Source organism: Cavia porcellus, unplaced genomic scaffold, assembly GCF_034190915.1.
Source record: "Cavia porcellus strain 051 isolate PalLab524CR breed Dunkin Hartley unplaced genomic scaffold, mCavPor4.1 scaffold_24, whole genome shotgun sequence".
Lineage (NCBI taxonomy): Eukaryota > Metazoa > Chordata > Mammalia > Rodentia > Caviidae > Cavia > Cavia porcellus.
This window is the reverse complement of record NW_026947507.1, coordinates 11,829,773-12,097,388: the sequence shown is the minus strand read 5'-3', so window position 1 is coordinate 12,097,388 and position 267,616 is coordinate 11,829,773. Positions and strand designations below refer to the sequence as shown.

Here is a 267,616-nt window from a genome sequence, read left to right as displayed (position 1 = left end):
GCAGAAATGAGAGTTGTTAAGAGGTTCATAGTACAATCTGGCGCAAATCTCACATGGGACATTTAGGACAGTTGGGAGAGCTGGATGGCTCTTAGGCTTCTGTGTTGGATTTTACCAAGATTGTTGAATTTTTAACAAGAAAACAATATAAAAGAAGTACAGCAAGCTATTTTTGTTATAATCAGGGAATGGTGGATTAGAGCACTGTTTTTGTTGGTGGTTTTGAAATGCCCATAAAATAACAGTACTATACAGTGTCCTGGTTGAAAGACGAAGATTTGGAGCCAGACTGTCTGAGTTACAGTATAGCTACACTGTACTTTTTGAGGTATCTTAATGCAAGTTGTTTAACATCTTTGTTAAAAAGGTGATGATAGACACAGAAGACAAATGCCACATGTGTTTGGTCACATGAAGAAACTAAATAGGTCGATCTCATAAAAGTAGGAGAGAGTACTTATTGCCAGCGGTTGGAAATCAGGTGGTTGGGGTAGAGAGACACTGGTGATTTGCTATAATAATAAAGTTACATAGGAGAATAAATCATGTTCTATGACATGGTGGGGTGAGTATAGCTAATAATTATGGTGTATTTCAAAATCACTATTATGAAAGAATTTGAATGTTTCCTACACAAAGAAATAATGTATCTGAAATGGTGGATATATTAATTACCCGGGTTTGATGACTACATATTGTATATCTCAAAATATTAAACTCTATCCCATAAATACATACAGTTATTACATAGCAATTAAAATAACATAAAAATACAGAAAATGGTGATAGAGTATTGCCCTCCTAGAGTTACAGTGTTTATAAGACTTAAAAGTACCAGATATTTAGAGCTGTAGCTGGCTATACCAAATGACTAGAATCACTGCTATTATTATTAGTGTTAGTAATATAGTAAACAATTGGATACATGCAAGTATAGAAACTGGTTTTGAGATGAAGATGCTGAAGTGGTAGTAGAACCTGTGGCTGTGAATGTTAGACATTTGTTAAAAAGTGGTTGAAAATTTATTGACATTTTTCATCTGAAGAGGTGGAGTATGTTTCCCCTCCCCTTGAACTTGTATAGATCTGTAACACTCACATTTCCAGTGGAAATGAGTGACTTCTGAGGGTAGCTCAGCAAAGCCAGCAAAGCTGTGACCTTGATGGTTGTAACGCCTAAAGACCGAAGTCCACGGTGCAGTGGGGAAGCCAGGCTGCGTGGAGATGTCACATACTGTACTACCGTTGGTAACACCAGACCAGGCGCTGTACATGAGTAACAATTGCTCTTTGCAGTCTGCCTTAGAACATTAGGGCTGCTAAGGCAAAATACCATAGACTCGGTGGCTTAAACAAAAGACTTGTTTTTCACACTCTGGAGCTTGAGAGTTCTAAGATCATGGTGCTGGTAGGTCTGGTGTCTGGTGAGGCCCCTCTTCCTGGTTTGCAGATGGCTTCCTTGCTGAATTCTCAAAGAAAGTTCTAATCTCTTTCTCTTCTTATAAGAACACTATTTTTTTTTTTGTAGTGACAACATTCACATTTATTTGAAAAGGGCACCATGAAAACTTATTGGGAAACTGCAATTAATCATCCTCAAGAATGATCTTGCTGAGTCCTTCTTCCCACGTTTCCATTTCCCCACTTCCCTAAAATAAAACTAATTTGATGCAACAAGTTTAAAATACAGGAAAAAAGCCATGGGCACTAAGTGTGCACTCACGTATAAATGTCAGACATTATATACAGATATTGCCGACTACGGACTATGTTACACACATGCACACACACAGGCACATACACACACTCAGCCAGGTCGTGAAGGGCTGGGTGGACACAGACACATTACCACATATGGACTGCAGCATATACGACCTACAACTCTGCACTTCGTATGCTGGAATCGAGTCAAAGAAGGGCTAAAGGGGAAGGTAGTGGGCTCAGGAGGCCCTGAGTCCCCTGGAGGATGAAGACCTGGTCAGCCAAGCTGCTGTCCCAGGAGAGCTCAGAAAGTGCCTCCAGCCACAGAGTTCTTCCTCCTGCCCCCAGGGCTCCCACCACATCTCAGCCAGCCAGGCTCCAGGACAGGGCCCACCATGACCCTCCTTCTGCAGTCTTTTGATCTGGGAGAAACGGCCACAGCAGCCAGATTTCTAGAGCTAATAGGATAAACCTGCCTGCCAGGAGCAGGATCACAGGAAGCAGGTATGGCCCGCCCTGGTAAGAGGAACTCTGTCTGCCTTTAAACACAACACTCAGCCCAACAGCTCAGCTCCAGCCCTTCTCAGCAGGCCCCCTGGGCACAGTTTCTGGTCACAAGAAAAAACTGGGAAAAACCTCATACCTCATACCTTGTACCTCAAGTTGGTTGCAAGGCCTGGGGACACTGGAATGACACAACTGAAGGGCAAGACCAGCCCTGCCCCTCTGCAGCCCGGAGGTCTGTGTTTAAAGAAATCTACAGGCTGTTGGACACCTACTCTGGTCGAAATGTGTCCTGTGGCCCTGGCATAGCCAGGACAAAAGACAGCACAAACATGACAGGATGCCGGGCTTGTTCACTGGTCCCAGGCCCCACCTTGCCCTGCTCATCAGTTTGTATACAGGAAGCTGGGGGAAGCTGGACAGGGAGTGTGGAGGGGTTTTAGGCATAGGCTCCACCCCTGCTGAGGACGCTGTTTGGGAGTGAAGAAACTACTTATCTCATCAAAGAGCAGAAATTGGAAACAAGCCCAGGGCACTGAGACCCAGCTCTCCTGGGACTACGGGGACACTTTTGGCTGCTTCTCATCCACTTTTATGACCCAACAAAATTAACAAAATGTCCAACTCTCAAATACATTCAAGGCCTTTAAGAAGAACACTAATTTTTTTTATGGTCGCTTCACTTGTGAATTTATTAAAATCCAATAAGGTCCAACTTTGCAATGTCATCACAATAAAGGTTATAGCTTTAATATATGAATTTTAGGGGACACATACATTTAGACCATAACACAGTCCCCAGCCTTACCGTCACCTTCAGCCTCGAAGTCTGCTCAGCTCAGATTCTGTAAATAGAGAGGACTCATCTCCTCTGCGCCCTTCCCAGATTGTTGACTCACAACATGTGTAGATATAATAAAATGGTTATTTTAAGGTTCTAAACATTAGAGTAACTTGTTACTCAGCAATAGTAGCAGATACCAGCTGAACTGGCTGCAGGAAATTAGGCAAAGGTAGAGGAACAGATACTTAATGGCTAGATATCAGGAACAGCAGCATCTAAGGGGCAGGAGAATAAGAACACAAACGATGATTTTTCCTCTTCTAAAAAGTTTAAAGAAAACCTTGAAAGTGGTGGCGAGTGAAGTGAAAAATTCAAGGAGAGAAGGCAGATACCTCAGGGAGGTGAAATTAAGGCTCTGCCTATTAGATTGAGTAAGTATGAAGTTCTTGGAGGTCTTGGAGCTCTATGAAAGATTGAAGAGGCAGACTGCCATGGTTTGGGAATTACAGAGAAGTGAATATAGGAAATCCTTTCAGGGATTTATTAATGACAGTGTGGGAGAGACCTAGAATGTTCTGCTGATGGGTATGTGGGTTGAAAGAAAAAAATATCTTTTAAAGATGAGGAGGGAATAGGATGTTTGCAGAAGCCAGAGGGAAGAAGACAGCAAGGAAATAGAAGACGGATGTACATTGAACACAGAGAGAATCTACAGGTCTCAGAGAGAACAGGTTCCTTGTCTTCTGAGCATAACGGAACTCCCATAAACGAAGGGTGTTAGCAGCACAGTAGTAAATGATTTGGCTCTCCGGTTCCTTCTAAGTCCTACCTATGTTTTTCTGGCCCTTGGGGACTTTACCATCTCTTTTGAACTGGCTTCTCCTCAACTCCTCCACCGTGCTTTCTGCCTCTCAAGGCACTTGCCAGATTGAAACATGACCACTGGGGGCTAAGAACCTTCACTAATGATTTGTTGTCTCTGGATACTGCAAAACTTTGCTAATGAAGTGATCAGAGGGCTGTCATCCTCTGACACGCGCCACAGATGCTATTCAGATTTGGTTTTTGCATTGCAAAACAGCCATTTATAGAGATTCCTTTTCCGAAGTTGTTTTTTACACCATACTTTTAAACATTTCTGATCTAATTCTCTCTTTCCTCTCTGTTTACCTCCCTCCTGTCCTCTACTTCCTTTCTAACTCCTTTCCATCTTTAAGGGAAGAGTATACTGTATATTTGCTTAAATTTGACTTTCCCTTATCTAGCTAAATTTTTATGTACATTAAAAGAAATTGTGTGCTTATTAGAAATGCAAATACACATACTTGCACATACTTAAGATATTTCAATTCAGTTGCTGGGCTTTGGGTGGTTTGTGAATCATGCATTAAGAAGCAGTAATTCAAATGAACATGTAGGATTCTAGTGTCTCCTGCTGGGTCTTGTGCTGGCCCTTTTTTCTGAAATAGTCTTTTTCTTTATCACATTCTACTCTCTCCACCTTTTCTGAGAAGACTCAATTGGCCATCTGCATCTACATCAAATTTTCTCCTTGACTAGTTTGTTTACTTTGTTCTGGGTCTGACGGTCCAGCCCAGGGCCTCGAACATGATGGGCAGGAGCTCTACATTTAGACCATACTGTAGACCTTAACTCTTTTGTCTGGTCAATATAACTAGATTTTTAAATTAGCTCTCCTGCCTTGAGCTAAGTACCTTGCAGTGTCATAGAGGTTAAACAAAGCATGGATCTAAACTTTGAGAGGCTTTAAAAAAAATTTTGGTAAGGATAAATTTTATGAGGACTGTTTTCTGTTTTTTGGTTTTTTTTTTTTTTTTTTTTTTTTTTTTTTTTTTTGCATTCCTGATCAGACATTAGCCTGTGTTTCAGGGAAAGGACTACCTTTTCCTAGCATCTACCACAACTGCTACCTTAGTACTGAGCACAAAACTCAATAATTGGTTAGAAGCCAGTCATTATTGATAGATAGGTACAGATGTTGATCCTGAGCTACATTGATCTGGGAAGCTGATTCTTCCTTCTTAATTTTTTTTTACCTGTAGTCCTACTAAGAAGTACCTTCCCTGACAGTTGTCTTAGCTCCATTGTTTATAAGTCGACCTCCTCAGCTTATCTTGCTGTTGCTGTATTCACATGTACTTTCTGGCCTGGCTGCACACACTAACTTGTCCAAGGGCGTGGGCAGCCGGCCAGCGCTCACAACCCCTTCCTTGCATTGTGTCTGATTTCCTATTTGGTGAGAGCCCATGTGATTTTTATGCTTTGGAGGATTTGGGCCCTTGTGAAATCTCTTCTGGAGAACTAGCCACACTAAATTCCATGCTTCTGTGCTTGCCTTCAGGGCTGGCAGTAGCCTATATTGTTTCATTCCCATGTCGTCACACTCCTTGGGACTTTGTGCTGGTTCAGCTCAAGTTCATTTGGTATTCCCCTCGGCAATGTTACTGATTTTTCCCATTGTTTAACTAATAGCAGTCAAGGGAATCATTAGTATGCTGGGAAACATGAACCGAGGCACTGTGGTGTTAGAAAAAAAATAGGGGCTTCTACAGGGCACCTGATCCTGTTGCCGCAGGAGCTGTTGTTTGAATGTTAGCATTTTGCTGATCATGGAGTTGTAAAGGCAGAGTCCTCCACCCCGTGTTGTAGGATAGGGAAGATTTTAACCCACTTTCCCATTTAAGCAGCTTACCTGGAGCATTTCCATCTTTACTGGATAGACTTTCCAGTTGCATTTCAAGCTGGATGAGGGCGTATTTCGCTTCTGCCACTGGCAGGTTGAGCAGGATACTTCTTTCTTTCCAGACTAATTATCTTCGTCTGGTTTTGTGAAATTGGACTTGATTAGAGAGCCAGCAAGAGGTATCAGACAAAGTACTAAAGCTCTGAACATGTTGATTGACTCTGATGCTTAAAACCAATCCTCAAAATAGGTGTTATCATAGGATATGGAGACAGTGCGAAGGTGAGGAATTCCTGGTCAGCAGCAGAGCTGGATTCCAATGTAGTTCTGCTTTTTTTCTGCCGTTTCCTAAATCTTTGACTACCTCATGCTGCCTCTTGATGCATACTGACAAGGATTTATCAACCCTGGAATTTTAACTAGGGTTTTTTTTTTTTTTTTTTTTTGCCAGGTTAGTGCAATGCTTTAAACTTGAGAACCACCAGTGGGTCCATGCACAATGAATTTTCATTCTTTCAGGAGACTAAAGCAGAGTCACAAAGCACTGTGGAGAAGAATTCCTCTGAAAGTTAAGTTGATCCCACTCAGAACAGCTTGATAAGCTGTTATCAAGATACTTCTACATTTGTGCCTCAATATGTCCCAGAAAACCAGAACTTCCTGATCTCCCCTTGAATGGTATTTTACTTAGTAGGGTTAACTGGCTCAGATTCTCTCCCTGCATACTTTTATGTGTTTTTGACAACACTGGAGCACAGTTAGGAGAGGCAGGGTGCATATTTATTCTATAGAAGCACAACTCAACGTATCCTGCAGTAACAGAGACCATGTGTTCTGGGGCTTTTCTATTTGGAGTCAGTTTATCATCACTATAAAAACATTTCAAATGAGAATGGAGTGGATAGAAACCCTGGGGAATTGTGCAGGGAGACCTTGGCTAGGATGGCTGAGCGCCTGGCCTCGGTTTAGTCACTCAGAAGGCTGGAAATACAGCACTCATGCGAGCTTTTAATCTATCACAGACGTCTTGGCCTTCCCCGAGCACTTCCACCTGCTTTACTTTGGGGACCCTGGCTGGTCTCTTAACAAATAAAATGTGTGTGTTCTGTATTGGACATGTCAATTAGCTCGAGAGAGCACTAAGTACCATATATAGTCATCTTGGTGGTGTCTAGTTTTTTTCTTAAAAAGCTTTTTAACCAACGATATAGTTGTAGTTTATATAGTTCATGTTTAAATTGTATGGAAAATGTTATTCTAGAATTATTGTCTCAAACTCCTCTTAAGAGAGAGACATTCGGGAAGCAGAAGTATATTAGAATTCTGCTCTGATTTCTTGAGTATTTTTGTTGGCATCGGGCAGGAAGAGAACATTTTATATTTTATATCTTGGTCATGGTTGGAGGGAAAGTTTTCTCTCCACAGGAAAGACAGTGGCAAGGAAAATAGACTAGCAGAAATACTCTGAGAATAAAGATATCACTGAGTTTTAGAAGTGAATTCAATATTCTTGATGTAAGTCAAACTCATTGAAGGCTCCGGGCCTGGGGTTTGATTTTAGAATTGTGCATTCCTTGAATCCTGGCACACTAGGATCTTGTAGATTTTCTGTGATATGTATCAATAAATACTGCTTCTTCCATGAAAAGTTTCCTTTTTTAATTATCTCTTATATGTCACTCATTCCTAACTCACATAATACTTTGGAATCTTATTTTTATTAAAATCTGCAACCTTTCCTACTTGATAATGAAGTCTGCCACCCTGATCAAATATATACAACCTTCCTTCTTTCCTGCCTTGCCTTCTCCCCTCTTCCTTTTTCCCATCCTTCTTTCCATTCTTCCTCTGCTTCCTCTCTCCTTTTTTGTCACTCTTCATTTTGCTGGATGTGAAATGTATGTATTAATGTATCCAACTTTTACTCTCAGAGAAACTCAAACTCACATTGTCCAGAATCCAAATCTGATTTCTTCCTGTCTTGGTTACTTTTTTCTCATTGCTGGGACAAAATGCTCAACACCTGAAGTTAAAGGAAAAAAAGGTTTTTAGCTCATGATTTGTGGAGGTCTCTGTCCACAATCAGCTGACTCCAAGGCAGGGTGACCCGGTACAGGGGTGACAATTCAAGCTGGCATAAGACAACAAAAGCAACATGAGCAAAAGCGGGAGAAAGCAAGTCTTTTTCCTCCTTTATATTGCATGCAGGCTACGTACCCTTGGGTAGGTGTAGCAGTCACACCATCTTTGTACCTTCCTAGTACACAGGCTCAGGAAGTTTTCAAAGTGAGGACCCTGGCTCCCTGCTGAATCACTTTGTTAAACTTCTTAATTTATTAAATTGACACAATGAACAACATCCTAGAGACATAAGGGCATGTCCTTGTACCCTAGAGTGTAGAACTGCTGAGTTACATAGTTAAATTTTTGAGTGCTCAAGTTGACACAGTGTATCAACCATTTTACTTCCCTTCTCTCTCTCCTTTGTTCTGGCAGAGAGCACCACCATAAATGTCCCTCAAAACTCTGACTCCAACTATGGTTTATTCCTCTCTTCAGGCACTTGGAGTATATGGCAGGTTGCCAAAACCCCGGGATCATTTTGTACATTACTGGCTCTTGCATTCAAATCTTGTCTCCCTGTTCTACATCCAGTGTTCACAAACTTCTTGGAATAATTAGGAAATTTTTCCCATCTCTTTGCTTGCTATTGGTTTCTGCCTCCAGTTCACTCTGCGCGCTCCTGCCACAGTGATTTGCCTAAATTGCAAGCATAATCATGCACTTTGCCGGTGTAAATTTCTTCAAGGGCTTGTCAGCAGTGTTCAAGATAAATAGCAAACTTCTTACCTTAGCTCACAAGGACCTAAAGATCTGCCCCAGCTAGTGCTCTCTACTGCTTCCTGAGCTGACACATTTTCTGCAACTGTCTAAAATATCTATGATTTATAGAACTCAACCCCTTGGTATATATGTCCTTGGCCATGATGCTTCTTTAGCTTGAGATTCACTTATTTATTAAATAATTTATTAAGAGAGTATTTTTTGAGTATTCTGAATCAGAGACCATTCCAGTGGGGAGACAGCAGTGAAGGTGAACATGAATAAGGTCTTTCCACCATGAAGATCATTCTGGTGGGTGACCACAGCCACCATCCGACAATGAATTTTAGATAGTTCTAAAAGTTAGGAAAGTGATGATTCAGGGCGATCAGATGCCAAGTTCTAAAAGGCTCATGTATGTCTTTAGGGGACTGTTCCTTGGGGAAGGGCCTCCCAAGGAGGGCTTATAAAACATGGATCTTAGCTGGGAGTGGACAGTTACGAGGTCTGAAGGGATGGCAGGCCCGAAGCCCGAAGCCCGTGTGTTGAGAATCCACTGAATGCTTTCAGGGAGGCATTTATAAGAGTCATTTGCCTGCAGGTCAGAGATTGAGGGAGACAATGGGAGGAGATAAGGAGAAAGAAGCAGGTCAGTTAACAGTGTGAGAACTTGTAATTATGGCAAAAGGTAGTTTTTTATCTTACTCTGGGGAAGCGAAATGACCAGATTTACATTTTAAAAAGATTTTTTTAAAAAAAAGTGCATAGGTGTTGTTAGGATGTGGAGAAATGGGAAGAATCATATATTGCTGATATAAAACAGTGCAGCTACTGTGGAAAATAGTTTGACAGCTCCTCAGTTGGTTACCTCACTGAGTTACCATATAATCAGAGCTCGATTTTAGATATAGATCCAAACAGGTGTTCAAAGCAAAACTTGTCTGAAAGTTCATAGTAGCACTATTAGAATAGCTAAAAGGTGGAAATGATCCAAGTATCTACCAACTAATGAATGAATATACAAAACATGATATATTTTCATAGTGGAATATCATCCAGCCATGGGTAAAATATTTATACAGTGCAGCGTGAACTGAGCCTTGAAAATACGATGGTAAGTGAAAGAAGACAGACATGAAAGGCCTTTATCATATTAGTCTGTTTATATAAATATCTAGAAGAGGCAAAGCTGTAGAAATAGAAAGAAGAGTAATTGCTGAGAAACAAGATTGGTGGTGTATATAGGTCAGTGGTAGAACACTTGTCTGGCATGTTTAAAGTCCTGGGCTCAGCCCCCAGCACAAACAAAACAACAAAATACCCAGAGCAGATTACAAAATAGTTCTGGGGCTGGAAGGTATGAGAAAAAGAAAAACGGCCACTGAATGAATATAGGGTTTGCTTTGGGGGATCAAAAGGTCCTGGAGGTAGATGGTGCTGAGGATTGTATAAACTGTAAATGTATTTCATGCCACTGAAATGTACATTGTAAAATGGTTAAAGTAGGAAACTTTACATAGTGTTTCTTAGTCATCGAGTTATGCCATAACAAAATACTTCAGTCAGGAGCCTTAAACAGAGGAAATTCACTTTCTTACAGTAATGAAGGGTGGAGGATCCCAAATGAAGGTGTTAGCAGGGTTGATGTCTGAAAAAGATTTCTCCTTTGTTTGTAGATGGCCACCTTCTTGTTCCCCACATGATCTTTCCTCAGTGATAATGAAAGAGAGAGAGAGAAAGAGAGAGAGAGAGAGAGACAGAGAGACAGAGAGACAGACAGAGAGAGAGACAGAGAGATAGAGAGAAACTAGTTGTCTGATGTTTCCTCTTCCGAGGATATTAATGTATTGAATCAGAGCCACAATATAATGACCTCATTTAACATTAATTACTTTCTTACTCCAAATTTAGTAACATCATTGAGGGTTAGAACTGCTTCCACATGTAAATTTCAGGAGGAAAATTTTAGTTCATTGTATTACATATATATTTTACCACAATAGTAACAATCATTTTGATACCATGTAGAGCATAACCAGAATGAAAGCAGGGAGACCAGCCAGGAGGCCAGGTTAGCAATCCAAGTATGAAGTGATGCTAATTTGAATGAGGGTGGTGTGAAGAACACATGGTTTTTATGCTTCTTATTTTCATGTGGAAAGATTTCATTAATGTAACTTTCTTGGCTTTTCAGTTCACCCCTCAATCATTCTTACTGGTGTTGCATTGGTAAGGGAAGGCCATTGGCCTACATTTCTAACTCGGCAGAGCTAACTTATTAATTAGTTATAATGGTTGGGCATTCTATTCTTCTGTCTGCTCTGAGGCCCAGAGTGTGATGCTAATCTCATTCTGCAGATCTACACTTTCTACCCAGAACAAAGTCAATGCCAAGACTGGGGTAGGTTGGGATGGGGACAGAGAATAGTATTAGCAAGTTCAGAAGACTATAAACTGAGTTGTTTCTCCAATGAGCTTGGCCATGGGGGTATCATTTTGGTTCATTTAGTTTCTTCCATAGAACCTTCAGATCTCAGTGTTACTGTCCTGGGATGCATTCTCTGACCATTCCCATGCCCCCTTGTGTTTACACACCTCTCCTTTGTTTTTCTGTGGAGCTATTTGCATTCCTTAGTTTAGCATATGCCAAACAACACTCCAATCTCTTTTTCCAATAGAGATAAAGACATATATTCCCCATATACATTATATCACACTGTCACGATGCAGTGGCTCTGTAGACATTAAGCCTCTTAAGGGAAAGACCAGAATTAATCTCTTTCCATTCCTCCTACTTGGTATAATGTCTGGTATATAGTAGGCATCCAATAAGTGCTGAATACACAGCTCCAATAGGAAATTCTACATTCCTGCCTCATCTTTCTTTGTAAAAGAGTCTGAGAACATAAGGAAGCCTTGAAATATTCTTGATTTACTATCAAAGGTTAGCTTGGATCATGGGTGAGATTAGATCCATAGATAACATGTAGCTACTCAACTTATAGACGATATCCAGCAAGACAACTGAAGTTCTTTCATGTTTTTGATAAGTTTGCTATTGTGATATTCAGCTGGAGTTTATAACCTTCTTTACTGATTTCCCACAGTCATGCAGTGATAACTTCTTGGAATTGACTGCCTAAAAGTTGATAAGGTATTTCAAGTTGGTATGTTTCAGTTCTTGAGATAGGAGAAGGTAGTAATGACTTAGACTCATCTCTATTTTCAGAAAATTGGAAAATAGACACAAAAATTATATATTTACTTAGGTGCAAAACTGATCTCTTAGCAAGAAACCATGGCTTCAGAAGTTTCCCTCTACCCCACAGTGGTTACTGGATTTTGCCGTCTATGCCCATGTTCTCATTTAGTTTTCTTGTAACTGGGGACCTGTGTGCATTCCACAGTTGTCTGGGCTCATCTGTGGTCTGAGAATGTCAAATGGATCAAAGCCAGCTTGTTAATATGGTATCTGAATCCTTTGATTTGTGTTTGTTTTATCTCTATTCTTCAGTTAGGCAAATGACTTGAGATTACAAGAATTCCTGAAAATTAAACTGTAAGATGATTTAAAAGCTATTTTGAGACATGTCAAACTTTTTAAACAATGTTAGTTGATTATGTAGTTCTTAAGATAGTGTGCTGCTTACAAAGATAAGAAAAATAGTTTGAATATTATGTTAGTCTATAAGTGAAATGTAAATAGTGAGCTGCACATTTCCCTGACCGCATGATACTAAAAGAAGCCAAGATTAAAAGGAAAATTAACACCCATTTGTGTCACAGAGAAGCAACTACGATGACTTCCTGCCATTTATGTGGCATATGGTAGCCTATTTAGTATGATTTGCTCCTTTATGTCCGGAGAATTCTGTGTTCTCTCATTAAACTCAGCCCTCTAACTTATAAGTACATAGTAACACAGGGCTTCATTGGAAGCAAGATGGCTTTTAGATAAATTTTTTTTGACTGTGAATGAGATTGTGATTGACTTGAGGGGTTGGTGGAAAGCTTAGCAAACATTCCTAGAATTGCAGGCATGTCTGATTTCATTTTATAATGCACTTTAAAAATAGAAGATACATAATTGGTCTGTCCAAGGGCTTTAATATTTTCTGATTACCCAGTTACCCAGATATAAGGTCAAAGCCTAGATCCTTAGGATAGTACATATTTTCTTCCAGTGGGCTTCAAATTAAAAAACATATCACCACTGAAAAAAGTTGCTTAACATACTCATGAAATCCATGCACTGTTTAACTAACTATGAAATTCAAATTTAATAGGTCATTGCAGTTTTAAGTCATTTGTCAGGGTCTAGGAACACCTTTATATTTACTAAGTTTCTTTGACATCTTCCATTAAGATTTTGATGCACCCTTTTAGGATTTCAGCTTGTTTAAAGAAGACTATAATATTGCTTTTGGAAACATAAAGAAAACAGAAGAACATCAAATAATCAAAAGGTGAAAATTGATCTGATTGTATGTTTTTCAAAATCAGTTTCTCACTTGCACATTCCTCTTCCAGTCAACATGAATAAAGATCAGACCATTTTCCACTCACTGTCTTCTTTGACAGCTACAGTTTTCCATTTGATGCTACCCTTTCACTGAAAGAAAAACATATTTTTGACAGGCATGCCCTGGAATTTGGGAACACCTGATGACACATGAAGGATCTGTGAACATACCACGTACTCTGGGAAATGAGTATTTAAATGAAAAGTATTTACATGAGGAGCCCCTTCTGAGGACAATAATCCTAATGAGATAGAGATAGTTATACGAACACTTCATGGTTGGGGCAAGTCCAGTGACTAGATTGAGTGAGAAGTTATTCTAAGTATAGCGTTAGTTATTTCAGATCAGCCATGTCAGTGCATTTCTGAGTCTTAAGTCATGTAGTTATCATGAAGGAATGAGAAAGTGTGATTTTATGAAACTATCAATGGAACTGAGCGTACATTCTTCCAGTTACAAACAGTACCAGGAAACTAGATGCTTCACAGGGCAACTTCCTCAGGCAATAGCACTCTCAAAATGGCACCCTTAGTTGGGCCTCTGTGGTCTTAGAATGTAAGTAGGTAGGTATTAGCAGTGATACCACTGTGTCTGGGTGAATGTGGTTAGAGTTGGCTTAACCTTATTGCCCACTTTCCTGGGAACTGTTCCCAGGCCAGTGGTTGAGTGGGCATCAGCAGAAGTGATGGCAGCTTCTCTGGACATTGGTAGCTCTGACTTTGTGATTTGACTAGGCAATAGGATGCCCGGAGAGTTGATTCAACATGGTCTCTGGGCATCGCTCTGAAGATATTTCAGGAAGATAAAAGAGACAGCCTCCACAGTGTGGGTAAGCATCATTCAGTCCACTGGGTCTGCACAGAACAAAAAGCAGGAAGAAGGTCAAATGTACTCTGTCTCTTCGAGCTGGGATACTGAGCCTCTCTTGCCCTTGCAGTTTTGATTCTCAGGACTGTTCTGGTCTGGAATCCATGTGATCGGCTTTTTAGCTTTTAGGTCTTTGAGTTGTGTCACCAACTTTCCTGGAACCCCAGCTTGCAGATGGTAGTTAATGAGGCATCTTGACTTCTATAGCTACATAAATCAGTATCTCATAATAAACCTTATATACTCTTCATCCTCTTGCACAGATATTCATAAATGTAGGAGGTATGGATTATATTGGTTCTGCTTTTCTGGAAATCCTGACTAATGAAGATTGCATTTACATTCATTAGTATAAGCTTCCACTGTTGTATAAACCTTGTAAGTGCTGACCCATGCAAAAATTACATGTGTAAGCACACTGAGATACTCCTGGGAAATAAAGTATTAGAGATGCATTCAAGAGAGTTGAAATTTCTGCAGAATTTAGGGGTTACCATCAGTGTGGTAGTCTCCTGCTTTTAACTGTGGCCCTCTTTTTTATCCTAGGTTAGAACAATCTCAGATGAGATATCAATGTGGCCTAGCTATTCCACTTAAATTTTCATGTTTGGAGTCTTTAAGTATTTTAGAAGAAATCACTGAACAATTGAGAAAAAATTATAAAGCACTTTCCTCCTACAGTTTTCTTTCAAACTTCCTTGTATTCATTTAAAAATGCTTAACATTTCCAGATTTCCAACTTAATTTTATATCAAATGAGACTTTTACAAAGTAAATATTTCATTAACATTCTTTCCATGAATTGAAAAAGAAAGTAAGTGGGGATAAATTTTATTGATGCCCTGCAGGCCAGAACCAACTAGATAGAGCCTTTGAAAACACATTACAGCCAGCCATTACTCTGGAAATGAAGCATCATTGTTTTCCATTCTGTCACTTCACTCCTCTGGCTTCAGCTCCACATTAGTCATCAGCATCAAACATCACCTCTGTGTTTGGGGAAAAGCTGCACTTTTTGGTTTAAGGCTAAGACCTAGTCTGGCAAAGAAGATGGAGCCCCTCATTTATGGAGAGCTGAACCTGTGGAAGTCTGCCAGAGCAACAGGCATCAGAATGAAGGCCAGCAGTATGCACGCCCTGTGAGCTTGCACGTAAAATCTATAGCTGCAGGAGCCTGCGTGCTAAAGGATCAAACGTTGAAGGCACAAGCCAGAAAAATGCAATTACATAGTTTTGGATCTTGGTATATTGCATCATATCTGCTGAAAATACATGTGGCAACAGTGAGAAACAGCCTTTCTCCTTGTAAAACTTCCTGTTTATATATCATACATACTGACAATGGTAAGAGTAATATTACTAGGAGTAACTTATTTTGGATGATATTATATTAATTAGCCACTAAACAGTCATTGTAAATCCATCAGCTTTTAGCTCAGTTAGCTATTTGATTACCTAATAAGTTTCTACATGTCTAGTATTTTGTAATGGCAAAAAAGTGTGAAAATGACATTTCCTCCTTGAGAAGCCAATGTGTGTTTTATTAAATAAATGCAAGGATAAACTGAATATTAAAGCTTTCAAAAATTAAAGACAATTCTGAAAAAAAATTTAAGAATGAAAATAGCGAGGAAAGTGCTTGAAAATTTTGTACATCATGAATAAAATATTTGATCTTTGTTGGCAAAGGAAAGAAGTTTGGACTGTGCATAGCTAAGTTACATAGGTAACAATAAAAACATCCTACCTGGTAGAAAGAGGACTGAGTAATGAGAAGATTAGCCTGAAAAAATCTCATATTAAGGTTGTTGGAATAAGACCTTAGGCTGGTTAGATGTATTCCTTTGATGAAGCTCTTAAATGCCTGGCTATCGTGTTTGGGTAATCATTCATTCATTCACTCACTCATGCACCAAATGTTTAGGTGTTAGGCATTAGACTAGACATTGAAGGTGAAAAAAAATCTAAAGCTTTCCTAAGGGGTTCACACTAAGAGGCACTTGGATAATCTATTACAATACAGTAATGACTCCAAAAGAGTTCTGTAAAAACTAACAAAGATTAGTTTAACTTAACTTAATTGAATTTAAACAGAAGGATCCATTTTGCCTGAAAAGGGGACAGGGCTACAGTATCTTGGATCAATGTATCCTCAAGCAGATGGGACGGGTGGATCAGGGTTATGTATCACACACACTCATTGGGTGACAGTGAATAAGAAGTAGAGATGTATACTTTGCAAATGCAGCAAAGCTTAGGTGTGGTCTGCTGAAAAGAGGTAGTGATCTCAGAAAGCTTGGTGCTAACAATGGAAACTGGCGATAAGTCCACGGCAGCAGCATGCTTTGTGTGTTGGATTCTCTATACCCAACTTCCCATTTTGGAGACAGCATTCTCGGTCATTTTCTTTTCTGGTCCTTTATTGCCATTGGCATTTTTTTTTTTTGTACCTCTGACTCTGCCTCTCCTTCCTTTCTATGCTTAATGTCCTTATTTTACCAGAGAAATCTTTATAACAAAATGTTACATCTTTAAACTCCCATGGAACACCTCAGTCCTCTAAGTAAGTATTTCTTCTTAGTGTATGAATCTACTTTGGCACTTATGTCTCATTATGTTTAGTTGTTAATATGCAGGTCTTTCATCCATGACCATTCTTGAAGGGCTATGTCCTATAGGAGGTTTAGGGATCCATCAAAAATCCTTAATTTTGATTTCAAATCCCTACTTTACACTTAGTCTGAAACATTAAGAAGCATAGTTCATCTCTCTTTTTCTTATATTCTTCACTTATAAAACTGAACAAATTGTATCTACTAATAAAGTTACTAATTAAAAACTAATTAAGATTGCATGTCTATATGGCATCTGTCATGGTGATGGCATCATAGAAATTCAATAAATATTACTTTTTCTGTCTTGTTGCTCTTTGTATTTGGTTATCATTGGATTTTTTTTTGTCTTTTTTTTTCCTTTTTATTGGTACCAGGGATCGAACTCACGACTACCTGCTTGCAAGGCAGGCACTTACGCTGCTGAGCTAAATCCCCAGCGCTCTTTGTATTTGGAGTAGAATATAATAGAAACCAGATAAATTTAGCTGAATTTATAAATGTTAACATTTCCTGAGTACTTATCAGATTCAGTTACATTTCGAAACCCCTATAGATGTAAGTCATTTAACACTGTTTATGACACCATGAGGGAATTGTTAATATTCTAATTTTATTTATAAGAAAATTAACATACAAAAATATTAAGTATTATTCCCCCAATGAATTCCAGTAAATAATGGCAGAGACAGTATTTGAATCCAGGTAGATATAATTCTGAAGTCTGTACTTTTATCTCAATCACTTTTGTACAGGTGGATTCTAGATAGTTTATAAATGATGCTGGTTTTTCTGGAAATTTCTTGTCAGGGATTCACTGATATATGCAGAAAGTTATAAAAGTAGGATTTCCATATGCCTTGTGCAAACTTTTCCCTACTACATTACTCCAAGGACCTCTCAGTTTCTCTTAAATTCTTTTGAGAAATTATTTCCCATAAGAGAAAAGGGACAACTCAGCCTTGGACACTTTTCATCTCATGGACATCCATTCAAATTTGTCTATCAATTGACTAATCAATACATTCCTCCGAGTCCTACTCAGAACTTGATTGTCATTACTCTGTGGAGATACAACAATATGGTAGCTGCAATTCAAGCATGTCCAGTAACTCTCCCCACTCCCCCCAACTACTATTTACAGAGTTTTTCTACATCAGCCTTGCGGACTAAGCTGTGCTGTGACTTCACTCTACAGCAGAGAGGCCTAGAACCCAAAGAGCTAACTGAATCTCACATGGTCACACAGCCAAGTTGTCTGACTCGAATCCTATGTGGGGAAACAAGCACTGTAGTGAGAGAAAATGACGATGGCTTCATGGTAACCGGATCTTGGCTTGTCTCAAAAGGGAAAAATAGAAGCCATGATATCAGTACGCTTTCAGAGTAGTTTTTACTAATTATCAATATAGTATCGTTGGATATCATATCTCGGAGAGAAAAGATGAAAAGGAACACATTTTCCTGAGAAATCAGCACTTCTCATGAAAAAGAAAAAGTACAAATTTTAATCATTTCCAATTTAAATATTAGTGCTCGACTTTATTTCAAGCAAAAGAATGATGACATGGCCCAAGACTATGGTAACTTAAAAGGCTTTTCTGTGTGAAAGTAGACAAAGCTTCAAAAGTAATTCATCTTTTATTTGGATAGAAGAATATTTTTTCTATAAATTTTGTTTAAAATTAAGCAATGGGACTAAAATAGTTGTCTCTTTTTCCGTAACTCCTGATGCAGTTTTTCAATTTCTAAGGAAGTCAGGAGACGAATTTCTTGCAGGAAATGTAACATTACATAAATATTTTTTCAGGAGGGGCATGCACAGACAACATTAATTATAAGTGGTAAAATGTTATAACCTTATGACATCTAATTTTGGTTCTGTTGTATTGATTGATGGAATCCAATTTCCTTTATACTTTATTTAAACCTATTTTGTGGTTATTCAGCAAAAAAGCTTACAACTGAGCAAACATTGTGAGTAGGAGTTAAATGTACAAAGTATTTATTTGTTTTCAAACTGGAAAGGACACTTTCTCCCTAACTTGGTCAGCTAAGCACAAGTCGTACTAGTGAGCAAGTCCAGGAAAACCATAAACTTTAAGTGTGATGCAAAAATTAATTGCTACATTTGACCTTTCGCTTAGAGAAGATTCCATGGGCAGTGAGTGTGGATGGGAAGCACATAAATGACTGTTTCTGTCTCCCTGGACAGTCTCATTGCTGTCCCTTCTTTCTTGCTGGCTTCTGGGTGTTGCTACAATCAGTGGGGTCGACAAATGTCCAGGCCTGTGTGTCAGCAGATGGTGAGCTCTAAGCTTTCTAATGTTACTATATCCTGAGAAGGTCTGAGTTTCTATTCCTCAGAGCCAAATTCTCAACACAATAGTGCTGATCAGTTCAGTTTTCTATTTCTCAGTCTCTTTAACTTGAAGGCAGCTCACACCTGAGGGGTGAGATATACCTGCTTCCATCTCACTGGTGTTTATGATGGCACATGGTGGTGATCTTAGCATTCCCTAGGAAGGCCCTCCACATTCTCTGGGAACAGAGGGCCTCTGAGCTGGTATCAGTATTTCCAGTCCTAGCAGGCTGGACCAAGGACAGTTAGGTTCCCCAAGTGACTGGCATCCTTGTCTTCCTGCAATGGCCGGGGAGACCAATTGGATTTTCTGCTTCTGGTGCTTTCTTCTGCTCATGTCAAGCCTTGGTGTTATAGCTTTTGGTGACACATCCTTTCTATTCTTGTGTGGAGCCATCATTTTTTAGCATATACTGTGTGACAGAGTGGTGGGCAATGGAGTATCAGCAACAGCTGCACATTCACCCAAGCACCGGCAATTTTCTGCATGACTTAGGTCCCACTGCGTGTCCAGACATCCCTCCCTCGTTATAATGAATGTGACTATTGTTCTTTTGTGTTCTTGTGTTTCACAGAGGATTATGCTAACTCATCAAACAAATTTTGATATTTTTAGTCCTTCAGCTGAAAAGGTCAGACTCCTAATCCCCTTTCTTCTAGGTCATCTGTCTCTGTGTAATTTATGGTTGCAAAATGACACATGGAGTTACAGCAATACCCAGTAGCATTAGTGACTGAAATCTCTGTCCTTCAGTAATGATGAGGAAGACTCAAAATCTTGCCATCGCCTTTATAATGAGAAGATAATGAGGGAAAATGAGTCCAATGCACATGGTGACCCAGTGTTATATATGATACCATTCTTCTTGTGGATAACCTTCTCCTCTTGAGAGGTCTCTGAATAGATTCTATTTATTTTTCTTTCTGCTTTGAAAACTCCTGCAACTGCCACAAGAATTTGTTCATACATTGGCACAATGCTAAAAGGAATCTTACTTTCTTAGTTACTTTTAACTCATTGCTGAGACAAAATACGTGATGCACCAAGTTGGGAAAGGAAAGGCTTATTTCTTAGAATTTTTTAGAGTTTCAGACCGTACTCAGTTGGCTCAAGGCAGGGTGGCATGGCAGGGCCGCAGTTCATGGCAGCTGCAAACGGCAGGACAGAAACCTGCAAAAGAGCAAGACACACCTTCTTCCTGCCATTGCATTACATCCTGGCTCCACCCCTAGGCTAGTGTAGCACTCACAACCCCTATACAAGTGCTAGGCAATGAACCAATCACAAATGCATAATGCAAACGCATGAGGCCTGGGGGCCACCAACATAAACCATGACACTTACCAAAGCACTATCACGACAGTTGTGTTCTCTTTCTTATACTCCAGGGTGAAGGGATATTTCTGGAACATGAGTTCTCTCCTTAGACATGCACCTGCAGCTATGAGGATAAAATTCAGATTTGTGGGTCTTAAAAGCATCCTGTTTGATGTTTCTGCCTTGCACTGCTGAGGTAGAAACCTTTCCAGTTCTGAATGTTGGAAGTTTCACACCCTCTGCCCTGCATTGGGAATGTTTGTCAGAATCTACTCAGGACTAACTGCTAGAAACATATAATCATCTTGGGCCAGAAGGTAGCCCACCCAGAAAGTTTTCAAAAAGACCTAGGATGGAAAACAATCCTAGGCAAGGGTAAAATAGCTCAGCACTTAGCACCTCTGCTAGTAAAGCCTAACCTTTCTAAAGCTATAGGTGGTTCTTGGTGGGGCTTTGGTTAGGGGTTTAAGGAAACCATTTTAAGCCAGATATGGAAGCCAATTAGTTTGGTCAAGGACATTGATGGTGGAAATATAATATCAAGTGCTTTTGCAGTCTCAATACACACATGAATGGAGGGATAACTGGATTTCTGAGACATGGAAGGAAACATTTTGTGAATAACTGCTATAATCTGTTGTTTTGCCTTTACAAATAAATTCATATTTAAAATGCCCCTGAGATGTAGAGATTCTGTGGGGAATTCTTTTATAAACAGAAGAATGTTGACATTCAAATGCAAACATTCATTCCTAATTCATCAAGTGGTACTTTATAGTTAATTTTTATTGAGGCATAATTTAGACACAGCAAAAGACATCCACGTGAAGTGTTTGGACTTTAGTACTCACCCATGAAATCATTGACACAATGAAGATGTTAACATTTTCATTACCCCTGAATGTTTTCTTGTGTCCCTTTGGAGCTCTTCTCTCCCTTTGTCCTTGACCTCAAGCAACCATTCATCTGCTTTTTGTCACTGTGCATTTTCTAGAATTTTATACAAGAAGAACCAGGCGGAATGAACTCCTTTGTGTCTGCCTTCTTTTGTTGAGTACAATGGGTGGGAGATGCACTCAGGTGCTTGCTTGTGTCAGTTGTCTACTCATTTACCACCTTGTCACCTTACTTTATTTTGCCAGAGTAGCATTTTATTGTTATGGATACACCACCATTTGCTTATCCATACCTGTTAATGAATATATGGGTTATTTACACTTTTTAGTTACAAATAATGCTGCTGTGAACATTCATATATAAATCTTTGTGTGAAAATTTAAATTCATTTCTTTTGGCTGAATACCTGGGAGTGGGCTGACTGGATTAGATTTTTAAGAGACTCTCATACAGTTTTTCTAAGTAGTTACACCACTTTGTACTCAGCAGTGTGTAATGGGGCAAGAGCTCCACACCTTCACCAATTTGGCATTGTTAGTATATATCATATTTTCTTAAATTGTATATTTATGTAAATTAATGGTTGAAGATGTACATAATTACGTATTACAAATAATCCTTGAGAAACTTTGGTTTTGGTGCGTGAAAATGTTTTGGATCTCCAATTTTTCTTTCTTTCCATCTCCCTGTCTGTCTCTCTCTGTCTTTGTCTCTTTGTCTCTTTCTGTGTCTCTCTGCCTCTCTCTCTCTCTCTCTCTCTCTCTCTCTCTCTCTCTCTCTCTCCTTACATTAAATCAGACTCTTGGGAAGAAACATTCATGTTATTCAAGTTACCAGGGGACACATGAATCATTGTATCTGAGCAGCTAGTATGGTGATAGGAAAAAATTATTTCTTCACTATCTAAAGTACAATTTTGGAAGAATGAAGGAAAAAGAAAGTTATTTAAAATTGTATATAAAAGAAGAGGAATTATGTTGGAATATGGCAATTTTTATGATAGTCCTAATTATATAAGGTTGTACTACTATCCTTAAATGAGAGTTGTACTTACAGGTTCTGGAGGGTGAGAGCCCAATTGACTCTACAACAATTTCTCCAGTTTTTGTTGCTCTGCTATGTTAACAATGAGACCAGCGATTATGAGAAAAAGTAGCAGCTGGTGACACATTTTCTATTTGGCCTGGAGGCCATGTTGCTGCCCATTATTGTCTGTGCTATTAAGTACCAGCCAATGAAGCTGCTAGGCTGGTACGCAGTGAGGAAGGAGTCCTGGATAGGCAGGCAGACTTGGGCAGTGCAGCCACTGGGGCACCTTCCAGCTACTGTGAGGACTCGGGGAAATCTTGAGTTCATTGTGCGCTGGTGCTTAAGAATATGTGGGGCCCTAATGTAATGTGAAAAGAGAAGAAGAAAGATAGAAAGAGAGAAAAAAAAGAGGGAGGGAGAGAAGGAAGGAGGGAGAGAGAGAAAATGTAAGAAAAAAATTTATAATCAAGGAAAAGAGTTTTCAAACCTAGCTGCTATAAATTTCGAGATTGAATGTCTCAAAGGCCCACGTAGTTAGCATTAAGTGGGGCTTACTGGGCAGTCTTCTGGTCATTGGAAGTTTGCCTTCAAAGGAGACAGTGGGACATCAGCCTGTTCCCCATTCTCTCTTTCAGGATGCCACAAAGTGACTGGTTTTATCTGCTACACACTTGTGCTAAGTGCAGTGAGGCCAAATGATCTTGGAATGGAACCTCTGAAACTCTGAGTCATAACACATCTTTTAAAAGTTGATTGCTTTGGTATTTGTTATATGAATGATGAGCAAAAACACCAGCTGGTAACCTTTGTCTATGTTGCAATACAGCATTTTTGGTGGGTGTTTTAATTACTTTTCTTTTGTTGCTGAGACAAAATATTTGACACCCAAAGTGAAGGAAGGAAAGGTTTATTTAGCTTACGGTTTCTGGAGGTTTGAGCCCATACTCAGCTGGCTTCCAAGGCAGGGTGGTGTGGCTGAGGGTCAACCATTCATGGTGGCTTCAAGTGACAGGAGCAAAAAGGACAAAAAGGGAGATCATGTCTCCTTCCCTCCCTTGTATTGTATGCCAGCTCCCTGCTCCTGGGCAGGTACAGCACTCAGACCGCCAATCCCAGCACTGGACAATGAACTAATCACAAATACTAGCTTTAGCTGTGTTGGAAAGTCTCACCCCTGATGACAGCATGAGGCTTTGAGGGACATCCAAACACAAACCATAACAATGGGGGAGCATAAGCACTGTAAGAATGACTCCTACTGCATACATTGGCTCCCTGCATGCATCCTGACCTAGATCTCAGCCTATGTGGGGCAGAAGGAACTTTATGTGAAATTCAAAGCCTGGCTCTGCTGTATCCTGACCCCAACCTCCCTGGGCTTCAGTTCCTTATTTGTAATGCAGCAGTGGCAACACGCTAATGTGAAGGTCAGAATGAGACAAATGGTGGTTGGCCTTTGATAAGCATTTTGTTCACAATATTTTTACATTTTCCAGCTTTGAAACAAAGATTTATGAGAGTTAAGCTCTAAGCAATCTCTTTATTGCTGCATGTCTTCAAGGACAGGATGTGAAGTACAATCTTCTTTGGCATGACTTGTACTTCTGTAATTGATTATTAGCAACCCTGATGCTTGCAGATAGGCAGGCATCACAGGGAAATTCCCTGTCAAATTCACAGGGAAAGATCATGGATCACACAAGCTTAATTCTTTCCTTTCAGTCACTAAAGCTTAGTGTATTTTATTTATCTTTCTTTTGGATACTGAACAGGGCCTCTGCAGTGATCTACATCACCAATCCTGTACTATTTTATTTTGAGACAGATTTTCACTAATTTGCTAAATTGCCCAGGCTGGGCTCAAACTTCCAATTCCCCTGTTTCAACCTCCCAGAGTGTTGAGATTACAGGCGTGTGTCACTACAAGTGGCAGTTATTTCCATTTTAAATGTTGTGCTATTTGGCCTCACAGAGCTGCATCAAAACTCTTTTTTCCTTTTGAAGATGTTCCATGACTTTTTCTCCAGTAAACCTTGTCATGAATTTCGTTACCAACTCGCCTGATGTTTCCATGCCTACAAGCCCTGTTTTCCCAGCTAACTGTCCTCAGGCTGGCAAGTGGGGGACTGACTTAACTCCTGAAGCATTTGAGCTTTCTGAAAGATTAAATGGCCAGGAGCATGCCCACAGATCCTCCACGGTGTTCTTTGTCAAGGTCAGGTTCGTGTTTCTTTACAAATACGATGATTTTTCTGTCTTTTTCTGAAATATAGCATCCATCAGAGAAGACAAAGGCTTGTTTTTCCTACCATCCCTCCTTCCCTCTAAGGCTTTGATCTCCAGCTGCTTTTAGGAGGATTCTGCTTTCTAGAACTTTACCTGTTCTGAAAAATGCCTAGTCTTTGAGCTGCTTTGATGATGCTTCCCGTGGTGTTTGACGCTGAGGACTAAAATTAGAAAGATGAGCCCTGGAGAGTTCTCCAAGGAAATAAAATCAAATAACGTAACTGGATTATTCCTGGTTAACTTGCAGATATCCGTGTGACCAGACGTCTACGACTGATGGTGAGATCATTTCCAGTCGCGTTTTAATCTGTTGGCAGCTGGCTCTGAAGCTGCTGTAAAGAGTCTTCCTCCCAAGACATCCACAGCCAGTGCTGCTGAAAGTTTGTTATTAGTTTGTCATTCTGACTTCCATGGGTAACTTTGTATCATTTATTTCCCTTGCTTTTCTCCTTTCTGTCTCTTATACTGGGGTGGGGGTGTCGCTCTACTTTCTCACAGTGGTTGCTAAGGGAGAATCTTTTCTGTTTATAGGCTCCTAACAAATAGTGGCAGCTGAGAGACAAATATGGTGTTGTGTTTTCAGAAAGGAGATGGAAGGGGGCCAGCAATTAGTAGGCTCCAAGCACAAAGACTCACAATGAGGCCTTTGAGAGTGCTGGCTGGCATTACCCTTCCATAGATTGCTTGAAACAATTCAAAAAGGTGTTTGCGTTATGCTTTCAATGGCAAGTTTATTTCCAGAAATCAGCCAGCACTGTAAAACTTGATAGGACTGTAAAATAGCAGAGTCTTTTTTTGGATCTCAAAGAAGCTTTGGCTTCACAGGAGCCAAAACTCCATGTGAGTTGTGTCCATTTTCAAAACAAGATTATTTGACCTTTAGGTCAGAGGCTGGAATGTCACAAACCAATAAAGGGACAGGTTTATCCATGTTCACCTTTCTTGCTCCTTTATTTGGGAGGATTTGCTTCATTCTTTGTTGCCCTGAGCAGGATGGTGGTGGCTAGGCTGTAGTTTAGAAAAGCTTTTTGCAAAGAAAACAGAAGGTAATGATGTCTTTCTGTATAGCACCACTATGTAAGAGGGTGTTATGGTCTGAATGTGTCCCCAAAGTTCAGCTTAATACTTTATACAGTCTTGAAGGCTCTGCTCTTTTGAATGGATTAATGTCATTATAGCTGCAATGGGTTAGTTACCACAGGAGTGAGTTCCTGATAAAATGATAAATTTAGTCTCTCTCTCTTTTCTCTTTCTCTGTCTGTCTCTCTGTTTCTCTCTGTCTCTCTGTGTCTGCCTGTCTGTCTTTCTGTCTCTCTCTCTCTCTGTCTCTCCCTTTCTCCCATTAACCTTGGGAGAGCACAACAAGGATGCCTTGTCCCTTGTAGCCTTTGCTCTGCACCCTCCCAGACTCCAAAAATGTAGGAAATAGATATCTGTACTTTATAAATCATTCTGTCTCAGGCATCCTGTCATAGCAACACAAAGCAAATTAAGACAATAATTATCTGGGCTCTTTATTTCATAATTGCCTTACCTGGTGGTTTAAGATGGGCCATGAAATGATGGTTTTGGAGAAGAGGGCTACTGGGAATGGGCTGAGCTTTTCGCCTTTAGTCCAGGGCAACAACATATCAGAATTGCAATGGGTGATGGCTGTGGTGATGACAGTGGGTAAGGAACAAGTGACTAAATGCTGGCCACTATTCTAAATGTTCTTTGCGGGAATATATAAACTCAGATTCCACAGAATGCTGGCAGGTAGGTACTGTTGTTATCCCAATTTACAAGGGAATGAAGGCTATAAACAATTTGTCCAAAGCACACCATGAGCGCTAGACCTGTAATCTGAATCCAGGCAGTTGGTTCAGAGCCATGCTTCATAAATGCCACACTGGGCTGCTTCTGTTGTTGTTCCAGTGATTTTTATAATCCTACTATTCTGATCCCCCCCCCCCCCGCTTTTAAATCAAGAGCACTTTTGGTTCCAGGATAGATGATTTCACTGACTTTGAAGGAAAGAATATCTTGCTTGTCTCTCTTTATCCAAAGCCTTCTTGAGAAATGTCATTGGGGTCGAATCTTGGAATGACTTTGGAGGAAATGCATGGAATTTTGATGCAAATGAAGCATTAGAAGAATTAATATCTAAAATATGAATTTTTTTCAACACAGCACATGGTTCAAAATCTGAGCTCCTCAATTCAGTACCTCAGTTCCACATTTATAGCCCACAAATGATGAAATGATTATTTATTCTGGGTTCCATCTACAAGCATATGGTGGCAGGTAGGAGATCAAGCAGTCATCAACATAAATATGTTTGACTTCCCAGTGGACAGAATTCAGTCTTGTTGAAGGGCTAAGACATATACATGTCAACAAAAGCAGGGGTTGTCACTAAAATGAAAGTTACACTTCTGGTTTGCAAGTCCACTACATCTTCTGACAAGTGATTTTGAAAATGAGTTATTCCTTCATGCTTTTCTTCCCCTAGAAACATCTGTGCAAACTTTCTCTTTTACCAATACAAATGGTAAAATGACACTCATGTGCTTACTCAAAGCAGAGAGATCAACATAAATTTCCACAAACAGGAGACTACTTAAAATAAATTGAATAGAGGCTTATTTTTTATTTTATATTTACTTACTTATATTTACTTGCTTGTGCCATATGATTGTTTCATAAAATGTGCATATTACAATTTTAAAATAGAAATGTAGATAATTAGAAATTCTAAATTCAGTTACTTTTAATATATGTTGAGCATATAATTTATGTGGCAAGGATCTGAGGACAGCTTTGAGAAGTTCTTCATCTGGCAGAGAGAGGGATGGGGATAACACATGGGAGAAGACATACTTGTAGCACGGTTGGAGTACAAACCAACAAACACTCTTAAATCAGCAAGACCATCTTCTGTTGGAAGCCCAAAGGTCCACTGGGGAAACGGTGGGTATGGTAGCGAAGGATTCAGAGGAGGTAATATGTCAGCAGAATTTTAAAGGATTCATCTACTCATTCCCAAGGTGTGGTTGAATGTATATTATGTGTCAGACACTGGAATAGGTGCAGCGTCCATTGTGGTAATAAAAACAGTCCCAGGTCCCCATCAGAGTAGAATGAGTGGATCATGAGCCACAGAGCCTGGATCTGACAAGAGGGGAGAGCATAGGCAGTGATTTTTGTGGCTGGAGTCAGTGTCAGGCTCAGGTGTCAGCAACAGAAGACACCATCATCTTCCAAGAGTCTGGCCAGGACCAGCCATCTCTGATCCAGAGCCCAGAGTTATCAGGTCACCAGCTGGAAGAGGCCAGCAGAGATCCTCTCTTCCCTGCCCAGCAAAGAGGACTCCTTAGGTTTCTCCTGTTTCCAGGTCAACTTAGGAAGGAAGAAGGGAAGGAGGAAACAGTCTGTTAGTGAGTGTACTTTAAGATTAATGAGTGTTCACCAAAATTAAATGGCCTGAAGCTGGAAAAGTATGAAGTAACAGTGATCTCTGAGTTCCTAAAGCATGGTGGGAACACACAAGAGTAATTTGGCAGATTGCATAGAGTATGATTCTGTTTGTGTGAAATATCTAAAGAAGGCAAATAAATCCATGAAGACAGAAACTGAATTAGAAGTTGCCAAGAGCCAGTGGTGAGAAAGAACAGTCGCTGCTAATGGGGTGGGGTTTCTTTTGTGGTGACAAGATGTTCTAGGACTAGATCACGGTGATGATTGCTAAAATGTGAATATACTAAAAATCACTGAGCTGTACACCTTTTCAAAGGAGTGTGGTTTGTGAACTGTAGCTCAATAAGAAATATACAAAGATTCAGTTCATTAAAGCAAACAAGGAAGCCCTGATTTTCTTCACATATCTGAATAGTAGTATGTGTAAAGTTAATCTATGATAATTATTAATCAAATCCTGATTTTTTCTAAATATTCTAAACTTGTATTATGTTGGATCAAAGTTCATATGTAACTTTATATTATACCTAGTGAAGTAACAAACTTCATACAGAGTTCAACTGATATAGGATTCAACTCATCTGCTGCTTGCAGAAAAAACTCTTAGAAAACTGCAAAACTAATGTAATGTACAAGCAGTAGAAAGTCAATGAGAGGTGACACGCACAAATCCACACGAATTGTGAGAGATGATAAACTATTTTCTAAATCAGAGTGCTTGTTACCATCACTGCATCTGACTGTCATTAAACATACTGATCACTACAAATTTTTGAATTTAAAAATTTCATATCTATTTGTATTGTTGTAACAGAAAATTTGTATGTGGGAATAAATTATTATTATTCTATGTTAAGAGTAAAACTGAAAGTGGGACTTTTCCTTTTTAAAATTCTTAAGTTTCTGTAGTGGGTCTGGCTTGAAGTTTCTTAGTTACTCCTGATTTCACCATTTCCTTCAATATTTAAAGTAACCCAGGGGCTAAATCTTGCTCCTTTTACTTTTGTAACATCTAAAATTCTCTCTGGAAGGAGGTGGTGTTGAAATACTCGCGGCATGGATGTCTTGGTTCTTTATCTTAGTCTCTAGTATGTTTTGTGCCCCTTTGCAGGAAGATTGTGTGCATTATAACTGCCTGCAAAGCAACTATAGTACTTAGAAAAACATCAAATGTTGCAAATAAAAATACACAAATCATTGTAACTATTTTCCACTTGTTTCTCTCAATGCCCTTGTTAAATTTTAACATCTTTCTAAGTCTCAGTTCAAAGCTTCATTCTTTCTTTTCTTGTATCTCCTTGTTTTATCTACTTGTACATTTAGGCAGACTATTTCCTAAATAACTTGAATGGAGATAGGATTTCAAAGGTTTTTGTCTTCTTTTAGTTTTTTTGAGTTAAGCTTTTATGTCTTCTAATTTTATCATTCATCTAAATTAATGTCCATGGGAGAAATGTCAATGGATAGACCAAAATGATACTCAATTTTAATATTTGATGACCCCAAAAAATGGTGTAAATGATTTTCTTGAATAAGGCCTCCTGTATCTCTTTGTCAAACTAACCACTGAACCCTTGAACACATTTTTTGTCATTAGACTGAGAGGAACCCTGCATGTCTGGCTGGAGTGGGGAGGAAATGGGTTAGGATATAGCTGGAGGAAAAGGAAAGCCTGACCATTTAAGAAGGTCCTGGAAGACAGTGGGAAAATGGAGAAGAGAAAGAATGGAGAGAGTGAAGTACTTTCAGAGGCATGTGCTTTAAGGAAAATGAACTTCACTTGATCTTAGCCAAAAGACTAAGAAGCAGTCTGGGGTACATTAACTTCAAGAGAGATCTCGACCTCAGTCACATCAAACTAGCTGATGGAAAGGATGCTTTAGCTCCAAGATGTCTTTGCTCTTACATGATGTGAATGCAAAATTGAGACCTGAAGGAGCTGTCGTTTTGTACATAATGGCAAAGAAAGGTGACCTCCCAACAGAGTCCAGTGTCCTGATGGGCCAGGGCTGGAGGAAGGCCATGGCAGACAGTCAAGAGTCTGCAGCCTGGGGGAGCTAACTTGAGGCTGACTCAGCAGGGAGTGATAATCCTTCCCAAACCAAGGGAGAGCAGATCACTAGTTACATCATTCTCAGATTGCAGCCTTGAAGGCCAGGAGACACCCAGAGGACAAAGGACCTGGCCCTGGGGACCAGAACAGGTAGAGGACATCATGCTCTAAGAGCCTCCGTTTTTCTCCATGAGGGTATTGTTTCCTTCTTATCATGCACCAGAGAACTATTTTAGGAAGAAAACAGAAGGAGAACGTAGTCTAAAAGATCAAACATTTTTCATTTTTATCCTGATGAGCAAATATTTTCTAACATGAGTGATAGTGGATTACACTAAATCTTTTGGCCAAAACATATTGTAATATAAATCTATCATATGATAGATATATTTCTGCTATATGTGATTTCTGTTAGCCAGAGGATGGGGATCCAAAAGCCAAAGTAATTAAGAAGTTATACCTTTTAGATTTACTTGACTTGTGTGAAAATTAAATATTTCACTTCACTATAACTTTTTTCTGATATTAAAAGTTATTATTTTAGTTATTAAAAGTTTTAAAAATAAAATATATGATAACTGAAGATATGCCTATAATCACTACTTTTATAAATGTTTTTCAAATCTTATTTCAATAAATAAAAATTCATTTGTTAGATTGAACACTATGAAGCTAGGGATATTTTATTGTTTTTGAGAATAAATTTGTTTTTCTTATAATTTGAGATCTCATTGGGTTAACCTTAACCATTTAATATAGGTACACACATGCTTATACACACAAACACATACACATCCCACTTGTGCTAGGTGAATATGCATACAGGTAAACGTATCTATTCTTTCTTATAAAAACTGGACTGTACTGTTTTGTAATAAATTTTCCATTTAATATGCTGTGAATATCTTTGTACATCATTAGTTTTCTGAGACCATTTTTAATCGATTAATGATATCTGTGATAAAATGTACCACTTAGATAAATAGTAAAAGACATCTACTAGTAAATAATGACTAAATATCTATTGTTGGGTATTTACGATTTTTAATAATTTTTTGACTTCAGAAATAACATGATAAGGGGTCGAGGACTTAGCTCAGCGGCATAAGTGCCTGCTTGGTCGTAAGTTCGATCATCGGTGATCCCTTCCCTCCCCCCAAAAAAAGAAACAACATGATAATACATAAACTTATAGCTCAGTACTTAAACATATTATAATTATTGCCTTAGGATAAATGTATACAAGCTAATATTGCTAGAATAGTGGAAATACAGTATTTTAAAGTTTTTGTTATTAATTGTAAGATTTGTCATAAATTTTATCAATTTACATTCCCACAAACATGATATAAAAAGATAATTTTTGCATGTTTGCAAATTTGCTAGTTGCAAAAGTATGTTATTTTTGGCCCCTCTGGTTGGATGATTATTCACACGCTTAGTAGTTCTGTGTTGCCTTCATCTGTTTTTAGGAATTTGTTCTATCAATCACTCCCTTTGCTATCCACCGTATTCTTGACTGATTCTGCCTTTGCAGTTGGTTGAATTTGCAGGCTGGCCTCTGGTCACTAATTCTCATGAGTTTTTAACCTCAAAACTTGTTATAGATGTCGACTTGTTTGAATCTGTTGGTGTATTTTTTTCTTAAATGTTTATCATAAACATTATATGGGTAGTTTACAATTAGGAAGTTCTCAACGATTTATTTGGCTTTCTTAAACACTGGGGATACTGATGTTCTGAATGTGCTGTTAACTTTCTCAGTATCACAGAACAGGTGAGGACAGGACATAGGGGTTCTTAATGCCAGATTTCTAGTCTGGGTGTGTCTCCATACCCCTCAGATCTAATGGGGCTCTCAAGCTTCTCATAGACTAGATCTCTATGAAGTGGGGGAGCCAATAAAATGGGTATATGCTAACTGGCAGTGTTATATCCTATTTTCTGTTTCCTCCTTTTCAATTTCTGGCATCTAACTCTTTTTATGTCACTTTAAAAGAACTGATGGGCTTACTATAAAAAAATTACAGTATCTCTTTTGCCCAGTATCTCATGTAAAAAGAACTCTAATGATTTAAAACATATTTTAAATGTCATACTTTGACTGTTACTTTCAAACTTCTAAACTGTTAGAACTTGGCATTTGAAGGATGTAACAAGTAAATTCAAATTTTGATGCTATTGTAATTAAAAGTGGCCTAAATGATAACATTCAAAGGAAATGAGGTTAGGGAATTACTATTTCAATGCCAACTATGTGTTAGATTGTATATTTTATTTCCTTTACTTCTCAGATAAGTATTATGTTATATTATTTTATTATACTTATTATACAAGCTAACTGAAGTTGTTACCAGCTCAAGACCACTTTTTTAGAATGCTAAGTGAGCCTGAGTTGCTGAAAAGGGAAAATATTAAGAGAATTCATGTGAGTTGTATTGACAAAACAAGGCATGAATTCTCTTAATATTTTCTCTTTTTGCAAACTCAAAAAGAAAGCTTAGATATTTTAGGATTTGAAATTAACACAGCAATCTTTGTTATTGCTTCAAATCTTTTCTTACAGGGAGCAAAATGACTCCTGAAGTAAGAAGATTATTCAAGCCTCCAGTTAGAAAATAGGTCATCTCAGCTATGTCTCATCAATGTTGACAAGAAGGTTCTGGTTTTCAATACAGCTGTCTAGCAATTTATCTTTGTTAGTGAAACAGCATGCCCATTAATCTATGAGCAGATGTCTACTAAGCTTTTTGTCATATCGTCTGACAGCTGACCAAAGAAATAAGAGCCTGTGTGTGTGTGTGTGTGTGTGTGTGTGTGTGTGTGTGTGTGCTGAGAGAAGTTGGGTAGGTGGGTGGACTAAGGAGCACTGAGCTGAGCGTCGAGGTATTTTAATATTTATCCGTTAGTAGGGGTAAGGGGGAGGGAGAGAGACAGAGACAGAAGCAGAGACAGAGAGACAGAAAGAGAGACAGACAGAGGCAGAGAAAGACAGAGGCAGAGAGAGAGAGAGAGATAGAGAGACAGAGAGGCAAAGAGAGAATGAGAGAGAGAGAGAATATGTAGAAATATTATGAATGGGTGGCACTGGTGTTTTTTCTAGGAAACAGGCCAATGATAAACTTGCTAATTCCAAATTATTTTTATTTGCCAGCAACTAGCTTTTCTTTGCTGAAAGGCTGGATGGAAAATGCCAGTAATTCTAGGGAGAAACCTATGGCGTCAATAATTTTAATAAGCCAACAATTGGATGGTTTGTTTGGGAGTAGTTATTTAAAGGCTTTTTTGTTTAAAAAAGTAGGCACATCTCAAGCTCCCAGGTGGGTCTATGGTGTCATTTTGGGTGCTGAATAACCTGATGTCTGCATCATGTGCTTGCTTTCATTTTGAATTAGACATTCTATATCAATAATGATATCATCTCACCAAGATGAGAACTGTCAAAGAATTTTGCTGCATCTACACTCCTGAGTCTCAGCCCCCAGAGACACTTAGTTGAGACATTGGTGGCATTCAGTCAGGACTTGTCAAAGCAGGATGCCTTGAATGCCACGCTTGGGTGGAATTTTGGTCTTCAAATCCCATTCATTATATTAAACTGTATAAAAAACAGTAGCACGTTTTCATGTGACAGGCTAATGCCTTTGAGCAGTGACAGTAAACAGCTCTACTGGTTGGTATTGCATTATCAACCAAATATTTATGCCAATCAATCTTGAGACCAATTTAACTTGGTGTGATGAATAGTGAGCAAGTCATCAAACAAGCATATCAATGGCTTGCCATTTTTTTTCAAGGAAATTTTTTCTTGGATGAGTATTATCTATTGTTACTTATACCCTGGTTAAGAACACTGATGTTTCATGATTATCCAATGAACACTTCTGAGACTCTTAACGCTTCAATATTTTAATACATCATATATAATGTGTACCATGTGAGTACTTACATACTTAAAGGAGCCCTTGTGAGTGGGATCATTCACCGCTGATTGCTTTCATGTCACCCTCTGTCCCTGCGACAGGGAAACTAGTGGACAACTGAAAATTCCCTTGGAGCCTTTCGAGCATGCCTTTAAGACCAATTGTGTGCAGGTGGTTGGGAACATATGTGGAAAGACAGGAGAGCAAACTAACTGGTCTTTTGGAACTAGGGACCATCTGATGATCTCAGAAGAGTCTGCATGAGGCATTATTGGAAGAGATCCGGGTACCCATTTCCTGCTTTGGTGCTGCATTCTCAGCACCCCTTTCCAAACTGCACAAACATACTGTTATTCCTTTGAGGGTGCCATTACCATGAAAGAAGCCCACCACTCCCCACTGGTGGTGTGATAAAAAACACTGGTGTGATAGTCTGAGTGTTTGTGTCCTGTCTCAAATTCACATATTCTAAATCTCAATGTGATGGCATTTGGAGGTGAAGCTTTTGTGCAATATTGAGGCTGTGAGAATAAAGCCTTTGTGAACGGGATCAGTGCCTTTATAAAAGAAGCCATGAGCAATGCTGTGTCTGATGAGGAAGGGGTCCCCATCCAATATCATATCCGCTGGAGTCTTCATCTTGAGCTTTGCATACCTCAGAACTGTCAGCAGTAAACTTCTGTTGCTTACAATCCTGCTTGTCTAGGAAGTTGCTGAGAGAATAACCTAGAAATGAGTGTTGGACGGTTTTTGTGATAGACCCCAGACAGAGCTGGTCTCTTGAGTTTAGCAAACTCATCAAAAGGAGACGGTGCTTCAATACCTATTCTTGTATATTTTAAGGAGTCCGTAAATTTTTTATTAATCCAAGACTGCATAGAAAGTATTTTATTATGGAAACTTGTACATTCATTGGGATACTCACTTAACTCTGATAAGTATGCAGACATGATATATAATGAAAATGAGAAAATGAAAATCAAACATAAGGACTCATCTCTCTGTGAAGGGAAGTACTACTGTCTCAGACCTTCTGTTGGAGCACAGATTGAGGGGAGGTTTCCTAGCATATACAAGTCTGTGCATAATGGACAGTGAGTGGGAAGCCTGCTGACTTCTTACCTTGGAAACTAGAATTCTGAATTAGTCTTCTGCATTACTGCATATTTTTATTTTTCTTATTTGTTGTAATTTCTCTCTCTCCTCCCCGCCCCCATAGGGGAGAAGGGTGCCTACCCCACAATTATCCCATTATATTTTGTTTTTCATGCAAATTTCAAATTGAGGATAGAATTATGGGGTTTCTGCTGTCATTCTCTGAAACAAGATAGATTTTCTGCATATTTATACACTCAGAACTGGAGAGTAGCATGGAAATGGCCTTAAAAAAAGATTATTAGTCTTGCTGGACTACTATAGTATACCACTACAAACGGTGTGGGTTAAATTTTAGAAATTTATGTTCTCATAGTACTGAATGCTAGAAGTCAGAAATCAAGCCAACAGGGTTGGGATCATCCAGAAGCCTCTCCTCAGTATGCAGATGGCCATCTCCTCTCTGTCTTCACATGGTCTTCTATCTGTGCATGTCTGTATGCCAGTTTCTTCTTACCAGGACACCAGCTCTAACTGGATTAGGGCCCATCCACTGGGCAACCAAAGGCTTCATCTTCCAGTCCTATTTCAAGGCACCAGGGGCGGGGGCTAGGGCTTCAGAGTATGCATTTTATGAGGGACGGACAGGATTCAACCTGTAACACGGACTGAGCTTTTGCTTTGGTATTTAAATACACACCTGGTATTACTATGAATACTGACTAGAGATGACCTTGATATTACAGATGATGTGATAAAAAAGCACACTTGGGTGCTTCAAGTCAAGCCTGTCAAGGTGGCAACATTAAGGTTTTCAGTCAGAGCCCACTCTGGGTTGTCATCAGTTCCCTCTATTTCATACGTCTCTCAAGGAATTGAGAGTCTTTCAACACCTTCCATGAGAACTTCCTAGTAGGCAGACTGGTCTTACTTCACCACCCAACTCTTAAAGCACAGCATTGCCTCTGGAATCACCATAGCACAGAAAGGCCTCTCCGACCCATAAATGCCTTTGTGGTGGACATTCACCTAGCGAGATTTTCCCGAGATGAATGCTTATTTACAAGCATTCACTCAGTTTGCACTTCTTCATGTCTCACAGATAATCTTCTTCCTAGCTGTTGTGTGCCTTACTTCTAGAATTAGGAAAGAGAAGCTGCTTTCTATGGAAGAATTGTACCTGCCAGTCACAGGGCAGGAGACAGAGCCCATTAGGCGGGGCCTCTTGGATCTTTTATTCAGGTTTTTTTTTAAGTTCTCTTTATCTGATTTACAATGTACTTCTCCTAAATCATATGGGTTAGTCTAGGGCAGAGCTCTGACCCCCAACACTCCAGGCAATTTGGGCTGGATCGTACTTAGATGTGAAGCCGTTCTGTGTATTGTGGGAAGGTAGCAGCAGCCCAGGCCTCAACACACAGATAAAATGACAAGAGTATCTCCAGCTGTGACACCCACAGGTGTCTCTGCACATTGCTAAATGTCTCCTGGAAGAGGGACAAAACCATGTGGAGTGTGAAGCATCATGTTAGAATGTTATAAAAAAACATTTTAGATCTAAACTTTCTGGGATATATGAATTATCTATTCTGTTGGTATTAATTGAAAATGTGTGCACTTTGCTAGGCCCCAGGATCATTTTAATATTATATCCAACTGCCCTGAAGTGTACACATTTCTCAATTTAATATCTCTTTAGCCACCACTTAGGTGGAAAATACTCTTAATGCATGTAGGAAGATAATAAATATTATTTTTCTTTCATTCCTCATCTTTCCCTTCTTCTACCAATTAGGTTTTCTAGTCTGATGATAATTTTGTAATTCTTGCTTTGGGGGTTTTAAATTAATTGCATTTTCATGAATCCTGGGGATTGACTTGAATTTCCTCATTCTTTTCATGGACTTTAATAGCAAAGTAATTTGTTCATTTTATTTCAGAGGCCTGCTCAAGAGCAGTTATAGTTACAAAACAGCATGATCAATATGATCCCAGTTTTGTCCAAATATTCCACATATGCACACATATGCATGTGCAGAAAATACTCTGGAGCGGTATGTTCTAAAATATAATAGGATTCTTAGTGCTTCTTCATTTTGTCCGTTGGTATTTTCTAATTTTCCCTGAAACTAAGATGTTTGTTTTATGCAATTAAAAAAAGAATACATGTTTTAGATATCATTTTCAAGCTTCCTTACAGTGACAGTGCAAGATGCGGCATCTGTCCGCTGATGCTGTTAATAGTAATGAGTTTTATCTGAAGTGACACTTATTTTTGGAAAACACAGGGACAACTGAGTCACCTTCCATATTTCAGGAAGAAGATGAAACAGGAAACCCCAAAGGAACAGGTGAAGATTTACTAGGCAGATTTCTATTCTGTACCAACCGAAAGTTTTTTGGGTCGAGATATATGTATGTGTATGAGCTAAGATGGAACTTTCCTGTTCTTACAAGGGGCTGAATTTAGAAGTGAGCTAAGGCTCTGGGCCACGTAACAAGTCCTCCAGCAGAGAACTGCTAGTGTAACCTGGGACTTTGTATATTTAAAAGCGGCCCAGCAAGCACAACATGTTCCTAGAGCATGCTGGGCTTGCCTGTCTCCAAGTGGCTTGACGATATTAAGAACTTCCCAAGTGCCACCAGCTTCTTCTAAGCCAGCTCACTGGCAAAGGCCTCCAGTGCCTTCATGAATGCCAGCCCATTGGACGGTCAAGTTTAACCAAGACATGTCTGTATCTGAAATGTGTCCTCATTGCTTACTGTGTACTTTTATAAACAAAAGTGGCTTTTCTTAAGTAGATCGGTGCTGGACTGGACACACATCTTTCTGGTCATCCTGTGCAGAGTAAGATGCTTTTATGAAGTGAGAGGTGGCTGTGATAATAGAGCTTGTGAAAATGGTGGAGGGGAAAGAGGATGGATGCAGGGGTTTAACACTAAGTGCACAGTTTGATCAACAGTGTATCTAGCACCTGTATGGGGTGCCGAGAAGGAAGGAGGAGTACAGGCTTGAAGGACGGACATACTAGATTCTGAATGGATTTCCATCATGTATTATCACCCCTACATTATAGATCAATTATTTAACTACTTGCAGCTTCAATTTTCTCATTCACAAAATGGGAACAAAACAAATGTCCTCTTAGATTTCTTTTTTTGGTGAGGAGAAAGACACTGAACACATTAAAAACAGTTTGATAAACAACAGACATCCAATGTCCTTCCCTGCTGTTTACTTTCCAGGTTTGTTGCTGATAATTAGCACAGACCAAGAATTCACAAACTTTCTTTGGTAAAGGGACAAACAGTAAATACTTCAGGTTTTGTGAGACAGGAGGCAAAATTGAGGCTAAAGCACACATGCTTGCATAACAAAGAGAAAACACATTTCTGATGAAATTAAGATGATAGTGGTAAAAGTGAAGTACAAAATTTCTAAAATAGATTCATTGATGAAAAAAACTTTCTTGTTGGGGAGATAGTATTTCACTTAATTAGAACTCAAAATAAGTGCCCCTTGTAATCAACTTTATGACTAGTGTTCATCTGTACAAACTATTCTTGACTTGTGGGTCACACAAAAACATGCAGTAAGGTGAATTTGCTTTACAAACCATAGTATGCCAATCCGTCCTGTAGATCATCTATTAATAATGCCAATTTTTGCTTGTGCTCTTAATCATTAATGAGTAAATAATATAAAATCATAATTTATATATAACCCACAGTTAAAGGCGATAGTCTCAAGAGAAGGCCGAAGAATTAAATCTTTAAATAAACAGACTCTTGGAAGCTAACAGAGCACTTACTCCTATTTAATCAAACAATTCTTAAAATAATATGTCTCCTCTTGTGGTTGAAATCTGGAAAACAGTAGGAAGAAATTACCCAGCCACACAAGCTGACCACCTACAAAGAGAGATCAAGCAGTGAATGATTATGAAAGCAGAGAGTTACTCAAAGAGATTCTTTCTGCTTTTGATCAAGTAAGAAACAGACATGCCGGCTTTCAGGGGTGATGTTGCTAAAGAGGGGTTTACATCTGGCAGGGGGGTCCCTTCCTGTTGCCCTTCCACTGAACTGGATACACAGACTCAGCTTTGTCAGTTAAGATATGTACAGATGCTTGAATGCAAGTAGGATCATAAAAATATTATGAGGTTTATTTTTCACACAAAGGGACTATGCCTTGGAGAAAAACTACTATGTGGTGGAAATTTATCCAATGAAATAGAGGAGATTCTAGTTAACCAAGTTACCAGAGAGAAGAAGGCTTGTATTTTTGAATACTTGAGAGACGGATATGGGCAAGGATTGAAAAAAGCAAGGAGGACTCAGGTATATTAAAAAGGATTAGCTTGGGAAAGCTGCTCTTCACCATTCATGTGACAGAAAGGAATGATCGCACCGCAGCACACAATTTGAAATGCATTGATGGCCTATGGTTATTAACGAGCCTGCCTTGCCAATTGTGCTAAGGCTGTTTAAGGCAAGAATTTTAAAATTTTATGATACTTGAACTGGGAAAATGCTACAATTTGCAATTTACTGGAAAATAGTCAATTTTGATGCAAAAATATTTTAAAGTGCATTGATTTAGCTGAATGTTAGCCAAAGAATGTTTAACAAGTGAGCTTTGGTAGTTAGCTGAAAAATATTACCATTCTGAGCTGGTATTTAGCATGCATTTCCTCCGTTTATGTGTCAAGAGAGCACAGAGCCAATGCATCTTCTTAATTTTAACTAACAAATGGAAAGAACACACAATTATGTAAAGATAAATGTCAAAGAGGAAAAACTGAGGTACATTTCCAAGCAAAATTTATTAGATGTCTACTCAAGAAAAACACAATGATCTTTGCTTGTAAGAATTCAGTCAATTACCTGAAAGTCAGGTATGAGTAGTTTTCCTTTTAAAATCCGATACAGAGAATAGAAACGGTACTTTTTCTTAAGTAAGACAGGCAACAGATTTTGAAGTCTTGTCTCATAAATGGCATCAAAGAGAATTAGTCATTTATCAGCAAAGCTGCATGCAGTATTCAAACCCAAAGCCTTTAAAATACAAAGCTGGTTGTGAACTGGACAATAATCATGGTCGGCTACCCAAGGATGCTCCTTTACTTTTTTCCTAGTGAAATTCCTCTGTAATCAGTGTTTATGTACATTTCAGTTTGGCTTCTAAGACATTTTCAATTCATAAACATTTGCATATCTTACAGAATCACACTATCCAGGGGGCGCTTTGATCGATGTGGTACGTGGAGGATAACCTTCTGAAAGTGTTTTAGCTTTGTTTAAGTGCAGGATAAAGACCAAATTAGGAAGTTCCCCGGTTTTCTCAACAACTAAACAGTCTGTACAAAAAAAGAACAAACATATATACAAAATACTACAATCTACATATTGTGAAAAGATCAATCACTGTCCATGAAGAAATGCCATAAAAAGTTTTATCTGTAAGGTGCTCAGATCCAAAGATGAACAGTTCTTATGCAAATTCATAAGAAATACAAAGCTAGTTTTCAGGGTATATGCAGTTTAGGCACAGTTAACCCTATTAAATCTTTCAGGCTCCGCTTCAGGGTAGGAAAAAAAAATAACCTGAATGATTTAACAGTCTCTAAAAAGTGCCCAATTTATTCCTAGGAAATATTTTACATACACCAGGAAAATCAGGCTCAACATATTCCTGTTCGCAAATGTAAGCAGGATTCTGGGTTCCATAGAAGAAAAATAATTATCATAGTAAAAATAATCGTGTTGACCATAATTCTTGCTAAAACCAGCCTTAATACTTGTGACCCTTCTGAAGTACTCTATTTCTATAAAATAATATGTAGGATTCTTTTACATTTCCATAAAATGTACAACATATCATATAGATTATATGTTCTCATACAATCTCAAATGTGTATGTGTACACACAGTGAAATCTTACCTACTAATATTGCTTACGGATACTTTCAAGTGTCTATGTTAGAATAGAACTCTGCACCTCTCACTAACACTGCCTTTACTTAAATTTTATCAGATAAATAAAACACTAAGAGCTCATTGTTCATGATGCTGATTATTACCTTTTAATACAAAGTAGCAATGCAACTTTACAACACAGTAATTTTTTCTGTAGTGTACCTAATCCTTTTTATTCTCATGTTAATTACCAAAAGCTCTTATTCATTCACTGTTTGTACTTCTAAAAAGTACAAAAAATTGCAGGAAAAGACTCCTCTTTGAAAACTTACATTCAATTAACAAAATTACACCCATACAAGTTAACTTTCTTACTCTTAACTTTAGGTTTTGTGATCACGGTGCATATAACAACATGTAAGTGCAGGCAAAAGATAGCTGAAGTATGGTTGTCATACAGTGTAAACCAGGACACTAGGCAAACTTGTGAAAGGAAAATAGACTGCCAAGCTAAGAAGGTTAAAATGCAAACCACGGGGGTTTGGAAAAAACCATCTTCTGGTTGCCTGGGAGAGGAGAATCTTCTGGAGTTGAAATACAGGCAGGAGACCACAGAGCCTCCTGGAGACCTTTTCTTTTTTTTGTTTTCTTTTGCTCAACTACTTTGTTCTTTTCAAATATAATAATTTTCTTTCTGGTCTCCCACATTGACTTTGGAGTTTAGGGCAGAGAGGAGGAGGACGGACTTTCCTGTGGATGCAGGTCTGCTGTGTCTCCCCCAGGCTCACAGCGGTAGTTCCTCTGCTGGTGGTTTGGTGGCAGCAGGTGGAGATGGTGATGGCATATTGGAAACCATAAGGCATGACAACGAGAGGCCTGTGTGGATGTTTCAGGCAAGTTTATGCAGATGTTTTGCTGACATGTGGCATTAAATAAGGAGGGAGAGTAATTCACAGCCTCTTGACATAGTTCCCGGGAAAAGTACCAAAGAATTTGGTTCTTCTCGAGGTTCCTGAAAATAGAAGCAATAAATGAAAAGGTATAATAACAACGAAATATCACCTCATATGTGTGAACTTGGCCACATAAGGGAGAGAGACCAGAAGGGTTTGGAAAGGAAGAATGAAAACTCACTTTAAGACACTAGAAGAAAAAGTAAGCAACTTTAGTTATTTTGCCTGACGTGCTCATTGCCTCCTAAGCATATGTGATGTGCTTTAAGCTAAATGAAAAAGTGGAGCCTCTTGGTCTGAAGGCAAAGATAATCCTGCAGAGGAGGTGGGCAGTGGAACTCAAATCACCATGACTGCTAAACAAGAGCAAGGAATAAAGACCCAAAGCGAGGGTTGGCAGTGTGACAGGATGACTGGGGAAGCCCAACAGCTAGGGTTAGGCACAGAGGTTAGAGACAGAGGCATTCACAACACAAATAACAAATTAAGGCATTGTCTGGGGCACTGGCAATATCAAAAGTTTTATTATCTCTTGGTTAGTGCTACCTTATTCATTTAAAAGAAAGCATTGCCAGAGTCCTTAACAAAATATAGAAAATTTGAACAATTTACAAAGTCACTAAAGGAAAGATAAGCTCACTATTTGTGTGGAGGGTAGGGAGTTCAGTCACTGAAGACTATTTTTAATACGGTGCGTTAAACCAAATACACAAATGGCTTTCATTATGATCACCACGATTTCAACACCATGATTTCTTGAGTACTTTTTGTAAAAGTCAGTGCATTAAATTCTCATTTGAAATTTCCAGGAAAAGTAGTGAAATAGGTTCTTCAAAATTTGGTTTCTCATTAATACTCTGGAATTTATTATGCTATTTGGTGACGTCCTCCATCCCCACAAATAAGCCATTTTGCTTTTCCTAAAGATGAATTAACATAAACCAATCAGAGGCTTCTGGCTGCAGATATGGCCTCAGTGTTTTCACATTTCTCAGTGCAGCAGAATCTGTCCATGCCCTCATTTCCTCAGAGTTTGCTCTTCTCTGACATCCTACAATTTTTTTTTTTAACTTTTTCTGTTGTGCTCTGGTGTATAATGTCATCTGCAATTTGTGTGTATGCGTGCGTGCCGGGGGTTAAATCCAGGGGGCTTCCCTGCTAAGCAGTGCTCTACACGTCTCCACTGAGCTATACACCGGCCCTCTAGGCTTCTTTTACCATGGTAAGAATGCGATTGCTTTTGAAGTGGTAAAACTGGAACTTTTTTCCACTTTTACTACAAACTGGAGCTGAGAGGACTCACTGGACTTTCAGGGTAGCTCTATCAGACCTTGGAAATAGGTTAGTTGTTTACTCTTCTCACTCTGTATCAAGTGAGATTATCACTGTTGAGATTGTCCACTGAACAAAGCACTTGGGGACATTTATTGCTTTTGTTATTATTAAATCACAGTCTTCCCTGATTGGTGTTATTGAAGGAAATTTTCTCTTCTCAACTTGGTTGGATTAAAACTAGCAGAAAATCAGATACACTTGAAGCAGTAAATATTAAACTATATTAAAAATGCAATTAGGATTATATAATGCATGCAAATGTTTGAAAGATCATTATGAATTCAGAGAAAGACTATCACAGTGAAACATGCAATTGGCCAAATTCAAGCAAATTATAAAACAGACAAATGATTCTGGAAGGAAATATACACATACCAACAAACCATCCATCGTCACACTTTTCCATCACATCAATAACATCACTTTCTCTGAGCTCCAGCTCATCTTCATTCCTGGGAGTATAGTTATACAGAGCCTGAAACCTTCAACAGGACAATGGGCATGTTTAAATTCTTTTTACATATTTGTAAAACTAGAACTTTTAACATTTGTATTCTTATCTACATACAATCCTATATTTGGTAGTGTAAGTCTTTGATAAACATGTAATGTAAATAGAAATTTACTTGGGATTTTTGGATGAATAGACTAACAATTTTTTTTTTTTTTTTGGTACCGGAGATCGAACTCAAGACCTAGAGCCTGCCAGGTAGGTGCTTATGCGCTGAGCTAAATGTCTGCTGTAGACTAACAACATTTCATACTTACAAGGAAGAATATTCATGGGTGATTGTAATATACATGAATCGGGTTAGACCATTTTAACATTTGTAGGTCAGATTTGTATTTTAATTGTCCAGTAATCTAATGTCTATCATTCAGACACTAATTATGCAGCTCTATAAAAACAAGATGGAATCACAGCTTTCGCTAACCATAATCACAAACAAATAACTGAGACTTGCAAATTGAATTTTCACATGATCCTCATTTGAGATACATGAGCAGACTTAGATTTATGTCTAAATGACTACGTAGGAATTAATTTAAAAGGGAAGTTATTCTCATCAAGGGTAATTCTTGAAAGAAAATTAATTTTATAGTTCAAACTCCTGTTTCCCAAACTCCTAGGATTTGAAAATCTGATGTAGCTCATCTATGAAGTTTAGTGGCTGTCTCTGCTCAGTTAGCACAGAGTCAACCTCAAATAGTAGATCATGGATCTACATTCCTTCTTAAAATGGTTGGTTTTAAGATTTTTGAAGAGATTGGTTGTATTTAAAAATACCTTTGAAATAATTCTATAAGAAAGAATTATTGATGGAATGCTATCACTTGCCTTTCCCTGCCTGAATTGTTTGAGAGATATATTATGATGACATTATCAATTACAGATTCATACATTGAATTTATGGCAATAAATAGCAGATATTTTAATGAATATCAACATAAACTGGTACTTTAGAAAGAAAACATGGAAATGATAGTGACTGAAAAGTTCAGGAAGTACTTGAAATAGTTAACATGAAAACCTGCATAGTACTAAAAATTATCAATACAATGAGGGGGATTATTTGAAAAATGGATAAATTTGTTTTTGTTGATCTTTGTAACTGTCATACAAGTCTGTTAAGGTTAGACAATAAGAACAACATTTTGGGGTACTTTGAATTCCTTTAAGAAGCTGATGATAATGGATTCTGGAACAAAAAAGATTTAGTTCTAATTGTTTTCTTGAGTCAGGTAATCATGTTTGGCAGAATAAAAATATTCTATTGCTTTAATGCAAACAGTATGTTATAAGTAAAGAACACTAATCCACCAGCTTCCCTGTTGGTAAAGGTGTTCAATCGGCATATCAGGATAAAGTTGTTTAAGGGAATCCAGGAAAGAGCTGGTAGGATATGGTGCCTAACACCATCTACCCAAAACATTATCTTCCCCAGCGTGGTATCAAAGCCTAAAATTCCAACATTAGAAATTTCTTCCCCTGTTTAATATTAGCAAACTATTTGAGCCATTTATATTTTTTGAGACTAGTCTTCTGAGATCTTTTCTTGGGGGAGGATTCTAACTGTGGCCAAGGGTAGAAAAATATAGCCCGAATCCCAGAACAGTAGTTAAGGAGACTGGCAGTGTCAAACAGATTTGGGTGATTGCCTGGGCCAGCCTTAGTAGGAGCAGTAACCTTGTTTTGTTTGTGTTGACTTGGTTCTGAGGCTGGCTGGTCAGGAGACGGAATGATATTTTTTGTATATTAATGGGAAAAGTTGATTTCGACACAGCCGAAACTGTGATAGTTTCCCATTTCCAAGAGATGGTCCATTCTGGGCTGGTCTTTCAGGGGTACACATAGCTCTCTCTTTGGGGAAAGTGCCTCTCTGAACTGAGCTTCTCAAGGTTCAGCCTTCAGCAGGCACATCTCCAAGAGCTCATGCAGACAGGCCTATTTAAGGCCACAAACCCCAGCTGCCTGAAGAATCTCAAGGTTCCCAGAGCTAAACAACCTAAAATTGGCATAACCTCTACTTCACTTTTGCATGACGAGAGCCAGCATGCTTGTCAAAATTTACTTACCATTCTGGATTAATTAGACTACAAAAAAATTTTATGGAAACATAAACAAATCTTCCGGAAATCTTCCTATCTCGGCTGGCTTTCAAAATCAGCATTGCACGACAGGAAATGAAGTCAAATTACAATGAAAAATGATGTTTTGGAACATGTGTTGGGTGAGATGAACGATCGTGGTGAGGTCAGGATGCCTCACAAAGAAATTTGTTTTTTAAACGGGAAAAGCTGAGCCAAACTTGATTGTGTAACTTGTACTTCTTTCTATAACACAACACACTAAGAGTGAATTGTATGGATACAAATTTATGCTACTTTTGCTTCAAAACCTATGCTTTTTCTTTTGGTTTTGGGGGCTCAATCTAGGATCTCACACATGCTGGGTGAGCTGCATCCCCAACTCAAAACCTATTTTAAGATGATATTAAACAACATCTTATAATCCTTCTAGTTAAGGCTGTCACCAAATGGAAATGTGACAGGCCCTTGGGTTCTGTGGTTTTATACCAACCAAATGATCACAGTTGCATATAACATAAAACAGTGTAACAGAACAACATACTTCTATGTAGTCATATATTTACATAAACTTCTTTAAAACTGTTTAATAGAACATGCTGGTAATGCAATACAGTTCTGGAATTTATTTTTATGGTGTGATCCTATCACCATTTGCATAAATAAGAGAACAAACAAAAACTTTAAAGGCAACATGTAGTACTTTCATGTAGTTTAATTTATATATTAGAAAAGAGAAAATTTAAAAGTAAAGTTTGAAAAGGCACATTTTAGATACTGTGGAAGTGATATATAAGTGAATGATAGTATTTTAATATGGCTATTTTCAAAAGACACTTCTAAGTATGTAATTTTGGCTGATGTTATCAAAGTATATTAGGTCTACTTTCAAAGTATCTCCGTAGGTGGAAAAACCTTTTCTTGTATGTCTTTAAAGCTGTAGTTGCTAGTTACATAGCCAGCAGAGTAAGGGAAGAGACAGATTTATAAATCTTTGGAATCACTGCGAAGTTGGAAATTCTTCCTAGTGCATAAATGAAAACCTTCTCTGTTTTAAAGATTAGTGTTTGATCTCTGTCATAAAAATGGAGAGCACCGCAATTCTTGTAAGTCGAGGATTTCAAGAAACTTATTTTGATCTCTATTACTTGCAAAGTTGTAATCTTGTTTTGGTACCTCACCTATTTTGTGGGTCAAAGTTAGTCTTGAATTTAGAAGATAAGGAGAATACTTACGGTTCCCCCCCACCTTGAATGTTTTCATGAGTAAACACAGGACGCTGTGGCTGAAATGAAATGATTTTCAATGTAATAAATGTTTGAACTGCTACTAATTAGAAGATAATTTGGATAATGGCATGATATTTTTCTTGACATTTAATATTTCCTGTTGTAAAAAACCAAGAGGAAGAAAAAAAATCACCAAATAAAGGGCTTCTGAAGGATTAATAGCTAAAATATTTTGAAAGGTGCTTTAAATTAAGTCAAAATAACCAAGGTTCTAATGTTTTGAGCCCATCCACAATTAGTCTGCTCAAGCTTTAAAGATTTAGTCCCATTGATTTTTCAGAGGTCAGGAATATAGCAGGAACATGGACACCAGACTAGCAGGATAGGCAGGATGGACACCTTCATACAGCCTTGTCCTCCAGACCTTTCTCACACAAACAGAGAGTAAGCCACATTTAGTTTAGCAGCAAAATATCCACAGTCACTCTGTAAACTTCCTTCACAGACAACATTTCCACACACAGTACGGATGAAAATATTGATAGGCAGACATCCCATGCTACATTCGGATTGACATTCTCTGTTCTCAGTGTGGAGAGGGCACATGCATTTTTCAGAAGAGAAAACAGAGAATTTTAAATAAAATGTAACAAACAATATCCAGGTAACATGTAACATTTTACCTTAGAAGAGAAATATTGGTAGAAATTCCCAGTGCACTGAACACTCAAAAGAGTTTCCTTTCTTTTTAAACTAAGCATCAAGACCAGTATCTGTAATAGATACTTATAATATTGGAAATGACAGGCCTTAGCATCCCGCGTAGCCACATAAATACTTCAACAAAAGAAAGTTAACGCATTTGTTGAATACATAAAACTTGGTGTAACTTACATGGAGTACCTATGTGTTACTTTTGAGGGGAAAAAATGAATCCAACTCATTCACAACACACTTCCACAGCATTCTCTTCTACATGGTAGCTACACAGTGCAGGGAGAAAATCAGAGTTTGTATGGTAGCTATGTAGGTGACTTTTTGATGGCTACTGAATTAATTACTAGATCCATATAATTAGACGTCAGGATTAGTTTTTGAATTCTCCTAGTTATTACTAGATTATTGAGAGGCTGGGAAGTTTTTCCTGTATATTTTGTACAGAAACAACTAGTTCAAGCTTAGATGGGGAACTCTGAGGTTCTCTTTAGTCTGAGACTATTATCTGCCCCATTCTAAAATTCTCTATTCACTCTCTTCCTAGTCATGCTGCCCACAGAGCATATTCAAAATACTTTTACGACCAAAACTTCAAGCTAATACTTGGAGGTACTCACTAACAATATTCTTAGAAATTACACGGAATAGGCCTTCAATGGAATACATACACTCAGAACTAAGGAGTGGGAAGGAAGGAATGAACACCCAGGTGATGTAAAATTATCAACTCAGTATAAAAATCCTGATGAATCAGCATAAAGTTACTAAAAGTATATCTGCTATTAAAATTATAAAACATATTATTTTAAGAATGATTAAGGCTAAAACATTTTCAGACATTTTGAGATGAGGCTATTTCTTCAAGCTCTCTTTTAATTAATTAATAGAATTTTGTATCTGTGTAAAGCGTTGCACACAGAAGAGTTGCATATATAAATCACCGTCAGTGCTGTTTTGAGACAGTATTGTTTTCCCAGTTTTCTCTTTCATCTTAAATGACTTCAGAGTAATGTTCCGTCACATTTGTACCTACATATGATAGTTTTCTTAACCATGTCTCTCTCTTTTTGAAGACTGGGCTAATCTTTTTTTCACTATCATAAATAACAATATTATAAACGTTTCTATTCAAAATGCTATTTTCTTCTTTTGGGCTATTCGTTAGAATATGTTCCTGGGAGTACAGTTTTTGGTATACATTAAATTATACATTAAAGTCACATAATTTTGAGTGTTCACGTCCATCATTCCAAAATACTGTGTATGTAAAAGAAATGTAAATAAATTCCATATACCATAATTCAAATCACAACCAAAATAGCTACTGTTCTTTCAAATAACAATCAGAGCGCCATTTGCAGTGCACAATAAAATTATAGATATGAAAATAATGTTTTTCTTTTTTGTTTATTATTTAATTAAAACATTTTAAACTATATTTCATTATGTTTTTAAAAACTACATGCCTATTTCCACATATTTAAATCATTCTAAAATTAAGTAGAAATTGTAACTTACATCATAGCATTCAGAGCTTGGTAAATTCATTTGACCTATTTTCATAGGATCTCTTCATTAAAATGTGAATATCATTTTAAAAAATTAAACCATTCATTAATAAAAATAGATAAGTTTTAAGGTCTGTGTATATCCCTTGAGTTACTACTTTTAGTTCATTTAATTCAATCCACTTCCTAAATCATTCAAATGAATCATCCTTTGACAGTTAGGAGAAGTGGGCTACTTCTCTAAGTGTGCAGTTCTTCTAATTCCACAGATCTCTACATGTCAAAAATGTGTGTCCCTGGGCATCGGCCAGCAGGGCCCTTGCGTTTAACCATCTTTCCCTTTTCTTCATAGCTCTTAAAACTTGCCTTTCCTTGCCTACCTCTAAACTGTCAGTTTTCTAAACTGTTGATGTACTTTTCAGGTTTGTCATCACTTTCGTTAGCACAGAAGTTGTGTATCTCTGATATAATGTGAGTTTTAAAACTTTTCAAGACAGTGTTTGACTTTATTTTAAAGCATTTGAGCAATAAAGGAATCAGTATTGTTAATAATTATTTACAAGGGTACATTTGTGTCTTTCTGATTTGGGCACTGAGTGCTATGCGCAGTGGATGTGTGCTAGCATCCTTATCTCTAAGCTCAATGAGTTGGACAAAATAAAGATGATTCTTGTGCCCCTTAGGGAGCTCATAAGAAAATCCATGTTTCCTCAGAAGGTTTCCACGCCTGTATGAAGTTGTTTTTATCAACATGCATTTAGTCGCCAGTGAGCTGTTGCAACTGACACTTATTTGCTAATTCTTAATGTGTTAGCTGTGTAAAAACAATATTGGCAATAATTGAACTTCACTTTGCACGTCAGCAAAACAAAACCCCAAGATGCTAGTTTCTTAAATTGACAGAAATGGAATGACAAGTTTGACTAGCACTCTGCCGAATGAAATATTATAATGGCTTAACTTGGTGAAAAGTCAGCATCATTCTTTGTTCCTGAGATAAGTGCTTATATCTTATATGGAGATTCAAACAAATTCATCTCAGGAGAGGATCCTGTGCCCTCTCTGCCTAGTGTTGAAACTGCACACGCAGCCCAAGACTGGCACGGTGTCTGCTCTCTATTGCCACCTAATGGTGACCAATGGCAGCAACAAGCTCGCAGTTTTGCCCTTTGGTCGCTTAATTCCTTCAGGCTGGATTAATTTTGAAAGGCTCTTTTAAAGACCACAGAATAATGTGGAACAGACATTTCCACATTAGGTCTATTTTTCTGGCCACCTTTTTTCTTTCCCAAATTTCAGATTCACCGGTACTTTTGGTCTATGTTCATTTCTATTTTAACTGTCTGCTCAGGCATTTCTGTTACTCCTAACTTCTTAGCAGTGCTGAGATAAATATAGAACAATATACATTTGTGACATTCAGAGAGGCTTACATGAACTGTGATCTTAGAAGATGGTTTTCAAATTAACACATTACTATCACTGTGCTGGAAATTTTGAGCAAGAATTTTATCATACTTTATTTCCTTGATGAGTCTTAAGAGTACAATAAAATCTAGAAAATCTGATGAAGCATCATACCACTCTCATGATGTCCTATAAACACTTCGTTTTTCCTTAGCAATATAAGAACTTTCTCCCTCCTTTTTAGTGTAGCTATTTTTTAAGGCTGTCAAAAATGGACACAAAAGAGACAGGTTTTAAGCATGTGGTAATTTTCAAAGTCATTATCAACTGTAAGCCACTGTTCCTAAGGCAGTTGTTAGGAAATATCCCAGATAGCTCAGTGACATCACTATAATATATAGTTAGCTGTTTCAGGTTATGAGAGATAGTCTGTCTGAAAGCCATCAAGTAACACTTCTGCAAAAGTATCTCTAGAGGGTCGTTCTATCTTGTTTAAATAACTTAAATAAGAGTGAGTTGTTACTGTAAATAATAGTGAGGAAAAATCTTTGAAACAAGTGTAAGCAGTTTTAAAGTTGCTATCTTTTCCAGAAAGTCATAGTTGTAGTACTGTCACAAAAATTAGACGACTTTCTTCTAACAACAGTACCACATTTATAGTTAGAGGCTTATTTTTTCTTCTGAAATTATGATTCTAAAAGTACAACTTGCATTCTCTGAAAAAAACAGAATATTTATGTCATACAGACACATATAATCTAACATACAAAGTTATAAAGATCTGACAAAGAAAAATGTTAAGGTGACCCAAAGCATATCATGTTACTGACCAATGAAAATTTATGGATGGGCTCTGTTAATTTGGGAAAAACTGTGTGTGTGTATGTGTGTGTGTGTGTCCGTCTGTCTGTCTGTCTGTGTCTTTGTGTGTGGGCTCTGGAAGGCTGTTTAAGTGAGCCTAAGAGTTTGTACAAATTGACATTCCTCTTTCTTTATGGCAACACAAGTTCTGCTTCAGCAACAAAATGTTATTCTGCAAAACATAAAGCACAAAATGGCATAAATACAGAGCAGAATCTACATTTTTAAAAAGTGAAAAGGAAGATTTTTAGAAACATAGCTATGTGGTACAGCAGTTAAGTTAAAGCAGGGTCCATTAAAATGGAAATGATGAAAAGAATCCTGCATTTTGCGTAAGTGAAACTTCCCTAAATCTTTGACTATATTCTTCAGAACTGACTACCATTTAGAGTTCATTCATTCTAAAATGTGACGGATGCTACAGAATTGAATAAAGGGAAAGGAGTGGATTTTTAAATTCAATCAGAGCTGTGAAGATCTGAGGAGTGCACAGACTCCCGAGAGCAGTACTGGACCCTGAGTGATCTTACTACATATCATTGGAACAACAAAATATTTTGAAATGACGGATGGGATTAAAATAAATCCAAGTAAACTGAACCACACAGAAGCCAATAAGATGGGAAGTAAGTGAACTGCATATATAATCTGCAACATTTTTGTTCTTTTCGCTAAAAGCAGTGAATAGAAAGTAGTGATTTAGTATAGAGGCATGAGACTGATGTAGAAAATAACACACACAATACCCTTGTGAATGTAGTGGAAAGTTCCATTGTCTTTTTGAGCCTGGGAAGCCTGACACACTCAAGGAAACACACTATTTAAGACTTAGGGTAGCATTTTCCTGTTGATCTGATTGCATGGCTCTCCACTATTAGCTGTTCACATCACCTCAAGGGTCTCTCTAGACCCACTTTACTGCCAGAGCAAAGACAACTAAGAACGTGCTCGTCCACTGATGGGAAGGGCGGCCAGGATGCTGCCGTAAGCGGGGTGGGGGGTCTGACCCTACCCTGTTTGAACTGCTGCCAGGTGAGCTGCAGGATCTCTTAGCCATCACTGGGCTACGAGGAGGCTTACCCAGGACAAATATCTCACTTTTTAAATCAGCCTGGAAAAGCCATAAGAAGTTAGTTAGTTCTCATTGTCATTATTCAGCCTTCTGGAGGATTTTTCCTGTTTAAGTTTTTCCATGCACAGGCAGCATGCCAAAGCCCTGACCAGGAGCAGAGCAGGGAGGGTTACCAGTCTGCAGGCAGCTCTTCTGGCCACTGCATGATTTCCACACCCAGACATGGGCTGCTGCTCTGATATGGGACTCACAGACACGGCAGGCAAGATTTATAGGGGCAGGCTGGTGCACGAAAAGATATCTGACTGCAATGTGCTGGCCAAGGCCAATGTAAGAAATGTTACACTTCAAAAATGCTTCACAATCAGATTCAAGATATTCGTAAGTCTGACCTGTTTTCTGAGTGCTTATCAAATAGATGCAAATTTGAGACAAAGATAAATTTGGCTTGATATCTATCAAACTTCATGGAAAGTGTCAAATATTTGTTTCTAGCAAAACACATAAAAAGAAAATAATTTTTTAAAAAAATGGTGAAATGTAGTTAAATACTGCCTCATACCCTAATCAAAAGTCCGTTTTCATGTAATAGGGAACAAGCTGACTTTCTTGTATGGTGGTATATTTTATTTTCATTTCAACACAGGTCAGGATCTAGCAATGGAGTGTCTGATAATTTATTTTAAGAGAACTTTGACGAGACTAAGAAACTTTTAAATAAAAATGTGGTTTTCTCAGCTCACATTTAGGAAAAGTTTCATAATAACTAGTAATAACTGACTTCAAATCCTTGGCATTTTGGGATGAAATGTCCTTGGCACATTAGCTAAAGGGTCATGGCAGAGAACACTTGGTGTTCCCCAATATCCACGCTGTTCTCCATCTTTAGTAATGGGATCAGGGTGTGATGTAGGCACATGGTCTTTCCGAGTGCAGTCTATGCTTCTTGGCCTTCTTGTACCTCGATGTGCTAAAGTGCCAAGTTTTAAAAGCTGGGATACAGGCACTTTCTGGGCATCACCTGGCATCTCTGTGAGTGTCAAGCCGTCATAACAGTCTGGGATGATTTGCATTTAATGGTTAAAAGAAATGTAGTTTTACTTTCTTTAAAATATACTGATTTTGAGTTTTCTGGGACTGGAGCTACTCAAACGTTGACTCAGAGGTTCTACAAATATCAAGCTTGTAGGAAAAGATGGTGTGGCTAACAAGAGTTAAAAAGATCCCCTGAACATACCAGGCAGAATCAAGGTCTAACCACCCTGTGGGAGTGATCGAGGAGGCCTCCTTCGGCTGGGCTTGCTTGCGAAGGATAAGACCTCCTTATAGCAACATAATAACTGAGCTTCTTGGGACAAACCCAAGTACTGGTCCTGCTCTCTCCTTACGTGCTTCTGCCACAATTGGAGACCACATCCTACAAGTTTTTTATGAAATATTTTTTTGAAGGAATTGGAAACTCAGTTTAGAACGGAGCTGAGATTTATAATAATTTTATTGTGAAAAATTATTGTTTTAAAACAGCTTCCTAAAAGGCCAGGGAAAACATCAGATGCAGATCTTCACATCAAACTCATGATTCATCTTTCAGTTCTATACTCCATAAAGTAGCAGGAAATTTTACTTTAATAGAAGATTTTGGATTATGTATGATAGATTTTTCATTGTCTTTGAAACCACTTTCAAAGAATAGTTGACAAGGAGTTAAACATTGGTTGATGGGGTTGATCAAATTTGGATAGTAATAATTTCATGTAATATCTATTAAATATTATTATAATTTTATTAAAATTTGATTTAGAACTAGACTATTTTCTTTCTTTGTAGTGAATATAGAATGTGGGATTAATTTAGATATACAAGAATAAATACCATTAGTCAATTTATAATTTATCAACAGAAAAATCAATTTAAAAGGCATTTAAAAACCTCAATAGTAGATTAAATATCAACATTTGCTCCCAAACAGGGAAAAACATTTTTGGGAGTTAGTTATTTCACATTGCTATTAAATTATTCTTTTTTTTTTTCATTCTTCAAATAGTTGAAATCTAAAGATCATTGGAATTGAGCTTGGTTTCTGCACAAGAATAAACTTTTCAAAATTCTAGTTTTGTCCTTAATGGTCTAATGGTGAGTCCTCCACTTCTAACTTGGACAAAGTAACTCTAAGTTACTTTCTCACTTACTGATTATGTTTAAAGGCTGAAGGACAAATAATAAAAGGTGAGGAATAAGCAGGTTGGCTTTAAAAATAAAATCACAGAGGAAAAAGATTTTTAGCCAGACATTATATAAAGTGGTATTATAGTACTTTTTAAAACCCTTACTTATTTTATCCCAGCTAAGATTAAAAAGCACAAGAAAAATTAATCTTAAAATATTTATTTTTTCAAAAGTTCCTTTCACACCTAAGGTGAATTTGTACAGATGGACAGTTTTAGTGGATAGAATTGGTGACGGGTTTTGACGGTTGTATAAATGATTTCTCACTTCCTAATATGGAAACTGGGCTGTACAGAGCTTTAACTTTTACTTATCTGCAAAGGCCCTCATTTCAGATTTGTAAAACCAAACACGAGGATGAGTGACTATCTGCAGCCTGCCACCTTTTGTCCAAACGGAAAGCTTTCAGTATTATTCTAAGCATAGAAACAAAAATTTGGGGTGATGGACTGATTTCACGCCACCATTGTCATTCTTTTTCTCTTGGTAAAAATTTGTAAACAGTATCCTTCAAGGAGAGTTAAATGGCAATAGAGCCACCAGGCTGCAGGTGTCAGAGCTGGATGCTTCACCAACCAAAGCATCATCCTTGCTGCCACATTTACTTCACCTTTGTGGAAGAACCGGGCTCAAGATGATCACGGCTAAAGCCATCCTGTCCCCAGGCTCTGCTGAGTCCAACAGACGGAAAGTCACGGGAGGCCTGGAGGCCACCAAGGAGTGCTGACTCTTGAATGGGAAGATTCTCAAACTGATTCCCACCTTTTCAAAAGAATCTAAGGATTGCTTTTGATTGTGACGTAAATTGTAGTCTGTTTTCCTCCTCTATCTGGGTATGGCTGCTATGCAGATACAGATATTTGGGCAGAGGCCATGCTAATGATGTTAAAAGTTAGCAACTGATATTCACATAACTTTTTAGATCTTGTAAGATGGTTGGAAGGTAAAGGCATACATCTAATTACGTTCACGTAAAGACATGCAATAAACCACACTCAAGATGCAGTTACCTTTAATTTTGGTGAACTGATCTCCTGCTGATAAGAGTATTTAGAGAGGAGAGGAGATGAGGAGGGCTGAGTAGGCTGGGAAAGTGTAGAGACCAGGTCAGAGACAGAGGCCAGGGGAGAATGGAATGGAGGGGAGGAAAGCAGACTGCTGGGCAAAGACGTACTCATTCGAGCTCTTGAAGAAAATGAAGATCGCTTCAACATTGAGGAGAGACAAGATGTGATTACGCTTGTGTCCAGAATTAAATTACATGGGCGTTAAGGGCATCTCTAAACTGAAATAATTTTAAAGTTACTACCAAATACCCAGGGTCATGATATTTATGACAAACTCTTGCTTTGAAAGCAGTAACGTTTTATTTTGAAATTGATTCATAAATCCTAATGAGTATAACCATTTGGATGAGTTTTGGATGTGGGTGGCAGAAGACAAGAATACTTATACTCTAGTTTTTGATTTTTGTACCAGGAATCAAACTCAGGACCGTGCAGGTGCTGTGCCGCTGAGTTATATCCTCAGCCCCCTAGTTTTCTAGTATATTTATAGAAGGGCTCTTTCTAATGTGAAGGCAAAACTGGACCTCAAATGCTGTGATGACTCTTTGTAACTTGATTGTAAGTTGGTTTCAAACTGAGTAGATTTTTATCAAGCTGGGGAGGTTCTGACCTCTATGTGCATGGTGCAGACATGTAGGTGAGAAGCTCACACCATGCCCAGGGGACTCTGCTACATGCAGACAGGACTGCCTGGGAATCAAGCCATCTGATCGCATCTTACAACTCATTGTATTAAAACAAAAATCCTCACTGAAGTAATTCACTTCAAAGGGAACTGAACTTACTGCAGGGAATTCTCTCTATGATTAAGTAGTGTGTCTGTTTTATACAAATGTAGGCATGGCTGGGTTATTTGGAAACAGAGCAACCAGGAGAAAAATGACTTGCACCTGTGGCATAATATGAGCCATTTCTTTTATTTCCTAGTTTTAATCTGTATAAGTAACTATACCTGATTTTTAATTCATATTTGAGAGTATAATTTTTTTATTTTTGTTGTTCTTTTTTTAGATAGAAATTTACAAGTTAAAGTTTTAGGGTATTCTTTCCTTTTGTTGATTAAAATCATTGTTCAAGGTCCTTTGTTTGAAAGATGAAGATGTAGGACCCAAAGCTTAAGTAGTTACCAACTTGAAGTCAATGACCTCTTCAGATGAGTCAAAGGGGGTTAGAGTAATATTTTTTTTCCCTTTTCTTTCTTGTTTGGCAAAGTGCCATTAGAACAAAGATATGTTGTATTGTTCTCTCATCCTAGAACTGAACTATCTGTCTATATATTGGTTTTCTTATTTCTAAGGTGGGGATAATAATATTTTCCACCTCACTGGATTTTATAAATTAAGGATGTTGAGTTCTTAGCATAGTCCTTGATACTCAGTAAGAGTCAACCATGAGCTATCATTATTAATATTGGAAAACTGAAAAGATTATATAAGTTATGAAGCCTTTTGAAATGTGAGTTTGTACTCATAAGGTAAGGCTGGGTAATGGGGTTGTTTTATATGCAGCATTTGTATAATTTTATTAAAATATGGTATGTTTCATACATCCCTCTACTTCTGAGTTACATGATGCTAATTTTTCTTGTAAGGAAATATTTTAAGTAGTATTAAGAGAGATGTTATTAATACGATTGACTATCTTACTTAACTGTTGTCAGACTGGTTAGTTCTTCAGCAATTAGGCAAAATTAAAATACCTCATTACTGGTTTCTGCTGCACTGCTGTCTTCCTTAGAGAGGCTGGGATTTGTAGGAGTGCCTACTGAATATGTAAAGCGCACAGGATTCTCCTCTTCTTTCTCCTCTTCAATGTGTAGCTCTGCTGTCACCTCTGTACCTCCATGCCCACACCACAAGGCATCTTGTTCTTGAGATTCTAGCCGCCATCTTTGGATGTCTGAGGTGACCCCCTCACCAATTTCCTCATCTTCCTCTCCAATGACGGGGAGGGTTATAGGCAAGGGACCCACACTGGTGCATGCTGAGGCAACAAATTTATCACCTAGCATTTCAAGAACCCTTTTAGCATCTGAAGAGCCCCTTCTCATTTTTTTCAAATCTGTAAATTGGTTGTGAGTGGTCTCTCTGGGATCCTGAAGGGACCTTGCATTGTAAGGTTGGGCTGTGGCTGAGGTCATAATTGCGGGGGAGGGAGGTGGCAGAGAGATAGATGATCCTGCAGGTACAGATGCTGGAGGCAATGGGAGGAGAGCAGAAGGCTCTTCCTTAATTTCAAGGATGGTTTCCTCCAGCACGTCAGGTTTGGCTTGGTTGACTGACAAAGTTAAAGCACCCAACTTCTCTAATTCAGCCAAGAAGTCATCCAGGAAAGAAGATGGCATTGGGACCAAACTGTTTGCTGCTGGACACCCATTCGTCAGGGACAGCCACTCCTGGGACTTTCCCGGGAATTCTCCTTCATCTGAACCAGGTGACATTTTATGGGTGGAAGGAAGGGCTAGTTCACTGGAAGCCAACTTAGAAAGAAGCAGGGTTTATGAAGTTGGAAAAATGAGCAAAGAAAATAATAATAATCAAAACAGACAAACACAGGAAAGGTGTGGAAGTGAACATAAAACTTTTTTTATATTGAAGCACAGACATAGATTTGAAAATATTTATGAGTTCTAGGGTTGAATAAATTTTGTTGAGATTCAATTACCTAAATTCAGTTATGCTATTTAAAAAATTACTTAAATGACAAAACTACAGTTTTGGAAGAAGTTCTAAGTGTCCAATGAGAAGGAAGAGTTGTTAGAGCAAAGGACAAATAGTGAAATCTTAGAGATTTAATTTAATAATTAACTCTTTTAGTATAAAAGATATTGTAGCTTTCTAGCTATTGATTCAGTAGTATAAATATCTCTAAAAAGCTGTTAATGGAGAATGAAAACCAACAGCTAAGCGTTTTTATTTCCTGAATTTATTTACCATTTTTTCTTCCTGTGGGAGTGCTTGAGCTTTTGAATGTTCATAATTTTCTCATTGATGTTTGCAATGTTAAAACATATAATAAAAGACCATTATACATGAACACAGTTCCAAGTGAATAAATTCCCAAAAACGTTTCTCAAGAACAAAAAGCCACTGTCAGAGTGGAACTGAACTTACATAACTGCTGTTTCAAAGTTTTAAAAAAAATCCAAAGTAAATGTTTATAAAGGAAGGGAGAATAAGACACTCATAGAGAGTAAACTTCTGCTATGATTCCCAGTCTCTCTCAAAAGAGTGACATTTTATGTAAACTAAAGGAGGTATAATTAATGAATTTTAATCTCTGAAGTAAAAAATATTTTTCTGTGTATCTTAATATCATTGGTGTATTTTGGATGCATCAAACAAATGTAGATTTTTATGCAAGCTCATTAAAAGTAGTTAGATGTGTTGCCTAACAACTTTTAATATTCAAATCTATTTTTGCTGGACAAGAAAAAAAAAAAGAGAAAAATGCTATGTATATGCAGGCCTTGAGAGGCTGGTGGAAGATCTTCTACTCCAGTGCTTTTCAAATAAGTGGTTTGAAAGAAAAAGTACTTCAAAAAAGGTTCTGGAGATGCACTTTTTAGGTGATTATTCAGGACACTGTACTTCACACGGGCAGCCAACCTCCAGGGAACTGAGGCCTTACTCGGGATAGGAGCACAATGCATTCTCCACTTAACTTCTGACTTCTGAGTAGGGATGGGGCATTAGTTGAATTTTTTAGATGTTCTTATTCTTTTTTAAAGAAACATAATTTCATTATAATTCAAACTTATAATTTCACAATGGTACAATGTGTCACAAAACTCATGTGAGTACCTGCGTACAGGACGCAGGATTTAAGGATGCTTAGCATCTGATACAAAGTGAGATTGTACATGCTGCTTGTGACTGCACTGACAGCTACTTCTATTTGTAGGTGTTGAATTTTTGATAAAACATAAATTGTCTAAGTCTCCCCTGATAGTCTACAGAACATCCCATATTAGTTTAAGTTCTGCTTTGTGTTATTCGTTAAACAACAAACAATAATTAAAATATTAAATTCTGTAAAATATTAATTTAATATAATTATTTTTACTTTCTCTTTTGGGCAGGACCATTATGTGGTTGAGATAGAAAGATCTTTAAATTCCATCACCATCACTATGACTACCGTCACTGTCGCTATCTGTTGCTGCTGTTATTGTGTCATTAACACCAAAGTCACCTATATATGTGCTAGCAAGTTAAAGGTGCTCAGTTTTACAATGAACTGGATTATATATAAAGTCAAGTTAAGTATCTCAAGCTACTTATATCACAAAAATGTTACAATAATACAAAAATCTTCCCTTCCAAAAACATTATAGTTGGATTCTCTTGTACCAGAAACAGATACAACAGAAGCAATATCAATTTATATTTGATTGTCCCCTAAATAGAGATAAAATATCAAAAATGTTACTCAAATATACAAAAAAGTAATGAAAAGTTATTAATGAGTTTCTCTTTGTTTTGCAAATATCCTTAGAAAATAGATTTAATTTAATTTTGGATCTCATCATCTAGAAGCGTGTAATATTTTTCTTTCTGGAAATGATTTAGTGCAATGCTAATGAGCTTTCAATATTAAGTAAATGACACCATAACGTGCATTATCTGCTAGAATAAAATAAAAAGTGTTTTTAAAATAAAAATTATGGACATAATCTTTCTTCATATTTTCCCAGGAATGAGAAAAAATTACTAATTGCTTATTAGCAAATTTTTTATATTCTTCTATTTAAACCTGATATTAAAGAAAAAACAAGCATACACTTAAATGTTATTCACAATGATGATTAAAATATTAAGTTCTAAAATATTATATTCTCATTGTTAACTAGGGCATGTGGCAGAAGTTCTTATGTGCTAAATAAGCCTTTGTAGACACATACTTTTCTTCTTACAACGTTTTATTTAAAGATACAGTCTCTTGAGATTTATCTGGAAATCAAGAAATTATCAATTTTTAGGACTGAATTTTAGGTGGATAAGACAAATGCATAGATGAAGATTCTCATTTTTTATCAATAAGAACTACTGAAAAAGGACATGGATCTCTAAATGCTAAGTCCTGGTAATAAAGTAAATATATGTAAGATGGTTTTGGAAAACTTCATAATCAATTAAATAAAATTAGAAAACACCAAACAGTTCTGTTATCTAATGATAAAGAATTGAGGGTAATTACGTGCAGCTGAAATTCAGTCTTCAAGGAGGATTAAAATGCCTAAGAATAGGGTTTTAGTTCTTTTAAAAGAAAATGACTCTCAAGATAGATTCTTAAAGCATTTACTTATTAAGATGCTTCTAAGGTTCATTTTCCAGGGGGTAGTTTTGGTTACTTAGGAACAGTATCTTCAAATGATCTTGCCCTGGGAGATGAAGTGATCTTACACTTTCATAATGTCTAATATGCTATTTTACTTTGTTACCTCTGGTTTATTTTCCCATGTCTTAGTCTTGATATCAATTAAAACAACAAATAGTGTATCTTTACATTTTGAAGTACTTAATATTTCAGGAGTAATTCCTTAGCAATTTAAAATTTTACATTTGTAGTTAATAACAAGGAGAAAGAAATTCCTATATACCATTCATGAAGTATAATTTAACAGAAAAAGTTGAAAAATCACACTGTAAATAAAGACAGCAGAATAGTTTTTTATACCAGTTCAGGAAGGAATTTCCCTTTAAGTTACATAATGAGAAGGATAGCCATCTTTAGCTGTAAGCTCCATTGAACAATAGAATTTGTATAAGTTGCCCTAATACTCATGAAATGAATTTGAGCACTTCTAATAATCTACATTTTCATTAAAACTGATAAAATAGTCTCTAATTTTTAAAATTTGGCATAAGCTCCATGTCTACATAAAAATGTTCAAGACTTAAACAATTTGGTCAATCTTATATTAACCATGTGTTCTTAAGATATATATGTATTATATATATATATATATCTTAAGATATATTATGTATATATACATATATATGGCATTTTTTGTTTGTTTATATATTGCATATTATAAATGACAATTGTATTTACATATATAGATACAAAATTAAATTTATTTGTATAAGCATATGATAAAATAAAATTTACATATTAATTAGGCTTCAGAAAAAAAGCAGAAAACATATATATATATACACACACAGAAATACAGATATGTATCTTATAGTTTCATGACATTATTTTCCTTCTCTTTTAATATTTTAACTTGAAAGTGAATTAGCAAGACCAAGCATTAATCCTTTTTATATTAAGAAAAGTTAAATTGTATCCATTGGTGAGGAAGTCGTATGTGTAGAAACATAATGTGTAAATCCCTTTATTTGTGAAAGACCTGATGTTCTATTAAATATGCTAAAATCACAAAGTGCTTATCTTATTTCAAGCTCCCAAGTATTATATTAATATGACAGAGTATCTTCTTACCTTGTTGGAGCTCAAGCTGTGAATTCTATCACTAGAGTAGCTGTGGGGTACTGGAGGGTCAGGGTAATCCTCAGCACCTTTGGGGTTCTTCTTGACAACTTCTACATAGGAAACAGGGAAGATCCCTTGTCTGGTGGTGCCTGGAATTTTACCTTCATACCAGTTTTGATCAACTCTTTTAAGAAGGATAATTCTATCTCCCTGTAAAACAAATATTACAAAATATGTTATAAATAGAAACATAACAATAGGAAAAGTACAACTTCTATTGTTTCCTAGTAAATAACAGTTTTCTATTTGGGGAAGTTTTTGTTTAATCAGACAAATACAAGTAAGACCTTAGTGTGTACCAGAAAAACACAGATGATTAACATATATGCGATTCAACCATCTGTTCTTCAGAGTCACTTCTAAGTATACTTGGTTAGTGCGAATAGTCTCATACATGGTTCACCATGGTACCATGTACAGGGATTTGTGCTTTATTTCAAAAACCAGACTAGCTTAGCAAGTAACATGTCAATGATAGGAACGTCATTGTATTTCTGTCAGATTTCACAGATTGTCTTTCTGCAGGAAGGGCTTCAGAATGTGTGTTTGAAATGGGTTGCAGAAATCAGCCTCTGGAAGGATAAAGTTGAAGACACCTTAGTTTTCTTTCTTAGTCTACATCCTCTGAATGACAAAAAGAGTGAATATAAAGGGTGGGGACAAAGATAGTGCTCTAGAATATCCATAGTTGTAGCCAGGTTTTATATTCCCCTGGCCTGCATATGGACACTGTAACACCGGCATTAATTCTGATGGTTTGGTGGTCATGTCCCACCAGTCATTAAATACTTGAATAGTGTCCTTGGCTTTTGTGGTGACATGACTTTCTACATTTACTTTTCTGCTACCTGCAATCATGCAGAACCTAATTTCAATTTTAATTCAAAATCACACATGGCTCAGAACTAAATCAGCAAGCTATTGTTAATTAGCAAAACTCCAGCTGCACATTGACAGCTGATACAGAGGTTTGGGCAACTGCACTTGGGTGATGGAGGTGACTCTGAATCAATAGCTGCAGGACTAGTAAGGTACCCCGGCAGAGGCACAGATCGTCATTGAAGCTTCTCTTTTTGTCCCTCCCCTCCCCTCCCTCCCCTCCCCTCCCCTCCCCTCCCTTCCCTTCCCTTCCCTTCCCTTCCCTTCCCTTCCCTTCCCTTCCCTTCCCTTCCCTTCCCTTCCCTTCCCTTCCCTTCCCTTCCCTCCCCTCCCCTCCCCTCCCTTCCCTTCCCTCCCTTCCCTTCCCTTCCCTTCCCTTCCCTTCCCTCCCCTCCCCTCCCCTCCCTTCCCTTCCCTCCCTTCCCTTCCCTTTCCTCCCTTCCCTTCCCTTCCCTTATTTTCTCCTCTTTTCCATTCTTTTCACCATTAATAAATGGTAAGCTTTTACATTCTTCATTTGTTCTTTCCAACTCTTTGAAAAGGGTAGTAAGAGCCTGGAAAGACCTACTAGTCACCACAGTACCCGGTAACTCTATCTTGTTTGTGTTGTGTGCAGCACAAGCAAAGATATGTCATTGTATTGGAAACAATAAAGATAATTCATGTGTTCTCAACTATGCAAAGTAGCACATCAAAAGAGTTCTTGCAGAGCTGTTAAGAAGGGATGGTAGTACTGGCAAGTGAAATTTGGGTCAGCCTGTGGGCCAGGAAAGGATGAGCAAGGGAAAGCATCACACAGGCAGATCCCTATTTGAAAGGCCTTCCAGAGAGGTAGTGTTTTGTCACTTTGGGATCACTACTTCATTCCAAGATAGACAAAAGCGTGCACTGGAACACCTTCTTAAAATATTTGAATCATAAAGCAGCAGAATGATAGTATTTTGAAGTACACTGAAATACTGTCTCCTTTTGATGCTCCCACACGTCTAACTCTGAGATGTTCAGCCAAGGCACCTCTTGGAGAGGACCTGAGGCCCTGCTTCCCAGCCGAGACACAGGGAGAGGTAAGGCTCTGGTCCCCAAGGAAATGTCTCTGGAAGGACACAGGCACTAGGAGCCCGAGTGGCGCTGCACAGCCTTCAGGGGCCTTTTTGGAAAATGGAGAAAACATGAAAATGTCTGAGGAAGATGATAACCTACTTTTGTTTCAGAATTACAATATCTTCTAATGTTCTTCTGAAGAAAACAGCCAGCTTACCTTTCTCAGTGAGAGCTCCACATTTGTGTCTGCATTGAAATTGTATTTCGCTATAGCTTCTCCGATTTCTCCAAGTTGGGCTGGGGGAGGTGGTCTTGCAGGTTGTGCTTTTTCAGGAGGTGTGAGTTTCTACAAAAAACAAAACAAAACAGTGGTTTATTCTTGAACTTGCGATGACTTTTAAAACCACCACCAATGACAGAAGGGGAAAGGCACATACCTCTACATATGAGATTGGAAAAATGCCCACTCTTCCATGATGCTCTCCCTCATACCAATTTTGATCAATTTTCCTGAGGATGTAGACAGTGTCACCTTTCTTAAATGACAGCTCCCTGGAAGAGATGTATTTAAATGTGTTTTTTCCTTAGGTATTGCAATTATTCTTAAAATAGACAGCATTGTTATCTCTATGTTAGTCTGGAAAATACACTTCTAACTAATAATCTCTTGAGCTTAGTTAGGTAAGAATTTTCCTTAAAAATTCCTAGAAATCATTGATAACTTTAGAAATAATTTTGAAAAGAAAAGTATAAGCCTGACAATTGATATAAATCACAGAGAGATTAATTGAACATTTAATAGAAGAGACAGGCTGGGGATACAGCTCAGCGACACAGCACCTGCCTGGCAAGTGTGGGTTTTTAAGTTTGATTCCTGGTACCAAAAAACAAACAAACAAAAAACAGAGACAGACTGCTTAAATTTTTGTAGTTGAAATATTGTGAAGTTTGGCAAACTGGTGGACTAGTATTGCCCTGATTTGTTTTTATCTGAAGCTAACTGTTAGTGATCACCCTACCATCCCCATCTGCTTTTGTTTGCTAAAGGTTACATTAAGGAAAACAAACATTGTATATCTCAGAACAGAAGTGTCAACACCAGAAAGATATCTGTGGATCTCTGAGGTTAACAGAGAGGTATCTAAATTGTACTTGATAAGGAATTTATTTTGTGTAAAAGATTTTGTGTTTTTATTTTTCAATGGGATAAGTCAATAAATGGTTTAAATGTGAAGACACAAATGTTTGTTATTTTCTTTACATATTTTATTTTAAAAATGTTTTAAAAACACTAAGTCAATCTTTTCTATTTTGATTTTTCTAAGAAAATTAGTAGGTATACTAGGTATTATAAGTTCTAATGAAATTATTCATTTTGAATAACTCATACCTGTTGGTCATACTGGCACACTCCTGTAATCCCAGCACTCAGGATGTTGAGGCAAGAGGATCGTTGCAAGTTCAAGAACAGCCTGAGCTACAAAATGAGCCTAAGGCCAGCCTGAACTGCACAGTAAGATCTTGTCTCAAAAAGATAAAAACAAAAACCAACTCATACCTTATCACCCTCATTCCATCAGTGTTTTACAACTTCTTTACCCAGACTGTGTTGGTTCTAACTTAGCTTTCTGAGTTATACTTTGATGAAGGGCATCTACTTGGTATCTTCTTCCCGAGCCCCATTTTTTTTTTTTTTTAACATATCTGCCTTCCACTCTAAGCTTTCTACCTCATTTACTTCAGAATTTTAAGTTGGATTACTTATTAGTGCAGGATAAATAATGAACAGATGTTTACATCAAATGTAGAATATTTTCATTGACTGAAATAATTCATTGAGTGCTGGGGGTTCAGCTCAGTGGTGTAAGTGCCAGCTTGGCAAATGTGAAGTCATAAGTTTGATTCCTGGTACAAAAAAATTAATTGAAAAAGTTACACATTAAAAGAATGATTACACATTTAGAAATGCTAAAATCTTTATCTCTGTTGTGCATTAAATTTTTAGAAACTATAAAGATTTACAAAGTTTCACAGGCAAAAGCTTTACATTCAAACATAGTATTTTTTTTTTTTTTGGTAGCACTGAGGATTGAACCCAGAGCCTTTCCACTGAACTGCATCCTCAATCCTTTTTCATATTTTATTTTGAGACAGTTTCACTAAATTCCTAAATTGCATAAGTTGGGCTTAAATTTGTAATCTTCCTGCCTCAGCCTTCCAGAGTTCTGGGACCAGAGATGTGCACCACCAGCCGGATAGCACCGCCTGGATAGTATTTCTCTCTTTTACTGAAATATTTGAAGCAAAAAAGACAGAAAACAAAACAAGCTATATAATGTTTCCAATCCAATAGTTTTATTTGTATCAGGAATATTTTGTTTCTGAATGAGATATTTTAAGTAAGCATGCAAATTAGGGACAACTAATCATTATCTTTTAAATATGAATAGTTTTTTTTCTATTTGTAGAGGATTGCATTTAAAATTTGTAAGTCATTTAGACAAAGGAAAGTCAAATCCTTCTCCAGTTTTCAGAGCTGTGTCTGTCTTATTTCAGACCTAGAGTCTCATTTTTTTTTTTTTTTTTGTCTTTTTCCTTTTTATCGGTACCTGAGATTGAACTCACGACTGCCTGCTTGCAAGGCAGGTGCTTATGCCGCTGAGCTAAACCCCCAGCTCCCTAGAGTCTCATTTTAATATCAGTTTTTTTTCTTCACTTTCAAGGAGTGGCTACTGACAAGAATGGCATTTTATCTTTTTTCTCATTTAAAAATGGAGTCACCATATTTATTGAGTTTCTTGGCTATATTTTTATAATTATTCATAAATATTTTCAGTAAAGAAAAATGGTTCTGACATTTTGTATTGTGTAGTATCTTATTTCACAAGATGTTGATCATCAAAAAAGCACTCCTATAAAACTACTGATTAAAATGACGGGGGTTCTCCTATAATTTCAGTTCCACCTGAGTCTGAGCCTTCAAAAGCCTCACAAGCCATCCACCACCCTGATCTTTGTGCTCAACATAAAGTGTAGTTGGGGTGACAGATAACTGGTATTTTCATTTCCTATGAACAGAACAGGAGGAATGTGATTAAACTGTGGTAAGATCAACTTAATCCTGGTGTTACATAGAAATACTTTCCTCCTACAGTTCTGAGAGATAGCGTTCATGGATGGCTGTTTCATCTTCTCAAAAGGCTTCCACAGATAAAGTCTGCCAGGTTGCAGACCTATTTGTGACCTTGGTGAAGGGCCGAGGTGGTGCCCTCTGTCTGCGCCACGCTGAGCTGTTCACACTCCAAGGTAGCGTGTGGGAAAAGGTCTCCCTGAGCTTCCCTGCACTCAGGCACTTGCGGGGGGATGCGCCCATGCAGGAGGCCGAGGGGCCCTTGGAATCCACACAGTCTACTGATACAGTCAGCACCCTAGCACCCGCCCTCAGAACTATGCAGCATCTTTCTCTTTGAATTTTTTTTGTTTTTAAATTAAGACTTGATGAAACACTTTGTGAGTCCAGGAAGGCATTCTGCCTATTTTATAGGCTTTGTTATTCCTCAGGGAAGTATATACTTGAAGAAGTTTTCTGGTTCATTGTTATGAAGAAGAAAAAATTCATGCATTATTTCATAAAATACATCCCACGAACTGTCACATCCTACCCAGGTAATTATGATCAGAGCGCACAGGAACAAAGCAGAGGCTGCACTGCAGGCTGAACCCAGAGGTCCCCTGCTAAAGGCTGAGTCCCAGCTGAGCATTCCTGGGACACACTGGAAACTGTAAGAGGCGGTGCTGCTGGAGGGCTTCCAGTCGCTGGGGTCACGTCTTTGCCTCGTGACCTTTCTTAATCGCATCCTGACCATGCAGTAAATGGTTTTGCTGTGCCACATATTCCTTGCCATAATGTGCTGTTCTGCTCCCCAACGAGAGTCCTAAAAGCAGGAGATCTGCCCCATCATGGTCTAAAACTTCCAAACTGTGAAACAAAGTTCCTCTCTGTTCATAAGTCTATGATCTCAGGTATTTTGTTGCAGTAGTGGAGAAATAGCGAATTACTTATCCAGTCAAAAAGAAGATGTAAGTTTTCTTCAGATTCTTATTTTTTTATACCAGATTTAAGCCATATTAGATATTTTATTTCTAAAGAGCATTTTCTTTTAGTTTTTTCTCTCTCATCAATTTAACCAAATTCTGAGTGGTTTTATTTTTTGTATGTCTTCTGCCAGACACAATTTCTGAAAGTAGTGAATCATATTGTATGCATTTTTAATAAAATATTTTGTTTATATATGTGTGCATATATATATAAATGTATACATATACATATATACATATTCAATTTGAACAACACAGTATAATTTGGTGGCAATTTACAGTGAAGTATATCTTGAATTCTAATGTGGATCAAAGTTTCTTAAATAAGTTTTGTGCATGTGAACTACAAAAGATCCACACAATACTTTCTTATGTAAGGCTACTTATGCATCGATACTAACCTTCCCCAATTACATCCAATTGGGTGAAGGAGTTCCTACAAAAACAGGACAAAAAAAGAATAATAACACAATACAGGGCTATGAAAACACCAACATGAAAGAACCACAGGACCTGTGCTCAGGTTGTCCAAGCTTTGAGTCTGAAGAGATGGAATTTCACTACAGGAATTGTTTTGCTTTTGTTTTTGAGGTACCAGAGATGGAATTCAGGACCTCGTGCTGGCCAGGCAGGTGCTGCACCCCTGAGCTACATCCCCGGCTCACTACAGGAACTTTTGCATACAGTTCTAGACACAGCTGGACAAATGAATGCCATCAAATTCCCCCAACTAGTGTTAATTACTCCTCCTTATGAGGTAAATGTGAACGTTCCCCAAAGATTCATGCATCAAAGGCTTGATTTCCAGTGCAGCCATCTTCAGAGGTGGTTGGATCATGAAAGTGTTGCTCTCCTCCGGGGACCATTTCATAGTTGAGTGGGAACCAGCTGGAAGAAGGAGATCACTGAGGGTGCACCACAGGCCTCCTCTCTCTCTCTCTCTCTCTGACGTTTTCCCTCACTGGTTCCTGACCATCACGAGGTGAGCAGCTTTCTTCTACCATTTTGTTTTTGATTTCAAGTCAATCATAGACCGAAATCTCTGAAACTCTGAGCCAAAGTAAACCTTTTCTCCTTTCAGTTGTGTATTTTAGATATTTTGTCCTAGCAATTGAAAGGTGACTAAATACGCCCCCACCATTTATTTTTCTTTTTAAAATCACTTTATTTTTAATTCTTGACACAAAAATTCTACACAAAAAGATTCCTCCTTTTCTTTGAACTCATTGTGCTCTAATATGCTTAATGTAATTTAAAATTCAGTGTTTCAACGAAACTCAAAATGAGAATAAAATTACTCCATCCTAATTAGTAATTCCAAAGGAACAAGGCAATTAAGGTGAATTGCTGAATTGGGAATTAGATTTTATTTATAGCATATCCCACTGTAGTATTTGTTTCTTAATGTACTATTAGCATATTAAAGCCAACTCTAGTCATATGATAAATACTTATTTTACTTACTTAGATGTCTGTGCCTTAAAATCATAAACAGCTTTTGCAGGAAATTTCTGGAAAGAAAGATAAATAATCAGCACTAACTTACAATTAGAATTTCTTGAAGTTTCACAGAAAAATAAGACCTCAGGGATGATACACACATATACCCGTACAACACACACAATATAAATCCTATGTGAAATTTACAGATAAATCAATTAGTTCTACATTTGGATATTTAATCTGTAATGGATATAGTAGCTGATGTCTTCACAATCACATTAATCTTAGGAAATAATGTCATGATAGTCTAGTAAAATGCTTGTAGAAGATTGTTAGATATAATTTTGGCTATTACAAAGGTTTTTCAAGGGATAATTCTGGAGGGGCAAGAACTCTTTGGATTGAAGGAACTCTGAATCACTCTGTCTCACAGCCACTGGTCGCTATCAGAAATCTGTAAGGCTCATCTAGAGTGACCATTAGCTCAAGATCACCTTTTAGTTTCCATCTACTCTCCAGATTCCAGGACAGTCCAGGACCAGAGCATCAGGCATCAGTTGGCACATGTGCTATTAAGAACTGGCTGGTAGGGCTGGGGATTTAGCTCAGCGGCATAAACGCCTGCCTTGTAAGCAGGCAATCCTGAGTTCGATCCCCGGTACCCGTAAAGAAGACAAAAAGAACTGGCTGGCTAAACTACATTTTTTCAGTAATCTTCTCTAATAAAATTAACCAGCAAAAATGATTTGTGTAGAATTCATATTGACTTGCAAATTGTAAAGAAACTTTTTCCTTCAGCAAGGCAGCCCAATTCAAGAAGCTTTCAGGTCACAAATGTTAATTCACAGGTGTCACTGGAAGGTGCAGGAGGCTGCTATGGGGGGAGGACGGGAGCTGCGGGCAGAGCGCAATCTGCTTTCAGTCCTAAACCCAGGCTCCGAGGAAAACTCTTTTTAGCTTCTCAGTGGCTGTTTTTACGTTTCAGCTGGGTTCTTTACCGACTTGGGATGTGTGTTTTACTGGTCAGGGCGCTATCGTTTTAAAAGACTGCAATGCTGATCAATGTACTACCTCTTTTTCTGGAGTTCCTCTTCTTTCCCTTGATGCACTTCTCCCCACATCAGTCAAAGTGGATGAGTAACTTCTAGGAGACTCTAGGTCTATGGGAAAGGAAGGGGTCAGTCCGAGTGAGAACACATCCATTCAGAGCAGATTTGGTCAGCTGTTTTCCCTGTGACAACCCCCTTCCCTATGCCCCAGGGTTGAAAAGACACCACTGTTGAAAACACGGTCCTAAAACTCACTGCTAACTCTAAAGTTGTGACGAAAAACACACAAAACAAGAACATTTCAAATAGGCTAGCAGAAGTATTATACTTATGTAGGTAAATATATTGCTAATTGTTGATTCATTATACTGTTGTCCCTGGTGTGGATAATTCAGAGTTACAGAGATTTTTCATATCCAATAATTTTTACTACTTAGTATTTCTGTTCTGTTCCAATTTATAATTACTAGTAAATGGCATGTACAGTATGGGGATTTGAAAATAACAGTAATTTGTGGAAACAGAAACATCTGTGGAACAATAATTTAAGGTAGCTATGAAAAATAAAGATAAAATTAAAGAATGTATGATGATGTCAGGAAGATAGTCATGTCTGCTCCTCTCTCTGTCTCTCTCTCTCTCTGTTTTTTAGATATTTACTGAGTCTTAAGATGTCACCCCCTTTATCCTTTGTGCCCAGTTGATAAACTACTTTATCAGAAAGTAAATATTTACTTAAACCACAGAGAGATAAACAGTCATAGTGGGTGCCAAATACATGATGAAACATTGAGGTTTCTGTTTATCTTACAGTAAAATAGAGATAATTATATTATAAAATTGTGATTGCAAGTATGCCTTAGTAGTATCTTGTATTTACTATTACACACTTTGTGACTTACATGTGGGTGTGTAACTAGAGGTTGAAACCATCTCAGTAAACTTACAGTGTAGAATTTAACCAGTTCAACAGGGTTGAAACTTGTCAGTTCTTTTTATATCTTTTATGAATTTAGTTACATTAACTAATGAGAAACATTATAATTTATTTTATCCATCTCTGAAGGAATTTAAAATGCTGATTACAGGAAGAAAACAGGACTTGACTACTTTGACTAAATGAAGAATTGACTGCTTCCACATGGGTTATCAGTTGTACAACCTACAAGGATAAAGGACTAACTTTCTGTGAGTTATGTATTCTAATGCCTTTAGGTTTATGAAGGTGACTTGGCTGTAAATGTTTCAAGTAAAATTTAGTTATTTTCATTCATTTTAGAGGACTATGTGCAGTATGCTTTTATTCTAAATGAATATACTTTTATGAACATAACGATTTCATAATGATCATACATCTTAAGTTACTTTTACTTTAGACTATTTGGAATATAAACTGCTTATTACTTGGGTTGAACATAATTGAAAAGCAGATGTTTTATTAAACAACAAAATATTCTTGCAATACATTTCAAAGCCTGTTTAAATCAGGCTTCAATAATGTACTTTATCTTCATATAAAATTGAGACATGATTATATTAAGTATTAGAAAAGTGTTCCAGGTAGCTAATGTTTTTAAAAAATTACATATTACCATATCTCAGTGTGAAAACTTCCAGTTGTTAAAATTGACTTTAAAAAACGTAACTTACATACTTGAAGCATGTTGAATAGTATACATGAAAGATAAATGGTAATAAGTATATTTATACAATGATAATCAACAATTGAGTCATGAGTTACACTAATGAAATTTAAACTATGTCTCTTTTTATCTATAGAAATATTTTATACTACTAATTAGGGATCATCAGGAGTTTGAATCTCTTATTACGTGCTATCTGTGTAACCTTGAGCAAATTTCTTGTCCTGTGGGGACCTCAATGTCCTTAGCTGTAAAACAATTCTTACAATAACAGGTCTATTCCAGGTTCAACTAGATAATGTACATTAAATACTTTGTAGTATCTGGTGTATAGAAGAGAATCCAAGTTTCTACCAGAATGTTTATTCCTGCTTTTTGAAATTCACATAATAAAATGTTATACTTTAAGAAGTAATGGAAAGGACTGGATAAAACTATTAAAAATGACTGATTTTTTAGGTTATGTCAACCTCAAATAAACATCTCTGCATTTGAATTGCTATCTGTCCTTGTGTTGCCACTTCAAAGTCATTATGAAAACAAAGTTGAGAGTCACTTTTAACCTAGTCTAACTCGAATGTCAATGTTGGATTGCTTTAGCAGAAACAAAACAAATAAGTAATGGGAAAAGTGAGAAAATGAATGCATTGAGTGATGGAAATGGGACTTTCATGTATACAGCTTAAAGATACATTCACAAAAATTTATATCCTAATTGTGTGCTTTAAATGGAGAAAGTTATTAAATAAATCCAAATGTCTTTGTTGTTTTTCAGTTATTAATCATATATTTAGTTTTGCTTCCCATATGTTTTGACACAGTATCTTCAATACAGAATATGAGCTGCCTTAAGCAAATGGCTATAAGAGATTAATATAAAAATAAAAGGCTATTTGTTAAACTATTAGTTTTGTTTGATTTTACAGTGAAGAAAGTTCTCCGTAAGGATTTTGATATTCACGTACAGTTTCTGCCTTGAAATAGTTTTTTTAATTTGGTAAATCATTTAATTTGTTGTCTCAACATAACAGTTATAATCCTAGCAAAAAAAAAATTCTCCTTTAATTTTTGAATGAGTAAATTTTTGTGAATCAACGCTCACTTTAAGCCACACATAGAGCGCAAATACTACACAGGCGAATGAGAAATAGTAGAAAATGCTACATGGGCGAATGAGAGAAACGTTGGTACAACAACACTTGCTCTAAAACATAGAACTATGCCAAGTGGTCTCACGGTTTAAGAACGATGAGATGTGGGAATGGAAAAATGAAAGAGCTGGAGGGTGGGTGTCTGAACCACACGGAACAAGAAAGAAAAGTTCGTCCACCTTGGAGACTCAGGGCACTGTCATGGTCCTGGTGGTGGTAGCTGCTGCTGGCCATGTCCACGTCTGGGAAAGAGGCACTGTGCGGCATTCTCCCACAATCATTCTGGTACAGTGGACAATGAATAGCACCGTCGTGAGGCAGTGGGTGGAAAGGCTGGTGCGTGGGGCTCCTTTTCAGAGCTCTAAGTGATGAGTTCCTTTCAGGAATATCTGGCAGCAGTTCACTGATAAGACGGTGCAATATGCTGTTGTCTGGCAAACTTCCTCTTCGCTTTTCAGCTTTGATTTGGTCACAGATGTCTTTAAGGGCAGAGTCCAAAGCCTCATATACAGATGCTTTACATTTTGCCTTTTCAGTCTGTTTTTTGGGAGTCACACTTTTTTTCCTCCGGAAAGGCACAGGGCTGACTAGGAATGCAAGTTTAGACAAGCCGGGGTCCAATTCTTGTCTTCTAGGCTGTTCGACACCTTCCTGCTTAGCTCTTTCATGCTTTAACATTGTGGTGAATCGAGTGTACGAGGCAGGGCACCGGCCTTTGCAGGAGCTGATGAGGTGCCGGTGATGGTGATGGTGGTGGTGGTGGTGGTGGTGGCTGGACCCATAGAAACTTTCAGAAGATGTGAATGAAAAGTGATCAAAATCACTTTCACTGCAAAAAGATGACCCTTCCACATGAATGTAGTCACTGTGATCAGACACAACTCCATCCTGGTCACTGTCAGAAAATTCCATGTGTGTTCTGGGCTGCTCATCGCTGGTGACTTCGATGTGAATTGGCACCAGAGTTTTAGACTGGTAGCTCCGCTGAACCTGAGAAGGGTGCCTACTCTGATTTTCTTCCTCCAGCAAAGACTCAATGGAAAATCGCCTCTTGGGATACAAACCATTTTGTTGCGGTTCCAGGGTTACAGGAGATAACATTTCGTCTCCTAAGTTTGGCATGGATTTTGATTTTTGAATCAACTTTTCAAATTCTGAGATGCGTGTGGGCACCATGTCCCTGGGCACCTCCTCCGTGGAGGACTGGCTCCATCCGTGGAGCAGGCCCTTGTGCTGTTGCTCCTTTTCATACTGCATTATTCTCGACTTCACCGAGCAGATGACCTCTGAATTCATCAAATCTTTCCGGTTAATGCGGTGCATTTTCTTGTACATTTTTAGGAAGCCAGGGGCATTGTGGGATGACCTGTGTCTGATCCTTGATCTGCTGTTACCACGACCCTCCTGGATGAAGGAGGAACCCCAGGTCATGGGGCAGCTCTCTTTGGAATCCTCTTCACATAAAAGGGAGCCCATACTTTCTGACTTGGTTTGGGGGTCAGGGAAGCTATCACAGTCATCATTTAGGAGATCATCACAGCTACGGGATTTGATTTTGGGGGACACCGACTCTTCAGTGCTGCTCCAGATCTCTGCATTTTGCCGGGCCATCTGCCAGCCATTCTTGAAAGTGATAGCCCTTTGTGAGTCCCTTGGGACATCCAGATGCTGTCTATAAGGACTACAGTACTCTAACTCACTGGAGGGGGTGCCGTTGAGCCCTGAGTAACTGCAAAGGGATGGACACATTTTGCTATCATCCCCACCTTTTAATCCAGAGCAGCGTGGCAGGAGAGAGACATTTGGAGAAGTTAAAATGTTCACAAAAAGGACAGTATGTCAGTATCAGAGAGCACAGCAAAGAGAAACCAGTTAGTGTGGTTAGACACTGATCATTAATACATGTAGCTTCAACTTTAGAGGAAAAAGGCCTAATTCTTAAGGGTTGATAATTTTTCATTGAACGTAGTTTTGTAGACTTTCGAATCAATTCATACATCTTTCTGCTTATACAATATTAAAAAATAAAACAAGAAACAAAACAATTGAATCTCTTCAACTCATAGAATGCCTTGGTAGTAATTTAAATGTTTAACAGTTTACGCCAAAACTGTTAACAGACTTAACCAATTTAATAGGGGAGAATTTGAAGCGCATTTGACTTTAATGATACATAGATAAAAGGTAATAAAATTTTACATTTAATTAACACTCTCATAACTTTACTAAATAATTTTTAATGGGCATTGGGATAGAGGAAACTGAAAAGTATTTTCCAAAGTTGTAAAATCAAATACTGTGAACTATTGCTGCCAATATTTTTCCAAGAATAAAATAACTAGAGCCTTCTTAAACAAACTAATTTATTTTTTTTAATTGTTCACCTTCAACTTTTTATTAGGTACATTTTTCTTTTAAGGATAATTGGATATAATGTAAACTTTATTAGTGGTAAATGAATCACGGTTCTTTTTTTTTCGTAAACCATTCATTTTTCTATTCACTAACAGCAAGCTAAACTTGATTGCAATTTGGAACATCTATGGGAATATTCTTTGCTTTAGCTCTGTTGAATTATTTAATAAATGAGAGACCAAATTATTTCTAACAGGGCATTTTCTTCTATACAATAAGTGAAGGAAAATACTTCTATGAACAACTAACGACTTATGTTCCCTTAGTTCTTCAAAAGTAGATAAGCACATTAAATTGATATGTAGTATTTGGGAAAGGAAGTTGACTTAACACTCCCTATGATAAGCAAATACTTAAATTCATTAGAATGTTTTCAAGTCTTGGACAGTAGCCAAGAACAATGAGTTAATGGCATTTCATGACTTGTTATCTTAAGGTATTTGTGTAAATGAGGAGAAGATAAAGGCATCTCTGTTAACCCATGAAAGGTGGGTCTCCCTCTTTTCTTCTGAAGCACCCAGCTACTCTCCACAGCTTTACTAGGCCCTGGAAGGGCCAGGCCTCCTGCCTAAACACAGTCAGTTATTCTCCCTCCTCTGCCTTTTGCACATAAACCAGCTACTAATTAGCTTTAACTGCTGGGTGGCAACAGTTTTAGGGCCTACAATTGATCTGTGTAGCTGAATCTGTCTTTTTTCACAGAAACTTCTGTTAGAGCTCATTTTCTTCGCACGTTTTAAAATTGGTCTCTCTTCTGTTCCAACTCCAGGAGACTGGAGAAAATTATGGGGCTCCAAATTTGATATGGCCTTAAGTGTAAGTGGATGTTGGTCAGTCTTGTCTCTCCTTCTCAGAAACATTCCTGACAAGGCAATGATACACTAAACGATCTTTCAGAGACCAGAATGAGTGACTTACTGTCTTCCAGCACTTAGCTCCCTGCGTTTCCAAAGAAGAGAAAGGATATTGGAAAGGTGGCTTGTTGATTTCTAAATTATAATTATGAGTGGAAACCAGTTCTTATTGTGGAGTGCTATGAATTGACCATTGTATTATGTGGTAGAACATGAATACTTTAGTGTATACATAGAGATTGACTAAAATACAGACTAAATTCTTTAAAAAATGACTAATAGGTTAGACATTTTTTTACCCAAAATTTAAAAATGAATGTTTTAGGTAATAATCTTCCCTGTTGCTACTTGTAATTCTCAGTGTAATTTTTACTATTTGTAAATGTTCGTAAATGTCATCTTTGTGGATCTGACCGTAAAGTATTTGATACTTTGAACTTGTTTTAAAAAACAATTTATTTGAGTGGGGAAACAAAGCATCAACAGATGCTAGTCTACTCCTTTAAGCCCTCCAAGGGGTTCACTAATTTGAGTCAGATTGAGTAGAAACAAAGTTAGTGTTCTGAAGTGACATACCACTGTTGCTACAAAGTAATAGTTTTACATGTATTCTAGGCTAAAACTTAAACTAATAAATTGCACGTTTATCAGTGCTCACCTTTTGCTCTTGAGGGGGAGGAAGGAGAAGAACTAATGAAAGATTTTGTCAAGGTGGTGCTCGATCCTGGGAGGTCCATCCTACTGGGGCTGGTTCTGCTTGCAATCTGATCCCCCAAGCCCCTGGGTGGACCAACTGCAGGCTCACTCTTCCTCCGCTTCCTGAAGTCACTAGCCATGCTTGCAGAACTGAAAGAAGGGGCAGCATCAGTGGACCTGGCATTGGAAGAGGTTAGCAAGTGCCCTGCAGAGACTGGTGGAATATGCCTACGAGACTTAACTCCTGAACCTTCACACCCAAAACTGCAGTATGAGGAACTCATTCCTTGACATTCAAAAGGGTTTCTTGAGAATCATCTTTTTAAAGAAATGTACAGATCTTATTCATTTTCAGAGCAGTTTCAGGCTTACCGGAAACTTGGTTCCAATACCCAGGCCTTCCATACCTGTGGGTTCTTCAAGCAACTTTGATTTGGAATAATTTAAAAATGTGTCTGAACTGAACATGTGCCAATTTATTTTCTTGTCATTATTCCCTAAGCAATACAACATAACAAGTGTTTGTATAGCATTTATATCTAACTAGGCAGTATAATTAACCCAGAGATATAGGATATGGGAGGATTGCATAGGTTATATGCAAAAACTATGCTATTTATGAGATTCGAGTATCCACAGATTGGGATCCTCAGGAGTCCTGGAAGCAGTCCTCAGCAAGGATTAAATCACAACTGTATAGAGTTCTACCATGCCAACTTTCTTTACTCTTGCATATGCTTCCTCCTATTATTTACATCTTACATTAGTACCGTACATTTGTTACCACTGATGAATTTACCTTGACATGTCCTCATTCTAAGTCCATGTTTACATTATCATCCATGCTGTGTACCAAATATTCTATGGAGTAAAAGTGTCTTATAAGATGTGTTCATCACTAATGTATTGTGTAGAATAGTTTTACCACCATCAGATTCTCTTGTGTATCACCTTTTAATCCACTCCTCTCTGCTCCTGCTGCTTGGGGACACTGACTTTTTCATTGTCTCCCTGCTTTGTGTTTTCCAGAATGTCACATTTGGAGTCATATAGTATATAGTCTTTTTGGTTTGACTTCTTTCACTAAGTAATGTACTTTAAATGTCATTCCAGTTTTGGTCATTAGATAGCTCACTTCTTTTCCTTGCTTAATAATCCATTATATGGATGTACCACAGTTCATTTACCCATTCATCTACTGAGGGACGTGTTGATTGCACTCAAGTGTTGGCAAGTCTGAAATCAGCAGCTATAAGCACCTGTGGGCTTTCTTTTGTGTATGGACATACGTTTATAATCACTTTTAAAGTAAATTTTTGCTATAGTGAACAGATTTTTATCAACACTTAAGTCTTGTGATTTATATCATATCTCTTCTCGATAAAGAAGAATTCCAGTACCATGACAATTTCTGGAGTGGAGGGTGTGTTGAAATGGAGGAAAGGACTAGAAAAAATGCAGTCATCTAGGAAAACAAGTTTCTATTTTTTCAAGAATTTCCTGTAGCTTTTTCTAATAACTTTAGCTTTAGGAGACATTACACTGGAATCCCAACTTTCTCTATCTAAATAATGAATGACCAATAATCTGGTCAGCAGATAAAATATTGAAGATTCCTTTCACCTGGTTGTATAAAGAGGTGTTGATAGTCTATAACAGAAAGGAGTTCTTATCAGGGTTCTGAGTTTGAGTATAATATCACTTAAGAAAAACACTACTGAATGAAGAGAAACACAATACAGGATATGTGGTCTGTGAAATTACTAAATGAACTAGGTAAACAACAGTGACAATCCTAGGTGTGGTTCTTATGGAACTCACTCAGCAGGATTTATTTACACGTTTGTCTTATTTAGCCCATATAGCAAATAATAAGATATCACAGGCTATCATATCCATGTAAATGAGCAAACTAAAACACAGGTCTGAGAAGAACAGAATTAGAGCCAGTCCTCAGAATCTGTCTGCATTCTCTCCTGCAGAGGGCGCTCCAACTCCTAGACCTGCTGTTGCCATGATTGTTCAGCTATATGATGGTCTGTGCCTTTACAGTAGCCCTTAGGTCAGACTGAAGCTCTAAAATTCAAATATTTCATACATTTTTTAGGCAAAGATTAAAAAAAAAAGATTAGGAAAGTTCCTTTCTTTGCAGTAGTAATGTAGCTGCACGACACTCATGAACTCAATTTGTGAAAAACTCAACTCATAAAGTTTTCTACTGATGTTATTAGAAATGTATAGAATGACAAATTAATGTTATAGAAATATTTGTTGTTGATACAAATATGCCTGGATGCTTACAATATTCAGGGCTGCTATTAAACTATGTTTAAATTTCAGTAAGATTTTAAAATAAGTGTGATATCTGAAGCCTTCTAAGAGAACTTTACATTTGGCAGGCTTTGAAGGCAGTTAAACTCACTGGCACGCTCCCGTGACTCAATTCTGTTTTGTTTCTCTCACTTCTAACTGTGGAAACTTGGTAAGTTCATGAGCCTAAGTGTTAGTTTCTTCGGAAATAAAGTGGGGACATGGTCTTTAACTCATAGTACTGTCATTGGGTTGAGTATGTACTTTATACCAACAATAAAAACATATTTGTGTGGTAAGAATGTGATTAACAAATACATGTAAAATATTTTTAGTTTTAAAAGTCTCCCAAATATCATGTTACCTAACTAGTATAATCCCCATTTAAAGAAAGAAAACTGACCAAAACAAAGACAGGGAAGAGAAGAACTTATCATTCTATGAAGGAATCTAGAATTACTTCTACTTCATTTTCGTAAGTTCTTGAATGTGATACTATATAATGATGCAGAAAAAATAAATCTCCTTCATGAGGAATAGTACTTACAATGAGTGATACATAACCCTCACTGCCATTTCACTGAATAACATATTAAGAAAAAGTCTGGTATAAACTATTCTGGTTATATATTGCATAATGTAAGGGTATGCTTACCTGCTGGGCCTCTCCAGGCTTCTGTCTATAGAAGATTGATATATGGAGGCCTGTGAAGACAGAACAATAGCTCCATGAAATTTATTACAATAACAGATTTTGTCTATCAATATTAAATTAGGCATTCTGGAAGGATATTATAACTATTGAGATTGGAAGTACCATTTATTATGATTATAGAAGTATCATCCCAAAGACAAAGAAATTAAGCAGCCTGACTTTCAGATTGTTCCTATACCTTCACTGATGTACTGTCTTGCAATATTCTGTGTAATTTAAATTATCTACAGCCCAAGCATTAATTTCATGGGTAGAAAACAAAATCAATAACATTTCCTCTGAGATACCAACTGAATACAGAGCTGAAGTTCACAGCATTAACTTCAGAATCGTGTCTATTGATCAAGAATTAAGAAATCTCTTACATTAAGGAAGAGTTTGATTTTTTAAAAAATATTTTCAGTCATACTTCAGTCTTTATAAAACATAACTCTTATTTACAATTTTCTTCTGTCTTTGTCAAGTGTTATCATTAAAATATAACACATTAGCAGAACTTGAGATACCTTCTTTTTGTCAACACAGACATACCATTTTAATAAAATTCACAGAATTTCACTTGGATCCAAACTACCTTGGACTTCAGCCAGGTACGGATTTATAAATTTCAAATAATGTGAGTTTAGGGTTACTTTAAATTAAATGATCGAAAGATAAAAATATAGCTTTTAAAAAGTGTGCTTTAAGCATTTTCCTTTATTCTGAACAGTACACTGCACAACTAAGCAAACACAATAGACAGGAAGCTCTTATTTTTCACGACCATTCACTGGGACAAATGCTAAATTATCTAACAGGCAGGAAAGGATCAGTACTGAGCTCCTGAATATTGGAGGTACACTGCAGTATGCCAGTGGCAGTGATGCAATGTCTAGCATGCACAGGGAAAGGCACGATGGCTTTAGATAAGGCTTCAGTCACTACTGGTGCTCAATTCATCATCCTAGACAAACTCTGGTTTGACTAAAAACTGAAAGTCTAGTTTGAAACTTTTTGTATGAAAGCTTTAAATGTCAGCCAGAAACACTTGACACATTTATCCTATCAAACAGAAATATTTTACTAGAAACATTAAACCTACTTAATGGATATTAAATCTCACTTCTCAAGTGATTTTTGAACTGTTTGCTATTAATTGATAAATTGGTCACAATTAAATAATTAAAACATTCATACATAACTTTTTAAATGTAGATCAATGCCATTCTTTACGTAGATCAATCTGACATACCTCCTATGTATAGGTCAAAAATGATTTCTAACTTAATATTTTCATTTAGCTGTATTTTATTCAGTAAGAATGGACTCTTATTCAGCAATAAAAAACATATCTCAGCATGATAATATCCCCCCTCCTTTTAGACAGAATACTTAGAATTCTAGGTTCTCAATGAATAGAAAATTAGAGAAAATATGATATGCTAATTTGATAAGCTTACATCGTTATTTTAAGTTATTTTAATTTGTTAGTTACTGGAAAGACAGAAAAACATAGTAGAGAAGAGAGCAAACACTAAGAAAAGACAGATTACAATTTAGAAATTATTGGTTCTTTATATTTGCAGAAGAGCAGCACTTGAGTCTCAGAGCATTGCTGTCTGTGTGGGCCATGGATTTCTTGGTTGATCACAAAAAGGAAAATTCAGAACAGTCTCAGAACATCCCAAACTTCAGAAATTTAGAACTGCCAGATTATGATGAGCCTAAACAATATTGTAATATGAAATGAAACAGGGCAAGAACTGATAATTATTTGTACTGTAAAGTTAGTTCAAGAAACTATAATTATTCCTTCTTGTACTGGTTTTCACATCCAAAATATGGTAAAGCTAGTTTTTGAATTTATATATACTGAAAAGGAAGCTCAATATTAACAGTTAAATGTATAGTCTTATAACTAAGAAAAAAAATATAATAATTATAAGAATGATATCCATTTTTGAAATGGAATTGTCCCCAGAAATTGCAAACAAGCTCTAACAACCTATCTTATTCATATATTCATATATTACTATTAGTATTCATATATTACTATTATTTTAACACACCTATAAGGTTATCAGAATGATGCATAGACACTGAATCACTCAAAGTGAATAAACTTTGCTTAAAAATTTTTAACTATTCATTAATACCAGTTTCTCATTTATATCTGTGGACTAAAAAGTATGTTGTTGAATATACCAGATACTTGATAAATGGTTATTAAGAGAATGTCTAATCAATTACACCTTTACCAGAAATGTTATCAAATGGTTATTAAAGTCAGAATCCATACACTTTTAGGAGTGTGCTTTCATATATTCTAAAAGACCATGATCTTAAAACACTTAGTTAATATGCTATTAAATAATACCACATGTCTCTCAGTCCCAAGAGATGATGGTAAATAGTTTAATACTAGCAAAATGTTTTTTTATGTGATCAATTTTTGCTACTACCATGATATTAGAGAATGCATAGAATTAAGTCTTTCCTATTTTTGTGCCTAATAATCTATATTGCTAATTATAAGAACTCATTTCACATAAATTCAATAGTTAACAAACAAGTATTAAGTGATTAACTTGTCTGTGAAAAGTTTGAGCTCTAAACACACCTCCTTGAAGTGGTAAAAAGTATATATAGAGGAAATAATGCTGAAGTGACAGAGATCATTGTTTTATTTGTTTATTTATTTTTTGATTGTCAACAGATGATTTTGAACATACTACTAAAAATGGTTGCACTGTATTTTCCTTAACTAGAAAATGAATGAGTAGGATATAATGATTTCTGAAGTTCAAATAGTCAATGAGGCATGATTTTAAAAACATCCTAGAAACACGTAACCAAAATATCTGACCAAATTTAATCTGGAACTACTTTCTTGGGCTATCCACATGTTGAAATGATATTTCTTTATACATGAAGATAACATAACATACGGAGTAGACTTGCTTATTTTATTTCATTTTGTTCGGAATGTATTTCTGGTTTCAAAACATAAGTCTTGGAAAACAATGAGTTCTATACCTTAAAATGTTAAATGACATCTGTTTTTAAAATGTTATTCCATTTAACTTTTTATTTAATATGTAAGTATTTTATTTATTTCTCTGTTGTATCATACATTTTTATGCTTACTACTGGGGAAATAATTTGAAATTGCAAATAAGCCCTAAAATCTTGGGTATTTCTTCCACTCTATACTTGTAATTCCAGTGGTCAGTAGTTACATGGATTACAGGATTAGTAATGTCTGCCAAGGGTCTGGGATTGGGAAGTTGTAACATATATGCCATGTATTTTTCAGACCTATTCTTGTCTGGTCTACAAATTGTAAGTATTTAGGAAGGAAAAGGAAGAACAAAAATAAATATTAGGAATATGTGGATTATAAGTATCTGACTATCTAAGAACCAAAACCTTTATTCTGTATGTCTAAGCATGCTAATAACAACTCTTTGAGAAGCCTAATAGTATTTTAATCCAGCCTAATAAAAATAGTTAATATATGCACTAAGACCAATATTTTTCCTATGTCCACTTCATGTTGCTGACTACTAAAGCTACAGTGGTCTTTAGTTTTGACTTGTGTCACTAAAGATTGAATCCAGGGAGTACAGTGCTGCATCCTATCCTTTTTAGTTTTTTATTTTGATACAGAATCTTGGTAAGTTCCCTGGACTGGCCTTAAACTTGTGATCTTCCTGCCTCAGGCCCCTGAGTAGCTGGGATTACAAGTGTGTGCCATCACACAAGCCTTTCTCTGAGTAGTTTAACAGAAGATTATAACTGCAATCATTCCTGACTTGGAGTTCAGAAATAAGAGGCTTTGTTATAACTGATGTCTAGGCAATGATACTGGATGATACAACACAATGATATGAAGATAGATTTCCACAACTAGCTCAGACACTATAGTGAATTATTTAGCACACATGTGCAGATTCTCAGTAGCACCTTCCCAGGCAGAAATCTGAAAAAAGAGAATAATTTGTTTTTACCTCATTGGAAACACCAGAAGAATGATCTTGAACATAGTCCAGAGCCTTTTTAGGAGGCTGGGTGCAGAGTGCAGAGATGGAATGGAGGAGAATCAATGGCAGCAAGGAATGGACATGTGGAAAAGGTGACAACAGTTTAACAGTTAGAAACCAAGTGCTGATAGCATCAGATACACATAAAGAGTGACACGAATGGAGCAAAATGGGGTAGCCTAGGAGGAAGAGCACAATGTTGTAAATATTCTCAAGCACTGGGCAAAAATTACTAGTGTTCAATTAGTATATTTAAAAACTCCTTTCTCAAATTAAAGTTAGTACTCCTAGTCTTTGGCCACAAAGGTATGCAAGGCCTATTAAAGACACATTAAAGGAGCAAGTGATAGCATGCTGGTGAATTTCCACTGTGTGGCTGAAAATGATTACAGAAGATGCTGACTATTTAGACTCGTTACTGAAATTGGTATAGTCTCTGTAAACTGTCTAATCAATAAAAACAGTACATATAAAATAAGGCTAGAGAATCTTTTCCCTCTGAGGTAAAATGCATTTATGCTAATACTATGGGACAAATTAGAAAAAAAATGAGAGAAAATATTTTTCCTGTTAGGTAACAGGAATGCTAGAAAACTTATTTAGCTTATATTCATTTAGTCACATTTGATCAAGCTCAATAAAACACAATGAATCTATTTAAATCTCTTTTGCATTTAAATGCAGGAAAGGGACTACCAAAACCACCTCGAATATAATGTATGTTCAGTGTAAAAGTATATAAATCCAGATATGATACGGTAAAAGAAAGATTATGCACTCTGGTATCAAATAAAATCTATTCAATGATTGGCATGTAACATGAGTTAAAATTCATAAAACATATTACTGACATCCATCCAAGGCATTACCATTGGTAGCTACAGTTCCTAAGTAAAACTCAAATTATTGAAGGAGGCTTTATTTGAAGTTTGAGTTAACTCTTTATCCTCACCAATTTCCATAAGGCCCAACAGAGAGCTTCCCTGGTGGGGATTAGTAGATCAGAGAGAGTTTTGGCTTTCAAACCAAATCAAGGCCACAGGATTTCTTAATGTTTTCTTTTCTTTATTCTGGCAGCATAAAAGCCACTATACTTGTGGAAACTGCCCGGAAGAAAGTTTTTGACAGGCCTGGGTTTACCTTCTACCTCTGCCTTTTACTGTTTTGGGAAGATTCTTGGATTTCTTGTTATTAGAGGAGCCCCAGGAGGAATCACAGAGTTAATGAGTACAGAAGCCAGCACTCTCCAGGGGTTGGTGATTTGTCTATAAATGAGAGCTACAGTAATAATGATTATAAGTGCAAGGTGCTTTTGTTTGAACTTGACCAAAGTGAACTGTAAACAAATACAAATCGTCTATTAAATTGCCTAAATATTTCAGAGTAGAAACTACCTCAACGTACCAAATTTGCAATTACTTATATATAAAGAAGTCCGAATGCATGACTTGGAAATAAAAACCATGCAGAACTGGCCAAGCAGATAAAAGCATTTGGTATGGAGGTGAATGTGGCCGAGACATACCACACATCGGTATGCATCATGCATTCAGCTTCGGTTCAGTAAATGACAGCTCTCTCCTCTGACCATAATAGTTCTGTTTTATAAATCAAACAACTATTTGTTTCATAGTAATAGTCTAGCCTCACTTACCGGGCGTCCAAACTCCAGTTCTGAAAAGAATTTATACCAGGGCTCATTTTCTAAATCTATGTCATCTGGATTTATGCGATCAGTCTAGAGCAGACGTGAAGGAAAAGGGAAGGAAAAGGCACACTGAGCGAAGTGAGGGCACGCTGTGCGGTATGAACAACACGCGCGCATCTACACGCAAACATGCACGACTCTCATCCAACAAACCTCAGCAGGACAGAACGGAGGAGGTAAAGTAAAACAAGTACAATCAGGATATGAAGATGAGCGTCCATGGCAACGCTTAGATCCCTGCTTCTTTCCTCTCTCCACCATTTCTAATGCTCTCCCTGAAGCAACTCGCAGTGGCAGGGACAGAGTTATGGTAATAGGTTTAAGGATGCACGGGGGCGTCGCTCTGCACCCTGTCCTCAGTGGTGACTAGCAGTCCCTGCACTTGGGGCCACAGCTGCAGTCCACGGACTGGGGCGCAGGCACTTAGGAGGGCCCGGGCTGGGAGTCGTTGGGGAGCCATCAGGAGGCGCAGGGAGTCGCTGGGCGGGCGGCGAGCTGCGCGCAGGGAGGTGCGGCCTAGCCGGCCTCCGAGTGCGCCTCGGCAGCGGGCATCGGGGCGCTGGGCGACCCGGGAGCTTCCCGACGGGGCTGGGAGTGGCAGGAAGGAGCTCACCCGGACGGGGCCGGGAGCCGGGGCGCCCGCGCGCGCGGCGGGGCCGCCACCCCGGGGCGGAGGGGAGGGGCTGCGCGCGGCGGCGGCGTCTCCGGGCGGCGCGGAGGACCCGGGCTGCGGGCCGGCTGCGGTCGGCGCGGGCGTCGGCGTCGCTGGGAGAGGGGGCTGGAAGAAAGGGAAGCAGACACTGACTCGCGGGCTCCTCGTGGAGCCGGAGGAGCCGGAGGACCCGGCCCGCAGCGCGCCGCGCCCTGGTTAGGCCGGCGGGGGACCTTGGAGGAGGCCGCAGCGGGTGTTCACAGGGGGCGCTGCGGACAGCAGGGGCAGGACAGGGCGAGGGGCGAGCGCCGCCTGCGCTTCCTCCCCGTTCTCGTTCAGAGAGAAAGTCAATTGTTATAAGTGACTCGCTCCTCGCTAGTGATTTGTAAACAGTGCATCTAAGAAGGAAAAACTAGCAGCGTTAAACGGTTTAAGAAAATTCATACAATTGCTTTCTAGAAAAGAGTGTTCACCTAACTCACCAATAAATCCTTAATGTTTCCCAATAGTACACGCCTGACTCGATGGACTTAGGCTGCAGGTTTTGTATTAAAAGTATTTAAAGGACTACATGAGTGTTACTCCTTTACAACTCTCAAGTGACACTAATGAGTTGTGGTACAGTTGGATAATACAGAATACTGAGTCGGAAAAATTCTAAACAATTATTTGGTACCCTAAAAGCCAGAAGAGCTGTAATACTCAGAACTTACCCCAGGAAGGCTCCTAAGCACTCACTGCTTCAAAGTAATTTTCTTACAGTTCTTAAGGGAACTCAAGGACTTCCAATGAGTAGCTACAACTTAGTTCTGAAAGAAATGCTGTATTACTTTGGTAATGTTGGGAGTTTTGAAATATTTCACATTCTCATAAAAGTCACTATCCTGACATGTGTTTGTCCTCATGTTTTATCAACTTGTTGCATTTACAAAAGTTTTGTGAAGAATGCCATTTACATTGAATAATAAATTATACCTCACTTGCTTTTAGTGATGTGGTTTTGTTTCAACGTTTTTAAAATAAAAGGCTGTGATAATAGCTATGTACAATATCAGAGAGTTTGAGAGATCATAACAAAATAGAGCAAGGGCCTATGTTGTCCAATATATGTAGTGATTGTAATTATGAAAGCTGTGTAGTAACCCTGGCAAATATTTGTGATAGGATGCCAGGCAATAAGAATATGAGCACGTATTTATACGGTAGGTAAAATAGCATTTCACAGCTGGTATCCAGATGGACACAGTAAAGAAATGTATACATAAAAGGCCACAATGGTGTTCCGGTATTGATAACGTTTGGTTTTTGTTTCATTTAAGTATTAGTTTACTTTGTTGTTGCAATGCTATTTTTTATACATAAAAAAGAGAACATGCATTATGTATGGGAAATTGCTACAGAAGTATTGAAATATTTTCCCTGCTTTGCCAATATTATTATTAGTGTACATTTCAGAAGTAATAGTGAAATTAGTAAAAAGATATAGTAACTAATTTGCCATTTTCTACTTAATTTAAAAATTTGTTTCAACTATTGCATTCAGAGGTATTAAGATTTTGCTTAATGGGAGAAAAGGGAAAGGAGAACAATGGAATTAAAAATAAGCAAGATATGTTAAATGCATGTATCAATTTCCCAAAACAAATCTCATCATTCTGTGTTTCCCAAAACAAATATCATGCTTTAATTTAAAATTAGATTTTGGAACTACTAAAATATATTTCTCCAATTATTATTTGGCTCATTTTTTATGCAGCATGTAATTATTTTATAGAACAGTTTGCTATAGCTGATTTTTTAGGATAATTGACATTAGAATTGTCCAGTGGCTGTATTCTGTTTAGCAAGGCATAGTATTTCTTCCATGCGAGAATAAACACTTTTTCTTTCAAAGTTCATATGTCTAGTGTTACATAGTTGGAGATTACTGACTCTTGATTTCAGAACCATTACTTTTAAGGATAATATTTCGTTTTGCTAACAGGCGATAAAAACTTCTCTTAGGTGTAACAAGTTTGCTAAAAACATTATGGACAGCAGAGGGCAGCAAATTTCCTAAACAAGTTCATTAGTCATAATTTCACTTTGATTTCCACCTTAAGAAAATAAGTAACAAATAGTTAAACTAATATCTAATTTAAAAATATATTTCTATGATAGAATATGGGATACCTTTTAATGGAAATTTCTCATTAATTATGATTTGACCTATTAAAAATTCCACTTCTAGTTACAATGGATAACCACATAGAATCCATTCCAGTAGAAATAGCAACCAGAACATTAACTGGCAATCATCAGTAACTTTAGAGTATAATAAATGACACAGAGTTCAGCAGAGCCTGTATTTTAAAGAAAGAATAAGTGGCAGAACTAGAATTTTGCTTTTGCTGTGTTTGACCCACTGGATCCCCTCGGCTATGTAACAATTAATATATTGTGTAGCAACCTAGGACTGTTACTTCACCACACAGAAATCTCACTATAGTCAGCAATAGATATGCAGATGGTCAGCCAACAGAAATGTGTGCTCACTAATCATCTCTCTAATTCAGATTAGAATTTGGTATGAATGTTAGCATGCAGAAACCCATTTGAGAATTATTTGCTTTACTCTAATTGCTTATAAAAACAAAAGGGCAGAATTATCTTTGCAACTTCGTTTTCTTTAACTTTTTATTTTTAAAAACTCTAAACTTCTGCCTAACATTAGCTTCACATCACCAAAAAAAGAAGGGTTTAAGAAAAGCTAAACTACAAATCACAAACGATCCTTATTGAAAAGCTACCAAAGGTGAACAATTTTAAAGTTTTTATGTTTTCCACAATTTAAAAGCTTTTAGCTGCTTTTAATTATCATTGTCATCAGTCTTCTGTTCTATATGTTATTCCAAACAAAAATGCATGAACATTAGCTCTTATGCTTATATATATATATATATATATATATATATATATATATATATACACACACACACACACACACACACACAGAGTAAGTACTAAACAGATTGTTAGTTAGGATAATTGTTATGGTTCACAGCATCAGATAAAACTCAGCAAATGTTTATAGCTTTAACTCTGAATGAATTTTTGTTGATAAAGAAGCTTATATCCTCTTCTGATTTAAATTGCTTTTCAGCTCTGTACAATATTTTCAATGCTATTTTTGCTTTTATTATGTGTGGGTTTAGTTATTATAGGGAAAGGTCATATCTTTGGATCAGTTTTTATTTTATCAATCATAAAGAGCTCCTAAACAAATGCTTTTTTAAGATTAAAAAACATTTGAAATAACTTGTCTAGAAACATATCCAGTTTAGGTAATATATAAAATTTTAATATAATCCACTAGGAAGTTTGTGTGATTGTCTCAAGGAATTAAAAGCTTGTGGAAATACAAGTTAGATATATGGATAAATTCAATTAAAGATAAATCCCTGGTGCTTCCAAAAATCCTTTTCAAGAACAGGGTTATGCCCGTTCAGTCAACATTTCTAAATTTATAGTCAAATGAATATTTATGAGCTTCAAAAAATTGCACTTACTTTTGCTTTCAAGTTAAAGAACATAAATGCATATGCCATTGGTTCCTAAGAAGAAGGGGATCTTTCAGTCAAGGTTTGGGGTGAACTTTTGTTCACACAATATGATTGCCTTCTCCACCTCTTTTGTACCCCAGACAATCATATGAGTTAGTGCCACAGCTACCAATAATAGAGCACCAGTGACCTCCTACCTGCCTTGATGGAGACTCACTGGGCCTTTTGTCACTAGAAATGTGCAGACCTCATAAATAAATGACAGAAAAAAAGATTCAGTCTCTCATCAGATTTACTCACTAGGCACAAGGTAAACCCTGTGTTTATTCTTTGCTTTACTTAGTACATAGTTATTGGACTCCTACCATACTCCAGGCACTATGTTATGTGTCAGGGATACAGTGCTTCACCACACATAGTCCTGCCTTCAAGGAGCTTGAAAATCTAGTGAGGGACACAGGGCTAATCAGCAGGCCACTGCAGCTCAGTGTGGTAAGGGAGATTTGAGCACAGTAAGAAGAGCTTTACGCCTTATGCTGAGGAGGGACAACCGCCTATCCTGAGACCTGAAGGTTGAGATGAAGTTTTCATGTGGAGGGACAGGTGGAGAAGACAGCTTTCCTGCCAGGAGGACTGGGCTGTAAAGGGTTCAGCAAGGAAGGGATTGTAAGCTCTCTGTGTGGCTGGCACATATGTAGGCAGAAAAGAGCTGGGGCCGAGGAGCCTCGCCAGGGCCAAATGCCACATGTTTGTAAATTATGTTGAAGAATTTGGATTGTGCTCCAGGGATAACGGAGATCCAGGAGGAAATTTTGAGCTTAAGCCTTTATAAAGATTTTCTAAAGATGGCTTTAGCTGTGTTGTGGACTAGGTCAGAGAATTAGCAAAATGGCCTAGGTAGATGTCACTGTAATCCAGGCAGTGGACTGGGAGAGACATGCTTCTGGCATTTCTCCTTGTGTGTGGGATTTTGAGTTCACTGAAGAAAGCAGTATCCAAGATGATACTTGGAAAAGCTGGACTAATAGTAGGGCTATCCAGGAATTCAAAATAGCAACTCAGAGTTGCATAGCTGTTACAAATAATTTTCAAAGATGAGAAATGAAAGGGGCAAAGGAATGCTCCCAATTTTGGCATAAGAAGGCAAGAGGGTGTGTTGAAATCCTAAGTGCTGACTCCTGGTTGTCACATCAGTATCATTTAGCAAGCCTGCTCTGCATTTTGTGTGTTCAAGACACTCAGATTCTTCTATCAACTACACTAATACATAGTCTTTGCAACACTCCTCCCCTCTTAACCCTAAGTTTTTTTCTGATTTATAGAAATTAGAATAAATTCAGAGTTGATTAAAAAGAGGTAATAGATTAGTCCTATCATGAAAAAGCCTGGTCAAAATGACACATAAGACTCGGTCACATCACTTTGCGTAAGCCTGGCTCTCAGTAAAACTGTTTAGAAGGGTTGGAAATTTGGGTTCTTTCCATTTTTGCATAAGATATTTGTTTTTGTTCTCTTCCAAGTTTCCTCCTTTAAAAAAACATGCAAAATAATGCTAATAATCAAGAAAAAGTTATCGTTTTACATTTAACATTTTTCATAAAATATTAGAAACCTCATTATCAGTTATAATCATATAAATAAAAGTAAAAGAGCAAAACTAATATTTGTGCAAAGTACATTAATTTAAGATACCAGATGCTGGCAACCTGCTTTATTTCTTTTTATAAAATATGCCATTAGTAGTTTGAGCATTTCTTGCCTTCTCGTCATATAACTTATTATATGCCCTTCTAAGTTTCCGGGTTTCTTTTACTTGTCTTTTCTTGTGGCTGAACAGACATACATACATCTAAATCTCTATCAACACCATAGTTTCTGACATTTCTATGTTTTAAAGACCAATTAGGTAGATTGATCTGTCCTAGTAACTCAGGGCCCAGGTTTCTGATACATAAAATCAAAGAGACTAAATTTACTATATTAAACTAATTTATTATAATAAACTAATTTATACAGTAAAATAATGAAATAAACTAAGGTGACAATGACTTCCAGCTAAATATTTCCTACCCAGGCAACTTGACAGAGTAGTGACCAAGCATGCCATGCATGAATATTGCTGGGCTCAGCCCCTAGCTCCTGCATCCACCAGTAATGAAACTCTGGGGCAAAGTTAGTATGTACTTTATTTTTTTCCTTTACAAGGTGAGAATACCATGTATATATGTTGTGGAGTTATTGGGAGTGTTGCATGAGATAAATTGCTAATTATAAAGATGGTATAATAGTGCTTAGTAAAGATTTAAAGTTACTGTTATAATTGTTGCTATTTTTTTTACTTTAAAACAAGAGTCTTCAAAGATTTCACCTGAACACTTAGGAATGTAGGCATTTCAGTCCCAGTGATAGGACCATGAATGACCTCTTGAGGAGACACATCGTGGATTCCTGAGATGCGCCTCCATTTGAGCCATTTAAGAAGCTGTTTACCTGTGGATCTAGTTATGTCATTACGTAAAATGATGAACCTGAAGTTCCTCAAGGTAGAGGTTGCATCTTGTTCCCCACTGTGTCTCCAGCACCCAACATAAAGTGGGGTGCACAATTTGTTGATTGCCTAATGAGTTTTGTTGAATGAGTAAATAATAGAAATATTCTGATGGAAAAGCTTCTAAAATCAGTCCTGTTTCCTTACACCACAGCTACATAAACATTCCAGTACAATATTTGTCATCCTAACAGTCTCTGGTAAATTATTAGAATGATCATTAAAGCTTTCCCATTTACATTTAAATACAAGATTCATTATTTTTGCCTTCAAAATTTTTTTGCAGTGGTGACACTATGGTCCATTAAATTCTCACCCTGGAAATATGCAAAGTAGCTTTATACAACCAATTTTAGTCACGTAACACAATAAATGGGTTATTAGTTTGCAGTGGAACCTCAAATCAGTGATGTCCCTTTTTTACTTAGTTTTTTTTAAGTTCTGTTATTCTTTTAAAAAGTGAGTTATTTGAAGAAAGAAAAAGAAGACTTAGATAAATATCATGTTGAAATTATGTGATTATAAGGATTTAGAACATATTTCTCAAAAACACAGCCACAAACGCAGGGTTCAAAAATGAAATTAAGGACACTCATATTGGGTGTGGTGGGGCAAAGTTTCCCATTCAGTTCCACTGCCAGCCTTGATTCCATGCAACAGTGACTTTTTGGAAGCTCTTGAAGGATCTAGCAAAGAAAACTTTCTTTTTCCTATTCACTGATTCTAAAATTCTTCTAAGGCAAGGACACAAGTAAATGCTATTGACATAAAATGTTTTTCTGGAAGCAGGTTGGAGAGTTAGAGGAGCTACAGAGTTTTGAAAAGAGATCTTGAGGGGGGCCACTGAGCTCTGAGTGGTAGAGAGCCAGGGAAAGAGGAGCGGGGAAATCAAAAATGAAAGGAAGAGCCTATCTGTGAATTTGTATTCCGAGGAGTCAAGGAAGTCTTTTCAAGTTTATATATCTTTTTGTTTGTATATAATTAAAATAAATGACTAGAAAAATAATGCAGAGTAAACTATAATCTTGAGCCATTAGGATGATAATTAGGAAATATGAAGTATAGTACCCGAGAGAGATTTAATGAGGATCAATAAATAATTTGTTATAAAAAGAAATATTTAAACAATTTCTCCTTAAATGAAAGAAATATTAAGAATACAATGTGGGAGAGAAAGGATGTATGTGAGTCCGGATGTATGAGAGTTTGTCTATGAGATGTGCAACAGTATCAACTGGGCTGAAATTCACAGGGACAAGCCAAGCACCACTGTATGAGTCTTCTGATTAGCAATCTAGAATAGAAATTAAATGGCACATTTACGATTGTTCTTTTAAGATTAAACTTAGGTTCACAATCAGCTCGAGCCATAGTTATAAATTAATATGAATCCTGCACACATGCCATACATATGTGATTATTAAAGTGAATCTTTCAATTCTAAGATGTAGAAATCATAACACCAAATAAACATGATTCCTAAGTAATGCTAAAGAAATATTACTTTTATGGCAAAAATTGCTAAGTGACATGAAGTTTAGGTTCTTTGGGGAACCCTGGGAGACAAGTTAGCAGCCCTTAGATCAATGACAAGTGCTTACTGGTCTTTCATGTTGCAGAATTGATGATTTCCCAGGCTCGTATTCAAAAATACTCCTTGGCTCAGACCGAAATTTTCTGGTATCCACCTTTCTGTCTGGAGGATCCCAGTCATGCCTGAAAATAAACAGCAAACCACACATTAAAGTGGTCCTGTATCCTTCATCATATCACTCTCTATTTGTTTTCAAAGTTAATTTTGGCATAGATTTTTTAAAAAGTCTCTCAAGATAAAAAGTTAATCCATGAGAAATACCACATTTATGTTTTACTTAATATGAATGAATTAGGTAAAGCAATTTATCTTATTTCATACTATATATTTTTTCTTTTTCATGTGGTTATTTACTGCTGGCTCACAAACTCAAATGATTTTGTTTGTAGACATGCAGACAGTGGCTGTAGTAAATCCCTGTGTCACTAATTCAGCTGTATCTGTTTGAGTTTATAATAAATGGCAGCATGCTCCCTGAAACTATGACAGTTTAACCTGTCTCACTCCATGACTTGGCTTCCTTGATCCAAAGTGACAAGAAGCAATTCACAATTGTTTGATCTTATTTCCTGTAAGTAGCATCAGAGTTTGTTTATTAGATGTGCAACGGTATCACTTGGGCTGAAATTCACAGAGACAAGCCAAGCGCCACTGGAGAGTCCCTTTAGTGTTAGCCTTGAAAAACCAGAGTCCAACGTCTATTTCACTGGAGTTTGCTCTTTTTCTTCAACTAATGTCATTCAGAGGTTGCTAGGACTTCACAAGTCACACTTTAAAGGAGAACTTTGTAAGTCTAGCTTTTCTAGGAAAAGCACTAAAATGTCAGACTTTGGTTGGAAAAGGCAGAAAGGCTCATTGATTATAGATTTTTTTTTTTTTTCTTTTTCGTACCAGGGATCGAACTCACGGCTTTGCACTTGCCAGGCAGTTGCCTGTGCCACTGAGCTAAATCCCTGGCCCAAATTTACTTATGATTTTAGACTGGGGAAATTCTAATTCTATACAATGTAGTAAAGTTCTAATTCTAGCACATGTTGGAAATAGAAGTATTCTAAGAGACAGAATCGGGGAAGGTTCTAGTTTTCTACAACATTGATGAGTAATATTCAGTAGACTCAAGTTTTCAGTCTGATTTCTGTGTAAAACACAGACCATAAAATTGTGTCTGTTTTCCTGCAGAAGACTTTATAAGGAACCAGCATATTTTTTTATGAGACAGTTTTTTTTACTAGTACATACAACAAATAATACATTAAATTCTTTTTGATCCTTTTTGTTAATAAAGATATTGTATTGTGACTAGAAAATTATTACTCAGTTTTAAGACTTCATACATAAATGATCATATTAATGAGAAAATGAAAAATCCTTCAAACATGATATGTGTCCCTTTCTGTAGTGTCCTGTACTCTACTTGATCACTAATTTCTCATAACCTTAAAATGGGATATTGAATATAATTTTTTAAATAAGTATAATAGATGATAAACAATAATCAGTACTAACAAAGACAAATTTTTATATCCTTATTTACTAATTGTTAGTGGAGTTAGCATATGCTTGGATTTAAGAAGAGCTGCATTTGAATCCTAGCTTGGACAAAATAGCTATATGAATGAGGAAAGTGACAATTTTGTTAGCTAGTTTCTTTCTGTAGTTCAGCATATCTCAGAATTAGTTGATGTAATACAGGAAAAGTTCTTAGCTTGTTGCTTGGATTATAGTGAGCTCTCAATAAAGATTGTTTATAATTGAGAATGTTAGTTATGATCCTAATAGAATGTAACAATAGGAATGTGTTCATAATTTTTATTTGAATGTAAATAGTTTATACAAAAATGTTTCCGTGGAAAAGTGAAAATTAGAATCAGCTCTAAGAGCTGGTAGAAATGAGTCATGGATAGACACTCATTAACTAAGCCTTGATTTAGGATTTGTGAATAACTTTTCCTGATTTCAAAAAGATACTTTATTAACAGACTAAATATTCTAAATCTCAGGGAACTGAAAATTTAACTGTACAGTCTCTATTATATAGCAAAGAAAGCTCATTTCATTATTTATCTTTTATTCTTATATGCATTTATTGACCAAAAAGTAGATTTATGTATGCAGTGTGATGGAAAAAGCACAATGAATACTTACATTTTTAAAAAGCTATTACAGCATAAGATACATTGCCATTCATCCCCTTCTGAACACTCCCTCTTGCTTCAAACACACGTACCCATTATTTTTGCCACTGTCTGAAGCAGTCCGGAAAGTCTGCTTTGTGTCTCTGACTGGGTTGTGGCTATCTTGCTGGCCCTTTCATTGGTCATTTTCACTTTGGGGAAAAGCCAGAAGTCACACAATGCCACAATCAAGGGATAAATACACACCGTAATATTTTTACAAGCCTGCCTTTCTGTTGGATGGCACTCTGCAGCATCATTTACTATGTTTTCGATTACACTGCAAACTCACACACGAAAGAGGACTTCAGAGCTGCTGCAGACAGTGGAAAAAATAATGGGGCACATCTATTTAAAGTGAGAGGGAGTATTTTTAGGGGAATTACTGACAATGTGTTTTTGCTATAAGAAAATTTTTGAATTTAAGCAATCACCAAATATTTTGATTATGCTCTGAGTTTAATTTAGGGTACTGTGATGGCAGGACCCAACACTGGGACGGTACTTGCTACAGTTTCAGTGGAAGGAGTCAATCAATGCGTGTCGGGACCAGAAGTGTTGTGCATATATTTTGTCTGCACTAACTCTTCTACTGAATGCCATGTGGCTTTGTTTTTACGCTACGCAAATTATAGGCCACACTGGAGGAGAATGGCTTACTTTTCTGTTGAAGAGCGATCTCTTGGTCTTGGGGGAACATGTGGGGGGGGCACTGGGGAGGATGCTTCCTTAAAGGCATCGGTGCCATTGTCAGAGTGGCTCTTGGAAAGAGGTCTGTAGGTCTGAGTCTTTGCAGCAGGGTGTGACTGAGCGCTGTAAGGTGCATTGAATAGACCTATCATGGTAGAAAAAAAAAAAAAGAATACAATAACATTTTTAAAGAGCAGTAAGTTGTCTGTATCACTCAAAATATCTAGTGATTTTTGCCAAAATCATTATCAGTAAGCATATTCATATTGTATACATTAACATACTGTTTAGTAATTTGTTAAGAATATCAATTTATTAATTATTTTTTATGAATTAATTGAATTTGTTCTACACACAAGCACTGATTGCAGTAAATTATCATCAATTATTTTGGAACCAATTAGTACCAACTCAAACCATTAGTAAGATTAAATTTACAGGAATTCAGCCAATTTTTTCCTGGATTATGAGATGTTGGAGTGATCAGAGAAGATATTATGGAATCCATGGCCAGAAGGATTCATTTGCGTGGATGAAAGAGATTAGCAGGGATAGCACAGAGGGGAAAAAGGCAAAAAAAAAAAAAAAAAAAAAAAAAAAAAAGCAAGACATAAAAGTAGTAGGGTTAGGGTTAATAGAAGGGGAAGAGACTAAATCTTGTAGGGCTCTGGATAGTAATCTATAAATGACTGTTATTTTTCTTCATATTTTTAAAAAATGTATTAGAATCCTGAATTTTATTCAATTTGCAACATTTGTGCTATATCTGTGAGTTCATCTGCTTTTGAAGGTCCTTACAAATTTCTATGGCAAATGAAAAGAAACAATGTCTTCACTTATAGTTTTTGGCTCAATTCTACAGTCAGACTTTAGCTTTTGAGTGAAGTAAAGGAGGAGAATTTGGTGTACCCGTGACCATTAGGGAAAGTGGAAGGGAATCTCTTTATGGATATTACAGAGCCAGGACCTTAAACCCGAGGTGTAATAGCTTAATAGAATCATTTTACTCACTTTTCCACTATTTGACTTCTGAGGTGAGTAATAAAATCTCTAACAGTTAGAGGGCCCCAGTTCAGGTGTCACAGAGAAATAGCATCCTGCCATTCAGCTGCCAGGCTGGCCAGAGGATCCCTACATTAGGGCTTAGCTCATGAAGTGACTGCAGTAGTCCTAAGCTGAGGCGAGGCAGTAGAAGGAGGCCCTGAGTGACACCCCCTCCCTAACCCCATTTAGGAGAAAGCAACAAAGGGGATCATTTTTAAGGAATCCTTCACTCCAGCCCTGAGATCAAGGCGTAACATACTAATCTTCTCAAATACAAGTGGAAATGCCCAGGATTCAAATTATTAAATCATATTCATTTGCAACTTTGAACCACAAACATTGCCCAACCTAATGGTATCGTTAAAAAGTCTTTCATTAAATGGTTGCATATGCAAGCAAAAGCCTGGACAAGGTCACAAAACACTTTGATTGACTTGTTTTGGGAAAATGTATCTGAAAGATCTTACACAACTGTAATCTCTCTGCTGATAACAGGAGATTATCATCTTATTTTGTAGTGAGGTCACAGTGTGTTCCTTCACACTTTGGTTAAACATTCCTGAAGCTGAGAATAAACTAACAGTGAGAAGGGATGAGATAAAACAGCATCAGTTCTCATTCCATGAAAAAGGATCAATCTTTTCGTCATGCATCCTCTGAGAAAAAGATAGCAAGCATCCTCCTCATTATGGGAATGTGATCAAACAAAGGGGTAAAACAAGAAATGTGTAGCTCTTCCCAACACTGCCAAGCACAAAATAGTCATTGCAAGCAAGGAAAGCCATCCTACCTGCATTATATGTGTAAGGAGTATTATACATGTCTGAGTCATCATCTAGAAAAATGAAACATAAATATAGTAATACAGATTCTACAGTTGTATTATAAGATAGCAGAACTTCAGAGAAACAATAGCAATTTACTAGAAGAAGCAATGCATTTTTTCCTAGTTCACAATACCACTTTCTATTTCCAAATACTGCTTTTTGCCGGGCCTCTGCAGACTGACTTTTGTTATCTAGCTGCTTACTTTCTTCATAATATGCAAAGTCAGTCCCTTGTCCTCAGTTTCCCAGATGGCCACCTCTTCTGGGCTATGACTTTCCTTTACCAAGTGCTGTAAGACCTTCTGTCGATTGCACTAAGGAAACTCAGTCAGACCGACCTGTACTCACAGTCTTACTAGGTAGAGAGAGGAATAAGGAGTCTGTTGAAGCAGACAACATACCAGTATGAGTGCGAGTAGGAAAGGACAGAGGGATAGACCAGACACCTCAGCAATCCTCAAAAGGTTCCTCCTAAGAGGCGGTGTGGGCCAGGCAGAGGCACAGATCTGTGACTCCAGGGGAGATGTAAGGAGAGCAGAGGGATATGCAAAAGAACGAGGTAGGATGGAGTTCGTTGGGGTCCTGATATTTTTGTGTGAACAAGACCTGTATGAAAGAGGCATAAGCATCATTCCACAAAGATCTGATCAGAAAACAATGATATACACACCTGGCTTGTGCACCATGTGAATCTGTTTAAACATTGTCTTGTACCAGTCCTTAGGCCGGTCGACTGTCTGCAAGAGAGAATGTCCAAAAGTTACAAAACTGATTTTAGGTCATCGTTGCTCTTCAATGTTTTCATGGCTTCTATTTAATCTCTTTAATAGCATATTCTTTCAGTGATAAAATCTCCAGCTTCTGTGCGATTATTTAATGGCAACTTTAGTAATTTATCCACCTATGTGTGCATTTATACATATAAATATAAATAAAAATAGAAATGTAAATATATTGCCCTATGTTTGAGTTTATACTGAATTAAAACATTTAATGTAATGGCTTTACTTCTGAAAATTACAGCTGTGACCAGCATTTGGTACTAGATATTAGTACATATACATTTGTATAAATTCCCTGAGTAAAAGTTATTGCAGAGGTTTGCTTAATTTCTTTTTGGTGATTATAATTATTCTTAAAACTTTCATTGATTGTTCTATCAAGACATTATTTAAGTAGGGAATTTTTTTACTCAAACTACATTTTGATCAGTTTAGGTTAAGGTAAATAAACTTGATATACACTGATATAAACTATTAAAATATCAAATATAGTAGAATGTAATCCAGAGTCCCAGAGCAATTTAAATATGTAGATATTGATCCGAAATTCCCTGAACTGGATAGTAAGGTGTATACGACTTTTGTCTTGATAAACTCTTAGGTCTTTGGCAAAAGATTTTTATGCATTCTGGACCTCAGACACGACAAAAAGATGCAATGGCAAGACAAAATCAGTGTTCCACCAACATTCAGATTACTGTTTAATACTTTCTGGCAATATGAATCTGGGAAAGTTATGTAAACCTTTTGAGACCTAGTTTTCTCTTCTCTAAATTTAAATAATGATATTTGCATCATGGAAATTGAATGAGATAATACATTCAAAAAGATCTAGAACAGAACCTAGAAAATAATAAATGGTCGATAAACAAATAGTAAAGAATCTTAAGTAATTCTCGAAAATTTGTAGAATAGAATACTGATTGAGTCTAGTTTACTGGATATATACCTGTACAGGACAGAAGGAGCCAGCACTCTCCAAGGTACTTTTATTCTGCAAGTGTGTGGAAAGCCTTGCAGCCCCCGATTGCGTCAGGCCCAGGCCCACGGCTGCACTGTTTTGGCTGAGGCAGCTGCTTTTATGGATCTCTTCCAATGGACTCTGTCCTGCAGCCCCTCTGCATGATTCTGCCCCTTGCAGCCTCCATCACTTAAGCTTGTGAGGGGCCTCTCTCCTACCCATGACCAAATGAAGAGTGTGAAAATGTGCATGTGTGAGTTGTGTACATCTTTTTTTGCCTTTACAAGCAATTGCAAAAACCCCATTCCCTTAGCAAATTCAGTGTGGTGTGCTGTTTCTCCTTATGCTTCAGCAGAACTCCTAATAAAGCTTGTTACAGCCTGAACAGATACATGAGGCACTTATAATACTGAAGGCCCTGGCACCAAAAGCCGCCAGCAGCTAGGGCTGATGACACTAAAGGCCCCTAGTGCCAAAAGCTCTCAGTGGTTGGGCTCAAGCAGCAAAGAACTATGGAAAACAATGATGAATATCCAGGAGCTGCCGCCTCTGGTGATAGGAAGAGTTCCGCAGCCTGCTGGCTCCAAGTGGCCAGAAGAACACCGAACACGGAAGGAGCTGACACCACTGGCAGCCAAACAGTGAAAGAGGCATTAGCATGAATACAGTTACACGGAACCTTCAGCTGATTGGCAACATCTCGGTGTGGGAAACCTTCTGGTTAGGGGCCCCACAGGCTAGACAACAGTGAGAGTGACCAGCTGGCTCAAGCACTAGTGCACCTTTGAGTGCCGTCTTACATGAGGCTGAAGACCACACTAGCTAGCAACAGCAGTAGCCACACGTCTTTCACACTAACATTTTGCTTAGCAAGATCTTTATCTCAGCTCTTTCAGAGCCACTAAGGCAAAAAACTGTAATTAAACACAAAGGCTCATCAGAAAGTGTGGTGTGTACTTAAATAAAAACATTACATGTCTTTCTGGGAATGTGATTAAAAAATATGATGCATACTTTTTCCACGTGCCATGCAATAGACAGACTCATAAAGAAGATTACAATATGGCTTCATCCACCTTATTCACTGTATCTGGAACTGTTAACTTTCAGCTCTTCCTAAAAGTCAGAGTGACTGTGAAAGGTTAAGCAGCTAATTCAGGACACGAGGCAGCCAGGACAGTGCCACGACAGACATTCATGAAAGCACACTTCCAGAAATGCTCCGGAACGTGGCAGGGAGCAATGGAGTAAGTTTGTGCAAAGCAAACAGGAGAACTGGAGGAGGATTAATGACAACGTGTCTTTTACTGTAATATTTTTGTCTAAACACACAGTGTTTTTCAATTAGACTTCCTAAAATTTCCAGACAAATCTCTCAATTTAAAAAATTTGATAGGACTGCTATAAAATGTTCTTTTTCGAGTAAATTGATTGGGATTTTATATCCTGACTTTTTCAGAAATCAGTCATTGCATTTTGCATCTGGGAAACAAAGGCCTTGTGTAAATTTACTTTGATCTTGGAGAACAGACAATTCTGGCAATGGCCACAAGTATAGATTAAAATGAAAGGCCACTTTCTTATAAATCACCTCTGCATTCTAGACGCTGAAACGGAAAGTTAAGGGACTGTTGGTTGACTATATAATCCAATGATGGGGATCTGCTAGGAAGGAGCACGGTGATGAAGCAGGAGTCTAACAAAATGCAGAAATGTATTTTTTCATTAAAAAATTTTTTTTCAGTGCAAGGAGTTGATCGCAGGCTATCATGCATACTAGGGAACTGCTCTACCACAGAGCTACATTTTCAGCCAACCATGTGTTATTTTCACAAGAGTTATTTCTCTTTCCTTAAGCTTTATTTTTTTATGGTACTAAAGCCACTAAAGATAGGATGTAACTTTGTGAAAAAAAAATGTGTCTTCCCATACCTGGACCAACCAACAGAAATAAGGAATCTTATAGGAAGCAAGTGATATCACTGTTAATGGCAATGAACTTTACAGACAGGGCTTGGCTTTCTTTGCTTGCTGGAGAGCCTATATCAAGCAGGATCTCACAGCTGTGCCATTTGCTAGCTTTATATGGTCAGCACAGAGATGCCAGGTCAGTTGGCAAAGGAGACCATGAGACTAGTAAGACAGGAATACTGAGACTCAGTGTCCCTTTCTAAAAGCAGTTCTGTCATCTTTAAAGTTCCTTTTCTAAATGCCATCACAGAACTCGTTACGCCCATTACTGAGATTATGAAAATAGAAGCCTATTCAAATTTGAGGAAATTTACTTTTAGATGTGTCCTTCAAAATCATTTTGCATGAAATAAGTAACTAGAATTTAACTATACAAGTATAACCCTGGCTGAATAGACTTCAGTTTAAATATGTCAAGTTTATGAGCAATCAAGGCATCATACAATTTAACATGCAAAGATCGCAAAAAATAAAAGAGACATTTTCTATATTAGGTATTTAGTGATTTTGCTCTGCTTTTGGCCCTTTCTAGCTTTGAAAATGGTCAAGCAAGTGTTATCCTTGAATGACAAGAAAGCAGGAAGGCATCTCGCCTGTCACATAACTAGGTTTTAATTATACAGTCTCATGGGATCTGAGCCCTAGTGATTCTGTTGTTGTTTTTAACAGTGGCAGTAAAAGGCTAACACAGATATCTCTGGTCACATGAGAGAGGTGAATTGGAGCTACCTTCCTTCATTAAAAGGACTCAGAAGTAGTATATATTGATGCCTGCCTTTCTAGAGTTTCTGGACGATTTCAAAAGTTATGTTGTCTTGGTTTCTGCTGTTCATTTAAAATGCTACCTTGGCATGGTACATTGAAATAGTATTGAAAAAAGCAGAAAGTTATTGTGAAACAATTAGAATGTGATACTCATTACTTTCGCATATATGAGGAACAAAAACAACCTTGGAGATTCTTGGCCTGCTGTGGATCAGAGATGCCTGACTCACATTTATAAACACAGCTATACTTGGGGATGTCTTCTTCAGAACTGCAAAATAGTAAATGTAAGAGAAGACTTTCCACAGACCTGAACCTTCTTTGTAAAGTCCTGACTGTCTAAGAGCATGATTGTGCATACAATTATGGTTCCTTATAAGGAACTTCTGTGTTGCTTACTTGGCCTTCTATTTTACAGAAAGGAAATTAGCATATAAATTTTAGTTTATGTGTTTGTTTATACATATTTAAGCAGGCTTTTGATTTGGCAGTTGAATAGCAAGGTAAAAATTGATCTAACCTGATTTTTATTAACCATCCTGAACATCTCAATTTTTCTCTTTAAAATTAACAAGACATTGTCAGTTAAAAATTGTATCTTACAGACAAGAATGCATCTGCATGTCCATCTTTTATATCATTTATTGACTTAAAAATATACCCAGAAATTTCAGGTAAAATTTTTTCAGACAGAATCCATAGCTAGATAGCAAACAAAGATTTCTTAGTTGTGTCTACACACTGTGTAAGACCTATAGCACTATATCTGTTGATAGAGCTAAATATAGAAAAAAATTCAAATTTAACTGTTTTGAGTCAGAAATTCCAAAAGGAAAACAAATGACAAAACACAACCACCAGAAACATACAGTTATCATAAGACTGAAAATATTAATCAACCGCTGAACTTTTTCAGTCACTTAAATATGACAATCATCAGTTCCAACACAGATTTTTAGGACTTTATAATTAGTCATATTCAACATTCTTCCCATCGAATCAGTCTAAAACCCAGTGCCTGCTATATTAGCTTACTTTTTAGGTTTCACTGCAATGTAAATGCTTAGAATAACAAACATATCTCTCCCTCTCTCTCTCCATGTCTCTGTGTATAGAACATGTAGTCCTCATATAATAAATGAAAATTCCAAAAGAGAAAAACCCCTTCTCTCTCTCTCTCTCTTTCTCACACACACACACACACACACACACATTCTCTTTAGTTCTTTCCGAATGTTTCCAATCTTACCACTGCTTTTTTCCCTGACATCGTCCCCATTCTTTTCCTCTATCACTGTCTTTGGCTCCCCAGGTCTGCGTCCCAGGGAAGCAGCTCTTGGCACCCCCCAGCCCTTTCTGTGAGAACAACAGGCACAATGCATGCAGCAGGGGCCTCCCTCCTCACACTCCCCTGCGGTTCACCTGCAGAGATGCTGTGCCTCTCATCCTGGTTTCCTGTCCTGCGGCTCCGGCTACCTTAGCACAGACCTCTTCAAGTGAACTTGGTCAGCGGCAGCTGCCCGCTGTGCTCCCCGCTGCCGGTGCTACTCTGTACTCCACCAGAAGGGGCTGCCCGGACACACTGAGCAGTGCTTTGGCAGAGTTTAAAGACAAGGAAAAAAAAAAATCCCAACACTTTCATTTATCATCCCTGGAGAGCTCTCAGCAGGACCAGCTGAAGAGGGCCGCTGAAATGGTATTGGTCTTCAGACAGATTTTCCTTTCCATGACATTAATTCCCCGCACCCCAATCATCTCACCTCCCAACTCCCAATTCACAGCTCCCAATCTCTAGGTGTTAACACACTTCCATTTCAAGAAACCAGTCACTGGTTGGTTTGCAATGCATGTGGGAATTTAATGTAGCCCAATAATTCACAGGTTTTTTTTCTTTTTTTGATTGTTGTTTCTTGTCTTTTCTCTTTATGGCTTTACCTCTCCTTGACAAAAGGTAAAACAAAGCCAAATCAAAACCAAAACCAAAACAAGACAAAAAAATCTTATCATTTAACACAATCACAACTTTCATAATGTTAATTCAAACTGAAGAAAAGATTGTGCCATTCTGTTCAGAGGACAGTCCTCTTTCTCCGCCACACAGCATAATATTCATGAGCGTCCAGTGGCGCAGAGGGCAATCCTCATTATATAAGGCCCCAGGAATTCACAAAGCCACGACAATCCCTCTTTTGTGGAGCCTGTGTGCAGACCCGGGCAGACGCACAGGCTGGCATTTCCTACCGTCCTAATTGCTGTCGGGATTCCAGATTCGTCCACAGGCCCGATTCCTGGGTAATGCGGGGCTTTGATGACTGTCACCCTCTTCTCTTCCTCAGAGGACCTGTACAGGGGTATTGAGCTGCCTGCGGTGCCATCCAGAGACTGAGCATGCTGGGAATATGTCTCTGAGGAATCTGCGGAGAGTATTTGTTGAACTATAATACGTTGTATTGGGACCACAAAGGACAATAAAGATGCCTCTTGTGCATTTATGCCACCTGTAACAGAGTCCATATTTCCATCACCATGTCTTGTGGCTCATTTACATCTGAGTCACCTACTGTGTTGTGGATACTGGTTGATGCAGGTTGATAATGGAAACCTCACTGCCTTATGAAGAATGGCAAGAAGCAGAGGGACACCTGCTGACTGACCCTGCCAGCCACTGTCACTTAAGAGCTTGATGGGTGACACTTCATGTTTCTCTTGCAGGAATCTTTGGGGCAGGTTGGGTGGGGGCACAAGGCACAAGGCACAATTTTAAAAGCAGAAGCTGAGAAAAGTCTAGTAATTTCCTTTAGCCCATAATTCATGCTAATATTATTCTTGAGATATAGCTGATTGCCATTATTTAAAAATACTGAAATTTATCTTTAGATAAAAGAGCATTTGAGTGAAATAACAGTGATAAATAAAAACAAAAATTAAAAAAATGAAGTGAATCCAAAATAACTGTAAAAAAATTACATTCACACATACTTTTTGGTGTAATGACTCATGGATCAATAAACATTATCAACTGTACATTATTGTATAGAACTGTAATGTTCAGTATTAACTGAACATTATTTAAATAGCTTAAATGGCTAAAATACTAGAGCTTTACTGTTTGTTCTTGGAGGATAACAACTACCCTAAGGATATAAATTAGATGAGATTTAGCAAGTTTCTACGTTCGTGTTGTCTTTATTAACTTTTAATATACTTTCAGAAGCAACGGAGAATACATATATGTGGTATGTATTTCACTTACTCTGAGTTGAAAGCACTTTTGAAAATTAACATGATTACTGCTCACATGGTAGTTATTAATGTAACTTTCTGTTTTTTGTTATTTATTTAATTATTTTCATACCAGGAATGTAACTCACAACCTCACACTTGCCAGGCAGGCACTGTGCCACTGAGCTACACCCTGGCCCATTTTCTGTAATTTATATCAACATTTTGGTGAGCAACAATGACATTTTGTATAGAGAGTTTATGCCATGCTTTGGTAGGTGTGTCACTGAGAAAGTTCTTTTATATAGAAATAGAAAAGTCTATGTTTCAAGACCCGGTTCATTGTTATCACTATATATGTGTGAGGATGCACATTCACATATATGAACATAATGTATGAAAATTTTCTTGAAAAATTTGAATAAGACATTACAAGTATTATTTTAGAAATTTCTCTTGTTTCATAAGGATAATTAAAGTCTGTGTAATGTAAAATCCATTAAAATATTTATAATTGTCATTTCTGTTATAGTCATATTTAATTTATTTTGCAACAGAAAATCATTTTCAATACATTTTTGAGAATGCATAAGTTTAGGAAAAGAACTGCTTATACGTCATTGAATGTAGTCATGTATTTTTCAAACTATTTCAAGTTAAGAGACAATGAAGTATTTGACTCTGATTGACTATTTAATTCTAAAAAGAACCTGGGAAGGTAACTATATGCTAGTATTTCTATCAGCCTCAAATTTTTTTTTAATACCTCAGTATGTGAAGTCCCAGCCTGAGAAAACCATGCTACTCTTTATAAGGGTTCCTAAGACTGCGTAGACCCGTAGGTTAGGCCGTGGAAGTCAGCCCCTATTATATGGTCTTATCTTTGCAATCTTTTATCCTTAACTAAACGCACTGTTTATCTAGGGCAGAGTACACTTACAAATTCTTGTAAATTTTGCTTCTATCACAGCACTGGCCAATTGAAACTATGTAATATAGTTTATATTTAAAATGTACGCTTTGATGTGACCTAAGATCAAAGTCTATAATCAGATATTCATATTTTTCATTTGGTCAGGTGGGACTGTGGGTGGGGACAAAACTGTTCATGAAAGGCAATGAGATAAAGTGTCACACTTCGATTACTTGGGAAAATGCTACAATGAGAATAATTTATAGTTTTATTTTTATGTGGTAGAGTCCATAGTTCCATTACCAAAAAAATCAAATATAGTGGTATTATGATAGCCAACTATGGACTGGTGGTTAGAAGGAAAATTTTTGGCCCCAGGAAGTTCTACTTTTTTATACTCTAAAATGATATCATTATAAGATTCATGGCTGATTCCCAAGGGTAGCACTACAGGAGGCACAAGTATATTTTGACTTTTCCTTAATGAGTCCCATGATTACATAAAAAGTTTTAGAGGTTTTTGTGACCTTAGAAACTGAGTTTTCAACCAGGGCATGCAAGATGTTGACATAAAACATTGTTTAGCAAACTAGGGTTGCCGTATTCTTTCAGGACAGAACTGTGTTGGGAAGGGAGGAAGGGTGAAGTTCTGTATTTTGGGTAGTTTCTGTCACAGACTTATGGTGGCAGAGGATGCCTCTTTGCTTCCTGAGAAGCACATTAAGACTTGCTCTGCTCCTCTTCCTCTCCACTTCTGGAAGCTTTCTAGTTTCTCACTATCAGAGAAAATTTTTCATTTGGAATTTGTATGTTGGTTCAGTTAGGGATGTTCTAAAACCTCTTTTGAGTTTTTAAAATTGAAATTTTAAAAACTAAGAAATATTTATTACCTTATTTTCTAAAATATGCTAATAGATTTTACCACAAAAGGATGGTTCTATCTTTATATAATACAGCATTTTTTCCCTAGAAGGCTTCAAAGAGTTCATGACTCAGAAAAATATATATAATTTTTTAAATATTAAAATGTTCATATGTTCACTTTTCCCCTTGGAGAAGGCTTTATCTCTCATCTAATTCTTAATACTCATGGGTGGAAACTTATCTCTATACACTTATAGAATCATCACTTCAGGGACCTCTTAAGTTTCCTTTGTTTGGATTCCCTCACTGATGGCCTTTAGGCTCCGGTTTACATAGGAGTTTATGACTCTTAGCTAGTGTAGTACTTTATTGCTATACCACTGTGTGAGGCAGGCTGTGCAGAGTAACTGCTAAAACAATTATTCCTTTGCATACAACAAAAGCATGGTCTAAAGAGAAGCTCTTCCACAAAGTAACAACCAGCCTTAATGGAAAAGCGTTCCATTAATATTTTTTGAGTGGTACAGTCTCTCTTCTCCCTAACTGGATATCATATTTTTCTTTTCACCCTATACCTCAAACAAAATAGGCATCTCCAGGTTCAGACACAGAGAGTGTCATTGTCTCTGCATAACTGGTGCCTCCTTTCTACAGTGTCAAATCCTCTGCCCCAGTTTCTCGCTAGGCAGGGTTATCAAATAGTGGAGTGTTGAGCACTTCTGATTCACACTGATGTCTTATATTTCTCTCATGTGGTTTGCACTTGTTGTATTGAAATTGTTATGGAAATCATGGGGACCAAATTACTTACCAAGGGATCTGCCATGCTGCATGATAAGGCTGGAGTTGACGGAGCCTGGGAGAGAGTATGCTGAAGGGGAAAACGGCCTTTGGTAGTAACTCATTGGACTCACAGCACCACCAGAGTTGCCATTCACTGTTATCTGGCTCTGAGAAAAGTGCAGAGATATCTTGTTATAGCACACAGTTCCCTGTCAACATCACTCCTTTTGGTGACAATAAAAGTCCTCCAATCACATGACAGTAATCAACTGCCAAGTTCTTATTTATTTTAAAAACTGATGTCAGGGGAGCAGAGTACATATTTTCAGAGTCTCTGTCTCTCTCTCTCTCTCTGTCTCTGTCTCTGTCTCTGTCTCAGTCTCTCTCTCCCTGAAAATAATTTTTCATATATCTGAGAGCAGATAGGAGGTTTGGAAGGATGGAAGCAGTTGGCCAATGGGCATGCCATTCTGCCAACAGAGGTGGCCAGTAGTATCAACAGAGGTCACTGCCAAACAAATGTGGAGAGCAAGTATACTCTTGCTGATCTGAAGACTCAAGTCATCACACGATTTTATACGCAAGATTTGAAAGGAATGCTCTATGACATGAGAAAGGAGTTAGTTCTCAGACTTAGTCAGAGATGTTCTCTAGTGAATGAATGCTTCTCAAGTAAGGTGACTAACCTAAGGAGCGCATTCACTGCATATATATATATATATATATATATATATATATATATATATATCATAGAGCAATTTATTCCAGAAAAGTCGTACAGCTGGGAAAGCATCATCAGAAAGTCTTACAAAACACTGACTTTTTACTTCAACCTCATTTAGTACTCTATTTTCTCAATAATTTTTATTTTATATGAGTATTTTACATCACCAATGCTATTTCAAGTTTCTTCTTGGAGAGGATCATGTATACGCATCTTTAATAATTTTTATAACATGCAACCTGATATAACAATGTAGTAGGTATTCATGATAGATATTCACATTCACATGTCTGATTGAATTTGAGAAACTTATTCACAGAACTTGAGCTCTTGACTGTCTAGCTACAGCACAACAATGAACATTATGACAATTACATAAATTCATGCAAATGAGACAAAACCTTAGTGAAAAACATTTAGTTAAAATTCTCTTAGAACACATGCACATAAAGACATAATTTGTGAACTTGATCTATTTATTTTGAAATGAAGTTCTATTAAATAAGCTTGAAACATACAAGTTAGTTGTGAATTTCCATGCTTTGACTTTAAAGTGGGTTATGTTTTTAGATGACATAAAATAAATCTAATTTCATTACTTTTATAGTCATATGGTCCAAAATCAATAACCATATGTTCCACAATCAATACACATTTTTACAAGGATTGTACTTATTAAGTACTTTTTAAAGTGCTTAGAAAAACTGCTCTTTTGTATTATAATCAACTATATTTTGGGGAATTTTCTACTTGAAGCAAACTTGAAAATTAAAAAATTGTAAGGCACAAGTCTGATCAAATGCTTCAGAGCCATTATGTACCTCTGATGAATGATTACAGAATATTTTTATCTCTTTGTCCAAATCAAGTTTGGTGAACCTTTATAAAAATAATATTGTTATTAATTAATATTAAAAGTAGAAGAATCATTTTAATTAAATACCACCAGGCAGGTAAGACCAGAAATATTTCAGGTTTCTTCAATTTTGGAATATTTATATATAAATGTATGTTTTTAGGTATAATGACATATCTTGAGAATTGGACCCAAGCCCAAACATGAAATTCATTTATGTTTTATATACATGCTATACACAGAGCCTGAGAAAATTTTATGAACTTGCATTCTTATTGCAACTCAACATATGAGGTCAGGTATGAAATTTTTCACTTACAAAGTCATGTCAGTGTTCAAAAACTTTCGTTATCTAAAGTATTTTGGATTTTGAAATTTTGGGCTAGGGATAGTAAAATTAGGAAACTGGCTCTGAATTGTGTTTTGATGGTTTTAGTATTGATTAGGAACTTTTAAAAACACTAAAAGTGTTATATTTGTAAAACTGATTAAGATTTTATTAACTAAATAATACCTTTAGAATTTTAGGAAATACATTATAGTGAATTATTAGCTTATGGAGGATCTATGTGCAATAAACTGATAACCAGAATTCATTTCAGTTACAAGAACTTCTGATTAGTATTCACAAAATGATAACTGAGAATCCCTAAGAGAATCCCAATGAATATCTCAAAAGACATCCTAAAGAGAAAATTGAAATGGTTAGTACAAATATTAATATATTTTCACTGCTTTGTTTTTTTTTGTTTTGTTTTGCTAGGTCCTGATAGCATTTCTTAAGTGTTTAAAAGTTAATAACCATTTAAAGCACAGTAGGACAAGACAGGGACCCACATCTGTTGGTTAATTGGTACTGGGGGGTATCTGTCATATATGACAGTCTGATGTTAGCTCTGGAAATTCAGCCATGGGTGACTAAGTCAATCACCAGTATCTTTTGCTTCCTTTTACTGTCCTGTAGTTATTATAACATTACTATATGCATGAAAATTATCTTTGATAGAATATAGAAACTGTACAGCACAAATAAAATTTTGTTTATTACAATGTTTATCTGGAATTCTATCATAATATCAATTTGAGAAAAATGACTCCCATTTTTGCCCAAAATTATTTGCCTTTCAAATGCATGCCATTACTTGTACATTACATGAAATTGAAAATTTGTGCCGAATATTTTAAAATATTTTGGCTATTCATAAACTATTTATTAAGGACTGCTTTAAGATCTAGACATACCCCAATAATATAATACGCATGAAAATATTTGCATGTTGCCACAAATGGATGACATATTATTGATATATGAAATAAAAAGTAATACATTTCTATAGGGGAGTGGCTCAGGAAAAATAACTGCACAAAATCATGAGACTAAATTTCTGTAACATAAAGCAAGGTTATTTTCATCACTCACTGTCATATGATAGAGGACTGATATTAACGAAGAAAGAGCCAGAGGAATTAGCATGATGCAGTCAGTAATCACTTAAGTGAGAAACACACTATGTATCAGCCTGTTAGGAATTCTGCTCTGTAAGTCATTTACATGAGGTTAAAATTTTTGAAACATTGTACATTTTTTGTGTAATCTAACCATAACAATATTATGATATACACTTATCTAAATTTCTGAGATAACTTCTTATTAAGGCAAATCACTAAGTAACTCATTAACCACAATAACACAGTAAACTGTTCTGGAATAGCTATAAGTGACTGTGAAATGAATAAAGAGACCATAAGTAAATTTTTAGTGCAAAGCAGGCTTAATAAGAACGACCGTACTGAGTCTCCCTGACAGATGGTGTAGAATCTGTTTACTCATCAACACCTAAGCAAATACAAGTGCTCAGCTGCAGAACAAGATGGCAGAGAAGAAATCAGTCCTTTTCAAAACATTATTGAGGCAAAGGAATGAAGAATAATTACATGGGTGGCAGCAGGGGTGGTTAAGCTGGTGCCATCTGTCACAGCAGACCTCTGACCCCAGGTTGGGGAAGGTGTCTCAGAGCAGTCAGTGGCGTCAGAGTTACCCATCTGCAGCTCAGCCAGAATGGCTGTGGAGGACTCGCTCTCAGAGGGGGAGGAGTCTGTCCTGGGAGCACCCAGGTCTTGGCTGTGGATAAGGCTTTCAAGAGCTGGGCTGGGGTATTTATATAAACAGTGTGGAAAGCTCTGAGGCTTAGACAGGCGTGAAGGTCCCAGATCATCGGGTGCTGATGCTGGGCCGGAGCCACTGCCTGCTGAGAAAGTGGTTTGGTTAAACGGAATCACAGGCGAAGGGCACGAAGAAGAGGCTTCTGGTGTGGTTTGTCTGTATGTCTGTGAAGCATTTACCTCCAACACATTGGCAGTTAATTGCTGATTTCCATGCTGAGATTGAGGAAAAATAGTAAGAAAAAATATAAATTATCCAGGTAACAAAAAACATTTGTTTGCAATATGGCAGACAAGGCAAAGCGTGGGTTTTATCTGCAAACACTTCAAGGAAATACATTCATGGATTAGATGGCAACCACACAGCACAGAAAAAGCATGAAAACACGAAGAAAATGAATCCAGTCAGTACAAGATCAGCTTTCACACAGCACTGCGATGTAAGTTTGGGTAGAGGGGTGAAAGTGTTGACATAATGGTATTTCTTCCTAAGAAGTTTTAGTTATTGTCCTGGTGACAGTGAAATGCTATTGGATTGTCTGTTGGTTAAACAACTAGTTTGATTTTTACAAAAGCCCTCTCATAGCATTGTTTTCCTATCGCCTCCACACCATCAAAATGTCTCTGAATTATAAATCAGTTTGCTTCATTCCCCCGACTTAACTATTTAAATATTGATTAGACTATAAACAGCTAAATGGAAAGAGAATTAATTTCCTTCCTTTCCACTCATTGAATCTGTTCTTTGATTTTGTTGCAAAATACTGAAAGAATTGAAATTTAATACATCTAAGCAATGAAAATGGAGGTACCAAATGTGAAAATAAAAACCAGCCAGTGATAATGGTTAGAAAGTATTCTAGTTGGTTAGAACTACTGTTGGTATGACATTGTAGGTAAAGGAGAAAGAAACTGAAGGAAAAACAAAAAGATTTAAAAATGTTCCCCAAAGCTATATATAATCCAAGAGGTTAACCATGCTGGAGAGATTGTCTGCGCCAGAGGAGAAATGATGGCCTGTTATGTTTTTGCAGCCATCTGCTATAACCTGGAGGGCATATAATAACAAATGTCAACTCTGATGACAGGCCTCAAGCTGGAACAAACGAATGAATGAATGAATGAATGAATGAATGAATGACACTCTGAAGCATTTTCCCTCTTTAGTCTCTACATTCCAGAACAGAGTTTATTGTATTTGAGACAGTTTCAGTCAAAATGGCTAGAAATATTGTGAGATATTAGCGCAAAGATGGAGAACAAGTTAATAAGAAATATATAAACTTAGAAATATTGTCTAGTAAAGATTTAAGTGGTGCCATTTGGTGTTCCTGGCTAGTACAGTTTTCATAACAGCTGATGCTGTGCAGACTGTTGGCCTCATAAAAGCTATCATTAATCTTTTTTTTTACCCAGACTTTTGAGTACTTAGAAAATCCATATGAAAATGTCTCTTCAGGTCATATATCCCTTAGAAGTGCATTGAAAGTTATTGATTCTTTTCTTAGGGAAAAAGCACAAATTCATATGCACATAAAATTCTGCATAAATTTTGGAGTTTCATAGACATCTTAAAATGCATCCTTGATCTAAGGTTAAGAATAAACCAGATAAAAACTGTCATCACCAGATAAAAAGACAGACTTCCTCTTCTATTTTTGTTAGCTTTTTGTTGTTGTTTAATCATGGTCATTTTAATTGGGATACATTTTCTTTTACTGTTTGTATCTTAAATCTCTAGAATTAACTGACAGAAATATTAGTTACTCAGACATAAATGTTTTAATAGGAATTCATCCTTTACATTAATAAATATTTATAATAATTGGAAGTTTAATGGGAGGTAAAGCTACACTGTCACAAAACTGTAATAATTATAGTTTAGTACATTAAAAATTTGCTTTAAACCAGAGTGGAATTTAGGAATAAACAATCTTTGAATAATATTATTGGAATGCCTTATCCAATGGAGTTTTGCTCTGATAACTGCTGCATAAAATGAATTTTTTGAGTTTGGTTATATTTAGTAAAAATCCTATTAAATGATATTTATTTTAATACAGGATTTGAATTATCTTCTGAAGTGTGATTTTTTTCCCTTTGAAATTAGAAGCACAAATTTAATGAATTTGTCTCTACTGATTTGTTCATATCCTTTGACTTGAAATGAATCAAAATCTAGATGTGTTCTTTCTAAAATCACCATAATCATAGATGATATGATCATAAATTTGATTTTACATCACTATGTCTGAGAATGGTCTGCATCTATTCATTTGTTCAGCCAAAGAGAATCTAGAATGATTCCACCTTTCCCTCAGTGCCTCTCGACATGCTCACAATTTTAAGTCTTTGTGTCTGTGTAACGTGAAATGCCTCTTGGTGAATCACATCACACTTAAATTTTATAGTTAAAACTATAAAATTCAGAGGCTGGTCATCTACAGATGCTCTGAACTATCATAGCACAAAGATATCAGTTATATTTTTGACTGCATACTTGAGATCCTTTTACTTTGATCTCCACAGTAATGAAGTACTCTCTAGACATGAGAAGACAGGGAACCATCTCAGACATGATTCCTCAGAAGAACAGTGAGGAGAAAAACAAAACAAAGACAAAGCAAAACCCATGAAAAAGGGAGGGAATAATAATTTTTTCACTTAAAAAATTCTAGAGTGGGCATATATAAAAACCAGGCTGCGTCCCCCATCCACACTTCTTGTATGATGATCTCCCTCCATTCTGACAACCTTTTCTAAGGGGAAGGGAGTGTGCTCAGCAGCCACACCTGTACTAAGAAACAGTTTTATGGCCCCAGAAGACTGCATGGAAAAGAAACGGCATAACCAGACTGGGCCAAATGGGTCCTCTCTTTGTCCTAGGAATTACAGTTATGCAATTCTGAATGTCCCAGTTGGGTAGTTGTGGGTGAGGTATCTAAATAAGAAACCACTATGTCATAGAAATTCACAGACAACTTGAAATAAGGAGAGAGACAAAACTAAGAGAGAAGAGAGACAGAATTATGTAGCACCTAAAACAGAAAGAGAGAACTTACTTGGTCATTCCCTAGTTTACTGAACACTACTGCTTGTGTTTCAGTGGTGCAAGATCATCCTGTAATCTCCTAATAAAAATCGTTTTAACCAGCAATCTTGACAGCCACAGTCCCTACCGCAGATCAGGGTCACAGGTGAACAAACAGGGAGGCACTGCATCAACATTCTTATGTGCGTTACCTTATTTGAACTTCATAGTAACTCTCTGAGAGGAGCTTTATTAGTGCCATTTTGTGGATGAAGAAATGGAGATTCAAGGAGGATAAATAACAGATGAAGGCTAGTATGTTAATACATCATGGAGGAGTGGATGTCCATGTGATCTGTTCATAGTCTTCCTCAGTCCCACTCCCAGAAACCTCCCCTCCCCACTACTAAGTCAAGGTTAAGTGTTCAGATCTCGTCTTACACTTGCCCAGTCCACAGTATTTGCACAGTTAGCCATCTGATTGGCTCCATGACTCTTCCTCCCATGACTTTTAGCAAGCTGCATTTTCCTAGATTTTGCCTTCGTTTATTTGGTTGGTTGTTTGTCTTAGTACTGGGAATCAAACTTAGGACCTTGTGCTTGCCAGGCAGGTGCATACGCTATTGAGTTATGTCCCTGGTCCTTTGCTCCCTTTGAAGACACTCTTTTTAGATTTCCTGGCTGTTTTTTCATTAGTGTTAATTCATGCTCGAGCTCAATTCTTGGGCTTCTTCTTTTCTTTGTACTCACTTCCTGGTGATCTCAGCCACATGGCTACAGAACCATTCATAAGCTGATGGTTTTACCTCCAACCTAGACTTTCCTTCTGCACAAAAGATTCTCATTCAGCTGGACGATCTGTCTTCCTTATGAATATCTAAGAGACAGCTTAAACTCACCATGTCCCAGTGGTACCTCTGGTGTTTCCCCATCCTTCCCCCCAACTGTGGTTGGTCTTAGTTGATGGCAGTTCCATCCCTCGCACTGAAATCAACCTCTTTCTCCTTTTCACATCCCACATGCATCTATCAGAGTGTCTTGCTGGTTTTACTTTCAAAATATATTCACAAATTTGAATTTCTCACCATCTCTGTCACTTTTATCCTGCTTTGGGCCACAATTCTTCCCTACCTGAATCACTGCTATCATTTCCTACTTAACTTGTCTGCCCTCCACCATGCTTCACTCTAATGAATTCTCAATTGAGCTGCCAGAATGGTTTAGTTAGAATGTAAATCAAATTGTAATGGCATGGGCTTAAGTATCATATGGCTTCTCTTATATGAACACCCAAAGTATAAGTAAACTAAGAAGCAAAATAAAAGGTAGGTAATTGGAAATAGGGACACTGATCTGTTGCAAAGGGAAGGTGACTAAGATGAAAGAAGGGGACTAGAAAAGGTAGAACAGGACAAACAACTCATTTAGATTGCAATCTTTTGAAGTTTTGCATGCATGTTACCTAGAAAAATTAAAGGAATTTGAAGAGAAAAAATTTTATTATGTTCATTGTTATGTGCTGTTTCAAAAAACAAAATACAAGGCATAAAAAGGATTAAGACATGTATATGTCCCAACTCCTTATGATAAGTATAATCATTATGTGCTAATGTACTTATAAAAATAAAAATGGAAAATGATATAAAATTAGAAAAAATAGTGGTTGTCTCAAAGTCCTTTAGGTGGTTCTCATTTTTAATGAGTAAAAGAGGTGAGGTCCCGCAGTGATGTACAAGGACTTCTGTAATCTGGCTTCTGTTGCTTCTGATTTCATCTCCTATTATTCTGCTTCACTTCCTCTCCACCTCTCACTTCCTTGCCAGTTCTTGAACCACCCAGCATGTTTCAGCCTGAAAGCCTGAAAGTCTGTCTACCTGCCATATTCTTTCAACTTTCAAAGCTGTCTTCTTTTCACTGAGGTCTATTTTACTGTCCTGGTTAACATGTTAGGTGCTCCCCACATATCTCCTTAATTGTATTTCCATAATCTCTTTCTAATGTGTGTATTTTGCTTAAGTGTTTATTATTGTATAAACCCCCAAACAAGATTTTAAGCACTGATGAATTCAAATCCAGCTCTGTAACTAGAATTCTGACACCTAGTAGAAGTTCAATAAATATTTGCTGAACTAAAAAAAGGGACAGAATCTTACCCAACTTTCACATCATGCTAATATTCTGGGACTTGTATAACTAACTAAGCTATTTCTGGTTAGCCTGGAGAGTGACAAAACCACAGAAACGGAAAGTTATCAAACTTTTGAATTTTTTTGCATAAAACTCTGATTCCAATCCGCAGCCCCATAAAAGAAGACAAAACAAAAACTTCTGTTTAAAGTGTAATTAAATCATCTGACATTACTTTGTGAAGAAGCCAAGAAGAGGAACACATTTCTCTTCTAAAGAGACAGCAAATGTTAGCAGAGTACTGCCCTGAGAGACTTTATATACGTGGAAATATTTACTACCTCAAAGTCTGGGTAAGAAAGGCTGATTAATATATTTGCTGAAGTGACAAATTGATCTTATTTCAGTGAAAATTAATATACTACAGAGAATTAACATTGCTCGAAATTAAGATAAATGTTTCCTGCTAAAACAAACTATAACTGACAATTATTTTAAGAGATTTTGTGTATTTAAATTAACTTAATCCAATTACCAAAAGATCTGATATGAAAAATATCTCTTTGAAATCTAAAAATACTTCATATATTGAAGTAGTTTGCATTGTCTCAAGTGATAATTGGCCCATTAGTGATTTTTAATAAATATCTGAAAGGCGGAAACACGATTTCTAGGTAAAAGATTTGCATGCGTGCATGCATGTGTGTGTACGTTTAAATTAAAAATGCCCAGATGTTTACTTAGTATTTTAGCCAATTTTAAATTGTAAGGCAGTAGTTTCTTTCTCCTTTCCCTTCCTTCTCTACAATACACATGTAAGAAAAGACTGGAAAGTGTAATGTATCACCCGGCAGTCTGAGGACTGAGAGGCCGTAGCAACTGCAGATGTTTGTCTCTCTTGCTGAAGAGGTATCTTTGTAGTCTCTGGAGAAAGCTCAGGTAGCTGTTTGTGGCTTTCAGGATCTTTTCCTGAAAGGGGAGCTATCTGAATGGAAAGAGATGCTGTGTGTATCTCAGGTACTGGGTTAGGGGGTGGTGAGCAAGGCTTTTTGAGAAATGAAGGAACTTCAACAGGATTAGAAAACTGTGGAATATGAAAAGGGATGGTACTTCCCAGATCCTGGTTATGCATTAGTTTTAAGGTAGAAATTCTCTGAGTTTGAGAATCTTGCATGTAGTTCTCTTGTAGAAATGGGGTACTGATGTCAGCAAATGGTGTAGGACTTGTGTTGGAAGCTCCTGGTAGTGGGCTAGTGATTTTTTGGGTATATGACACAGTTGTGTTGGATTCTTCAGAATATACAATTGTTGGATTAGATTCATCATTAGAGTGTGTAATTGCTGGAAGAAACTTTTTGTTAGAAAAAAACTCGGTACAGGAGGGAGTTTGCATGTTGGCTTCTAATGAGTCTAAAATGTGGCCCTGTGTGTGATTGGTTGTCAAGGAGCTATGAAAGCTCTCTTTTCTGGTGGGTGGAAGGGGTGCCTACATGACCAAGAGCATCCAGAAAAAGAAATTACGTTGAAGGAAAAACAGAGAGAAAATTACAGTTAGTTATGAAAGCAACCAGTGTCTGCCCTGATCTTAAAGGTAAAGCTATATTAGATTTTTTTATGCTATGCATTTTGTTGGCTGATTAGCTAACCATTTTCACTGCCAGTAGAAAGCTTTTTAGTTTACTATTAAGAGTGGCTCGGAGGAGAAGATAATATTTTGTTGTTAAAGAATAGATTATAAAGTTTGTCTTCAGCTACATCCTGAGAATTATATTAAAAGTGAACACATTCTCTTGGTGTATTTTTAGACACTGAGGTCTATGATTTAGTTAACCACATTGTTTTATAGCATCTTCACACTTGTGACACAATTTTACTCCTGTCTGCAAAACAGTCCTTTTAATTAACATACTGATCAGTTGCATTAGCTGTATCTATTAAATACATAATGTATTGCTGACCTTATAACTCTGAAATCCAAAACATAAGCAGTAAGCTTTTTAAGAATTAGAATACATACTAAACATTATATTAGAAGCTGACTTATTTTTATGAGCTTATTCAGAGAAAAACAAGCCAAACCCATGAAACACCTGTTTTGTACTTAAAATTTTCTCCATGTTGTAAATGCAAGTCTAGCAATAAAACAAATACAAAAGCTAGAAGATATTAAAAAATGTTTTGAAGTAAAAAAAAAAGAAGGAAAAAACAGGAGAAGAAATTTCTAAGAAAGGTTTCAAGAAGTAGTCTAGTTAACAATGTTTTCAAAGAATAGGCAAGAGCGTGCAGGATTACCTGAGTCGGAGATTTTTTTTCTTGTAGGTTTGGTCGAACCCTTCTGAAACCTTTTGCTGCAAGAGAGGAATATGTAGCATCTCCGTTCAGTGTCTCTTGTATTCGATCATTGTAAGATCGCCAAGCTTTTATTAAGAGAAAACAAATTGGACACAGAAAATATCTACGTTCACTGAAACACTTTTTAAAAGAAAATGTATTTCTACTTTGAAAATCAAACTGCTTTTATCAGCGTTTTAATTTACTACACAATCAGCAGGTGATCTAAGTTTAATATGAGAACAACAATGGAGCCACTCATATGCCAGAAATCCTCACAAAGCATTTGATAATTATTTAGAGTATTTTTTCTGTACCTGAGTCTGGTGATTGAGAGTCACGCCCTGAAAGAAAAAAAATATGTTGATATTAATCCTAGGGTGAAATAAATGAATAATGAAGTAAAAATACTTTCAAAAAACCATATATATTATTTTTGCAGACTTTGTCTCAGTTCTAAAACTCTGGGTACATTACATATAGTAATGAAAGTTTTGTGTGTTAATTTAAATTTCAATGGAAATATTATCTATTTAAAAATAACTATAATATATAATTGACACATATATCAAACATTAATTTTTCATCTTAATAATATTGTAGCCCAAGATGGATACATGAATTTCTGAATGTCAAATTAAAGGGTCATATGGGATCTAGTTTTTAAACTCTGGATACTTTTCACAGTGTTAAATCATCAAATCCTTAGCTGGTAAAACCCCTGCTATTAAACTCCTGTGTTAGAATCTATCTACCTACCTACCTATCTTTATATCTGTATCTCTCTATCTAAAACTTTAAAAAGTGATAAATGTATTTACACTATTTAACACTTTCTAGACTTTAAGCTTTCTTCTTATTGTCATTTAAAATTATCTTTTTACTCAAATGAGAGAGCTCTTACAGTGTACTCCACTGGTTTTTCAGCATACAAGCTATGAAAAATAAATTTCAGTAGTAATAAATAGCTTTGATAATGTAGATGGAAATTATCCAATCATATACATAAATTTATCAATTTTATTGGAATTACACATTTAAGAAACTTTAATATACACATTTGAGGTAACTAAATATACATGTTGAGATTATTATTTTGTTCGGTTTGGTTCTATTAGAGCAAATGGTCATCTTCACTTAGACTCATAGTCTTGACTTTGGAAAGCACCCTACAGGGTCAGTTAGTTTAACCTGCTGTCCAGTTTGTGCATTTCTCTACATGTTCCTTAGGAACATTATTAAATTGATGTTTCAATGACTCTTAGTTTTCCTTCTAATGTTTTGGAAATTATTATTGTGAAATCTAAACACATGAATTTGGAATGATGAAAATGGACTGAGAGATGCAAGTGTCTGATTTTGGATAAAATATTTGAGACTTTTTTTTTACTAAATGAAAGGAAGAAAAATAAATGCAAAACAGCTAAAAAGTACCTTAGAATGACTCCAGGTCACATGAGTTAGATAAGACTAATACATTTTCATTCTGTATGGCATTTGATAACTTATCTCAAAGAAATGAAAATTGGAGAAACCAAATGGTGCACACTGTAAAAAGAACTGAAGAACTGTATGTTCAGTGTTTACGAGATCCTGCTTCTAGCATTTGACAGAGGCCGAACTGATCAGAAGACATCAGTTATTTAATCTAAATGATGAAGAAGACTCTATAAAGTAAACCAACATAGCTTAGCCATGCAGAACAATCTTTAGAATTCTGCTTTGGGTAACTCAGGGAGAGAAAGTCATTAACCATGAGGTGTCACACCCTGGACAAAGAACTCGGGGGACTCAGGCAAAGGATGAAACAATGGAGAACAGCATTAATAGTAATTGTAATTTATATGTTTGCGAATAGAGAATTTATTTTACTCTTGATTTGGCCAAGTTTGTGATAAAAAAAAAGTTTGGTGTGGATGTAGGGGAAACAGGGCCAAAATGTCAGAAGTAGGAAGGGCGTGGATGTCACTTGGAAGAAGAAGGACTAATAAGCTGGTTTGAAGGACAGTTGGAATACACTGCTTCCAACAGATGGTTGGCAGGGCCAGTGGTTTCTTCGCACTGGTGATCACACCGGGGATTATGGTGGTAGACTCAGAGGGCAGGCCCTTAGACTCAGGAGGCTCAGGCACGCTACCAGAAACATGAGATACTGATAATGCTGAACATTTCCTTTCCTAACCGGGTGGACAACATTGTAGAATTAAGAGAAAGGAAAAAAGAGAAAATTGGCCCATGGAGTAAAACTTTGGAATGAAGAAATACTCTAATAAAGTTCCTGTTGGTAATTTGTCTTTAAAGTGTTTGGCTCTTTAAAAATATTGAAGTGCATGCTAAAGTTTCATTAAAATAAATCCAACTATAGATAGAGTACTTGAGACACTCACCTCTGATTTTCTATTTTATTACAGTCTTCAGAAGAACTGGAAGACAGATACTCCTACAGGAATATCATTCACTATTGCCCTATTTTTATTGACATTGGCAAGGGAGGTTTTTGGAAAGGAGGACATATGTGATTTGAAAAAGGTAACAGAAAGTATTCTGGGTCTATATATCAAGTAAAGAGAATATAGTTTACAAAAAATAAAAATTGAACGGTGAATGGTAAATGATTTGGCAGATGCATGGGAAAATAGCCTCAAATATTGAATATCATTGATCATTTACTTCTAAAAGAAAGTCAAGATTCTAAAGACCAGAGTTCTTAATTCCTAGTGTTCTTTACCTGTATCATTCTTTATCTGAAAAAGTGAAAGATGAGATACGTTTATCATTCCTCTGTTTTGCGTCTGAGGAATCTTTTGAGAGTTGAAAACTGTTAAGGTTCTTCCCTGCTAGAAGGAGCACAGCCTATTGTTTAGGATGTTCCTTGAGTGGGGTAGGTGTGTGCTTTCCAAGATCCTTCCCAGCTTTATGATTCTAACATTATGGTTTTTAGGAGCAATGTTGGGGATAACCAGCTGTTACAATATGAGCTCTACACTCAGGTTGTATTTAAATTCCTTTGAACTGATACACTATATTGATGCTGCATTTTTCTTGAAATTATTATTTTTAATTTTTACAACTCATTTCTTTAGAGGGCTTAGGCGCTGTTCCAAATTATTTTAAATAGATGAATTAAATTCAAATCAACTAATTGAGTGCCTACTGTATTTCTAAGTAGCATGAGAAATCTTTTCATTAATTTTCTTTCCTTGCTCTCATTTAATTTTGACAAATCTTTTTGAGGCTGGGAAATGATGAAGTTCTCAGAAAGGCAGGAAAATGACAAATTATATTTATTTCTTAAGGAAGACACAAATGTTATCTCATACAGTCATGCATGTGTGGTGAAATAAAATGTACTTTGATTGCTTTCTGTGGCCATTGTTATGCTTATAGCATAAGTTTAAAACATCACTGTGTGCTGTGATGAATTATCCAGCGGAAATTCATGTCTTGTAAAAGAAAAAGAGAAGACAGACTTAGATAGGGAGCAGGTAGTCTAGGACTCATAGACTTTGTGGTTTGCAAAAGGGAGGGAGGCTTGGAATCTTGTGGAAGTAGCTTAACTTTTGTCCAAAGGCTGCTTCAACAATATTGAATCCAATAAATATTTATTTTCTTTTAGTTCTCAGAAAGAGACTGTCAAACTGAGTTTTCATGGAAACTACTACAGAATGTGATTGGGCATATAGGAAATTGATTTCTTTCTTTAAAATGTAATTAAAATTTCTTTAAAAAAGATCTCATGTATCTAATTAATATAAAGGGTCTGTTTTCAAAACAATTCAAATTTCAGGGAAATTTATTCTCTAAAAATCTTACTCTTAATGATTTAAAATTTAAAATATGTCAAAGCCATTAAATATTGTTATTATTGAAAATTATTTCATACTCCTGAAGTATTAAATACTTTTTTTTACCATTTTGATTATGAAGCATTACATCTTTTGTAATAAGTTGAATGGTGTGAAATTTCTTATATGCTCATTTTGACTTTCCAAAAGTGACAATTTTGAGTTTAATCTAATACTGTTCTTTGATGATTAGTTTTGTAAATAACAAACTGGCACTGTTTAAGTGGAGTGTCACTCCCTAACAATACATAGGTTGTCCATGTATGATATTTTACTTGATTGGAAAGTCAATGGTATTCACCAGTATAGGCATCTAAAAGTACATGATAGCTTGATGTTTATTTTCTCCTTTTCATTCTAATTTCCCTGTGATACACAATATAAATAAATCTGAAGTTTAACACTATTTGTGCTCAGATGCATGTGTATAAATGTATACAAATATATCCAGAGAGATTTTTTAAACAAAGGGAGCTCATATTACATGCATGGCAATGCAGCTTGCATTTTTAAACTTAATATATTAGGGAACTTTTTAAAGTTGGATACTGAAATCCATTAGTGAATTGGAGGTGGTGCGTGGAAATGGAATTCTCTGAATGAAATATAGTTTCTCCTCAAAAAAGCTAGGTAGCTTAGAATCAAGTAGATTTAAAGCCTAGGACACTCTCAGGATTTAATCGACTGTTAATGTATGTGAGTGAAGGACTGATACGAATTGTTAAGAATTAAAATTATTTAAGGGCTCTTCAGTATTTTTCCATTTCTGTTCCAAAACAAATTAACCTTCGAAATAAAACCACTTAAACCTCAAATTGTAACTAACAACACAACAACAAAAGTAACTAACCAAAAACAAAAACAGAAACAGAAACAAAAACAAAAACAAAAACCAGCCTTCAAAAGGTCTGAGAATGCTTCAGGGTCTAGGGAGAGAGTTTTTCTAGGCTTGCTTAGCTTTAGTCTCCTCCTGATGCATACAGTGCCTGCAGGCTTGGTTACATAACAACAGATACTTATGACAAAGAGACCTACTTCAGTGTATGTGGAAGTGTCACCCATGGCCTCGTATTAATTTTAATTGGATAAGACTTTGATGTAGTAGAAGGATTTTTGTTGATTGGACCATAAGAAAGTGAAAGTCTTTTTCCAAACTAATATTTTATTATTCCTTTTTGTAATTTCTGGTGAAGAAGTTGCCTACTTAACACTCATTTTCCAGCAATTCTCTCTTCTTGACTCCTTGCTGAAGAACACATGAATTATCTCAATGGACTGTTATGCTGCTTTATTTCATGAGCTAATGAAAACTTAAATAGTTATGACACTTGCAATTATTTAATATATTTTTGGCAAATGACTGTAGTTTCTAATTAGATTTTTAAATGTTTTATACTAGATATCAGTTTTCTTTGGCTTTTTATGTTTAGCACAAAAACAGAAGAGATAGAAGCTATTTTGGGGGCAAGAAAAAATAACAACTTGTCGAAGGATATTTACAGCCACGATAGTCATCCAAACAAGATAATTCTGGAAAGAGAAAGGTCAAATTAAGCCATCCAAGTGTGACATTTTGTGAGTTAGTGATGTATACCTGCAGCCAATAGGTTTGGAGAACTTTGAACCCTCTTCACAGATGTTAACGTGACAGACATGGCGGCACGTTTGTGAGCACACCCACCGCTATCTGGAAGCAAAAAAATGACATAGCAGAGGCCAAGGCAACAGAGAAAGCACATGCAGTATCATGCATTTTAAGTGTGCCAGACATTCATGAGAAAGATGAACAGTCAGAATTAGTGATCATGGCATACACCTGCAAATTCCAGATCCATCCCCAAACTAAAACAGACAAGACAAAACAAGGGTCTGTTTCAGAACAGATGTCAATGGTTTAGAAAAAGGACAAAAGTTTTTATATTTGACATTCAGCGATTTTGGTTTTTTGAGTAAGGTCTTACTAAGTAGTCCAGTCCAGAGTTAAACTTGTTACGTGGCTCAGACTGGTTTTGAATTTATGAGCCTGCTTTAGACTCCTGAGTTCTGAGATTACAGGCATGTTCCACCATGCTTGGCTCTTGATTTTTTTTTTTTTTTAATGAAAACTCAGACACAGAAGTGAATTGTGTTTATGTCATTTAAATTCAGCACACACTAAATCTATAAGCACTATAGCTAGCTTTTAGAGCTTTGTATTATGCATATTCCTGGATTAAAAGCTGTAGTATATTAATCATTTAGGTTGTATTGTATTCTAGCTGAAGGTGGCTTGAATAATTCTTGTGATAAATGTTATTGCAGAGCATTTGCCTAGCATACATGAGGACTTGGGTTCAATCTTCAGTACCTAAAAAAGTTATTAATTGACACAGGTGTGATACTTTTGATAATGTATAATTTGTAAAGACACACATGGAAATTACATGTCTTTCAATAGTTATGAAAATCATTAACCTAGTTGAAATCAGAGACAGATTGAAATATATTTTGAAAATGATTTATTGCTTTTTCTATATTTGAACAATATGTGTACCATGACCTATAGCCTGTTTACATTTAAACACAAACATGAAGTAAAATAATTGCAAACACACTGGCTATTTTATGTGCTATGAGAAATTTAGATTTCTAAATTTGGGAGACAAGTCTCTTAAAATTGAAAGGTTAATGTCTATTTATGACTAGATTCCATTCCATTCCACATTCCTTTGTAATACGGTATGTGCAATAAATAGTCTTCCTCATTCCTATCATTTTTCTCATTAACTCAAGACAACTTTAATTACTTTTTGAAAGTTATGACAACCGACAGTGCAATCACCAACAGACAGCATGATCATTACATATTGACACGTTATTTCTATTTTTTTTTTATTTCACAGGGAAAAGTATCTAGTCTGTTGATTCCCCATGAGAATTGTGATTAGTAAAGATACATGGACATATGAGTTGAGTGAATTGTTTCTAAGTCACAATTTAAATGCTCTCAAAAGTGGTGAAATATTCTTACATAAAATATATCTTGAAATATACATTTAAAATTACAGCTTTTTAATAGACAAAGTAATTCAACCAGAACTTGACTTGAAGAAACATTAAATGAAAGACAAATAGATCAAAATCTATAATAGGAAATTAAAAAAGAAGGATACAAATGGTAGAAACTTGCATTAGAGATACCATTCAGAGAGGCAACAAAAGCATTTTAACCAACTTAACAAGCCAAAAACAGCCACGAGAAGCAAATGTATCCACTCAAATGGAGACAATGTTATGAATATAGAGTATTTAGTAGCTACGGACTGACCTTAAAGGGTTTTTACTCAAGGATGTTGAAAGTGAAAACTGACAGCACTCTGAGTGATTTTATTTTCCTATTCCTTTAATTCTGAATGTTTGAAAACAAGCAGAGATAAAAATAAAAAATTCCACAATGTATGGATCCAGTATCATTGGTTAAACTCACTAATTATTAAGTGATTCAGTTGCTTGTAAATACAATTTCTAGATATTGTATTTGGCTTAGACACATCATGAAAAAAATCACTTGGACATTAGTCACTGTAAACCAAGAAAGTTTGGGATCTTTGGGCTAAACAATTTATGTATTTTGGCCCTTTCTGAGATCTAGATCAAGGAAATATAAATGTTTCAATTAATATTTATTAAAGATACTATTTCAAAAAACACTGTGGTTTGTGAAATAGAAAGAACAGAGAATGTCCTCCATTCTGTTTCCACTTATGTAAGAATTGATACTCTCTGGTACTTTTCATACTTCAGTTTGTTGTCAAGAACATCAACGTGGTCTCATCTCTGCGCTCAGTCATGACCTGCGGCCTCTGTGGGTTACTGTTTGACTCACTGTCAAAGCCCTGGAAGCTATTTTCTCTGCTAGAAAACACTCATGTGGGTAAAATCATATTTACTGAATTATTGGGTGTCATTTTTCTTTCTTTCAATAATATCTTATGCCTTAGAAAGTAATGGATCATAAGATCTAGCAGTTCTAACATGTTTTTTATATTTTATTATTCCTGGCTAGTTTGTTACATAGTTGATTAAAAGCAAAGATAAGATTTAAAATGTTTTTTAAAAGGTTACTGACTGACAAATGGAAATTCAAAGTAGTAATGTGACACTTTAGTGGTTAATGCAGGCCACTTTTATTAATTAGGTACTTGAACTAATTCCCACTTCATTTTGTGAACACAGAAATAACACTTTCACTTCCTAAAGCAGTATTTGTATCTATCTGTCTTTATGTTTCAAGGGCTATGTTTGTATAGCAACATTATAGTATTACTTTGAACAAAGAATTTCAGTGACTTCTAATCAATTTTTTGCATAAGTTTGAATATATCTCACATATATTTTTAAATCCAGGCAAAGAGACAAAATAATCCTATGCAAATCAGCATTTCACCCAGAGTCAAAGTTACTCCTTATAAATGAGAGTATAACCTTTTGGAAGGTTATATTCATGTTACGCAGTTCAGAGACCTAAACATATTTAATGTTTTTGTGTTTATTTTGTTATTAGTGATTGAATTATATGACCAGGAAGATCAACTATTCAATGTATTACTCATGAATACATTATGTTGTATATAACCATATATGCATATGTATAATAAATAGGGCAATTAGTACTGAGAAATTATGCTCAACTTCAAGATGCTCAGAGCAATCAGTAAATGTCACGTTCTCACATAGACATCCTACCGGATTACCTTTGCAGTTTTGTTGCATGGCTTGTCCAAGTCCAGCTGTGAGCTTTACATTCTATTTCCTTCAGTTTCCTTTGCCTAACAATATTTATTTCATTTTCCATGTCTAATTCAGACATCTCTAGTTTTCAAAATGTCTTTATTTGGAGCTCTGGAGCCATCATTTCTCTTGATTTCTAAGCCTCTCTTGCATGTCTCCAATGCCCTCAGCTCACTCGCTCCTCCTCATCCTCAGAAGCCAGGCTACTATGTACAGAACGTTCTCTGAGGCCAGTCGGAGTGAGCAGCTGCTAAAAGGGTTGCCATAGAAGGGCGGACATGGCACATACCTGTGCACTTGACCCAGGGCTTAGGCGTCACCTTTACCAAAGAGATGTTAATCTTTCCTTTGATAGTCAGTGACAGCAAAAAGGCAAGAAGCTCCTGAGCCATGCTTTTGTTTCTGACTTGGGTGATGGGCTAAGACGATTTTCCAGGAATCATTTGTAGACAGGGAAATGTAATATATAAACACAAGTGACAGAATTTCAATGACAAAATTGTTTTCCTGAATTATTGTATATAAGAATACCATATATACAATTTGGGAGGGTAGGGAATGAAGGAGACATTATGAACTGGAATATGGAAACACTTATATCCTATATGTATATAACATTATCAGCAACATTTTTACAATTAAAATGTATACAGTACAAATTTCAAAGACACTGATGTCAAGCTATTTAGAGATATTATTTTTGCATCTAAAGTTAAAATGTTTATAGTTTTATGTATACAGTGACCATGAATTAATTAGACTGATTTTCAATGAAGCTTTGGCAGTCCAGCTACTGGCTATGTCAATGCAGAGTTTGCAGAGTGGGGAAATTTAAATATTTTCACCAGAGCAACTTGCTTTTGAATTTATTTTCAGTAAGAAATTTCAAATGTATACACACAATTTGTAACATTTATAGCAGGCAGGTTCAAAATAGGATTAGACACGAAGTAAGAGTAGGTAACAGAACAAAACATTTTCCTTTAATGCAACAGACCAGAGCACAAAGACAATGAAATAAATTAACAAATCTGAATTCTTTGTGTAATTGAAACTGAAGCTCATATTTAAAATCAGCAAAGTGCTAGAACAGTGATTCAGGACCAAGTTGAATTTTTTAGAGAGCAAAGCTAAAGAGTTTAACAGAGACAGCATACCTGTATTCATTTCGACCTTGGAGGGTTTGTTAGTAAAGTCTTCAGTTTTCCTGTAGAAAAAAAATGATGCATAATTTGTTCACTAGTATGTGGATCAAAATATCATGAAAGTGTGATTTTGTTTTGAAACAGTGTTACATTACTGTTAGACTTATTTAAACCAAGATTTAACAAGGTGGGAAACATTTATAATCCTATTCAAGTTAAAATTCACTTATTCTTGGTCCTCTGGTTATAAACTTATATTTTTGTACTTTTCTAAACCCATGAAGAGTGTGCACCAATGAGGTGAAGGAGGAAGGCAGGGGTCAGCACAGGAGCTTTGAGAAAGTTCCTTCACATGTATTTATTTTAATCGCTCAGTAGCAAAACTCCTAATACGCTAACCTTAAATGGACAAAATAAATGGAAACGTGGCCTCAGGGGATGTCTGTGACCAGGGCTGAGGCAACTTCTAAAACAAGAAGGACTAAACAATTTCCAGAAAATGAGAGGACATTTTTCAAGTTATGCCTGATCACTCCTTTTGGAACTAGGCAACACTTTATGTTTACAGAGGGTATAGATTTTAAAACTCAATGTCAGAGGCAGTATTTGGGCTGGAATAATACTGACAGACAAAGAGGATGGCAAACACAGAAGCAAGGCTAATTCTCAGAACACAACACCTGCTCTAGAAGGTTTTCATATCAAGTCAGAGAAGTTAGGATCGACATTTACTGTTTGAAAGGAAAATGAGATATTTGCAAAAGGTCTGACACTCATAAAGTAAAATGGGATTAAGGAGAACAAAGAACAGCATTACAGATCCTTGAGCTTTTTGTCTTTAAGTGATGTATCCTGTTACTTATAAGTGTAATTTGTGAGGTTTTAAAAAAACTTGGCAATGTTTTAGATGTCAAAATGTGAAATGCCTAACTTCCTAATCAGGCAAGACATTTTCCAAGTTGTTAAAAGAAGAGACATGGTGATTGAGTTCTCAAGAAGAACCTGAAACCACAAGGTTTCTTGGGTGACTAATAAAAGTGCATGATTCTATTTCCCTTATTTGTACAAAAGCTATTAACAAATTCATGACTGAGAGCTCTTTAGATGATTTAAACTAAGGCAAATCTAATCTCTTCTGTTCTGAAAAAGTGTCTTTGACTGTACTCATGTAATAAGCACAGATAATTCTGGAAAGCATCAAATTCCTAGAGGGTTTTCACCTACTGCAAGAAGACAGTATCTCAAATGTTGTCTTACAATTGAATCAGGAATGAGAATATGAAGATTGAACATAAAAATCAGACCACCCTGAACCACAGAAGATGGTCCACAGAGTCAAGTGTCTGCTGTACATTAACATGGCAAAATAATTTTTGGTAGATTGTGTGGTACTCAGTTTCCTTATGTTCAGTTCTCATCAAAGTTTATACAAAAAGAAATGTTGTATATGTTCTAATTTGTGAACAGCAAAAGATTTGTTTTACTTAAGGGCTAGAGAAATGTTTATTCTCAATGTGTATGTGACAATAGATTTTATTGGTTGTTCATGCATAGGTATCAACATGGCTTTGTGTCCACAATCTTTTAATTCTACCTGAAATTCTTCCAGTTCCCAGACACCTCACTGTTTTGTACACAGCTGAAAAGGTTTACTTCTCAATGTGCATGGGAGGATAGACTGGGTAATTTAACTTTTAAGTGGAGGTCTGCGAGGTTTGATTGTTCATCCATGGACACCAACATGACTTTGCCTTATAAATCTGCTTGAAGTCCTTTGATTATCAAGCATTCCCTTTTGAAGAAGACCATAGGCAAAATCCCCAATTTTGACCAAGAATTCTGTACAAATAATTTTATTTTTGCAGACCTGAAATGAAATATCAATGTTATCTATAAAACTAGAGGATATAAAATTGAGTTCGTTAATGTGAGAGAATTGCCCCAAAAGATTTTTTTCATGGAATAGTTTTGACTCAATAAATTGCTCAGAAATATTTGAGATTGATCTATTTGCAGTTTACATATTATTCAGAAGAAAGGGCATATAGTCTAAATGATAAGAAAACATTGTGGGATGTTAGGTCTTCTTAAGAGATATATTTTAAACATGAAAACAAAATATGGCATACATTAAGGGTATGCCTCAGATTTTAACTTGAATTGTGTATTTACTTGGAATTATGATCATCTTGATCTCATCTTGAGTGTACCATTCTTTCTGGACAAACTGCCCTGGCTAATTAATGTATGAATAAATTTCTTTTTCTCTTTGTGACCGCGGGAAGATTAGAGGTATTCATAGATGCTAAATGAAATGTGGTCAAATGACCAAGTAGTTTGTCTTTTATAGGAACGTACCTTATACTCTTTTCTGAATAATTTCTTTAAATTTGCAGCCTGTATGTGATGCCAACTCAAAGACTCCTCTGCCCTTTGTGGTACAGAAAAATATCACTATCGGTAGTGAGGCCATGCTTGTCCATGAACACTACAGGCCTTCCACTATCTTGGAACTAACCGTGCCTGAAGAGGTGCACGGTATTCAGGAGCCCAATCAACCATGGCATTTATACATGTATGCCAGAGTCAGAACACATTCAAAATCATTTCTAGGAACAAGGAGAAATTGTTACCACTAATACTAAAGAAATGAAAAACATGAGGTCATTTGTTTTTTGTTTGCTTTGTTTTATGAATCAAAGTCCCACTAAGTAGTTCAGGCTGACCTTGAACTTGCTAGGTAACCCAGGCTGTCAACAAGAAGGCTCTCGCAGGGTGAGGCCCCTAACCATTACACTCTAAAACTGTGAACCCAACAGTCTTTTCCTTATAACTTGTCCAGTCTACACATTACTAATGCAGCTAGACCATGGAGTCAGGCTCTGCCCATGTCTATGCATCTAAACACGTTCTGTCAATGCATGGCCAGCATGTTCTTCAATAGCTCTAGCAGTGTTAGGCCTGTCCCGTCTCCCACCAATAGCACCTATTCCTAATCTGGTAAATGGTATCATTTCTTTTCACCAACAGTTCAACTATTTTAGAGCAGACCTTCCCCTACGGTTACATCTTAACAAAATAACCTAGACTCTGCTGAACATATAAGGGGCATCATTGTGTTGCTTTAGATTGAAGCAAACCACATGGTTCATTATATTAATTGTATGGATTTGCCCATTTCTCAAATATCCCAACCTCAGTTTAGCAAGATGTTGAAATAGAAAAGAAATTCTGTTTCCCAGGTAGATTTTCTTTCTTCCTTAAGCAAGTCCTCCATTTGGCTGAGATTTTTTTTCCCACATTGCAGTGGGAGACAGACCTAAGGAAATAGCTGAATCAAGTACTCGCCTCTGAGCCAAGATATAGTCAAAGGTACTGAATCCAAAGGAAGATGACACTAAAAGCTTATGATGATTAATATTCTAAAAAATCTTTCCCATTACACTTGATTGCTTATAACCCAAAATGGTGGTAGAAGGAACCAAATGACTGTAAAGAGTCACATGATGAATCATGTGACATATTTGAGTGGTAGCAGCCATTTCTACATGGTTCATGAAGTCTCTCCTCTTCTTCCTTCCATTACACGGAGAAGCACAATTCCTATTTTAAGGGGGTACTTTTGCTCTTTTGGAAGAACTATCTTTTTTGAAATCATGCTTTTAACGTCCCCCATTTAAAATTTTTAAATCTTCAATTTCTATTTTTATATGCAGATATCACAAATCATTTGACATAGAAAAAATTATTTACATTAGTTTTACATATTTCATACCTAGAATTTAGGGAAAAATGTTCAATGCTCTAATAGGAATACAGAAATATCTTTTTTGTGTGTTTTATTTTTAAAATTTTAACCCTGAAATAAATCTTAGATCATGTACTTCGTTTTTGAGGTCAGATTTTTGAGGACAAGAGAAATGACACAGCAAGCATATAATAGTAAAAAGTCAACATTCAAAAGCAGGCGAGCTCTCTTGACTTAGAGAACAGGCATCTCCCCTTAAAGCATTTAAAAATATTTGCACTCAGTCCACTTTCGTAAAATATCACAGTATAGTGCTTAACTAAAGGCAGAAACAAATGACATAGGGTTTAGTGTAAGAACAAAAAATCAGAATTGTGAAGGAAGGGTAAACTATTTGATGAATAAAATTGGGACTGCTAATACAGGACCATATGTTTATTCCTCTAAAGCTAAAAAGGAGATAATGGCTGCTTGTGACAAGGATCTTTTCCCTGCCCAATTACTGCAGAAGCCTAAATGGAAGGGATTTACTCTAGATTACTGATCCCAGAGCAAAAGCTATTGCTATTTTTTCTGAAAACCTCAGAATTTTGAGAAGTATGCTTAAAGTGTTTTGATGGTGATGCTGTTTTATGAAATTACTACAGTTAAATAATCCTGCTTGTTGTTAATTGACTATTAAGAAACAGACGTGTTTTTATTCTGATTTGGTACACCTGTTTCCTGAACACCTGAAAAAACATTTATATAGCTTAGCAGTGCCAAAGTTTGTTGTATATTGCCAGTGTTATCATAAATGTGTGCTTATATGTGTCTAGGCCATGTAGTGTCAAAATCGTACTTGCTGGGTATAATTTGAATTTTAGGCAGGAGTGCAGTCAAAATTTGCCCCAATTTGGACTTTTAGTCTTAAATTTTAAATTTAAATTTCCTACAGTGTCAATCCAGACTGAAACTATATCTTAAATCACTTCATGTACAACTTAGTGCAAGTTGACTCATTTTAGACATTCCAAGGAAGGAAATAATTGGTCAATGAGAGAAAATACTGTCTTTGAAGAAATGCTGAATTTATTAAATTTTGAATCTTTTGATACTTTTGTTGAACAGCTGCTACTGGACAGATATCTTTTATTTCCACTTACAGTTACTTCTGATACCAGAAATGAAGTATTATTAGCTAACCCTAAGATACGACTGCTCTCTTAGAGTGCAAGAATGGGTTCACTAGATTTTAGCAAGCAATCTGGCAAAATTCTCTTCTATAATAAATGTGTTAGGTAGAATCACAGGTGAATGAAAAATCATGCATGAGCATTCCATTTTCTGGCATGGGTCTTTGATATTCTTATTTTAGGGAAAAATAAAATGGCATGCAACATGCTTGTTGATTCTACAGGAGGCACACACAGGAAAGAAGAGTAACAAGTAGAAATACAAATGTTACTGAACACATTAAACCTAGCTATGCTAAACAGGAAATCCTACTAGCTGGCTAAACCAAATTTCATGTTGCGACAGAAGAGAATGACTTCTTATGAATTTATATGAAATGAATCCAGGGACTCTGGTCGCTGTAGACTCGGTGTGATATAGCTGTTTAAAAATGGCATGACTAGGACAACACAAATGAAGAGAGTCTGCATAAATGAACACTGTGACCCTGCTTTGATGGGCGTAACAAGGCCCAGTTGCTTCACTTTATAAATACCTCTTGCATTTATTTATGTGCCAGTCTGTCAGGGATATGAGTCTAGCTGGGCTTTGGGCTGTCACTGAATGCTGAGGGGTCCCAGGCGAGACCGCAGGACAAGCTGGTGGCAGCATGATGGTGAGCATTAGAACAGATGAGCAGCAATAAGGACATCATTGGCTAGACTGAAATATTCCTCTCCTTTCAGAGATCCATCCCAGTGGATGGCTGCTCCCAGATAATCCACACTTGTACTCCCAGTTGACAAGGAAAGGCACAGAAAACATCTGCAACTTGATGCTTCAGTCTACCCTTAAAGGCACACCTTTATTTAAGAAATAGGACATCCAAATAAAGCACTGTTTCTCAGCGCTGAGTTTTTAAGTCTTGTCAACAACTCTCCTCAAAAAGAATATAAACAGGTTCACCCTAAAACCCAGTGGCTAACACCCCTCAATACTACAACAAATTAGGACTTGGTATCTAAGTCTCAGCAAAAAGCCAACCCCAAAGACCTTACTTTTAGTTCTCATCAGTTTATACGTTCTCAGCCTCTTTCAGACTTTATACCTAATATAGCCCTTCATTCCCCGCCACTATTTAGAGCTAAAACTTTCTCTCCACTCAATCCAACAATAATAGACAAGCCAAACAACATACAAATTTATACTTAAATTATACATTGGATAACACTGAACCTTACTGGAACAGAGTTTCTATCATTATATAACACTCCCACTTGACAGGTTGCCAAATCTAGAAGTGGTTGGAAAAGCAGATTGTTAGAAATAGCTTCACATACAAAGTTCAGTTTTCTTTGATCTGGCCATTATTAGCAATCTCTCCTCTTTTCTCTACAGAAACAATCTCAACTCTCATTTTGTACTTTTGTGGCTCTAGAGAAGCAGAAAAGACCTTCTCTTGAGTTCTCAACTTCAGGAGGACATGACCTCTTCGGGGACAACCCGGTTTCATCTCCAGGTTAGGTTTCCACTGAGGCACAGGGTCATGGATTATTTTACAGACTCAACTGAGCACGTTGGTCACAAGGGCTCTCCCTCAACAGTCAGAGATGTTTCTCCTGCAGGTGCACAGGTAGGGGCTGTATCTGCCCAATATCCTCATGACCAAATCTGATACTCTAACTTCACTATTGGTTTTTGTTTTTAAGTGATGGCACAAACCTTTCGTTGCTTATATTGGAGCACTTGGTAATAGAAACACAGAAACTGTGTGCTAACATGAACTGCAGTTTAATATGTTTGAAGAAAGCGATCACATTACCTTATAGTGAATTTCTAATATGAATTATTATTGGATGTTAACTTTTTGTGTTAGGGTTGGAGGGTAAGAATTATTATTATTTTTTTTTTTTACATTGAGAGGAAGCAAAAGATATAGATGATTCAAAAAGTGAACGACTGTCATATTTGGATTTTTTCATTTGTGTGTGTGTGTGTCGCACGTATGTTTTCGAGACAGGGTCTCACTATGGAGTTCAGACTGGCCTGGACTCACTGTACAGGCCAGGTTTGTCTCAAATTTACAGTGATTCTCCTGCCTCAGCCTCCCAAGTGCTGAGATTACAGACATGTGCCACAATGCCCACATGACTGCTTTTTTTTTTTTTTGTCTTTTTCCTTTTTATTGGTACCGGGGATCGAACTCATGACTGCCTGCTTGCAAGGCAGGCGCTTATGCAGCTGAGCTAAACCTCCAGCCCCTCAACTGCTTTTCTTTTAGGAATGGTTAGTTCTAAGTGCACACACAAGCAGCTAGCAGGAGTCAGAGTCAGGATCCAACAACTCAGAGAATTTTGAGGTACACGCTCTTAAGATTATATCACATTTTTTGTTGTCTCACTACTAAAGTTGTGAGAGTGTGCTGGGCAGACTACTTCATTTCTATGGGCCTGAGTTTTTATTTTATAAACAGGAAGACTTGTTTTTAAGTACTTTTATAGCCTGGAAGTATGCTAAATCTAGAGAGGGTATATTAGTCAAAAATATCTATTGATTTTTTTATGTGCCAGCCATCATGCTTAGTGCCATTTCTGTGCATAACAAACAGAATCCTGGTGGAAGGAAATATTTAATGACTCATTTACATGGTGAAATACGAAGGGAGACAATGTTAACGGTGCATCTTTCTCATAGTATCAGGATGTGCCTCCAGCAGCTGAAACCTGTCCTTGGAGCTGCCTCGTTTACTTCATTTCAGAGATAAGATGTAGAGATCATCTACCCTTAATATGTCTTTTCATATTACATTGAGTCTTTTCACTGAGATTCTCAACTTTACAATTTGATCATGCCTAAGATAATGTCCACTTTATAACTCAACACCCACAGAAAAATTTTAAAACTTCCATCTGTAAATTACCATCATCTTTTAAAAGTCTTTTTCCCTCATTATGAGTTTTGGTACAGACATTAGGTGTAACTAAAATTGCTGATCTTTCTGTATTCTGTTATAGTTTATAGTAGAAAAGAACTTCAGAACTGGTAAGTCACCCACACAGTTTACCATTCCAAATGTTACAATTTTTTTTTTTGCAGTAGCTCATGATTTAAAGAGTAAAGTCTATTGACTTTGAGGAAACAGAGCCACAGGAGCTAAGCACACTGTATTTCTAACCAATATTTTCATCACATTTTCTAGCAGGTTGGACCAATCTTATCATCACTTGCTGTATAGCAGCACGGGGAGTCCAATGACATTTCAGGTTATTTTTTATGTGGATAACTGCTGCTCCTCACTTTGGTTACAGGCAGAAAAAATTTGAATCATGACCCACAAAAATTTCAGTCACTCTGTTCCATCTTTAGAAAATTTGGAATTAGAATGTTTACTTCACACAGCTATAATTTAATATACTTAGATATTTTTAAGGCTGCTATGTGATAAATATATTATTTACATAAAAAAATGACTGGAAAAGACAGTCTGAATTAAGTACCATGAATTATGGAATGTTCGTGAAAAAAACATCTAATATTTTAAAATTACAGATTAACTCTAGGCCCAGACAATAATGTCCCAAAAATGGATTATAGGGTCTTAATGATCATGCAAAAATGACCTGTATGTACATCAGTTTACATGAAGTGAATGTTTTAAAAAGGTTTCTTTGTGTAATTATTTATGTCAGCATTTTGCTTCAACAATCTAGCTTTCAATATCATCGAAGACAACCTATACACTCACTGAACTATCTCAATTTCTAAAATGGTTGCATCTGTTACAATTAAAACATAATTCAGATTTATCCCTATTGTGTGTTGTGTTCATGATAGTCCCCTCTTTCCAAAATTCATTCTGTTTTTCTATCATCCTGTACCTTACAGAAGGGTATCACCTCTTCATTATTGTGTTCATTATGTACACATTTTAAGGGCCCATTTTATTCTGGGTATCGCTTAAGTCAGAACCTTTTTACCCTTGCTGTTGCCCTCTCCCTGAACTCTATGCTTTGTAAAGTGAAACACTAACCATTGTGCTCTGGGAAGAGAATTATGTTTCTGCCTTAGCCTCAATGTGCATTTGGGCAAGAGACATGGGTATGAGAGGACATGGTCCTCTTGATATTATACGGGACAAAAGCAGTTTAAGCATAGTGACACAGGGACTAATATTGTTGCTTTGTTTCATAACGACAATCAACACTATTTATGTGCCACTGGCACATAAATAGGTGGAAGGATGGCATATCGTAGTTGAAGAAAAACCACTTCTTACATTATACACAAATGCATAAACATAAACACACACATACACAGAGTTTGTATTCTCTGCCCAATAGTCTTACTTGCTACTAGATACACTTATTTTCTTGGTGGGATACCAACATTTAGATGGCAGTGTTAAGAACTCAAAGAAAAACAATGTCATTTTTGTTTAAATTTATTATTCGGTCCTGTCTTTTTCTTAGCCAAAGCATTTAGGAATATGTTAAACGAAATGCACTCTTTAAATATGTACTACATCTGTTCATTGCACGTAAGGTCTAGTTTAATATGTATGTATCCTATAGATACACACTAGTAGGGGATTTTCTCAGTTCTGTTCACTGCTCACTTTCAGCTCTTAATATTATTTAGAACATAATACTTAGAAAATTAAAATAAAGATGTCCTCCTTTATAGAAATGCAGAATAGCTGTCATTGCAAAGGAGATTATTGGGGTAAAGAGGCAAAGCAGCTTGGAGATTTCCTTCATTTGCACATTAAATTCCATGTTTTGGCTCTCACTATGCTGTGTGGGGCCTTTTTTCAGGTACTTTTTGGACACCATGGACGTGACATCATGCCTGGCCACGTACAGTGTTTTCCAGCCTATGCCACTCATGGGATCGCTGGATGACTGACAGCTGGTGGATGCTGAGGTTGGTTGAACTGACATTTTGGCATTTGGAAGGATGACTTTGTTTGAAGTGTTTTAAATGCTAAAACATAGTATTTAAGAAATTAAACTGGGCATGGTCATACTCGCCTGTAATCCCAGCATTCTGGGAGGCACAGACATGAAGATCATAAATTGGAGCCCAACATGGACATTAGCAATTTAGCAAGATTCCATCTCAAAATAAAGCATTTAGAGAGGGTCTTTGAATTTGAGGGTCTGATGTTTTTCAATTCTTTATATGTTCTGGATATAAATCCTTTGAGGGTTTTCTTTTCACTTTGTTGGTGATTTTTTTTGAAGTGCAAAAACTTTTTAGTAATATGATATCCCAGTTGTTGATTCTTTGAAGTATTTCCTGTGTGGTTTGCATTTTATTCATGAGTTCTCTGCCTATCCCTATGTCTCCAAGGTTTCTACCTACCTTGTCCTCCAGTAGATTTAGTGTTTCTGTTTTAATATTTAGGTCCTTGATCCATTTTGACTTTAATTTAGTGTATGGTTGATAGGCATGGGTCTATTTTCAGTCTTCGGCATGTGGACAGCCAATTCTTTCAACACCATTTATTAAAGAGGCTATCTCTTTTTCCAGTGAGAATGTTTAGCCTCTTTGTCAAATATAAGGTGGCTGAATGTCATTGTAGTAGTGTTTGCATCTTCTAGTCAGTTCCATTGATCCTCAGGTCAATTTCTTTGCCAGTAGCATGCTGATTTTATTACTGTGGCTTTGTAGTATAATTTCAAGTCAGGAGTTGAGATGCCTTCTGTCTTGCCTTTGTTGCCCAGAATTGCCTTTGCTATTCTAGGTTTCTTCTGTTTCCAAATAAATTTTAGGAATATTTTCTCTAGATCTGTGAGGTATGTTGATGGTATTTTGATTGGGAAAGGTAGACCTTGAGAAGAACTTGGATCTAGCCAGGTGACCCCCAGCACCATAACATTCCTTTCCTCACGTGAGCAACCACATTCTAGGATCCACGTGAATGATTCTTTTCCTTTCTTTTTGATAGTTTCACTGGATCTATAGCTTCTGAAAGCATAGTTACATTAGTTGTTTTAATCTTCATCATGATGTCATTATGCTGCACATAGTCATATTGCTAAGGTTCATTTATATTTTTGGCCATTTCTGTGGTGCATTCATTTTACTTCCTGCTATTACACTTTGTTTTATGCATATTATATATTTTACATATCTGCCTTCCTGTGTAGGGGAATTTGGGTTCTGGATTTTTGCCGTTTTCAATACTGTTCCCATGAATCTTTATATACATGTTCCTTATTTCTTTAACTTATTAATTATCAGAGAAATGATACAAACAGCCTTTATCTTAAAAGTGTCCTTTCTATGTACTGGAATTGTTCTATGATTATGTACGCATATATTACTTCACTTTAGCCTCACAATGAACAAACGAGATAAATACTGTTGTCATTTTATCTCATTGTGAATAAAAACTAAAACATAGGAAGTTGTTGGTGTTCAACAGTAATAAAGTAGCTGAATCAAGCTCGAGAACCAGGCAATGTGGCTTCAGAGTTATGAAAAAATTATTCTACAAGGTACTTATTGGAGCTAAGAACCTGAAGCATTTCAACAGTCTGAAATGTATAACTTGGTCATTTAACAAAATTTGACTATAAGAGCCTCATAATTTGGGATGATCAGGGTATAGTATGCAATATTTAAAGTACTCATGGATATCACAACAATGTGAGAAACAAATTTTATATCAACTTCCTGTTTGTTTTTGTCAGAGACATGTTTCTCTGCAAATTATCTCAGTGACACTACCACAGTGTGTAATGCTGAAGGCATCATTGCATATTTGCCTGACCCAGTGGTGAGGTTCTCTGAATTTCACACAGACACCCTAAGGAGTATATGATTCTTGAACATAAGCTGTTCTAGATCCATAGAGTCCCCTTTGTGAGCCTAGGTTTCTTAGTCCAGTATTAAGGCACAAGCTGCTTTTTGGGTGGCCTTTGCAAAATCAGATGAGTTTTAGGCACATGTGACATGGTCTTTCTTCTGCAGAGAAGGAGAAGCTTCTGGATAATGAGCAAAGACCCTCAAAATCAGTAAAATAGCAACTGCAAAAGTGTGTGGAACTGTGGCAAGCACATTAAGCGTGACGTTCCTTACATTTGCATATATTATTCCACAATAACCCAAAGTTAAAATAAACAGGTCAAAGTACAGTGTCATGGACACATGCATTGTCATGGATACATGTAAACTCTAAAGATAGGAAGCATATATGCTTTTATTTGCTTCACAAGGGCTGAAGTCATTATGAGAACCACCTTGTGTGGCTCCGTTAAATTTTGTTCATTCTAATTCCGAATACTTCATCTCAAAGGGAAGAATGAGCCATCAGATGAGTGAGTCATATTTTGGTTATAATCACAGGAACACTTAAAAATGAAATCATTTCATTCAGCTGAACAAATCTTATAAAAAGTAAATTACTTCATATGCATAGGACTAGTTAGCTATTTTGAGTTTTCCTGGGATTATCTCATAGATTCTTTCCACTTACTGTTTTTCCTGCTCTCATTTTTTTTCCTTCCCTTCCTGGTATTTTAATAAAAAGGGAAAGGTGGGAAGAAATATGTGGCTTTAATGACCTTCCAGGCAAAGGGAAAAAAGTCCCACAAAATTTTATTGTATTAATAGTAAGCATCTTTCCAAGGTGCAAACAAAATAGTTTAAAGACATCTTAATCTTAGTTTTATCTTTGCTTTTGTAGTGTGCTGTTAGTCTGAATTAAGATATTATTTCTGAATCTCCAGTCTTTGTCTGTATTTACATCTATCTCTATGTGTGCATGAATGTGTGTATCTCTCTTTTCTTTTTCTCCATACAGATTTTCAATATATAGCAATATTAAAATATAATCCAGATATGGATTTTATATAAACTTAAATCCATTTTCTTTTACTAAAAGTTTCAGTTCAGCCCCTGTGAAACGGAAAGCTTTTAAATTTTTTGTTTTTAGTGAAAGGAAACTAAACTTACAATAAAGTATCTGAAGTTTTGCTGAAATAAAATGGTAGGCTTAGAAGAAAGACAGATCTTTCGTATTAGGGTACAGATCATTATAGTGACTTTTCCTCTAATTTGCCAAGTGTTTGCAATGTATTTTGTTGCTTTTCATTTGTACTATTGTTACTTTTAAAATTCAGTGAAAATAGCATATAAATAAATTATAACACATGCACACACATACCTTCCTATCTCTATGCTTAAAAGAATATATCCTGTGATAATACAGAAAACTGATATAGTCTTCATTAAACATAAATCTTTCTACTTCCTTTAGACCATTTGATCATCTCAACGTCCTATTTCTTTTCAAAGTTGAGTTCAGTCTCCTTATACGTCCTGCCACTTGCTGGGTCACCTAAACTAACATCATTGTAAGATTACTATGTGCACCACTCACTCAACAATGAAGCATAAACTGTCACAGCATTTCTGATGTTACTGTCCTTTCCTTTGACTTGGTGTATACATACACTTTCCTGCTACAGTACAAGTCCCTCAAGAGGAGAGACAGTCAAGTAAAACTTTTAGCCTTAGTTCCCTCATTGCTAAAATTCCCAATCCTAATTAGGATTAATGCTAAAATGAAGGAGCTAGACCTCTACGTTCTGTAATTCCAACATCGGTAACTCCTTTTCTCAACATTGAAGACCACTAGTATATTTGAGCTTTGCTTTTACTTAACATTCCCCATCTCAGAGATCCTGAAACTGAAATATAAGATGCAGGTTGCTCTTTCATCTTGAGGGTTGCTGGCTGTGGGTATTTTGTTGATACATAAAATAACAGCATGATAGTGGCTAAAGGCACAAAGTATTCACACGAATACCAAGCTTAGAGTGTTCAAACTTATTACTTATATGACTCAGACCTTAGACAAGGGGGAATTGTCCTCTAGTCAATTGTGTCTGCTTCTCAAGTTTTATATTAGGTTTAGATTTATCCCAGATTTTTAGAATGGATTGTGTTTTTGCCCTAGATTTACCACTGAAGTTCTTCTCTGCCCTATAATGCCTACATGTGATTTATGGTCATTAGACTCTACCATTGAGGTGAATTTTGTTTTTGGTTTTGTTTTCCGCGTGAATTCCACAGATTCTCTCATCAAGTGGAAGCCCCTGCCTTAGCAGGTAGAGAACTTGAGTCATGCAGCAGTGGTGTTACTGATGGCTAACAGCCCATCTGCTGCCCATGCTGCATGGGGGAGAGTGAGCACACCTCCAGCGAAGGTCAGGGAGGCCGGGCTCCCTGGTGAGCACTAGTGTGTCTTCCTAGGTGCAAAACTGAGCCAAAGCTCTTAGTAAATTACAAATGAATACACCCCAAGCATAGCAAGAATCCTACTGATGAGATATTTGGAATCATTTTGGAAGCAATGCAATTGTCTTCTGCAAGTAAACAACATAGTGACAGTGTAACATATCTGAGCAATGCTTTAATACAGATATTTAGTTTCTCAAGTTCTCAGTAAGAGAAATTTGCCAAAATTTATAGACGTGCTTGTTTCTGTTAAAATGGGACTTAGCTCTACAGCACCACTCAAGTGAATTCTGAGTCAAAGTGCTTACAAACATTGCAGAGCAGGGCAGGTATTTGGGGGTTTGACTACCTTCTTTTCAGGTTTTCACTTCTCATCATCATTTTTGCAGTGTTTTCATCGCATTGCAGTATGCTTTATGTTCCTCCCAATAAACATTCTCAGTGGATGTTGGGGTTAGGGAATCATACTCAGGCAATCACAGATTGAGAAGTGAATATGCTTGGAAAAAGGCTATTTTAACCAAAATTACAGCTATTTCAAGATTCTTAAATTTACTTCCAAAACCCTGAGCTGCTCTCTGCATGCCTGACTTGGCAGGTGAAGTACTTATTTCCATACCCACTTCCACTTTGATGTCCAGTGAACACATCCCGAGGGCCTCTCGGTCCACACCACGTGACTCTCTCTGTAAAAAGCATGCTCACTCTCCAGCCCCAATAAACAGAAGTCACATTTCACTCATACTTGCTCCTACCACCCACATTTATGAGCACATCTTTGCCTTCAGCCTATGTTCAAACCTCAAACGTGCCTCATTACCTTCTGTGACTACCTTGTACTTCTTGTACATCGTAACTATTTCAGTGACCTTGCAAAGTATTCAGAGTGAAGCTCTTTACAGTTGAGAGAGATCACGGAGTCTCTATTTGAAGCCTTCTGTTAGCCTCCATCTCTCATCCTTGCCATGGTCTGCAGGGGCCCTTTTGTCCTGGATACTCACTGTCTGCAGGCTCAGGGTTACGGCTCTCTCTCCTTTGCCCTCTCCGCCCCAGTCCCCTGCTCCACTTCATTGGATGTGCAATGCAACCCTTTCCCAGGGTCTTTGCTTCTGCCTGGAGCACGTACTCTGGCTACATTCTTAGCCCTGTCCTTAATGCTCCAGCTCAACTCTCAAATGTTATCTTGTGAGAGAGCTCTTCCCTCTCCACTTCATATAAAATACCTTTATTCTTTAGAATCTTTTTCTGCAGAAGACTGTTGCCACATCTCCTCTTTTATCATTGTTTATTATCTTTTTCCCACCACAAGAGCAGGAATTTCCATCAAGAGAATGTGATTCAGAGACAGGAAATTCAGTCATGATGGAACCGACGGGTCAGCCCACATACTGGCACTGGGTGTCTCCACACGGGGTAGTCAGGGGAAGGAATGAGTATTACAAATTGCTAAAATCAAGATTTCTTTTTCTTTTAGGAAGCATAAAGAGACTGTCAACTTTATGACTTCAGCAACTGTGGAAATACTGCTGTAATAAACAAGATTGCCAGAAAAAAGCAGCAGGAGTGAGACAGCTGAGAGATCACAGTGCCTCACAGTTTGGTCAACAGAAACTCAATCTTCTTTTAGCTTCCCCATGATCATTATTTGGCAGCACTGCATGGATTGATTTTTGCTCCATGTCCACACTGAACACAATTATTTACCATTGTTTTCTTAGATGAAATCAGACAAACATCATGATCTAACTTTGTACTCTGATTATGGGCATTAATTCCAAACAATACAGAATAAATTCAGCAGAGTTGTACTCCTGGTCTTCATTTTAAATTCTATAAATGGGAAAAAATAGCATCCACTTATCCTTAAGTATAACGAAAACATTACTTTCTTGGGGGTATTTCTCATTATTTAATTGCATGTATGGTTTATTTTCTCATGTCTTGCATTCGATTTCCTTGGGTTTTATTAAAGCTATGAATGATGAAGTATTGACCTTGTCAAAATAACGTATTTGCATTTTAAAATGTTTTCTATATAATTTTTTCAAAAGAAAAAAAAAAGGATTGCACCACATAATGAACAAACTACAGAGCTGGAGTAGAGGATATTTTGAAGCTCCTTGAAGTGAGCTTCAAATGTACTGCTGGGTTCCAGTTGGCCCTCTAACTTACACTTGGTATATATCTAGATTCAATTTGAATTTTATGAATACATTAAGTTGACATCAGGTATAAGATGTCATTGCACAAGTGTAATGCTTAGCTATCTTTAAATATTCTTTTATCTTTATTTAAATATTCTTTAGGTCTCTTTTGCCCCTTCAGCACACAAATCCTGTAATCTGAAATTTGTGCAGAAATACGTTTTGCAAAAGCAAATAAGTAATATAATCTACATAAATATCCCTAATCATTTTAAAGTGTCACTTAAGGCATTTTCTTTTTTTTTTTTTTTTTTTTTTTTGTCTTTTTGTGGTTTTTATCGGTACCAGGGATCGAACTCACAACTGCCTGCTTGCAAGGCAGGCGCTTATGCCGCTGAGCTAAACCCCCAGCCCCTTAAGGCATTTTCAAAATATATGATTCTATAAAACAACAGCAAACTGTTTTATAGAACTGTAACTTAATGGGTTGTAAATCACTTTGTGGTCAGAAAACTACAATATTTTCATGACAGGTTTTAGGGCATATAAAGATTTTCTACTACTTGTATGTTGATTTGTATGCAAATAATAAAGTTTTATTTAATTAATCATCAACTCTATAACTATCATGATTAGTTTAGATAGAGATTAATGTTATGAGTAAAAGCAGATGCTGTTAATATTTATGTTTGCATAACATGGAATAAAATGGGATTATTCCAGGCAATAGGACAAGAAAGGAATAATAACAAAATTCTTTTTATATTAACATTAATTTAGTGTTTGGTAATTTATAGATTTTCTTTTTGGTCTTTTTGAGACAGGGTCTCACTATGCAGTTCAGGCTGGCCTTGAGCTCACTTTGTAGTCCAGGCTGGTCTCAAACTTACAACAATCCTCCTGCCTCAGCCTCCCAAGTGCTGAGATTACAGGCATGTTCCACCACGCCTGGAAATTTATAGGTTTTTTTTTTGTTTGAAATATCTCTGAACTCTAATAAAAAGATAACAAAATTGGGGAAAGAGTAAAAAAGGCTAGTGAAATAGATATAACAAAAAACTTATCAGCTTAAAAAAATTAATTCAGCCTCTGATGATTGAGACTGAAGAAAAATATGACTCTGGATTTAAAAATCAGAAAAAGCACTGTTAAAATTAACTGCATGTTTTTTTAGGCCATAATATATCAGATTAAAAGATAGTATATTGCGTTTCAAACAGTTATGAGAAACTAGATCAGAAAATTTCTGAAACTCAATGATTTGAAATCTGACTGAAAATGTAGATAAAATCTGAGTCCTAAGAGGCATGAGTGATAGCTCTATCGATGTTTCCTTCCGTCGATGTAGACAGGGACAGATGTTTCCACAATAGAGGTCTTTAAGACAGAGAGTATATAAAAGGAAATACTAAAAGTTTAGTAGATAAATCACATTCTAACTATCCCACAAATGTTGGACCATGTGAAAAGGCTGCTATTGTCATAGTGAGCCTTCCTGCATGGATGTCCTGGGATGCTACCCTTGGATGACACTGTGCAGACCCTCAGCTCGGTCACTTTTCTTTAGCCAGCTCAGAATGAAGGTCCCCTTTTGTACAGCACCACACAGTAAGAGCCCTATAAGAAACAGACATACTTCCTATATCATGAGAGGATTTCATAGAAAAAAATATTTCAGAATAAATGTTTATGATCTAGATGACAAGCTGTTTTGAGAAATACAGAGTCACCTGCTGCTTTTGATTTCCAGAGAGAAATGAGAGAGATGTACCATGATGCCTACTGCTGGGCCAGGCTGGTGCAGAGGCTAGAGCACTGGTGTTCGGACCAATCCAAGTTGGTGAAAAGTCCATCTCCCATATAAACATGTATGCCTTCAGAAGGTTACCTATCCTTTCCCTGAACCTTCTTGAGTTCGTCTTCTATCAAGCAATAAGGGGGACAAAAGCGCCAAACTTCTAGGGATGTTGAAATGCAAGAGATTTATGTAGAGAGAGCACCCAGAAGTGGCCCTGAGACACAGTGCCAAAATACTACGGCAACTGCTGTTAACGAGCGAATTGTTTCCTTGGTGTTGATTTATGAACAATGGCTAAATCATTTCAAATATGGATCCCTTCCTTGTTCATTCATACAAATGAATCTTCCAGTCAGGTTTTCTCTCTCTATAAACATTGTTTTAAAAGAGCAGACTAAATCTTTGTTTGAAGAGATGAATTATTCTACAGCCATATTGCACAGATGGCTGAAAAAATATGTGTTGATTGCACTTTCATTTGGTGCATTGAGGTTCCAAGAGCAGCAGCTTCCCGGGCCTGAGTGGGAGCTGGCTTTGATTGATTGGTCTCCCCAGCACACCAGACTGTTGGGGGCAGATAAGAATCCCGCAGGGGGAAAACCTCAGGGAAAGCGAGGCTGCTGGGATGCAGTCCACTCCTGTGTGACAGATGTCCTTTAATATGAAAGAGGTGGGGAACAGCAGGCCTCAAAGGGAATCAGCGCGTAGCAACCAGATGATTCCAACTACAAGTAATATTTAAATAAGATTTGATTTTTAACAACAAAAATGACAACATTTTAGTCTCGTTCATAATGAATGGCTCACCTTAATGTTCATTTTTTTCTGCAGTGGAATAAAATATAAGTTCATTGTATTTTCAGGTTACTAAAAAGTTTTACAGGTCAAGCTTATCTCAGGAGTTACATATACTGACACTCAGCTACATAAATTATTCCCTGGGGATAATCTTCAGTGAGTTGCTAGGAGATGACCAGTTTATATTTTCCTTTGATTATAGGGCATAAACATTCCACTGTCAAAATACCAAAAGAAGAAAAAAAGAAGAAGAATGATTGCCTAACATTTTTTTCCTGTTACTCACAGTGAGATATCAGAAACCAGAATGTTTTGCACCACAGGAAGGGACCCAGGGAGCCGTGAGTATCTCTGTGAGAATTATAAGGAAGAATTACTACAGGAGCAAGGCCAATATCCTTCAGCAGTGGCTCAATGTTCAACACACAGTATGTGTTTAATAAAATTAAGTTATGCTTTTTCATAATTACATATAGTTTGATGGGTGGCTTACTTCAAAATACCGTAAGTGCTTACACATACATGTGGAAGCCTTATACAGGTGAAGAGAGATAAATCATCACTAACTGAAGAATGTGTATAGGTCAACTCTCTGGACTGAGCTAAAATAGAAAGAGATATGATCCTTGTTTTCCCAGAGCAGGGTTGTCATGCTGCCTCCTTTATACATAGTTATGAGATACGTAATTCTTTTCCTGTGATAGCCAATATAGTGTGGTGACTAAAAGTGACAATTTAGGTTTTAATTAGAGCTCTATGAACTCTGTTACTTGCTAGGTATATAATTCAGAATAAATTAATTATATGCTTTGTGTCTCAGTTTCTATTATTATTAATAGACTAAAATCTATGTTAGGATGGAATGAAACTATATATGTCACAAAACTGAAAAAGTTTTCCTAAAATCTGGTCTTGTGAGTGGTTGATTAGCACTTTGTCTCAGTGATAGTGAATGTATTTCCTGTACAAGTGCTTTTAATTTCCCAAAATTTGGTACTTACTGAGCACGTGGTACATGCAGACTAAATGGGTTTATCTACTCAAGTCTTATATGGTCTTGAAGATCAAGCATTTCACTGTGAGTGGGAGGGTCTTGTATTTGGGTGACTACCTGGATGATGTCTACGTATCTTTCTACTTTTGTTGATTTTTGTTTCCTAGTTACAAACTGAGAGAGTCAGATATTTGGGTAATGTATCTATCCTCACTGCTTTTTTAAATAACTCATCTTTATAAGAGCAGCTATAATATCTATGTCCTATAATTTCCTTCACAGGTTGGCTCTAAGCAGGCCTGCCATGACCCAGTTAGAATCAGGTATGTTTCTACAGATGAATCATACAATCTACAAAGGAATTATCAGGTGCCGTTAAGTAGCAAATGTGGTCAATGAGTCTCAAGTTGAATTTGGTTTTCAAAAGATCAGTTTGTATGCTGCCTGTTATATAAAATTACTTAATATGATCATATTAGTTTGGGAACTTACAAACTTGTGCTGGGTGAGGTCCTCAAGCAGTTGCTTAGCATGTTTGGGGCTTTGGGCTCAATCCCCAGCACCACACTAAAAAAGACAACTACTTTGAAAAATCATTTTCTTAAAGAGATTACTAAGGAAAAGTCAGGCTTTCTGGCTTTCTGGCATGAAGAAGTATAGGTATGCCTCACAGCTCTGAACTAAAACTAGAAACCTCCTTGAACCATGAAGAAAGCAGACTTGCCAGTATTATTTTTACAGACACTCTCAAATCAGCATGAACTTTACACCATAATTAATTATTAAATGTGATCCAGGCTAGAACAACCAATACTCACACAATTCATTTTTTTCTCTCTCTCTGGCATTTGGTTATCAGTTATGTGGTGTATAGAGTAACACTTTTAAGGATCAGTTTCTGCAGCTCCATCTCTCACCTTGCGTTTTAATGTAAATAAACTGAGTGAGGCAGGAAAAAAGGCAAAGGATACAGTGCCATGTTCCAGGAACATTTGTCTTGATATTTTAGTGACAAGCTTAATCAAATTAATTATATTTGGCTCTGACTAGCTTAACATAAGGTGTTAGTTTTGAGCTGCAAATGAGTAACTCTTGACAAGGTGAGAAGTCTTCCTTTGCTGAAATCATCCAAGAAGCATTTCTAGTCTACCTTTGAAAACAAAAGCCCTCGTAATATGCAGTAAGAATTCTCATACAGACCTAGGTCCTGCAGCAGAGAGAGCTCCTGCTCTTTACTTACCCAATCGCTTCTTCTTGCAATATTAATAAAAAGGTTTAGCTGTGAACACGACTTTAACCAGACCAAAATTATATTTTTCAGTTTTCCTTACTTTGTGACCAAATTTTAGCCTGCAGAGGTGACAGAATAAGATGTGCACCCTCTAAGAAGCCAGTCTTAACGTAAAGGGGAAGGCCACTTTCCTCCATCGCCTTTCTTCCTGTTGTCATCTGAAATGTAGACCTCATATTAGGATCGAGAGTGGGATCTTGACCACAAGAGAACCTTGAGCGAGGAAGGTGGAGCAAAACAAGCCAAGACCGGCAATTGGAAGGCCGAGGCAGGAGGGTTTCTGGGAGTTCGAGGCCAGTCTGAACTACAAGCAAAAATCTGTCCCAAGAAACCAAAAAAAATTTTTTTTTAAAAAGAGGAAGGAGTCAAGGTCCCTGATACTTGAACTGTCTCACTGCTTTGCACTATCAATTTTTTCAACTTCATGTGCAAGAGATCTCTTTTGTTTAATCCTTTATTACTTTGTACCTCTGGCAGCAGCTGAATTTTGATCCCAATAAATGTATCACAGCTCTGGAATTCAGAAATTTGTAATAATTCTATTAAACTTATATCTATATTACATTATAAGGATAAATTTAAATTTTATATGAAATTATAATTTTATACTAAACCAGCATTTTTCTTGTAACATAGATTGGTTGAAATGTTGGCTATTGAACACGTTTCTGGTGGCCCTGTGGCCCAATAGGAGGTGCCCAGGAAGCATACTGTATTGCTTTCCCTTTGTAGTCGCAGCCGCTTTACCTGCACCATTCAAAGGCTTTATAACCCTCCCCTCCCTGCCTCCCTTCCTCCCTCTCCCTCTCTCTTCCCCTTCCTCCCTTTACTTTTCCTTTCTATTTTCATTAGACTGACTAAACGTTCCTAGAGGACAAATTTATGCCCATTATTTTCTACCCTATAGACTTTGCATGGTGTCCTAACCTAAAAAGTTCTCAATTAACCGTGTTAAAGGAATACTTAAAAGATATACATGGAGCTGATAAATTTTTAACATTACCATGTGTTTAACTGAATCCCTGAAATGAGTCATTTGCAAACAAGTGACGAAATTAGATACAAGACCTTGAGATCAGTAATTGTGTTTTTGCCATAAATTAATATGGGCAAGGTGAAAGCTTCTATACATTTTAAAAAAGCTTTTATTTTGCCAATGCAAGGTATTATCTTGGCAATTAAAAAAATCAGAAAACCATTCCATGTGTGGGAGAGGCTGTCTAATTCCACTGTCCTGCTCCTTTAATCCATTTTATGTGAAAACTATGCTGGGTGCCAGAGGTCATTTTGCTTATTAAATTTTAAATTCTGAGATGTTGAGAGCATACTTACTGAATATTTTGAGAGATATTTACATATGAAGGAATGAAGTGCTATTTTTTTTTTCACAGTGGAGTTGTTAGAGCCCATCTTTTGAAGTACGGCAATTTGGGATAAGTGATATGGAACCAGAGCCTTAAAATTTAAGAAAGACGCCAGCCATGTCTCAATTAGTTATCCACACAACTGAGACACACCACTTTGTCTCCTAGCGCTTCCCCCTCCTCGGCTTTGCCATGGGAATGATTCTAAATCTCTTGGTTAGCCTGCCTTAGAGGATTGTCAAGAGGATAATGTGACAGAAAGTTGTAACAATGTCAAAGTACAACCATGAACAAAAACTACTACCATGAAGGTATAACTTGCTAATTCCTTTTGTTCTCCTCCTCCTCCTCTACTACGACAGATATGGATGCTTGATCTGGTATCCATTAGACAAGAGTACCATAGTGATCGGATGCATCTTTACCCAATTTCCTGGAAGACAGACAGAGCAGGTATCAGGGAAGCCTTTGAAGCTCAGGTAAGCAAATTTTTTGAAATAGGCAATAAAAGTCGATCCCCTTCCCTCTTTTTGTCACTAATTCTTTTTCTTTCTTTCTAGACAGGGCTTCACTATGCGGTCCAGGGTGGTCCTGAGCTCGCTGGATAGCCCAGGCTGACCTCGAATTCTCAGCCATCCTCCTGCTCCTGCCTCAGCCTCCAAGTGCTGGGATTACAGGCATGTGCCACCGCAATTAGCTTGTCCCTTGTAATTGGAAGTTTTATCTGGATGTGAAATACAGATGGGGTTAGAAGCCAAAAATGATGGGAAACAACTTTTTTTTAGTATAACAAGACAATAAACCCTAGACCACAAGGTCAAAGAAGCCAATGATTTTGCTGTAAAGTAGAAGAAAATACCCAGGTCTTTCTGCATAGTAAAGCTGATTCTGCTGTAACCTACATTATGAAGGAGAAAACAAAAGCTGTTTTAGGAAACTATAAATCACTTGAGGAATGGCCTTGTGCCAGAAAACTGAGGTCTTTCTCTTAGAAATTACAGACTTTTGTTCCTTATAATTAGGCTTTTTTGCTCAACTTCCAAATAACTTAGAGAAAATGATCATGTAAGATTATAATTTTTCTTCAAAACAACCTATGCAGTGTGCAATAAAATTTTGAAAGAAAAAAAAATAAAAAGTTCCTTAGATTTTAGCCAAAAGAATAATGTAAGTCATTGATACTTGTTGCAGTATCGTGACTCCTGTAAAAAACGGTACAACAAATAGAATCTCAGAAAAATCCACAAAAATAAGTGAGATCATGTTATGGTCACGTTATATCACAGAGAAAGTGATGAAATAGCTATGATCACATATAAGCTTCATCTACTTATCTGGAAAAATCTGTCAGGCATGCATGGATTACCCACGAAACTCTAGCAAAATAAAAGTGCTCTTAATTCTTTGGTCTCAGAATCATTTTTCTGCCCTAATTAGCTGTGAAAAATTATATTTATTTTAAATTCATGCAGGTATTTAATTAGAAAAATAGCATTTGTAAAACTGTTTCTGCCATTTTTTTTCTAATGGAATTTAACTTGAAACACTTGCATTGCTGGCTTTCGCAGAAAGGTATTTGTAATGAATCTGTGTCTGGCATTTGACCGGTGATAAAAATAATAATTTGAAATGAATCATAAATCTGGGGAAGAACTTTGGGAATGCTTGGTGAGAAAATGGGGCTTGGACAGAACATAAAGATTCTCCTCTTTCAGTTTCACACCTCAGCCAAAGAGCTGTATCTCTTCTAACCTTTCATTAACGACTGGAGCCTTCATAAAATTGTCAACATTGAGCATCTACTAAGTAGAGGCATATGAGCTTTTCATATTGTCAACATGTTGTCCAAAATGTTGCCTACAGTGCCCAGAAAAATCACCAATTTTCTAATATCAGTATAATTTTATTTTATTTAATAGCTAAAGTGACCCAAAGTTGAATTTATATCATTACAGTGGAAAGAAAGAAAACATCTAAGAAATTAATAAACCCTGGCACCACTAAAGGTGCATTGTATGCTGGGTAAGGCTTTGGCCACAGAGGCAAGCACCTGAAATAACACAGATGCCTTCCTGCAGGGAGTGCAGTGGCAGCTTGACTGAAAACACGGACAGGATCCTTTGCTCTATCTTCCTTAAGATATTTGAAAATAATCTTCTGTTTTTGGAGAATAAGTGTCAATTTAGTGAGCTGAAACCCGGGTAACATATGTTAATAGAGTGATGTTTCCATGAGGATTATGAAAAATGAACGAGGCCTCAAGGGATGTAAAGAAAAGGTCAATGTACCAGTAAAAGTGTGTTCAAATCCCTAGCAAGAGAAGACATTGATCCGCTTTAAGCAGGAGTCTAGTCTTGGGCTACTCATTGCTTTTGAATAATGTCCTCTACAGACAACGTGTACAGAATCTGATGGCTTGAGAAAGAACATCTTGTCCACACAGACAATACAGCTCTTGGGGTTTTGGAATACTTATTTTTAAAGTGTGTATTTTTTGAGGTCTACTATCTCTGTAGAGTCAAGGGAAAAAATGTAGAGTTCATGGACACAGAATAAGACCTTGATCTTGTTTCAAGCCAAGGTTCTGGGTCATAAAGTTGTAAGAGAACAATTGCAGTATATTAATCCACAGACGACAGCATTGCAGCCGCATATTTTCAATCACTTTGCTAACCTTAAAATTCTTTATGCCACACAAAAGTACCCCAAAAGTAACAATTTTCAGAGTTTTCAGTATCCACTTGTTTTCACCTGATTCTCCAAAATATGTCAGTCTTTCTTCTGTATGCCAGATTCCTTACAGTTGAACAACAGGAAGGGCTTGGCAGGAACAATAAACCAGTGTTTCCTTGTTTAAACTCCCAAGTGGAGGTAAAAATCCAGAGGGCTTAGTATGAAAAAGATCTTATATGTGGCCTCTCTTTTTACTTCAGGTTTTGGTTGCATTTTAATTTTTTTGGATGATGTTTATGGGTCTTAGAAGGAAAAATATGTAACTTTAAGCTGTGCTGGGACAACTTTGGCATGCTTTTTAATGAACATTTTGGATTTTTTAATGGAAAGAGAATGAGAAAAGATAAAAGGACAAATAGCTAGTTAATGGTCTCCATAGATACCAGAAAGAGGCAGTTTATTTTCAATATTTTACTTATTTCCTATTATCATCCAAGTATGTTTCCAGTCCCAGTGGTTTTTGTGGGGACTAAAATGTCCCTTTGCTCTCCACCAGTACCCTCTGCTCCATGTTATCTAGGTTCCTTCCAGTGAGGAAAGAGATGCAGAGAAAACTCTGATTAGAACCTAGTACAAATGTCAGTTAAGAATTACTTTGCTGCTACCTCAGTGGGAACCACATGATCCCTCATACCCAGGTGGATATCAGTAGCGTACACACGAGTACAGGCTCATAAGTTTCCTGGATGCAAATACTCTAAAGGCCTGAGCTATTGTGGGGATCAGAATTGAGCCTACATTCAATATCAGAGCCTTTTTTTCCCAGAATGGATTGACTATTGATGCCAAATCTCTGCTGTTTATTCCTTTGTTTGCCAACTGTTCACTGCCTTCTTGATAGTGTTCTGTGACATTTGCAGAATTTGACTTCAAACGAAGTTCCTACTGAGTGAACTGATGATCAGATGGATGATTTGTCTTTCGGTACTTAAATCGGTGTATCTAACTTAACTGTCCATATTTCTTGTCATTTATCCTGTTGGGAGAGTTCAACCTAGCCTAATTAGATCATGCCCTTACTTGTTGGGGGTTCTCTGCTGCCTAAGAGGTTGATTTCTAAACAGTTACTGTGCCCTCAAGGCCATCTTATGATTTAACAGTGTGTCTCCCCAGTGTTTCCTCCACCACTTCCCACAGTTCAACCCTGCCTGCCTGCTCTTCTTGAAATTCAACATGGACTTTCAGCTGTTTCCCAAAATCTGAATATAGAATTTGTTTAAACTTTTTATTTACTCAAGTTCTACCTATCTGTCAATGTTTTGTTCTCCATGAACTAATCCTCTATACTTTTGTGTTTCAGAAACACTTTCCTTGAGCCATGCTAGAATACTTACTTCTTTCATGTTTGTCTGTTTCTCTAACCCTGATTTCTGTAAGACTAAGGTCAACCTGGTTTTCATTGTTAATTTCTTACTGCTTAACAAGTTCAACGTCTTGTAAATCTTGACGCACTCAGTGCAATTAAGAGAAAAAGGAGGATTAGAGGGATGGCTCAGTGGTGGAGCATTTGCTTAGTATGCTGGGTTCAGTCCCCAGCACTGCAAATAACAGCAGCAGCAATAAATAATACTGTGTTATCAGTTAATATTTTAACAGAGAGTATGATTTATGTAGTTGCTGTAAATCATTGACTAAGTCTATAAAAAGACTCAGACAGATTTATTTTTGACCATTTCTCCTGTTAATTTTTACATTGAACTTCAGCCTTTTATGGATCAACAATTACAGGCCATGCAAGCATCCTCTAATCCAGTAGTTGGAAAAGGATGAGAATTTCCCCACAAAATTCTAGTTTGAAATTACTGCCAGTGCTGCTGAGCGCTCTAACTACTCACTTGTGTTCAACAGGGATCAGGCATTTGGCAAAGCTTTTTACTGCGGGTTTTCAGCACTACTGTATAGAATTCTATGCCAGTGAGTCAAATATACATGTCATCTAAGGCAGCATCCATAATTAACCAAAATTCTAACTTTGTGCTGGGACTTAGGCATTGATCACAAATATTAGCTTTTATTGTCATCTTCATCATTGTTTGCTATTGTTCATATGGTGCTTACTCTATTGCTATTAATTTCAAGCCCACTATTTTAATTCCATGCTACAAAATAACATATTGTAAGAATATTTAATTGGTTTTCATGGGCCTGTTTTCTCCCCCGTCTCAGTCCAAGTTGCATGAGATACAGCTCAATGGCACAGTGCTTGCTTGGCAAGTGCTACGTCTTAGGTTCAATTCCTGGTTTTATATATATATACCACCCAAAGGGTACAGTGACTTCATATTATCTACTAGTAAAATTCCAAACCAATCCAAATACAATATTGTCCTTACTTAATTTTCGTAGCATTATATTTCATTTTCCTTCTCATATTTTGTTCTTTCATGCTTTTTACTGCCCCTTATCAAAAAAATTTATATTTTAATCCTCATTTGAGTTTAGTCAGCACACCCTAACTGGGTACCTACCTTGTAGCTGATATAATTCTGGGCCTGGCGTGTCAAGTTCATGTAGGACCTAGCAATATAATTAGTAGGGTAAAACAGCTATGATTTTATGTCATCTTTTAAACAATGAGATGATTTTACCATTTGAATTACTCCCAATTATACTTAGAATTACACACATCATTATAAGTCCCTCTCAAAGTAGTCTCTCATAAATATCTCATGAAAATTAACACAGTTCCTTGTCTGCATCTTTTGTTTTGTCTTTATTTTATTTGTTTGTGTTTGATTGAGGGGAGGGGCCTATGTTTTATTTCTTTGTTCTTCATTGTACCTTTTACATAATAGTCTTTCAATAAATATTTGCCAGACTTTTTTGTTTGTTTTTGTCTTTTTCATTTTTATCGGTACCGGGGATCGAACTCACGACTGCCTGCTTGCAAGGCAGGCACTTATGCCACTGAGCTAAATCCCAGCCCCTGCCAGACTTTAAAAGAATATAATAATGGTATCTGAATTTAAATTTTTTAAAAAATAGAAAGTTTTCATGGGCCATGTTTTGAAAATCCTATTGCACAAAGATACTTAATCCACAAAGCTCCCTTAATTAATATGAGCTCTGTGCTACTTAAGCTGAACACATGATAGCTGTGGTGACCACATATCAGGGTCACAATGAGGTGTGTGTGCAATTTAACTTGAATGAATAGATTGCTTGCCTACCTTTTCAATGCTCTTTTCTTATACTATTTGTCCTAAAATTATATAAGTATTAATATATTAGAAAACTGTGGCAACAGATGCATGAAAAACATACAGATATAAATATAGTATAAAAGTTTGGACATAGACCATGGATTTCATAAATAGAAGAGAAATGTGTCTGGGAGAAGGGCCTGTTTTTAGCACATTTGGACATGCATCTTTAAACATGAGACACAGTTCTGGGAAGGACATAGGGTCCTGAGGATGAAGTATTAGGTTTCGCTGTTTTATATTTACTTGAGGCTATTACAGAGAATCAACATTTGTGTGAAGGCAAAGTAAAACAAAATGAATTTTGTTATTGAGATGGTGTGTTTTTGATAGATTAGGAGCACCTGACAGATACTTCCACAAAAGTGGCCGCCTCTGGAAGAAGATACACACATCTCTGCACTGCTTAGCATCACTTCAGTGGTTACTAAATGAGTCACTCATTTTAGTCAGCACTGATGTGGTCTAAATAGCTTCAGCAAAAGAAATTATCATCCTTTCTGAAAAGTGGGCAGATTATTAGGGAATGTCCACAGTTTGCTTTTATGATCTTACTGCACATGTGGTCATGATGACAGCTAGCCAAACAGATGCCGTTTGTTGATAACACTGAAGTACTAATACTCACAAAGAAGTACTAATACTCACACAGAAGTAGAAGTTTTTAAGGATTTCAGTAAATTCAGCAATTGGTCTCTTACTATAGTGTTATATGTGGCATTTCTAATGAACTAATTTTATTTGGTTATTTCAGTGCTTTTGATTACCTTGAAATTATTGAAAAATTAACAATTTGTTGTCATATTACTAAATAAATCTTTCATCAGACCTTGTACACATTAAAAAAGAAAATATAAAGATACTAATTTCATTTCAACAAGCTCTTTTAAGTAAATATTTTCATTGGGAAATGATTCTTATTTATCAAAGCTATTAAACCATTACAAAACAATAAAATGCAATTTCCAAAAATGTCCCATGATTAGGTTTATTTTATTTTGACAAAATAATGTTTCTTAGACATCTTTACACAGAGTAAGATAAATAACTGTTCATAAAAAATTGTTAAACCCCAGAAAAACCCATCATAATCACTGTATTTGAACTGTAGTTACTAATAATTGTCTCTGTATCTGTTTCAGGCAGGTTTTATGTTCTCTTTCGACTAAACTTACTGGAAATGATTTGGTTTCTGTTATAAATTAACCCTTGTGGTGCACTCTTGACTAGGGGTCAGATATTGAAAAACACAATGTACATAATCAGTTCCATAAATTAATTTGATTTTCAGTAAACCTATGCAGAATAGCTTCTGCAGAGATAACCAGAATAATTTAAAAAAGGATTTTTTTTTACAAAAATGATATGCTTGGGGCTGGGGATTTAGCTCAGTGGCATAAGTGCCTGCCTTGCAAGCAGGCAGTCGTGAGTTTGATCCCCGGTACCGATAAAAAGGAAAAAGACAAAAAAAAAAAAAAAAAAATGATATGCTTGCTTTGTTGTTCTGAGGGCATGTCCAGCCAAAGCAAAACAAGATTAAGGTTCTATCTTCTGTTATGGAGATAAAAAAATTTTAAATAATACCAGTGACTATTCCATAAAGGAGCCTACTTCATGATGCATTGGATAGAATCTGGCCAGGAATTGATGCTTTCTAGCTCTGAATCTACATGTGTCACCTACCCAAATGTTTTCACCAACCTGTGAGGTAAACAAGGGCTCTTTGGTTGCCAAAAACATTTAATTTAAGTCTATCGAAAGTTTGGGCAGTATAAGATGCAAATTAAGGACGAAAATTTACAACTAGAAGACTAAATTGGTTTCAGTGATAAGTTAATGACAGATACTTTAAAAGCAACAAGAGAATATTAAAAACGGATCCAATAGCTGCTAGTTTACTCAACACTAAGATTAATTGGAAATAGTGAAAAATCAGAGGCAATGCAGTGCATTTAGGTGGTATGGCTGTAGAAAAAATTAGTGAAAAATAAGAAGCAACCTGCATGCACAAAAACCTGTTTATAGAAATAATAGCAGAAAACTTTCTAAATGTGGGAATAATTTATCATACAGGTAAGTAAGCCACATAGAACCATATAGCCACAATGAGAAAAGAACCTCTCTATGAACATAACATAGTTGAAATTCCAGAATTCTAACACAAGAACAGAACCTTAAAAGATGATAGAGAAAACCTACAAATCCCTTATAAGCAAAAATTCATTAGAATTACAGTAGATCTCCCAACACAAATTTTAAAGGCCCAAAGAGCCTGGAATGAAGTGTTTCAAGACAAAAAAAAGTCTTCCAACATAGCGATACATATTGCAAAACTACCTTTCAAAATTAATAGAAAAATAAGCACCTAAAGGAATTTATGATCACCAAACCAGCACTCAAAAATGAATGCTCAAAGATATCCTAGAAGTCTACGGCCATACCACCCTGAACGCGCCCGATCTCGTCTGATCTCGGAAGCTAAGCAGGGTCGGGCCTGGTTAGTACTTGGATGGGAGACCGCCTGGGAATACCGGGTGCTGTAGGCTTTAAAAAAAAAAAAAAAAAAAAAAAAAAAGATATCCTAGAAAGACAATAAAGCTAACAATTCCATAGGGTCTAATAGAAGAAGTATGCCAAATAAGGTGAAGAGTTACATAGAAGGGAAAGAAAGGGAACCAGTAACAGGAAAATAATGCAAAGACAGGAATAAGTCAATACTTCTCAGGAATAACTCAGTGTTACAGGTCTTAATTCCCCAATCAAAAACCAAAATTCAATAGTACACTGTGTACAAGAAACACATTTAACCGAAATGAAATATATTGACTAAAAATCAAAGAATAGAAAACAACATTTCAAGCAACAAGAACCCCCAAACAAGCAGGGGTAGCTACTCTATTTTCAGAAACCTTAGACTTTAAGCCAAAACATCAGAAGAGGCAAAAAAGACCACTATATATTGGTTAAGGGAACAATTCAACAAGAAGGAATAACAATTATAAACGTGTATGGATGCACAATAGTGCACCCAACTTCATAAAACAAACATTGTTGAACATAAAAGAACAGATAAACACCAATACAATTATAATAGGGAAACTTAATACTCACTGTCACAAATAGACCAACTGAACAAAAATTCAACAAAAAAATATAAGTTGAACGAAACTGTCAAACAAATGGGCTTTGTAGATACCTACAGAGTGTTCCACCCAGTAACACAATACACATTCTTCTCATCAGCACATGGAACATTCTCCAAAATACCTCCATAAAGCATGCTTACATAAATGCAAAATAATTGAAATTATACCAAGCATATCATCAGATAACAGTTCAATGAAACTAGAACTGTAAAAGAAACCATAGAAATTATACAAACACATGGAAATTAAACAGTATACTCTTGAATAATCAGTAACTTACAGAAGAAATCAAGGAAAAAATAAGACAGTCCTAGAATTAAACAATAATGCCAGTACAGCATATCACAATTTATGAGACACATTGAAAACAGGCATAAAAGGCAAGTTTATATCTATGAATGCTCACATCAAAAAAAAAAAAAGTGAACCCACATAAATAACCTAAAGATATACCTCAAGGTCTTATAAAAACAAGAATGATCCTAATCAAAAGCTAGTATAGGAAAGGATGTTATAAAGATCAGGAGACAAACTGATGAAATGGAAACTAAGAATAATAGAATCAATAAATCAAAGAGCTGGCTCTTCAAAAGCAACAAACAAAAAAAATACAATCATCTCTAAAAATGCAGAAAAAGCCCTTTAATAAAATATAGCATCCATTTACAATAAAAACAAAAAAAAAAGGTATAGAAAGACTTTCAATCTGATAAAAGCCATTTTTGACAAACTTATTCTCAACATAATATTAAATGGGGAAAAACTAAAAACTTTCTCTCTAAAATCAGGACCAAGACAATCATGTCTACTGTTCCCACGCATGTTCAACATTGTACTCACACATTAGCCAGCACAATCTAGCATGGGAAAGCAAGGAAAGGGATATGTATAGAAAAGGAAGAAGTCAAATTATTATTATTTGAAGAAGAAACAATCTTTTTTTTTTTTTTTTTTGTCTTTTTCATTTTTATCGGTACCAGGGATTGAACTCACAACTGCCTGCTTGCAAGGCAGGCACTTACGCTGCTGAGCTAAATCCCCAGCCCCAAGAAACAACCTTAGAATAATCCTCTATGAAGAAGATACAAAAATTCCCTCAAAAGCCTCTTGGAATTAATAACCAAATTCAGCAATGTAGCACAATATAAAATCAACACACAAAATCAATAGCATTCCTGTACACCAATAATGAACTCACTGAGAAAGAATACCATTCACTATAGCAACCATAAAAGCTAAATACTGAAGAATGAACCTAATCAAGGAAGTGAAAGAGTCTACAACAAAAACTACAGTAGTCTGGAAAAGGAGATCAAAGAAGTCATCAGCAAATGGTAAGATATTCTTTGTTCTTAAATAGGCAGAGCAAATATAGTCAAAATGGTCATATTTCCAAAACTGATACACAGATTTAATGTAATCCAAATCAAAATATTAACAGCATTCCTTGCAGGTGAAGAGAAACCAATTCTAAATTTCATATGGAAACAGAATACACACAGGATAGCTAAAGCAATTCTGAGTAACAAGAACAAAGCAGGAGGCATCACAATCCTGGACATGAAGTTATATTTCAAAGCTATAGTGATAAAAACAGCATAGCATTGGCCTAATGACAGACGTGTGGGTCAGTAGTACAGAATAGAGGCAGCAGAAACTTCCTCAGGCATATTCAGAGTTATGACCTTTGACAGTTGGGCCAAAAACATACAGAGGAGGAAAGAAAGCATCTTAAGTAAATGTGCTGAGAAAATTAGTTATTCCCATGTAGAAGATTGAGTCTAGACCCACCTAGCTCACCATGCACTAAACTAAAATCAAAATAGATTGAAGACCTGAATGTTAAAATAGAAACATATAATTTGGTAGAAGATAACATGCATAAAATATTTGAAGGAAAAGCCAAAAGCAAAGATTTTCTGGACAGACCCTCAATGCCTCAAGAAATAGTACCAAGAATCAATAAATGGGATCATATCACAGTATACATGGCAAAGAAAACAACCAATATACTGCAGAGACAGTCTAAAGAAAGAGAAACTAATTTGTCAGCCATTCATCACCAAGGGACTAATACCTGGAATAGACACAGAATTTGAAAAAATCAGTCTTCCCCAAAAAAGATCCAATCAGAAAAGTTGACAAGTGAATTAGACACTTCTGTGAAGAAGTACCAAGAGCTAAAAGATATATGAAAAGGTGTTCAGCATATTAGTCATCAGAAAAATGCAAAATGAGGTTCCATCTTATTCCAGTCAGAAAGTCTGTCATCAAAAATTCAAATAAGAGATTCTGACAAGATTGTGGAAGAAAGGAACCCTTCTATACTGTTGGTAGGAATGTAAATCAGTACAACCACTATGGGAATCAGTATGGAGAGTCCTCAAAAAACTAAAATCGGACATTCTACTTGAGCAAGTGATTCTCCTCAGTATCTTCTTGACAAATTTAAAAACATTATAAATGGTGATACAAGCATACCCATGTCTATAGTCGGACAATTCATAATAACTAATGAAAACAGCCCGTGTTCCCATCAATATCACATAAAATGCGATATTTATACACAATGGTGCACTACTCTGCCATAAAGATCAGTAAACTTGAGTCATTTGAGGGAATATGTATGCACCTTGAGATAATAAGTGAAATAAATCAGACATATCAGCTTAAATACTCCATGGATTCTCTTATACAAGAATCTCAAAATATGAGTAAAGAGCAAAAGAAAAGCTAGATAGTGAAAAGAATGGAGCTAATTTTCGAATGGAAAGTGGATCAAGAGGCGAGAGCAAGAGCTGGAGAAGAGGGACAGTGGATCAAAAAAGCATCAAGATCTGTCATAGGTATGTCTTAACTTTCTCAGTGAACATATTCATAATGCAATGCAAATATGCACTAATAAAAAATGAAAGCTGAGAAAAGAAAAAAGATCCACTATATTTGAGCATGGGAATCACTAGGGAATATTTTGTTAGGGTCTGGCCTCTGCTGTGTTTTTTTTCTTGGCTCTGTTAATCTTGATAGTTCTTATGCTCCAGATAAATACTCATAAATGTTTCTTTCACTATAAAACTGTCAAAGTACAGTGGTTGATAAGATTATTTTTAGTGAAACAGTAAAACCATAGAGACTTATTTCCAGATGTACTTAACCACAGTACCTCTTGTATTGCAAAATAATGCATTGCAACTCTGATTATTTGAATCAGGGAAGCATTCTCTATTCTAAAAGAAAGTTAATCGTGGTGATTCTCAAAGAGGGAAGAAAACGAACTGCAATGCCATTTGTCAGTGTCCTATGAGACCTTCCACGCTTCTTAAACAATCGAACTCTTCATTAAATCATACTTTGTGTGGTGAGTTTCAGAACACGGCACAGGACACCAGAACAAACCCCAGTGGGTGGATGCTGTCTGTCCCACAAGGAACCCGAGAAGATGCCATGCTCCACACTGAAGCCGGGCAGGTGTCTACTCTGGAGTCAGACACATGCTTTGCGGAAATAGTGGATGGGACAATGGAGTCAGCCCTCCCATCTCTCTGTCTTCCATTGTGAAATAGGATGATGAACCCTATTTAAATCTAGAGTGTGAAGATTAAATAACAAATGTCAAACAGTACAGAGAATTGCACATAATCAAAATTGGATAGATCGTTTCCATTGTCTTGTAGGATGAGTACATCTCTGTCAAAGAAACTGCTTCTTATTAGCCAATCTCCTTTATTTTCTCATGTGGTAAAGTCTAACTTGTATCAATATTAAACAATTTAAACTTGCTAAAAACACTTAAATCTGTGTATTGAGGGAAAAGAAAATGCAAACTTTCATTGACTTTTACTCATATTTTTCTGGGCCACTCAGCAAACCCCAATCATTCAAAGGACTGCCCTCTAAGGGATTATTACAAGATTTCCTTCTGAATTTGTCTACCATGTTTCTACTTTCTGAATAAGTAAAGCATAGAACTGGATGCCTTGAGCTTTCTCTGCCTGCCTCACCCTCAGGTTACACTGATTTTGGGGACGGCATCCTTCACCATCTGGTCAACTGATGGCCATAATCCTGTAACCACATGAATCATGAGTTCTCAAGGTCAGTTATTTCCAGAATAACCAAATCTAACATTTTTTTATATTCACCAGTACCCAGTCTGTGAAAGACAAGAAATGATGAAGATTTTCAGAATCCTGGGAGAGGGTTCTATTACTTTTTCCCTTTTTCTTTTTATTTATTCTAATGGTTCACATTCCAGATGGTTCTGCTCAATTTTAGAATTATGATCTACTTTGTAGAGGAAAAAAATATCACAACATTTCATGTATAGTATAATTTATGTAACATTTGTTTTACCAAGGGAATCAAGAAAAATGTAGCAATGTAGAAGAAATTTTGGCTCCTTTAGAATTAGAAAAGATCAACTTTTAATATTTTATTATTAAGGGTGTTATAAGTTAGAATTCTCCATGTAGTTACTGGATTTACATTTTCAAGAACTATTTTAATGATATGGAAAAGTATCCCCCAAACAACAAATTATAAGATAAAAAATAGTATAGATGGTGTAATTCCACTTGTTTTTTTAAGAGGTAAGGTGATTTTTCAGAAAAGGAAAGAAACACCCCCAAATATACCTTTGAAGGATGTTTTTAAATCTCATAAAAATTAACTTCTTTATTGTAGTCTATATTATTTAACTTTATTTTTTTTAGCACTAACTGAGTAGAAGTTTAGGCTGAGCACCTGCAGTCCTCACTGTGTGGATCTGGCTCCACCACTGTCACCAACTCTTGCAAGGGACAAGTCACCTTTCTTTTCTCCATAATGAAAATATCTTCTCCCATTCAAGACACTGTTACAGTTTGGATCTTAATGTTGCCCAAAAGCTATTCACTGGAGGTCTGTTGTCAACCTGTGGTGCTCCTGGGAGGAGGGGCCTAGTGGAAGGAAGTTGGGTTACATCAAGGAGTGTGTGCTCTTGACCTCCAGCCCCTCCCTCTCTCTGTTTTCTGGCTGCTCTGAGGAGAAGAGCTCTCCTGTCCCACCATGAACACTGCATCATCACAGCCCCAAAGGCAATAGGACCAAACAACCATGAAACAAAGCCTCTAAAACCATGAGACAAAAGTCAATCTTTTCCCTTGTGAATTTGTTCTCTCTTGGGTGCTTTGTCACTGTGACAGAAAGTTGACTAACAAATATACTATGAGGACAATGGAGAAAATTTACCAAGTCATATAAGTCAGCACTTATGCTTTTACAAAATAAAGACAGCATATTCATTCAATGAGTTGTTATATGTTATGATATATGACTCAGCATTTCTGTTGCTGCAAAGAAACCTTCAGCAAGTGTCTTTTTAGTGTCCCCAGAAAGGTTGCTCACAGAGCCCTTGTTTTAACTGCTCTGGGCCTCAGGAATGCAGGTTACAATGCTTGGTTTGTACTAAGGCATCTCTGAGTGAAAAATGGGAACAGGTCAGCTCAGGGGGCTTCCCAGTGGTCACAGACTTGAGCAGATTCAAGCTGTAAATGCAGCCCTGCCGTTAGGGCTGGGCACCTGGGCTACTGGCCTGCCTGCTGCCAGGTAAGCAGGTATCACTATTGGGAATTTGGGAGGAAGTTTTTTTCTGACCACCCGAAGATCAATTCAATCTAAATTCCATCATTGCTGACAAAGTAATATGCTAATTTAAGAACGAAACACAGGATAATTATTTTTTTTCCAATAGGGAGTAAATGAGTCATTCCACTTACTATTTTGCAGAGTTTTCTCATAGCCAACTGCCTATACTCTTTTAGATGCTTAAAAAGCCTTTTTAAAAAGTCCACATGGTTAAATCTTTTTTTTCTTCAATGATGCACACAGCTCAGTTGGGTGTACTTTCTCATCCTGACACAAAAACAGAGGCTCTAATTCTGCCCACCTAGAATAGGAGGAGCTGGAATTTAGAATAGAGTATCCTCCAAATGGGAAACAGCTCAGATGGTTAATGCAAATGAGAAGTTTTAGTTGGCTTTGCATGTAGCAGAATGCAAAAAAGTGGTCTGTGGTGTTTGGTCCTCTGTGTGCTGGCCTTATTCAGAAACAGTCTGCTCTAGCTGGGACAGTCCTGCCAGGGAGGCATTTGGTCACTCTTCCCTCGCGTCTGGAGAGTATGTCACTTCCACAGATGTGGAAAAGGTTAAGTGTTCAGTCTGAGCAGTGAAAGATATGCTTTGAGCTTGCAATAGATAGTCTGGAACTGCTTCCTATTTGGAGATGACTTGACATTTAATAGTAGCTGTTGTGGCATGAGTTGTGTCCACTGTAATGATATGTTGAAAGTCTTGACCCCTAGTATTTATGAAAATGACCATGCTTGGAAATAGGATCTCTGCAGATGCAGTCAAGCTAATTGAAATCATACTGAAGTAGGGTGCACTCTAAATCCAGACACTAGCATCCTTACACAGAGAGCAGGATGGGAATACACAGGAAGGAAAACATTATCTGATGGAAGAGGTTGGAGTGATGCAGTCATCAGCCAAGGAAGGCCTAGGAATGCTGAGCAGCACTGGAAGTTTAGAAAGGGCAGAGTTTCTTCTGTAGTGACTTCAGGGACACATTGGCCCTGCCATCACCTTGATTCCACATTTCCAGATTTCAAAATTGTGATACTATATGGGTTTTTTTTTTTTTTTTTTTTTGGTACCAGGAATCAAACTCAGGACCTTGTTGTGCCACTGAGCTATACCCCTGGCCTCTGTTTCTTTGTTTTTTGTTTTTTTTTTTTTTGTCTTTTTCCTTTTTATTGGTACCAGGGATCGAACTCACAACTGCCTGCTTGCAAGGCAGGCGCTTATGCCACTGAGCTAAATCCCCAACCCCTGTTACTTTATTTTTAAGCTACTAGTTTGTTGCATTCTTTACAGCAGAGCTAGAAAATTAAAAAGGTTAGAATGTGGTCTCTAGACTTTACTTCTTTTGCAATCCAGAGGTTGAACCAATTTGACCTGAAGAGAGGTAAGAGAGCAAATTAAATTACTTTTTAGGGAAGGAAGATTTGGGTAGATCCTTCCATACTCAGTTTAGATGAGCAAAAGTGGAACAAAATCCAGACAATATGTACTCAGTGTGACTTCAGAGCAGAGAGAGTTAAGAGTCAGAGTCAGCAAGCAGCCGGCAGTGACATCCTGAGGTAGCCGGCCTCTCTCTGCCTTTTCCAAGTCAAGAGTCCCTGGGAAGGTGGAGAGCCAGGGATGGCATGGGGGAGCTCAAGGCACTGACAGGAAGCCCGTGGTTTCCCTGGGCCCTGTGACATGCCAGTGAGCAAGAGACATCCTCTTTAACAAGTACAGATTACAGGGGAGTGGCTGTCCCTGCAAAACAACAAGAAGGAAAGAACTTTCGAACACAGGTAAAGTTTAATTACTGTGCCTCATGGTGTTTCTAAGACCCATACAAGATATTCCATTGTGTGCACTGGGGCAGTGGCTCAGTGGCAGACTGCTTGTCTAGCAAGCACAGGCCAGTGGTGGCAATGTGAGTTGCTTTTCTTTTAACTAAGTGGGTTTTGATTTGTAGTTTGGGCTCTTGTCTCTAAAAGATTTCCTATCACTGTATTGCACTATAGGTTCAAATCCCTGCACAGGAAGAAAAAAAAACTCATAGAGAAATACAGTAAAGAACTCTAAAACAATTACAATTTGAGGAGAAAGCAAGCTATCTTGATATCTGTAGTTTTACCTTGCTGCTTATGTCCCTGCTGGCCTCTTTTAAATCTAATAGCTTAAATCAAGGGTATCTATGCAGAATCTTAAGCCAGAAGTTCTACCGGGAATATCATACAAAATGAATGTCAAGGACAGGCTAGGATATGGTCATATTCTTTGGTTGCCCACCTCCTGTTGTATTTTCTTAACTGCATAAAGAGATCTTTTGTTAAAGTGCACATGACACATTTCCCCTGGGCCTTGCCAGCCCCAGGCCCAGGCAGTTGTGGTTCCCCATGAGGTCAGCGTACCTTCTGAAGAAATGCACCCAGATCAGAATGGTATATGAGTCTGTCCTATTCTGGCTCTAGAAAAGAAATGTTATAATAAATAGGTGGGTGGGACATGCCCCACAACCCCCAAAATCACCAAAGTAGCAACAAGATCAAACCGAGAATAATAACTTTATCATGAAATAATTTTTGTTACAAAATTTGATGGCTGCTTCTCCAAAAACAAAAACAAAAAGCAAAGCAAAACAAAACAAAACTCTGAGAAGGAAGTGGAGCAAATATTGGTTATTTTTAGTTTGTCACATATTATAACTAGTAACCATTTAGTAATTATCTACAAATGGATAAATGGTTTTACTCAGGGTTATATTAGGTAGACATGAAGCAAAAAGAGGCACTTCGGCAGCCTGTGATATACTTTGCTGATTCATTTGCTTGTTTCCTTTCTCTTGATCCTTATTCAATGCAAAATTCCTTCAACAAAGCTGCATGTGTAACCACTGATCAGCATTTTAATAAGATAGAAACATACACGATAGCAAAGACTAGGATGTTAACCTGCCATTCCCAATTCTTTGCTTTTCCATTATTTTCTGAACAGATTTGTGTAGAATGAGATAGGAGAGGAGAGAGATAAAAGCCAAGAGGGAGGTGACTCACTTTTCATCCTTACTCACACTGAGGGGTCACTATACCGTCCCTCCACCTCAGCCAAGTCATTATGCATGGAGGCCCCTGAAATCCTCCCTTAACAAAATACGAATCTTTCTTTGATCATTGCACCAGCTCTCAAAGCTACTTGGCCCAGATTCTCTTTACTCATTGAAATCACCTTTTGAGGACTGACCTTAGTCACTTACAGAGTGTGTAGTATCTTAGCTGACAACACGGAGCTATTGAATATGCTAACAGAAATTGAACACACACTCTTCTGATTATGAGATACTTTATAAACAAGTCTTTGGATTTTCTAAGCATAGACCCCATTTGTGGGAATCTGAGACCTGGTAGGAAACAAAGGTTATGGGATGTGGGGTCGCTGCTTGAGGGCTAGAAGGAACTTGTCGGGGTCCCCATCTCTCTTTGTCAGCCAATTTCAAGACATGATTCTGATTTTATGTTAACAACCAGTGCATCTTCCTGCAGATAAATCAGTCATCCCACAGCAATAAATATTTCATTTTGACATCTTTGAATATGTGCTTCAGATGAAATCACAGTAAACTATTTTTTCCCTTCTGGGCAAAACACTGTATACAGGTATCTGCAAATGGGGAAGAAAGCTTCCCCCACACTTCCCTAAATGGAACTATTTTGACAAGGAGAACAGGGGAAACTACATACACACCATTATGGCTTATATTTAGAGGTCTCGTGTGCTCATAGGTGGGACTTTAGGGAGTGACTGGATCATGAATATGGAATATTGATCAATCCACTGATTGGTTTAGCACAGTTTTTCCTGTGGATGATAGATTTACCAAAGAGGGAAGACCCACTCTGGATGTGTGTGGCACCAACCAATAGGCTTGTAGCTTGAATGAAATAAAAAGGGAAAGAAGGAAGGTTTGCTGCATTCTGCCTGCCATGCCATGATCTGTTTCTCCCCCGCCATGCTACTTGTACTGAAATCAACTGACTGTGGATTGAAACCTCTACAAACTATGAGCTAAAATAAACCTTTCCTCATTTAACTTTTTTTATTTTGGCTACCGGGTCTCAGCAATGAGAAAATAACTGAGACACACATATACAGGCTACCCTTGCAGTCTTTAAACTATCTGCTTATAAATAAAATACGATCAAAGCCTCAGCAATAATGCATCTCATTTCATGTTAAACTTTTGGTAAATTGTTATGTCTGGACTGTGTTATTAAAATATTTATTTCACCCTGTCTCTGTCTCCGTTTCTCTCTTCCTCTCTTTCTATGGGAGATTTTTCCTTTAAAAGATCAAAAGGAGTAGTTTACCAGGAGTAGCTAAAATTTTGCACATGTGCCTTGAAGTTCAACTCATTTAACAGTTGCAATTAACAAATATTCTGAAGAATGTGTACAGTTTAACATTCCATTATAATCCGAATGTTGCTGAGTTCCTAGGAACACAATTATAGCATTCATTGCAGCCAGCACTTACTATGATTACTATGTGGTAAGCTCTTTTCCATGCTCTTACATTAAAGCAGGTTATCCTTTCAATAACAGACAAGGTGGGGCTTGCCATTTTCCCATTTACAGATGAAAACAGAGCCATCATTAGATGTCAAGTTACCCAGGTCTCAGTGGGTCTCCATGTAGGCAACCTGGCTCCCAAATCAGTGCTCAGAAACTCTGATACCACTGCCGTAATAGTGATCCATTGCAACAATCACTGAAGACATCCTTGTTATTGTTTCATGAGAATTTGCATATTGGGTCAGTGAATAAGTAATCTCAATAAGTTAATAGTTTTGTCATCTTTAATAATGACTTGCTCTCATGAAGATACTGTGGTCCAAGCCTGAGCTTGTACTAAACTTTTAGGAGGAGCATGCTTGCACCTAAAGCAATCAAAGATTGAAACAGAAAGTAAATTGATATTCTTCTTTGAATGTCCTTTGTCACCTAAGTGTTCCTGTGACCATAGTTTAAGATAGACAATATATTAAGATAGAGGTCTGATCATTAAAGAATTGGATATGCCTCAAATTACTGAGCAGAGACTGGGGATGTAAGACCTAAAAAGACACAAAGAAAGGGTAATTTTAAGGAAGAGTTGGAACCCATGCCATTTAATTCTACTTTTATAGCTGTAACAGTTTAGAAATGAGGCTTCAGACAAAATTCCTTTTCCAAAGGAGCCAAACCTGGCTTAGTTAGCTGTAAGCATACGATTATATTGTGCTCCTCCGTGGCATGGGTTGCACTCAAACCTCATCAGTTTCCTAGAATTGTTCTTGAAGTCCTGTCCAGCTTAGGGCCACTCCACCGCACCCTCCTGACGACACCAGGACACTCTAAGATTATGCTCAGGTTTGCTCCATTTGTGTTTGCCACTTGTTGGCCCAAAGTCACTGTGGATTAACCACGCGTCATTCACTGAACACCTCACTCTCAGCAGTGATTGGTCACACTGGTGTACCCTGAAATGTTCTCCAACCCGAAGCCTTATCTATGAATTAAAAAAATTCCACACTTATTGGTATGATTTCTCTGTTTGCCTATCACTAATATTTTTACCAGTTTAACATGTCAAACAAGGCTGAGTTCTGGGTTGTTGTTTCTTAATCTGAACTTCTTACCTTCTTTACTTCAGAATAGAAACCAGGGTAAGAACTCAGGAACAGAATTGCCCATAATCTCTCCCTTTCTGCAATTATTCTCATGCTTTAGAAGGACCGTTCTAGTCACCATTTCTTAAGATAAGACGGAAGGAGAGGTTAATATTTCTAATGACTTTTTAACATAAATCTTAGCAATTGCATTTAGAATGTCCACTACTTTTGGATTTCAGATTCAGGACTTTAAAAAGCTAGATGCACAAGAGTGCCATTGGTTCCCACTGCATGATATATCCCGGGACTGGCAGGTAAGGAAGATGGCAGAAGGCAAAAAACACTACAAAAAGCCTGGGGGTCTCCTCTCTCTTCAGTCTGTATCAAGAATGTGTTTGGCTCTTTTAATTTATCTTTATCTTCCTTCAATTGGCTGTAATTTTTAGGGCAGTGTTGGCGAACTTCTGGCATGTGTGTTGCAGCGGGCTGTTATCATTTAAAGCTGTAAAAGGTTCACCATTGCTGGTTTAGGGAGCTCTGTGCTATTAGTACAGGAACAATTACAAAGTAATTAATTTTTAAAAACAATTATAGTTGTTGGGGATGTGGCTCAGGGGTAGGAAGGCCCTGAGTTCCACCACCCTACCAAACAAAATGGGCTGTGGGCAGCAGATGCTAATTCTGTCACAAAATCTCATTAAAAAATTTTTAAAACATTGTCTTGTCAAAATCTAAGTGGTCCATAAGGTGCCTGAATGGTTTAGAGGCCTGGATTCTGAAGAAATTGAGTAACAAGGTTGCATCCCAGAGTTGGAGAAAGGGGGATACTTTTATAAGAATTTACATTGTATATATATGTAGAAAAGCAGGTACGAGCAGTGAAAAATATTTTCCCATGGATAAAGTAAAATCTCCACCAAATCATGTTCTGCTTATCAATACTCGGAGCACTAAGGTAAAAATGGAAAACATTTTTTTAACAGTACAGTGAAGTTGGGCCGGGGATTTAGTTCAGTGGCATTAGCGCCTGCCTTGCAAGCAAGAGGTAGTGAGTTCAATCCCCGGTACAAACAACAACAACAACAACAACAACAACAACAACAACAACAACAACAAAAACAACAAAACCCCCAAAACACCACGCACACAAAAAAAACCAAAAAACAAAAACCAGTATGGTGGTCTCCTTTCAAGAAACATGTCTCCACTCAGCATACAGAAATGTATTTTGTTAACTCAAATAGGAGAAATAAAAGGACACAATGGTTAACTATTGGAAGAACAAGCTCACTAGTTCCTTAATAATTTCAATGAAACTGCTTCATTATGCAGATCCTACTACAATGAGAAAAACAGGGATCCACAGAATTAAGAGGGAACACTCAGCGTGTATTTTGCTGAGATCCGGTCATCTTCTCCACCATCTGCTTGCACTTGCTGTATATGTGCAGCTTAGAGTATTGCTGACCTAGAGGAACATGTTCCACATTTAAAGCAATTTTTGCTGTAAATGATTGTGCTGTGAACCTTAAGGGGTCATTAAGATATTTTCTGAGAAATTGGCTCCTTTAAGTTCTTTCTTAGAATGCACCGTGTTTCATTTTTGTACGGCACAGATGACAGGCTAGGCACTGCAACAGCAGTTAGTTAATCTCACTGATTCCTGTCAGAAGTGCAGGGAAGGGCTTCAGCAAGCCAGCTCCCGCCCAGGAAGGCTTTCCTTCCTTCACAGCACAAGGAGCAAAACATGCTGTGTAATTTTGCAATTGGGGAAGTTTAGAAATATTTTTAAACTTTCTGCTTGGCCAAATGTTTCATAAAAAACTATTTTCTTTCTATTTCATGCCAAAAAATGTCAACCCCTAAATATTTTTTCCCATATCTGGCCACATGTCCAAGACTTCTTTTTCTAAGAATAAATAATTTTTCTGGGTTATAAAAATGCCACTTGCTTTATCAGATTAAACATATCTTTATATAGAAAAAGCATTTGAAACATTCCACCAGTGGGTCTAAAGATGCATTCTTCCTTGACATGGCCTTGTTACATTAGTTCTGATGAAATGAAAGGTTTCAATTCTGTTTGTGACTTTCGGTAAGAAGTTTAGTCTTGCTTTATAATCCTCTCAATTCTTTTTTTCTCACTGTCATAAATCTATGCTTATTTATGGGAAAACATTAAATAAGAAATATTTTTGCCTTTGATAAAAATAACACCTTGGAAATAATAGTAATTCATGGGAACTTTGTGGATTTTACTTTCCTTCCCTTACACAGGTAGAATTCAATGGGTCCAGCTGCTGGGGTTTCAAGGACTCTAGCATTAAAAAGTGAGAACTTGCAAATTAGCTGTCAAGTTTAATAGAAAGCAAATGACGCAGCTGAGACCTAACTCATTTCCCTTCCTGATGTCCTGTTGATCTTTCTGAGAGGTAAAGCACAGAACACTGGAAAACAGCAATTTGTGTGACCTGATGGTATTCTCTTTAAACAATAATTGCACTCAAAAAGTTAAAAATATGAATAAATCATCATAAGATTTGGAAACAAAAGGCAAAGCAAAAACATACTTGAGAAAAGAATAATAACTAGACACCCAAAATGTAATAAATGTAGAGAGATATAATTTGAATGATACCAGATTTTATAAAACTGCTAAGGACTTGATATAATACACTATAATACACTACAAGTTTAAAACTTAATATTGGACAGTTTAAAGATACGATTATTTGTTACTGATATTTAAATAATTGTAAGTAAACCTACTGTAAACAAATAAATATTCTAAGTTGGTACATCATATCTAAGTATTTGTATACTTACTGTAAGGAAAAAGTATTCTAAGTTGGTATGGTATTTCTAGGTTAATTTTAAAGTCTGTGTATGTTATTAGTTGTTGAAGGTGTGTGTGTGTGTGTGTGTGTGTGTGTGTGTGTGTGTGTGTGTGTTTAATGCTACGAGAAAGAGCTTCTGGTCTTTCGTAAATGGATCCCTCTGAACTTCTTGCTTTGCAAATCTTTATGCCTCCTTTAATATCCAAAAATGCAAGTTTATTATAGCTGGAGAGTATATAAAGATGAGGGGGAACGTGCAAACATTTCAGAGACAGCACATGCCAGTACCACCCTGAAATGCTACAAAGTAGCTTTAAATAACCCCGAATTCTGTCAAAGATTAATGATTCATTGAGAAACTAGAAGGTGCAGCAAGTTATTTTGTTTGTCCTCAACCCACTATCATGTTGCCAAAAATTATACCAGATAAACTTTTCAGCCTCCTCCCTCTGTTTCATGACCCTTTCCTCCTCATGCATGGGGATTAAGCATTCACATTTTGAAAATATCTAGCGTCTCAAAATACTTACATTTTGTTGAACCAGGTCTCCCATGGTAAAATGATAAAACTCCACACAGTGAGTTTGCTTCCTAGGAACAGCAAATCAGCATCGCAATGCACCCGAGTCAGAAATAATACCCTTCATTTGCTACCATTGGTTGAGTATCGATGCTATAAAAAATAGATGATGGAAAACCGGAGCTCTAGGTAGAAATGCAAGTCTGCTGTGTGTGGTTGTGTAGGGATGGAGCAGAAAGAGGTGATAGTCTCGTCTATTTATCAAACTTGGGCTTTGCCTGTGCTGACAAGCGACAGCACATCCACAGTATACACAAACTGTCAGGGAGTTCACCGCTGCGGGCTCCAGGCAACACCTGATTCCATTTACATAAACAAAGGGACCTAAGCATACACACTGCTGCTAGAATTCAATTGGCACAGAAACTTGAGCCTATGGAATATCACCACTGTGGAGTAGGCAGGCCAAGTGATTCATGGTGCTTGGGTTATCCTCTCTGCTTTTGCAAAATGTAGCTTCTAAAACAAGAATTTTCTGTGGTTTTGGCATAAAGAATCCAGGAAGTCAGAGAAATAAAAGCTTGAAGGTCACCCAGACTGTGTTGTAGCACTGAATGATGTTCAGAAGTAGAAAAAATGCAAAATAAGCAGCTTAAACTAGCACCAACTGCATGTACCAATCCTTTGGCATAGACCCAGAACCCAAAGATGTGCAAAGAAAGTCTAACTAAGAATTACAGACTTGTGATCTATGCCTTGCCTAGATACAACAAACTCTATGAATATAAGCGTACAAAATGTGACATGAAATCATTACAGAGAAACATAACTGGAAACCTTTAACATTATGTAAGAAGGAATAAGGGATGTCAAGAAGGAAAAAGGCAGACAGAATACTGGGTAAATAAGCCTGGAAAATATCTTCGCTTCTTCACCATTAACCACCACTATAAAGCAGATGGAAGCCTGAGACCCACCTCTCCTCAGCTTTCATTCTGTATCGTCTTTTGTGGCCCTGTTTGGACACTGCATTAGAGTACACAAAGTGGCCTGAAAATAGAGTTTTGTTTTCATTACCTGTTTTGTTTCTGGACAACCCAGACGCAAATCATATACTGGCCTGTTTACAAGAGCAAACCTGATGCTCGGCCTTCGAGGTAATTATTGAGATACCTCCCACGCCACCCTGTCCTGCACTTGATCTCGGTCCCTAGTTGCTTTGTTTTATCAGTTGCATTACAGAACAATGTGTGTTTGATACAGCCTCTCATCCTTTCTGAGTCCTGATTTGCCATTCTCTGAAATTTGAGTCTCAGATTCATTTTAATATTTCTGATTTAAATCGTCACACTGGTTTGTTTTCCCTGACACCTTTTGGTAAGAAAAAGAATCTCTAGTTCTCAGGGACCAGTTCTGGCCCCAAGAGTTTTTGATTGTGGAGTTCAAACATCTTTGAAGACTTTATTTTAAAGCCTGTCATCCTGTACTTGAGGGTACTCCATTCCTAATGCAAGCAGTGAATAAAAACAAAAATGCAATGAAGAAAAAAAAACTAACTCAAGCAAAGGTAAAATATAGACACATCAGAAGCATGACTGAGCACTTAGACTGCCTGGCGGGACTCCTGTTTGTATCATCAGTCGGCCACTTACCTTCGCACATCATAAAACAGAAATAATAACAGTACCTATTTCATAGTTTGCTATGTCATTCACTAATTCACTCTTTAATGCCATAAAATTTTAATGCCTACAACTGTCCAAGCCAAAGGGATTAAGAAATGTCCAGAGTAATCTGAGTCCATGTTGTCAGGGAGTTTACATTCCAGTGCAATTTACTTTGGGGATCAAATAAGGTATTTCACTGAAATTGCATACTATTTCATAATGCCTTAGAAGTAGAAACAACTCTAGAGCCATTAGTTATTATTATAGTCATAAAAATAAACTCTTAGTAAAGACAAAAATCATAAATAAAAAACATACCCTCCATAATAAAAAAAAGAAAATCTAGAGAAGCCATGGGAGAGGAGTTATTTGCTAGATATTGCTTGTGAGTCTGACATTAAGTAGGTTTGGGGCATTCTTACTCCTTGACGTGGTCATATGACATGGTATTACCCTCCCAGGAGCAGGCATGGATAGAGCTCTCACTAGCTCTCCACTATCCAACTCTGCACACCTGCACAGCATCCAGCCTGGGTCAGCACCTTTCGAATGCTGAGAACTCCATTTAGCATGACCTGCAGCTCCAGCCATCTCCAGTTTCCTGGAGAGGTCTCTTATTTTCACCCACTTACAAAAACAACTTTGATCTAAACTTTAGATCATAAGACCAGAAGAGGATAGCACTGAGGTTTTTAGCACTAAATACAGTGTTCTTTTTAAATTATCTTTTTTTTTTTTTTTTTTTTTTGCTATCATTTTCATTCATTAGCTTTCCCAGCATGCTGGCAATCAGGCAAGTTTTACAAAATGTTGCTTAGAGGAGATTTATTTCTGATAAGTGATTTGGTTGTAGCACATTTAGGTACAGTATGAAAACACAGCATGTTTGCAACTAACTCTTTTTATCCCTAAACACAAGTGGGAGCAGGTTAGGGCTTTCACTTTGATTTTGCAAAGATTTCCCAACTTTCTCTCCAATGTTAGGGGAACTGCTAATCCTTCAGAGGCAGGCACTTTACAAAAGGGCAAGTCTTACAGTTATTTATTCCACATTGTCCTTCACTGATGAAGATGAAGACACAGATAAAAACTGGAATACAGGGTTTTTGTTGTCTCTCTTTGGAATGCTATCACAGTTGTTTAAGCTTTGCTTTTGGCTTTATATGCTGTTGAATTTCTCTTTGCTTCTCCAGCCCCAAACTCCCATTAAAGTCTGTACTGTAGTGAGTTTAGGTTTCAAATAATGGTCAGACAAGGCAGGCTTTCTCATAATGATTTTCTTCTTCTTCTTCTTCTTCTTCTTCTTCTTCTTCTTCTTCTTCTTCTTCTCTCTCTCTCTCTCTCTCTCTCTCTCTCTGTCTCTCTCTCTCTCTCTCTCTCTCTCTCTCTCTCTCTCTTTCTGTCTCTCTCTCTTTCCTCTCTTCCTCTTTTCCTTTTTCTCTTTTCTTTTTATTCACTTTTGCTTTCTGGAATTGTATGATGGTTGGTGGTTTCAAAACAATATACTTTATTGTATTAATTATTACATTCATGCAGAACTAGGAAACAATTATAAGTTCATGTGACTTTTGCAGGATGCCCAAGAGCATTTGCTGAGTTTTGAATCTAGTTTTCTGTTTTGTAATTCCAGTTTCTGTTTATATACTCCAGTTTGCAGTGTACAATTGAGTTAGAAATAAACCACTGACTATTTTAGACTCTGCCTTACTAAAGAAAACCTATGGTTTTGATTTGATTACATAGGATGGAAATGAGAAATTACCATTGTTAAGGTCATCAAGTCTTTTTAGTTTAAACAAAACAATGAAGTAATCTCATCTTGAAGGTTATGTAAACAAGTAATAGTGTTAAAGACTCCATTAGGGTTGAGTTAATCTTTCAGTTGCCAGAATTCAAGAATGAGGATTTTTTTTTCCAAATTCAAAATGTTTAACAGATTAACACGGTTCTAAATGAAACTATAATGACTAAGAAATCTAATGGAATTAATGGCCATTATACATTAAAAGTCAGATGGCTAAAATCTGGCCCCTAACATTAAGATTCTCTAAAACTGTAAAACAAGATTTCCCTCTTAAGATCATGCAGTATGTCCTAATGAAGGGATTCTCAAAAGTGGAGAATCTTCTTTTGAAATAGGGGATCCCAGAGAGAGACGACTAAGTTCTATAGCTCGTGTCCCAGCTGACGTTTGTTAGACAGCTAATTCTAAGGAGATGGTAAAGCAATGAAAAGACACTTGTGGCCACATCAGGGACAGACAGTATTAGGTTAGTTTTCTTGGATGCAGGTGGCTTGTTTTGAAGTGAATAGACAGTGGAGAAGAAGCCTTCCCTGTTCATCTGGGGAAACTGTTAAAGTGAGAATCAGGTATGGAAGGAGCTGCTACAAAGCTGACCAAGTAAGTGGGTTAGTAGGTTCAAGAGAAGCAATATCTCCATCGTGGAACGGATGCTGGCTGGAGGAGCAACAGTGTTCTGGACATTACCAGTAAGAACACATTTCAGACCACCCAGAAATATCCCTGAAACAAGGTTGAATCCTGAGCCCAATTTTTGGTTTTCACAAAAAAAACAGATCTCTTGGAAAATATCTGGTTCATTTTCATAGAGGAGTTAAGTAGTCATGTTCCTGTGTTTAGCAGACAAAGAGGACCAGAGAACATGGTGGGCTCCTTTCGACCTCCTATTACACCTTTCTCATGATATCTTTATTCCCAGGGGGCAGCACTCTCATTTGTTCATGATAATGCATTTCCAATCCCTTTAGACAGCGATAACTACGCTATGTTCAATAACCATGTTTGGTAGAATAACTACCTTAATATTTTCAGAAAATACACAATGAAATATTATTGCCTTGTCATAGATTTAAAAAATTAAGAAGTAATGAATAAGTAGCATTTCTCTTCTTGGTTTTCTTTAGTTTATATATTTTCTCTTAGGATATATTCTTTCCTTTTCATCAATCTGAACACACCATCTTGGGCTGACTGCAGCATGTACGTGATGAGAGCTCGTTTGTTGCTATAGTGACTGTCTCTTGGTCATGAACTTACTGCCATTTGGAACTTCCTGAAAAGTGGGGAAAATCTAAGTGTCCCAAAATTATCTTCCTGGCCATCTTTTTGATCTTTCCACCTATCAGCAAAACCATTACTGTGTCCTTCTATACTGTGAACTATGGAAAAGCAAAAAAAGAATAAGAACTCACAGAAAGAATGATAAAAGGGCAGAGGAAAAACAGCTGGTGGATTTTCATCAGGGCTGCCTTTAGGTAAGATTTACAGAGAGAAGGAAGATTTTATGCCTCTTCTATACTTAAGTGACCTGAAAAACTACAGAAAGATGAATCTCCAGTGATGTAATTAAAGACATTTAGGTGTATCTGAAAGTACTTCTGCTTCCACATGAAGAGTTATTAGAGTTGTTTTTCAGAAGTGTGATAGATTTCTGTGGATTTGCCTGTCTCTTTATCTAATCAGAGTAACGTAGGTGGGAATGGAGTGTGTGGTTACAGGCTAGGACAAGCTATGACAAGCTAAGTCATCTCTTCTGGGATTGATGTGTGATTAGGAAGACCCAATGCGAGGTCCAGACCCTCTGAGAAAATGTCACTTTGTAAAAATACTTTCTTCTCTCATAAATTAGATTGTAGTTGCAGACTGGTTAAAGACTGAACTGTGTTCTCTAAAAATTCTTGTGCTGAATCCCTGACTCCTAGTAGTTCATAACATAACTATAGTCAGTGATAAGGCTGTCAACAGGAGTATTAAAATGAAGTCATTAGGATCGGCCTTAATCCAATCTGGCAAGTGTCTATGTAACAAAAGGAGTTTGGACACACACAAGAGACACCAGCAAGGCAGGCTCTCAGAGGAATGGCTTTGGCCTCACACGTGGCCATGTACAAGGCAAGAAAAGTCTCAGAAAGAATAAATCTGAGGACACCTTGACCACGGACTTCTGTGAAGTGCTCAGTCTATGATTCTCTGTTATGATTTCCCTAGAAAACTAATATAACCCTTTAGGCTGCCAACTAAGAGCTAGGGATACAGTTTTATAGTAGGCACAGCACTTTGAATTTAGTTGCAAATGCTGAAGTATAAACATAAATGCACAGTGATCTGATCAGAATGGACTGGAGGGTCCTGGTTAATGGCGGTGTGTTCAGGGATGCCTGATCTCTTTCAGTAAGAGCTTCATAGAAAAGTGGCACTGTGGTCTTCTCTTGGATAGCTCAAGGTTCCAGGTCAGTGCCACTGCTAGCTCCCAGCTGTCCCAGAAAGATAAGTTAGAACCACAGGAAGCCAGACCAGTGCACTGCTCTATTCCTAGTGTGTGAAAGATTGCCTTTTGCTTTTACTTGGACCAAGGATTCTCACATTTCTCTCTAGCTTAGAGCATAGTAAGAGCTGGTAATAAAGTTGATTTTACTTGAAGCACATGTGGTGAGTTTTAGAGTGGCCCACTCCAAGGTACAGAGCCCCTCTTGGTGAGACTAAGAAACTGAAATTTCACCATAAAACATCTAAGCACATGACACAAGGCCACATTAGTTGGTTCGGGCTTTAACGAAAGGAACCGCAGGCCAGGTCCTCAGTGTGTGGGGGACAGAGCTGGTGGGTATGACTGGCTTGTTATCAGGAATCTCATATACTTACTAGGGAAACTCTTTGGTGTATGCAGTACATTTCAAGAAAATATTTCCAGTTTACTTTCCATCAGTCTTACCCTTCCATGTCTAAATTTGCTCCTGGAATTTAGATTAAGGTAAGCAAAATAGCATATCCCTAAAATGCTTTAAAGACTGTAGAAATTTCCCTATAGATTAAACCAAAAGCAGCCTCTGCAGGCGAGGTAGGTTATCTAGGAGGGATGCAAGGCAACTTTAAGGATCCTAACACAGATGATGAGAAAACATTTACTATGACCTTTGTATCCATAAGTTTGGAATGAGTGTTATAGGAATTAGTAAATCTGCTTGGTTAACAGCCTCAAAATGCTTTTACTCATAAAATTTAGATTTTCTTAGGGAGTTTGTCAGCTTTGTTTATAATCCAAGTAATATAGTGAAAAATAATAAGTAAACCTGACTTTATTAGCAGATGTGATCTATACCTTACATTTGGTAAATACAGGATGTTCCTGGGTTATTTGCAGAGTCCAGTTTATGAACAACCTTCTGTGTTTCAGATGAGCCTTACTGCAAGAAGGCACATCTTTCCACCTAAAGAGGATGCACAGGCCCACCTATAATGTTCTCAGAAGAGAAACTAAATAAAGAGGAATGCAGAACAGCAAGCTAGGTTAGAGTTCTGTTTTCAGAGGATGGCAGAAAGTGGTCTGCCATGATTTATATGATTTTTTTTTAAATGTAACTAGGGAACTTTAAACAAGGTCTTTTTCGTAGAAGCAGTTCCTTGATAAACTTGGAATTTCCCTGCCACGAGTAGGAATCAGCAGGTACAATCATGTGGTAAGCTGTGAATGTGATGCAGAGACAGCGTAGCACGTACCCAGCCTTCACAGATACAGAAGCTGCTCCAGGCTGCCCAAGAAGAAGGGAAGCCCAGGAACAGTCAGCACAGGACGCCATCACAAAAGCTAGTGGGGGCTGGGGTTGCCACGAGCTCAGTGTTCTGATGAAGGACTAATGTTGCCAAGCACAGCCTGAGCTAGCACACTTGCTCTGAGCCACCCCTGGGAACAGCACCGATTGTCAGGGAAGATCTGATTGCTTTGACCTTTCTGCCTTCTTGATACCCCATTGAGACTCAGCCTTAAGGAAGAAAGATAGAGAGCCTCTATTTCACAACAAGGAAAAGAAAAAGAAAGTTTCCATCTGATATCTTCACAGAATTGGAAATCAATTAATAAATCACATAGACTTCTGATTCTTGGCCATTCTGGCTTAAAATTATAGAGACAAGTATGTTAACTCTGTAAATTTGGGGTACCTAGGTAGTAGAACTTTATGAAGGGAAGAAACTGTAAAGAAAGATTATTTCAGCATGAGCATTAATGTATAAGAAAGTAACTTTGGTGATGTAAGAGGCCAAAGCAGAATGTGATAGCATAGACTAGTATGTCAGGGGTACAGATCTAATGGGAAGGTTTTTGCTGCCCATTTAGATAAGACAAGTGCCCATGGATATAAAGACCAAAGCCTTTAATGCAGCCAAAGGAGGAGGAAAAGAAAATGAAAGGCAAGGGAAGGGAAGAAAAGGAAAAGGACAGGAAGAGGAGGGCGATGGAGGAGGAAATGCACGTCCATCACAGGTATATCCATTAAATTCCTTATAAACAAAAAATTACAAATTATTCTTTGGGGATTGATGCTTGCCCTCTGCCCCAGCTGGGCGCTATGATTTTGTTTTTTGTCTGCAAACACTGGTTGCTAAGTGTTTTCACTTGGGAAATAGTTTGCTAATCAAATTTAACTGCTCATATGGATACAACAAACATTGCCCTCTGCTCTCACTACTAAGTTGTTGAGAAACACTGTGTTAGATGCTGGAGGCTGAGGTAGCCCACAAACTGAGGTCAGATCAACCACGCGCTAGACATCTGATGTAGAGCAAGCATTTTTACAATTCTTGTGAATTATAACTCAAGTATAAAAGGAAAAAAGGTGGCAAAGTATAAATCCTACGTGTCAATTATACATATCAATTACGTACAAGTTGTACAATATTGCTAAATGCAATTATTAAGCAATAGCCGCAGGGTTTAAATTTGCTCACAAGCCCAATGACGTATTCTCTTTCCCATTGTAAAAATACCACAAACTTAAAGCACACCTCCATTTAGAAGGCACACAGCTTGAATCATACTTGAAAATGCTCACAAATGCAGTTGCTTCATATTACCCATTGTAATGTCTAATATTGGCCTTCTCTGTTAGAATGTTCCAGTATATCACAGAACAGAAAGTTCTAGAGTAGATCAGTCACTGCTGTTGAGTCTAATGTTTGGCCTTTACTGTAGTTGCTGGTAAAGTTGGGGCACGCTTCACATAGTTATTTTGTACTACAGTGAGAACATATTAATTAAACTTGATGAAAATAGAAAGTATTCATTTTAGTCACATTTACTGTGAGTTGCCCATTGGGAATAAAATGCTTTCCCTTGGTATAGTGAGTAGTATACCAGAGTGACAGAGAATTTGGGAATACAGGGGCCCATCATTTTGTTTTGTTTTTTGTCTATATTTCAAAACTCAGAGATAAACTATAAAATATTGAGGCGTATTTAATTCTTTCTTTTTCCCCCCTTTTTTGATGTTTTCTGTGATGAGTGTTAGAGTTCAAATTACATAATCAATTAGCAACTAAATGCTCATTATTTATAAGGCATTTCAAGAGTTGCAAAGTTTTGTTTAGCATAGTTTTTATATTAAAAGAGTCTTGTTGGGGGACACAAGATATACCACTAGAAAATTTCACGATATAGAACTTATACATGGTCTCAAACAAATCATAACAGAGATGTTATATGACATGGATAATTCTACTAGTTGCTAAATGAATGCTATTAATTCTAACTGCTACATGAATTTGAAGAAGAACAAAATCCAGAAACTTCCCTATTAGATTTGAGGCAGAGGTTAGCAAAACCAGAGAATTCTATACACAACCTCAGAGCCTGAGTCAGTTTGAATGTAAGAGCTGCTGTTGAGAATCAAGAGAAGAGGAAGACCAACAGCACACAGAAAAATACGCAAGGTGAACAGAAGTTTGATGATTACCACTGATATTTTGCTAAGTTGGGTGGTAAAGAGGCAAAAACCAGATATTCTAAGGCAGAATTAATCTCAGACTTGTTAACGGCCAATAAAGACTGGTTCTAGCATTAACGGATACAGGACAGGATGTCAAACTGTCAAACTGGTCCTAGAGGAGGGTTAAAGCACTCTGAACGAAGTAGGTAAATATAGACCACAACAGAGACAAAATGCATGTGTGTGCGTGCACATGTATGTGTGTGTGTCAAAATGAACAAGGACAGCGTTGTCAAAGGGGAGAAAACACAACAGAAGAAGTAAAGGAAAGAGACCTGACAGTCCACAGCCAACACTTAAGCCTAGGAACAATCTGAATAGCAACACCAAGGTATACCAGAGAAAGGATTTTACCATAGAAAAGCAAAACTATGATCATGTTAAGGTAAAATCAGGAAATATTTTATCTAACATGGTGTTCCCTGGGAAGCCTATGATAACCTAGAGATACTTTTAGCTATTATTATTGGACCATGTAGTGTGAAGTTGCTTAAGGTCATCGCTCTATTGAGGATGTGGATGTTGTTAGATAGCAGCAGTGTGGAGGAGGATTCCCCACGACAAACAATTTTCTCACCAAAATGTTAATAGTGCCAATGCTGAGAATCTTAATTCAGAGGATTCCAATGAAAAGAGGAAAATTTCTTAAAAAGATTACTTAGCTGCAAAACAGCATCATCCAGCTGACAAATGTCAGCACTGTATATTTATTACAAACGAATTTAAGCAACAATTATTATTGTCGAGTTCTGCAGAATATCCATGTACTACAACAGACTTTTAAAAGAATACATCCAAATTCATCATTGTGTATTAATAAACTAAAGGAAACTTTCATCAAAATCTGGCCAATTGAAAGTAACAATATGCGGAATGGAAAATTACCTTAAAGAAAAGATTGAAAGATGTGACAATTTAAACCCAACTCTGGGTCCCATTTTCTGTTTATCTTTCCAAACTACTTGTGAATGCTGACCCATTTAATTATGACAAAATGTATACCCTGAGGAATCTGTATCTCTTGTATTTGATGGTATTTGATGGATGTGTATCAGATAAGAAAATACTGCATGCCTAGGATTCATAATATTTGATCTTTAAATTGGTATTAATATGCCATATATACAACATGATTGGAAACCCCAGCCAAGTGTATAAAGCGACTACTGAGATGAAAGACATTCCTCAAGGGGGGAGCCTGTCTCAGAACCAGTTAACACTGCCATGAGTACTTTATGCATTGCTACAGCACATTAGCCACAAACAATTTCCATCCTAGGAAGTACATTTAGTGTAGTTACTGGTGCATAATAAATATTTGATCCTAATTAGATCTAATGAATGAATTTTAATTCTGTATTCATCAGGTTTTTTTAGGGCACTAACCAACAAATATGAGAAAAAAGTGTTTTAGGGGGAATGGATTTTGAGCTAGTTACTTTAACATCATTGCTAACACATTTTTTACTTTTTGAAGTTATTTAACTAATGAAGATGAAGCATCATCTAGAAGTCTTTTTTCAAATGATAAGTGAGGTTAAAAAATTCATCGGGAGAATTATAAATTGCATAATGATTCAGTGCAATGTACTGGGTTTGAACAAGAAATCTTAATTGCTTATTTTATTTCATTGAGAAGTGCAAGGTAAAATATGCTTTCTAAAAATGTAATTTGGAAAATTTTAATTGAAGAACTCATTTAGAATTTTAGCAAGCAGATACGAGTCTATTTTTAAAGATTATTTATAAAAAATACTCCTATAAGCTAAAGTAAAAAGATAACAATTTTGATTTGGTGAATTGAATAATATGGTTTTTCTTTAGTTTCAATAGCATAATGACTCTTATCCTTTGAGGAGGCAGAAGTATTTCAGTAGAATTTTCTAAGAGACATACTGTTTGTGTCATTTAAATGCCTTCCGGTAGAATAAAAAAAGTTAAATTATGTTTTTATCCCTTTTCTTTTGGAATCATCACTATTGGATTTGAGTCGTTAACATTATTCACCCATTTAAAAAATTTTCCTTTGAGAAATGTGCCTTCATACTTAATCACAAAATCTATTAAGACATATTTGGTAGTAGTGTAGGATCATGTAATTCTATAATTTCACCAACTGTGTAAAGTTGGCCAATGATTTCCAAATTGTCAAGGCTTAACACTAGAAAATTAAAGATATAGGGGAGGCCCCAGGGGCTTTGGGAGGCCTTTGTTCCTAGCAGACATTTAGGAAAGAGTCTCCATTCAACTACTGCTCCACTATGCTGTAGGTCTCTGAATCCTCTGTCTCCTGAATGCAGTGGGTAGGTAAGAGGAGAGAGAGAATATGGAGGACTGAACCTAGGCTTTAGGAGGCAAATTGAGAAGGAGAATATATCACATCACATGGCTGGAAATCAATCTCATGGCTCCTCCTAACTGCAGAGCTTGCTGAAGAATGTAACAAATTGTGTCTCCAGAACAAGAGGAAATGGGGCTTTTACAGCACACCATTTCTAACAATTAATTCTACAGGAAAGAAACCATTATGATATCTGTATCTGTATGGTGGGATATGTGTTATTGTATATTTCTTTCAAGACAAAAGATTCTAATGTGGCATTGCTTTTTCTAGACTAACACCTCAGTATTTAAATTTAACTGCAGTGTTGGCCCTGTGAGATAAATAATTGGGTTTTGGGTTGCATTTTGGCCCTCGGTCTCTAAAAAGTTCACCATCACCACTCATGGTTGACAGATGCATTATCAATGATTGACTCTCTTCCGTGACAGAGTGCTGATTTGAAGTAGAGATCTGGACAGGGCCAGTAGAAAGCTGTGTGAAGATGATATGCTTGTGTTCTGGAAAACTAACTGTAGAGCCAGTCAAATCATTGTCCTACTCAGTCCGCCCTCCTAGTCTTCCATGCAATTGTGAGCCTCTGGTCTCTTTGTGACTATATTCCATTACAATGACAGCCAGTTAATAGGAAGATTTGATTAGCAACACCTGCAGCTTCATCTCCACTGTCACCTGGAATGAGGTTGCAAGGAGGAAGTCACAAGAAAGCAACAGAGACCTCAGACTTGCACCAATGTGAGGCATTTGTGAAAACAAAACAAAATAAACAAGACAAAGCAAAACAGTTTTCTGGTTGTAAAATACACAACGTGAAATTGGATATAAATGTCAGATTTTAAATGATGCCAGTCACATTTTTACTGGCAGACATCAGCAGAAGATGGCACAGTGAAGAGTGTCATAAAGCTTGGAAGTAACAACAGATCTTAAAATCCCAGACTGATGCATCATCTATGGGCGAGACCACACATGATCACACATCACATGGGATTTCACTTGCTACTTAGCATTAGAAGTAGAAGGATGATCATGTCTACTCTTTCAAGAGCTTTGCTTTTAATTATCTTTAAGAAAAGAAATGGTTTCTCATCCCCTACCTCTCACTTGGCACAAAATCTAAAGTCATCTCTGAGTTGACATAAAATCATTCAAAGATTGTTCATCTCCCTTAACTTGATAGCATACCCAGTCATTTTAATTAGAATAATTTAACTTTGGGTGTCAGAAAACAGATCTAAAGTAAACAGTAGTTAAAATGCAAAACAAAAAAATAAAATAAGAGTAGCAGACATTTACAAATGTTATTTTAAAGGAACCATAAAATTGAGGCAGCTTGATTTGAAACAAATGAAGACATCCAAGAATTCTAATAGTGTACAGGTTATTTCAACTGCTGATTGGCAGAATAGACATTAAATCAGTGTTTCTCTTCATTTACAGCTTTTTAAAGAGAGGATGTTCCAAGAATATCAAACAGCACATGCTCAACGGTAGCTTTTTTAAATGCAGCTTGTGGTAATTACTTTGTTTATGCTGTTACAGCCAGTTATTCATACATGTATCTTAAAATTTAGACTAGTGAAAATCAAATTAAAAATTTCCTCTTACTATAGATGTAATCCTGCATTGCATGGATTTTAATTATACATATTTTTCAAAATCATAGGCAGTTGACTTGAAAAAGACACTATTTCAGAAAGTTTACTCTTCTAGTATTCCAAGCCTAAGAAGTTCAAAACTGGAAGACTTTGCTTTGAGAAAAGACTCCCAGGGTACCCTGCTCCAGAATGGCTGCCTAGAGAATCAGTTCCCCACGATTTGGTTCACAGTATTCAGCCATCTGTGTATGCACTCAGGTGCCTTTGCAGCCATGATTCAAGGGGGATCAGTCACAGGTCAAACTGTGGCAGACTTTGATGTCATCTATGTAGTATCAGTTTCATAGGTGTGCAGAATGCAAGAGTTGCTGGGTTAGGAAACCTACACAGATTTTAGAAGGCGTAGGAGTCAGTGTGTCCCTGAAAGGGAAGTGGAATCGAAGCCAAAAGTTAAGTGGACCCAGGAAGTTGGAGAAGCCAGGAATGTGGAACATCTGAGGAAAGCCACAGACCTTGAAAAGCTGCATCAAGAGAGAGGTTATGGGAGCAGCAAGTGGCAATGCCAGCAGTATGGAACTGCCCAAGCCATTTGGAGTTCACATCTTTGCCCAGGTGCTGGACACAGAGCTACAGGATTTAATTTTTCCTTGCTGGTATTGTCTTGTTTTTTTTTTTTAAATCTCTCTATTTCTTTCTTTTAGGATGGGAATGGTCACTTTGTGCCATGGCATGTTAAGAGTGTTTAACTTTGTTTTTGATTTTTGCTGGGGCTCATAGCTAATATTTTGGCTTGAGTCTCAGAGTAGACTTTGAATTTGACAATGCTGAAACTGTTAAGATTCCAGCAACTCAGACTTGGACTAAATGTATTTTGCATAAAGAGATGTGCGTGAGTCTTTTTGGGACCAAGAGAGAGATTGTTATGGTTTATATCAAGAATGTCTCCCAAAGGCCTTATGTGGTCATATGTAGAGCTTTTGGAAGATTAACTGAATCATGGAGGGATATAAAAAGTTACTGGTAGGAAGTGGAGTCTGAACAGAAGATGTGGGTAGTTGCTGATATGATCTGTAATAGTATCTCTCTCTTTCTTGTTCCTAACTTCTCTGTCTCTTTCCTAACCATCATTATACAATAGCTGTTCATTTTGCCAAGCCTTTCATCATATCTTGCCTTGGAGCAGCTGACTATTGAAACCTCTAAAAGCTATGAGTTAAAATAAACTTTCTTCAAGTTGTATGTGTCAGGTTTGTATCTGAGTGATGAAGAAACTAAGATAGGGATGGAGGAAAAGGATGTCATTTTCTAATGGTTGAACTAGATAACTATATGATATGGCATGTAGGTAGAGAGAACATATGTATAATAATTCACAAAATTCATAATAATGAATAAAATAAAAAATACCAAAGAAATTTCTGAAATAGATGAATTTCCAGGGGTTTTATTTTCTGTAATTTTAAAAGATATGGTATTAATTTGATAAAGTTTAGCTGTGCTTTAGATAAATGCTATAAGAAGTTATCTCCAATGATAAATATTCAAAGATGGATGGTGATGTTTTAGATAGACATCAAGAATAAGCTTATGAATTTCCATTGTTATAATTCTATTAATTGCTTTCACAGTCTTATGTTATTATTATATCAAAGTATCACTTTTTGATAAATTCTATGATTACTGTCCATATTTTAAGTCTCTCTTAAGGTTTTATCTTCAATCTGTATAAGACACTCAATACCACAGTACTTTGGCATTCGCTTTGTGGAAAATTTCTGTTTTCCATTTCAGATTGGCTCATTGAAATGCGCTATACTCACCAATAGCACAGTCTTTGAGATTTCAATTGCCATTTTAATTTGTCTTCTTCAGCATAGCCTTATTTCCCATTCATGCTCAGATTTACCAGTTTAGATTTGACTTTCATATCAGGAGCAACTTTTATAAATTATGTTTGGTTTCTGTGAATTAGAAGTGCCTTAGCTTTTTCATAGTTTGGGCAAATATTAGAAAGGAATACATCGAGAAATGAACAAAATTCATCTATGTCTTTTTTGACTTCTGGAACATTTACCGGTCCTAAAAAATGCCCCAGAAGAAGTCAGATGCTTTTCACAAACACAAGTTCATGAACATAGCCACAAAAATTAAGATGTGCAATGCGTTAGAACACAAAACTTTCTTCTTTAGTTGCATACAGATATTTTCATTTGAAAACGTTGACACAGTTAAAATAAATAAACCACATTGTTAAATTCCAGACTATGAATAACAGAAGTAGAATTCTAATTTGTATTCTAATAATTTGTCAGCATACTAGTATATATTTCATTTTAAATGATCACTGTTTCAGTTATACATTAATAAATGTAATCCCAAACACAGGTATAGTTTACACACACATAGACATACACATACATATTCTTATTGGGTCTGTGGAGAAAATATATCTTTAATGTTAAAACTGTGCATTTCTTTAGAACACAGTTTAAATTTAAATATTTTCTTTCACTTTTACCTCCTTACATGCATCAAAGAAAACATTTGAACATATGTTAAAATACTCAAATTCACAGCTGTAATAAGCAATTGTCATTTACAGCTGGTTCTCCCAATACTATAGTCTGTTCTCATAGCTTTCTGCATCTTTATCTCATGGATCCAGTTACAATTTTAATTGCATAGCTATTTGGATAATTAACTTCTGATAACTGGGCTTCCTCTGCATTATAAGCTCCATGATAGTGGAAAGACTGTCCACGAGGCTAAGACAGTACTAAATGGACCCTCTATAAGGGATTTCTAATTAAATGACATAGAGATCAATGAATTGATCGATGTTCTTATTTACAATTTCACCCTTCGTATCATGCTAATCAAAATTAAGTGTATTATGATTATGGTAAAATTTCAATGACTGGGGACTTAATCTGGAACTGTCCCAGAATATGAGTCCCTTATTTTTTTTTTAACAGAACACTGTACCTTGGCATATCAAATACTCTGTTCTGTTTATTGATTTAAGATTAATTATACATATAAGTCAGAACATCAGTAAATTAAAAGTTGCCTAGTCAAACCAACTAATGCTGGTTTTCACTTTTTAAGTAAATATAGGATTTTAATGATGCTTCACTAATTTAGTCTTAACATTATCTTGAGTTTGTAGTTTTAACAGTTACACTCTAATCACAGGGCATTTGTTAAAACAAAGCTTAACATTTAGCGTTTTCCCTACAACCATCATGGAAGCACAAAGTACATTTAAGCAAATGATTTGTGATTGTTGTTAATAACATGCCAGAGAATCTGAGGAAAAGGGTTCTTTGAGGTGAGGAGCAGGGCTGACATTGGATCACTGTTCCATGGTCAGTACAGTGAGCCACACCCTTTCCTTACTAATGAGTGCGAAAATATTGCCAGCTCTGTCTTTTTTTATATCTTGGAAAACACAAGGCTATTGATGCTTAAACCTGATACATTGAATTTCCCTCCATTGGATGACAGGGTCTTTTTTTCTGGTCTTTAAGGCCTGGTGCTGCTATATGATAGGAGAGTTTGGTAGATGAGACGTTTACATACAAAGCTCATTTATTTTGGCGTGGTTACTGTGATTGTAAAGCAGGAGATTGGAAAGCTGAGAAACAGGAATCAAAGAGGATACTAACAAGAAATCCTAGGCAACAGTGCTGCAGTAGCCTTTTAACTAGGGCAAGAGGGGATACTAGAGATGTGTAGGTCAAACAACAGTAGTGACTAGTTGATGTGAAGAAATGTTTGAATGCTCATCTAAGATTCTAAAACTGACTGACTGGCTGACATAATTAACAACACACAGCCTTGGGGAGGAAAAGCAAGTTGGGATCTGGAAAATGGTAGATTTTAGAAGTATTGAGTTTGAAGTGCTCACAAGGCATTCAAATGAGTTCCTTGTAAAAGAGAGAGAGGCCAAGGACACAAGCATGGTGATTATAGTGAAGGAGAAAACGGAAACTCAGAAGACTGTGCAGATTTACACAAGAGGGACGGAACCCAAGGGGATAACTTTAAAGTTAAGTGAAGAAAAGTGTAGTTTAGTGGGTGTAATCAGAGAGACTGAAGGAAAATCAGGAGCCTCCAGGGTCACGAAAGGAGAAGGAGAAAAGATTTTAATGAAGGTCATGGAGTCAACAGTGTCTAACGCCAGCAATCCAGCAGTCTTTTCCTTTCATTCACTTCAAAATATTATTTCTGTTAATTATGTGATATTTGATCTCTCTAATAACAATGACATCAGGAAATTCAAAATCATTCTGTTATTAGAATTGCATGATTCATCACAATTTGATTATTGCTTGCTTTTCTAAATGCTTGTATATAGTTTCATAGACTTTACCTATAGAAGAGTTAGGGACGTGCCACCCTAAAATGTGCCACACTGGCACACTGACTGTTTTGAGTTAAAGGAACTGGAAAAGCAACCAGTGCAAGATCATTCTGCCCTTTCTGTTTCTTAAAAGCAGGGGATGAAATTTCCATGATAAAAATGTCCTCTGTATATGAAAGGGAAAGCAGAATTCTTATCAAGGACTGGAAGTAGAGGATACAGGAAATCTGTGCAAACCTGTCTCCTTGGACTGTTGCTTCCTAACCATTTCTCCAAAAATGAACTACCTGAACACAAGCCCCCTTTACCACTTTATTTTTGTCTAATTTGGCATATAAATATTCCATTGCAACTGGGTCTTTGGGTTTTCATTTTGGAATTATAAAGGATCTTATGCCACATAAAATTCATATTTAAAATAAAAACTGTAGGCTTGTCTCCTGTTGATCTGACTTATGCCAATTTAATCCTCACATCTAGCCTCCATTCCCCACAAAGAAAATAAAAAAAAATATGAGGGCAAATATAAAATTTTACCTGCATTATACTCACAAATATAGAAAATAGTCTTTCTTTGAACTTACTATCTTAAAATTATGAACTTTTTGACTTGTACTATTTTTTCAGTCTATGATAAAATTTTTTGCAAAGAAAAGAGTACGAACAAATCACCCAATATTATTTATCATTTGTAAAAAATCTTTAAAAAGATAGTGAAGTTTACCAGTTTTTCCATTTTAGCAAACTAGAATGACATTATAAAATAAAACAAATAGAAAAAGATCACAGCAAAATTTTTCAAAATGAAGCACTGATTCCTACTTAATTGTAAGGAAAATCTACGATTTTTCTCTGCTATTAAAGAAGTGTTAAGTGTAAATATTAACAGCTGTGTGTACACAAATTTTTTTGAATAAATTAAATTGCAAGAAACATATTAAGTTACAGAATGAAGTCTTTATATTAAAACAAGGCAACTCTGGCTTTGCACAGTATTGTGCTAACAGGTAACTTAAGCATACTGAATCATAAAGTTTTTTCCCTAGTCCTGTAGAAAACGAGAGGACTATCTGTATGTCATAGTGGCTTCTTACACATTTATTTCATAGATACTCTTAATTTTCCCAATGGTAAAAAGGCAAAATCATTTTTGCCTTTAACATTAAACTTCCATCTCACCATCAATTCTTATAAAACATAATGACATTATTTAACAGTTTAAATAACTGTATTTATATCAATGCTACATGGAGAAATACAAAAGTGATCATGAATATAGTTTTATAAAAAATATTTGCCTGCTAAAGAACTGAGTCTATTTTTTCTTCTCTTTTTTTTTCTTCACTATTTAGACATTTTAACTCAGGGCAAAAGTATAGATGTAGAAGCCAAACATTATACCATCTGTTGTGTCAGTCCCTTTCTACAAATTTTCAGTAAATTGAGCTGTTACAAGTAAAAAATCAGTACTGTGAATATTAGCTACCTAGGAATGTAAAGAATTTATTTTGTATACAGAATATATCTGAAATTTAAGGCATGGGATATAAAACTCAATTGTGCAGGTTTTTTTCAGACATTCAACAGATAAAAAGAATAATGTAATAAATATCCATGTAACCTTCACTATTGTAAAATACAAGATATCTCAAGTACAATTCAATTAAAGCCCACTGCACAGGGCTGTAATCAAAATCTCTTTTCTACCTCCAGAGGTAACTGGTTTTCCTCAGCTTGCTATTTATCAGTTTATATATTTCTTTACACTGCTATGATACAGATTTCAATAGGTACTCTTTTAAAGTTAAAGTACTTTCATCCTATATCTAGTTGTGATTTTTCATCTTGAAAGGCTCTTTTAGATTTTAATTTTTTCTGCATTGATTGAGATTACTGTATAGTTAGATTATGAAGCTTTATGACAAAAGAGGTCTTTTAAAATATGCAAAACAATATAAAAAATCTACATGACAGTATTTTATTCAATGAAATTATTTATGAAATTGCTTAAGCATTAAAAGTTGTTATCTGTGGTTACTTAAAAAACACTAGCGAACTCAGAATTTCTTTCCTCTTTATTTATGAGATCATTCTTAACAAGTACAGGCAATTGTTAAATGTATTGTTATAATGTTCACTAAAAACATGAAATGGTCTTCTGCCAAATGTTCTGACATATGCCTTTACTTAGTCTTTCAAAATATTGATTATAACAATTATATATATGAATATGTAAAATTATGACATAAATGAGTTTTAGCCTTCAACACTTTGAATTTCTATATCCAAAGTAGATAAAATCTTGTAAAGAGGATAAAAATCTCTGCAATGATGCTTTCTCACTTCAGCATAAAAATTATCACTTTGATTTTAGACACGTTTCTACAAGCTGTAGTTATTAAATGGTGGATCTCACCAGATGAGACAAAGAAAGCATGTGTGCCAAGTCTAAGTAAATTTTGGAATATGAAATATATTCCAAAAGTAAAGCTCAAGACTAAAGTAAAATGCAACATATTTGTATACAAACAAATAGCTATCACCAAAATAGTTTTTGAAAATAACTTTTATTATTCTTTTCACCAAAACCATTCACTGAGTTTATCTTTTCCCTCTGTGTATCACTGGTTTTATGAATTTCTTATACTAAGTTGTGGTCTTTTGTGATCTGAATATAAGTCTAGATACTTGTTTAAGTCCAAATGAGTTCTTATTCTGCCTCAAATGGAAATAATCATAGTTGATATAAAAGGAACATTTTAATGATTTACTATTGTGTCAGGAAGCCAATTTGTTTTTTTTATTTAAACTCTACCACGATATTCTGTAGATGATACATAAAGAAGCCATTCTTGTCACTGTTCTGTGCAATCAGGGGCAAGAAGCACTACTAACTCAGGATGAGGCCCAGGTCTCTTAGTTTGAAATCTAGCACTCTTCTTGAACTGACATAGTGATGCATTTTACCTGCAACACGTTCCTGCTGAATCTTTCAGTAAAGACCCTCTGTTCTGGTTGATTCACAGACGTGCACGTAAGGATCAATAAGTTGCCAGGCCACGCTTTTCAGCACTGATCCTGGTGTTACACAGGATGAGTTTTCTAACTTCACACATATTTGGACAGCCATATTTACTTCTGGATCATTTCCCACACTTAATCATCTTTAAAAGTAAGGCCTGGTGGTATAGCTCAGTAACAGAATACACATGGTGTGCATGAAGACTTGAATCCAATTCTCAGCATTGGCACATCCACAAAAAGGTGAATTCTCTCATAGTAAAACAAGATAAATGTGGATTAGGAAATGTTGTTGATCTTTAGATCAACCCTATATTTGAAAACAATATTTGTGAATCATTCACAGAACTCACAGAATATGTATCCATTCCTAACTTCTTCAGTATTCTCGGATGTTTTAAAATTAAAACACAAAACTTTGGAGCACAACTTGCAGCTAAATTTGGAACCAATCAAATTTCCTAGGTTTGCAAAATTGAATGAAAGACAGTAAAAGGCATCTCAAAAGCAAGGGCTCCACTGAAATTAAAACCAACGCCAAGTTGAACTTGGATCATGATATTCAATGGGTCAAAGCAACTAAATTGCAATGTTTTAAAAACATACTGCACATGTGTCTGATACGAAGCCAAGCTCAATCCCTCTCTCTCTCTGCTCTTAAAATTCAGGTTCAAATTTATTTTTAGAGTAAGAGAAGAATGTTTCTGGTCTATGCTTTCTAATAGTAAATTTCTCTCCATTAGAGAGTAAGTTTTAAAATTTAAACTGTCTTGAATTACTCAGTTCTTTTTATTGTACCATCAGGTTGTCTCACCCATCCTTGTTGTAACCCCTTTATTTATACTGTTGGCATAATCATGACTTTTTTGGCAATCCTTTCCCCTCATTATTTAAATTTGTCTTTCAAAGAAGTATAGAAGGTTTTAAAAAGTTGTGATTTGGCAATTTATCGTTTCAAAGTTAAAACAAATGCCCTGGTCTTTTGTTATTAATAGAACTCTTCAAAGATCTCCTTGAAGAAATAGCTGATTTTAGGAACAGGGTAAGAAATATACAAAGTAAGCCTGGCCGCATACAAAAAAAATTCCCAAATGATGAGAGTATCTTAAGGGATTTCACAGTCAACAGAAATGGCTATCCATGGCCAAAGTTGGAACAATTTGAGCAAGAAAATGAATACAATAGTTTTGGATGATAATCTAAAATATAAAATAAATATTCATAATATCCATAAATGATTAAATATAAATAAATGCAAACTAGATAAATCTTTCTTGTAGAAGAATGTCAAACGATGTAAGCAGATACTAGGTCCTAAAAGAAGAGGAATATAAGTCCCTGCTCATTAAGTGTAGGTTATGCAGAACTGTTTCCTCCCAGTGAGCGCCGTACACTTTGAAAGAGGTGGGGGAGATCTCTTTTAATAGTAGATGAACTGGGCAGACACTACTTCAGCCAGGTGATCAGTGTTGCCATCAAGAGTGATATTCCTCTTGTCACTATGAGACCTTGAAATGATGTAATGAGAATAGCACTTGGTCTCTGTCATCTTCCTCCTCCAAGTTCATAACCCAAGACTAATCATGAAGAAAGCATGTGGCAAATTTCAGTAGACAGATATTCTACAAAATTTCCTGTCTACTACTCCCCAATACTGTTGCAGCCATCAAGAACAAGTAAAGAAAACATTCAAAGCCAATAAGAGGCTAAAGAAACACAATGAACAAAGGTAGTACCAGAGTCTGGATGGCATCGGAAGAGAAGGGAGACATAAGGTATAAACAAGCCAACAGGGCTGAGGATTTAGCTCAGCAGCATAAGCGCCTGCCTTGCAAGCCTGAGGTCGTGAATTCTCTCCAAAACAAAGTAAAACAAAGCAAAAAGAAGCCTAACAAACTATAGATAAAATAGGAGTGTAGACCATAGTTACAATAATGTACTAATATCAGTCAATTCATTATAATAAAGATACGATGTTAACATAAATGTTGCTAATAGAGGAAAGGTGATAGGGAGCATGTGGGAGCTTTGGTCCCATCTTCCCATTTTCTCTAAATTCAAAACTGTAAAATAAAGTTTGGCTAAAAAATTGAAGTGGACATCTCATTTTGATATGAAAGGCTACCCTAATTATTTAGTTTATTTGTATTATGGTGTGGATTATTCAACAGTTATTAAATACAATTCTTCTGCAATCTCATGCAACTATTTTCTTAACTCAGGGGCCATGGACTAGCTCTCTAATATGTGTGAGTCTTGAAACCCAGACAACTAGCTGTCTGGAATACTTTTCAGCACAACAAGGGCATCTTTAGTTTCTCCTGGCAAAAGAGAAGTGAAAAATAATGGAAAAGAGCATAAGTCCCATGAAAAAAGAGAAATATAGATTTGGCCAATAAACCCAGGTAAGCCTTGTGACAAGTCTATTCCTTCCTCTGATCTAACTGTAGGGTGGACCCAAGTGGTGTCCCAGTGGTAATAGGACCTGCAGCCCCTGCCCTCCAATGACTTGATTAAGATCTCTTATTCCATGGGCCTTTAGGATAGACCCCAGGGAAGAGTGTGGCAATAGGGCGACCTGACCTTCCCCTAGGACAGTTTCTATATTTGCATCCGTATGAAATGTGCACATCTGTTTGTGAGGCCATCGTAGAAAAGCTATAAGATTATTGTGGTGTTTTGACATTGTAAGTATTAGAGTGTATTCTAGTACTGCTTATTTCATAGAAGACAGAAAATCTAAAATAAAAACTTCATTGGAGAATGGTGAATTTTCTATGGATGATTATTTTATCTGCATCAGGTAAGCGATCCTCTTTGATGTATCAGGAGAGGAACCCTGTTTTATGTCATGGTCTGATCATACTCATACTAACTTTGTCAAAAAACAGAAGTACTTTATACATAAATTTAAGCCATAGTAACACATTCTTGAATAATATATAAGTGTTAGATGGGCTGCATTTTTTATTTTAAAGAGAAAAAATAAAAATAGCAATAAAATAGATTCAAAACAGGGTAGTAGGAGAGTAATAATAATTAATACACTGCATATTGTTATCTTCATAGTTATTTAGAGTACAAGATATGGGCATGATATCTTGTACAAACAATGTCAGTACAAACTTTTCAACGAACTAAGTGAAACTAGCTGTATAACTATCTTGCATGTATATATTTGTTTTTCTCTTCCTTCCTTCCTTCCTTCCTTTTCCCTTTCCTCCAACACAGTTTCTCTTTTCTTTTGAACAGCTTCTTCCCAGTTCACAATATCTATTGCATATTTTGGATCTTATCTACTCATTCAGTTTCTCACACTAGTGAGACAATGTGATGTTTACACATGTGGCTCTGATTTATTTCACTTATGAGTACAGTCTCAAGTTGTATTCGTTTATCTATAAAAGTCTCCAGTTTATCCTTCTTCAGGACTAAATAGTGTTCCATCATATAAAAAATATCTTTTTATGCATTCCTCAGTTGATGGGCATCTGGATTGTTTCCAATATTTAACTATCACAATTTTTGCTTCTATAAACATGGGCACACGTATATTGCTGTGGTATGATGCTTTTAATTCTTCTGGGAAGATACCTAGAAATGAGACCTCTAATCCACGGGGCTTTTCTGAGGAATCTCCACACTGATTTCCACAATAGTTATAGTAGTCTACCTACCTATCAACAGTGGAGAAGAGTTCTTTTCCCCTACAGCCCCACCAGAATTTGTTATCCACTGTTTTTTTGATGGTAGCCATTTTTCCACAGGTAAGATGGACTCTCACTGTTGTGTTAATTTGCATCTCTTGAATGATCAATTATGTTGAGTATCTTTTCATGTATTTATTTGCCATTTGTATTATTCATTTACGAAGTGTGTATTCATCTCAATTGCCCATTTTTGGTTGACTCTTTGAATTTGAGGAGTCTGATTTTTTTTCTAGTTCTTCATACGTTCTAGATAGAAGTCCTTTGTCTGAGTGACAATTGACTATAAATTTTTCCCTCTCGATGGGTTGTCTTTTTACTCTGTTGGTGATTTCTTTTGCTGTGCAGAAACTTTTTAATAAGGTAAGGTACTGTTTGTTGATTCTTTGTCGTATTTCCCTTTCAGTCTGAGTTTTGTTCATGAAGTCTCTACCTGTACCCTGTCTTTCAGATTTCTACCTATTTTCTCTTGCAGTAAATTTAGTATTTCTATCTTAATATTTAGATCTAGATCTTTGATCCATTTAGACTTTATTGCAGTGCATAATGATAGATATGGATCTAGTTTTAGTTTTCAGTATTTAGACAGTTTTTCCAGTACCATTTATTAAACTATCTTTCTTCCAGTGAACATGCTTGCTTCTTTGTCCAGATTAAAGTGGCCAAGTGTGTTTAGGGTGGCATCTGCATCTTCTATTCTGTTTCACTGATCCTAAGGCCTGTTTTGGGGGGGCTGCATTTTTTCTGCCAGTAAATTATGCATTTTTTTATTTAAAGAAAAAAGGCAAAACAAAAAAAAGGGTAGAAATAGAATTTAAAAATAACAGTAAGAAATCAGTAGTTGATAAATTACATATTGTTATCTCAGAAGTAGTTGTTCAAGTTACTACACAGTTTTTTTTTTTAAGTGACTGAGTTTTGCATTCTTAGATGTCAAATGAGGTCATTGATGAAATACGTTTTTATTTTTCTATGATTCAGATAAACACTAGTACCGCAAAACTTTGGTTTTTATTTCCAACTTGGGCACTTGCTCCTTCGTTTAACTTTATGAGTGATGAATGTTTTAAAAAGATCAGAGGGCTACATGTGATGTGATAAGTAAGGCACTTGTTTCTAAGATGACTCTATTTTCTATCAGATATGCTGGAAAATGCTACACTGGCAATAGCAAAACCAGAGTTAAAATCCACATCCTACCTACAGGGACTTCAACTTTTATTAATGCCAATTTTCAAATGTTTTACCTAGAATGGGGTCAATTGTAATCATTTTGCAAGTCATTTGCTAAAGTATTACTGTATCTTTAATGAAAATAGATTTTGTTAAATTAAGCAGTGACTATAAAGCCTTCATAATGAAATTTGTCGGCAATTTGTATTTTTCAGAATCTCTGTGTTACTAAATTTAGTCTGACTAAATCTTTAGAGAGGTCACAAACTCATCTTTATGAAAATTCTTCAATTATACTTCAAATTAGTTCAGAAATTTTCCAACTAAGAAAGTGATGAATCTAATCATAGTTACCTAAGTGGTTTTGCATCTTATAACGTCCATAAAAACATGAAGATCTTTCTGAGACTGACGCACACAAGTTCATCTACAATTCTTTAGTTCTCCCAAGCGTTCATATTTTCATTGGAGGTTATTTACTATGTCTGGAATCTTAATGTTTGATGTCTTTAATGCGAAATAATACAAAAATATTTCAGTGTTCGGCCAACAAAAATTCATATGATCAACAAAAGGAAGGAATGTTTTCAGATCCTGGGTTTGGTTATTTTTGTTTCTGATGGGACAGATCTGCTGAACAGAGCTTACAAACTCCTTGTATCTCTCTCCCTTTCACTGCCCTCACTAAAAGTACATGCACACTCACACCCCTGCACAACGAGGTCCCAGTTGACTGTTAACACACAGATCAGCTCTAAGTCATGAAGCTTTTTAGAGGGAAATAAACTCTAATACTGACTACTCCTTTATTCTCTGGGTACATTTCATTACAAGTAATAGTACCCAGCTTTTCAATGCTTACAGGATCCCCTAGGAGTGTATCAGTTGAGCAGGCAAAAAAAACATATCTAGAAGTTTATTATTTTTTCCACTAATATACTTGACACCACCTCTGGAGAGCAAACAAAAGGCATACTGTCAAGCAGATAGACCTGGACAGAATGTTACTGTTTGTTCCTCACAAGCACAGAGGTATATTTAAGCAAAGAAAGACATTCCATGGCTCTCCTGGGACTTCCTTCCTTCAGCCGAATTACACCAACATGTTCACACCAGTGTGGTTCAGACTGAGTTGGAATTTAAAATGCAGACTTCTATTTGCCAGTGCTTAAATACCACGGCTATAAAAATTCATATGGGAATCAAAGTCGGCTCTAAAATATCATAGAACAAATAGAAAAAAATGTGTATACACATGAAATTACAGTAGAAGATATGGAAATAAGGAATGTCCTTGTTTGACAGATTCTCTGCTTATACAACAAAGCCTCAAAGTTGCCAGCAGTCACCTGGCTTTGGATTATGTTTCAAATCCGGGCTCACTGACATTCATGAAACTTTTGGCAAACATGGGACAAGTTTCGAGCAAGGCTGGGTAAAATACTGCTTTCATGTGGAACCTGTGTGAAACTCAGTGGCTCTGGTGAGGTTTCACCTTGAATTCCACATTCAAACAAACCAAAGTTTCAAGGTAAAATTAGGGGACAAAATACAATGGAATAAAGGAGGATAGGCAACCAAATAGGACAAATGGAATGGGACGGCCGTAACCATCATCCAAATGGATTTTACCCTGGTGCCATTTGATTTTGCAGTTGAACTTTACTGCCTTTAGCAACACATCTGCACTCTGCAGAACTGGGCCAAGCCTTCCGAGTACTTAGCAGAGTTCAGATGAAGCAGTGGACTATTTGTTCAAAATAACTGGGGTGGGTGGTTTAAAATATTGACTCCATACAGAAATATGAAGGTCAAAATGTTCCTTAGTATATAGACTGAAGGGGAGGAAAACCAGCAATTAAATGTACAGGTTTCATTTAAAAATTAGATTTAATATATCTAGAATCTCCTACTGTTAACCCAAATTCCAGAGACCCTTTTGCACGTGCTTTTAAAGAGGCAGCAGGCCTGGGTGGGGGGTGTCTCCACAGCTCCGCCCCTTTGAAGTAGGGTCCAGCAGCCACCAGCTTCCTTCCTTCTTAGCAAGGTGCAGGGTACAGGAGCAGGCTGTCAGCCCTGTGGCGCCACAGTCTGGGACTGAGGAGTCTCTTGACAGGATACGCTCCATGGATTCCTAGTCTCTAACAGGACATGCAGAGAAACATCTGGCAAGAACTGTCAAACTCAGTGTTTGCCTGAGGGTTTTGAATACACTCTGAATTTGGTTAGGAGAGTAAAGAGAAACAAAATAATACACACATAAGCTTTCTTTGAAATAATAAGAATACTGGACAGTTGACTGAATGGCTCATAAGTGCTCTACTGTGCTCAGTGAAGGAAACACTTATTTCTTAGCCCTTATCTTTCATACAACAGGAGTTTCACTAGGAGGACAAACTTCGGCTACTAAGGATTTTCTTCCTAGATTTTTAAAAACCTTTTCCTAGTTTTGCTTTGTCTTTTGTTTTCTTTTTTCTTCTTTGTTTTTCCTTTTTAAAAATTTTTTGTTATTCAAAAGACCAGTAAGTATTTAAATGCATATTTTCTTTTGAGATGTGATCTATGATACCAAAAATCTTCTTTGGAAAAAAAGAATCTTAAAACTCCAAAAATGTTAATGCTCAGGGTAAAAAAAACAAAACAAAACAAAACAAACAAAAAAACCAGCTGGACCCTAAGGCAATGGTGATGTTAAGAAGTGGATCCTTCAAGTGGGTGGCTGACAGAACTGGGCTCTGTGTGCTGTCCCTCGGTCTTGCTTTCAGACATATGCTAGATGGAGCAGCGAGTTGTCACAAAATCTACCTGGTAAAAGAACTTTGCCAGAAAACCCTTTCTTTCAGTTAGGAGTTCTATCTATAGAAAGAACATCTAAGACATGCCGGGGAGAAAAAACAAAGCTCCAATACCTATTTGAAGGAAATGTTATCAAAGCATTAAGCAGCAACAACAACAAAAAGACATTTTAGAGAACATAGTAAATAGTCACAATCAAAGTCAATGGTGTGTTTGAAGTTAAAGTCCACAGATCAAAGTACTTTGCAAAATGTCAAGTGCAGGCAGAAAGAGTGGGAGTCAGAAACGGTTTTATCATACTAGAGAAAACTGCCAGCGAATGTAGCTACCCACCAAAGAGTGAGTTTTGCTAAGGTAAAATAGTCTCAAAACTAAATCACGTTAGCTTGGACTATACATAGACAAAAACAAAAGCAAAAATCCCCTCAAAAAATAAGTAGCCTAACTACATATTAGCAGTAAACAAATCAGGGCTAAAAGAAAAGATAATATAGCTAAAGCATTGTCCTTCAGGAGCAATTACTAATATACTAGTTAGCAATTACTATATTACTAAATGGCAATTACTAATATACATTTTTATTAAGGTTGCATTTTTTCTTGTGCAAATGCCCGTAGAAAGTTAAAAATAGAAAAGCAGTCTAAACAACAAAATTATGATGTCTGAGAGATCTTCCCCCAGTGGTGGCAATCAAGCTTAATTAGAGTTGCGACCCGGCACTCAACTATTACTATATGGCAACAAGTACTGCAGACAGCTTGAGGCAAAGTTTAAAATTATAGCCACAAAACTGCTATTGCCCATGCTGGAACGCAGTATTTACCTGGGAACCAGTGGAAGCCTCTCTTATTTTTACTGTAAATAAGTTACTTTAAAAACATTACTCATAAACACATCAGAAAACAAACAACGTGAGAGTAGAAAATCTTACCTACAGGCAGCTGAGTTCCCAGTTGCTCTGTTCAGAGGAAATAGGAGTCAGTGGCCTTTTACATGTAGAGATTGTTTATTTAGCCCTTTTTAAAAGGTCTTGAACTCCAGCGGTTTAAGATTAAGTCCAATCCAAGTGTCTGAAGGGAAAAAAAAAGGGTAAGAGAGAAGGCAAATAAGAGAGGGAAAGAATCTCAGCTGCTGGGTGGTGCTACTGTCCAGAGAGCATTTGAGCTATTTTCAGCATTAACAGCAGCCGGACTTCTCTGAATCACCACCCCCCACCCAGGAGGTGTGTATGGGGGGGCGTGGACCGCAGACCAGGAAACCCACAACAACTTGGTTCATTGTGCCAATATTCATTTAAATCTGAGGAAAACTGCCAGCAATATTGAAAACACACACACACACACACACACACACACACACACACACACACGCAAACTTGGCTGGAATCTTAAAAAAAACCACAGTGCCTGTCCACACTCCTCAAGTTTCCTGATCTGTTGGAAATGAGATGCGCTAGCTTACTGAGAAGGAAGACTTTTCTCCTATGGGTTTTAAAACTCCATTTTGGATTTCTCAGGTAGGCACATCTGCTGCTAGCCTGTCTTTAAGGCTGTGCACAAATGGTTTCTTTCTAGCACTCTGCTAAATTTCCAGTTCCATCAACTATACGACTTTGGAAGCTACTGAGCTAAGCTGTTGACATTTCTTATCTGTTGGCAGAGACTGGAGACCATTCAGAGACACGCTGCAGACAGATGCTGATCCCTTTTTTCTATTTCTGTGGACCAACGAAGAAATAATTCATGTTGGGTCACCAACAATGACTGGCAAATTTTGAGCTTTCATTTTGTTTTTAGAATTAATGCCTAAGATCTAGAGGTTGCGTTCATTCATTCATTCATCAACTATTTAATGTGGCAAGCGCTTCTGTATGCCAAGTATCCTGAGAATACAATGGGAGAACAAGCCACAGCCCTGCTCTTAGAGGGTAACATCACATTGAGGCAGCAAAAGCTTAATTAAAAATGGAATCTGTAATATTTTTCTGTCCCACTTTTCACATGATGAGGTTGCTTCAATCATAACTATTCAAGACTGGGATCAGTTTCTAGGAAAACTGAAGGAAAGATCTCTGCTTTATCTCTCCCTTTCCTACCCTGCTAAGAAGAAATGGTAGTTCCCTTTACCAAGAAAACACAAGAATTTTCTAAAAGCTTTTATTCCGTGTAAATGAAGTCTCTGAATCTTATCCACTCCTTGCTCCCCACAGCAAAAAGTAAGCTCAAACAACAGAAAATGCTACTTTACTGAGATGATGAAAAAAGATACTCCAAACCGGACCCAGTATGAAACGCACTGATGTGGCCGGAGATGTAGCTCAGCAGGCATAAGCGCCTGCCTAGCAAACTTGAGGCTGGGAGTTTGATTTCTGGTACCCAAACATAAAATAAATAAATTAATAAAACTACTCTGATGTGTCTGATAATTGGTAATATGAGGATTAGTTACTGATGCTCATATCAAATCCAGTTCTTTCTTTGCCATTAAAGACAGTAGAGCTGGTTATAGAAAACATGGAGAATTATGTTTGATGTGTTTAAAAAAAAATCACAAGTCTATTTTGACTTTTCAACACAAGACTTTTACCTATGAGGCTTATTAGGTCAAAATCTGCACTTGAACAAACAGTTCATGCTGTTTAATGCTGCTCTCTGCTGCAGTTTAGGACAGATCCTGACCTGCTGCATGGCCTTGCCAAGGTCTCTTTTGTTCTTTAGGATCCTGACTGCTGGGCTGGGGGTTTAGCTCAGTGGCATAAGCGCCAAGCAACCCTTCCATAGTGCCTCTCAACAGATGGATGTCATGGAGAAGATGAATGGGACTTTGGGTACATCTTAAAAGGTTAAAGGACAGTAAACTCTGACTTCTCTATTTACTCAACTATTATAACTTTTATACACTATAGATATTTTAACATTATACTAATTATATTTGTTGATTTTGCTCATATTTTTGTTTTAGAAATACTGATTTTAAAAACTGGGAGACGATTATACAGGAAGGAGCTTCCTACATTTGCAAAACATTAAAAGTGGCTTTGGCATGTGGATAAAATGCTGACAGTAACATCGCTAATGCACTGGGTTTGGTAGGGTTTACATAAATTATGCATGGAAAATGCCCAAGTAATGTCTGACACATAGTGAGCATTTGATAAAAATCAGTGTTATTATCACTTTGTGAACAATCTGGAACACTACTATCCAATATGGTGACTAGTTGTGGCCCCTGAGTTTCTAAAACATGGCCAATTAGAACCGAAATGTTAGATAAGTGGGATGCACACTGAATTTTGAAGACAATATAAAAAATGTAAGCCATCATTAATTTTTCTATTGATTCCATGCTGAAACGACAATATTTTGGGGATACTGGGTTAAAAAGCTATTTTATTAAATTTAATTTAGCATTTTTCTTTTTACTTTTAAAAATGTGACTAGTAGGCAAATTTTAAAACCACATATATGGCTTACATTTTATTTTTATGGGACAATGCCCTAGAAGACAACAGTTTATGCAACTCTAGCAAGCATTGGTCATGTGGAAGGTTTTATAAAACACAGATTGCTGAGTCTCATGCCCAGAGTACTTAACTCAGTAGGTCTGGAGAAGGTGCTGAAATTTTGAATCTCTAATCAATCCCAAGATGATTCCTGACCACAACTGAGAACTTACGGTTGTCAGATTTGCTACTTAGAAATTGACCCATGAACCAGTGTTTATATTATCATCAAGATCTTACTAAAAATGCAAAATTTCAGTCACCATCCAGATCCACTGAAACAACATGTACACACCATTAAAATTCCCAGGCCATGGTATGCACATTGACATTTGACAGAAACTGGTATGGACAAGTATCTGTTAACCTTGTTATCATATAAAAATTATCTGAAAAAATACCAATACTCTGGGCCTATCCCTGAAGAGTTTTTTCACTTGGAGGAGATCTAAGCATCTGATCATCTAAAATGCTCCCCAGGTGATTGTAATGTACAAGGAAAAACTGAGAGCATTGTGGGCTATGCAGCCCCACAGATCAGATGCAGAGGAGGGGCCAGGACCTGGCACTCTTCCTGGTGCGGGGAATCCTTGGGAACTGTGTAGTGCTGGGGATATAAAATGTGTGCACATGGTGGGAACTGCTGAAACCCTACAGTAAGCGCAATGAGTGTGTGCTGTGGTCATCAGTGGGGAATCTGGCCAGACACACCCTATGCCCTTGCAGGTCTCACAAAGGTGCCAGCTGCTTTTGGTTTGGAGTTCAAAGGAAAGCATAAGCCCAGGGCAGCCTTAGTCTCACAGGGGTGAGAAGGCTAGACAAGTTACCTGGACAGAGATTCAGACTCTGAGGAAGTAGACTAGAGCCCAGTTGTAAGTACCCTGCTGTAAATCAAGAGTGGCCACATTAACAGAAGGTCTTCAATTCCGTAAATAACAGGATTGGTTAGGTTCAGAGGCTAGTACAGGAATGATCTTTCAGATAGAGGTGAAAAGAAAACACATCAAAAGGCCTGTTAGTTTCATGTTTCCTTATTTCCCTCTTTAACATACAAGAATTGAGAAGATTCTGAGTTAAGTATAGGCCTAGTTAAATAATATACAGTGTGGAGGTGGAACTGCTCGCCTTGAATACCTGTTCCATTTCCAACAACAACAAAAGGGTCCACCAAGGCACAGTTTTCAGAGAGCGATCCCTTTTTTGGGGGTATTTATATCTCAAGAGAGAATCTTAGTCCAAAAAATTTTCTGGTTGTCAGAACTGGTGAGAGAGATCTATATTTTGGAAGAGAGATGCCTTCTGTAACTTTTCACTACGTTTCTGTTCTTCCCTAAGTAAGTGAGCATACCAGCTTTAAGGGTCTGACTGATATCATTGTTTTGTCAAAAACTGCTGACTTTTTCAGTAGTCCCAGAGTGCTATGTGGTCCTGAGAGCTTTATAAAAACAAAATCCTCCCTGCAGCAGAACATCTAAGCTGACATTAACTGCATTTGAAACTGCCAGTTCTGGGCTGGAGACGTGGCTTAGTCCCAGAGTGCTTGCTTGACATGAGGCCTTGGGTTCAAGACTCACCACCAAAGAAGTCAAAACCTAACTAAGCAAAAAGCACCCAGGTCCACACATGGTGGCCACCTGTAGCTTTATTTCTCGTTTTGTTGGTCAGAGAGAATGCTTTAATGTGGCATTCAAAGCAGAGCTGGGCGCCAGGGTGCCTGGGCTTGAGTTCTGGTTGCGTATACGTGACTCTGGGTTGGTCACTCTTCCAGAGTCATCTTACTCGGTTATTGTGATGATTAAAATTGTTATTTGAAAAGAACATAAATCTTTTTCTGAAAAGAAAATTCGGTTTATCATAAATTCTATGTACCTTTTGGTTAAAAAAAATACATATTTGAATACATCTGCTGATTTCTACATGTGGTTAAATTATTTTTTGTATATTAAGATGATTTCTAAGGACTTTTATGAGCAAGATCTTCAAATACATGTAGTTTGTGACTTTTTGAGTATTGTTTAAATTTTCCCCCAGGGTACTTAGCATTCTCAATTGATTCCTCATCATTTCCTATTATTTGAGAGGCTCTCAGTAGGAAGGAAGTAAATGTAGTTTTCCCATGAATATTGTTTTCTCGAGTACATTTTTTCTCCCTGAAGTCCTTTGAAAAGTGAATTGTACTATACGTGTTTGAAGGCTTTTGTGGCTTGTGTCAGTTTAACAGCATTGTCTAATATCCCAGGAGAACAATGTGTCATTCTGTTGCTCAAATGTTGTAGTGTTTAGGGAGCGGTTGCAAGACCATCCGAAATACTGGCAGGAGTTTCAAAGGTGCATTGAAAAGGCAGTCAGATGTAGACTGCAGACACCAGACAATGCTGATTCGAGGAAGAGGTGGACCACTGAGGTCATGCTGCAAAATGATGCAAAATGAAGCCTAAATTAAGTGGAACACTTTTTACACGTGTTTGCTTTAAATATATTCAAAAAATGAAGCATATTGCAAGAGAAAGAATAATGCCTAACAGCATCATGTGCTAAGCACCCACCAGGTCATTTGTAGGAACCTTAGTTTGTTGTATGTAAATGCACCAAGAGAAGTGAAAGCCTGAGAGGTTGCTTTGATTTTAGTTATAGTCACAAAAACCTTCTACACTTGTGTTCTGGAATGTGGGCAGATGAATCAAACTATGAACACTTAGCAGCATAAAAACTAAACTTTTATTTGGCAGCCTCCATAATTTACATCTGCTAGTGCACATATTGGAAAGATGGCCAGTCACATATCCAATTACATACACTCCTTGCTTGTGGACAGTAAGTAACTGTATTTTTGGTAGGTGTCTTTGTTACTTTACTCTCATTGCTGGAACAAAACACCCGACACCCAAAACGAAAGAAGGAAAAGTTTATTTGTGGAGGTTTCAGCCCATAATCAGCTGGCTCCAAGGCAGTGGCACGGCACAGGGACAGCACTTCAAAGTAGCAGCCAGCAAAAGCAGCCAGAGCCAAAGAGGGAAGAATAAGCCTCTTCTCTTCCCTTATACTGTATGCAGGATACCCCCACGCCCAGGGCAGATGTAGCACTCCCAAAATTTCTGTGCCCCACTTTTGCATAGGATGAGGATATTTACAAAGTAAAGAACCTGCTTTCCTACTGAATCTCTTCTTAAACTTCTAAACTTCTTAAGACAGTATGTCTTCTAAACTTCTAAACTTCTTAAACTTCTAAACTTCTTGACACAGTATGTCAGCCATAACAGAAGGTCATTTGCTAACCACATATAAAGTTATACCATCAGGGACTGAATTTGACTAGGTAGGTAAAATATTTATTGAAAAGTTAAAGAACTATTATCAAATGCAAGAGATTGTGTAGAAACAACTTTTCAACTTTCATTTACTTAATTTTCTACTTAAAACGTTGTTTTTGAACTTGCTACCTGAGTTCCATATGTATTTTAAAAGATCTCTGATGTTTGTATATAACCTGCTTAGGTATAGCTTTCCTTGGTATTTACACTTGAAATTAAATATATTCAACAGTTGCTAAATTTGGCATGAAAAATAGCTAAGATAAGCTTATTTACGGTTGTGTTTAAGGCTCAGCAGGACCTGGTGTCTTCCATCACCTCCACCCACATCCACACTGCCTCCCTCCCGCTCTATTTCTCCTGCTTCTCTGGCCTTCTTTCAGTTTCTGGAATGTTCCCCATTCAGGACCTTGACATGTGTGCTGCCCCCAGATTGGAACCCCCACCTTGCCCACTCAGCAGTTAACTGCGCATTCCTCAGCCGTCAGTCCAGTGGCCTTCCTCAGGAAGGCCCTCCCTGATCCACCCACTTAGGTCAAGTTCTCTGGATTTTAACTCTTGCCGAATCACACTCTTCATTCCCCGCTAGCTCGAACTCGGTTACACTTCTGTATGTGAATGGTTGCATTCTCCTCTCCAGCGCCTCCCCCAACACAGGTGCTGTGTATGTGTCTGGCACAGAGTCCGTGCTCCACATGGGCTTGTTGAACAAATAAATGATTAAAGAAATGCTGTGTCAGGCATTAAGCAACACACACGTATTTTTATTATTACATATTTGTCACCTTGTAAAATAAGGTGTATTATGAAAAAGCAAAACACTCTCTTCTAATTAAGCAGCCATCCTAGCCAAGGTGATTATCTGATATACTGCTTTGTATTTACGTATTTGTCTTACAAGCTGTCTTAAGAGGCAGATGATTCATGTTCCCCCTCAGGGCATAATAAATTCTGGTAATAATTTGCATTTACCTTCTAAAATAGATTTGAAATAAATCAAGTCACCTGGACACATATATCTTCCAACTGTTTTAAGAACCACCTGATGCTCTATTTGGGTGCATTAATCCCTCAGGTGAGGTTCCTAATAAATATTTCTTCTGATTAGAGTTGTTGAAAGAATTATATGTTGGTCTGTGTTCTGCTAGATGGCTACACCACTTGGTTTTCTGCAAACCATACCTGATGCTGTTTATAAGACGGCTATGCACAGTCAGGCATGCATGAAACGTTACACCAACAATTCCAGTTAACCAGCCAGCATCACTCCTGTGGTGCAAAACCCTTTCTCATATCTCCACTGTACATTTGTTATAAACATACATCCTGTATTCATCTAGCACTGGGCAGAGGAATGCTTGTCATAGCTTAGCAATATTTTAAGCTCCACTATTTACACACATGCTACTTATAGAGGCATAAAACCATCACCAATGCACAGTAGAAAAGTATCTTTTCTTAACCACCAGGAAGTGAACACATTAACCCAGTAATACATAGAATTTTTCTCTAATTACTATGATATGATTCAAAAGTTAATTTTGCAAGGCATTATACTGTGAAATACATATTTTTATCTTGATTCCCATTTCCTGCCATAGGACATCTAAATTATTAAATCTCTGAAAAGATAATGTTTTTTTTGTATGTTATCAAGTTGATGGATGGCTGGTTACCCCTAGGTAGTTATAGTTGGTGGCTACTTGCTGGAAAAACCAAGACAGGATTACAGGGATGGGACTTGGAAGGCCACTTCATAATCCTTAGGAACATGAGAGGAGCTGAAGCCTAAGCTAATTACTAATGGCTAAAGATTTAATCAGTCATGTCCAGTAATGAATTTTTTAACAATCAGTCATGTCCAGTAATGAATCTTGTACCAAATTCAAAAGGAAGGGGTTCAGAGTTTTGGGGTAACTGAACACGTGGAGGTTCCTGGAGAGAGGATAGGCTCTTCTCCCATGCCTTGCTCTATGGCTCTTCAACCGTGCACCTTGTGATATTCTTCACAGTATACAGTGGTAACTTGGTTCATGAACACTTTTGTTTTCAAATAATTTGGTTGACAGAAGCATTTGGTAAAATTTTAGTTTTGTTTGTAAATTCCACATTGGGTGACACAAGCATGACCATCTTTTCCACCCAAGGACAAACATAGCCACCTTCTCTAAAATCACAGAATAAATCAAGTTCATGACAGAGGTACCACTGTAGTTGTAAATGTATTTTCCTTCGTGCTGTAAAATATCCCAGCAAATTAAGCAAACCCAAGGAGGGGGTTGCGGGAACTATCATTTATAGCTTGCTGATCAAAAAGCACTGGTACAATAATGTAAGGCTTGCACTTGGCATCTGAAGTGAGGGGCAGTCTTGAGGACTATGCCCTCAGCTTATGGGATCTGACTCTCCATATGGTTTCAGAACTAACTAAATTAGAGGACTCCCAGCTACTCTCCACTGAAGAACTGCTTGCTGGTGGGGGAAAATCCCTGAACCTTTTGAGATCGCATGTCTTTTGCACTGATTGTTATTAATAACATAAAAGAAATTGAGAATATCCACAGACAAGAACAGATACACATGTGTGCACATCCCCCCAAATACAAATACAGAAAATCCTAGGAAGGTGTCCTTAAAAATTACAAGAGTTGAGAATGAATAAAAAGCAATGAATTATTAATTAACATTTACAAGTTAGAGCTATGGATTCATAATAAATATGCTTTCCTAATTGCAAATGGGAATCTTCAGAGACTGGACAGATGAACAGTCTCTATGCTGCCTGTCCTCCAGGCCTGACCTTCCCTACTTGTTTTTGTGGCCAACGGTGAGCTGTGATATGGGTGACAGGAGATGCTACAGTACTGGTCTCCTTAGTTCTGGGAGGCCAGGTGAGGCCTAGGTATTGGAATCCCTGGATCAGTCACTTCTTTTTTTATCTCAGTGTACCTATAAATACTGTTATTTTTGTGTACAGTAAAAAATTAGAGAGAGAGAGTGCTTTAACAATAAGGTCACCCTCCTACATACAGACAGTAACAATAGTTTTGTCACAAATAAGGAGAAATGGGAGTGAGTGATACAACATACAAAGGGTGGGCTTCTCTTTGTTCGGACATTTGGGGCTGAGGTAGAAATGGACTGGTCTGCAGTGGTTGCAGCAGAGGGTGCAACCTGCCTTCTCTGATGCTTATCTTGTACAATGGGGAGGGGCAGCTGACCTGAACTGGAATAAATGCCTACTATTTTGTTCTCTGTCAATGCCCTCCTTTTCTCAGCAAGCATTTCTTCAAGGATCAACTTGGACTGAAGTTTCTCTCTGATGCTTTTTATTGTACAATCAAGTCAGTATTCTACTCTCATCAGTCTTTCTAAAAATTATAATTAGTGTGTATTAACTGTACAAATCAATGGATTTCATGCGGCTCTGTGGCATTTCCATATATGCATACATCATACTTTGATCATATCTTCCATCAGTCCTCTTCTTTTTACCTAATTTAGTCTGTCTTCTATCATTCACCTTTTTTTTTTTTAAGATTTCACATATGAGAGAAAATAGTACTTATCTTTTATGTCTGGCTTATTTTGCTTAACATGATGTCCTTATTACACTTTAAAATAATTTATATAAGAGTTTTGGCAGACACTGAGGATCCATTTTTACTTTTTTCCTTACTAAAAGAGTCCTGGTGACTAGTTAAAAACCTTCTCTTCCCATATATTCCTGATTTTGTTGTGGCCAGTAAGCGCTAGGCATGATATCCTGCTAAAAACATCACACATTCTTGGTAACAACACAAAGTCTCCCAAGGAGAAAGCTTTTAGGACTGAAATAAGGTCCTACCCTGAGGTCCTGCCCACACTAAGGGACAGGTGACCCCGTCCTGGACTGCCTGTCCTTGGACATCTTATTGAGACAAATCCAACCTTTTACTTGGTTAAATGGCTTAATTCTGGTGATCTGATACTTGAGGCTGGAAACACCTAACAAAATCATCTATGAGGATTTCATTACATTGTACTGACTGAAAATAGCAAAACAGTTAGGCTTACCATAAAGATATCCTGGAAAAAAAGTTTCATAGGTTTTGAAATACTGATGAACATCAGCAACTAACCTTCACAATTACCATGGGCATTTGGTTTCAGACCCGTGATCATCTCCTAATTGAGGAAAAACTGTTGCGAAATTAGAGGCTAAAGTCCTAGCACCGTCTGAATATTATTTGACTCCAAACACAGTAGAGTAGTGATTTTTCTAAAACTAACATTTGCTGATCAGTGACATGAAGAGCAGTAAGGGCAGAGCAATAATCCTCAGGAAATACAAAACAGGAACCCAGTGTTTATCCTGTTCTCAGTGTCCACTGCCAGGTCATTGTTCAGAAAACTTTAACAGGGTCACTCACTGTAGCTTTTGAAATCTAAATGGAATGATGGAATTTGTCCTTGTTACACAAAAGGGCAACTTTGAAAGATTATTGAAGGATAATAATACATTAGCTTTGAATATTAAAAAAAACCCTAAGATTTCTCCACATGATTTTCTTAAAATCATAAATGTTGTCAGTCATCACTGAAGAAAATGTGTGTTGGATTAGAAAGCCAAGAGTTTTTCAGAACTAAACAGAGATATACAAACATGGAAATTATTCTAGTCATTCTTATTTTGTGGTTTCTGCTGAAGTACATAGACTAAGAAATGAATATAAATCTACACATACGAAGGCAGATGTACATGCTAGCTTTCTGTCCTCATTTGCCGTATTTGCATTTAAAGTATCTGTCTGTCACCGTCGAGTCTAATAACCATGGCTTTCAATTTGTATGCTTACTCTAATCTTTGTGGTCCAGGTCTCTTATAGATAAAAAAAGAACCACAGCAGTACTTTGCTCATAATTGGCTTGAGAATTAAATAAGTTAATATATGCAAAGCTCTTAGACAATGCCTGGCACACAGTAGGCAGATATGATTAATTACTTTAGAGTAAAACAATCTTTAAAAGATGATTGAAGAATATAATGTATGGGAAGACATACCTGGTACATGGTAAACTTAGATCCTAATTTTTAAAAAATTACATAGAAAAAATTTGCAAATACAGCACTCTTCAAAAGCACGTTGTTTTATATGCTGATAGCCCAAGCTCAGAATTTTATATTTTTGTTTTAAATACGAATTCATGGAGTTTTCAAAAAATTAGCCAAAGAAAATTTCCATTTGTCCTAATAATTTGGTCCTGTAGTTGACATAACATTTTTTTAAAAGCAGTGCCGTTTCCATCACCTCATTTGGTAAGTAGAAAAATGAGCAAAAAAAATGTACTGGCATTAAAAGGAGTAACCTGGAAGAAACAAATTGATTTCACAAGTCCCTGCAAGATGCTGTCATCCGCATAGCAGGTGGGAGTGGATTTATAGTCCTATCCATCTTGTTACAAATAAATACACATAATTGATGATAACTGAAAGCAAGTGTCCGTGTGTGTGACAGTGACTGTTAGATTGGAAGGAAGCGGAGTGGAGGCTTGGGAATCAGGCAAAGCTCACTTCCAGGTTTAATTTCCCAGAAAGCAAACCATGTCACTTTGGGAAAGTTGCTTAATCTCTCAGAGCCTTGATTTTCTTATCAATAAAACACAGACATCCCCATCTACTCATATTGGGAGCTTTGTGAGAGGATTAAATGGGACCTTGGTTGAAAATCAGTTATAGGAAAGTGCCTGTCGGAGAAGTGGGGTTTGATGTGCTTCATTGAAGCTGTTTATTTGTCTTTTTCCCTATTAAACCATAGACGCCTTGAAGACAGGACTCCCTTCAAAACCTTAAATATAATCAGCTCCTTGCAAAGCATCTGGTTCCTAGACTATGCTGAATATATAATTGGTGAATATATAACCAAGAAAAACGATACACTGAGTAGAAAACTAAAACAATAGCAAAAACAATATGCCACAAATAGAAATAGCTAACAGATACTGACACTGACAAATTGAACTGATGCATTAGAGAACTGATTTAAGTAAATAAAAGATAGTATTTTCTCACATAAATATTTGGAGAGAAGGTGTAAGTCTCAGAGAAAGGGTTGTCACATTAATCATTACAATGCCCGAGGGGGCCACAGGTAGCATCTTTAAATGAGATTATTTCTATTGACTACCTATGTGTTTCCTTTCCTTGTACAAATATAGTAATGACTTAACGGTTTCCGCAAACTCTGTATGCTTTCTGTTTTAAATTCAGAGCAGTTTTTATGTGAAACTCAGATCATCTAATTTCTCTCTACACCCTTTTCTCATTTTGTTTTCCCTATCCTGAGTCAGCGTCTCTACTTTGGGGACTCAAAAGTTTCATGTCTAAGTTCAGTGACATCAGATTCTGGATGGGCGGGTTCACTTACTGTTTCTAGCCCAGATCCCTGTCTACAGTATTTCTCGAATTCAGAACTGAATTTAGTTTCCCACATTTCTTACTTTTCACCTGACCTTGAACCATAGCCGAAAGGAACATTAAAACCTGCCTAGTCACATCTTCACATGCTGGAAACTGAAGCAGGAAGAATGATTTAATAGAAAAGCTATCACAAGGACAAAGGAATAAGAAACACTGTTCCGTGTGGTGAAAGGTCATAATGGCATCAATAGCACATTTCTGATCTGAGATGGGATAAGAATTCCAATAGGGTCCTGTCTGTCAATCTGTACCCTGAGCAGCAGGGCTGTTTCCATGCCAACTGTTGCTTTCTTTTGCTTGGAAGCAGCATTAACAGAGACCTGCTATTCATTCCCTGCTAATCACAGTAGTAGGCTCATTTAAGTATCAGATGATAGCCTCAATGAAGTAACAAAAGAATGCTTTTATATAGAGAAAATAGACACACAATAGAGTATATGAGAGTTACAATAATTTTTATGAGAATAGATTTATCTGGGAAAGAAATTAATAGACTATTTCCTGTAGAGAAAGATGAATTGCAGTACATTATTCAAAACTAGGCCCACGTTTTGGATGAGGCACACCCGGACACATCAGCGAGTGTCTCAGGATCAATCAGTTATGAAAGGGCAATAACATGCTAATTCAAGAAATGACCCCCAAAATGAGATAATTCTGGGGAATAATTCTAATGCAAGTTTTGTTTGGTCAAAATTCTGAAAGAAGGAGAAATTTGCAGCCAAATTCACTTCGTAGTATTCTTCTAGGGTATACTTTTTTGTTAAACTTTGCAGTTGTACCCTGTAACGAATCTTCCCTGCAAAGACAGATAAAGGGGACTAAATTTAGGTTGTCCTTGGACTTGCATGTCCAGGGTCAGGTAAGAAAAAGAGGAACTGGAAAGGTCTCAGTGAATGGTGCCCATCATTTGTGTCAGTCTAGAGCTGCAACTGCAGTGGCCCTACATTCTGTAACATGAACTCTGTGTTCACGTTACTGATTAACATCTATCCACTTGGCCTCTTTTAAAGACTTGCACCCATCGGAATACACCTTTGAGACTCCAAACTGGACCCGTGCACCACTTTCTATTTTGGGTGACTGCAAAGGTACTGGAAATTTCAAGTAGTAACCAACACCGTGACCTACAAACTGAAGAAGAGGAGCTGGTGTATACGTGATGCCTGGGCTGCAGGCATCCCCATGTGGCCCCCGATTATTCTCAGGGTTGTTTGACGCACTGATCTAAGATGACCAGGTTACGTCATCTTTGTTGTGATGTGTTTACTTTTTCAATTAACATAATAATGTTTATTTTAATTCTTAAAATAGAAAATGAGATTTCTTTCCTTCTAATTTGAGCCTACCCTGTAGAGAACTCCTCAGCGACATTCATTCATTCTCATCTTATTTTATCCAGATTCATATCAACTAAAGGTATTCAGAGCCTTCAGGTTCCTGGAAGGAGTTATTTTTAAAAAGCCATGATAATTTCATTATTCATTAAACTATAACATTAAGTACATTATAAATTGTATTTATAATGATATTTGTATTATACCATTCTATGAGCATCATATTGCTTATTAAATCTTACATGTATATGGTTAAAAATAATTACATTTATTAAAGTATTACATAATTTTATTTAGCAATCATTTTTATTTCATACATCTTTTTTTTGTGGTGGTGCTGAAGATTGAACCCAGAGCCTTTACACTAAACTACATACACAGCCTTTAGCATTTTTGAATTTTGAGACAGGGTCTGGCTTACACACTAAGTTGCCCAGCAGGTCTCAAACTTTTCATCTTCTTATCTCCAAAGGTACCAAAAGCACCACTATTTTAGTCTACTTCTATCTTCAAAAAGAGATATGTCTTTGACTTTTAGATCACATTTGTTTGTTATAATAGAATTATTCAAAACAGAAATCATAGCTCTTACATTGTCTTGATTGTTACTGCAATATTTTGTTAGATTTTTCTTCCAGGCAGATGTGATGGTCATTCCTGTAATTTCAGCCACTTGAGGCAGGTTACTTCAAGTCTGAGGCTAGCCTAGGCAATGTCGTGAGATGTCTCAAATTAAAATTCAAAGGGAAGGGGTGGAGACGTAGCTCAGTGGTAAAGTGTTTATCAAGCATACATGAGCCACTGTTCAATCACCAGCACTAAAAACAAAACAAACCACTCTGTGTTTCCTATATTTAAAGGTCATGAAAATGAACATGGTGAGTAATTGTTACATAATTTTGCTTCTGTTCACGTCTCTTTAGCACAGTCTCACTGCCCTTCTTAGTAAACTAAGGATTAGTTTTGACCCTGAGGTTTCTACCTGTGTTCTAAATGCATAAAACTTTTGTGCTGCTTCCAAGTCAAAGCGAGAAGTTCCACCATGCGCTGTGTTTGCCATTTCTGTTTTGTGAAGAAACACTATATTTACCCGACTTAAAAGACTTATGAATGGTCCTCACTAATTTCTAGGTTGAGGAAACGTTTCTAATTACACAGCTTTCAAGGGCTTAGGAGCTGGGGAGTTCCGTTTCTGATTACACACTTATCTCCACTTACTGCTTCACTGGTTATCTTAACTGTGTCCTGAGAGCAGCTAGCAAGTGTAAGATGGAAAATATAAAAATAATGAAGCAAATAAACCAGTCTATTAACACATACTGATTCATGTCCACTCTCACATACAAAGACACATTATAACTAAAACTTTTCCAGTTCTCACTTACAAGATAACCAGTACGGCTCTACAAATAAAAGAAATTATCTTTGTCATTTCATTAGTTAGAGGTATTCTAATAGCGTCTCCTAAAGAATAAGAGTCATAAAATTCAGGGGTTATTACAAGACACCTGAATATCTGGGTGACACTAAAATTGGAACTGTTTCTACATAAAAGGAGCCAAGAAATTTATGGACTCATATTTAATTCCATTTTTTTTGTACTGTCAGTCACATTTGTATGAGTAAATGACCTCTCCAGGTAAAAGAAACTAACATTTTAATTTTTACTGTGAAAATGTTAACAACCTTATTCATTCAATCATCCCTTGTGCTGACAGAAGTATCTCATTTCCCAGTGATTAAAAGGTGTTTGTCACTTAACTGGCTTTCAAATTGGGGCACAACTCAAAATTATTTGGCTCGCTTTTCTTGGAGTGAGCCACATTTGTAACTCAGTATTGATTAAAATTGGCTGCTTCTTCCCAAGCACATATATGAAAACAAGGTGCTGATGTGGGTCCTTAATTAGGAACATGTAGAGAATAATGTCTGTGTCCTAAAAAATTTGAACAATGAGTTAAAAAACTGTGATTATGACAGTGAAGCAATAAAATACATCAGTGTACTTTTAGGAGCACAAAATTGTGACAATACTTAAATGACTTTTTTCTTAAGTAACTTTAATTCTAGAAAGTAACAATTTAAAAGTTACAGCTGCTTGAGTTAGAACCAGCACATTTTTACTATATGCCACATTTTATTGTCTTCTCATAGCATGTGTAAATTCATCAGCTTTGTAAGAACAACTAATTTTAGGTACTGGAGATGGAACCCAGATCCTCGTGTATGTTAAGCACACTTTCTACCACTGACTACACCCCTACCACCTTTTCCTATTTTAAATGTCTTTTATCTAGCTTGTCAGGACTTATCAGTGAAATGGAATTTATCCTAAAAGTTCATGCTGATATTTGCTCTTTATCATCCTAGGTATGGTCTTAAAATGTGAACAAGGTAGATTTGTTTTCACCCCAAAACACATGCTCCCCAACTGATTATTTTCCTCTTTAGATCACAGTGCTACAATCAACAAAGAGAAATAATTCCACATGTGCATAGCCGCAAGATTGTTGATTCTTTTTGAACCCTAGTTGAACTATATTTGGTTCCAAAGTAGAGCTAATTTTTCCTTATCCAGAGGTAAAACTATCACTATCGCTGCCAGTAAACAGGCTCAGTGACACTGAACACAGACTATCAAGTAGGCAGTGATCAGTCTTCCAGTGGTCCGCCTTCTAAAACCCTCCAAAATTAAAAGAGATACAAATTTTAAGAATAAAAGGGAACTGATAAAATATTTTAACCAGAGGGTTTAAAGTTTTTTTTTTTTTTTTATTGGTTAGTCTTGTAACATTATAATCAAATGCTTAAACTTAATCAGAATCCCATAAATTTCCTTTGGTCCTGATCTAGATGCATCTTCTCATTTTGAAATTTTATAATGATAAGTGGATTTAGAAAATATGAACAAGCAGAGAAAAGGAAAAAACACCCACATCACAATCGCACTACAAAATTATTATTGTTCCAGATTTTATTTTTTCCTACCTCTTTTTATTTTTATGCTATTTCTCTTCTTTGAGAATTAAGACATTTCATTTTTTTAAAACATAAATGCTCTCATAGATTCCACAAGCGAAACTACATGGAGGGTGATAAAAGGAGAATTATAACATTTTCTTTTGGCTGATCTATAGTTCCCATAAATCGGCAGTTTAGAAAAGTATTGAGAGCATAGAATTTGGAGTGTGACCAACACAAGTCTGAATTCCACTTTCCCCACATGTGTGACCCTGTGTAAGTTGTTCAACTTCTTTGAGGCTGTTTCCTCTTCTGTAAAACGAGAATAATACCCTCATCAGAGTGTTTTTGAGAATAGTCAATGAGAGGTATTTAAGGAATTTGGCAGGCTGCCTGACACAGTATGCATTCAATGAATGGTAGCTATTATCATTATTTATAAGAATACTCACATTATTTTACATTCCTAACTAACCCTGCAGATCACAAAGCTCTGAGACCATGTGACATGAGGACTAATTGTAATCAGCCCAAGGAAGACATAATTAAACAGGTAAATTTATTAGTAAAACATCATATCATGCATTCTTAAGCAAGTTCTTCAGGACTGTAGGATTATAGTCTCAATTATCATAGCTGACAGCAGTCCTTTGAAATTAGGATCCGTAGAAATAATAGTTTCCTGCATTCTATTCCAATTTAGTTTTTATATCAAAAGATTAGTTGACTTTACTGTAATATAATTCAACTGGGACCAGAAGATATAGAAGCGTATTCTTATACACTTGTAGAAGTTTCTTTGAGTTTCAAGTTAGACTATAACAATTTAAGCACAAGGCAACCATTAAAAACATGGTGAGTTATATAATAATTATATTTTTATTTATTTATCTCTTATAGAAATGTACTTTTATTTATTTTGTATGTGTGCATGTGTGTGTGTATGTGTTTTGCTCTGTGTATAATCAAGCTATATCATGTCAAGGGCTCTCAGAGTTGCTGACTTCATTTTCATTTCAGAATATACTTTTATTAACACTCATTAAGGGCCAATTATGTCCAAGAAACCGTAGTGTGTACTTTGCACATCAACTGTTTCATACAATAGAACTAGGGATCTTTTGATACAGCATAATGTTGTTAGTTTTCAATTACCAGATGATGGGTTTCAAGGCACACACCTCAAAATATTACACCATGGTATTTGAGAAAATAGCAGATGCAGGGAGTTCACTCTGATCTTCTTCTCTTGCCTTTTTCCTCTAAGGTAAAGGAACCTTCTAACTTTTCTGATGCAGATCACAGAGCATCATGCAAGAAGTACCCACTCTATAACTGGAGGAAAAGAACATCCTTATCCCAAAGATTCAGAGAAGAATCTACACAAATGAGCATTAATACCATAGATCAATATCCCTTTGTCTAATCCTACCTCTCCATAATAATTCACTTCTTCACCAAACAAAATAAAAAGGTACAGGTTTCCTAGTTACTTCAGGCCTTCATTTCTTTCTGCAAGTTCCCATGTCACATAAAACTTACTATATTAAATAAATTTGTTGCTCTTCATTTGTTAATCCATCTTTTGTTACAGGGTCTAGTTTTGGAACAGAGTAATGCATGAGGAAAGAAATGTGCTCTTCCCCACGCAAACCTGTGGGTGGATGACAGGTTTGTGAAGGGCAAGTTCACTCCTGCACTTTAGACTGCATTTCTGCAGCCTCTGCTTGGACTGTTCCTTCTTCCTTTGGAAGACTGGAGATCTGTGAACGCAGAACTGGAGGAAATTTGTACTTGACAAGCCACATGCAAAGAGAAAATCAGTTTGGGTATATCAAGACATTAACAACACTTAATTTATACTTTCTTTTTTGGAAGAAAAATATACTGTTATTTGCTGACTTTAATACTAAAAAGCATGCACCACAATTTACAATTGTGCACCACCAATTTACAAAGTACAACAAATGGCATTTCCAACGATGGGCTAGATTTAAAATAATCACATAAAGAAATGACATTAGGCTGGGGAGAGGGAGGAGGGGAAGGAGAATGAGAGACAGAAGGAAGACACCTGAGGCAGAGGAGGCATGCTCATGTCTAGGAGTGGCCGCGGTCAGTGGTGCTGGTACTGCACAGTGAGGCAGATCTGTATTTCTTTTCTTTTCTTTTCGGCAGTACTAAGGACTGAAACTTGGGCCTTGGCACCTATAGTCCTCCTGCCTTATCTTCCCAGAATGCTAAGATTATAGATATTATACCACTACACCTGGCTATTTTCATCCATAATACATTTCAGGGAAAGTCTGAAATTCAGCATTAGATCTACACATTTAAGGTAGGGGATGATTCATTCAGAAAAATCCAGAAATACAAAAATACAAATCCAAGCACTGTCCTGGCATAAGAACTCCAGAGAGACAACACAACCCAAATTCACTAGCTATTCTCTGAAGTCAGAGAATTCCAGAATGGTTCAGTGCTCCTTCCCCCAGACCTCTGAGGACTTCTAGCTGGTAGACTTCCATGTTAGGATGCTCTCTTATCATGATGAGTTTTGGGGTACAGGGTTTTCTACAAGTAGAATGGTAATGAGGAGCTGTTAGACTTTCTACCAGATTTTGGTAACTCCATCAGCTTCTTTGACCTGGTGCAAGGAGGAGGTCCTGCCTGTGTGGGGAATGTGGAAAGCGTATAGCAGGATATGCAAATCCTAAATGCTTCAGCCTCAGGAGAAGATGCTTTCTCCTCATCCAGGAAGAGTGGTCACCAGAAGCAATATCTTATAATAGTTCAAAATTGCTCATCATCTCATGAAATAAATTTTTTGATTCACCAAAGGCAAGAGTATCCATATATTATGTATAAAAGTGTAAATGATGCATGTGAGATTGATTGCCTGTGCATGCAACCTAAGCATCTGTACCTGAGCCTGTAGTTAGCAGGATTATGCACTCAGTTTATATTCTGCTGTTACCATTTCTGAATGATAATAATAATAATGTTTGAATAAAGGATATTTTCATCTTGCACTAGCCCATGCAAGACAAGACATCCAGAAGAACCTACTGTTGCATAAAACTCCAACACAGATAAACAAAGTCCTCATAAATTTCCTAGTTGCCATTCTCACATATCCTTGAAAGACAGAGAACTGAGCCTAGGAGTAGTGTCAGCAATTCTTCCCTCTCTTCTGCCACTAAAATAAACTCTCTTTACTTCCCCATCGTATGTTTTGTTCGGGCTACACTTTCAGAGAAGACTTTGACTCTGGTAACTCTCAGGTAAACATCTGTGCAGGCTCTGAAGATCCACGCTGTGCTGTCCAACACAGCAGTCATGGCACTCGTGCTATGAGCCCTTGAATGGTGCTAGGCTTGAGTGAGATGTGCTGTCCATGTTTAATTCACATTAGATACGAAAAAAGAAAATACGTGCTATTTATAAAAAATTAAATTATCACTTTTTATATTGATTTATGGTCAAAAATCATAATATTTGAGATCTATTAAGTAAAATAGGTTATAAAAATTATGTCACCTACTTAATTTTCTAATGTGGCTACTAGAAAATTTAAAATCATTTATGTGGCCTCTGTTACTTATCAATTTATATTTCTGTTAATGTGGAGCATTTTTTAAAACCATGATTGCACCCAGGTGTTTTGTTAGTGTCTTCAAAGTCTCAAACCTACTTTATATAATCTTATTCCCCAAACATGGTTTTTTCATATCTTATTTTCCCAGGACAGAAATCTGGCAACCAAGTCGTGCTGTGGCTCCTTTCTACTCCTCCATAATGTACAAGAGACCACTGATACTGCCTCCATGATCCTCGTTCTAGCATTTTCTCTCCATATCGATTGTCTTCTCCTGAATGGGGTTTTCCCTCTTTCTTTCTGGACTGTCATAGTACAGTACGTTCCATGATAAATCCTCTAACTCAGTCTCACCCCACTGTGTGAGTACTAGCTTAATATTTCATTTTCCTCAGCGCTTTCCCATCTTAGTATAAATTCTGCACCACAACATGGCTCTGTCTACTTGCCCATTGTTAGTTTCTATCTTTCCAAATTGAGTACTCTGCATTCTGGCCATAACAAATGGATTTCAGCTGTCAGAACATGTCCTTCTATGCTTCCATGCTTTTAGCACACCTTGTTCCTTAGTCAAGGTAGACTAAACTCATTCCAAGGTGAATGATCATACACTCCCTAGTTCTCACCTCCAACATCCTTGTGATGTAATTATAGCAAATCTTGCATGGGCAAAACAGAATACCTCTAGATTTCCTTTACTTCTGTGCACTCACAACTCTCTGTTAATGCAGCATTACATGGAATTAGAATTGCCTGCTGTTAAAATGATTGCCTATTGCTAAGAGTGTTTGGTAGTCACTGTTATAGATGCACTTGGATGTGTGACTGAGTATTTGTGTCTTTTTTTAGAAAATTATCTAATATTACTTAGCATGATAATAATCCTAATGCCATCGATTAAAATGCATGTGGTTAGCATTCATTCTGTCTCTGATATCTCAGTCATTTTACAATGATGTCATTAATCCTAATGGTGACCTCAGAGGTCAGTGCAATGATCTATAAGTAGGAAAAGGTACTTTCATGTGAGGAGCAAGTAGAACTTTAAAGAAGCCCCGGGACCTTGTTGCCTCTGTAAGTTAGTAACTTCAGAGCTAGGAATGATTTTAAGTTTGTGTATTTGTAAAAAATGACTTCATATTCACCCCACAACACACCAGCTGAGTTCTCAGTACTATTCCTGCATCTCAGCAGCCAACCTCCAGTATTCTCTCCTGCCTGCTGCATTCACCTCCACACAGGATTCTACCCACCGAATCCCTTTCCGTTCCACACCTGCAGTGGTCCAGGAAGGATCAGCCACAGTCAAGTTACGTGCCTCCCTGCAAGTGCTAGCTTAGCTCCGTGCTGGGGTTTGTAACGCCTGGTGCTTATTAACTTCTTGTGCCTTGTCTCCAACAGCTGTGAACAATCTGCAAGAGCAAGAGCTCCAGCTAACATCACCTACCTCGCACAGCCAGAAGATGCAGAGGTGCACAACCCTTACCTTTCAAATGAACTCAGATCTAGGATAAGAAGCATAATAGCATTTACTCATATTTCTTGAGCATCTTCTACATGCCAGATCCTGTTTTACACATTTAAATATGTAACCCATTGAATCCTCAAAGAACTCTTTGAGATAGTTTATCATTTGTATTTCCCAGAAAAACTAAACTTGCAACAACTTTAATTTCAATAAAAAAAGTTTTGCTCAATATTGAGCTCTACATATTCCTAACATTTACCTCATAAACTGTTTTTTCTTAACCTGCATTATTTCTTTCCAGTAATTTGCTCAGACCATATCCTTTTTTAAAAAAACAAGCAGTTTGTCTTCAAAATTTGTGTGTGACAAATAGAAAAATACTGGCAGAAGTAGTTTAAATTTTTGATCAAAATATAGCAAACATATTAAACAGCTTTTAAAACCCTTAAAATAGGAATCGTTTTCAGCAGAGTAAAAATAAAACCATTATGGTTTTTGTTGATTAAATATACTCTCCAGGAAAAAATGTTTTTCATTGAAGTAGTATATACCTTGCTAAACTTCAGACAAACATTAGCCCATATCTAGCTTCAGTTAGGCAACACCTGAGGCCCCTATTTGTCTCAGAAGTTGTTGTGCTCTTTCCTGATAACTGGAGAAGTATTCCCTGTTCCTTACTAGGCGCCTTCATTTAGATATTTCCCACAAATATGTTGAATCCTATTCATAAAATCTTTCTCTTCTAATCAAAACAAAGCACAGCTCGACTTCCATTTTGGTTAATAGCATAGTATCTCTCCAGTTAACTGAATCTCTGTTTTCAATATCCTTAACTGACCAACTGTTGGCTGAACATTATAGTCACTCTATTTTATAAACAGTATAGGGACATCTAAGACCTCACTAAGAAGGTACTGAAATGTCTCAATACACCACATGCATGTGTGGATTCACAAGTCTTTAGAGAATGTGGAGATAAACAAATAACCAAGTGCAGGGATTAGAAGGAGACTATCTTGGTTAATTTTCTCTTGTTGCTGAGATAAAATACCTGATACTGAAAATGAATAAAGGAATGGTTTATTTAACTCACACTTTATAAAGGTTTCAGTACATGCTTAGCTAGCTTTAAGGCAGGATGGCATGGCAGAGGGGCAACCATTCATGGCAGTATAAAACAGCAAAAGGAACAAGAGCAAAAGAGCAGAGCATAAATAGAAGACTCTTTCTGCCCTCATATTGTATGTAGGTTCCCTGCCCTAGGGGTGGATTCAGCACTCACATGCGCAGTATCAGCATTGTCCAGACCATGAATCAGTCACAAACTCTTGAAACCTGCTACTATGACTGTATGAGATTTTGGGGGGGACATTTAGACATAAACCATAACAAAGACTATCCTATGTACTTTCACAAACAGTTTGCAACAGTAGCAGGTGACATTTATGGTATCCTGCTTTATGTCAGACACTGTTATCAACAACTTATATATGCATATTTTGAATGTTAAGTTCCTTGGTTATGCTTATTTGGAAAATCAAAACTGGGCCCAAGGTGTTTTGCAGTTTGATCTGCTTTGTAGCAACCAGAAATTCCAACTGTGTGTGAGTCTAAAATCCATGCTTCCAACCACTAGCTCTAGCCTGTGACACAGCCTTTCCAATGAATGAGACTGAGACCTGGAAATTCCCACATTTTATTCCAATTTTATGCCCCCTGATGATTCACTACTATTGACAGGCCAAGACTGTTTACGGCTCCCCACTTCTACTCCATTTTCCAGGCCTCACTGGACCTTAGACAGGGCTGTCTTCTAGGAAGCTCCTCATTCTCTTTTGCCCAGCCTTCAATATGTGACTCCAGCTACTCAATTCACTCCAGTGACCAAATGTTCCAGGGATCTCTTTCCCTCTAATTGTTTCTATGAGTTTAGCAACTTTAGACCTCCACATATAAGTGAGACCATGCAGTATTTGTCTTTCTCTATTCGACTTATTTCAATTAGTATTGTGTCCTTGAGTTTCATCATACTGTTGAAAATGAGTTGATTCTCTTTTTAAGACTGAATAGGATTGTGGAGTGTGTGTGTGTGTGTGTGTGTGTGTGTGTGTGTGTGTATAATTTTTAAAAATCCATTTAACCACTGATGAACATTTCGTTTGAATCCACATCTTTTCTGTACTTTGGATATATTCCAGAAATGGGATCACTAGATCATCTAGTAGTTAATGTTTTTAATTTTTAGAAGAACTTTTTATTTATTTATTTATTTGTAGTAGGAAAATGTGTTTGGGAATAAGAATAGGGAATAGGAATAGCTCCTGATAGATAGGAGGGGTCCCGAATGGGTTGCCCCAGAGTAATTTCTATATAGTTTTCCATGATGGCTACACCAGTTCACAACCTCACTAAGCATATACTTGAATGGTATTTAAATTGGGCCTTGAATAAGTTGAAATTTTGGCAATTGTTGGAAAAGCAAGCATCATAGAATCAAGAATTGTTTTACACAGCTGACACTTGCATAGTGTTCCCTCCGTGCATTCAAGTAAAGTATCTAATTGGCACAGCAACTTTATGGAGTGTGTGCTATGATTACCACTTCTCTAAGTCATCTCCCCTGACCATCTAGGACACCTCCCTCTTAAGTAATTAATTCTCACTGTCTAGAATTTATCTCTTGAGAAAGAGTTTCTACATTGTACAAATGATTTCTGTACATATCCTTTTAAAGAAATACATAAATGCATTGATATCATCTTCTGTCTTCAATTACAGCAGTTAGTATTCCTGATTTGTTTTTTTTTTTCACTAGGCTATGAGCTATTTTAGTGGCATTATTTTCTAATCTCTAAATACACAGCAGGTCTTTGGTGGGTGTGCAATAAGTAAATAAATGATATCACAGATAATTTTAATATATAATTACAACTTCAACATCTACACAAGCTAGAGCTCTCCTTAAATTGTACCCAGAATGTAAAATCTTTCTCATATTTTTCATTTTTATTAAGGCTTTCAATACCAGATAAAATTCAAAAGAAATGACAAACTAATGTATTAACCTACCAACAATAGGGACATCATCTTCAAAAATCTGCGAAAGAAAAGCTAAAATATTTGTGGTTGTATAGCCAAGTCTTTCAATCATAGTGTCTCCTTTTAGAAAATCTGGTCCACACAGCAGTTATGAACTCATGTTTTTAATATGTTTGTTGAGAAAATATGGTTTGATGATAGTCTTAAAATGGTTTGCCACCTGGCATTATACCTGCCAGATGAAATTCTGATTTTGTTTCCCAGGTGAATGGACTGACCAATTAATAATGTGAGCATTGGGAAGTGATGTTTCTCAGGATCAATCCACAAGGAACCATTTTGTTTAACTGGCCAGATAAGTACCCTTTCCTTGTTTGAGACCCTTTGCTAGAACAGATGTAGACTCTCAAAAATGCCTTAGTTTCGGTAGGAAAGTGAAACACCTAAATTTTAAATTAGCATCCTTCTTAATTCCTACTGAATTTAAAAGCTCTTTTGGTTGAGTGACCCCGTTGATAACAAATACTTTGAAGGACAAATTTCTTCCAGGTCTTAGTCATTAAGGACCTGATTTATCTATCTTCTTTTCAGGGGCTGTTTGTAACATGGGCACCCAGTACGTCTTCTCACAGGCTAAAAGTGGAACACAATAAAATGAACGAGGAATTTGGGAATGAAGCAGTTTATGAATGGAGCACTATCCAGGAAACATAATTTTATCATAATAATCTTTTAGCTCTTGGCAGGTGTAAAATTAAAAATCAGAGCCAGAAGAGAGAAACCAGAGTTTTGAGGACATGCTTTCTCAATTCATTGAAAAGGAAGCAAGAGGTTAGAGTTCAAAATGATTACGTGTAACACTATATTGCATAATAACATGTACATCAAGTCAAATTATTTTCCAGATAACAGGAACTAGGAGAGGACATTTGAGACTTGAATAGTTGATTTTCAAAGCAAACTAAGTTTTATCGTTGGTTTTTACTAAATGAGGGTGATGGTAATTCCTCTTTTGTTAATAAATCTACAAATTAATTTAAAAATATAGTCAAAATTTTTGCATACTTCAGAAGGAAGTTTTTTAATTTAATGGAACAGTCATTATGCTAGTCTTATAAATTAAATATAGTAAAAAGGAAGGCAGTGATATAATCAGATTTCAGAACAAACACACACATACACACGTGTAATATAATATATATATATATTATATAAAGCTATATTTCTCTTCAAAGCTAATGTCAATGAATTCAAGACATTATCAGTCATCGTCATCTGAGTTACTGGCCAGAGAAAATCCTTTCCAAAACTGGATATATTTTTAAACCATGAATAATGGTCTTTTTTTGGAAAAGGTGATAACCGTACTCTACCACATTCTTATTGTTTTCTTGATTGTGAGGAACAACTAACGGCAGTTGAATCATTGAAGAGATTTAAGTCTGAGGAAAAATTCTGTAATGATTCAATGGAGCCAAGGTAATTTGGGTTGGGTCATGATTTCCCCTGTTGACTGTGTCTTGAAAATTTTAAAAACTTGCTTCCAAACTAGAAATTGAGATGCAAGTTCTTTTAAAAGCTCATTCCCGTGGAATAAAGCACATAGTTCACATAGTTGTTTCTGCAGAGCACTAAAATCTCTGACAGATTAAGTGGAGTTGTTTTAGAATGTGCTGAAACTTCATCAGATGATACAGCACAAGATTAGCTGGAGTTATTGTTATCTAATCTCATTTCCCTTGTTGACTTTAGTGCACAGAGCTGAAATGATGACGTGCCAAGTTATCTTGCTAACTAGAAAAGGGACCTCACTTTTAAGCACCCACATGTGGAATTTCTACGCTTTTGGTTTTAATAGTGTAAAGCGTAGGCAAATATGTAAACTATTAAGAAGTGGTCTTAAAATGACTCAACAGTAAAGAGGTAGCTGGCCTGTCAATAGATGGAGAAAGAGTCTCCACATCTACAGAGCTTAAGCAAGTCTCTCTACCTAAGGGGCTGCTGCCTTTACTGACGTCACCTTTTTGGAGGACTAAATCTCTCTGCAGAGCCATCCATCCTTAGCTGGAAGTCTGTATAAGGACATCCTGTTAGAGAAGAACAGAATGAACATTTTCTCCAACTTGGTAAAAAGTTTGTTTGCTTTTGTTGTTGCTTCCTGTGCCTTTCAAACTCATTATATTCATGTCATTTCCCATTCATTGCGTATTTTCTCTGCTTAGATTTTATAAATGTTTCAGGTCCTGATTTGATACCCATTTCTGTTGTAGCTTGTTGGATTCCTTATGGCTGCTCCTTCTCATGCTATTAGTCTCTAGAGGATGACAAATTCAGTAGAACAACTGAGGATGTGGAATCTGAGAGATTTATGTTGTCCCTGCCTTCAGATACAGCCATTCCAAAAAATAAAATTAATAGGAATCTGGAAAGATTTATTGCTACATTAATTAACAAAGAGTCATTTCAATAATCTACCAAAAAAATCACATCACTTTTCAGCAACCAAGCGCTGCTTTCTTGAATGTTTGGGTTTTACTAATGTATAAAGTCACATCCTAAAGGATACAATTCACTATAACAAAATATTTTTGATACTTTCCAGCACTGAGGAAAAATTCTCAAAGGAATGATAGGACAACTGAATGTGTAAGTTGCACAAAAACACCAAAAACTGAAAAAACAGACAACTGTATAAATGGGCAGAAAAAAACCAAAAAACCTGAAAAAAGTTAGGTGGAGCTCTTTGCTAAAATTTCCCTAAATAGAAAAGGAATGGAGGAAATACAATGAAAATATCCCCAGGGTAATTTTATTTTATTTTTTTAAAAGATGGGAATATTTGAAAGTAAGTCCCCAGGCTAGACTCAGGAAAAGTAAACATTTTCTGGATTTTTGTTTGTTGGTTGGTTTGTTTAAACAATGCTATGTAAAAGTGCAGAATTAGTCCTGAAAGTATGAATATCTGAGCTGGATAGGGAAGAGGAAGAAAATCTGCCTGTATGGCCAAAATTCAGAGTGACTCATGTAATACCTCTGTTTTCTGAAGACTGGATATGTAGAGTATGACATAGCTCTACTCAGTAATGCTCTTAAATCCCAAAATACACATCTGCCTTAGTTGCTTCCCTGAGTTTTAGTCAGCTAATGTCATCTTAATGAGTTAAAACTAGGAAGAGTCATTTGCCAGTATTTAGAATTCTGTAGCTACAAAAGTGTTTTCTTATAACTAAATATGTCTTAAATTTTTCAATAATCATGTAAAGATATTTGAAAAATCTCAGTATAATTTTTGACAGCAATGATTTAGAATTTAGCAGGCACACCTATAATTAAATCTTTTTTTGAGGAACTTTAGAAAAATTTTAAAACAGTTACATACACACCCCAATACAATTTGCAAGTACAACTAGTTTTGTTACACTGTTGAATATAGTTATGTGTACCTGAATTTCAAAATATTATAACTTACTTAAAATATAAAATATGATATGAATGTATTGTGGAGTCATGTTTCCTAAAATCTAATTAATACATATAATTTAAAATAATTGATTATCATATTTAATCTTTAAAATCAATTTCAATTTTCAATTCTCGTTGTAGCTATTATCTATTATACAGCATCTGCACATTAAAATCAACTGGAAGATAGCCAAAGTAAACTTTTAATGACAACATAGTAATTGAGAATGGCTATTTAGTTTATTTTTATTAGAAAACTCAGTCCTGGACTATAATGGGGAAAGGTATAAAAATATAATTAAGAAATATAATTACATAATTTTCTAAATATTTTACTTTTCCAAATGTCTGGATCTTTCAAACTTCATTGTTTGTGTTACTCTATGTACAAAAATTTATATAATATTAATTGCATTTAATTAATTTAAAACTTTTGTTTTAAATAGGGACATATTGGAGACTAGGAATTACTTATTACTTCTAAATAAAATTTCTGATAATTCTTATTTCTAATGATGGAATTGTGATAATTTTAACATTTGATGATTAAAATTATGCTTATTTAAAAATATTAATGCTATTTAAAATAGAAAAAGAATGTGAAGTCTCTATAAACAAAACTATGTCCTTATAGAAAAGAGAATATTCTCTCTTGACTATTCTGTTATTGTAGATTTTATTTTAAATTTTTGGTCTCTTTCTAGATCATAACCTTCTCTTTTTTCTGGCTTCACAATTAAAACACAGTTCCATAAATGTCTTATATTATTATCAGCTACTATTAATCATCAAGTTAATGTCAGCTGTAAATAATCTGATTTGGAGCAAATTTCAAATAGGAAAATTTACTACACTTACTTTTCCCAGAAAATTTTAGACAGAAAAATGATAATATCTCTATATTAAAACTTTCAGTTTGCTCTGTTTAAATTTACATTATTAACCTCAGAAAATTTCCATCTATCATGTGACATTTGTAACTTGAAAGATACTGTGACCCTAGAGGTATACTTTCTTCTTAGAGAAGTTAAAGCCACATTGTTGTTTTTCTAAATCTTTTGAGCTTCTCTGATAAAACACAGGGTTAAGGACTTCATTTTCTAGGTAAGTCTATATTTACAGTAACTAAAAAAGAAATTGAGAAGCCCAAGCTTACCAGTACAGTGTCTGAATGTCCAGTTCTAGACAAAGTATTAAAATCAGAGATCTGTGAAATTCTGGAAGCCTATGAGCAGAGACAAATGCACGGACAAAGCCACAGACCTACGTAAGACTCACAGAGCTGGAGGTTGTGAGGAGCAATATGGGAGATATCCTTGGTGAAATCTACAGGTGCATGAAAGACAGCCGATGTTACAGGGGAAGAATGAGAGGAAACATCTATACATGGAGTATTAAGAAGTATTGCATTTGCCAACTTGTCATAGAGTGTGTTTTGAAAATTAGAAAACATTTTATTTTGCCATCAAGAGTTGGAAAGTAACAGAAAATAAGAGTCTAAAAATAGAGAAAAACTAAAATGCAAAGTCTTGAAAGATGAAGATTATGTCTCTGAATTTGGCCTCAGAACATTGAATGAGTGCCTGTGTCGATGTGTGTGCATACTTGGAGTTTGTTCATTATCGATAGCTATCACCTTAAAACCTTTGCAACGCATAGGCAGAAAGTTTGCATGTCTGTGTTCTTGTGGGTTCAGGTTACTGTCCCACATGGGGCCGACACAAAGGTGACATGACAGGTCAGTTAGGAATGTCTTGGGGATTTCCACACTGTGTTCTTCTAAAAGATCCCCCAAGAGGAATTAATATGAACTCATTTTCTTTTCACACTGTTAATTCTAAGAATCCTTTTGGCAGTGCAAAGGGAATGAAATTGGCAAAAGACATTTTTCTACACTCATTTTGCTCCAATAGAATTATGCTGATGTTTTTCAGTCATAGAATTTGACTCAAAGCTAATTCTGTTCATTTAGTTTTGCTTCAAAAGTTAAACCTAAGGACAATGCCATCCCTATACCATTTCATGCTGTACAATCCCATGCAGAGTCATATTCCTATTTGTTCTTATTAAACATTTATACATGATTCTCTACCTTGAGAATTCTTAAATGTACCTCTTTGTATCTTGAACATAGTTGAGAACAAAAGTTTTGAAAAATCTCCTATGCCTCATCATTTTCTTATCTGAGTGTATGTTAACATTTTTATACCTTGTGGAACAGGTGTTTCATGCTCATATGCATCAGTGAAATCATACGCAAAATAGTAAGAAACTCCTCATACCAGACATATTGGGTTGGGGGAGTAACGGGAGCAAATAACATCTCTTTTAGGTAAATTTTGGCTGTTTATTTAAAAATCCATAAAAACAGAGGTTTGTTCAAAATTTTAAATTAGATATTTTATACTAAATATTTTCAATAGCATTGAAAATGATCTGATATTTCTGGTAGACCAACAACAACAAAAAGACTTGAATGAAGCCGAAATGTTGCTGAAATAGAACTTAATCATCACTTGGGACATTTCCTCACCAGGGATTTTGCTTTGACTGACCAATTTCAATCCACAGTAACAGCTTTGTTCCTAAGAGACTATAAATCAAAGAAACACTCACTCAGGGGCAATTGCTAGTGCAAATCAAAGTCTTTGCTATTATCATAGGGCAACCGACAGCAAACATCCGCGACAATTATTGAAGTACGTTTGTATGGGGTGTGTGGTGTTTTTGGTTTCGCTCTTCTCTGGCACCTATCTGTTTGTGAAAAAAAATAGTGCAATAAAAGAGGTTTTACCGCCACGTACTAGCCGCGCTTGAGCTCAGTGTGGAGACTTCTTTTCTTTCCCTGAATTCTGAGGCGGGGGAGCACAATGGGGGTGTTGTGCTCTGGCTAGCCAGGAATGCATGATACCCACTCGGAAAGGAGGTGTGAGCAGCTTCCAATACGTACACTGTTTGCTCCACAACTTCTCTGAACTAAACCAAACAGTGTACTGAGACACTTAGTACAGAATAAGCAAGAACAAAATTCACTAGCTGCTGTGACCTACATATGGAACAGAGTACTTTAATTTAAAGGAATATATATGTGGGTGCATTAAGAGTTAAATCATTTACAAGGCTTCAGAATGAATACCTTACAATTTATATGAGGCCGCTTTTCCCTGTAGTTCTCTTTACATGTGTCAAAGTGCAAATCATAAAAGGATCCATTGTTTATAGGCGAGGAAAGGTAGTTAGCTAATGAATACTATCTACAACAGCAAGCCATCACAGTTTGTTAAAACAATACATAGTTACTTAAAATCCCTAGATATATCTGTAATTTTTAAATCGTACAATATCTGGAACCTGAATTCACAGAAACAACCCTTTCTCTGACTCTGTTTAGTGGAAGTGTGTGTCTGTGTGCGCATACATATCTGTGTGTGTTTTTCCTTTTTAAATTCAGAACACGATCAATGCAAATCTTGCAGTTTAAGTTTTGCTCTAACTTATTTTTATGCTGTGCTTTCAAAAAGGAAAAAAGCTTACCTCTGACAGTCAAGTGGGATGCCGGGAAGCCCCTTCTCAGCTTCAGCCTCAGAGTGTAAGCGGATGCCCTCTGAGCCAACAATCTGTTAACAGGAAGCAGGTAAACCCGAGAGCGTCCGCCCGCGTTCCAGTCCAGTGCCCACTGGAGCACACACCTGCTTTCTCAGACCTGCTGCTCGGATGCAACAGCCACGCACAGTTCCGTTGCTAGCAGAGAGCAACACCCTCATTTGGGATCACTGGTTTCCAGGATAAGCAAATAGGGAGCTGCTGAGATAATCCTGGAGGAAAGGCTTGCCTTCCAATGACAAGAATCCTTTTCTGCTCCTGATAGCAGATATGCAGCATTATCACCCTGCATTCCACTTTCTCCAGTCAGATAACTGCGAGCAACAGCATGCAACAGCTTGTGGAAAGGGCAGTTTGCAGGCATGTGTGGCTATAATAGTTGTATGTTAACATACCCATTGCTTCTCTCCTCTCTGAATAAATTCTTTAAAATGTTTCTTCCAGGGTAAAGCTCAGCAGAATATACCACACTGTTTTCCATAAGTAAAATGGCTGGTCCTCTCGGCACTGTTGCAGACAGCTCATTGGGTTCCACTGGCTTTTCGTAGCCATAGCAACAACCAACAGACAGACTTACACAGCAAGCATGGCTGATCATGTGCAGTGCGCGACTCAGCTTGTTAATTTCTTTTCATCAAACTCATCATTTTTTGAGGAGAGTAGCTTCTGTTACCTTTCCAAATATTTCACCGATAGCACAAGTGCTCTAATTTTTTTGGCTTTGCCGAGGAACTTTTGTTGTATGAGCCAGTGCTGCGTGTAAAATCAAGAAGTGGAGCTGTGTTTGCATCTATCCAGGTTAATAATATGCAAATCACAGGACAGACACTAATTGGAATCATTGTCGAAACAGGTTCTACCTTCCAGTCACAGAATCAGTGGAAAGCAGATTGGCAAATGGGGGCAATTGAGCTTTTTTGCTTTTAAATGCTAATCTTGTCATCATTTAACTAAAATAAAGTCCCATGAATTTTTATATGTGGTCCAAATATAACAGAATCAGATAGGACATCTCAGTAAGATTTTGAAATATCTACTTATGGATTATATTTATCTAATTATTGTAATATATTACACAGCCTAAAATAAAATTTTAAAAATTTTCTATTTGTTCTCCTACAGGAAATGATTTTTAACTCAGTGATTATTTGCAATTTAAAATCTTTTCAAAAAAACAAGACCAAATGAAAAAAGCTTTGACTTTACAAATTACAGTACCTTCAAGGCAAGCATAGTTTAATGTTCTCAGTAAGATCAGTCACATTCCACCCTTCCTTAAAGTTTCACCTCCTCAGGGAATCTTTCATGATTAATACTGTTAACAGCTTAAACCCTCTGCAAAACCCCAGCCTTTTCTTGTATTTAAATACTGTCACTATTCTATTTGATGTGTGTTTCCATTTGTTTTTGTTTCTAGCAATCTGTCTGAAGTAGTATGTTAACACTTTGGATTTATAAATATAGGTGTTTGTTTTGCTAATATTTTGTAAGTGTTGCGTTTCCTCACCAAAATTAACACTAAATTGAGTGTGCATAGAAATCCTGTGCATGCAGATTCTGAGATCTCATCTCTCATCCCTGCCTGTCCAGATGCACATTTGGCAGGTTTGAACCAGCTTAGGAACATCCTGCCTACTAAGAACGGAGGGCTGTTCCTGCTTGCTGGAGTCCTCACCATTTCCATCACTTCCTGTGGTCTGATGTCTACTTGGCTTTTCTCACAGAAGTTACCCCCCATAACTTATTTCCTTGCTGTTCCTGAACGTGCCCCTATCCTCACCTCAAGCCTCATAGCCTACCCTTCACTTCTCAAACTGCACACTCTGAAATTGCATACTGTTTCATAATTCCTTGTCTTGCAGATGTCTCTGCTTTCTGACAGGTGCTCACCTGACCCCACCCAGTACCTTTTTACCTCCATTCCAAGCTGTCTCTTGCTGTAGCTTTCCACACTTGGCTCAAATAGACCACCTCACTAGTGACGCTCCCAGGATTACAGTGGCCACCTCTGTGCTGCCAGTGTTCCTGAGATCTCTCTCCTGTTACAGGACTTGTCATACCCTGTTCACTTATTAGCAGTTTTCCTTTGATATCTGACTCCCAGACTGCTCTGTTACCTGCTGGGAAGCTAGTCTGGTTTATATCTTATTTCTTTTCCATATATGGTATAACATCTCAATACATTTTTTTGAGACAACTATGTTGTCCGGGCTGTTCTCCAACTCCTGGACTCAAGTGATTCTCCTGCCACAACCCCCAAAGTATTTGGGAAGATAGAAATGGGTCACAATGCCAGGATCTCTTAATACATTTTGAATGAGAACCTACAACACTTTATAAAGAGGTACTGCATACCTGGATAGTGTGGAGGCTATGTTTTAGCATTTTTTTCCGTGTTATCCATTTGTTGAGTTCTTGTCCCCTCTGAAAAACTCAAGTGATTTTTTTAAAAAATGGACACATTACAAGAAGATATCAGGAAACATTCTAAGGTCATTTGTGTTTAAGAATGGTTTTTTATACACTGCATTTCTGAAAATATCTTTATTTTACCCACACATCTGATTATTTGGCTAGAATGTTTGGAAGAATTTTCCTTTTAAATTCCAAAAGCTTTCTTCTTTTACATTCTAATCTGGGTCCATAACACCCTTAATGCTCCCTCCTCTAAGGAGGACTGAGACAGACCCCACCTGCACTAGACCTGGCTGTGGGAAGCTGGGGGAAACTGAGACGCAGCCTTGTCTGTCTGCATTCCCATGGGATTCCTCATGGCCTCTCATTGACTGGTGACCAGCCATCCCTTTGTGTTCACAGGACTTGGTTCCATGACAACTCCCTCTGCCCCTTACAAAATTCTCAGATACTGAAGTCCTCCGCATACAGTAGGGTAGCATCTGCATATAACCTACAAACTTACCCAATAACAATCTCCGGATTACTTATTTCTCATGAAATATGAATGTCATGTAAATGGCTGCTATACTACATCATTTAGAGAATAATAACAAGAAAAAGTTACACATATTCATTGCAAGCATTATGCTTGTTTCTGAATATTTTCAATCCATGGTTGGAGGGATCCACGGGTGCTGAAGCCACGGAGAGGAGGGTTGACCGTGTGCCACTCTGTTCTTTAAGTGCTCTGGCCTTTTCACCTGCCCAAGACCTGCCTTGCCCTCATAACGCTGTCCTCCATGGCACATCGGGGTCCCACCAGTCGGCCAGCTCAGCTCTACCTAAATCCTGACTTTTATTCTTCTTTTGAAATGTTTGTTATAAATGTGAGTTCCTAAGAGGTAAGTAGGATCTGCCCAGCTCATCTGTCTGAGTCAGATGAGGCATTTCATGAGTCATCAGCAGCTTTTACCTTACAGGCCTGTGCCTTGGGCAAATTAGCCACGGTAGGGACACTGGGATTATGTAGGGTTTTTTCCTTCCAATATGATGGCTGCAGAGTAATAGGGTTTTTTTTTTTTTTTTTTGCTTTTAATTTTCAATTCTCTAATAACTGACAAAATTAAATATCTCAGTGGTGTTTTGGGTAACCTACTCTTTATTATCTACTGGAATATTGTCTTAGTGTGGACTTTCAAACAAAATGATCATAAATAGTATTTGTGTTTTCAACGTTTTTAAACATTTAAAAATTATAATTAAATTTGTTACATGATTTAAAGTTAATGAGATACTCATTGATATACAAAGGGAGCTCTATGATTCACACTGCTAATTGTTTTTGTTTTTATTATGAGATAAAAATGCAGAATGGGAGAAAAAAATCTCCAGTATGCTATAATACCATTTTCAAAGCAAAGTATTTATTCTTTTAAGAATCAAATTATACAATCCACACACAAAGCTACCTGCATTTACCAATTATCATCTATCTAAGGTAAGTACAAATGTGCAAAGTACTAATACCTGGTAAATCTTAGATGAAGGATAGTTTATTTTACTATTCTTTCCACTTTTTTGTAAGTTCAATGTTTTTTGTTTGCAAGATAAACATTTTAAATGAGAATAAAATATAATGTTAAATATACATAAATTTAAGATCAAAATTTCTTGATAAGGGAATAAGTATTAAAAGTTATAAGTAAAGAAATTGATAAAATTGGGCTGGGGATTTAGCTCAGCAGTGTAAGCACCTGCTTGGTGAGCACAAAGTCCTGAGTTCAATCCCTGGCACAAAAAAAAAAAAAAAAAAAGAAAGAAAGAAAGAAGTTGATAAACCATGAAGTAACTAAAGGGGTTATTATTGTTGTTAAGAGACTGTTTAGGTAGAGAGTATTGGAAACATTTTGTATTTTCTTGAGAAGGGTTTGCAATTCCTACATTAGTGCCTTTTTGTATCCTGATTCTAAGCCATGCATCCTTTGATTCCCAATCTTTCTCAACCTGGTTCCTTTGTCGCTGTAAAAATTTAACAAGCTCATCTTGCTTAAATCAACATGTTCTTCAGTTACACTTTTCCCTAGAGCTTCTATAGCTGGTGCCTACCAAGGGACCTGACCTCTGGTACAGCAAAGAAAGTCATTGTGAGTCTCAGAGAATAAAATCTGAGCTCGGTTTAATGAGGTAGCACAGACTCTCATAAAGTTTAGACCGAATTTCCTAACTGCAAGCAACAAATAAAACAGTGTCCCAAAGATTTTTCTAAACTGCTATACATTTATTTTCACAGTCATACAACGTGTTTCTAGGGGGAAGATGACAGGAAGGAAATGTGAGGACCATCTTGGACAGGGTTAGAAAGATGGAGTATCTGAGGAGAGCAAAGTGGATTTATCGCTAGGGTTTCATCCCCCAAGAACTACACTGTAGGAAGGAGACTGGCCCACAAGCCAGTAGTCACCTTCTTTCATATTGGGCTGACGAAGCCTGATACTAATTAGTATTCAAAACGACCTTGATACATCAGAGAAACTTGAAATCAAAACAAACCTGGTAGGGTGAAGTGTTCATGGAAATCCACTTACTGAATGAATTAAAAATGAGAAAACGATTATAGAAGAACAAAACCTTATCAGAAGGAAAAATGGTAAGAACATAAATGTCAGACATAAGAGATTGGTTATTTTTTAAAAATTGTATATAAGATAAAACTTACTACCACAAAACTATCATATATAAACCATAAAAGAAAATTCCACTAGTGGTTATCAGAACACTGGGCCTAGAAGTTCTATATCCTCTTTAGGTTAAGAGGAATCGTGAAAAAGTCGTGAGAGGGACAGGAAGAAGTTTGGTCAGTTCTAAATCTGGAGAATCTGCTCTTTTCTGGTCAATAATAACATCGTTGTTTAAATATGACAGGTAGATCAAGCTTTGGGTTTGCAAATGACTATGACTGCAGGAGTTTAAAGAACTTCTTCATTTTAGAATATCCATAAGTAAGTCAGTACTACGTGGGGGAAAACAGTGATTATCTGGCAACAAAAACTAACTCACAATCAAACCATCTACTCACCTACCCACTTCCAGACTGGAAAACTAACCCCGAACACAAGTTTTTGTTGCTGTCCCAGTAAAGAAAAGCACTCCCGGTTTGGGGAGAGCTTCTGTGAGGACAGAGCGAAGACTGGACTTTCAGGGAATATGATTGCTTATGCTTTGTAAGGAGAGGTGTGCAAAGCAGCCAGAGAAGAAGAGGCTGGGTGCTGTCCCCTTCCTGCAAGGGGCCACACTTTGTTCTCAGGAAGGCGACCTTTTCCCCTTACCATTGTGGCCTATGGAAACAACGACACCCAGGTAATAGCAGGCACTGTGCCACGATGCCCAACCACACAGAAAAAGCTCCCGGCTCTGCCGTCACAGCGTTATTGAATTAGCAATGAAACACATCAACCTTGGCAAACAAAGCCTGGCAAGAAACAATTTAAAACAAATGTTGCTGGTTTCACCTGAAGCACGGAAACAAACTATGAAGTACAGGGCGAAACTTGGCAGCATTCATAAATGCTAAAGAGGCAAATGCCAAAGCTCTCAGCAGCCCAGTGCACCAATCCCAGAGAAATGAAAATCCGAGAGATCCACATTTTAACTTTCAGAAATACTACTGATACAAATAAATGTTCAGCAAAAAAGTAAATATCTCTATATAAAATATACAATATGGTTCACTTTTTAGAATCCATTAGTCTGATATCAAATAAGAAAAAACATTTGAAAAAAACCCAATACTGCAATGAAAGTAGTACATGCTCAGTTAAAGACCTGCCAGGTAGAGCATCACAGCTGGAAAAAGTAAATAATGCACTTTGCATAATTTTGGGGGGGGGACTCCATTTTATCATGTTGGGATTGTATGCTAGAAAGGTATTTTTTTTTTTTTACTAAATTTATCCAAGTCGGAATTAATTTCCTGCACTTTTAAAAGTAGGACTCTGGGGCTGGAGGTTTAGCTCAGCGGCATAAGCGCCTGCCTTGCAAGCAGGCAGTCATGAGTTCGATCCCCGGTACCAATAAAAAGGAAAAAGACAAAAAAAAAAAAAAAAAAAAAAGTAGGACTCTGGCACTCTGGCATCGTCACTGCTAGGGTTAGCGTGAACTGGTTTTCTTTTCGGTGGGATTTACTGCCTCAGAGGAAGATTAGCTTCAGAAACACACTTTGGGAGTTTAAAGCAGCATGGAACCTTATTTCACAACCAACTGTGCCATAAGCACAAGAGTGGATTTAAACAGTTTCTCTAAGAGCTGATACCTGAGCTTCATCTTGAAAGCTACAGGGGACTTTCTGATACAAGGATGTGGAAGAGGGTTTGCAACCAAAGAAATGACATGAGCAAAGTCTAAGACCTGTGAGTCAGCTTGCTACATTTATTTTCATAAGTTGGATGAAATAAATAGGCTTCCTGAAATACAGTAACATATGAAAAAGTTTTAAACCCAACAGTTGCAAACAAATTCATTATTCTTCCATTTTAGATGAAGAAAAAAACCCTCTCTCATGACTAGTATTAGCTGCAGGAGAAAGTTCAAGCAGTGTATTTAAGACAAAAACTTTTTTTCTTGTTAGAAAATTCAGGAGTAAGTTTAAAACTAGTACATAATTGTCCTTTGACCACCAGGAGTCCAACTCCTCTCTCTTATACCATCTTTAGAAAATAGTTTTGTCTTCAAGGAATCCTCTTGATCTAGACTGGCTGTTTGTGCACTAGCCATCACAATCATGTTCTAGTCAAGAACTGAAAGGGAGCAAAGGTTCACCTGAGTTGGCTTTTTTTCCCCAATACTATAGTCTTTTAGTGGGGTACATTGTAGCCCCAGATTATTAGTGATCTATTACTGTGGAAGAAATAGAGAACAGTTACAGGTAGTCAATAAGCTGCATCTGTGAGATAACGCCGATCATGGGTCCAAACAGAGGATCACCATAATTCCTGATGGTGTTGGGGAGCCGCCTGTTTGCAAGACCTGTCAAGATTCACTCAGTCAGTAACCTCCTTGTGAGTTTGGAAGGGAAGCTTCGTAGTGTTCACTCTCAGCTATTCTCACTGGTGTTTCTGTCCTGGACAGACAAGGACAGTCACAGAAAATGTCCTCGAGGCTGGTGGTGAGCTGAGGAAGAGTCCTTTCCTGCTAAGAAAAACATGGGTGTCTCTGGGAGTCCTTGTGTGTGCAGCCACGTGGTTTCCTCCTCAGCCTGGACTCACTCAGCTCAACACAGTGTTGTTCTTATTCTGGTTTCATATTGATGTGTTGAAGCTTACGTTCAATGTATTCATCGGAGAAAGAAATAATTAGTATGAATGGAAACAATCTGTGTGCAGCAAACTATGTAACCCACACTATTTAGCCTCTTTATGCTTCTGCTTCTTTGTGCATAAAAGGGGTGATGTTATCTAACAGAGTTGTGGCTATCAAATGAATTAATAGGCTATCCTATAAATTATATAAATGATTAGGTTTTAGTTCTCTTATTTTGGCACCACAGCAACATGGCCTTGTGATGGGTGTGGCCTTCTGAGACTTTCCAATATAGTTGGAAAGATCAGGCAGACAATGGTCAAGAGATAAAAACAATGCATGCTTATATACTCAGCAAAGAATCAGTGTGGATATTAAGGGCCAGCGGAGTCCAGCAAAGGAGGAGGAGGCACTGGTGCCATCAGCAGAAATCCTGGGGTGCTTAAGACTTAATCTGGACCATGCACAGCTGTGCAGTCATGAAAACCTTTTCTATCTCCTGCTCTCCCCCTGACTAATCCTGTCCCCAAGCTCTCATTTAAATTAGTGCTGCCTGCTTATACTCCGTGTAGCTCTGGTTTTTGCACTTTATACCCCTTTACATTAGCTTTGGGGAGATCTTCATAGACCAGGACGCCAAGGCACTATGCCGGGGGAGGTCAGCCTTGCTGGTGGGGGGTGTCACTTCTGCAGCATGGTTCACCTGAGAGCACAGCTGGGAAGGAAGAGGGCACGGAGAGAACAGCGTGCCGGGATGACACGGAGCTGCAAGGATGACAAGGGAACTCTGGGCAGAGGAAGAAGCTTCTGCTTTCGAGCAGCTTTCAGAAGGAGTTGCCTTTTCTCTAAGACATTTGTAGCTGGTGTAGAGACAGAGTCCAGGCAGCCCCGTAGCATGACTTGTACATGTGAGCTACATCCGGTTGGACGCCTGTTTAGCTAAGCTTTGACTGCTAGCTTATATACCCCAGGATGGCCGTGATCATTTCTGTTTGTTCTCTACCCTAGTTCTAGTGTTTAGCACAGTGCCTGCCCACAGATAAGGAAATAGTGAGCGAGCAAATGAAAGCAGGAGTAGGCCGAGTCACCTGTGAATTTATCTTGCCCAAAGCCAGTCCTTCATTCAAACCAATGAACGTTACTTTAACCTGTTCTACCTGCCCAGAAAGCATCAGCTGTCAGCGTACTAAATTAAACTTCCACTCTGGGAGAAAATACAACCAGTCCATAATGATGTTACAGCGTGATTTCTTCAGTGCCACTGTGACCAAGGAGCATGGGAACCAAGGGGAAGACGACTCGTTTCTGATTTTCAGGGATCGAGCTGGGCCAAGCCAATGAAGAGGGCTTCACCAATTCAAGACAGGGACACGATTTCCAAGTTGCAGAAGTATAATGTGCAACAGCACAGAGACAGAAGGACGCCCAGAAGTTGAGTGTGGTTGAGGCTTTGGTTGAGGCAGGACTGAGAGGCCAGATATGAGACGGGTTTGAACACCTTGTTATGGGGTTAAGGACTTTGGACTCCATCTTCCTGGAAATGGGAAGTTACCTAGGCTTTTGGAAAAAACAAAGATGTGGTCCTATTTGTCCTCCGAAAGACAGTTCGGGGACATATTTACTTAATATATTTTAATGGGGCAATTCTGAGTACTTCATATTTTGGCTTCTTTTATTATTCATCATTATTTCAGACATTTGTTGAACACCTTCTTTATGTAAGGTATTTATTTAGGTGCCAAAATAGGTTTCAACAAAATGAAGGACACATAAATTATATGACACAACAATATATTATATTCCACTAAAAAAAAATAATGTTACCAATCAAGTCGTAACACAATGTTCTCTTATGCATTGGAAGTTTTATTACTAGACTTGCTGGAAGAGCTCTTCCAACTCTATTTAGACTGAATGTTATTATTTATCACTCTACATACAAAAAGGGAAGACACGAAAATAGTTGGCTAAGATATTCTAATTTCTTCACATGTATGTTCAACTACTCTGAATAACATATATATTCAGAGCAACACCACCCCCAACATATTTTTCTCTGTTTAGTGTTTTTCAGAGTTTTTTGTGTAACAGAATCATCAGGAAAAGTGGTCAAAAATAAATAGAGGTCAATGCTGTACTCCATTCCAACAAGTCTGGAATTCCTGGAGACTGAGCCTTCTCCTCCCTGTCTCACCAACATTAAGAGGTTCTGGAGCATTAGTGGCAAAGAAATACTCAAGGGCGTACAGAACTTTCATTTCCAGTATCTTTCTTTTTTTTTCCCATCTGGTGGGTTTTCCTGGACAAACACAAGACAAGCTGCCTGACTGAGACACATCTTCTCTCGTGGGATATTAAACTGTACAAAGCGTACACCACTGTATCACTGAATTACAGTATTTCTTTAGGAAGTTAAAAAAGAAATAGGCTTGCATTTTAATAATCTATGCAAAGAATATATTAAATGTAATGGTGACAGTTTCCTTAATGAGAGACTGAGGAAAGGGATTTTGGTTCATCCAACCAAAGAAAATACTTAGTGTTTAAAATTATGTAGGATGACACTTTTCAAAGCATATTTTAGAACATCACAGGAAAGAAAATTGGGAAATCCTACAGCCATTTCACTTCCCTAGAGTTTCATGGTGAATCTTTAGCATTTTGCAAAGAACAGTATACAGATACTATTCAAAATTTCAACCTAGAATTTTCCAATTTATGGCATAAAACACTTTCATATTGTATTTTGAATGAAGAGCAACCACACTAAATCCACAAAAATACTACAGAATACAATTCTACTTTTACAAATCACATTTTGAATACATATAGAGTCCTAGAAGCAAGGCAATGAATATTACACTTATCATTGACAACACTGAACAAAGCTGGGGATTTAGCTCAGTGGCTCAAACACCTGCCTAGCAAGCACAAGGTCGTGAGTTCAGTTCCAGGTACCAAGCAATGTTGAACAATAAGTGACTTGTTTATTTGTTTCTTGTACTTTGTTTAATTCTTCAGCAAATAGGCATATTTTATATAAGAAAAGTTACTAAAATTGTAATAGCAAACTTTTTAAATAAGTCAGAGAAAGATTTAAATTTTCCTTATGTGTTCTATGGATGAAACTTTAATGAATATAAAGAAATTTGAAGTTTGAAGGCGTGGTCCCATTTTATGAGACTTTTACAGTTTATACAAGACTAGAAAAAATTGTTATTAATCACAAATAATAGAAAGAAGAATTGAATAAACATAGGCTTTCTCATTTTTATTTGGTATTTTCAAGGTCATATTTATGAAAAAGAAAATTTTAAATGTATAGTCAGCCTGTTTCGTCTGTGGTTTGATATGAAGAAGCGTTAAATTAACCATCTACAGCTTATACCCTACGTGCAGGCAGGGGAATCTCTTACTAGTTAGGTGATATTGCATACTTTGTTTAATCTTCCTGGTCCTCACAGTTTTGAATCAGAATAGTTACATTCTTTATTTTTTAAATTTGTTTCCTGGGGTTGCTATAACAAAGTTCTACAAATTAGGTAGCTTAAGCAACACAAATGCTGTCTCAAATTTTTAGTTCATGAGTTTGAAATTAATCGTCTGGAAGGTCAGGCTCTATCCAAAGGCTGTAGGAAGAATTCTTTCTTGCCTCTATCTAGCTTCTAGGTGCTACAAGCAATCTTTGATGCTCGCTGGCTTGTAATAGTATCACTCTACCTGTCTCCTTTTTCCCCAAAACATTTTTTCCTGTGTGTACCTTTGTCTAAATTTCTTTTTTCTTTAAGGACTGGGTCATTTGATTAAGACCCAGCCTAACCCATTATGATCTTAACTTCATTGTATTTGCAAAGATCTCATTTCAAAAAAAGATCATATTCTTAGGTTCTGGAGCCCAGGACAGTAAGATTCCTCTACTAGATTAAGGCTGAAATTATAAAGTTGAAACAACAACAAAAAGGCATCTGTCTGACATGTTGAAAAGATCTAAATTCATTCCCCATGTTGTTACTTTTTCCAGAAGAATCTTCTAGGTTGCCTATACTTTAAAATGTGTCTCTGCCCAATTGCGTGTCAGACAGGCTGATACCCACCATGGTTCATGAAACTGATGTAGTGGGTTTAAGGATCCTCTCCACTGTCCATTCCTAAGAGAAAACACATGATTTTACTGCATCTCCAAATGCACAGGTTGCTTTTTCATTCGGTCTCAAAATTTTTTATAATCTTCCATGGTAACAGGATAAATCTTTTCAGCAGCTTCAGTCCACCAAGAATCTCAAGCAGTCCTTGAAACTTTCAAAAACCTAAGATTGCAGGATTATTAGGTACAAGGAGAACATCTTTCTAAAAAGTAGATCATTTTGTTCTCTTGTTTACTATATTGGACAGCATTTATCATTTTAAAGCCTAGTGTAATGACAGGCAATGTAATTTATTTAGCAAGGTAATGTGTATCAGGCACTATGCTATGAGATTTACTAATATGAAATCTGATTTTTATAGAAAATCTGCCAACTAGACATTATTTTGACAGATGAAAAATTAGGCTTAGAAAAATTACAACTTCCCAGGTCAGAGAAGCACATGGTTTTTCTATAGCCCAATTCTCTTTAATAAATATAGTTTTAAATAAGTATAAATGTGGAGACTCCTGTTGGTTTTGTTTGGATCAGATTTCTCAGTGATATGCTCAATGTTCATTTGGTTTTTGCCACTTATCTAATGTAAAACATTTTGATCTTTCTTATTATGACTCCTGTCTCCTACTCTTCTTTGTCCTTCAAAGCCAGATGTTGCAAACAGAATTCTTCTGCAAAGCAGATCATAGAAGCTAGACTACCTCTTCACGCAAAGCTATAAAACCCAGGAAGATAGCTGTCACTCTCTCCTTTCTTCTTCTTTGAAGATTTTCATTCCATAATCGGAAGGAAGGAACACTATATAGAGAGGCCAAGAATCCTAACAGACAGACCTTGCTGGGTTCCGCCTACAGTCTGTATTATCACACCAGACACTTTCATCCATGCCCACTTCTACACAACTGCCCACTCCTCCTGGAACCTAAGCACAGCTAGAGTTTCCCCTGAGTCTTTGGGTCTTCATTTCTAATGCAAGCTTTGGTTAAAAAATTGTTCCATTCATCTTTGTTTAACCTGTCTCTGTCATAGAAGTGTCAGCTGTCATACCTTTGCACTTTTGCACAATTTAAATGCAACATTTATTTTAACTAGAACGAGTCATCACTTGAAAATCAAACTACAGAGTTGATCCTAAGGCAGATGAAACAGATTTTGTTTCCAACTATTCTTCACATTGTTCCTAAATCCACTGTGAATAAAATACGAATGGTTTTGATTTCCTCTCAGTTGCAGTGACCTACCTTGTGAAGATTTCCTCTCAGCTGTAGAATGTCTTCACCTAACACTCCCACGGAGAGATATGACCCAGCTCCCCATAGGGAGTCTTTCTGCAGTTAATTAAACAAGCTGGCTTGAAAATGTTTAAAGTCTGTGGCTTAGCAAGCCAAACAAGAACTTCATTCAAGCATAATTGAAAAGAGGAAGCAATATTTTAATCAGACACCTCATCAAGTGTAGACTCACACAGAATTCTTTTAAATTCATTTTTCTCCATCAACGTTGTTCTATCATAACAAACATATTAGTACCCTGCAGAGGTAGGAAAATTTTCTCTGAAGGTCTTCTTTACCTTGAGGACTTGGTAGAAATGTTTTTCTTTCACTGTGGTTCCTTGGATACATTCACCTCACTGAGCTATGTGCACTCACTGACCATTGATACCTGTTGTTCAAGTTATACTGGTCTGTGACAAACACAAATTCAGGAGTACAATGCAATATACCAGTAGGTCACAGAAATTTTCTCAGGTTTTCTTTTAAATATTGGCTTTTCCTTTGCCCTGAATATTAATCATATATATGTCATCATACTTTTTAAACAGATAAGTTGATCACATGAACTTCTGACTGTAAGTAACATTTATTGAATGAAATAATTTTAAATGGTTAAAGTTACGGTTATCTTACAAGTCAGGGCTTTTGGAATACACCATTTTCTCTTAATTTGCTGGGTCCATGGGGAGAAAAAAGAAAAAGTAACAGGCCAGTAAAATTGTACTAAGTTATTTAACAAAAAGTTTTCTGAGTTCTGTGGTTTCTTAGGTACTGATATCAGGTAAAATAACATTAAAATGAAAAAAAAAAGACAAGATTTATTATAAAATCTACCCCCAATTACGAGATCACAAAGAAATGACTAAGTGTATCCTTCTTAGTTCTCTTAATTGTAGATTGAGAGTGATTTAAATCTATTTACCAGCAGGTTATTATGGATCAAAGAACTCTTTTTATTGGTCAGTACAAAAAACAATGATATAAATGGAATATAATTTTTTTTCTCACTGTATCACTTTATCCCTCTTCCACAGTTATCTTTACCTCTGTTATCTGCATCTCTACCACCTTCAGTCTGTATTCTATAAACATATAAAGAGGGTGTTTAAGGAGATTCACTTGGAAATACCATTACATATCATATCTGCAAGGAAGCAGGAGAGAAAAAAATTGGACAAAAAGGTAAAGTGAACTCTAATAAAGCTTCTCAACAGAGGCCTAATGATAAACTTTCTAAGTTATCCCAAATGAAGACAAGGTGGCTTTGCCTTTGCATGTCTCTTATCTCCTTTGCCCACGCTGGATGCTTGCATGGAAGGCTATAACTTCAGGTAAAGCCATTCTTGGAGAGAAGGTCAGTTGTGGTCCTTCAGTAACACACGCTCCTGGGGACCTGGCTGTTTGAGCATCTGATTCAGAAAAAGTGACATCAGGAGTTGTAGTGTAGCACCCACTAATGCCATCTTTAATGGCATCTGAGCCTTAGAATGGTTTTCAAGTAGTACTTAAGGCACAGAGTAATTGCATCTGCCTTCTATATCATAAGGAATAAAAAACAAAGTTGCCATGATGATTGCCAAATTATAGTCAAACCTATAAAATGTTAGGAAGGTATAGAACTATAGTCTGCTCACCAATCATGCCAAACTAGATCCTAAACAACCTGGGATGTAGGCACTGCATACTGATTCCATATCAGTACATCTCATTTCCACATTAATTGCCTTTTAGCTTCCATTTCTTTTGTGAAGCAATACATTCTCATGAGGGGCAAGATCTCTACAGGTCATTAGATTCAAGTGCTACCTTGTGATTGAGCTTTTTGTGGCAATCCTGCCAAATACCCACCACTGGGTGGGCCTCTTTCAGTGATAAAGCCATACTGTACATTCCTACACAGCTTATTTGTTCTCAGTAACTTTGCCACACAGGACTGAAATCTGCTTTTCCACAATTTTTTTTTTTTTTTAACCATTGGTCCCATTGTACTGTAGGGTGACACGGATAAGAATTAATCTATCTTTATGCCTTCTGTTGAAATGTGCTCCTTTCCCCCCAAACTTGCCCCTGATTTGTGATATTTTAAACATACTTGGCTTTGGCTGGGGGAGGGGAGGTTTAGCTCAGCAGTATAATAGCCTGAGACGTTGTGAGTACCATCCCCAGTACAAACAAACAAACAAACAAACACCCTTGGCTTCGATCTTTTGATATCTTTATTTCTTTCATAAACTGTGAAGATTGCTATGAGTTTTGTAATTCATGCAAAATGGGACAATCATCTTCATTCTTGCTATTGGGCTGCTTTGTTCTTATGATTTAATATTAAAATCCTAGACTCAAATCTTCAGATGTGAGTGGCGTAGCATGGTTGGCAAGTCAGGAGTTGCTTTAAGCCAAGACTCCCCTGGTCTTGTAATAATGTGGCTGGCTGTTTTTGAATGCTAGTGCAGGATTCCCTGTAGATTTGTGTAAAACTGAATTTTGTCTCTCATTCAGCCATTGAGAACTTGGTAGGTACTAATTTTGTTTAAGGATTTTTCAGTACCACATGTGCACAAAGAAAATGAATAAATATATTGGACAGAACAATGCAAGACATTTAAGAACACAAAGAGTGAGAAAGAGAGAAGAAATAATTGCTATTCCCGCCCTACTTGATACACACAAACCGACACATGATTTAGAATGATTAAATGAAGCAGATTGAGCATCCCACTTACAAAAAGGTAGAGAAGCCAATTTTTCTTTAAGTTGGCTTTCAATTACTGTTACATAGTCACAATTTATAAAATGTGAACACCTACTCAAAACTTATACCTTGGAATAAAAAAATCATGAAAAAGTTGTATAATAATGTTTTCATTAAATATTAGTTCCAACAACCTGCTATGTACTGTCCAGTTATTAGGTTTTCTACCCTATTTTTTTAGTAATAAAGATGGACCAAAACAAATGATTATTTTCAGATTTAAATCTTCAGTTGAAATTACTTTCCTGAACCAGACTGCAAAAAAAAAAAAAAAAAAAAAAAAAGCATGGAGAGAATAACATTGCTGATTCTCTATCTTTTAATTCACATTGAAAATTCAAATTTCCACTCTAATTTAACAAAGAATTCCAATCCCTAGGTACCATGTAATTTTAAGAGGCACAGTGGTAATTGCATATTACTTAATTATAAATCCACATTGGCAGTTTTCCAGGTCAAATTGTACATTTTCCACTGTTTCATACTTTTATTTAATTTCAATTTTCCTGATTTCTATTATTAACCCAGATAGAGCATGTTGAAAAGTGCTTAGAAAAAAGTAGTGAGAAATACCAGTGAGAAAATGCATATTCTAGCTGACCATTTAGATACTCTCAAGCCATAGTTTAAAAAATAAGTCATTAAGATAGAGGAAATTTACTAATGAGGGAATCTGCAGGATAACTAACCAGATAGTGTTAGGAGATACAAGGTATACGTGAACGTATGAGGTAATAAAGCACGTTTTACTGAACAGCTCTATGAATTGCCTACTACTGATCTTGAGTCTGCAAACAGAAAGCAGTTATGGGAGGAAGCAGGTGCACAAACACCACCATAAACATAGAAGAAACTGGAGCATTGTCATTAGTGTGCTGGAAAAGGCTTCCTTTGATCTCCGAAGTGCAACTTGTCCCAAGTAAGAAAGCCACTTGGTTTCTTAGGTGAATGTAAAGGTTGACACCCACAAGATAAAGACAGACATCTCAGGATGGGGCCTTGCTGGTATGAATGCTGCTTTTTGCAAAATATAACTCAAATATCTTAGTTTGCTGCTGTTTGCTGAAGTTAGACTGTTAATTATTTACCTTTCTCACCAATCGCTCAAATTCTTTTCTTATCAAATTGCACTGTCTGAACCCAAAACAAACAACCAAGGGCAGTTAGAGATCACATTAAGCTGAGTTTCTGTGATGTTGGCTAAACATTTTTCTATTCTTTCTTTGATGGTTTCTCTTGTTTCCAGTAACCATTCTCCTGGGCTACAAACCATTCTCCTGGGTTTGCTGAGAGTTATTTCTTTTTGATTTTTAAACCCATTTTTAAGGTCTCTTTCTTATTTTCAGAGCTCCTCTAATTTTTCCATTCCGTAAGATCATTCTCATTTCACAAGAGAAGAAACCTTTTTTTCCTTCTCAAGGTTCTATGCTGTTTGAGTTTTTGATGGACCTAACATGGTCATATAGAATGGAATGATTTAATCATTAAAAATAATTGGACAGCAAATCTGGAGCTTGGAGCTTTTCTTTTCTGTGAGACTCCTACAGCAGCAGATTGCTCTGACCAAATGTAGCTGAGGAAGAGCAGGTAGGTGGGGTAGATTCAATCAAGCAGATGCTCTGTTTCTGCAGCAACGTTCACTCTTAATTCCAAGCTCAGAGGAGGCAACTATTCTTATCCTTGATTTGGGCCTGATTTCTCCCTTCATAAAGTATATTGCTCTTGACCTTTTATCTTTACTCAAGGTATTAAGCAGTTAGGATATTTAAAATGATATTTAAATAATGAACATACTGGAAATATAATAGAAAAATGAGAAAACATGAACAAGATCCAAATGGGCTAAACAACTTGGCCAATGGGACGCAACAGTTGAGCACCTTCTTCCTTTATTCAGTGAACAAATCCTTCCATAAAGTAAGCTTATTATGTTACTGCTGTTCGGCCAAGTGCTGGCATAGAAGGTATTATGGTTTGGCTCTAAATGTCCCAAAAAGCTCATGTGGAAGACTTGATCCTCAGTACAGCCATGTTCAGAGGTGGAGTCTGTGGGGGGTGGCTGATCACAAGGGCTCTGACCTCATCACAGTTATGGACATTCTGAGCTTACGGACTTTGGGGAGGGGACTCTGACATAAAAGCGAGCTCTCTCTTTGTTTTCAGGCTGCCACAAGGTGAGCGATTTTGAGGCACAGGCCCCCTGCCATGATAATTTGCTCTGCCCAAAGTGATGGGCTCAAACAACCATGGGCTGAAAGCTCTGAAACCAGGAGCCAAAATTAATCTTTCCTCCCTTTAAGTTGGTTTTCTCCAATATTTTGTCACAGTGATAGAAGTCTGAATAACATAGGAGATAACCAACATAGAGTCTATACCTTTAAGGAATTATAGTTTAGGACAGGACCCAGGTCTCTTGCGTCCTCCAATTCTGCTCTCTGTGATGCAATTAGTGTTTTTAAAATGTACTTTTTAATTTTCTAACTAAGCTGAACTGAGGACAAAACTTAATAATACCCCAATTATCTCTTCTCTAAATTGCAACAAATATTACCACCTTACTAACAGGTTAAAGGATTAAATCAAATAATTCTATCAAGGAATTCATCATATACCATCTAACACATACTAATGGTTCAATAAATGTTAAGTAACAGTTACTAATGATATTTCCTGGTTACAAATATGGCCAAGTAAGTCACAAATAAGAAAGACATTTCAATAAATTTGGAACTCATGAGTTTTAGTTCTTTGAATATTAACATTTTATAAAAGCAGATGATTTTAGTCTTCTCTCAGTTAAGGTTAGTCACTTTAAACATAGATACTCTTTTATCTATATTATTTTCTGCACAATTATAAGATTTAAAGTCAACTAGCATAGTCTAAGCCCTACATGAAAATCCTACCCATTACTATTATACATCTCTAAACATGACTGATTTTTCTAAATCTTGATATATTGTACATATTTGCTTAGGAGCCTCAGAGACAATGATATGTATACAGTAAATAAGGGATATGGAGAGTTTGGTTACTCTGGCATAGTTACAATTTAGCTTGCACAGTATATAAAAAGTACCATGAAACAATGATTTTTTTCTTAATTTCAGTTTTTGAATCTTAATTTTATCCTATTCTTAAATTTATAATTGGTCAGTTTGTCCCATTATGACTTTGTTGTCTACTTATAAGCATTTCTGGTTATGGCTACCTTTGAAATCTTTCTATTAATAATTTAATTTGTTCAAAGTTCTCCTGCAGAAAAATATGCATCTTCTCTGTAAAGGATTTTGAGCAAAATATTAGTAGACTTCAAAACTTATGATAGAAGCTACTTCTAATAAATCATTAGTCATTAGTGTGAATTCAGGTTGATTGCTGAGATTTAATAATTTTCTGAAATTTGCCTTCTTTGATAAAATTCTTTTCATCTAGTAATAAAGTTGAGCAGACTTGATATTCATAAAATCTTTCTTATCACTAAAAGCACTACTGTATGTAGTTGGAACATTTTTTCAGTATTATATTTTCCTTATATGTGGTCTTAAAACAACTAATACCAGTGAACAAAGGCTAAGTTAACCATGGAAAATGAAGTCATAATTTTATCTTTATTACCCTGTCTAACTATAACTACCAGTGTACATCATGTTCAAGCAATGTGAACACGTCTGGTTGGCACAGGGACAGTGGTTGACTGATAAGTAACTGATCAGCTTATCCACAGCATTCTTTTGGTAGGGAGGTCACTGTCCCTTTTGTTCCTCAAAGTTCAACAAAGCTTCAACATTCCAGAAACTGGTATTTCAAATTCATTAGATGACATCATGCACAGGTCTCCTGGGATTATCACCTTGCAATCCTGTAGCTTTTAAGTTTGCTTGACTGAATCTTTTCAAATGTAAGAAGCTAAGCAATTTGTGCCACTAAATAGTACAATTAATATATGTTTTGATCCTATTTTTAAAATAGAAAAGTTTCGAAAAGAAATATTTTGGATAATAAGTTACCACTTTAAGTGAAACACAAAAGGATTACCAGTTTTTAAAATTATATAAATATGACTAGTATCTTACTGCAATAATTTTATTTTACTGTGAATTTTGGCATCTAATTGACAGGCTCTTTAAAGGATTCAGAGAGGGCACTTAACTCACTTAATTTTTCATTTTAATGTTTAAATTAATATTTCATAGTCTCAACTTATTTCAATTAATAAACACTAAAATGTAATAAAATACAGCACTATAGTTGTAATGAAAATAACTAGTCTTAAACTTTGCATTCAGAGGGCCTGGATTTTTTGGCATTACATGAATAATTTCTCTTTTCTCAATGAACAGAGAAATTCAGATGCGTAAGTTTACAGCAAGTAACACAGTTCTGGCACATAGCTTGTGCTCAACACGCAGTTCTAGAATTAGTCAAGGAACAGGATGCATATAAATTATGATACTAAAAATGCCAATCAATAAACACTCAAATGATGAAATAATCGTTAAATAGCCTTCATAACACATGCACTTTGAGTGCACAAAATATAAAATATATATGGCGTTATATAAAAACTACATTTATGATGCATTTTTAACATATGTACATTTGTATCACATGTTTAAATACAAATATGTTTTCTTACTGTTGAAACATTTAGATTCTCCTACAGAAGATGAAATTGCACCTATATGATTCTCAAAAAGGGCAGAATTTGACGACTGCTGAACATCTACTTTTTCAATAGCTATATGCTACTAGATCCTAAAATGAGATCTATTCTTCCTAGTTCCAAAATAGTAAATGTAAATATTTCTATTTAAAATAATATATCTCATGTCAGAGGGACATTTGTCATTTTGTACAGTTAATATGTACAAATATTATAATAAACATAAAGTATTATTTACCAAGGTTGGACCTTATCAATTTTTACACCAAAATATGTATATATTTTAAATCATATTATAAAATATCAGTGAATATTTTATTTGATTTTTGCATAATTTTAAAAAGTATTTTTGCCCTAACATGTACACTCTTGCTTTTCAAGACATAGTCCCAAACTAAAGCTCTTTGTAAGTCATAAAACACATCTAAAATGTGGAAATATAAAATCATCAGAAAAATTTCTAAAACAGAATTTCAATCATTTTCTGAGAAAGATGGAAATACAATAAAGCATGTAATTGAATGTAAATATGTCACTGAGCCACAGGAAAATCAAAGAACATACAAATTCTAATGGTTTTCAAATTTGTATTGACCTTGGTAGAAAAAATGACAAGGGGCTGAGGAGGTATTTCAGAGCACACCGCCTGCCTGGCAAGCACAAGGTCCTGGGTTCAATACTCAGGACCAAAACAAGAAGAAAAAAAGGAAAAGAAAAAGAGACAAAACCATTTGATCTGACACTCAGATGAAATTTTGGCTTTTGCTCCCAACGAATCCAGATTACAATAGAAAAATCATTTGACAATAGAATATTATCCTATGCCTACACAAGTACAAATTCAAATGAAAATTCATTTGAACATTGCTGGAAAAAGTGGTAAGAATGGGAAATTTTAAAATTTTACTGCTAGGGTTTTTTGTCAAACTGATTTTTTTTTTTTTGTAGAATTAAGCTAGTGGATACTAAGAGGAAAAAATCTTGTGAATCTACTTCTCTCTTAGCAACTATTCCAACATATTGCAGCATGCTTTTGTATTTTTGAAAAATACATATAAAAGAAATAAAATTATACAAATCTAATCTTGCTTGTCATTTCAACATTCTAGGAAACCAAGACAAGATGACTGCCAGCTAAGCCCACCCTGAACAGCTTAACAAGACCCTGCCTCAAAGTAAAATATTACAATGTAGCTCAGCGTGAACGTGCTGGGTTCGAACTCCAATACAGCTATAAGCAAACAAACCCCATTAATCTAAGTAAGCTTGCTTATATCAAACATGCTCCAGAAATTATTAAACTTACTGGATTTTTAAATTTCACATGAAACAGCCAATCAGCTGTTTCTTCCTAGAGAAATGCGCATCCAAACTTACACAGAAAGCCAAAGTATTGCCTTGAACCTATAATGTCATTCACTCCTGGGTAAACACTGCAGCTGTGCTAGGGAATCTGAACCTGAAGTATGTTTTTAAAACTATACTTTTAGGCTCTAGTGTGTTCCATATTTTAGAAACAGGAAAGCACTGGTTTGAAAACTCTTGGATTCAATAATTTTTAAAGCATTCCGAAACCTCAGATGAAATATTAAATAGGAAAAAAAGTTTCAATATAATCCTTAATCAATGCAACTGTTTAATGCTTATTGTTTTTTCAAGTGACTTTTATTTTAATTAAAGAGGTTGAAGTAGATTATTTATCATCATATTTATGAACATAATCCTTAATATATGTGTTTGTTAACATTCCTGCAGTCAGATTTCCCCATGCATATATAATTTTTTCATGTACGTTGAGATATTTCTCTTGAATAGTCTACAAATCTTTAGGTAGTTAATTAACATAAAAGTATTAAAATACAAGATCATAAATATGAAAATGTGTCTGAGATAAAGTGATTTAAATCGCTCTAAGATTACAGACTATTCCCCACCTCAAAACTATAGTTTCTTTAATTAAAATAAAAAGCGTTGAGAAAAGATTCTGTATTCGTTTCTGGTGCTATTTGGGCAAGACATGTGAAATCCTCCTCTGCCTCCTCCTCCTGCTCCTCCTCCTTCTTTATTTTTAATTTAGAAATGGTCACTTAACAGCTCTCTCATTTATCTAAGTTTACATGTCTAAATTCCTACTGAAATTATAAAACTTCCTCCCAATGTTTCCTCGTTGACATTAATTCCAAAAGATTATTTTTTCTAAGGAGGTTACTTATAATTTATAAAACCAGGGTGGAGCCAGTAGTTCTTCACATCTTCCCAACCTGTGGTACACTACAATGTCTACAGGGCCCATACTACACGCCCTAGGTCTGGTTGTTCCTGCCCACTCCATAAGACTCAGTTCCCAGCTGGGGCACTCCCAGGTATAACTCACTCCATTCCTATAGCTGCAAAACCTTAGCAGTGCCCGTGTCATCTCATCTCTTCACCCCCACAGGCTGATTCTGCCTCCCCTTCAGCTGAAGGAAGCCATCATGCCCACTGGGACTGTTGTCATGGCAATTTACCATCCATTTCTGGCCCAACTCAATTCATGGATGCTTTGGTTTCCCCAGAGACTATCTGGAGAGTTTACACATGAGGACCTGGAAGCATGTGGGCAAATTCACACTGAGAGGAGAGACAGGCAGATTTAAAATATAGTAGCTCTATATGGTGTGGCTTCGATGTGACTGGACAGTCACACTACATTCGTAAGAAGCTATGGGACACTCAGAAGGATAACGTTTTGTATTTGTTTTCCTGTTTCCCTGATTCACTTTCAGATTTCCCTGGCTTCTACATCTTGAGATTGCATGTTCCCTTCCCTCCCCATAAAATAATAATTACGATGTGTAATGTCTTTCAGGCTCTCTATTCTAGGGAAATTGGTCCAGTCCAAGAGTCAGCAGTAATGCATATTTCACTATTTTCTACCTCAAACTGAATCCTCTAAATCTGATAGTTCAATGAGAGGATCAGAATCACCATGAGACATCTTCTAAATGTTTAAAAACATAATTTGCTCAGCTACTGTATAGGATCTGATGCTGTTTATCGTTCCTCCTGGAAGTATCACCATTTTCTACAGAGAACTGGGCATTGGTTTCTCATCCTGCCTTTTGAAACACTCAAATCTTCAAGCTCCATACTGCATGATGCTCTTATGCAGGGAGGAGAACAGTCCTCATCTTGTTCATGCAATCTGCCTTTCCAGAGATCCAGTAATGAACAGTTGGACTTATTCTCTGTTGTGAACAAAGAATCTTAAAAATTTAGGAGGGAATTGAGTCAGAAGATAAATTTAAACTGGCAAACACCCAAGCTAATGCAAATACAACACTGTGACTCATCTGTCACTGACTTGAAATAGAGAAAGTGGACATATAGAAGATGAATCAAATTCTAAGAAACTCCCAATGAGTTTTAAGATTAGGGATGAAAAAAAAAAGATTAGGGCTGAAACAGATATGGGAAGTCAACACTCTGATACCCTGAGCTATTTTACCCAAGACTGATGCCTTAATGCAGTTTCAAGGACAATGACCCCCTCCTCAGAGAGCTGAGAACAATCACTTTTGCAACATTTATAACATCCATGTATCCTGAAGTCGCCATTCCCAAGGAAAAGCATTGGAGCACTGTGTCCCCAGGGAGGGAAGAGACCTGGGGAGAGGTGAAGAGGGTAATGGGACTTCTGTGCTTTATGTGCTTCTAATTTATTCATAGTGCTTTTTCCCCTGATGAATAGAATTATCCTCTGAGTCTTACTCAACAAAGGGCACATATATAAAACTCTAAAATGCAAATGAAAAGCCACATAACCATAAAATGAAAGGCAATTTGTACAAATTAAAATGCCTCATATTTTGGCTCTGAATGAGATGGAACAAGACAATCTTATGCTACATTAGACATCTGACTTGATTAAATAAAGGCCTTCAGAGAGAAAGTAAAAAACACAGGACTATCAGCATCAGAAGAGAACTGAGAAAGCATGAATTGGCTAGTGGAGAAATAAATAAGACATCATACAAGGCGGCTATGAGTGCACCACTTGGAGCTGAGAGTCACCCCAGTCCTTGCCTGTGAGGTGTGAACACAGTGGGATAGAGCCCGGAGCACAGGTGTAAGTCACTAGCAGTGAAGAGCATGAGGGAGCTTTGATGCTGCCTTTATTATTGGGATACTCTGAGTATTTTATGGATGAACATGACCCACCTAAAACATTGTTTAGGTAAGTAAGTCAATGTTTAGTCTTTCTAAACCATAAAAATGTTCTGAGAAGAAAAGACAGCTTAATAAAACACAAAAAAGAGAATTCCAGGTTGTAAGCACCTATTTATTTGCAGACCCAAAGTATCTTTCCTTCACATAGATAGAATCTGGCTGGGTTTTGGAGTTCTTTCAGAAACAGCTCTCTTTTATGCCAAAGACTTTTATGCTGGAAAATGACAACACTATTATCTTATCTGTTCTGTGATCCCTGTTATTAATTTCCTCTACTGTCTAGGGTACCTGAGTGGTGCAAAACTCTTTTAGTCCCATTATAATCTGCTCCTCCTCACCTTCTTATTCTCTTTTTCTTCTTTAAAATATCAAATTGAATTAGGCAAGAGAAATGAATATGTGCCAGTACTGGAAAAAAAAATAGGGATTCTCTTTTAGAAATATTACATACAGCTCCATTTGTTTTTCTCTGAAATTTTTCCTTTGCCAAACCTAGGCTTTAAAGTGTGTAATTAAAAAGATCAAATGCATGTAATACCTGTGCATGTGGGTTTTTATTCTTCCATTCAAACATTTGCCAAGTATCTACTGTGTGCTCTGTATTGTCCAGCATTTGTGGGCAAGATACGATCCAACTCTTGAAGAAGGTGTGTCTCTGGGAGGAGAGGAGGTGCCACAGATGGACAATTATCATACGAAGGGTCGTGTCAAGAAGATGCTCCTAATTCATTCTGGGTGTGGGTGTTAGAGAAGGCAAGAGAGGGGAAAGGGAAAGAGGAGAAGTAAAGCTTCCTATGGAAGATGAACCTGAACTTTGTCTTAAAGGATTAGAAGGCATCGGATGGAGAAGCCCAGAAAGTGGAGCAGGCATACCGGGTGAAACAAAGAAAAACAAAGAGATGAGGGGATGCTGCAGAAGAATAAAAATCAAAAGACCCAGCCTTTCTTCCCCCATATGGAAGTTGAACTTTTAGGTGATACAAACATCAAAGGCTTGCAAATTGGGGAGCAATAGTTATGTTTTAGGCATATTAGTTTAATATAACAAGGTGAAAGAAAGAAATACCAATTATATTTTTGGGAAAGATAATGAAGGCTTAATGGAGGTGAAGATAGGAGAGGTTAGCAGGTGGAAGGCATCATCTGTATTAGGAGATGTAGGAACAAAATCTATGCAGTTCTTGGTCATGCTTTGGAGGTAAGTGAGTTCTTTGGATGGACTCTCTCTCTCTCTCTCTCTCTCTCTCTCTCTCTCTCTCTCTCTCTCTCTGTCATTCCATCTTTCTTCCTTCTCTATGGAGGATGCCTGAGCTCTGAGTCTATATTTTCTTTACTGCCTAGGCAGCAGAACCTTGTGTCATGGCTCTCCGCTGAAATGTACTCATAAAAAATTAAAAGTGAGCCTAATATTATTCCAGCACTGATGTGATGGCATGTGGATTTTGGCATGTGGCAGAATGAGCTTTTTCCCAGGAGTTACTGCATGATCTTCTGAGAATCTTCATTCTGTAGGCAGCTGAGCTCTTGGCTGCAGATAGCTGAGATCTTTGAAATTCCTCTGATTTATTTTTATAGTAAATTTTCTAGTGACTTCCATGGCCTTTGCTTCTTAGTTGGTGTTTCTACCTAATTCAACAATTTTCAAAATCTATTAAGTATTTTCTTGATTTAAAAAAAGTGAATAATGGTTTCTATTTTACTGACCATGTTTATGGAATTAGCTGATGTTCAGATTTTCCCAGTAGGTGACCAAGTGGGTGGTTAATTCACTCATTCATTATGCATTTATTATTTATTAAAAATTTACCACATGCCCAGACATTCTTAGGAATAAGAATCAAGGCACAGTTATCACTATCACAATAATTATTGTTCCTGCCTTGCAGAGCTTACCTTCTTCAAGAAGAATGAAGAAATTAAAGTACAAGGAACTAATACTTAATATCATTTCAGTTGATGATATTATGAAGAAAAGAAAAGAGTACCACGCAAAAGATGATGGGTCAGTGTTGGAGAGTTTAACAGACTATAGCGATCTACATGTCAAAAAAAGCACTATAATATACCTTCATAATTTCCATTATGAAATGGAAGCAAGGTTGGTTGACTCAAGAAAGAAAACAGAGGCTGTATACCTGGAACACACTGAATGAAGAGAAGGCACTAAGAGGTTAGCCTGAGGTTAGGTAGGCATCGTATCATCTTGCCTTTCTGCTACAACATAAGAGTTTGGAGCAAGACTAAGGGTTTTAAGGAAAAAGGCAATGCAATAACATTCATAAGGAAACAGTATCACTAGAGAAACTAGATTGTGGAAACAAATGGAAAAGTTAGAAATGACTGATCTTAATATTTAAATGATTTTGATATTAAAATATTAAATTTGACATGTCTAGCACATAGATTTGGTATACAGTAGGTTGTGTCTACAGTCTGTACAGAGGTGACAACTGATACTGAGTAATGAAAGAGATAATGGAAGAGAGACGAGTAGACAGACCAGAGCACATGGTTAGGAATGACTTTGTGAATCCCCCCACTTCTAAGGACAGCTGGAAGAAGCCCCCACAAAAGGGGAGAAAGGAATTCACAGGGTGGGGGGCAGCAAAAGTCAAGAGATTTTCAGTTCAGAAAAATTAAGACAGGAGTTAAAATAGGACTGGGAATGGGAACAAGGGGAAGGTAGTCACTTTAGCATTTTTATTCATCATTGAAGTTGATATCCTCACTATCACAGTACGGTAAGAAAAAGAAATAACACTTACATAGCTAGGGGGAAAAATCTAAAACTATCTCTCTTCTCAGATGACAGATTGACCACATAGGAAACTTTCCAAGAATCACCAAGAAAGATACAGGACTAATAAATGAGTTCAATAAGTTGCAAGATATACATATAAAAATCATCATAATGAATTGCAATGTATACATATAAAAATCATAATTCTATATACATAATAAACATTCAAAAACTGAAAATAATGAACACTATCATTTGCAATGTCACCACTATTTTTAGTGCTTAGGATTAAATATAAAAAGATATATGCAAGTTCTATGGTATTAAAGATATAATTATTAATTAAAGACTAAAAAAGACCTAAATGAAGAAGTATATCATGATAATAGAAGAAAAAACTCAATTTTTCTTAATATGTCAATTGACCCCAAATAGATTTTTAGATTCAGTGCAATAAAAGTCATTAAAAATCTCATCTAAATAAAAAAAACCACAACTATTTTTTCAAATTGATAAACATTCTAAATTTACATGGAAAAACCAAATAAAATAGGGTTTCTTGAACAACTGGAAAAAGAACAAAGTTGAAGGAGTCATGCAACTGAATTCCAAACTTACCATAAAGCTACAGTGTTCAAGACTTGTCGCAAGGGATAAAAATGAAAGATGCATTTAAGAATAAGAGAATTAAGTCCAGAGATATGCCTCAGTTTAAAAAAAAAGTGCCAAGACATTTCAGTGGAGAAATGAAAGTCTTTTAAACAAATAACTCTGGACCATTCTTGCAAAAGTAAACCTTAGAAAATACCTTGAACCATAGTGGGAGGAATGAGGGATGCTTGGGGTTTCCTTTTGAAGTGAAGAAAATAATTTCGAACTAGACAATGCTGATGGTTACAAAACATGAATATATTCAATATCACTGAATCATAGATTTTAAAATGGCTAAAATGATATGTTTTATATTATGAACACTTTATCATAGCAAAATTTATAAAATCTATAGAAGGAAAAAAAGGTATTTGTAAATATGGATTTAAAAAAATTTGTATTTTGCAAAGATTGCATCAACCGTAACAAAAAAATCCCTAAAACGCCAGAGTTAATGATGTTTAAATCTTCCATGATTTCTACTGATATGAAAATAAAAGCAAAGTCACAAACTCAGAGGAAATAGTAGCAAAATAAGTTTCATAAAGGACTAGTATCCAGGATGTGTAAAGAACTTTTACCACTCAGTGATTATAAACCAAGCAATCAGACTGGAAATACTAGGCAGAAACTTAGGACAGACACTTCACAAAGCACAGATAAAAATGGCAAATAAGGACATAATGTGAATGTTCAGATGAAAGTGTCAACTTGAAGGGTTTGGGATCCATCCAGAGGATTCGTGGAGTGAACTTCTGTGTGCTTTGGGTGGGTTATGCACCTAGGATCTTGGGGTGTGTCACCCTTTCCTCTGGTACTGCTCCCCTGATCTGTCTCTTGGCTGCCATGAACTAAGCAGCTTCACTCTGCCATTCCCTTCTACCATAACGTCCCAGCTTTGGAGGCTGCCGACCACACCTGGAATCCCCTGAAACCGTGAGCTAAGTGTAAACTTCTCCTCTTTTCCACTGTGGCTGTTGCATATGTGTCTCAGCAATGCAAAAGCTGACCACACACGTTAAAAATTTCAGTTCCACTAGAGAAAGGCAAAACCATTAACGAGCCATCATGCTCTTTGGTATTCACTCAAGAGGAATTAAAGCATCTGTCCATATGAAAAGCTGTGAGTGAATGTTTATAGAGATTTTTTTTTCATAATCACTGAACTCGCAAAACACAAATTTCCATAAGGTAGAAAATGGGTAAATAAATGATGGTATGTCCACACAATAGAATCTTATTCAGTAATAAAAAGGAAAACTACGGAAAAAATCTGCTGACATTTGCAATGATGTGGATGGAAGTCAAATGTATCACACTAGCGAAATAAGACAGATACAAAAGGCTACATATTGCAGTTGCATTGACATGACATTCTGAAAAAGGCACAACTATAGAGACAGA

At 36.8% G+C, this 267,616-nt stretch overlaps 1 protein-coding gene, 3 long non-coding RNA genes and 1 other non-coding gene across 28 annotated transcripts; 4 read left to right on the top strand and 1 right to left on the bottom strand.

Moving 5' to 3' along the window:
• The first annotated feature begins 24,231 nt into the window (after window positions 1-24,231).
• Window positions 24,232-73,309, top strand: LOC134472658 (uncharacterized). The gene is made up of 4 exons (XR_010042561.1): window positions 24,232-24,339; window positions 24,658-24,689; window positions 68,934-69,324; window positions 71,901-73,309. It is a non-coding gene; the product is annotated as an uncharacterized LOC134472658 (long non-coding RNA).
• On the bottom strand, window positions 39,748-238,643 carry Sorbs2 (sorbin and SH3 domain containing 2). 23 transcript variants are annotated; one of them, XM_063234639.1, is made up of 31 exons: window positions 238,018-238,643; window positions 206,277-206,415; window positions 170,301-170,356; window positions 130,685-130,734; window positions 126,352-126,444; window positions 121,230-121,256; window positions 120,874-120,998; window positions 119,429-120,067; window positions 113,604-113,639; window positions 109,709-109,847; window positions 106,140-106,312; window positions 100,090-100,156; window positions 99,383-99,427; window positions 97,519-97,693; window positions 94,692-94,806; window positions 86,962-87,126; window positions 86,295-86,378; window positions 84,608-84,664; window positions 80,559-80,608; window positions 77,556-77,743; window positions 73,808-75,394; window positions 70,857-70,945; window positions 69,807-69,853; window positions 64,682-64,796; window positions 64,462-64,590; window positions 62,274-62,474; window positions 57,523-58,302; window positions 55,767-55,961; window positions 46,972-47,021; window positions 43,523-43,629; window positions 39,748-41,871 (listed from the first exon to the last, which is right to left on the bottom strand). In XM_063234639.1, exons 4-31 carry the CDS (start codon window positions 130,692-130,694, stop codon window positions 41,810-41,812), a joined length of 5,550 nt encoding a protein of 1,849 aa, XP_063090709.1. In that variant the 5' UTR covers window positions 130,695-130,734; window positions 170,301-170,356; window positions 206,277-206,415; window positions 238,018-238,643; the 3' UTR covers window positions 39,748-41,809. The 23 variants fall into 23 exon arrangements, with proteins under 23 accessions (XP_063090709.1, XP_063090710.1, XP_063090716.1 ...); XM_063234640.1 differs by lacking the exons at window positions 55,767-55,961; window positions 57,523-58,302; window positions 170,301-170,356 and adding an exon at window positions 47,649-47,738 and having other exon boundaries at window positions 238,018-238,628; XM_063234646.1 differs by lacking the exons at window positions 73,808-75,394; window positions 170,301-170,356 and having other exon boundaries at window positions 238,018-238,628.
• LOC111756604 (uncharacterized) lies at window positions 86,288-147,576 on the top strand. 2 transcript variants are annotated; one of them, XR_002791028.2, is made up of 3 exons: window positions 86,288-86,524; window positions 140,390-140,498; window positions 146,299-147,576. It is a non-coding gene; the product is annotated as an uncharacterized LOC111756604 (long non-coding RNA). The 2 variants fall into 2 exon arrangements; XR_002791029.2 differs by lacking the exon at window positions 86,288-86,524 and adding an exon at window positions 123,260-123,441.
• Window positions 149,580-154,721, top strand: LOC134472659 (uncharacterized). The gene is made up of 4 exons (XR_010042562.1): window positions 149,580-149,992; window positions 150,841-150,881; window positions 153,576-153,692; window positions 153,774-154,721. It is a non-coding gene; the product is annotated as an uncharacterized LOC134472659 (long non-coding RNA).
• LOC100379616 (5S ribosomal RNA) lies at window positions 161,577-161,697 on the top strand. Its single transcript, NR_033366.1, has one exon. It is a non-coding gene; the product is annotated as a 5S ribosomal RNA (ribosomal RNA).
• Window positions 238,644-267,616: the final 28,973 nt, after the last annotated feature.

Excerpts from the sequence above, each read along its gene's own strand:
- Sorbs2 (XM_063234639.1), bottom strand. Across the intron at positions 87,127-94,691 it reads TTCTGCAACATGAAAGACCA|CCCCCTCTCCCAGCGACGCC; the intron begins GTAAGCACTTGT and ends CCTTTCTTCCAG. Across the intron at positions 69,854-70,856 it reads GAGGAACTCCAGAAAAAGAG|AAATTTCCTGCAAAAGCTGT; the intron begins GTAGTACATTGA and ends CTTTCTTTCCAG.